At 39.9% G+C, this 284,538-nt stretch overlaps 4 protein-coding genes and 2 long non-coding RNA genes across 16 annotated transcripts; 2 read left to right on the forward strand and 4 right to left on the reverse strand.

Moving 5' to 3' along the window:
* Positions 1 to 1,096: 1,096 nt before the first annotated feature.
* Positions 1,097 to 61,786, reverse strand: LOC134219166 (synaptotagmin-6). Of its 5 annotated transcripts, none has more exons than XM_062697867.1 (9): positions 61,389 to 61,786; positions 61,083 to 61,192; positions 14,361 to 14,544; positions 14,076 to 14,294; positions 13,929 to 14,012; positions 13,497 to 13,869; positions 13,242 to 13,432; positions 2,512 to 2,748; positions 1,097 to 2,441 (listed from the first exon to the last, which is right to left on the reverse strand). In XM_062697867.1, the coding sequence occupies exons 3-9, from the start codon at positions 14,532 to 14,534 to the stop codon at positions 2,157 to 2,159; spliced, it is 1,563 nt and encodes a 520-aa protein (XP_062553851.1). In that variant the 5' UTR covers positions 14,535 to 14,544; positions 61,083 to 61,192; positions 61,389 to 61,786; the 3' UTR covers positions 1,097 to 2,156. The 5 variants fall into 5 exon arrangements, with proteins under 5 accessions (XP_062553851.1, XP_062553853.1, XP_062553855.1 ...); XM_062697869.1 differs by having other exon boundaries at positions 61,326 to 61,786; XM_062697871.1 differs by having other exon boundaries at positions 14,076 to 14,291; positions 61,083 to 61,786.
* A 15,043-nt stretch (positions 61,787 to 76,829) lies between these two features.
* LOC134219167 (uncharacterized) lies at positions 76,830 to 77,541 on the forward strand. The gene is made up of 2 exons (XR_009981501.1): positions 76,830 to 76,955; positions 77,005 to 77,541. It is a non-coding gene; the product is annotated as an uncharacterized LOC134219167 (long non-coding RNA).
* A 1,810-nt stretch (positions 77,542 to 79,351) lies between these two features.
* On the reverse strand, positions 79,352 to 224,982 carry LOC134223780 (uncharacterized). 5 transcript variants are annotated; one of them, XM_062702974.1, is made up of 13 exons: positions 224,736 to 224,978; positions 191,751 to 191,760; positions 189,004 to 189,545; positions 160,929 to 161,072; positions 160,472 to 160,750; positions 138,915 to 139,040; positions 137,025 to 138,116; positions 136,546 to 136,713; positions 136,124 to 136,183; positions 113,442 to 113,636; positions 112,258 to 112,722; positions 91,663 to 92,334; positions 79,352 to 83,397 (listed from the first exon to the last, which is right to left on the reverse strand). In XM_062702974.1, exons 1-13 carry the CDS (start codon positions 224,811 to 224,813, stop codon positions 80,113 to 80,115), a joined length of 7,116 nt encoding a protein of 2,371 aa, XP_062558958.1. In that variant the 5' UTR covers positions 224,814 to 224,978; the 3' UTR covers positions 79,352 to 80,112. The 5 variants fall into 5 exon arrangements, with proteins under 5 accessions (XP_062558958.1, XP_062558954.1, XP_062558955.1 ...); XM_062702970.1 differs by having other exon boundaries at positions 189,004 to 191,760; positions 224,736 to 224,981; XM_062702971.1 differs by lacking the exon at positions 136,124 to 136,183 and having other exon boundaries at positions 189,004 to 191,760; positions 224,736 to 224,982.
* A 30,801-nt stretch (positions 224,983 to 255,783) lies between these two features.
* Positions 255,784 to 258,525, reverse strand: LOC134219176 (uncharacterized). Of its 2 annotated transcripts, XR_009981505.1 has the most exons (5): positions 258,415 to 258,525; positions 257,037 to 257,637; positions 256,453 to 256,747; positions 255,987 to 256,384; positions 255,784 to 255,920 (listed from the first exon to the last, which is right to left on the reverse strand). It is a non-coding gene; the product is annotated as an uncharacterized LOC134219176 (long non-coding RNA). The 2 variants fall into 2 exon arrangements; XR_009981504.1 differs by having other exon boundaries at positions 255,788 to 256,384.
* Positions 258,526 to 263,384: 4,859 nt separating this feature from the next.
* Positions 263,385 to 267,756, forward strand: LOC134223785 (probable ATP-dependent RNA helicase DDX46). Its single transcript, XM_062702981.1, has 5 exons — positions 263,385 to 263,566; positions 263,652 to 263,921; positions 264,528 to 266,348; positions 266,585 to 267,326; positions 267,391 to 267,756. Exons 1-5 carry the CDS (start codon positions 263,544 to 263,546, stop codon positions 267,631 to 267,633), a joined length of 3,099 nt encoding a protein of 1,032 aa, XP_062558965.1. The 5' UTR covers positions 263,385 to 263,543; the 3' UTR covers positions 267,634 to 267,756.
* A 12,291-nt stretch (positions 267,757 to 280,047) lies between these two features.
* Positions 280,048 to 282,592, reverse strand: LOC134219178 (hexamerin-1.1-like). 2 transcript variants are annotated; one of them, XM_062697882.1, is made up of 3 exons: positions 282,155 to 282,592; positions 281,962 to 282,086; positions 280,048 to 281,900 (listed from the first exon to the last, which is right to left on the reverse strand). In XM_062697882.1, the coding sequence occupies exons 1-3, from the start codon at positions 282,240 to 282,242 to the stop codon at positions 280,062 to 280,064; spliced, it is 2,052 nt and encodes a 683-aa protein (XP_062553866.1). In that variant the 5' UTR covers positions 282,243 to 282,592; the 3' UTR covers positions 280,048 to 280,061. The 2 variants fall into 2 exon arrangements, with proteins under 2 accessions (XP_062553866.1, XP_062553865.1); XM_062697881.1 differs by having other exon boundaries at positions 281,962 to 282,089; positions 282,155 to 282,589.
* Between the last annotated feature and the right edge of the window lie 1,946 nt (positions 282,593 to 284,538).

Raw genomic sequence — 284,538 nt, forward strand, 5'->3', positions numbered from 1 at the left:
TCACAGAACATTGCATGATGATTAAGTGAACTTTTATATAGTTTCCGGCTGATTTATTGGGATCTGATTTGTGTATTTTTGGATTTTTTCATCGAATCGCATCAGCCGAAACCTATATAAAAGTTCATTTAATCATCATACAATGTTCTGTGAAATTGTTCTGTAGCATACCAACTGCCGTTTTTGCAATTCTGAGGTCAATCGAGCAATCAGAACAAATTTCCAGATCGAATGAGTGACGGAGGTGTATTTTCCCATACAATTTAGCTGAAATCCCCATATAAACTTCAAATCAAATGCGCCAGCTTATGCAACAAGCGATTGAGATGAAATTTTCAGAGATTGATTTTCTCACCCAAAGACACAATCCTGGGGGGTGCCCCGAGGAATTAGACAACTTTTTGTTTCCTGGGCCAGTCTATTGAGCCTGCATTAGTAAAGTTTGGGCTTTATACTAATTTCATGGAAGTCTTGTATAACAAATAATGAGTTTCGAGGCCGTTATAAAGCCAAAAATATTCCTTGGTAATCAACCCAAGCATTAGCATTAGCATTGTAATTCGTAGATTGGACACTAGTGATACTCATGTTTTACTTTAAAGATCCTTATCTAGAATGCTATCAGAAATCAAGAAGGGGAGTGGTCCTTGATTCCATTATTAAACAAAAATAACAAAAGCATGAGGATTACTACTCCTCACCGTAACTAGGGAGAGGAAGGAAGTGTTGATGTGGTACTTACTTAACGAAAGGCCGCCGACTTAGCGACACCCTCATAAATACCACGGAGTTGGATAATGAGGAAGGTATTCGTTTGGTCAGGATTTGCCTGTAGCTGGCAATGTAACCGTGGTAGATCTTACCCCGTAACACACCACGTAAAGGTGTCTACCCAGCGTTACAGGTCATCCCTTGGTAATCAACCCAAGTTACCCAAATTATTTTTTTAAGAAGGTTAGGAATCATAGCAGATGCATAAGTATCAAATTACCAACATACTCAAAATGAAAAAATCCACTTTCATTCAGAACAATGTTGCTCTTCGTGAACAATGTGAATAAGGCTTACAATATCACACAATAATAAATAATTCTAGTTCGACCTCATGATCAAATATATTTAGCATCAGCATCAATGAAATCATCATAAATACACTTTAAACTTATTTAAACCTTCTATTCTTTTGTGACTATTTATACTATCATACTTTTAAGTCCACGTCAAGCATTGCATAGTAACGAGGTGTGAATTTAGAAAAGAAATATTAGAAAATCCTTTCAGGTATAATAATACATGGCCATAGGTGAACAGTTCTTCAAGTCAGGCATTCCTGACTTTGATTGAATATGTTTGTTTACTATAGTTTAAGTTTATTAGTTGAGAGCCACGTACATAATGCTAGATGGTACGATCCTATGATTTCGGTTGCTGCAGTACACTGTGCTAATAGACATATTACAAATTGTTTGCTAATTTTAGGCAAATACTTTGTTATACAAAATAAATTTTATTTTTATATTCACATCCGTCCATCTGTGCTTTTCATGTTTATGCTTTATGTTCTTGTTCAATTCTTGTAAGATATATAAAATTCCCTCTATTCCATATATATGAATATTTATATTTAAGCTCTAATACTTGTCCATATATTTCTGGTTGGATTTGCTGATTAAAACTGTTCTATACTATGCTATAAACTAAGAAGCATGAGTTTCTGATTCATAAGTTCTTATTTTGCTGCTGCAAAAACTCAGTCTACTAACATTTTCCGTTAGACGGTATTTGTAATCCTTTGTGTATGTGCAAAACCTCGTTAAAATAACAATTCTGCGTTAATTTTAATTCAACGTTTTTAATAAAAGTCATAATAACTACTTACCTAAACTATAAATTCAAAATATGTATGTGCATTTAGACACTCTGGATATATTTATTCAGTTGAATTAGTTATCCCGCTTACATTCACGTTTTGCAAAAAATAAACTATATCGCATAAGCATCATTTTGTGACGGTTGTTTGTTAACATCGTATAAAACGACTGAAACCTTGGCTGGAAGGATTCAATCCTTTCGATAAATGAATTCTCGGGATATCAAATCACTTTAAGCTGAATGATTACAACAAGAAAAAATACCAGTTCAACAGAAACAACTCTTTATCTCAACATGTGCCACATGGCAATTGGTTTGCGATTGTTTTGCATCATATCCTGCCAGTGCTGGCAGCCGGTTCCTCCTTCCTGGAGCCCAATTGCACAACCCGGTTCCAGCAGTTCTCCTTCATTAGATGTCACAAACAGCTCGATTCCTGCGTCCTGCAATTGAGATGCGGGAAGATCAAAGGTAAACGCTTCGTTCCAGATAGGATTGGCTGGGTCCGTTGCACGAATCGCACTCGTTTTACGTTTCTTTGCTCGTTTGTCGTTGATAATTAAATAGAGCTGGAAAAAGCGAAAGGTTAAGGCATTTAGAATATAAAAACACATCACAAACACAGATTTGTTCACTTACCTTCACGAACGGATCATTGAGAACGTGCAGATTCTTTGCTTTCATTACAACGACCGTAAGCCGTTCTGCTTGTGGCAAATAGCTCAACGAAATCAGCAGCTCCGGTGAATGTTCCATTGGTTTCCGAACCGCAATCAAGTCACCCCATATTTCGCAACCAGACAAATCCAGCGTGTTCAGTAAAAATCGTATTTCGCCGATGACCTCATCACGGGAGAAGCGATCGTAATCGAGTAACTGAAAATGCAAATTAAATTTATTTAATCAGAAACGGTAGCCCACAAAAATGCTCTCCAAACCGTTCTATTTGCTGTAATGTGGTTTTTCAAGGATTACTTTTCATTCTTCTTCTTCTTATTGGCATTACATCCCCACACTGAGACAGAGCCGCCTCGCAGCTTAGCAGCTAAGCACTTCCACAGTTATTAACTGCGAGGTTTCTAAGCCAGGTTACCATTTTTGCATTCGTAAATCATGAGGCTAACATGATGATACTTTTATGCCCAGGGAAGTCGAGACAATTTCCAATCCGAAAATTACCTAGACGGGCACCGGGAATCGAACCCAGCCCCCCTCAGCATGGTATTGCTTTGTAGCCGCGCGTCTTACCGCACGGCTAAGGAGGGCCCCTGATTACTTTTCATATACCAATGAATTCAGTAGGTACTTAAAACTAAAATGTAATTGCATTACACAGATTTCTTTTAATATGAAACCAGCTTATTTCTGCTACTAAAGTCTCTTATAAAGTTTTATAATCAAATAATTTAGGTGCCATATTTTGATAATATGTAATATAGAGAATTATTTAAAAAAATTAACTATTCACGATTTTATCTATAGGAAAAGCTGTGGAGTAGTTTTGTTCTAGAGTATATTTTAGTATAGATCCTTCCGACAAATGATCGTTGCGTGGTGAGTTAGTTTTTGGATTGACAACCGCATTTATTCTGCGGACGGTTTGTGTGTTTTGACCGTTCTGAATATTTTTTTAGTGGCCACCCAAAATTTGTACAACTTCTCCTAACAATGACCAAATGCTTTCATTTTTACACAATGCAATGCCATGAAAATAATGATCCATGTTGGTAAAAAAATGTCAAAATTATAATTTTAGAATATTTGGATATTAAGTTGTTGCCTCAATATGGGGACATTCCATACCTCGTTAGTCACCCATACAAAAAATCTGACGAAAAAATTGCGTACATATAATGGAAAAGGGATCAATTCTCCACAAATTCTAAGATTGCGTACGCTGTCAAATTCCATAACAAAAATCGTTCATAAATATACACGCCAAGTCGGAAAAGCTGCGTATTTTGGAGGAAAAATATTTAAAAAATCAGAGAACATCTTTCTACTTTTATTAAAGCAAGTTCTTGGAGAGGGATAATTTCATTCATTTCCATTTATTTAGTCTACATCTAAACAGATAACACTGAATCAACATTTTGACGCCACAATACACGGTTCGAGGCCGCATCTCTCCATCCTCGAATACGCCCCACGTTCGCCAAGTCGTTTTGCTAGCCGGATCGGAAGCGAACACCATCTTTGCAGGGTTGCTATCCGGCATGCAAAATGTCCTGCCCATCGTACCCTTTCGGCTTTAGCTAGCTTCTGTATACTGGGTTCGCCGTAGAGTTGGGCGAACTCATGGTTCATTCTTCGCCGCCACACTCCGTTTTCTTGCATACCGCCAAAGATGGTCCTAAGCACCCGTCTCTCGAATACTCCGAGTGCTTGCAAGTCCTCCTCGAGCATTGTCTATGCTTCATGTCCGTATAGGACTACCGATCTTATCAGCATCTTGTACATGACACATTTGGTGCGCTGGTGAATCTTTTTGACCGCAGATTCTTCTGGAGCCCGTAGTAGGCCCGACTTCCACAGATGATGCGTCTTCGTATTTCACGACATTGTTATCAGCCGTTAGCAAGGATCCGAGGTAGACGAATTCCTCGACCACCTCGAAGGTATCCCCGTCTATCGTAACACTACTTCCCAGGCGGGCGCTGTCGCGCTCGGTTCCGCCCACTGTAACCGTTCGGGGAATGTTCTCGAGGATTGCTAAAACGGTGGCTTAAGCGCCACTCTCTAAGAGAGACCACCAGTCGTGTTTGGTTTGCCCGACTTTAGGAGACCTTTTCGCTTAAGGAAACTTCTCGAACGGTTCGCGGAATAATAATCAATTTCGTAACGCATGCACTGTTTCTGACTCTCTCTTAACGAAACGAAACTTAGAGAACGTAGAAGGAGTGTTCACTCATTCGAGCAATAACGTAATTTAATTTAGTGAGAGTGTTTATTATAGTTCAGGCATTAAACGTACTGGGATCCAACCAAGCATAAAACAATTTGCAATCAAACTTAATGTATTTTAAATTATCAGTAATCAGTAATTTGATGACTCGGTGCTGGCGGGAACGATGAGGCTTTCGTTGTCTCGATGATGGCGACGATTACTTCGAAGATGGCGGTCACCGGCGGGTCCGTACTGCGATTTGGCGCGCAGCGATGGAGATGACCCGTGTGCGATATGGCTGATCTAAAGGTGCGGAGTGAGTGGCGGCTGGAACGGAAGCTCCCGATTTCGATCGGAGAGAGTGTTGTGTTGAGGCACTTGGCCTGGATTTCCCCGGGCGATCGGCTCCGCCAAATAGAGGCACACGTACCCAAGTGACCCGGCTTCGCGTAACTTTCCGGTTCACCGAGCGGGGAGTGGTGTTTCCTCTATCCTTTGGTTAGGATCGAGGTTCGTGGCGTGCAATTGACGACACGCTAAACACTAAAGAACCTACACTCTCTAAAACACTGGTCCGAAAATGTGACGTGAAGACCTTTCCGTCGGCAATTAACGACCGACGTGGAAAATTCGCTACGATGAACTAGCGACCTCACTCACCTCCGTTTGGCTACCTGCTTGAGGCGGGCCTTCGCTGGGCACACGGGTCGGACGGCCCTCGGAGGATCCTCGGACGGTCAACGGACGAAGTTGTGGTGGAATACCACGAACGGAATCTCGATGAGATGATGAATGCCGCCGATTAGCGACAGAAAATCCAGCCGTACGAAAAAAGCGCAGGGCGCTGCGTGTCCAACAGACAGACAGACGACGGAAGATAATCTGGGATATCACTTTGTAGGCGGCATTAAAGATGGTGATCGCTCGAAAGTTCTCACACTCCAACTTGTCGCCTTTCTTGTAGATGGGGCATATAACCCCTTCCTTCCACTCCTCCGGTAGCTGTTCAGTATTCCAGATTCTGACTATCAGTTTGTGCAGGCAAGTGGCTAGTTTTTCCGGGCCCATCTTGATGAGCTCAGCTCCGATACCATCCTTACCAGCTGCTTTATTTGTATTTAGCAGTTGGATGGCATCCTTAACTTCCCTCAAGGTGGGGGCTGGTTGGCTTCCATCGTCCGCTGAACTGACGTAGTCATCTCCTCCGCTGCCTTGACTTTCACTGCCTGTACTCTCAGCGCCATTCAAATGTTCCTCGTAGTGCTGCTTCCACCTTTCGATCACCACACGTTCGTCCGTCAAGATGCTGCTTCCACCTTTCGATCACCACACGTTCGTCCGTCAAGATGCTCCCATCATTATCCCTGCACATTTCGGCTCGCGGCACGAAGCCTTTGCGGGATGCGTTGAGCTTCTGGTAGAACTTGCGTGTTTCTTGAGAACGGCACAGCTGTTCCATCTTCTCGCACTCCGCTTCTTTCAGGTGGCGTTTCTTCTCCTGAAAAAGGCGGGTCTGCTGTCTCCGCTTTCGTCTATAACGTTCCACGTTCTGCCGGGTACCTTGTTGCAGCGCGACCAGCCGCGCTGCGTCCTTCTCCTCCAGAATCTGTCTGCACTCTTCGACGAACCAACCGTTCCGTCGACTTCGTCCCATATACCCGACGTTGTTCTCCGCTGCGTCGTTAATGGCTGTTTTGACTAAATTCCAGCAATCCTCAAGAGGGGCCCTATCGAGCTCACTCTATTCCGGCAACGCTGCCTCGAGATGCTGCGCGTATGCAGTGGCGACATCAGGTTGCTTCAGTTGTTGATGCTAGATAGATGTTAGTGCCACGATATGTCCTGACGTCGATAATGTCGGAGAAGTGCCGTCCATCAATCAGAACGTGGCCGATTTGTGATTCTGTCTGCAGTGGTTATCTCAGGGTGTACCGATACGGGAGGCTGTGTTGAAAGTAGGTGCTGCGAATGGCCATATTCTTGGAGGCGGCGAAATCAATTGATTATTGAAATTATTGATTATTATCAAATGATTATGCTGAAGTCGAAGAACCGGCTTTTGATCCTCCACCTGCACATTCTTTCATTGATCGGCCATCACCCGATCACGCGCCTTTGCATATCGCCCATCACTATGAAAGCTGTTCCCAGCTCGTGTGTGTTGCCGCAGATCTGGTAGATGGTATGATTACCTCTAAACGTTCGCACCATTGATCGCTTCCAACAAACCTCCTGCAGCGTTACGATGTCGAATCCACGGCCCTTGAGCACATCGGCGAGTATGCGTGTGCTCCCGATATAGTTGAGAGATTTGCAGTTCCACGAACCGAGTTTCCAATCGTCAGTCCCTTTTCATCGCAGTGGTCTTCGCCGATGGTTCCGGTCCGTACTCTCTTGTTGATTGTTCGTTGCTTATGGGTTTTTAAAGGCTGGCTTGCAGGGCCTGACACCAAACCCAATAAACTTCCGGAGGACCATTTCTCCTTATTCCCTCATCATGGTGCACAGTTTCACTTAGAGTCCCTCGCTGGCACTCGGACGATGATCAGCCGCCTCTAACATGGAGAACAGACGCTGTTGTGAGCCGATCCTGACATGGAGAACAGACGCTCAGTAAGATTTGCACCTCCGGAGAGGAGCAAACCCCCCTTCCCTGTCAGCATACGACCATAGTTCCCACCGGGGTTGGTTACCCGATCTTCCCTAAGGTTGCTCGTATGCCGGTCAGCAGCACGGGGAGGTAGGGATAGGAGTTGCTGGATAAGAGGCTATGGACCGCCAGATGGGGTCTATTTTATTCCTTCAGGTACGCGAAGTACCAATGGTACGCTTTACCCAGCATTTGCCGTGCCTTTGGTGAGGGATAAATTCCTCCCGAATATTTTCAAATTCGATATTAAACAGCACCTAAAAAAATCGACTGTGTAGCAATAACAACAACAATTTACAGACTGTCACACATCAGTAAAGCCAAATCATATATTTCATTTAGAATCTTAGAGAAAACCGCGTGAGATTATTTGTTTTTGGATGTGATACATTGGAAATGAGAAAAGGGGATCAAGTCTCCCCAGTCTACCCATATAGTCCAGGAAGTCTGCAATTCCGAACCTATGCAAGAACTTCATAAAACAGCCATGTTCAGATAACACACTTGTGATTTCAAAAGTACATCTGACCATTGCCCCTATTGATTCAACTAGTTTGAGTTTATACTTGACCTAAAAAACTTTTAATCCTAGCAATACTTTAAAAATGTTGGTGTTATGGATTCAACATTTTAGAGTTCATTAGTAACAACAGCACTTTTCCAAAAAGAAAAACCAAAATTTCTATAGAAATATGTTCCAATATTTTTTTCAATTATATAAAGTTCTTGTTAAATACACTACTGGACAAATATGTTACAAATATTCATATTTTTAGCTTTCTCATTTTCATTAAAGTTAAACTTTTTCCATGAAATAATAGCATTTTGGACTTTTGTTTCATTTTCTTATTATTTTGACGTAGGACTACGTCTGTGTTTTCTATATTGGGGTACACTTTACGATTGCGAAAATCGGGGACCGTCACGAAAATATGATAGACTTTAAACTTTAATATCTAAGCCGTTTCTCGATGGATTTTCAATTTTTTTGGACCATTCGATCAAGGATGAGTCAACGCTTCTTTGTATTTATTTGAAAATACTGATTTTTAACTATTTATTATCGATAATTGATAAAAAGTTTAGAAATAGGTAAACTAACCAATCACGTACATGCATCACTAGCACAGACATCAAAAATCAATCATTTGCGGGTTTGGATCTAATCCTCAGTTGGAACAAGATTTTACGCATAGTAGACGCATCAAAGCGATCTTAGCGGAGAGAACACAGCATCACGGAGACGCTAATAACATTTTCAAAGAAAATCCATCGCATTGGTGGTGGTGCTCGATGTGTTGCTGCAGATCATTCAACCTCAACGAACCAGAATTTCATATGAAGAAAAGGTTGACCATAAAAATAGCACTGTGGCGATCCCGCACCGCCAGTGCCGATGCTGAAAATTCATTACAAATTGTGGTATCAGTTAGTTGGAAAGGAACATTGGGAAAAGAAAATTGGTTCTTCTCAGGACCAACATTTTATAAAAAGAAAGAGTTAATTGCGAAAATGGACTGTTTCGGTGGCATCGGGTTTGGCGTGGTAGCTTGGTTGCTGTTAGTGATCCCATCCATTAAAATTTTCTACATCATCTCCCTCCGACGCGCTATCAAATTCGCTATTTACGATTGAGTTTTTTTTTGAGATCAACTTTCTTTTGTATAAAATCCATGAGGACGCCACCTTTGTGAAAACTATCTACCTTCAGCAACTACCCATTAGTGAACGTCGCTTGGACAGACAGATTTCAAGAGATAATGTTTGGTAATATGAAGAAACTTCGTCTGGAGTCAAAATTCTGTTATCATTCCTCGCAACAATACGCATCTTAGATAAACAACATCTCATAACCAAATTTAGAATCTTTCGAGTAAGTTTCATTGGATTCTTAGAATTCATAATTCTCCGAAAGGTCCTTTGTCTGTGGAAACCCGATCGAAATGGCTCGCGCGCGCGGAAAAGCGGCTTTCTTATATCTTATGAAGTAATCCCATTAGCCCCGCCCCTTCATTTATCGTTATGAGTGCACATTATATTTACACCATATCAGCTCACAAAGGGGCGGGGCTTATTTCTGCTGTTCTTCCTCGTAACAATACACATCTAAGATAAACAACATCTCATAACCAAATTCAGAATCAAGGAAATTTCATAGGATTTTTAGAATTTGTCATTCTCCGAACGGTCCGTTGTCTGCGAAATCCCGATCGAAATGGCTCGCGCGCGCCTAAAAGCAGCTTTCTTATATCTAATGAAGTAATTCCATTAGCCCCGCCCATTCATTAATCGTTATGAGTGCACATTGTATTTACACCCATATCAGATCACAAAGGGGCGGGGCTAACGGGCTTAATTTATTAAATACAAGAAAGCTGCTGTTCGGCGTGCGCGAGCCGTTTTGATTGAAATTCCACAAAGAGCGGTTCGACATTCGATGCAGCGGAGCGGACACAGCAGCACTGAGTGGGTGGCAATGCTGAAAATTTATTTCAACTTATGGAGGCTTAGCGAAAAATCATCAAGTGGCGGTCGTACAGTTGCAGTAGTTATTGAACAGAAGGCGCATTGGGAAAAGAAAATTGGTTCTTCTCAAGACCAACATTTTATGAAAAGAAAGAGTAATTGCGAAAATGGACTGTTTCGGTGGCATCGGGTTTGGCGTTGTAGCTTGGTTGTTGTTAGTGATCCCATCCATTCAAATTTATTGCATCATCTCCCTCCGACGCGCTATCAAATTCGCTGTTTAAGATTGAGTTTTGAACTTTGAAGAAAGTTTATTTCGGATAGTCGGATCAACCTTCTTTTGTATAAAATGGTGGCTTTTGTATACAATCAATGAAGACGCCACCTCAGTGGAAACTTTACACATCAACCACCCATCGGTGAACGTCGCTCGGACAGACAGATGCCGAAAGCTAATGTATTGCAATATGAAGAAACTCTGAAGAAACTGTTGTCGTTCCTCGCAACAATACGCATATAAGATAAACTACATCTTATAACCAAATTCAGAATCGATAAAATTTCATAGGATTCTTAGAATTTGTCATTCTTCGAACGGTCCGTTTTCTGTGGAATCTCGATCGAAATGGCTCGCGCGCGCCGAAAAGCAGCTTTCTTATATCTAATGAAGTAATTTTATTAGCCCCGCCCTTTCATTAATCGTTGAGTGCACATTATATTTACACCCATATCAGATCACAAAGGGGCGGGGCTAACGAGCTTAATTTATTAAATTCAAGAAAGCTGCTTTCCGGCGCGCGCGAGCCGTTTTGATCGGGATTCCACAGAGAGCGGTTCGACATTCAATGCAGCGGAGCGGACACAGCAGCACTGAGTGGGTGGCAATGCTGAAAATTTATTTCAATTTTTGGAGGCTTAGCGAAAAATCATCAAGTGGCGGTCGGACAGTTGCAACGCAAGGTGTCGACAAGCGATTGGATGCAGTTAGTTATTGGACAGAAGGGGCATTGGGAAAAGAAAATTGGTTCTTATCAGGACCAACATTTTATGGAAAGAAAGAGTTAATTGCGAAAATGGGCTGTTTCGGTGGCATCGGGTTTGGCGTGGTACCTTGGTTGCTGTTAGTGATTCCATCCATTCAAATTTACTGCATCATCTCCCTCCGACGCGCTATCAAATTCGCTATTTACGATTGAGTTTTGTACTTGAAAGAAAGTTTATTTCGGATAGTCGGATCAACCTTCTTTTGTATAAAATCAATGAAGACGCCACCTCTGTGGAAACTATCTACAGCAACCACCCATCGGTGAACGTCGCTCGGACAGACAGATGCCAAGAGATAATGTTTGGTAATATGAAGAAACTTCGTCTTGAGTCAAATTTATGTTGTTACTCTTCACAACAATACGCATCTTAGATAACCAACAGCTCATAACCAAATTCAGAATCTTTCGAGAAAATTTCATGAGATTCTTAAAATTTGTCATTCTCCGAAAGGTCCGTTGTCTGCTGCGTAATCCCGATCAAAATGGCTCGCGCGCGTCAAAAAGCAGCTTTCTTATATCTAATGAAGTAATTCCATTAGCCCCGCCCCTTCATTAATCGTTATGAGTGCACATTATATTTACACCCATATTAGATCACAAAGGGGCGGGGCTAACGGGCTTAATTTATTCAATACAAGAAAGCTGCTGTTCGGCGTGCGCGAGCCGTTTTCATTGAAATTCCACAAAGAGCGGTTCGACATTCGATGCAGCGGAGCGGACACATTCGATGCAGCACGAAGGCGGTCGGCGGTCGGACAATTTCAACGCAAGGTGCTGTCAAGCGTTTGGATGCAGTTAGTTATTGGAAAGACGCATTGGGAAAAGAAAATTGGTTCTTCTCAGGACCAGCATTTTATGGAAAGAAAGAGTTAATTGCGAAAATGGATTGCTTCGGAGGCATCGGGTTTAGCGTGGTAGCTTGGTTGCTGTTAGTTATTCCACCCGTTCAAATTAATTGCATCATCTCCCTCCGCCGCGCTATCAAATTTGCTAGTAACGATTGAGTTTTGCACTTTAAAGAAATCAGATTGTCGGATCAACCTTCTTTTGTATGTATAAAGACCTTTTTGGAGGACACCATCCTCAAAAATGGCCGAAATAAAGGAGAAATAAGCAGAATCAGAAGTGGCGTTCGTGGCAAAGTAAGGATTGTGATGTCCCCGACTGAAAGCCAGTCGAGTGGCTTCAGCGGCCAATGAGTCATGTTAATTCCACGGTTAGAGACTCAAAGTCCATCCAACTGGGAACAACTATTCGACTTCTTGATTCAGTTGGCCTCCGAGCAGTTTGCTCAATGTTAATAAAACGACACAAATTATTATGGCAAATACTATCAATTTCGAATAGCTACGTAGTCCTACGTCACCTTTGCGTACAACCCGATTGGGCTGCACCTTTGAGTTTTTTGTTACCACCCCTTCCCCCTCGTACCTCCCAAGAGCTGTCGGACATAAAATAAGTTTAAAATAAAAAGATCAACTCCTGCACAGTGGTGTTGCAAGTTGCAACAAACAGCAAAAGATTTAATTTTTTTTTTCATTTTGTACTAGGCGAACCGGCCCGATCTCGTTCGTGTTTTTCTTCATATAACTGCACGGCATACAAAAACAAGGCAGGCTCATCACGTATGTAAACATTCAGTTTGAATGTAAACATGTGACGTCACTGCTATCTTCGCACAAGCTGAACCGAGACGATGCTCTACGGTCGCAGCATGCTTACTTTTGTACTCCAACATGTGGCGATAAAATATGCGTCACATTTGAAGTGTCATTTTTCTAACGAGCCTACCTTGTTTTTTGTATACCGTGATATAACTGTAAATTGTTTGTTTGATTGCAACGTGGCACTCTAGATTGATTTGAATTCGAGAAGATGGCTTTCTTAAGAACTCATGAAAATGTTGTATTTTGACAATTTTTCAACTTTCTCCGTCAAATGCACCAACTTTTCGAATATATAAACACTGCTTATCTTAAGGCGGATCGATTAGTGACGAAATCTTGCAAATCGGTCCATCCGTTCTTAAGTTATATTGTCTCATTTTTATATAGTAAACTCATTTTTATATAGAAGAGAAGAGATGAGATAATAATTGGACCAATCAGTAGTAAAATGGTGGATTAATATTCAGTAGATATTGTGCAAGATAGCTAAATAGTATAAATCATTAGTTCAAGTAGTGATTTACCCACGTGGTATTCTTTATCACTGCAAAACTAAGCAATTTATGATCAGGTATTATGCGAATCTGGTATACATTACACCTAGTACTTGAGATTTTAACTAATCTAAAACAGATTGTCTTTGATTGACTCACCTGCAAGATGAAATTGGTTTTGACCAGATTCTTGGGCCTCAAAGGAAAGGAAAAATGTTGATCGAAATAAGGGTGCGTTTCTGCACGATGGACAGCTGTCTGCAGTGTGCGATTTTCCTCATCGGTATCCAAAAACATTCTTACATACGGATCACGAAAGCCGCTCTCCGAAGACGACGACAGATCTTGCGCTGCGAAATAAATAAATGAGTGACCTTTTCGGTATATTTTTGAAATGACATAAAACCGTTATACCTTCGACCAGATGGACCAATAATTCTTCCTTCGTTCCGTCGAATTTCAATCGAAAATGAAATCTTCCAAGTACCGTATGAATGTCGTTTGCAGCCATTATTATCGGCACCCGTCTCCGCGGGGAGCGACTGTTTTCCGATCGAATGGATCCACTAGGGCTGTCCGGAGCCACGAACTCACCAGGACGAGGTAATGTTGCGGCGGATACAGTGCTGTTTCTTTTCTTAGACGAAACAATCTCCCTATAATTAACGCTCATTACTGATGACATGCTTTCTTGAGGAGCTTTTGGTGACCGAAAATTGCTGTCCTGACCCGACGGAAGTTTTCCTTCTAGGCTGTAAGTTCTCATACGTTTCGGTGATCGAGATTTCTGAATGTTAGGAAGAAACTTTTACTCTTCTATTATCGCATGTGTTAGCGCCAAATTACCTGTATAATGAAGTTGTCCGAAATTGTTGACCTAGTTTCAGGGTTTGCATTTGACGCATATTTGGATGTCACTTCCCGACAGCTCTGCAGGATATTATTACATTAAGTTATGGTAGCGGTAGAGAAGAGAATGAGGAAAACACAAACCGATGCTCGAGAGTGTACACTTTCCAAGCTGTTATTTCTGGAAGCTGATGTGGGTGGCTTCTGTCGCCCAGAGTAAGGCTTCTTCTGATCCAAACTAGGCTGCAATGGGCTCGAACTCAAATCCACAGGCCCTGCTTTTCCTTCTCCTTCTAGTGTGTGCGGTGAAATATTGCATGCTGGTTGTACTGGATGGGAGCCACTAATAACGCTGCATTCCTGCTGAGCGGAAAACGGATGGTCCCGGGGAAATTACAATGCAAATCAAATGCGATGAAATTATCATACCTGTAGATTAATTTTCCTGGCCGCTTTCTTTTCTTCCAACCGATCAAGCTCCGCCCATTCCTTTCCTTTGCGCCGCACGACATAATAGCGGTACATCACTATCGTTACGGCAACCAGCAGGGCAAGCCCCGTGCCAGCAGCTGCCCCAAGCACTGCCGAGCTCACGAGGACCATCGTAGGATATCTGGAATTAAATCAAATAATAAATGCTCTCGTCACAGATGAAAAGACACCGGTGTTTCAACGAAATCATTCAGTAACGGTTGGTACTTGTATACATTTGTGAACATCTGTTCGATACTTTTTGGCAGATAATAGGCATATGTTGTTCTTTTTCTTGGGACTCAAAGTCCAAAAATAGCTGCTGATAACTGCCTGTACCATCACTTTGTGCCATTACCTTATGTTTTATACACAAATCTCAAGAAATATATATATCGAGAAATGTTTATTAGGGAGGTCAATTAATGGCTTAGTGCTAAAAAATGTATATACGGTAGATTATACCCTGCCCTGCCCTGTACCCAAAAAATTTGGAATGATTCTTCTTCCTCATATACTTTCAAAATTCATTTCAGGGCAGTCAAAATTTGTACATGTTCAAAATAGGGTCATTACTATGTCTTGCTCATATTTATTTATGGAATGATGCTTTGACAATTATATTGTAAAATATTGAAAATAGCATTTCATAAAAGAGGAATTGGAGAACAGATTTAGTCAGAAGCCTAAATGAGTTTATTTTTGATAGATTAGAAGCCAAAAATAGTGAAAATGTTTAATAACATCTTTTCTTATTCTTCTTCATCTTCTTTTTCTTGTTCGATGGCTCTACATTCAACTGGAATTTTACCTGCTTTTAGTTTTCAACATAGTTTTCTAATAGCATTTCCTCAGTTATTAATTGAAAGCTTTTCCACTCAAATTTTCATTTGGGTCTTGCCCTTAAAACTACAGATGCTTATTATTTATTAAGGGGAGTTTCACAAATTACGTAACGCTGAAGGGGGAGGGAGGGGGTCAAGCCGAGCGTTACGATCCATACAAAAGATTAAACCTTTCATACAAACAGTGTTACGAGAGGGAGGGTGGGGGTCCAAAATCACCAAATTTAGTGTTACCTAATTCGTTTGATGATAATTCGAACTACGAACAAATTATCTCAAAAGCCTATTCATGGTTGCATATACAGAGGCCTACACTACCCAGCAAACCAGCAATCGTATAAGAATGTTCAAATTAAATTATATATATTCACAGATCAGATCGTAATCATATATAGATCCAGCAGAAGTTATGAAAAATAGTAGAAAGGTTACATATAATGCAAATGTACAATCTAATTACAATCTATGTCATAAGTTGTAAATACGTAAATTTAAACTCACAACGGAATCATATATCGCAAATATTTGAAAAATTGCATATATGTGCATCTGAAGTTACAATGTCGTTAAGATTTGATTGTAAAGTCTTCTGTTATAATTATTTCAAATATACATACAATAACTCTGTTGATCCTTGAATGTTCAATAAAATATTCTTTTTCAAGAATATTAAAAAGAACACATTGGTCATTGTCATTAAAAACAATTCGAAGACAAATATCAAAAGTGGTAGTTGTTTTATACAAATACATTCCTCAACATTAAACAATCGGTAATCACCCAGTCAATGTCTGTGAAATAGAACTACATGAAAATGTTCATTCGGTTATTTTTTTACTGTCAAATAGTAGTTTCCGTATTTAAGGGAAAAAATCACGTTCTGCTGGGTGCCGATTCCTGGCGTCGTTTCTAAGTTACCCATATCGGTGTCCTCACTGTAATGGGTTAAGCAACCGCATCACAAGCTCAATAGTTGGTGTTGATGAATGACAATGATGTTGCTTATTGGAAACATTTAGCAATCAGAAAGAGAGTATGTACTATTAGTCGTTTTATTCCATATTTTGTTCTCAACAATCAATTCACAACATCACTGCGATCTATAAAACAATTTAGAAATACAATAAACACGATTTTAGGGAAAACAAACTTTGAGGGCAATTTTGTTATATTGACAACGTTATATTTCTCCTCTTAGAGATGATAATATCATGATGATATTATACACGTCAATATGAAATTATATATGTGTTCAATTAAATCGGATATACTGGTTTATGCAATCAATATCGACAATGTTGTATAAGATGTGATGGAATGTCTTCTCCAGATTGTATCCGCAGATGCAATATTATCATTAGGTATAAATGATTGCTTAACAACTGCGTACACATGGAGGAACCAGGTAGCTTCTGGACTATGAACTAGAAGGTCAAAGGATCGAAACTTGAAGCTGGAGGCTAAATTTATAACATAAATATATACATTAACTAATAATATAATCAACTAACAGCATGTCACATAATGATTATGTTTCGACTTAAGAAATATTTTTGTTGCAAATACAATAACACGTATGTTTTTTATGATAATATAAAGTATGTATTATGATGTATGTTTGAACTGTTTTTTACTATTCTAGGTTTAAAGTTGTAACAGTCCAATTATGTAACTTTATAACTGAACATATGCGATCTCTCATAAAAACCAACATGATTGTATATTGATTAAATTGAAATCGGAATACGTCGTATATCTTGTTATGCCATAACACTGATTTGTACGTATATGGCCTCCACTTTTGTTCACATAGAAGGAATCTATGTATTTTATGCAATCAAATTACATCGTATAAGAGTGCATTAAACAGAACTGAAAGTTAGTTATGTGAACCAATTTGTTGGCTGAAACTGTTAATATCAATATCAATCAAGTCACTGTTGGTATGATATTTCAATATAATATTTCAATATCCACAGAATTATCTTCCAAAAGAAGTTATGGATTATATTATCTTAAATTTTTAAGATAAATAAATGCAATTTGAAAAAGCTCACTAATTTTCCTCACTTTTTTCCATAAACATTAAATATTATGGAACATTCATCTGTTGAGGAAGCGTGACTTGAGTAAATGTTAAATCTGTATTTGTCGCTGACACTTAATAATCCATTTATTGTGTTGCCAGCACTAAATTGTATTCCGACTACCGACGTTTTACTTCCGAACTTACTTTCGACATCATGAACGTCAGAACAAATTTTGAGTTTGCCACCAACACATTGTCGGACGAAGTCGAAGTCGGACGCCGCGGCTTAACATTGGGCGGCTACAAGACGGTAGACTCGCCCAAGAATACGCGCAGCAGCTGGAAGTGGCACTCCCAACGGAAGAGCAGCTAGGTGCAGCGTCTCTAGAAGTTGGCTGGAGAGATATTCAATCCGCCATTGAAAGCACCGCAACCGCTGCACTTGGCACGGTGCCCCCGGATCAGAGAAACGACTGATATGACGGCGAATGTGAGCAGTTAGTAGAAGAGAAGAATGCAGCATGGGCGAGATTGCTGCAACACCGCCCGAGGGCGAACGAGGCACGATATAAACAGGTGCGGAACAGACAAAACTCGATTTTCCGGAGGAAGAAGCGCCAGCAGGAAGATCGAAACCGTGAAGAGATGGAGGAACTGTACCGCGCCAATAACACACGAAAGTTCTATGAGAAGTTAAACCGTTCACGTAAGGGCCACGTGCCACAGCCTGATATGTGTAAGGACATAAACGGGAACCTTCTTACGAACGAGCGTGAGGTGATTCAAAGGTGGCGGCAGCACTACGAAGAACACCTGAATGGCGATGTGGCAGACGAAGATGGCGGTATGGTGATGGACCTGGGAGAACGTGCGCAGGACATAATTCTACCGGCTCCGGATCTCCAGGAAATCCAGGAGGAGATTGGCCGGCTGAAAAACAACAAAGCCCCTGGGGTTGACCAACTACCAGGAGAGCTATTAAAACATGGTGGTGAGGCACTGGCTAGAGCGCTGCACTGGGTCATAACCAAGATTTGGGAGGAGGAAGTTTTGCCGCAGGAGTGGATGTAAGGTGTCGTGTGTCCCATCTACAAAAAGGGCGATAAGCTGGATTGTAGCAACTATCGCGTAATCACATTGCTGAATGCCGCCTACAAGGTACTCTCCCAAATTTTATGCCGTCGACTACCACCAATTGCAAGGGAGTTCGTGGGGCAGTACCAGACGGGTTTTATGGGCGAACGCTCCGGATTAGGGACAAAAGGTCGAAAGACAAAAGGTCGAAAGACAAAAGGTCGAAAGGACAAAAGGTCGAAAGACAAAACGTCGAAAGACAAAAGGTCGAAGGGACAAAAGGTCGAAAAGGACAAAAGGTCGAAAGGGACAAAAGGTCGGAAGGACAAAACGTTGAACGGGACAAAACGTCGAACGGGACAAAAGGTCGAAAGAAAAAATTATCAATAAGATCAAAAAGACGAAAGGGTCAAAAGGTCGAAATAGACAAGAAACTGAAACGGAAAGAATCAATCTCGCAACAGAGTTGGCCTACACCAGTGGTTCTCAACCTGGGGTACAAGTACCCCTGGGGGTACCTTCGCTGGTCCTAGGGGGTACCTCGGATGAAAATGCATAATGGCGGACGTATTACAATTCCAATCGGAGCTTATTGATAAGTTTTGATTATTGTGATTTTTTTATTTCAAAACTTTGTCTTGTACATAATATGCATGGCGATCAGTAAATCAAAGCTAATTGAACCCTGCTTTCCTCAACTAGAACAGTGTATGAAGGGCTGCGGAACAAAAGATCAAACGAACAAATGTCGAATGAGGAAATTTAAAAAATCATCAATGCAATCTACCTGATCTAAACAAAATGTTGAATAATATGTTAGAAACATGCTTTTGAACTAAAACCTAGAATCCAAAGGTTTGGAAGCCTTCGTTTGAGAGGCATGTAGGCCTTTTTTTTGGAAAAGCTCTATTGCTTCGTTGCAAGAGGTTTAAAAGCGTCTTTCTACGCTTCTCGGAAGCCTTCTTCAGAGCAGCACAAATGCCTCCTTTCAAGATGTTCAGAAGTCTTCTTTCGAAAGGTTCGAAAGGCCTGTGTCTCCTGGCAAGAGGCCCGGATGCCTCGTTTTAAGAGAGCCGGGGCCTTTTTTTTCAAAAGCTCGGCAGGATTCTTTCAAGAGGTTCGGAAGCCTTTTTTTCAAAAATCTCGGAAGCCTACCTACAAGAGGCTCGAAAGGATTTTTTCAAAAGATTCCTTTTAAGAGGCTCGAAAGCTATGTTCAAAAGGTTCGGAAGGCTTCTTTCAAGAGGCTCGGAAGCCTCCTTTGAAGAGGTTCGGAAGCCTCTTTTCCAGAGGCTTTCAAGAGGCTCATAAGCCTCCTTTCAAGAGGCTTGGAAGCCTCCTTTCAAGAGGTTTGGAAGCCTCCTTTCAAGAGGCTTGGAAGCCTCCTTTCAAGATGCTTGGATGCCTCCTTTCAAGAGGCTTGGAAGCCTCCTTTCAAGAGGCTTGGAAGTCTCCTTTCAAGAGGCTTGGAAGCTTTCTTTCAAGAGGCTTGGAAGCTTTCTTTCAAGAGGCTTGGAAGCCTCCTTTCAAGAGGCTTGAAAGCCTCCTTTCAAGAGGCTTGGAAGCCTCCTTTCAAGAGGCTTGGAAGCCTCCTTTCAAGAGGCTTGGAAGCCTCCTTTCAAGAGGCTCGGAAGCCTCCTTTCAAGAGGCTCAGAAGCCTCCTTTCAAGAGGCCTCAAGCCTCCTTTCAAGAGGCCCGGAAGCCTCCTTTCAAGAGGCTCAGAAGCCTCCTTTCAAGAGGCTCGGAAGCCTCCTTTCAAGAGGCTCAGAAGCCTCCTTTCAAGAGGCTCAGAAGCCTCCTTTCAAGAGGCTCCGGAAGCCTCCTTTCAAGAGGCTGGAAGCCTCCTTTCAAGAGGCTCAGAAGCCTCCTTTCAAGAGGCCTGGAAGCCTCCTTTCAAGAGCTCAGAAGCCTCCTTTCAAAGGCTGGAAGCCTCCTTTCAAGAGGCTCAAAGCCTTCTTTCAAGAGGCTCAGAAGCCTCCTTTCAAGAACTGGAAGCCTCCTTCAAGAGGCTCAAGCCTCCTTTAAAGAGGCCTCGGAAGCCTCCTTTCAAGTGGCTCGGGAGCCTCCTTTCAAGTGGCACAGAATCCTCCTTTCAAGAGGCTCAGAAGCCTCCTTTCAAGAGGCTCGGAAGCCTCCTTTTAAGAGGCTTGGAAGCCTCCTTTCAAGAGGCTCGGAAGCCTCCTTTCAAGAGGCTCGGAAGCCTCCTTTCAAGAGGCTCGGAAGCCTCCTTTCAAGAGGCTCGGAAGCCTCCTTTCAAGAGGCTCGGAAGCCTCCTTTCAAGAGGCTCGGAAGTCTCCTTTCAAGAGACTCGGAAGCCTCCTTTCAAGAGACTCGGAAGCCTCCTTTCAAGAGGCTCGGAAGCCTCCTTTGTAATTGCTAGGATGGGCAGCATGAGGACTGCCAGAACAAAGGCCTCGGCAAGCTTGGCTAAGCAACGGCCTGCCGTGTGAGGCTGGGTGCTGCAAAGACCTCTTTTTAGGGCTAGCTCGGCCTGGAGAACCTCTTCAGTCTCAAGATCGGCTGGTGTGTACCTCTACTTCACTAATCAGACCTCGGATATGTGGGAGTAATTAACAAAATCTCGTGTTTAACAGTTGTTGGTTTATTACCCTAAATTTACATACTGTGTGGGTGTGTGTCAGAGTCGTGTAGTTATCAATCAATACCTGGCCGGCCGGCATACGACGGATGCGATGGTTTCTCGATGTGCGCGCCACGTGTTGGCAGATGAGTTCAGAAGCAGTTGGGGATGGCGAGATGATCTGGTTGTCGGGTGGGCTGAATCAGCAGACGATTATCTCCAGGAGGTGGTCAATAGGACACGGTCTCACAAGACCGTTTTGGCTTTAATCAAAACTTCCGTCTACGACGGCTTGGCACCCTCGGTAATCTGGATAGCACATACATAAAAACGGGCCCTAACAGGCAAATGGGCTATAAACATTGTCTTCCTGAACTTGTAGGTTATCATACCTGATTCTATCTGTTTCACCTTAAGAATCCCTTAAATTCTGCTTTCTCATAAAAAGAGATGCTAGATGTAGTTATTCCACCACTAGAAGTAATTATTCCACTCTTCAATAACTTTTTCGGTGCTCTAAAAGCTCTATCACGTCTTTTTCGGTTGGAGTTCACATGGAAAAAGAGGTCACCAAACCTCGAAAACTTTCTGTTCACCTCAACTTACTGCTCTATCTCCCTTTATGCATCCACTGAACTATATTTTATGTCTAATGTTTATTGTAGTGTGTCGTGTGCTTAACCTAAGTCCTAGGGGTATAGTTTTATGGCATTTTTATTTAAATTTAAGTGAGATTAGATTTACACGGAATATATATATTTATAGATAAATAGGTAGGATGAACAAATTTAACACTAATTTACAGGCTTATTGTTACTAACGGTAACACTACCATTATACTCCCTCTAGAAAATAGACTTTATCCATGATAAAGTCTATTTTCATTTAAACTTTACCAAACAAATTAAGCCCAGGTTTGGGACAACACCTTTCGTGGTTAACTCGACTAATGAGAAAAGTAGCATTGTGAACGCGAAATTCAACAAAATAGTAAATTTGTTCCTGAAATTCGAACAAGTACCATTTTACGCGCTTTACCCTATTGCTTTTTCTGGGTATGTTTGTATTTGCTGCTATAAATTCAACTAATACTTTTCTCCGTTTTGCTTACTGATAGAGCATCTCTCAAGCAACACAATAGCCATTTGCTTTCCAAATCGCTTTGTGCGGTACGCTGTATTAAGTGTTGTGGCAAAATACTGGGATAATTTAGTGTTCTATTGCGAAGTTAATCTACCAAAATTGCCTCCTTATTGAGTGCGGAGCGGAACCGGTTAAATTTGCTGCTACGCACATTGATTGCCTGCATTTATCTGTTTTAATCACCCTGATCATTTCGACAATTTCAATGAGCACGCTACTCGCTTAGGGGCAATGGCAGAAGAGGGGGGCGATAGTATGGACTATGGACAAGGAAAAATATTTGCACTAACACCTAACACGCAAGCTTGAGCTTCTATCTAATATCTCTCTACTTGGTTTACTTTCAGCGATCGATCTTTATTTCATTACGGACAGTTGGACTGATTACGAACCATTGGACTGAATTGTTTATCTTGGACGAACCTATTATGACTTAGACAAACAACAAAATAAAACAAACCAGACGCGACTGATGTGACCCTATTCTATTTCGGGGATTCCGGGCTTAAGATCAGCAGCGGAGAATACCCCTATGTTCTTCCCCTGATCATCGGCAAGCTCATAAGAGTTAGTTCCTCTACGCGCGACAATTGTACATGAAACGTACGCTGGGCCTAATTTAGCATTATACGTATCTGCAGCAGAGGATTGAGTGAAATTACGACGATAGACGTGCTGGCCAACTTGGTACACCGGTGACGGTTTATTGTACCGAAGATTGTAATTGCGACGACTGTGCTCATGTGCTTTCTCGAGATTCCTCCGAACGATCTCAGCAAGCTTACTATCAACAGATTGCTTCTGTTCGACGCGTTCTTGGTGAGATAAGTCTCTCACATCAACCTCGCGTCGATGTTGATCGCCAGCAGAGACGATCTCGTGACCAAAAACTATTCGGTACGGCGAAAAACCGGTTGATGAGTGTAGAGTGTTGTTTATTACATGCTCTACCTCCGAAATACGTGTGTCCCACAACCTCTGATCGGTTTTAACGTAGGTTCTTATGGAAGCATTGATACTGCGGTTAAGCCTTTCCACCGGATTGGCTTGACTGTGGTGTCTAGCATTAGTCCAATGTTTTACTTGGTACCGTTCAAGAAACTTTTTAAAGTCATGACTGACGAAACTTGACGCATTGTCGGAAATGAGAATTTCGGGAACCGAAAACCGTCGGAACCACTGTTCCTCTAGGACTTTGATCGTTAGGCTGGTCGATATTTTTCGAACGGGTACTAACATAGTCCACTTTGAGTACAGGTCCATCATAACTAAGAGGTGCGCATTACCAGACCGACTTCTCGGCAATGATTGAATATAATCAATGGACAGAATCTGAAATGGTTTAGTTACTAGCCGGGGTTTACCCATTTCAGGGTGCTGCGAAACATTGGTGGGTTTTGCTTCTTTGCACATCCGACATTGTTGGACGTGCTTCTGAACTGACGCGGACATTTTTGGCCAAAAGTACAACTTTCGCACACGGTCTAGTGTTTTCTCGTAGCCGCTATGCAAAGAATTGTCATGCTCTTGCTCTAATACTTGACCACGTAAATCAGAAGGAACGCAGAGCTTCCATTGATGGGTGTAGTCTAATACATCGGTTTTAGTAGGAACAAGCTTATAAAGCTTTCCCTCTTCGATTCTATAATCAATGTTTTCTTCAGGAGACTCTCTCACTTTTTCCATCAGGTCTGAGTACCAAGCATCTTCTGAATTTGCAACATCTAAACACTCGACGGCTCTCGATAGAGCATCGGGAATAATATTATCTTTTCCACGTCGATGCTTTATCTCGAGATCGTAGCTCTGGAGCTCGATACTCCAGCGGCTCAATCGCGAAGATGTTCGCCACTTACCGCGCATGATGTATGTGAGCGCAGATGCGTCTGTAACGACAACAAAATGTGTACCCTCTATGTAGGGACGGAATTTATCAATAGCGCACAGCACCGCTAAACCTTCCTTCTCAGAAGCCGCGTATGCTTGCTGCGCTGGCGTAAGCTTCTGAGAAAAGTAGGCGACGATCTTCTCACCGTCGTCGTGCTGCTGCGTCAATACTGCCGCTATCGCCGTATCGCTCGCGTCACTTTGGATTTGGAATGGTCGTGAGAAATCGGGATTGCAGAGAATAGGAGCAGCTACTAAACATTCCTTAAGGCTCTATAAACCGAAATCAATTCGATAATGACGATGATTTTATTCGAATCCGCACTAATACTAATAAAGTTTTGAACTAAATCAATATTTTGGGGCTATTTACGGACTTACCCTCCATCATAATATATTCATTGCATTTCCATATTAATTCTTCACTTATCAAAACTAGCAATTACTGAGGAATTGCTGGAAAAACGCTGAAAACTGCGTTTTTCCTTGGCCGATATTCGTATGGTCATCGAACGCATACTAACGTTCGAACGTTCAGATAAAACACATACACATTCACTTGATTTTTCACTTGATCTTTTCCCATTGTTTCCTTGATTTGATCACTCCTAAAACATATTCACTAACTGAGCTTCACATTTTTCTTCAACCTTGACTACCAATTAATTCACTTCACGCCCAAAAACTGTCGAAAACTGCTTTCCAAAAATCGAAGTGAGAGACAAATTTGACGACCGTATTGTGAATGCAATAAAATGCGGAAGACTCAAATTCACTAGCGCAATAAGTGAAATGGTGAGTTCAAAATCTACGCGATGCAACTTCATTCAATCCGAACAATACAACGTATACGCGCAGCCAACACGCAAACAAAGGTGTGCATACACAAGAAAATAATCATCTCTTCTCCGTTGCCAGATTTGTTTATTGGAAAAAAACATTGCTGTTTGTCGGATTGAACAAATATACCAGAAATAAATATTTAAACATGTTATGTAAGCTTCTGTTAAATTCCAAGTGGTGAATAACAAATTTCAAACCGATAAATACCCATATATTTGATACACCGTGAACGTGTGTTATGATAAAGAATAATCATTTCGTCAAGTCTGGCAACATTATGCATCAGCTGGCATATTCTTAACACCCCATTTCCACCCACCCCAGTTGTAAACAACATTTATCTGCATTTTTCCGTACCAATTGCCTCACTATTACAAACAAGCGATACAGTCATTATTTTCAAAACATTGTGATGGAGTCTTGAGCCTTAATATTAATGAATGCTTTCTCCGCTTGCTCATTCCATACAATGGTTTTTGGCTTTTTGCGAAGCAAATTCGTGAGAGGCGCAGTGATCTCACTAAAGTTGCTAATAAAGCGGCGGTAGTAATTCGCCATGCCTAAATAGCGTCGAAGTGCGCGAATTGACGTGGGTCGCTCATAATTCACGATCGATTCAATTCGATCGGGGTTCGGTTTTAAGCCATTGGGTGTGAGCAAATACCCGAGATACGGAAGTTCATTGAGACAAAATTTGGATTTGTCCAAGTTGACAGACAGATTAGCGTTTCGGAGACGACGTGCTACTTCTGTTAAACTCTTTAAATGACCATCGAAAGTTTCGCTTACAATGACGATGTCGTCAAGATAAACGAACACTTCTGGTTCAAGTTCCCCATACCCCAGTACTTCGTCCATCAGCCTCGAGAGGGTGGCAGGGCTATTGATGAGACCGAAGGGTAATCGGGTAAACTGATACAAACCTCTGCCTAACACCGAGAAAGCAGTATATCGCCTCGATTTGGGTTCAAGAGATATTTGCAGAAAAGCTTTCGTGAGATCGATTGTCGACAAATAGCTACATTTCCCCAATCGGCTCAATATGCGGTCCTGGTGAGGTAAGGGGTATGCATCGCGTTGGGTGCGGTCATTTAAACGGCGAGCATCTAGACATAGTCTTACCTCTCCGTTTGGTTTTGCAACTGGTACGGTACTCAAAGACCAGTCGCTGTGACTTCTTTCAACGACCTGTTGAGCAATCAACGTGTCCAGTTCGCAGTTAATTTTCGATTGCATTAGCGGAGATGTTGGGTATGGGTTTATGCGTATGGGTGGTGAGTTCATAAACTCTTCTTTGATCTCTATTTTGTGAGTGATCAAGGAGTCGTATCAAGATACTCTCCCTCTACCGCGATTTTAAATTGTCGTTTCGCTAACTCAAGCTGATTGATCTGATGATCTGTGAGCTCGAGCTCTTTCTCAGGCTGGTCAATCTCGTCTACCTCCACTGTCGTCTGTACTGTGGGACGAATATTGAAAGCTCTCCAAAATCGCCTGCTCCGAGAATCAATCGTCGGTGCAGTTTTGGTGCGACAATCATGGGAATAATTCTCACTTGGTTGTCGAAACAGACAGGTAAATCCACACAACCACTAACAGGGATTTTATTACCTGCTGCGTTGATTAGGGTGGTATTAGAAGGGCGTATTTTAATTTTAAGTGTTTGTAATAGTTTTTCGGCTCCTCTGCCTAATACAGAGCGTTCTGCCCCGCTATCGAGGAGGCCAATTATCTCCCTTCCCATTATTTGTATTTTTACGAATGGACGTGCGTCTCCATCGTTATATATGAAAAGCTCTTCCAGCTCTGGTGATTCGTATGAATCAGTATCGGAAAAAGGAATGAAGCCATTATCTCGTAAGCTTTGTGAAACGTCTGTATTGGAGGGATTTTGACGGAAAAATTCAACTTGCCCTCTCAAGCCGAATTCTCCGCGTTTTTTGAACAGACTGGGCAAGTACTAGTGAATACATTACTGAAACCACAAACTCGGCAGAATCGCTGTAGCTTCTCTTTGCATTCATTGTAGTGGTGCCCTGATTTTCGACAATTATAACACACGCCAATTGGAGGCCGTTTATAGTCTTCGGCTAAAAGTTTTAGCGTTCCACTACTCGAACCTTCCATCGCATCTGAGGACTTACTGTTCTGCCTGGCCTCTTTGCCATGGTCTAGTTGACGTGGTTTTTCGGATTCGGGTTTGGTAGTTTTGTTAAACGAATGTTTAGAGTTTTGAAATATTCGGGTAGGCATGTTATTCGACGAAGAATCCTTCTTGGATTTGTCTTTTGTCCATGAAATTTCGTTTACTTGTGGGTTCCTTGCCTTGTGGCTGTCAGACGGTCGGTGGTACAAGTACCAGTTATTTTCGTCTACAGTACGACCAAAACGTTTGAGCTTAGACAAACTACGAATGTTTGCCCCAGTCATCGCATTTTTATATTCATGACGCATATTCCTCCAAACGATATCAAATTTACGACGCTCGGATATTGATTTCGTCATGGAGTGGAATATTTTCTGCATCTCGTGAAAGTAATCCACAAACCTTTCCCCGCGACCTTGGCGACGGTTTGTCGCTTGAATTTCCAATTGGAAATCCAAGTCTGGAGGCAAAAATTCCCTCTTGAGCTCTCGCTTCAATTGAGACCAATTTCTAAACTCTCTGTTTTCATAACCATCGAGAAACCAGTCTCTGGCTCTGCCTGAAAACAGATGGATTGCTGATCTGAAAAGTTCCCTATCCTCTACCTCTTCGGCACGAGCTCTCATTTTAATCTCTTTAAGAAACTCTGAGAGCTTTCTACCCTCGTCTCTACCATCGTATTTCAACCTCCATTCAGAAATGGGAACCCGTCTAGTCGATCTAGACCGTCCCCTCTTCACTTTCCTCTTTCGGTGTCGTCGGTGACCAGCAGAGCTTTCGGAACTCGGCTGTGACGATGATCTACCACTACTACTACTACTGTTCGTTTGATCAGAACTCTCTGAGTCATTACTTTCGTACTTCCTCGAACTCTTCCGCTTGGACTCTCGCGCATGTTTAGATCGGGATCGGGGAGTATAAACTGATCTCCGCGGTCGTATTTTAATCGATTTTCTGAGTGGCGATTCCAAGCTTACGTTTGAGCCTTCCGAAGAAAAAGCTCTCCTTTTCGCTTGTGGAACCTCTGATTGACTTTTTTATCGTCGAACTTGACCTTCTCTAAATGCTTGGGTGTTGCACCTCTTGACCTTGAAGGTTCATGGATGATATTTTTCAGTTGACCCGCTGTTTAGATTTTCGTTCAAATTTGACAACAACTTTTCTAGCCTAATTTTGCTCTGAATTTGCCGTTCCGCTTCTTTAAGTTTTGCTGTTCTCTGTCTATGTCTCGCTGTCTACGCTTCTTTTCCATTTCTGACGACTGTATTACAAAGTCTTTAAAAGCCTTCAACAACTTTGGTAGGTCTTCTACCTGTCCATTCTCATATTTAGTTAATTCACCTAGTATCTCTTCTGTTCGTCTGACTGATGAATCTAGCTCTTTCTCTTTCGTTGCAATCAAAAAGTTCCTACGTTCGTTGCTCTGTGCCTCTTCGGACTCGATCGGAGCAATTGATTGATTCAAATCTTCTATCTCCGTTCTCACCTCTTCTAGCGCTTTTGATAATTCTACCTCCACATCTTCATCTTGAGTTACCGAACTCGTTGACGGAAAATACTGCTTGCAAATATGGTTAACTTCTTTCTCTAGTCTAGCTGTCTCTGCAGCGAACTTGTGAGAATCCGACGCTGAGTGTAATCGTGAGATTCGCACTCTGTAATGCACCAATCTTGTGTACAATTTTTCCCTATTTCTAGCATCCAGTTTAGGATTCTCTAACAGGCCTCCGATTGTGACCAGTTTGGAGAATATCACTCGCAATTCATCGGATGTGGTTGTCCAGGTACCACTACCTACCAACACTGGACTACTCAACGCTTTTTCCTGCCTCAACTGATCCTTCAACTTGCGTCGCTTCACGCTCTCGTGCTCATTCAAATTGTACGAAATCTTCCGAATGAATAATTCATACTCAACCTCATCAATACTCAAGTGTGACACATCCATCTTATGGTACTGTGTAGTAAGCTCCATGTTTAATTATTGTATTACAATCATTTGTCACAATCACAATTATTTGTTATTCTAAGTCACCGCACTTGCGGTATAGTATCGCAGTTACTGTATGATCAATAAAGATTATCAAAATTTGTTATTCTAGGCCACCGCACTTGCGGAAAAATATCGCAATTACCAATTCTATGAAACTTTCAATCAGTAAGCAAAATTTGCTACCAAAGCTTTATCGAAATCGAATCAAGACCCGTTTCCAACTAATCTACTCTCGGAATACTTGTTTAAACTTCTCTCCCTCGTTCACTTCTTTGCTGAAATCTGTCCGAATGCTCTCTTCACCAAACGTACGCGCACTAGTAAGCCGCCTCTGAGAGGTTCGATTATATCAAGAATATAGGGTTAGTTACCGTGTATTGCTGCAAAATTTGTTAAATTTGTCTTCCCTACTCTCCGTATGAAAAAAATAATGCCAATTATTTTTTGAGATCTGATTAGCTTTTCGATTGATTTAGATGGGCGCCATTTGTAATTGCTAGGATGGGCAGCATGAGGACTGCCAGAACAAAGGCCTCGGCAAGCTTGGCTAAGCAACGGCCTGCCGTGTGAGGCTGGGTGCTGCAAAGACCTCTTTTTAGGGCTAGCTCGGCCTGGAGAACCTCTTCAGTCTCAAGATCGGCTGGTGTGTACCTCTACTTCACTAATCAGACCTCGGATATGTGGGAGTAATTAACAAAATCTCGTGTTTAACAGTTGTTGGTTTATTACCCTAAATTTACATACTGTGTGGGTGTGTGTCAGAGTCGTGTAGTTATCAATCAATACCTGGCCGGCCGGCATACGACGGATGCGATGGTTTCTCGATGTGCGCGCCACGTGTTGGCAGATGAGTTCAGAAGCAGTTGGGGATGGCGAGATGATCTGGTTGTCGGGTGGGCTGAATCAGCAGACGATTATCTCCAGGAGGTGGTCAATAGGACACGGTCTCACAAGACCGTTTTGGCTTTAATCAAAACTTCCGTCTACGACGGCTTGGCACCTCGGTAATCTGGATAGCACATACATAAAAACGGGCCCTAACAGGCAAATGGGCTATAAACATTGTCTTCCTGAACTTGTAGGTTATCATACCTGATTCTATCTGTTTCACCTTAAGAATCCCTTAAATTCTGCTTTCTCATAAAAAGAGATGCTAGATGTAGTTATTCCACCACTAGAAGTAATTATTCCACTCTTCAATAACTTTTTCGGTGCTCTAAAAGCTCTATCACGTCTTTTTCGGTTGGAGTTCACATGGAAAAAGAGGTCACCAAACCTCGAAAACTTTCTGTTCACCTCAACTTACTGCTCTATCTCCCTTTATGCATCCACTGAACTATATTTTATGTCTAATGTTTATTGTAGTGTGTCGTGTGCTTAACCTAAGTCCTAGGGGTATAGTTTTATGGCATTTTTATTTAAATTTAAGTGAGATTAGATTTACACGGAATATATATATTTATAGATAAATAGGTAGGATGAACAAATTTAACACTAATTTACAGGCTTATTGTTACTAACGGTAACACCTTTCAAGAGGTTCGGAAGCCTCCTTTAAAGAGGCTCGGAAGCCTCCTTTCAAGAGGCTCGGAAGCCTCCTTTCAAGAGGCTCGGAAGCCTCCTTTCAAGAGGCTCGGAAGCCTCCTTTCAAAAGCTTCCTTTAAATAGGCCCGGACGCCTGCTTTTAAGATGCTCGGAAGCCTCCTTTTAAGAGAGCAGAAAGCCTTTTTTTTTTTCAAAAAACTAGGAGGGAAGTTCGGCTTTTTCCAAGAGGGTTGAGAGCATACTTTCAAGAGGTTCAGAAGGATTCTTTAAAGATGCAAAGGAAGCCTCCTTTTAAGTAGCTCAAAAATCACCATTCAAGATGCTCAAAATCCTCTTATCGATAGTTGCGGAAGCATATGTTCAAGATATTCAGAAGCTGCTTTCAAGAGGCTCAGAAGCCTCCTTTTAAGAGGAACAGAAGCCTTTTTATTTTAAGTTCGAGGCTCGAAAGCCTCCTTTCAAGAGCCTCGGGAGCCCCCCTTCAAGAAGCTCGGAATTTTTCTATCAATAGGCTCAGATGCGTCCTTTCAAGATGCAAAGGAAGCCTTCTTTTAAGTGGCTCAAAAGCCGCCATGCAATAGAATCGAAAGCCTCTTCACAAGAAACTAAGAATCCTCTTGTCAAGAGCTGCAGAAGCCTACTTTCGAGCGATTCAGAAGTTCCGTCCAAGGGGCTCCGAAGCCTCCTTTCAAAGAGCTCGGAATTATTCTTTCAAAAGGCTTGGAAGCGTACTTTCAAGAGGGGGTACCTCAATTAATGCAAAAGTTTGAAGGGGTACCTCTCAAGAAAAAGGTTGAGAACCGCTGGCGTACACAGTTGGCAAAAAATCTGCTCTTTTATTTTTCACAATTTTTAACAATTAGATAAAATTCATTCAGTAAGTACAACTAATAGATGGATGTTTGAGTTTTCTAAATGTCACTTTGGAGTGGTGTATTTCGGTTTTCAGTTGTAGATAGTTTTTTATACTTTTTCAAAATCATATTTGTTGTAGAAAAAAAGTTAAGCATTCAATGATGAAAATGATTACGTTTTGATGATTGTTAGTGCTTCCCGTGTCACCTTAAATGCATTTCACAAATTCCTTTGAAATACACAAAACTTGTTATAAGCTTGTTCTTCATCGATCTTTTGCCCTTTCGACCTTTTTGTCCTTTTTGACCTTTTGTCCCTTTCGGCCTTTTGTCTTTTTCGACCTTTTGTCCCTTTCGACTTTTTGTCCTTTCGACCTTTTGTCCTTTCGACCTTCTGTCCCTTTCGACGTTTTATCCTTTCGACCTTTTGTCTTTCGACCTTTTGTCCTTTCGACATTTTGTCTTTCGACCCTTTGTCATAGATTCGAACGCTCCACCACAGACCAGGTGTTTGCCATTCGCCTGCAGAAATGCCGCGAATACAACGTGCCCACACATCATCTATTCATCGACTTCAAAGCCGCATATGATACAATCGATCGAGACCAGCTATGGCTGCTAATGCACGAACACGGATTTCCGGATAAACTGACACGGTTGATCAAAGCGACGATGGATCAGGTGATGTCCGTAGTTCGAGTTTCAGGGGCATTCTCGAGTCCCTTCGAAACGCGCAGAGGGTTACGGCAAGGTGATGGTCTTTCGTGTCTGCTATTCAACATCGCTTTGGAAGGGGTAATACGAAGAGCAGGGATTAACACGAGTGGTACAATTTTCAATAAGTCCGTCCAGCTATTTGGCTTCGCCGACGACATAGATATTATGGCACGTAACTTTGAGAAGATGGAGGAAGCCTACATCAGACTGAAGAGGGAAGCCAAGCGGATCGGACTAGTCATTAACACGTCGAAGACAAAGTACATGATAGGAAGAGGTTCAAGAGAAGACAATGTGAGCCTGTAACGTTTTACGTTTTTATTGTTGTTAATTAATTATTCGTAAACTGAAAATATTATAAGAATAGAATAATAACTTTAAATAAAAGCTAGTGTTGATAAAATCGAGCTATCTCTGTGCTCAACTCGCGTACATGGAACATGTTATAAAAGCTCTGCTTTTATAGCATGGCGCTAAATTTAAAATAAGCGGTTTAAATTCGCCATGCTTCTCGGCGCCATGCAAATCATTTGGCGCGATTTTCAAATAATGCATTCTCCTGAAGAATAGTTACAGAGTAGTCTTTTAAAATACTTGAATAGGGCTCAAATTTGAAAAGAGGCACAGTTTCTTGGCGTAGCTATTTCATCCGCTCGATCATTTCGCTAGAAGATCGGCTGGAAAGCAGAAGTACGCGATTAGAGATACTTACGTTTTGAGAATATCTTGTGTGATTTGAAGTACAATTTAAAGGTAACATTAGTGAGTGAGTTTATAAAAATGATAAGTGGTGTTAAACGTTTTGTGTTTCTTTCTTTGTTTAGTGGACTGAGGTCCGTTGTATCGCAAATTCTGCTTGAATTTTTTATTAAATCTACTGCTACGAAAAAAGGTAATTATACTCAATTATGTGAGCGATTTAACTTAATACTAAAATAAATTCGTGTTGGACGCAGCGCGCTGCGCTTTTTTCGTACGGCTGGAAATTTCCGTCGTCTTGTGGCGACCGTCCAAGGTCCCGTTGTGGTGCGAGCCACGAATTCCGTTCGAGATCATCGAAACCCGTGTGTACCGTGAAGGCCCGCCTCAAGTAGGTAGTTAAACGGGTGTGTGAAGTCGTTCAAACCATCGTAGCGAAGAATCTCCATCGGTCGTCCATTGCCGAAGGTAAGGTCCCTCTCCGTCATTTTCTGTGGACCGGAGCCATCCGAGAGCGCGTGTCGTCCATTGCACGCAGTGAACCCGATCCGAACCGAAAGATAGAGGTTTCGCCGATCCCCGCTCGGTGGAACGGAAAGGTACGCGAAGCCGGGTCGCTTTGGGTACGTGTGCCTCTATCCGTAAGTGAGGATCGCCCCGGGATATTATCGGCATTTTACGCCGCCATTGCTCGCGGAACAAAACGGAAGCTTCCGTTCCAGCCGCCACTACCTCCGCATCTCTAGTTCGGCCATAACACACACGCGGGTCATCTTTACGTTGCGCGCCAAATCGCAGCGTGGACATTCCGGTGGCAGCCATCGCATCACCGCCATCGTCGAGGTTTTCTCGAGCCAGTAGCTGCCAAATTCGTCGAAGTTCGTCGGGCCCCATCGATCATCAAAAACCTGCGCAGGTACGTGTTAGAGCTTAGTTACATGGCCATGTTTGCTTTTATGTTTCCATTTCCGTTGAAAACGTCCAGCACGAATAAACCATTCTAAAAGTAAAGTGATTTAGCTTAATTACGTTTAACGTCAATTTCTTAAATAAACGACTCACTAATTTCGGGAGCCAAAACGTTTTTCTTGGTTGTATGGAAACTTTTTGCGGTCCCTAAGGTCTTGCGGTGAATGAATGGGAGGAGATTTAGCTTGCGCTTGAGAGATTTTGCCAATTTCGCTTGATAACCGTTCTAGAGTTTTCCCTGAGCCAAATAGTCTCAAAAGGTCGGGCAATTAAAACGTGACCGGTGGTCTCTCGTTGAGAGTGGCGCTAAAGCCGCCGATTAATTAAACTCGGTAAACGTGGACGGTTATAAGCCACCCACCGCGAGTTTGCATCGGTGGTGACGAAATCGAGGTGGTAGAAGAATTTGTGTACTTGGGCTCACTGGTGACTGCCGAAAATGATACCAGCAGAGAAATTCGGAGACGCATAGTAGCTGTAAATCGTACGTACTTTGGACTCCTCAAGACGCTCCGATCGAATAGAGTTCGCCGCCGTACCAAACTGACAATCTACAAAACGCTCATTATAGACCGGTAGTCTTCTACGGACACGAGACCTGGACGATGCTCGTGGAGGACCAACCATCCATCGTTCACAGCGAAAATCTGACGACTGCGGTGGGCCGGGCACGTAGCCAGAATGTCGGACAGTAACCCGGTAAAAATGGTTCTCGACAACGATCCGATGGGAACAAGAAGGCGCGGTGCACAGCGGGCAAGGTGGATCGATCAGGTGGAGGACGTTTTGCGGACATTCCGCAGACTGTGGTTGGCTAAGTGCATCCATGGACCGAGCTAAATGGAAAAGACTTTTATGTATTGCTCAGGCCACTCCGGCCTTAGTCTGGTTATTAAATAAATGGGAGAAGGAATTTACGAAGATTTTTTTTTAATTTGAGCTACTCTACTCAGAAGCCTACTTTTAAGTGGCTCGAAAGTTGCCTTCCAAGAAGCTCTGAGGACTCCTTTCAAAATTTCCTAAAAGCCTCCTTTTAAGATGCTCAAAAGCCTCCTTTCAAAAGGGTTTGGAAGCCTACTTTAAAGAGGCTCGGAAGGCCCCTGTCCAGCAGGCTTGGAAAGCTCCAGTCAAGAGACTCGAAAGGCTCCTTTCAAGAGGCTCTCAAGCCTCCTTTGAAGAGGCTCGGAAGCTTCCTTTCAAAAGGCTCGAAATTCTTCTTTCAAGAGGCTTAGAAGCGTATTTTCAAGATGCTCAGAAGACGCCTTTTAAGTAGCTCGAAAGCCTCAATTCAAGAGGCTCGAAAGTCCCCTTCAAGAGGCTTGGAAGCCTCACTCCAAGAGGCTCGGGAAGCTCCTTTCAAGAGGCTCGTAAGCCTCCTTTAAAGTTTATCGAAAGTTCCTTGTAAAGAGGCGCGGAATTCTTCTTTCAAGAGACTTGGAAGCTTACCATCAAAAGATTCAAAATTCTTTTTTCAAGAGGCATCAAAAACGTCTTTTCAAGATGCTCAGAAGCCTACTTTTAAGTGGCTTGAAAGTTGCCTTCCAAGAAGCTCAGAGAACTCCTTTCAAAATGCTTAGAAGCCTCCTTTTAAGAGGCTCAGAAGCCTCTTTTCAAGAGGCTCGGAAGGCCCCTTTCGTAAGGCTCGAAAGGCTTTTTCCAGCAGGCTTGGAAAGATTATTTCAATAGGCTCGCAAGCCTCCTTTGAAGAGGCTCGGAAGCTTCCCTTCAAAAGGCTCGAAATTCTTCTTTCAAGAGGCTTAGAAGCCTATTTTCAAGATGCTCAGAAGACGCCTTTTAAGTGGCTCGAAAGCCTCAATTCAAGAGGCTCGGAATTCCCCTTCAAGAGGAAGCTTGAAAGCTTCCCTTCAAAAGGCTCGAAATTCTTATTTCAAGAGGCTCAGAAGCATCTTTTTAAGATGCTCAGAAGTCAGAAGTCTCCTTCTAAGCGGCACGAAAGCTGCCTATGAAGTGGTTCGGAAACCTCCTTTCAAGGCGGCGCATCAACTGAAACCATCGTAAAGTATATAATGCATGGTAAATGTTGTCATTTAAAAAAATATATTTTATTTTATTTCGGTTTGACATTTATTTTCGGACTATTTCAACCCTTAGCCGAACAGCAGGAACAGGTATATCTCTATATATAAAATTGAGTTCACATTTCTTTTGAGGCAATGCAACTCGCGAACGGGCTGACAGCTTTGCCAAATTTTCTCACCGTCGAGTCATCTTGGGCGCTTCTGTGTTCATATGTAAAAAAAGATATATATTTCCCATGGAATAGTTCGAACACCACCAAAATGTGTTGTTAACAAATCTAGAATGATCCTGCATAAACCTCTCTAGAATGCGGCGCTGTAAAAAATTAACAAACTGAATGGCAAATGTTCCGAACCCGAGTAACGCATGGTACGTTCTGAGTTTTAAATAATTCTCTCTAAGAAGAATATATTTTGTCCACGGAAAAAAAATCCACAAACAAAAGATTTAAAAAAGCGATAGAAAAAAATATAAATAGGTACCAATAGAAAACTATGAAAAGCACCAACATAATGGGATTCATTATTCCAAGAATCATGGATGATGACCGTCTTCAAGTGATAGAAAAACCAAACCGCACCCAATATTGAAGGACGGAGATTGAAAGCGGATAACATTAGTTTGCAACATCCGGTGATTTTCTTATCGCGAACAAAAAGTTCAACTAACGATGAAAAGTGTCTCGCCCTGTGCCATTCATACGATTTTCCGAATGACGGTAGATCCTTGATTTGTATTTTTCATCGAATGGTCATCCGCACAGCTGGATGAAGTCTGATGTTAACGACATTTTCAAGTAAAGTGTCGGCCCCTAATACGTACCCAAATGGATATTGTACCTTTATCGAAAAATGTAAGCAATCAAAATCAAACCCAAAAGAGAATGAAAGGAAAATGCTTTTGTACAATTGCCACTTGTCTGTTGTGTGAGAAGGGCAAAATCAAGAGTGGGTATTGAAGGGTATTTTTTCCCATTACATATTAATATCCTGCCATATATTGATAACATTCGCAAAACGGACATCTTCGGCTCAATGTTTGTCGTATTGACTTTCTGGAATTCCAAGGTGTTACGAGAAGGCTATATGCTCACTCCAAAAACGATTTTTTGATAGAATGCGCGGAAGCCCCTCCGTGTGTGTACGTATGTGCGTAAAAAACTCACACATCTTTTATGCACTTATCTTTTACCGATTTCCTCTGTCTCATTGTTTCATATTGGGAATTGACCGGATCTAACTATGTGTTCGAAAGTTATGCCAAAATACATTTTTGATGACGAGAATGGTGGACATTACCGCTAAGTGGATTGATAAAAAAAATATTGCTATCATGCATTGCTAAAAAAAGAGGAACAAAGTAATTTGCGCTTCAATTCTTACTTTTCGGTTTTTAATTGATGTAGTTGAGATGGTAATCTTGAATTAAATTGAAATAGCAGTAATGGTAATCCCACTTATTATTGTACCCCGTCTTTTTTTCCATGGCCACTGAAACAAAACACCTGGGGGGTCCAAGTACACAAACCGTCCTGCTAAATTAGTACGGTTGTTATTCCGAAAAATGAGTCGCTTCTTAATGATCATTTGCCTAGAGAGAATCCTTACTAAAAATACTCTAAAACAAAATAATTCTTGGTAAAACAAAGGGGATCAAGTCTCTCCACCTACCCCTATCTACGTAGAAAGTAAAAAATATGGTTGACCATGCATGCTCGTAAAGTTGCAGTTCAATACATTTCATCACAAACTGCACCATCAGTCAGACTGAACTAACGATGCCCTTATACAGTTGCGCTAACACAGGTATGTTGCTTCCGTTTGGCGGCATGAATATAATTGGCTAAACTTTACCTTTGCCTATAAAAGTATATAATAAACATTTGTCGGAGGGCGGTCTCCGGAAGCGCAACAAAAATGTTTTCCTGATTGGACAAAGTTTCATATGCTTTGGAACGATGTTCGTTAGTAGCCAATCTATGCTTATAACTGTGCCAGCGGTCTACAAATAATTAATCAGCAGTTCTAAAGCTTACGAGTAATTAAATTCGATCACATATCTACCGCATGAGATAAAATAATAATTTCTAGGAAACGCTCAAAATATCCCTCGCTCGGAATCACAATTCCTCCGAAAACCATGCCCCAGAATGTACCATGTACACTATTTTTTTCCAATGTTTAAAGACATTCCCTTTCAATAACTATATGACACAATCCACGCACTTCTACACCAAGGGACCAAAATTTCAAACTAAAAATTAGGATCCAATATCTGTAGGACAGGAAAACATACATATTGAATTACAAGAAAAACATTTCTTCCACTGAAAAATGTTTTCGGAACATTGTTTAATAGCCAATCAAAGTAGCAGACTTTTAGTATAAAAAAAGACTCCCTAATCATTTTTTACAAATGTGCTCTATCGCACCTATTTGGGTGAAAATGTATTGATGAATACGTAATTAAATACAGTTTTTAATGATCTTTTTGTGTGCACATTGTATTGCTTCGAAAATTTTAGTTTACATGAAATATTTGTACTTTAAAAACAGTGACATTGTAATGGTGTCGCGTTACGAAAATAGTCGTATAATTGAAACTAGACAAAAGGTACAAACATTGGAAAAGTAATATTTCGGATTCTCTTAGTACTCGTCAAGAGCTTTCTTTTCGTGTATTAAGATCCACATTCGATCACTTGCAAAACCACCGTGTACTCCGGCACCCGGTAACTCACGTTACAGCGGTTTGAGCACGGGGATGACAAGCTACGCCATCTTTGTCACATCTTTTCTAAGTCACCAATACGAGTGTACTGCGAATTCAACATAAACAATTACGAGGGTGAACATGATATAAAACGAACAAAAGCATAGACAGTACCTTGTGAAAGTAGCATTCTGAAGAAATTAGCAAATAAGTTGAACATTCTTAAGTTTAAAGCAAGGAATCGAGTGTAAAATAGTTTTAATTTATAGTTTGTTCCTTTTTTTTCTCTATTAAATCATGATTGTATCATGTTGCATTATTAAGTGGCATGGGCGTTTTGTATCATATTCTCCTGTAAAAACGAAAACATTAAAAATTCGCGCACATACTATTGCAAAATAAATCAGTATTGGGGTGATTTGACACTGGGGGATAAATTTATCACCCAAAAAAGAACGAACAGGCAAACCTGTCAAAATCCATAGTAAAAAAATTGGTTGTCGCTCCTCTGGGTTTGAGCGTGGGCAAAAGATGAGAGCCCACCCTAGCTCTCCCACTTGCCAGTAGATGGAACCGGAAGTGTTGCCAAAATGAGTGGTAGCTTCGGCAATGATCGTTACCCTCGTCGTAATTTCTCGATCTGCTGAGCTCAGCTATTTATAGCCAAGGGAGATTATTCGGTCCGTGACTACAAGCGGGAGTAGTAGTGCGCGCCGTGTTTTTCCCAATATTTCATAAAAGAAAGAGAAAAACTAAAGTCATTAGCTAAAAAGCTTAGTTAATAGTAGTAAATAGGGGTGGCACGAAATTAGTACGTAATAGATTGTGAGTACGGTGATCTTTGTTAGAAAAAAATCCTACGTCAAAAGTGTAGTAAAACTAGGGATCCTATAATGAGAGATATGCAAATACTTTTCCAGGCGATTTAGCAACGCTGTTACTTTTGTTAGCAAACGCTTCCAGCACTTGCCGCAGCGCAAAATGTTGAAGCTTGTATATAACTTTGCATTTGATAACAATTTGGAATATGTTTGTCTGTCCACTAACAATGTTTAAGTAAGCATTATCACTAAAATAAAAGTGCAATACAAATAGGCGAAACACGATACATAAACTAGATTACTTCTACTCGCGAAAGTAAAACAATTTGTTTATTCGATGAAATTTTTCTTAAAATCTATCTCAATACCTTTCAACCTCGTCTCAATCTGCAACAATAACAATGTTCATTTGGCTCACGTTTTGACAGTTCTCAATGCTCGATTGGCTTACAATGGCCGCTTTCGCATATCTCTCATTATAGGATCCCTAAGTAAAACTATTGTTCGGTTTTTTTCTTATTGTTGATAGAGATAGGAGTGTTTAAGCAGAACAAAAACCCAGTGTATTTGAATTATATACACTCAACAAAAAGGTCCTAGTGGGCCTTTTTCTGCTCTTCTATTCCTTGGTGTAAACAGGTGGTGATTTGGCATTCCCCAGGGCGAAAGTTGAACCGATTCCCTAACCAGCTGATAGAGCCACGTGGATAGGTTCCGCTATTGTGAAACGGTCCGGACCACACCTTTGTTCCGAGCCGTCGGCCATTGCTTTCGCCAAGCGTTTACCGTCGTCGAATCCCACGCCAGCTCGCCGAAGTCAGTCCGGAAACAGCCGGCGTACACCACAAGCCAGGTCGCTTCGTCCAAGATCAAGCCGGGGACCGTCGCCAACGCCACAAGCCAGCTCGTACCACCAGGAAGTCAATTCGTCGCCGAGCACGGCCAGCCAGCTCGTTCCGTCAAAATTCGAGCTTAGCCGCCGCCGACGAAGAAGTTCCGCTCGTACCGTCCGAAATCGAGCCTAAACCGTCACCGATTACCGGAATTTCGTCCTCCGTCAAGGCCGAGCGCCTCTGTCAAGCCGGAGCACCCTCGTACCGTCCAAAATCAAGTCGAACCCGTCACCAAACATCGGAATTTCGTCCACCGTCAAGCCCGAGCGCCTCTGCCAAGCCGGAGCCTCCTCGTACCGTCCAAAATCGAGTCGAACCCGTCGCCGAACATCGGAATTTCGTCCCACCTCAAGCCCGCGCGCCTCCACCAAGCTGGATGCTTCTTGCGCCATCCGAAATTGGGCCTGTGCCGTCGTTATCCTGTGCACCAGAAGCCGAGAAGCGTTGCAGCCATCATCCAACCTGCCGGCGGCCGATCCTGTCGATCACGGAGGGATAAGGTGTCGTTATCCCGTGAGTCGGTCATTACGCTCGAATGCCGCACAGAGAATTGGTGCCCCTATCGAAGACATCGCTACTGTCAACGGAGCCCCATCGACGAGGTGCATCGGCCGTCGCCAGCTAGAGCCCCAAAGGCCAAACCGCAAGTACCCCAAGCATGTTGTGACGTAACTGATTAGAAACGCCCATGTCGGGCGGTATGTAAAATTTTATACCGTTGAGTAGCGCTTTTCCTTAAGAGCAAGCATTCCCTTGGTTAGTACACCACAGTTTTCCACTCTTGTCGACCTCTTTCCGGACTCAAAAGGAGTCACCAAGCCTCGCCCGTTGTGGTCTGAGCGAATTCTCTCCCGGGGACAGCTTTTGAGCTCCCTTTTCTACGACGTTGTTTGTCAATATTTCCACTTGTTCCATTGATTGGCAAGTGTCGCGAAACACACAGAGGTGTGTATGCTCCTGCTGAAGGTGAGTTTCTTTGGTGAGTGGTAGGTATTACGGTCAAAAGAGTAATTGACCCTGTAATTGTCTCGTTTCCTAGCTCCGGTAGCTAGCGGGTAACACGTGAAGCGTTACGGAGCCGCAGTTATGTTTTTTTTTGACGTAGAACTACGTCTGTCTTTTCTATATTAGGGTACACTTTACGATTGCAAAAAATTGAAAATCGTCATGATAGACTTTGATCGTTAATATCTCAGCCGTTTCTCGATGGATTTTCAATTTTCTTGGACCATTCGATCAAGGAAGAGTCAACGCTTCATACCCGATGTACACTGAAGTCGTTTGTTACGCGGTTATTTTTACAGTAATCGTTTTTTATGCGATTTTTTATTCACGCGAGTTTCTGGATTTCAGCGGGTCCTTCAGACATACTTTGGGATTTACGCGGTTTTTTACGTTGTTTTAATTTACGCGGCCCATATCTTCCGCGTAAAAACCGACTCTAGTGTGTTACAATATCTATGTATGATAATATTTACTATTAAAAACTTGCTAACAGTTTAGCACTTGATTTCGGTGAATCAGTCAATCTCGTAAGTGCATCGCAAGCTTCTTCTTCTTCCATAGCACTACATTCCAACTAGAACTTGGCCTGCTTTTCAACTTAGTAATTTATCAGCATTTCTTTAGTTATTCATTGAAAGTTTTTTTTATGTCCGCCATTGCAGGGCTTTTATAGCTGGTGCAGTTCGTTTATGCTAACTTAAACGTGCGTTTTCCTTGGAAAGCTTGGGGGCATTTGACGATAGCTTCTTGCTTTCGTCTGTTGATGCAGTGAATGCGTTCTGGTAAACTTTCTTTGGCTCGTTTTTGCTGATTCGTAGGTGTCTGCCGGAGTAAACGCTAAGTCCGACGCAATTCACGTGAAGAAATAATTATTATCAATAACGCCGTTGACAGCCCAGCTCTCGCAATGGGTTTTTCTGTAATGAGCCACCAGGGGCTTAGACTGACTTAGCGATGGGTGGTAAGTCTCTGTAGCAGTTTGCGTCGGTGATGGTTGCAGCTGTACACTATCAGCCAGGCTTGTGCTTTTCAAATTGTGTAATCGGTTATCATTTAAAATAGTATAAACATAATTAATACCAATTTAATGTCAACAATGAAGTTCAATCGAATGTTTGGCATTGTTACCAATGCTTCGAATCGAGATACAATTATCGAACGATTCTTACTCTCTAGCGATTTTTTATCAATTGGTAATTTGGATATGTGAACGCTTGAACGTGTTGTTCAACCTCGATTATTTGAAAATTTAATTTTTATCTTCATTTTCAAATGTTGGTCCAAAAATTATATACATCACATCGAAAGCAGATTCAGGCTGGGCTTGAAAAACGCTTGCTTTGGTCTCATCGCACAGAATAGTCGAAAACCTGTAGATTACATACAGCTACGTAGTTCAACGTCACCTTTGCGTACAATCCGATTGGGCTGAACCTTTGAGTTTTTATTATAAGTTTTATCTTGATTTTTAAACACATTTTTAGCTTTGAGGAACCGAAAGACTCGTGTTTTCTTTTCTCCATTTAATTTGATGATTTTTAATATTTTAGTTAATTTTCCTTTCGTTCGCTCTCACTAGCTCGGCATTTTTTATTCTTTGACGAAGATCGTCACAGCCGAGTACGTCAGCGCTCAAAGAAGATGCCGTGAGCATACGTCAATTTAGTCGATATTTCATCTTAAGAACTTTAACAGAGACTTTCACAGTCAATATCGGTGAAATCAAGACAAAATTTTCAAAACGACTTATCTGCTTTTGTAAACAAAGATTCAAAAGACGATTTGGCGAATCTGAGAGCTCTCCCATGCAAACCAACACCATCAACAGGTAGAGGAAACCTTCACCTACCTATTGGTGGTGTTGGTTTGCGTGGGAGAGCTGTCAGATTCCTCAAATCGTCGTTTGAATATTTGTGTACAAAAGCAGATAAGTCGTTTTGAAAATTTTGTCTTGAAATAATTTAAGAGTGTTGGTCACCGGTAGTCGAAAATATAATGAATAGCGTCAGGCAAAAAAACTTCACCAAACCAATGCACAGTGTGCAAATTCGAGCCAAAAAACGGACGCAATTCAACCACGGTATGTACAAATCTGGAGATTACCTTAAAAAAATCACAAAAATCCAAAGAATCTGATGGTGCCGACCCCTTTGCCGTTAGAATACAGGAAGTGTCCTATTTTGTCCAATTTCCCATACAAATAGAGGATTTTGCTAATTCATATCAATCGAAAAGACAGGGAAAACCTTGACTTGTGTTATGGAAATATCATAATAGGCCTCCCATATATTTTTGAACATGGATAAGTGTCTCATTTTGTCTAATACCCCCTATAAAATGCTTCAGATGATACACATTTAAGATTAGAGATCATCAAATGAGTTACTGTCAGTTATGGAATTCAGGACGATGAAATAGTGTTATCCTCGGACAATTCACTGGAAATCTGTTTAGTGTCTGTTTTTGTCTGATGCCCCCTATAATTTTAAAATATTTTTAAAAGTATAACATCAAATCAATTTTAATTTTAGGAAAATGTACTAAGATCCTTGAAGACTATTGTAGGCATATCAAAAGGCTATTCCTTTTTTGCAGGGTCCCTTCAGTGTCTCATTTTGCCCAATATCCCTTATACGTTGAACCTTTTTTTTCAATTTATCAGAACACACAAATTGAAAGCTCGAGAAAATTTAGTGAAAATCGACGAATTATCTGGACAAAGAAGTGTGACTTTCCCTAGGGGTTTGAATAGTGTCTGATTTTGCCAAATATCCCCTATAGTTGAATGAAATTTTAAAATCAGATAGAGCAAATCAATTAAAAACTATGAAAATTATATTAGCATCCTTGCTTACTTAGTGGACATATTAAAGAGAGTTTTTTTTTAGAGTGCATCGTCCAGTGTCTCATTCTGTCTAATACCCCCTATACATTGAAATTATTTTAATGCACACATCTTCGAGAGAATTTTGTGAATTGTGCTAATTTTAGCAAATCACTTGAATAATCAAATAAGGACTTAGCTAATTAACAGGGAGCTGGGTAATGTCTGATTTTGGTCAATATCCCCTATATTTAAATGAAATTCCAATATATAGTAGAGCAAATCAATAAATAATAGAGCAATTGCTATCTCTCATCAGAACTCTCATCAGAAACACGAAGAAGAATATTTTATTGTCCAGATGATTCGCTGATTTTCACAAAATTCTTTAGTTATTTTGATTTGTGTGTTCGTATGCATTAAAATATTTCCTAGAAGGATATTTGTCGGAATGGGACACTGGACGGTGCACTTAAGAAAAACAACCTTTCTTTAATATGTCCACTATAATACGCAAGGATCTTGATACAGTTTTCTAAGTTATTTATTGATTTGCTCTACTATATATTGGAACTTCATTTAAATATAGGGGATATTGACCAAAATCAGACATTACCCAGCTCCCTGTTAATTAGCTAAGGCCTTATTTTATTATTCAAGTGATTTGCTAAAATTAGCACAATTCACAAAATTCTCTCGAAGATGTGTGCATTAAAAGAATTTCAATGTATAGGGGGTATTAGACAGAAAGAGACACTGGACGATGCACTCTAAAAAAGAAAAAAAAAACTCTCTTTAATATGTCCACTAAGTAAGCAAGGATGCTAATATAATTTTCATAGTTTTTAATTGATTTGCTCTATCTGATTTTAAAATTTCATTCAACTATAGGGGATATTTGGCAAAATCAGACACTATTCAAACCCCTAGGGAAAGTCACACTTCTTTGTCCAGATAATTCGTCGATTTTCACTAAATTTTCTCGAGCTTTCAATTTGTGTGTTCTGATAAATTGAAAAAAAAAGGTTCAACGTATAAGGGATATTGGGCAAAATGGGACACTGAAGAGGCCCTGCAAAAAAGGAATAGCCTTTTGATATGCCTACAATAGTCTTCAAGGATCTTGGTACATTTTCCTAAAATTAAAATTGATTTGATGTTATACTTTTGAAAATATTTTAAAATTATAGGGGGCATCAGACAAAAACAGACACTAAACAGATTTCCAGTGAATTGTCCGAGGATAACACTATTTCATCGTCCTGAATTCCATAACTGACAGTAACTCATTTGATGATCTCCTCTAATCTTAAATGTGTATCATCTGAAGCATTTTATAGGGGGTATTAGACAAAATGAGACACTTATCCGTGTTCAACAATATATGAGAGGCCTATTATGATATTTCCATAACACAAGTCAAGGTTTTCCCTGTCTTTTCGATTGATATGAACATATGCTTAGCAAAATCCTCTATTTGTAGGGAAAATTGGACAAAATAGGACACTTCCCGTATTCTAAAGGCAAAGGGGTCGGCACCATCAGATTCTTTGGATTTTTGTGATTTTTTTAAGGTAATCTCCAGATTTGTACATACCGTGGTTGAATTGCGTTCGTTTTTTGGCTCGAATTTGCACACTGTGCAATGCAAAAAAATATTTCCATTTTATGTTAATCGAGATGAACAAGCATTGGGCTGGTTCGTTAATAAAGACAAATTATATCAGGCATCCTAATGAACTTCGCTTTGACCTGAATGAATATACAATAATAAGACAATTATTTTATACCAGGATATAAACACTATTTTCAAAATTAAGTATTTATTTTCTGAGTAGTGTTGATGATAGCGTAAAGATTGAAAATGTAGTTAAAAGTAGTGCACTCAGGGCACGACGCATACGTTCTTGTGATAAACATTGGTTGAGACATGTGACGTATTCCAATCTTTTCGGAAATAAATAAAAAGTTGAAAACAGTCAACGTTCCAGTAGAAACGTAGAATAAAAAACGACAGAAATTATTGCTCTTCAACATTGCTGAGCTTCTTGGGCCATCATCACCTTTCAAAACGTAGAAAAAAGGCAATATAGAACTTTTCAGTGTAAAAAAACTCACTTCTAGGTGGATCGATCGTTTGACCACGTACTTAAAAACCGATCCGGGCCATACTTGGGTGTGACTAATATAAAAATAGGAAGACCGATTACCATTTAATTTGTTTCTAAAACTGAATATGTGATACGAATGGAATTGGTTCAGTTCTATATTTGTGCCGGTTAGTCCCTCAAACTTTAATAACTGAAACTCCAGATCGTAACCACCAACTCTACATTCAACGATAGATAATGTGATAATATTCTGTGTCGAATATAACATGTCGCATCGAAATCGGCTGAAATTACGTATTCTATCAACGATAAACACGTTTGCGTAACGCGACACCATTTGCAGGAGACTGTTTGTCGATCAGCGTAACGCGGCGGTGTTCATATCAATTCAGTTATTTTCATTATAATTTCCGTTTTTTCCTGCGATTTTAATTCACAGCCTCATTTCTGTTGATGTATACGAGAAATGCTTAGAATAAATCGAGACTCCAAATCGTGTACCAGAGCTGAAAAACGCAATTGCATTTCAAAATGCGAAAAAGTGCAATTCAGCGATGGTGTCGCATTACGAAATGCAGCGCGCTATATTTACCATATTCAAAGCGAAAAATCTCAAAATGAATATTCTATCAGAAAGGAAATTTAGTGAGGATAATTTTACACCTGTTTAATCATATGTCCCCGAGGCTAATTTACGAATGCAGACCTAATTTCTCGCTGAAAGTCGGCTCCTCATGGTTTTGCGTTACGCTGGAATGTGTCATATTACAATTATACCATATTTCAATCAGCAAAAACTGGATGTAACTAAGTTCACGTAGTTGACAACTATTGATGATTGCTTCAGAAGAAAAAGTCATCTATACTCATTTGATATATATCGGGTAAATGCGTTTAACAAAAAAAAAATATCATCATTTATTTAGGGTCTCCACTCTTTTGCCTCATTCCTGAAAAATGTGTACTTTAAAAAGGCGTCGCCTATCCGTTTATCTTATTGCTTCAATATATGGCGGTTGACATAAAAAAAAATATTTTTTACAATTTCATATTGCTCGTACGCAAATTAAACTTGAAAGTGGCAGGTCAATAATAATTATCGAAGCAAGCTTACTTTTGACAGGTATCGCAACGTTTTTGATAAGATGCCTTATTGGTCTTGCTGGGTAGCATATCAGACATTCTTATTACCGGGTTAGTTTCTAATTTTCGAACTGTCACTATTACGTTTAATTCGCGAATTGCGACATACCCATATTATGCAGTTTATGAATTTATTTCTTAGGTACTTTCTGTACAACACCGGATGTTAAACGGCGTTTTGCTCCTTTTGCCCAAAGAGGCCAAGACAAGTGGTTAATCAATATGGAGGTGCATGGTATTTAAAGTAGATTCAGAAACGTTTGGGCTTTGTTCAACATATGGTCGCAGCCATGCTAATGTGCGTCATCCTCGTTTCTTAGATAATGAACGATAATATAGTACATGTTGTACGTTTGAATTATAGAAATAATAAACTATATATGTAGAGGAATGTTGTCATCGATGTTTCCTCCAACATGATGGGTACAACTGTCAGAAAAAAAACATTTCTTTGTTAACATTCAGCTCCCAGCCTATCACAGTCAGCAAAACATGTTCGCTTGTGACGACATCGACAATCTTCCTCTATAGTTTGGAACTTCTATTGCTTGGATAGAATACTGGCTTATTGTAAGTAAAAGTGGTCTAGGACTGGTCATGAAATACATCATCAAGTCATCAAGTCTGAAATAGATAACTAATGGAGCTACAGTAGAGCTAGCACTTTCTATCTCCCGGACTAAATCTGACTATAAAACTATCAAAACAGACAGCTTTCTTCCTTGATATCACTACCAGCAGGTGTGGTTAGATTCTTCACACGTATGTATAGCAATAATAACAATATTCGAGCAGATATAACCTGGTTTACAACACTTTATCGGAAAAATATATTTTTTGCAATTCCTGATCATAATACCTGGTTTACAGTTTACGTTTGAGCGATAAAACAGCCTACTTTTCCATACCAATGAAATGGGTGCTTTAATGAACATTATGCAACTCAAATGGGTTGCATAATATCCATTATAGCACTCATTTGGGTGCTATAATGAAAAACCAGCATAAGATCAATAGTTATATAACCAGATGTAGCTCATTTAATTTGGTGGAGTGTTCAAACAGTGTATTCTCTGTCTCACGTAATTAATGGAATAGTTATATGGACACGACATCAAATTCTCTAAACGCAGGTTTATCTATTGCTTTATGGTCTGTCGAGCATACAATGTGGCACGATAACATGAAATATGTTTGTTTTCTGCAGCAGCATGATATTTTGGCAAGATTGATCATGTGAAGTAAATACAATTGTACCATTTTGGTACAGATTTATCACATTAAAGCCTATTTTTCGTCATTGCAAAAAATAGCGTGTGCAACTCGTTGCAAAACTCGATTTTTTCAGCACTCGTAGTATTTATCTAACTCGAAAAGCCTCGTTTGATAAACGTACAACTCGTGCTGAAAAAATCATCTTTTTGCAACTAGTTGCACAAACTACTATTAAAAACTTGTTTAGTGGAATACCTTATGACTGGTGAACACTTTTATGACGTAAAAATCGATGAGAATTTGATACCCTTTATCATGTTCAGAAAAAGTAATGGGAACCTATATGCATAAACCGCTACTACACTTTGCCCACCGGAAAATTTTTTATATTAGATTGAGAAAATATTTTACCGTCTCCGACTTAACAATCCTACGCTCTTGTGTCTAAGGCTAATTGAAGAAACCATGTTGAATTGTAGAAAACTGAATTTTGTTATGATGGAAACATAATTTATAAGCTAGTTTCGAATGACACGTTACGCATTCTTCAAAATATTGGGTAAGATCCTTTATTTACGTCATTGCCAAAAAACCGACCATTATTTCTACGAAAATAACCTCCTCAAAATCAGTCATGCGGCCACAACTCCACCCTCCTCGTAATTCGCATCTCAAAGTTGCTATTCTATAAGATATACAAATCGGCATAACAACCCTCCTTCGCTTTCGCAAAATAAACCGACATGAAAACAAATTGTTGATCAAAATTCAGCCTTCTACTTATTGATGGTTGGGTTGATTGCACTATCTCAACGTCGAAGCATCCAACCACGTTGACACCCCCTCATCCCACCGCCTCGCACTGAAACATGGTCCCCGATGAGTTCGTCGATAATAAGTTTTCAGATTTCCTCAGCCGTTAGCACATGCCATCAAAGTTCATGGCGGGTGCAGCATACCAAGTATACATACTACAATCATGGATCCACTTTCCAGCTGTTAACGCGCCACTGATTTGCAATATGGCCCAAGTGAAGCACGCAAATTTATGTAAATTGAGAGCTTTTTTCTCTTTATTTTTTGTCAATAATTGCACGTTGAAAACGGGATAAACTACGCCGTGAAGAGAAAACGTCCATCTTTATTAACTGACCAAGCACGGTGCAACTGAATAGACAGCATCAACGATAAAGCGAACACGGATCATGAAACATTTTCCAGGCGTCACTATCGTTTAACTCTTAAATGTGCAATGTTGTTTTAAAACGACAGACCGAAAATACTTTTAATGTTAATGATTTCAATGGTTATTTACATTTAAAATATTTTCGAAGATTTCTAAAAAATCGCCTTGTGCCTTCCAGGGTTAAGCTATATTAGTACTAACAGCTTTAAAAAATCAACGGTTTCCATTCTACTAGGAGTAATGTTTCATAGGCGATTTGAATGTGAATCAGTTGTGATTGTGTATGAAACAATTCAATAATCAGATACGCAGGTAAATACCTACCCCTATTATATTTTCAAATGTGTAGATTTATGCACTTAAAGCTTCTTCTATTCTATCTTCTCTATATAATAAAAATGAAATGGTCTGTGTTCGTATCCGCATAACTCATAAACGGTTGTATGAATTTTCTTCATTCCTTCAGCAGATATGTTCCGACGGATTTATATGACATTTTGTCATGCAAAAATCACGAGTAAGGTGGTGTAAAACGTGAATATGACCCACCATATATATATGAACCACCCTCAATTTGAGACATTATTATTATTGATAAGTTTTATCATGTAAAAGTTATATGATCTTTAAGAGAATGCTTCACACATGCCTCAACGTGAAAATCGCATTAAAATTCAATTCAAACATGAAAACACACTTGAAAATGTTTTTGCCTTTCTCGTATACTAAGTATACGTAAAGGCTATATGATCGCTCCAAAAACAAACTTTTTATAGAAGGCCCGGAGACCCATAGTGTTATATACCAATCGACTCAGTTCAACGAATTGAGGTGATGTCTGTGTGTGTGTGTGTGTGTGTGTGTGTATGTGTGCGTATGTGTGTGTGTGCGCAAAACCACTCAAAAAATGTCACTCATTTTTCGGGCACTTATCCTCAACCGATTTGCTCGCAACAAGTTGCATTCGACGCAGAATCCTGTCCCATTGTTTCCTATTTGAAATTGGCTAGATCGGAGAATGGGATCAGAAGTTATGGCCAAAATACAAATTCATACAAAAAAAACGCGTAAAAAATGTCACTCATTTTTCGGGCACTTATCCTTAACCGATTTGCTCGCAACAAATTGCATTCGACGCAGAATCTTGTCCCATTGTTTCCTATTTGAAATTGGCTAGATCGGACTATGGGATCAGAAGTTATGACCAAAATACAAATTCATACAAAAAAAACGCGTAAAAAATGTCACTCATTTTTCGGGCACTTATCCTTAACCGATTTGCTCGCAACAAGTTGCATTCAACGCAGAATCCTTTCCCATTGTTTCCTATTTGAAATTGGCCAGATCGGACTATGGGATCGAGAGTTATGGCCAAAATACAAATTCATACAAAAAAATCGCGTAAAAAATGTCACTCATTTTTCGGGCACTTATCCTCAACCGATTTGCTGAAAATTGGCCATATCGGACTATGGGATCGAAAATTATACCATTTTTTATGGAAAAATCGCTAAAAAAAACTCACTCATTTTTCAGGCACTTTTCCTCAACCGATTTACTCGCATTAAATTACAATCGACGCGGAGTGTCTCATATTTTCTTATTAAAAATTGGCCAGATCGGACTATGGGCTTAGATGTTCTGGTCAAATTACTATTTATTGCGAAAAAGAGTTCAAAAAAGTCTATCTCACTTTTTTAGCACTTAGACTTCATATATTCCCCAAGCAACACAAGTTTAACAAATCTGGTTGCAGTAACCATATTGTGATTGAATCCGGTCATATATAAGTTAATGTGATTGATGTGCAATATGTGTGCTTCTCAGGTCGCTCGCAACAGATTGCATTCGACGCAGAATCTTGTCCAATTGTTTCCTATAGAAACTTGGCCGGATCGTACAATTGGGTCAAAAGTTATGGCGAAAATACTAATTTTAAAACTACAAAATAAAATGCCATTTTTGCTCTTATGCTCATCCGATTTGTTTGCAACAAATTGCGTTTGGCGAGAATTTTTTTTATGCATATAAACAAATATAAAAAAAACACTCGGCATCGTTTAAAACGGAAGCATTTTTTCTCGCGTGTGACATTTTGTCTTGTGCAAATTTTGAAAATTGTTGGTGTACAAATATTAACTTCCGCGGGTAAGAATGGTCGACTTAACCCAACTTAACCTACACCCCCGAGGGAGACCATACGGCCCTGAAGGCGTCCGTTAGCCGATCGTGTTTTCTTCGGATCAATGAGATAGATCGTAATAGCTGACAATAGTGCTCAAGTGAAAATGGTAGCAGCTCACTGGTCGGTGGGAAACTGGTAACCAGTGCCGCAGGCATCGCTGGAGATCTTTCAGGATTACCACCTCTCGGAAGCGAAGAGCTGCCAAGTCTTTAAATTGTGGGTAAAGTAGTCAGCCTGTGAAAATTATTTTGAGCTTTTTAGTGGAATATTTTCACTTGTCATAAGACGATTTTGTACGGTCCCATTTGGTTCCAACACTTGATTGTGCCTTGACAGATGCGTGTTTCGACCTCAGCGGTGGGGTCGTCTTCGGCGTCTCGAAGTCGAGTCAAGTACGAGACACTGAAGACGGCTTTACTGTTAGGGTCGAGGTACGTATCTGTTGGGGTACAGTTGAGTGGTGGAATTGAGTGGGATTGTGCAGACTCGTCTTATGACAAGTGAAGTTTTTATTGTTAATTCATTACCTTATTATAATTAATATTTTCAGAATATTTATTGATTTTATTATTCTTATCATATTCTTTACATTTGTTTCATTCCTATTTTTTAACACATAATGTCCATCACCTCTAATATAGTAATTTCAATTTTATTAAATTTCTTTCAAGTGTATATGAATTAAACTCTTTGAGCTCAAATAGCAAATTATATGGAATATTTTCATCATATGGCAGTGTATTCAACAGTATTTTCATAATATAAACTGTATATTGTGTACAACAGCTAAAGGGTTATTTTTTACCAACGGAAATATCCAAACTCATTGTCTCCGTATTGGTTATCATATATTACATACATCGTAACGTTTTATTCAATTATTTTACTTTTTATAATCGTTTTACTCCTTCTAAACATGTTTATAATATTCGTAATACTTATTACGAGACTCCCTATGTATAAATATTTTGTTGTTATAGGAATACATTTAATTTGTGATTATTAAATTACATTTATGAAATCGAACCCTACCATACAAAATAACTTTTTTTCGGGTTTCCGTTTTGACTTATGGAGGTTCGACTACTTTGTCGGGCCGGTTGACACCAATAAAAATATTCAATGATTACGATACCAGAGCCACCATTTTTCAGAACCTACTTTTTTTTCTAGTGATCCCATAGTACACGTAAAAAAATTTAATGTTGTTTATTATTAATATTTCTAATACTTTTTTGCCGAAGCAGGCGCTTAATGACATGTATAAGAAAAAACTTATACATCGCATTGGTCACATACATTCGGAAACTTATACTTTTCATTAACTTATGAATGTTATAAGCTTTTTGATATGGGATCAAGCATTAGGTGGCATAATGAAGAGTATAAGTATTTTCGAATGGTTTTTTGCCATAACATATAAGGTTATTTTTTTACGTATAGAATTACCTTTTTTCAGAACCAGCTGAACAAAATGTCAGATGACAGCAAGCTTCGGTTAACAAAGCAAACCCTGCCGTACAAAACATGTAAAGTAAATAATATATGGTATGGGTTCTTTGACACTGTAGCAAAGGGTTTGTAGTATGTAGTAAACGTAGTATGATTCACCTGTGATTTTTAGCTCGTAATTTATTGATATTTTTTTAATGTATTAATCTATTACAGATTAAATGTCTTCTGTTATAGCCTATTCAGAGCACGATTTTACTCACATGATGAAGAGTAGCTTGATATCAAGGATTGCTCATCGTATTTTCATTTCATATGAAATTTATCACTCTAAATGCCTCGTAAATGCTTGTAATATGAATATACCATTATTGAGTTGAAAAGCATTTGTGATCAATAAGAATCACTACATGAAAACTTTCGTTGCATTTCATCAGTGCTTAATAAAACTTAGCAAAACTCCAACCATATTACCTCGATTTAATTGATCATTTCTAACTTTCAAATACTTTTCTGACATAAAAAAGACAGGAAGAAAACAAACAAATAAAAACAAATAATGTAATAATGTTTCATCATATACATATTTATTTTGCTTCATCAAATGATTTGTAACATTCGTATTTTTTTTTTCATGACATATATTTTATTGTGAAATCAAATATATGGCCAACAATCAAACTCATTCGAATGGCTATATGATATTTTGCTCGCAAATCTATTAAGAACATTATATTGTAAATATGCATTATCATTATTTTATACTCATTACATTGGTTATTATCATGCATATATTTCATTTTAGTTATAATACATATGCTATATTATTTTTATGCCATCAGGGATATTTTTTTCAGATCAGGCCCAAGGTCCAGGGATAACGGTATTCATCAGCCGAAACACCACCTTATTTCCTCTACAATATTACTGATTTGACTGTAAATATATGAAATGGGACTGGGAGGGTGCATCAGGGCATCAATGAAGTTACAATTGGACAATGAAGTGGTAGCCAATCGGAGTCAAGGAAGGAAAGTATCAGTCGTTCGCGTCTATTACTTTTATCTCCAACAGTTGTTAACCAGTTGACGCGCCCTTCTTCAAACAAACCATCCCGTGGAAAGCTTAACAAGAATTGCAAATTTCATTATTATTTTTGTTGGATCATTTTGCTGGAAGGAGATTCTTATTTTCCTGTGGGTTTAGTGTAAGTGTCTCTGCTTACAGGTCCACCACCCCCATTTTTGGCCTTTCATACAGCAATATGTTGAATTCAAAATTATATTGAAATTTGACCTTACTGTTAAGTGGAACCGCATGCAGAGCAAGACTCCAGCCAGGATGGTGGCTAACTACATACATACATACATACATAAACAAATATGAAAAATAAGACCAATCCACATATTTCTTCCAAATTTTTTCAAACCTTTTGAACGAACGAGAAAGGCACCATCACCGCTAGGTGGATTAATCTGGGTTTTTAATGGAAAAATCACTAAAAAAAACTCACGCATTTTTCAGGCACATTTCCTCAACCAATTTGCTCGCATTAAATTGCATTCGACGTAGAATGTCTCATTGTTTCTCATTGAAAATTGGCCAGATCGGACTATGGGCTTAGAAGTTATGGTCAAATTACTATTTATTGTGAAGAAGAGTTCAAAAAAGTCTAGCTCACTTTTTTAGCACTTAGACTTCATCTATTCCCCAAGCAACACAAGTTCAACAAATCTGGTTGCAGTAACCATATTGTGACTGAATCCGGTCATATATAGGTTACAGTGATTGATGTGCAATATGTGTGATTCTCAGGTCGCTCGCAACAGATTGCATTCGACGCAGAATCTTGTCCCATTGTGCCCTATAGAAACTTGGTGGAATCGTACAATTGGGTCAGAAGTTATGGCGAAAATACTAATTTTAAAACTACAAAATAAAGTGCCATTTTTTGCTCTTATGCTCATCCGATTTGTTTGCAACAAGTTGCGTTTGGCGAGAAATTTTGTTATGCCTATTAACAAATATGATAAATAAGACCAATCCACATATTGGTGTTAATTTAAATTTTTCAATACCTTTTGAACGAACGAGAAAGGCACCATCACCGCTAGGTGGATTAATCTTGGTTTTTTTTTGTAAATTAGAATTATTATAAGCTTTAAAGTTTATAAATAAGGTTTTAACACAAAACAACAACAGAAAACGTACAGGTCAAAAATGCATCCAATCAAATCAATCAAAAGATGTATTATAATTGAATATTGTGCATACATGTTTGTACTGAATTTATCATAGAACTTTTTTTTACAAAACCATTCTCTATGGGCAATATGGGTATTAGAGTGATTCAAATTTTGACTTTTTCGCTCCTCTATGCTTAAACGATGACATTTGATGTTTAATTAATCCTCCTAAATTTTTAGCTAATTTGGATGTAACTAGACTGAGCACGCGCAGATGTAAAGATAAAATGAAATGTAAATTTCTATAATTTATCACGCTCCAATTATGTGCATGATATTTGATATAAATGTATATGATTCGTTCGAACAGATTATACCTAAGTTTTCCAGATCCTGCATTAATGAAGTTTAAATAGATCTCTTGATTCCTTGTTCCATATTCTGTTCAATTTAGATTGGCTTGAATAAGAAGAGAACGCCCAAAACATCCTAAATCTGGTAATAAATTCTTGAAAATTGTCACTTCAAAACTCCTGTGTTAGCCTCATGATATACAAATGCAAAAATCACAACTAATAAAACCTATTCGTCATTAGTTCGGAATGTTTATTTCAGTTCAAGGAAGAAAATATATAAAACGTGTCAAAAATCATATAGAATATTAAAATGTAACGAACATGGAAAATAAGAATAGGTATATTCATTCATTTCATTTATTTAGTTAACATCTAAACAGATAACACTGAATCAACAATTTGACGCCACAATGCACGGTTCGAGGCCGCATCTCTCCATCCTCGGATACGCCCCACGCTGGCCAAGTCGTTTTGCACCTGGTTTGCCCATCTCGCTCGCTGCGCTCCACGCCGTCTCGTACCTACCGGATCGGAAGCGAACATCATCTTTGCAGGGTTGCTGTCCGGCATTCTTGCAACATGTCCTGCCCATCGTACCCTTCCGGCTTTAGCTACCTTCTGGATACTGGGTTCGCCGTTGAGTTGGGCGAGCTCATGGTTCACACACCGCCACACACCGTCTTCTTGCACACCGCCAAAGATGGTCCTAAGCACCCGTCTCTCGAATACTCCGAGTGCTTGCAAGTCCTCCTCGAGCATTGTCCATGTTTCATGTCCGTAGAGGACAACCGGTCTTATAAGCGTCTTGTACATGACACATTTGGTGCGATGTCTTTTCGACCGCAGTTTCTTCTGGAGGGCGTAGTAGGCCCGACTTCCACAGATGATGCGCCTTCGTATTTCACGACTAACGTTGTTGTCAGCCGTTAGCAAGGATCCGAGGTAGACGAATTCCTCGACCACCTCGAAGGTATCCCCGTCTATCGTAACACTGCTTCCCAGGTGGGCCCTGTCGCGCTCGGTTCCGCCCACAAGCATGTACTTTGTCTTTGACGCATTCACCACCAGTCCAACTTTTGTTGCTTCACGTTTCAGGCGGGTATACAGTTCTGCCACCTTTGCAAATGTTCGGCCGACAATGTCCATGTCATCCGCGAAGCAAATAAATTGACTGGATCTGTTGAAAATCGTACCCCGGCTGTTACACCCAGCTCTCCGCATGACACCTTCTAGCGCAATGATGAACAACAGGCACGAAAGTCCATCACCTTGTCTTAGTCCCCGGCGCGATTCAAACGAACTGGAGTGTTCGCCCGAAATCTTCACACAGTTTTGCACACCATCCACCGTTGCTTTGATCAGTCTGGTAAGCTTCCCAGGGAAGCTGTTCTCGTCCATAATTTCCCATAGCTCTACGCGGTCTATACTGTCGTATGCCGCCTTGAAATCAACGAACAGATGGTGCGTTGGGACCTGGTATTCACGGCATTTTTGAAGGATTTGCCGTACAGTAAAGATCTGGTCCGTTGTCGAGCGGCCGTCAACGAAGCCGGCTTGATTTCACTAATGGTGACAGACGACGGAAGATGATCTGGGATATCACTTTGTAGGCGGCATTAAGGATGGTGATCGCTCGAAAGTTCTCACACTCCAGTTTGTCGCCTTTCTTGTAGATGGGGCATATAACTCCTTCCTTCCACTCCTTCGGTAGCTGTTCGGTTTCCCAGATTCTGACTATCAGTTTGTGCAGGCAAGTGGCCAGCTTTTCCGGGCCCATCTTGATGAGCTCAGCTCCGATACCATCCTTACCAGCTGCTTTATTGGTCTTTAGCTGTTGAATGGCATCCTTAACTTCCCTCAAGGTGGGGGCTGGTTGGCTTCCATCGTCCGCTGAACTGACGTAGTCATCTCCTCCGCTGCCTTGACTTTCACTGCCTGTACTCTCCGCGCCATTCAGATGTTCCTCGTAGTGCTGCTTCCACCTTTCGATCACCACACGTTCGTCCGTCAAGATGCTCCCATCCTTATCCCGGCACATTTTGGCTCGCGCCACGAAGCCTTTGCGGGATGCGTTGAGCTTCTGATAGAACTTGCGTGCATCTTGCGAACGGCACAGCTGTTCCATCTCCTCGCACTCCGCTTCTTCCAGGTGGCGTTTCTTCTCCTGAAAAAGGCGGGTCTGCTGTCTCCGCTTCCGTCTATAACGTTCCACGTTCTGCCGGGTACCTTGCTGCAGCGCGACCGCCCGCGCTGCGTCCTTCTCCTCCAAAATCTGTCTGCACTCTTCGTCGAACCAATCGTTCCGTCGACTTCGACCCATATACCCGACGTTGTTCTCCGCTGCGTCGTTAATGGCTGCTTTGACTGTATTCCAGCAGTCCTCAAGAGGGGCCCCATCGAGCTCACCCTCTTCCGGCAACGCTGCCTCGAGATGCTGCGCGTATGCAGTAGCGACATCAAGTTGCTTCAGTCGCTCTAGGTCGTACCGCGGCGGTCGTCGGTACCGAACATTGTTGATGACGGATAGTTTTGGGTGCAGTTTAACCATCACCAGATAGTGGTCAGAGTCGATGTTAGCGCCACGATATGTCCTGACGTCGATAATGTCGGAGAAGTGCCATCCATCAATCAGAACGTGGTCGATTTGTGATTCTGTCTGCAGTGGCAATCTCCAGGTGTACCGATACGGGAGGCTGTGTTGGAAGTAGGTGCTGCGAATGGCCATATTCTTGGAGGCGGCGAAATCAATTAGTCGTAGGCCGTTTTCGTTCGTCAGCCGGTGAGCGCCGAACTTTCCAATAGTCGGTCTAAACTCCTCCTCTTGGCCAACCTGAGCGTTCAAATCTCCTATGATGGTTTTGACGTCGTGGCTTGGGCAGCTGTCGTACTCACGTTCCAGCTGCGCGTAGAATGCGTCCTTATCATCATCAGTGCTTCCGGAGTGTGGGCTATGGACGTTGATTATGCTGAAGTTGAAGGACCGGCCTTTGATCCTCAACCTGCACATTCTTTCATTGATCGGCCACCACCCGATCACACGCCTTTGCATATCGCCCATCACTATGAAAGCTGTTCCCAGCTCGTGTGTGTTGCCGCAGCTCTGGTAGATGGTATGGTTACCTCTAAACGTTCGCACCATTGATCCCTTCCAACAAACCTCCTGCAGCGCTACGATGCCGAATCCACGGTCCTTGAGCACATCGGCGAGTATGCGTGTGCTCTCGATGAAGTTGAGAGATTTGCAGTTCCACGAACCGAGTTTCCAATCGCTAGTCCCTTTTCATCGCAGTGGTCTTCGCCGATGGTTCCGGTCCGTACTCTCTTGTTGATTGTTCGTTGCTTATGATTTTTCAAAGGCTGGCTTGCAGGGCCTGACACCAAACCCCCTAAATTTCCGGAGGACCATTCCTCCTTATTTCCGGTGGACCATGGTGCACAGTTTCACTTAGAGTCCCTCGTTGGCACTCGGACGATGATCAGCCGCCCCTAACATGGAGAACAGACGCTGTTGTGAGCCGATCCTGACATGGAGAACAGACGCTCAATAAGATTTGCACCTCCGGAGAGGAGCAAACCCCCCCTTCCCTGTCAGCATACGACCATAGTTCCCACCGGGGTTGGTTACCCGATCTTCCCTAAGGTTGCTCGTATCCCGGCCAGCACGGCGGGGAGGTAGGGATAGGAGTTCCTGGGTAAGAGGCTAAGGACCGCGAGATGGGGTCTATTTTATTCCTTCAGGTACGCGAAGTACCAATGGTACGCTTTACCCAGCATTTGCCGTGCCTATATATAAATGGATCTTATAAAATTTAAGTGATCTCAAGTTCGACGGATTGGCACCTTTTTAAAACTAAGCTTCAATCCTATAGAAACTTGGTTTTGCTTAAAATATGCTGTATGGGATATCCTAGGATTACCGTGACCATGATTTATTTTGAATTATGTACAAATGGTTTTAAAGGGTATATTAGATAGATCTCACCAGCTACACAGGGTTTTCCGTTATAATCCTCCTCCCATCCAGTTTTCATGCGAAGGATCTTGACAAAAACCTTGACATGAACCATCGTTATCATGCATTTCTCCTTTAAGCCTCATTTTCCAGAGCAACGCAGACTATTTACACTATTTTCACACCACATGCCGAATTCGTCCATTCTGAGAAACAAGGATTTTTTAACAATTTAACAAAAAAAAAACTAACGGAAATTGTTAAAAAAAAAATTTGACGGGAGCAGCAGCAGAAAATAATTTTGCGACCTATCTCAAACGCGGCACTCTTCGATTAACAACGCTGATTTAGTGCAAATATTAGTTACAAATTCGATCATACCACCATACAATTGTTGCAATATAAAACTAAATTACAATTATTGGTTTTGATCAAGGATGTCGACACAAAAATTGATTAATAAGCGATTTATACAGGAAAGCACAAACCCTTAAATTCGGAAGTTTTTCATACCGCGAAAAAATAATTTAGTTTTATTTATTAGAAATTTCGAGTGTTTTGGTGTGCCAAATATTGTTTGGTTCAGTTCTAACTTTAGAACTTCTAACGAGAGAATCGCGAGTAGCCAAACAGTCAAAATGCATGTGCTCTGTTTAGCAGAAATTTTCATTATTACGTGTTTGAACGTACTATTATTAGGAATGCCAGTTGGTTCTAAAGAGCCACGAACGGGAAACAGTTCTTTAAAATCTGCTTAGCTGAAACTGTAGTTAGCAAATTAGTACGTGTTTGAACGTACCTTCACCAGTTCAACATAGAAATTAACATTGCAGTACACATTAGATATAGCATAGGTACATTAATTTCACCTGTTAATCTATATCTATATCTCTGTTCACCCCACTCAACAAAAATAAATTTCTTTCCGTGGTAATTGCGGAGAATCAGAGTACCAACAATAACCATGCACTAGTCTTTCCTTCCTCTCTGTAGAACTCGGTTGATTCCGCTGTCGATTAACAGTTGAGAGTTGCTGAAACGTGCTCTCCGAGAATCAGCGCGGTAACCCCAACCACTTTACACTTGGGTCGAGGTTCAATTTACACAACTTCTGATCGATCATGGAGTAGCAACCATTGGTATGAACAGTTACTCTATTCTGAGTCAATTCAGGCTTAACGCTGTGCAAAATAAATCAAAAAATTAAAGAACTCCATATGCTAACAATGAACAAATAATAAATAAATGTATACAACATACTACTTGTAACAAACCTGTATATGCTATAAAGTTGCCAGAAACTTTCACTTCATACAAATGCAAAGGTAATCACTCAAAGTCACCCGACACTGTTGAATCCTTTTTCACTTCCTGCGCTAATTGACTTCAATCATAGACAGGACAAAGTTTAATTAAACAATGGCGACCGCAATGGAAACAGCTGTTTGTTGGGGAAAAATAATTCTTCCATTAAACGTTCCCGCTGTCCATACTTATGTAATATCTAAACAGTATACCATAAACCAGCTGATTCCAGTGCCATCAAAACACTAGAACTGAATGATGTATTTAACCAGTACCTCACACCACTTGACACCACAAGTTCACCTAATCCTCTGGTAGTGTACCACTAAAATGCGTTTAATAATATAGCTCAAAGGCAAATGTTTACAATACAGCCCGACGATGCAAACATGGATATTTTGCGCAAACAAGCTAGGAATCACTTCTCACACTGAAGTAGTTTTCCCCTGACCGCTCAAAACCACCGCCAGCTGGACGAACGCCCCGAATTGAATTATTCCACTGCTGCCTCTAGCTCACAGGGAAAAGCTGAGCCTGCATCCCCTGATAAACGGTTGCGGAAAACGCGCGGGCGGAAAGCAAAAGTAGCTTTGCAGAGGCAACCCTGCAGGCACAGTCTACCAGCACAGTGTACCGCGGAGCCTTCGCCTGTCGAAAACACGTGCAACGCATTCGAACGACTTGCTATGCACTGAACTACGCTACCCCAGCTCGGAAGCGGAAAGCTCTAACTCTACTAGGTATGATGTGGCCGTACTTGAGGGAGGGCCTTGGTATCAACGAAATAACGTGGACCAATGCAATGATGGATTTGAATCTTTGTTTATGATTCTTGCTCATTTTTGATTTCAACATGGAATGTAACACCAATTGACTGATTATAACCTGTACTGCACAATAAAGCTGCGTTCGTGCAGCCTTATTATGCTTTAAATTGATTTTTACTGTAATTCATATTTTTGTTGTAAGCCTAAAGTTTATTGAGTTTCCTCAAGGAGACTACTAAACATGAGATATACATTATATCAGTGCGCTCGTGGAAAAGAAACGCCTCGACGATGGTGAAGATATCGGCCCTGAGAAAAATAAAAAGGCAATCTGTTTCACCCCCATCATAGCAACTCTACGCACATCCTCAACTTTCGTGGGCGCTCGGCCCGAGCATCATAAACATGGTACCGAGGTTTAGCCGAAATTTTACGAGCATAGAAAAACATATGACCCGGCAAACCGACGAAGATAAACCCGGCGAAGCTCTACGACCCGCTACCGCTGACTGGTTTCATGGAACAACATCGCCACCGACCGAGCGGCGCGGCGGCGTGAATACACGAAAGGATCAACACACGACCCAAATGGGCCCGGGGTGCGAAGAAGGGGGAAAATAATGAATGAAAATTTTCTCGGATTTACTTTAGTTATTCCAAACCTCTTCGGTCGCTTCCAAATGTGTGGTAGGGAGCGGTTGGGTGAATTTCAACCAATGCCCACCGGGTAGCTTTCGTTCAGCTGTGGGTGAGTGGGAGATAAAGTAGCTTTGTTCCTCACAGTGTGAGGCGAAGCAGTGGAAAATGCAGATGGAGACGCGGGGTTGTTTTTGTGATTGGCTTGAGAGAATGCATGTGCTTTTCGCGCGATTGACGTGCTGATATCTAAAGGTCAAACAATACAAAACATAGATTAGAAAATGAGATACACAAAGTTATTTCATATCATGTTTGCGTGCTAAATGCAAGTTTTGTGTTTATTTTTGTCACAGAATCCTAAATATTTCTGAAATTCTATATTAGGACATATCTATGAGGCTGAAAAGTTTGATATTTTAGAATACCGTCGTCGGGGTGACAATGGGTCAAATGGGGGTGAGAATGGGTCACTGTTAAACTTCTTAGAATGCTTGTAGATTGGATTGAATGTATCTGAGGGCAAGAAGACTAAAATATAAGGGACTTTTTTAAACGATTTTGCTTTACGAGCTCCAGGCTGCCGGTGAGAGCGAGGACCCATTCTCACCCCCAGACCCTTTGCCACCCCCGATGGCGGTACAAAACTTCTACTTGATATAACAAATGTTATGCATTATGGACTTGCTACATAAAAAAGATATTTAGAATTCATTCTCTAACTTAACTTTTATTTCAAGTAAGGTACACCAGGGCAAGTTGAAATGCGGGGTAAGTTGAAACGGAAGCTGTAATTCAGAGCAGAAATGACCGAATGTTTTTTTTAATTAACTACTCCCCTAAACGAACCTTCTGACTGTCGTTCCCTTGAAGATTGCAGCTACCAAAAGCACTCCCTGCCGTTGTTTAGCCAATAAAATAAGTCACAACATATTGCTTGGAAGACTTTTTTCATCAAATTTCCACAGTAGGTAATCATTCAATTAACGATTATGACAAATCAATGGAATACCAGTAGGTACCGTGGAGGTATCATATTCTGTGCATTTAAGAAAATTTTGAAATAAAATCGTTGTTATCGAGGAACCATAATGATTTATGAATACCTTTATGAACACTCAGAATAATAAACCCATCAACTATACGTGAAAAATCACGTAACCACTAAATTTCACTGACACCATTTATTTCACCTGACACCTATAAAACGTAATGGTGTATAGTGAACATTAAATACAATTTCTTGAAATTCGCCAAAATAAACGGTACGATTTACGTGAATTTCATGTCTTTAAAACATTGGCTGGGAACTCACTCAGCTGTCAGAATCGACCATCAAAACATTTGCAAGTCAGTGTTGTGTACAAAATAATTTTCCTAAGGGTTACGCGAAATCAGTTCCTCATAAGGTTAGTACTATTTTCTTATTATATATCCGTTGTGTAATGATGTTTTCATATACTTTTGCAGCAGAATCATCGGTCATGTGCAAATCCGCCATATAAACTGCTCAAGTTCTCAACTGCTTCCCCCGTTTTCGGATCCGTTTCCCGGTCAACAAAAAAAATCAACCAAACGGAAATATTTGACCGAGTTTTTTACTATACATCTCAAATTCATCAAAATGTTTCAAATTATTATAAATATATCAAATAAAACCTTGAAGGTCATGAAGCAGTCACGTAACCTTCATGTGGGATATTGGTGACATTCGATTGAGTGGAACTGAGTTCCTGCACCTTTGAATCACTTAATTGTTACGTGAAAAATGCTGTGGAAAAAATCCACGTATGGTTTCACGTAGCTAAAACGTGACAATTATTTTGGTTGTAGTTATGTAACTACCCGATCAGGAATGCATAACAAAATTATAACTCAATTCTATCAATTGTTGTTATTAAAAACAACGTGTGTTACAATTAGATAATTCGATAAAAATGTGTCTCCGGCCAGTTTTATTACATATCAAAATTATAACAACATTAGTAATGAATATTTTCGCAAAATAATTGCCTACATTTTTTGAAGACATTGGAAAAAAAATCGGAGTTAATCACCTTCAGTATAACTTGAACCCGCTCGATATTAATAAATAGCTGGAACAAAGTTAATTGCCTACATTATGGATGGAAATCCGGCGTGGTAGCGTACCAGATTTCTATCCTTGATGTAGGCAATTACCTTTAAAGTAGATTTTTGTACAGAAAAATTATATCAACGTTTGTTATAATGTTGATATGAAGGTATCAACCTCTGTTTTAATTATGTTACGGCTAGAGATATTTTTGATATAATTTTTGTTATTTTAACCAGCAAAATTTATAACACATTTTGTTACAATATTTTTTTGTAATAAATAACTCCCCTTGTTATAATTTGGTTATGCATTCTTGATCGGGTATAATCCAGGGAAGACCATGAATCATTAAAATTTTGATTAAATTGACTAAGAACATATATTATGATTCGATTTGTGGATTGCCATATGGCTCCTAATATTTTGAAATGTTCCATATTCTGCGCACAATGTTCCTAATTCTGCGCACAATAATAAACACTCAGTTTGAGTTTTTTTTTGTCTCATGAAATGGTTTTGATCATTTTACAAATATTTCAACACTTTTGTACGTTTTTAGTACCATGTATGTTTCCTAAAGTCTATCTGACTACAACGTTTTATCGTTCTTGTACGCTACACTACTAGAAATCCACACATATTTATTGGCAAAAATCCATAGATTTAACTCATGATGTATATCAACGCACACATAACCATTCTCCACGCAAACTACTAATAAAATATATATCCAGATACACTTTATGTGTGGTCTTGAATTAGCAATTATTTAATTTATGTGTGGTTCTATATCGATTATATTAGGGTGGAGCTATTGCGAAAATTTATAGCGGCGACACATATATCTCATATAGATATTTTTGGCAGTGTAAGTATACGAAAAACCGTCTACTCCAAAACGAACTTTATTATAAGACCTGGCAAATTAGACCCAAACCCAGTTGACTCAGCTGTGATGAATTGAGATGATGTCTGTGTGTGCGTGTATGTGTGTATGATGTATGTGCACAAAGGTCTTATTCATTTTTCAAGTCCATTACCCGATTGCTCGCCGTCGCCACAAGTTGCTTTCGACGATCCATTTTTTCCGTTAGATAACTTTCCAGATCGGTTATTGTGTTCATGCCAATGGTCAAGTTTATTGTTTTGTTTTGTTTACTTAAGTTCGCCATTGATGAAAAGGGCATTTTTTATTCCGATCAAATCCGATATTTATATGGAATGGAAATAAATGTAATCCAATGCGAATAATAAGACCAGTCTAACATAAATGCTAATTATGCCCAAAGTGCTATTTTCTCAAATGTTGAAATGCCAGTCCGACCTAGGAAATCTTCGAGTGGGGAATTATATCGATTTTTCAGGGAAAATTATACGTGCTAGTCACGTGATATACACATTAGATAAGATACCTCGAAGTTTAAAAAAATGCTCAGTGGAGATGTGGTGCGCAAGGCCAAGTAGCAGATATCCCTTGTCTCTTTCCGGATAATCTATCTTCTTCGCATTTTTTTCTTTTCTAGTTTTATTCCAGCATTTTGAAATATGTTTCCTTTCCAAAACAGTTGCTACGTTCAATTTGGGAACAGAAAGTAAGTTTTATGCCATATTCTGCGCAACATAAAATTCTTTCTATAAGATAGAGATTACACTCTGAAAGCCGATTTTCATCATATTAAAGCAACAAATGATCTGCTTTTGCACTTCACTTTAAAAAAAAAATGAGTCCAAATTTTTTTTTTGCTCAAATTTGAGAAAAAATTGTTTATGTGCGTTTTAGCGCTGCTGCTAATGGAGGCCATTTTTTGACATTTTCCATTTTAGTGATTTTGTTCATTAGCGATTCTTCATATTCCTGTTATCAACGCTAATTTATTGCTTTATTATCTGCCCATGACAACAATAAATTCCCAACTTTTTGATGACATGTAAGTAAATATAATAATAACAGTAAAGAAAATTTAAAAAAAATGTTTTAGTGTCAAAGTGCGCAGAATAAGGAGCCGCGCAGAATAAGGCACGCTCACGGTATATATTTTTGATTTTTTTTTCGTTTTAAATAGAAATGTGTGGTGCGGTGCAGGTTGGTTGAAAAAACGATTCAAAACGTCACCCTTACAATTAAAAATAATATGTTATTCCAGAATTCAACATTGTCCGTAAATACACGTTTCTAAGAATAAATTGAGATTTCCATCTCTCCCTTTTTATGCCTGAATGCAACACCCCTACAAAAAACAATTTCCCCTAAATAATAGAATGGAAATGGGCCATCTGCATGATCTAGTTTGGAGATTCTTAATCTACTAATTTACTAAGTGAACACCCGTTTGCAAAAATAAGTATACGGAGATAAATCAGATTTAACTAATAATTTTGTTGGATTCACCTGCTGTCAAAATGAAACAACCATCATAATAGTAGTTTCAAACAAATTTTAGTTAAATTTACCTAAAGAAATCCTAAATCTTCAACATTGAACTTTAGTTAGATTCAACCAAAATACATGGCAAAAATAAACTGATTTTTGTTTGTGCATATTTCAACCTAGAATTTGTTGTTGATTTGAACTGATATTTGTTTGTTTCTACCATATTTTTTTCTCCGTGTATTTTATGTAAAGAAGCCTGTAATCAAACAACTTTTTTTCTCCACAACCACCTGCATTTGGTCTACAGTGGGGATCCTATATTGAGAGATGTGCGAATACTTTTCCAGACGATTTAGCAACGCTGTTACCACAGACAAACAGACGTAACCGTTTGAACATTTTTTAGAAAAATCCATCGCCCAACTCCTCTACCACCATCTTGCGAGCATGTTGCACGAAACAATGTTTCGTATGACATTGTCACCAGAAGGCGCTGGAGTGAAATGTCAAACTCGAAGGATTGCGACGCTAGCGCCTCTAGTTGTGAAACGCGCAATCGATCAAATTCAAATGGGTCGTTGAAGTCATGGTCGATGGAAATTTCTCTAGTGTTACGTCTGTTTGTCTGTGCTGTTACTTTCGTAAACAAACGCTGCCAGCACTTGCAGCGGCACAAAATGTTGGAGCTCGACCATGACTTTGCGTGTGATGGCACCTTTCGATTTTGTTATCTAACGTCCAATAATGCATTATCACTGAAATAAAAGTGCAATACAACTGAACATAATACCATTCATAAACTAGACTATTTCTACTTGCCATTGTAAAACAAATTGCTTATTTGACAACACTTTGGGAGCATCGATAAATTACGTAACGCTAAGAGGGGGGGTTGCCCGAAGTGTGACAATCCATACATTTTTTTTGGATGCTTCATACAAAAAGTGTGACATGGGGGGGAGGGGGGTTGAAAATGCTCTATTTTTGCGTTACGTAATTTATGGATCTTCCCTTTTCGTACAATCTTTTTCATTACAATTGCAATACCTCTCAATCCGCAACGATATCAATGTTTATTTGGCCCAGATTCTGACATCTCTCAATGCTCGATTGGCTCAAGATGGCCTTTTGTTAAAAAAATTATTTTGAGCTTTTTAGTGGAATGTCTTCACTTGTCATAAGACGAGTTTGTACAATCCCATTCAATTTCACCACTTAATTGTATCTTGGCAGATACGTATTTCGCCCTCAACAGTAAGGTCGTCTTCAGTGTCTCGTAAGTCGAGTCAAGTACGAAACAAGTCAAGATGGCCGCTTTCGCATATCTCTGAATGTAGGGCAGGGCTGCCATAAATACAGATTTATCTGTATTATACAGATTTTTAAACATCAATACAGACTTGATACAGATTACAGATTTTATACAGATTTTTCAAATGCAATACAGATTTATACAGATTATACCGGAATCTGTCAATATACCGGAATCTAGTAATCTATAAAATTGTTGAACTTCTTGGAGTCAGAAAGCTTAAATTGTGATTCGTCATGCAGTTGAAATAATCTTAGTAATAGAATTCCAAATACATTTTGAATAGGTCACCTCAAGATAAATGTTCGAATAAGTTATTTAACATTCATCATGACAGCAATTGGTCATAATATATCATTATTAAGCGAATTGCATCCAGCATTTGCAGAAGCCGCTCTCGATAGATAACGAACAACGATAAAAGAGAGGCAAAAACCTCTTCGAATCATAACAAGCCATGAAAAAAAACTATCGCACTTGTATACAAGTTGAAAAAAAAACTGATTTTGATAGGCGACCCCCAACAAGGGGGTTTGACAAAACACGCTTTTGTCGCTCATTTTATGTTGGGGACTATATTTATTCTTTTCGCACAGCTGTGTAAAATAAGTGTAAATGCATCATCAGAGCCGGTACCCCCGCAATTGGGGCTTATTCAAAGAAATTTATCATGAATCCCCCGAATCAGTTCATTATCGTAACAGCTACCGAAAAACGTCTCTCACGGTACGCTACCTATCGAGAGTGTATACTAGAGTGGGGCGTCATGGTAATTTTTTCAAATCAATGGTTTTCCATTCTGAACAACTGTGCAGAATCTGGGACCGATTGGTTGCTTCCTCGCTTTCCGCATCGCGTTTGAAGTTTGTATGGAAATTAGTATGGGAGAATGTATATTTTTGCATTTCTACTACTAGAGGTTTCAGTTCATCGTAAACCAAACGGCACATTGCGTTAAAGTATAACCCAAAGGATGCCGAAAAACTTTTCTGAAGAAGGCACGTTGCTGGAACGTCCACGAAAAAAGTTATAACGCTTAGAAGATTGAGTATTCAAACCATATGCAAAAAATCGTTTATTTTGCCACCACTGCCGAACTACGTAGACCAATAATTTAACTGAGTGTTATTTCAAAATAATTAATCTTATAGGGCTTTAGAGCTAATGGGAGCTATCCGGAATCATTTCACAAAAAAAAATCCGACTAGAAGGAAGATGGGTTTTGCCCTTCGATAACCATAGGTTGCCCGGTAGTGCTGGCAGAAACATTAATTTCTTGCATAGGGTTTGAACAATTAATTTTCGAAACGTAATAACATTTTTTTGTTGACTTCCCAGCTACTTACCTTCTTTGGCAAAGTCTTTCGGCATCTTCCAGACTATATGCTAACGTATTGAGTCACGTGATTGATGATAAATTGAAGCCGCTAATAACAAAAATGTGAAAAAGTAAGTTTTCCCATACTAATCTCCATGTAAATTTAAAACGCGATGCGGCATGCGAGGTCGCAACTAATCGAGCTCACATTTTGCACATTTGATTGGGGTCCCAAAACGATTCAGAAAAACCTTGATCTCATTTGATCGGACGAGTTTGCGTTTTTCCATACAACTGCGCCCCACTCCAGTGTATACAGACATGATAAGTGAGAGATTTTCTCATTCTCCTTTGGATTCAAACCCTGATTGCATCATTTCTATCGTATTGGAAAGTTAGTTTGCCAGCATGATATGCTACAATTGGTAATTACCAATTTGGATTACCAACTGTTCGGTAAAAGTTTTAAAATCAACAACAAATTTACATATTAATAAATTTATCGTTTAATCTTGAGTCCTATTATTACTTAAAAATCATTTAATAGATTTTTCACTTGAAACGGTCATTTGATATTTTACGAACTAGTAAGCAGTCCAAAACCCAGCAAAATGTTCTTACTCCGACTGCAGTAATTTAAATTAACTATGTAAGGAATTTCTGAAATTATGATACCTTATATAAATAAATAGGTAAATAGAAAAAGCTGTCATCATATCTTTTATCAAATTCTGTCGAAGATCTACGTAATCGTTATCCAGATCTTTTCTTGATTAAGTTAGTGGCGTTATTACGAAGCTTCCGATTAATGCAATCTGTCGTTACTAAAGCCTAGGTCCATTCTCTAGTTGGAATTAGACAATAATTTGCCGAGGTCCGATAACAATTGAGGAGTGGAATGAATAATTTATTTTCAGAAATTATAAGGTTAAACTTGAATCTTAAATTATATATTGTGTATGCTACGAATTTTTAGACTATTGAGCAAATCGTTGCTGGCTGTTATCTTTTTCTCAATCATAGTGATCTGGCATATAAATCAGACGAAGAAGAAGAAAAGCAATTGTCAAAATACTGAGTTATAACGAACAGGCATTCAGATCTGCCCAACTATTCATTTGCAATCCTATACTGGAAACATGACCAGTAGAATGGGGAATGATCTATTTGGACAGCACCTTTATCCCAATTTTCAAAGATCCATGGATGTCGCATTTCAACGGAAGTACTTGCTTTCAGTATAAATTTATGTCAATTGTTTAAGATGCGACTGAGTAGCAAGGAACAGGGAATATTAAACCAAGTAGATTTGGTCCCTTATAATACCTAAGTATTGTCTAAGTATTTATTTTTCAAGAAAAATATTAGTTAAACCATTCTGAATACTACTAAACAATGTTCGTTCTAATATTTGTGTATGTACAAGTCATTTTTAAACTGTCCTCGATAATCGTAAATACATCGGTTTTTACCAAGGAGATTCTCCGAAGAAATCTGACTCTTAGATTCCGACCACCGCATTCCAACTCTTCCAATTGAATCCTCACTAATCACCGGAAATGCGCTTGCTCCTGCTTCCGTTGAATCTTGTATACATATTATTCTATTCAGTCCAGGATATTAGTATGTTGCGATTTAAACTGTAGTGAAAACCTAGTTCTTGAAGATAAAGTTGATGATTCGATAATAAAGTAAAGTGACAAGTAAAAATAAACAAAACAAATCCTGAAAATCGATTTTTAATCGAAGTATGCCCCTGGTTTTGAAAGGGTGAGGGATTTTTTACTGAGAAAATAATTTTCGCTCAGTAGTCTAAAGAAGTGCAAATTACTCAATACTGAGGAAAATTAACATGATCTGAAACTTAAACAATATTCTAATCATTCTAAGAGGCATCTGAGGTTCCTAAATTGATTCCTTTGCTGTTTTGGAATCTCATTGAAGATCACATTACTTATTATACGATCAGAAAGCAAAAAAATCACATAATATTATAATTGAGTTCTCCAAATTGTGCGTGATTCCGCAGTGTTCCTCCCAAAGTGTTTGTGATAGTTTTGCTGCAACTGGATTGCCACTCTATTTTATTTTACATATCCTACACAGTGACATTAGTGTTGGTGATTTTGGCTTTGGAGAAGTCAATTGTCAGACTAATTTTTGGGCATAATTTATAAAAATACGGTTTTCCTTACAAATACAGACAATACAGATTTTTATCGTCGCCAATACAGATTTACGAAAAAATCATCTGACAGCCCTGATGTAGGATCCCTAGTCTACAGTTGCGAAGCCTGTTCGTGTACGCACGATCGAAAAACCTTCTAGCATGGTCTATGCTATTGCTATTATTATACATTAGATCTTTTGGGATGCAGATGGGAACAAGATGAGGTTCGCCCTCGAAGGATCACAAGGCAAGTTTAATATTCAAAAACGAATTTAATGTTTTTTCTGTCATTGACGACGTACCATCGCTCAATATTCTTCCTCGACATCTGCGTTGCCTTGTGATGCAACTAAGGCTCAGGGTTTCTACTTTTCATTTCGATGAGACCAAAGTAGGCGTTTTTTGGGTTTAAGGAGATACTTTTTCGTTGTTTTCGGCGAGGAACATCATTACACCATTACTCTCCCTACGAACATTATTGGTAGCTGATAGGGCGCCTATTGAGCCAAACATAGTTTTCTGCAACTAAAAAATAGCTTATTCAGCTGTTGTTAAGTTGGATATTCTCTAGAGCTAGCCTTGGTAGCTAAACGAAAACCGTGCCTATTAAATGATTTTTTTTAAATAATTTGAATGCGCTTTCCTCACGTCTAATTTTTGCGAGAATCATTGTCGAACAATTTTAAAAATTGTATAGCCGCGATGGGATTTGAACAAAGACCATCAGCAATAATACCGTAGTGATGCGCTCACTCTAGTCACACCACCACGCTATCTGCATGTAGGCATTAGGTTAAATATATGTTCCCTACTACCGTTTGCAATGGTGATGACACGAAAAGGCTAGAGGATAGGAAAGACAACAAGAGAACCAACTTTTCATCGCAATCCGAGTGTGCGAAAAATGATTAGGTATCACTTATCAGACTGTTTTTTCTTTGCCGAAAAGCGATTTATCGCCGACAATTTTCGTGAGGGATTATCCTTTCCTGTGATTTAGCATTATTACAAACCCTGCTAAACCTGTTTTCACGACCATCAGAGTCACCTTAGGGTATTTATGCCCATCTTCAGCCGTTTTCTTGCTAAAAACCCGGTTCCAATACACCTTAATTCTGTACTGTGTACTCCCGGTTAGCACTTCGCATTTAAACAAGTTTTATTCGCTAAGAAAAAGAAGATCATACTTGATCTGAATCGAAAGTAATTTGGAGAAGTCTACAATATACTTGGAGCTTTCATTAGATGCAAAGGCCGGCAGGTTGAGGCATTGGCAATGTTTTAGAAAAGTTTCTTCAAAGCAGGCTTTTTATAACGTGTTTACAGCAGCAACGTGAAGCTTCTTTGCACAATTGGAAACATGAAGTTTGAATATCTTCTTCGATTTAGCGATCTCTGTCATTCCGTTATCCCGAACAAAAGTTTTTTTCCGCAGGTAGCATGTTCTCTATATTGTCCAAAATATCCTTTGGAAGTGAATTGATTGAGGGTCACACATTTGGCTAACAAACTCGACCGACAATGATTCACACCAACCTGATCAGCTCAGTGTGCATTAGATGTATGAGTGGATCTTCTCTCTGGAAGAAATCTTAAAACAAAAGCATTGAATTACTGATACAGTATCTGTTTAACTGATAATAGTATCTGTTTAACTTTATCAAAGTTCTTCAATTCAAATTCTACGTAACAAGTTTGGTAAGTTAACTGAAAAAATATTCGGTTTAATAGCAGATAATGAGGATTCCAGCAAACATTGGACAAATATGCGTATGATGCCAGGGAAATCGAGACAATTTCCAATCTGAAAATTGCCTAAACCGGCACCCTCAGCATGGTCTTGCTTTGTAGCCGCGCGTCTTACCGCACGGCTAAGGAGGGCCCATAAGAAGGGAAGGATGGTTACACCTACTTAAGAAAGATGCAGAGAACTCTACGAGACGAGATCTCTCATAGGTGCCACGGGGGATTTTGGAATTCTTAGTGTGAAAGGTTATGACAGCTGGAAACGTTTTGGTAGAACGTGAAACACAGGTAGAACTATGATCGAAATCCAAAGTAGGAAAGGGATGAGCCTGGAATTGCACCCAGGACCTCCTCCTGAACCACCGAGCTCGTCTCAGATTCTTTGTCTTAGAAATTTTCTACAAAAAAATATAAAGTTATAATATTTGAGTTTTAACAGAACTTTGAAATTATGACGCTTTTTGACTGAGCTCAACTGAGGCGACAATTAGTGCTCGTAAAAAGCAGGATACTGAGCTTATTATTCCCGAAAAGCTTTCTGATTAGCAGACTTGAACTGCATTATATATGAACTATATATAATAATCTCTGACTTTAGTGACTTTTGGATGTAAATAGTGACTTTTTAGTGACTAGACTCAAAATAGTGTCCTAGTCACTAAAAAGTGACTTGCTAGCAGCCCTGCAACTTGCCCGGATGAACTTTAGATGGATAATATGAGGGAGAAACTTTATAAAGTATACTAAGCTTTTTTTAGCTTGATAAACTATTAAAACCATTGACGTAACTAGTTTAGATACCTACACGGAAGAAAAAAAGTACCCAAAATTGAGTATTTTTAAACTTACTTTTGAGCTATTTTTTCTCTTCTCTTTCATCCACTCTTTCTTTTTTTGTCAAAAACAAAAGAGCCAAACAATCCAACGACGCCAGTTCAATACGGGAAGCCAATTTTGAGTTTTATTACCTGAGGTCGAAATTGAGTGAATTAAACTTACATTTGGGTAAATAAATTTTCCGTTGGGTACTTTTTTAACATGGGAGTAAAGGCAAACTACTTCGACCCCACTTACTCAATTTTGGCTTCCCGTACGGATGTTCGAGGTTGGGTGAATTAGACTCACTATTGGGTAGTTTATTTCTTCCGTGTAGGGAGCTATAGCCCCTCCATCTTTTTTCTTTATTTTGAATTCCTTTTTGAAAATTCTTGAACATCATTTTAACGAACGAATCAATTTGAAATTTAAATCATGTAGATATAGTTTGTTGCGTTTTTATGAGCTATAACTTATAGCCTATAAGGCATAACGGAACCGAACTTCTAACCGCCTAACTATTGCTCGTCGCTTTGATTAAAACCGCTTCGGTAGTTGTCCTCGATGCTGATACTTTAACTTTTACAGTAGACATTTACTAAATTAGGGTGTCTTTTTTAATTGGGTTAAAACCTGATGTCCGCTAGTTGGTTTAGGCCGTGCTCCAATTAGCGCACGATCGTTGTACTTCGTCGTCAGCGTTATATTATGATCTGTTTCAGCAAGTAGGCATGAAGTTGATTATTACTCAGGCTGACCATACGTACCGTATTTAACGGGACAGTCCCGTTTATAGATCTTATTGTGCTGTCCCGTCGTAATCTAAAAAAAACCCAAATTGTCCCGTATTTTCAATGATTTTAAAATATTATTCGAACGAATTCAATATTTTAGGCAGGAATCCAAGAGCAAAGAAGGAACCAATAAAAAATGTGAGATGTTTTAAACTGGGTTATAGTGTTGCCCTAGAAAAAATGCTATCTATGCCGTTATATATTTTCCGTTGACCGACTTTTCTTATGGTGTTCAACAGTTAATGACAACAGGTGTTTATCTGCTTATTCCAATTAAGCTTTGACTGATGATATTAGTGAATTAAACGGAACTGGTAACTTGCTAGGCAAGCTTTCTACAATGGTGATCGATCTTGTGCCAGGTAATGAATACCAAAGAACGAAACGCGGTGCTCAAACCGTTCTCGTTTATGTGGGAAAATCCTGACCTCGTGATAATCAATGGTTCAGCAGAACCACAGTTGAGGATAAACCTGTAAGAACTGAGTCCCTGTGGAAGGTCCCAAACGGACCGAAACGTTGGACAAGATTAAATAACAGTGTTTTGATTTTGTCAAGACTGAAAAGTCATCTCCGAACCATTTAATACATGGGTACACAAATCCGGCGGATATCTCATAGCTGTAAACTTGATCTTTAAATTGATTGGATTTTTTTATATTTCCCGCGACGAAATTGCATGAATCCCGCCTTTTTGGAAGTATATGAGACCAAAATCAGCGGGCAAGATTTCCGAGGTGTGGTGAGAAGCTACTTTTAATAAATAAAGTAGCGTCATTTAAATCAGTTTTTATAAAAAAGAACTGTAGATTAATAAGATTTGACATTTATTCTCATGTGCGTGTCCTATGAAAGGCTGAAACACATAAGGCGGAATACTCATAAGCAGTGTTGGTAAAATCACTCATAAATCTCAATCAACGAGCGCTCCCGTGCAAACGAAATCGTCTGCGATTTTAAAGGAATGCATCACGCTCAAGGAATGTAAAATAACAACATTGCCAATGACAACAACATTGTCCTATGTAAATGTTGAGACAAACTCAACTCGCAATAAGCGTTTGTCCCAAACTGCAACAGAATAGGACAATGATCGCCTGCCGTGCATTTTGAGAAGCAGTCGGTTTACGATGATGTTTTTGGTTAAATAAGTATCAGTTATCATAGTTTAGACATTAACTTAACCATCTGTTGACATGATTTGTGTTTTACTTCTGAAATATACAAGTTATCGCAGTTTGAAAAGTTCTCAACAATTACCTCTCCATGTTTGTTGCAAATAAAACGGAACGCAACAATGTCTTTATCCTCTGCAGATGAGGACAAAGAGTTATCGCTTTTCTCTTTTGTCGCTTGTTTCTTGCATTTTTCAGCGACAATTACATTCCTTGATCACGCTTGAATTTCTCATGCTAAAACGCATCATTTCACTCATTTGCCAAAAAATCATTTTGGTTTAAAAACGCATTTGAAATTAATTTGGGGGCAATTTATTGCTTGTACATAAAAGAGTGTCTAAAATTTTATGCGACAAACGTCAATTCACTGTTTTTAACGAAGGAGAACAAAAGAAAACCTACGATGATTCAAATGGATGATTCAACTCATCCATGAGTTTTTAGGTGCTGAGTTGGGTGCGTTTCAACTCACGCTTGATTTGAATCATCCATGAGTTTTGAAATTTTGAGTTTTTATCAACACTGCTCATAAGGCTGAACTCAAAAGGCTGAAATCCCGAAAGGCTGAAAGTCTCAAAAGGCTGAAAGTATCAGAAGGCTGAAATGTATCGGAAGGCTGAAATTGATGGGGTAAAATGAATCCCAACCATACGATATGTTGTACCAACATATTGAGTGGATAGTGAATAATGAATAAAGAATAGAGAATGATGAATAAAGAAGAAAGAAGAATAAAAAAATCAAGAAGAATAAAGAATACAGCATGATGAATGGAGAAGAATAAAGAATTAAGAAGAATAAAGAATGAAAAAGAATAAAGAATAAAGAAGAATAAAGAATGAAGAAGAATAAAGAATGAAGAAGAATAAAGAATGAAGAAGAATAAAGAATGAAGAAGAAAAAAGAATAAAAAATAAATAATAAAGAATAAAGAAAAAGGATAAAGATTAAAGAATAAGGAATAAGGAATAAAGAATAATATATTATTATATATTATAGAAAAAAATGCACAGAGAATAAGGAAAAAGGAAAGAAGAAGGAAGAAGACGCAAGAAGAGAGAAAGAAGACAGTAGAAGGGGGAAGGAAAAAAGACGAAAGATTGAAGAAAAAACATAGAAAAAAGAAGAAGGAAAAAGTAAGATAAAAATGGAAGAATGAATAATGATGAAGCAAGAAGAAAGAAGAAAAAAGGAAGAAAAAATGGAAGAAGGGAGAGAGAGAAGACGAAAGAAGGATAAAAGATGTAAGATTGAAGAAAAACATAGAAGAAAGAAGAAGGAAAAAGTAAGATAAAGATGGAAGAAAGAATAATGATGAAGCAAGAAGAAACAAGGAAGAAGGAAGGATAAAGATATAAGAATGTAGAAGGCAGAAAGAAGAAGGAACAAGAATGAAGAAAAAAGAAAAGGAAGAAGGAAAAAAATGAAGGAAAATGAAAGAAGAAAAAAAAGGACAAAAGTAGAAAGAAAGATGAAGAAACAAGGGACAAGGAAGAAAGAAGAAAAGAAAGAAAAAGAAAGGACGAAAGAAAGAAAAGGAAAAGGTTGACAGAAAGAAGAAAAATGAAGGAAGAAGGTAGAATAAAGAAAAGAGAAAAAGGAAGAAGAAACTAGGAAAAGAAAGAGGGTAGAGGAAGTACGACAGAAAGGGGGAAAAACAAGGTAATGAAAGAAGGAAAAGGAGGAAGAAAAAATGGAGAAAAAACAAGAAAAATGAAGAAGGAAGAAATAAGAAGAAGAAATAGGAAAAAAGAAGGAGGGATCAAGAAGGAAGAACTAAGAGGACATGTAGAACGAAGAAGCAAGAAAGAAACAGGAAGAAGGAACTAGGAAGGGTTGAAGAAGAAAGAAGGAAAAAAAATTAAAAAATGGAATAAAAAAGAAGCAAGTAGAAAGAAAGAAGGGAGAATGAAGAAAGAAGGAAGAAGAGAGAAGAATAAAGAATAAAAAATAAAAATAAAAAAGTTATCTTGGCAAGAATAAAAAACCAAATACAAGAACCAAGAACAATAAAGTCTTGTTTCTTTCTATATTACCTCAAAATTTCTTGAGCTATGTAGACTAAAAAATAAGAATTCCGTATAAAAATTGAACGACAACAAGAAGTTGCAAGAAGGTTGCGGATCATTTAAGTTTGTGCCCCTATTAACGTCCAATGTGAATTCTTCTACTAAAACTGGTTTCTCAGGATTTTTCAGCCTTTCGAGTTTCAGCCTTCTGTTAGATTTTTACTTTTTCAGCCTTATGAGTTTTTAGCCTTATGTGATTCAGCCTTTCGTGGAAGACCCCCAACCATATTCACGGAAAAAAATTGGTATTTCTTTCAATATTTTTTTTATTTTGCAGACTCATCAGACCCTAGGGTGGCTTAAATTAGTATGGAAAATACTTTTTTTTATTTTTTCGATGGGCAATTTACGATGAAGAACTATGATACTCATTCTGATCTTGAAGAATTTAATACAGAATGTTATGCTGAAAACCGCGAAAAGATTAGTGTTTGTCCGGCGAAGTTATTAGCATTTCTCTGCAGTACGATTCGAGCAAATTTGTTTCTTTTACCTTTTCTAAAGAAATAAATTCACCCATACAACACTCCAGTAAAATGCTAATATCTTTGCGTAATAAACTCTAATTCTCTCGCGGTTTTCAGCAAAATATTCTGTATTTAATTCTACGAGAACTGAATGAGTATCATAGTTCTTCATCGTAAATTGTACCGTCTAACTGCAAATCACTGTTTTTCGATGTTTCTGCATACATTTTTTCATATAGACTTCCAACGAGTTTAGCACCGCCCAAACGTTGACCGATTTGGCTGAAATTTTGTCCAAAGCATCAGGGCATCAAATAGAACAGAATAAGAGGGCGCTCCATCGAAAAAATTGAAAAAGTGTTTTTTGAGCCACCCTAGTGTCCCCTTACATAGGTTACTCATAACTCAATAAGTTTATTTTAGTTTGTTTTCTTAGTTTGTTTTTTTTTTTTGTTTTATTGTTTTTGTTATAACAGTTTGTCGTTTCGGATATGGCTAATTGTAGTGAAACAAACAATTCAGATAAATCTTTTTATTCCATACTTTGAGTCTAAAACTACAACATTGTTGTGAGGCATTTTTCTGCATAAACTAATAAGACGCACGTAGAAATACTAATCTTGTCATGGTAGCAATGTGAGATGCAATGCAATGCAATTTTGAAACAACTTAATTGGGATGAAATATAGTAAGGCTAGCTTGATCATTATGACCAAGACAATCTTGGATTATCTCCGAAATTATAATAACAACTCAAAGAGTCTACATATGTGGAATTAATTATATTCGTAGTCATTATTACGGAAAAAAACATAGATATGGCAAATAGTTACCAAGGATTAACCGAATCTGTACAAAGCATGAATCGTTGATGTTTCATCACTTAGTTGCCGCATTATATCATGTATTTTGTCATTGTATGTTTTTGTAAGCTTTTATAGTAAGCATATCTCTCAAATCATATCATATTGAGTGATATAAAACTAAGGCACTATTCGGTCCAGTTTATACCAACATGATTGCTTTGATTTAACGAGTGAATAAAAAAGATTCACATAAAAAGAAATATTTAACTTATCCATTTCTTACACTTTATTGTTATTTTTTGGTTTGAGCTGATTGTGACAGAGTATAAAATATGAGCAAAACATACATCCAATAGTACTTTCCATAGGACTAGAACTAGAATGGAAACTAAGAATATTTTTGCTCCAATTGTTTGTATACTTAAAGTTAACAACTAGAACAGGATAATTAGGCAAATAATAAAATACCTTATTACCGATTCGTGCGATTGTACTGCTGCTCGATTCGTTCCCGAAGATCGGCATTCATGAGAAGTTGCGATTCCGGCAGCCTGAGATACTGCCCGGAATAGCTTTGTGCCTGGTGCTGCATTACTACCGGTGGATGAAACGTGGTTCGATCTCGAGCCGGTGGGGACGCATTATACTCTGCAAAGTGTGAATTTTGAGATCGAGTCCATACGTTGGTTGTGGCCGATTGGGATCGTCGTGGCGTGAATTGCTGGGAGAAGATTGCCTTTGCGCAAACGCGTCTGCCTCCTTGCCACTTTCGAACGATGAATTTCATTCGTTCAATTGCCACGATGGCGGTCACAACGGCACGGAAAGTCCTTTTTCGGGGGTGATTGCCTTCTGCTTTTGAGTTCGAGATCGCAAGGCCTTGAATAGCCAAGGGAACGTTTTGAGTATTTAACAGCTGTAAAGCTTTCGCTTCGTTTTCCTCGTATGTCGTAAGCACGATCTGAAGGTACCTTTTCTGGTGAACTAAGGCTTTACGATGGCTTTCGGAGCGTAAATATTTTCCAAACAGATGGTTTGCCCGTTCTTCCAAATCGTCACGATTATAATGAGAGCTGTTTACATTATATCGCTCGAGCTCTTGTATTCTTTGTTGCAACGATCTGCGTTCTTCGCACATAAGCCGTAGGGTTTCAGCTTGTTGATGATTTTCACGTGCATTAGATTCGAGCATACGATTTAAATCCTTCAACTTAGTGAGGAATTCTTCGGGCACTGACCCACGAGCGCCTTCCGTTAACGAATTTTCCCGGCTTAGCGCTTCCACTAGTTTAACTTCATTCAGTTTTCGACGTTCTACCTCTGCTTTGAGACTACGGATGGTATCGTGCAGTTGAGCTCGTTCATGCTCAACATTCTCCAACCGAAGTCGCAACTCTTGGAATTCAAGAGAGTTTTGTCCTGTGGATCTATCCTTGCGCAAAGAACGCATTGATTCCGCTTCTTGCAAAGCGTTGATTCGTTTTTCCAAACTTTCAATCTCTTTGTGGGACAAAAGCAGCCTTTCCTGCTCGTGGTCCAACTCAACTTCTAATCGTTCCTTCTCCTTTGTAACCCTCATTAGTTCTCGCTTCACCTGTTCGCCATACTCACTCCTGTCGGCTATTTCCTTTTCGAACCTGTTGCGTTCCCTTTCCAGAACTCGTTGCAAATCTGTCGCACGCTCACGTTCCCTCGCATTCTGTGCATTCAAAAACTTAATTTCGCTCTCAAAGCGTGCAACCACCTCTGATTCGAATTCATTGCTTCGATTGAGTCTCCTAGAGGGTGATTCAAGTGGTGACTTGTTCTTCATCAATAAATAATTGTCGAACGACTTCGTTCGTTGCACTCCTTCCATTAAGGCGGACAATCGCTCATTTTTACTTTTCTCTTCCGATAGCAACTTCTGTAACGTACCCTCATTGTCTATGGCCGCCTCCAGGCGGAGTCGCATTGCTTCTATTATCTCAGCGTCCTGCATTTGAATCGCATTGCTATTGTGCTTTTCAACTTCAAGCATCTCTTTCAACTTATTACCCTTTTCGGCTTCTATGCGTAAGTTTTGTCTAAGCTCTTCAAGCAGAACAACATCCGTTGAGTGTTCTTTCGTTTTGATAACATCGTCCGCTTCATCGTCGGAATTCACATCATCGCTTTCAATGGCCTTCATTATGCTGGAATCCAACTGAGCAGAATAGTTGAGTTCTTTCTCCAGTTGCTCGGCAATCTCTTCAACCGAAAAAGGCTTCGGACTCGATGAATTGTCACTTCTTTGTAATAGTGCTTTCAGTCGTTCGACTTCAGCTTGTAACTTGCTATTACGTTCTTGTTCATCCCGGAGCTGTTGATTCACTGTTTCACTAGATTCCTGCATTTTACTCTGAATGTTGGAAAGTGCTTGGTGTAGGCTATTTCCGTCATCTCCAATCTGCTGAATGATCATTTCTTTTTCCTTGAGCAGAGATTTGACATCATCAGCCTCACGTTGACAACTAGTTAGATCTATTTTAACCCTTTCTAGCGATAGCATTTTCTCCGTCAGAAGAACCTTGGTTTCTCGCAATTCTTCCTCGATTTTTTCACAATTCTGTTTGAGAAACTGCACAAACGAAGGATTGGAAGATGAGTTGGCCGAACTTTTCGCTATTTCGTTTTTCAACCGATTGATATCCTCATTCAAAAATTTATTATCTTCGTTGAGTATTTTAATCTCTTGCATCCGATCCTTATAGCTACCTTGAAGGGCTCCCAATTCAATTTCTTTTGCATCCAAAGCCTTCAATTGTTCGAGATACTTTTCTTCATTCTTACTGTAGTTTAGGATGTCCTTCTCTAATTTCGACATCAAATCGTCCTTATGTCCGATTGTTTTGTTGAGCGATTCCACCTGCTGCTTAAGTGTATTAATCAATAGAGAATTTTTCTGTTGTTCTGATCTTAATGTTTCTGAATCTTTAGAGTATTGTGTCAGTTCGTCTTGGAGATTGTGACAAAGATTTTTCAAATCACTCATTTCTTGATCCTTACGAGTCATGTTTTCAACCAACTCTTTAAGTTCATCTTCCTTTTGCTGCAGTTTGCACGCGTCTGACTCGAGCTGATTCAGTTCACTTCTCACTTTTTCCAATTCCTCTCGGAGGTCTTTCCTCTCCTTCATCAAATCTTCATATAATTTGTTTCTAGCGGCCAATTCTACCTGTAGATCTTCCAATTTGTCAACTTTATCTTGAACTTCCCTTTGCATACGTTCTATTACTTCATTCTTTTCATTAGTTATCCTATCTAATTGCATTTTTAACGATTCTAGTTCATGTTCTAGCTTACCCTTGTCTTCCTCACTCACGTCCTCGGAAATGTCGGACAATCGTTTACCACTGCCAACTCCGACAGCCTGAGGTGCTAGCTTCTCATCATCCTCCCGAATTTCTTCGATGAACGCTGGCTCACGGAAGCGATCCCTACTTTCCGAAGAACGAGGCTCATCTAACAAGGAGAAGTTGATATGCCTCGGAATAAACTCCGGTGTACCATCGCTGCTAAGACCGGTAGAAGGAGTCGGTCGGGGGAATACGGCGGAAAAGTCCTGCAAAAATGCACCTTCGAATCCCGTCGAGAAGAAGGTTGGCTTCGGCAGCTGCGTGATGGGCTGCAAAGGTGACGCATTGCTGGTACTGGATGGAGGTTGCGTAGAACTCCGGGGGGCAGTAGATGCGGTTTGATAAGATTCTTTCGAATGGAAAAAGTTGGCAGGAGTTTCCTGAAAAAGAAAGCAAGCGTTAGTAAGTTTGGGAACTTCCAGCGTAAGGTTTGAGGTAGTTTGATCTATTAGACAGAAAGAAGATTGCTTTTATCTGTTTCGGCTAACTGTCGTTCAAATCGGTCAGTATGATATTCTAAGTGAGATTTAAATGTTATACCAGGGGCCTAATTGCGCATCTCGACGCGACAGCACTTTCGTACGACAGTTGCACGATTTGCTCGTTTCGAGTCGAGAAGCACAATGTTAATGTTGATCACTTCCAATCTAAACGAAACCAAATCTATCATTAAGAAGAAATATTGGTGACATGCCAAACTACAGTCGCATTACTGTAAAAGCGCATCTAATCTTTATTTAGGTGCTAAGCAAAAATGATCAATGTTTATCCAAACTGTGATTGAAGATGTTAATGTCAGATAAATGATATCAGCCCATATCAGATATTTTTTCTTTCCAGAATGATTTAAAGGGGAAGTGATATTGTTCCCCTCACTGATTGGCCAGTATCAGGGTGTTAAGCCGAAATGATCTTAGCTAAAAACACTATAAACAAAAATGCAAAATCTAATCCCTGAAAAAACATATCAACCGGCAACTCTGAATGCGCAACACTGCTGAAGCTGAATGAACTTTTTAAATTGGCCTAAAAGATTTTTGTGATCTAAAAAAAATGAATTTGTAATTGCGTTCACGAATGAAAATCAGGTTGCAAATTCACTTTAAACAAGTAAAAATAATTTTCAACCGTTTGTTGGTTGAAAGAACAACATTGAAAGAATAAAATGATAATAATAAGAGAAAGGTGAAAATAATTATTTAAATTATTTAAAAATTATGTATTTTGTACCTTTGTCAGTCAGTGGGGCAAGTGAAAAAATCGAACGGATTTTTTTAAATTCTCATTATTTGTATTATTCCACAGGCAACAAACACCGTTTATTGCCACTAGAAAAAGGTAACTGCGATGACGGACCGTTGTGGTACGTTAGTTTCTTCAGCAATTAGCTTAAATGTGACGTCCATAAACGGAAACCCGAAAGGTATAAAAGTGGGAATATTTGCAGGATCGCCTATCTGCTTTGAAGGGTAAGACTCCTTGTCTGGCATAGGGGAAGGAGGGGCAATATGCCCTAGCTAAGCATAGACTGCTTTTATGCCTTAGCTATAACGATTTTCATGGGAGTTTCTACCTCACGCAACAGCTAAACAATATAGCTAGCTGATGCCATATTAAAATTAGAAAAAAATCTCAATCATATTGATAATATTCACATTTCAAAAAAGTGGCGATATTTCGTTGCCGGAGAACTCATAAGGCGAACGCAGTTTTTCCTACATTCCTATCTATTATTTTGACACTTTTTTCGCCTAACCAACATAATTTCACGTCTAGATTAAGACTATCTCAAACATGGTAAATATAAGTGAATTCCCGAAAGTCGTTTTTCCCCAGGGGGGCGTTTTAGGGCATCTTCCCCTATACTAAATGTCTGGCATATACGAAATCCCATGCCAAGATTGTCCTGCAGTGCTTATTGGCCAAACACGCCGAAAACTGAAGGTCTGTTTTAAAGAACATTAAAACGATGTTGACAATGATGACGAGCTCGGTGGTCTAATGGCTACTGCTTCTGCCTTATAAGCAGGAGGTCGTGGGTTCAATCCCAGGCTCGTCCCTTTCCTACTATGTATTTCTATTTTAGTTCTTTCTGTGTTTCACGTTCTACCAAAACGATTCCTGATTAGTCTGTGATTAGTCCCAAATCAATATCTGTGGTAACGGATGAAAGTGATTCTACCTCTCATTCTCATACAATAGCCTTGGCTTGTACCACCTACGAAATTGTGCGAATTGCTCAATGCTAATGCTAAATTAAAACGATGTTGACAATGATAGATTCCATGACTCGAGTGTGGCAGCACACACTAGTGACCTGAACCACAACATAGATTGGGAGCAAGCAACGGTTATAAAAAGCGTTCGAAAGTATTCCCAATTAAATGCCTGGGAGTCTTTTTACATTGCTACCGCTGAGCAGCCGCTAATGAATAAAGATGAAGCTCCAATGTCATCACTTTTCTACTTGACGAAACAAAACATAATGTGAATGTCACCTCTTTTGACGTGTACTGTGTCAAGTACAAAAGTGTAATCGTCCCCCCTTTGTAACCAGTTGGACCACGTCCTGTAGATGGGCAGCATCGAGCCCGAAATCGGTCGACAAAAATGTAAATTTTAAAAATCCTTTTTCTTTTGTAAGAACCATAAGTGTTGTGTCTAGTCTCGCGAAAGGTACGATTTGATAAAAAATAACCCCCACTTCACAAGCTGTTAAAGCACCCGTAGAGTCCACGTCCGGTTAAAATTCATTCCAGATCCAACGAGATTGATTCCGTGTGCTATCCTTGGAAGTAGACGTCGTGAGGACGTTGTCTAGCGAGGCCAAAATATATATTGGTCTCATGCCCGGCTTCTTAAACGCGGCAAATGCTGGGAAAGCGTACCATTGGTACTTCGCGTACATGAAGGAATAAAATAGACCCCATTTTGCGGTTCTTAGCTCGAGGCGCTGGCCGGGATACGAGCAACTTTAGGGAAGATCGGAACTATGGTCGTATGCTGACAGGGAAGGGGGATTTGCTCCTCTCCGGAGATGCAAATCTGATCGAGCGTCTGTTCTCCATGTTAGGAGCGGCTCACAACAGCGTGTCCATGTTAGGGACGGAAGATCATCGTCCGAGTGCCAGCGAGGGACTCTAAACTAAACTGTGCACATCATGCTGCATCATGTCAGCATCGAGAAGGCAGCCCCTTCAACGCGATGTAGGTAGCGTAACCCTGGTAAGGGAGCCTACTGAAGATTCTACAGTTAGCAAGAAAGGCAAAAGTAGAGCAAACGGATTGATTCAACGGCAACAGATCCAGCAACAAATAAAGGACATCAATTGGAAAGTCGAATCTCGGAACGTGAGAACATTGAATGAACCCGCCGTGTTGGGCTCCTGGCTCGTGAGCTGCAGAGGGTCGGCGTGAGTGTGGTAGCAATCCAAGAAATATGATGGCCTAGAACTGCAGAACGTGGGTTCCGGGCGGTGGATCCCATCTGGATGCTGCGGATAGAGCCGCTTTTCTGCTCTCAAGCGAGTAAAGAGATATTTTGAAATCAATCACATAAGCAAAATTATTTTGCCATTTCTTGGGTGTCAAACATTTCCCGCTCTTCGAATTTCTCTTTCGATGCTTCATGAGGGCGTACAAATGCGCGAGAATCTACATGACTTTACGATGGTTTACATACATTCCTGCTCCAACCAGCTGCTGAATCTTGTGAAATTTCGTAACGAGTGCTTTTTAATTGCATTCCTACTAATTTTCAACTCGAAATATAATGTGAAAATATTTGTTACAAAGAATACAAAACTCAATCTAAGTTTATTCTTATTTTTTTCCCAAATAATAACAATACTTCTCAATATAGGATCTGAAACGAACATAACCACAATCTTCAATATTTGGCTCCGGCACAATAGAAAAGTTTGGCTTCACAACCAAATCGATTCTATTCGCACCACCCAAGATCCCATAGCGAACACTTCATTCAAGTACCACATCTACTATAGCGGCGGTGATAGAGCAGAACGAGGAGTTGGCTTCGTGGTGATCGGGAAACAGATGAAACGTGTTATCCGATGTTATGTAAGCCGATAAGCGACCCCATTTGCGTGTTGAGAATGAAGAGCAAATTATTCAACTATAGCCTGATCAGCATCTATGCCCCAACGAACGATAAGCCTGATGACGTGAAGGATGAGTTCCATGAGAGCCTTGGAAAAGGGCTACGGAGAGTGTCCAAAACACGATGTAAAGATTGTCATCGTGGATGGAAATGCGCATATCGGATAAGAAAGTTTCTTTCGCCCTGTCATTAGTACGGAAAGCCTTCATTCCGCTACCAACGATAATGGTCTGCGACTTGTAACCTTTGCTGCTGCTAGACCCGAGCAGGAGCGACGACCTCGATAACAGAAATTGATATGATTTAGCCTTGCATAAGAGGTAAAATACCAAAAAATTATATGCAGAATACGTATTTCAATACCAAACGAATAATATTTGGTTATGCATTTGGTATTTAAATTCAATTTAATAACTGAGTTTGTTATGGCTTAAGTATTGTGCATATTAGTTTTTGGTATTATTCCTTTGGTATTTTACCTCTTTATGCAGGGCTAGTTCATAACAGAGTACGGTATCAATAACAGAATTAAGTATTATTGAGACAATTTCTCCTGCTCGGGGAGGGATGGACGGTCGACTGGTCGACATCGACTCGGATCACTATTGTGTAGTTGCAAGAATTCAGAAACAACAACAACGATGCGTTTCAATATCCAACGCTTGTCAGTTGAAGGAGTTGCTGAACAGTACCACCAGAAGCTGGACGAGCGGATAGTAGATGCCACCGGATCTGGTGACGCCAACAGATTGTGGGAAAATATCCACGAAGCTGTGACTACAACAGCGCACGAAGTGTTAGGCACTGCACAGCGACGACATCGAAATGATTGGCTTGATGAAGAGTGCCAGCGAGTAACGGACGAGAAAAATGTTGCTAGTAGTCGAATGCTAGTGGCTCATACCCCTTCCAACAGAGAGCGGTACAGTGTAGCAAGGGCAGAAGAGAAACGAATCCACCGCAGAAAAAAGGCAACACGAAGAGAGTGTGATAGCTAAAGCGCAGGAGAACATGGATAGAAACGATATGCTGTGGAACCACCAACGCTGGACGAGGTTAAGAAGGCTCTAAACTAGCTGAAAACAGTAAAGCTGCTGCGAAGGACGAGATCCCGGTTGAGCTTCTCAAACACGGAAGTGAGCAGCAGCATCAATCAACCCACCAATTACAGAGGGATAACCTGAACTCGGCGTACAAAATCCTGTTGCGTATCCTGTTTAACAATCTTAGACCGCTTGATGAGTCCTTCGTCGGCGAATACCAGGCAGGATATCGTCAGGGCCGATCAACGACGGATCAGATGTTGAGCCTATAGATGATCCTTGATAAATTCCGGGAGTACAACTTGCAGACTCACCATCTGTTCATTTATTTCAAAGCAGCGTACGATTCAGTGAAGAGTAATGAGCTATGGCAGATGATGTCCGAACATGGTTTTCCGGCAAAACGTGCCTCGCTGGATGGCTCGAAATCAAGTATTCGGATTGCAGACGAAGTGTCAACTTCGTTTGTGATCTTAGACGGATTGAAGCAGGGTGATGCACTTTCGAATTTATTGATCAACATTGCACTCGAAGGCGCTATTAGTAGATCTGGCATGCAGAGGAACGGTACTATCATTACACGTTCACATATTCTCCTAGGCTTTGCGGACGACATCGACCTTATTGGAGTCGATCGCAGAGCACTAGTGGAGGCTTTATCCCACTGAAGAGGGAGACGACGAGGATAGACTTAACCATTAACTCTGCCAAGTCAAAGAACATGGTGGCAGGTAGATATAGGGGAAGACCTAGTAGTGTTGGTACAGTGGTAGATGGGGATGTGTTTGAAGTTGTTGAAGATTTTGTTTACCTTGGAACGCTTGTGACATGTGACAATGACGTTTCCCGTAAAGTGAAAAGACGTATTGCTGCTGCGAATAGGGCCTTTTACGGATTATGTAACCAGCTTAGGTCCCGCAACATGCAGACGGAAACGAAATTTGCTCTATACAAAACTCTGATTCTACCAGTGGCCCTTTATGGACATGAAGCATGGACATTAAAAGAGGTGGACCGGAGAGCTTTCGGGGTTTTCGAGCGAAAAGTGCTGCGTACAATACTTGGAGGGAAACTAGAAAATGGTGTGTGGCACAGACGCATGAATCATGAGCTGTATCAAGTATACAAAGAAGAAAATATTGTGAATCGTATAAAATACGGCAGACTTCAGTGGGCTGGTCACTTAGTGCGAATGTCGAAAGAAAGAATAGCGAAAACAATATTCAACAGAGAACCAGATAGGGGCCAGCGACTTCGTGGAAGGCCACGAACACGCTGGCTGCACGCGGTGGAATCGGACCTGGGGACCCTGAACGTTCGGGGAAACTGGAGGAACATCGCCCAAGACCGACGATTATGGAGCTCTACAATACGCCAGGCATAGGTGTATCGACGCTGTAGCCAACCAGGTATCCAGGTAGGTATAAGAAACATCGCACCATTTGAAAAAAATGACTATTTTCACCGGTGTTCCGTTGGTTTCGAATCTTCCGGAGGACCAGCACAAGATTCATTGGACTTAAAAAATGTCCTTAATAAGAGTATATATCCCATTTATCATTTTTCCGAAATCCCGTTGTCCCGTCTCAATCGGATAGTGATAGCCTTCATGTAGGTCCGTATCTTAGTCATTCGGAGTTTAGGGAAGCTACTCGGCTTACTGCGGAGACATCGACCGCAGACGAGTAGTGGCCATTGTAGTAAATATTGGATCCATCGTGGAGCACCTCAAGATCCGATTCTTCGTAAGAATCAGAGAGAGAGAGTGGCTCCTTTAGCGTTCGTACGACTCCCGCATCATACGGAGTTAAAGGCATTCATTTCCCCAAGGTACATGACACCACAGGCCCTGCGACTTCTTCTGATGTGCTGCGGATCTGCGATTGAAGGTTTTCAATGGATTGGTATGGAAAGTAGGCATTGATGGTGGAGATTAACGATCGGGCCTCCTACAATTGGCTGCTCGCGGAACTTGTTGAGATCCTCGATTGAAACGGAGAATCCTTATAGCAACTGAATGTCACACCCGTGTTGTTTAGGAAATCGTTGCATGATGAGCTAAAACCATTCTATGAAACTGTAGGATACTTAAATCTTTGAACGAGATTGGCGCCGAATAAATCGTATTAGTTATCCATTCTGGGATTTGTTTTATAGAATTATCCCTCAACATGTTAACTAACAGTGAATATTTTTCCTTAAAAACTTCAAATGGTAACTGATTCAAGATCCAAGCTCTGCCTTAAACTGCCCCAATCGCATAACTGTCCCATTCGACTTTTCATCACTTATGAGTTAACCCAATAAATAGTGTTCATTTCTGATTTATCTCCGTAAATCATAAAAAAAAACTGCGATTATGTGGAGAAAAAATATTAAGTCATGTGGATCCCATATTGAAAGAATTCACATGATCTGATTGCACAAAACTGTGTTTAATCAATCAAACTAAATCGATTCACGGTAAACTATCGAATGATGAGCAATTCAGCAAAATTTCAACAAGATCCGATGATGTTTCAATTTATAAGATTTTTTTGAAGTTTTATATAGAATATATGCGATATGGAACTCCATTGGCTATTTTCTGCCCATGATCGCATATTTGTAACATTTGCATTTTGGTTGATTTTATAAATCGTTTGTCAATCCTCCCCACAAACTCAATCATTTCCAGTTTACCTATTTTACTGTTGTGGGATTAGATGCAATAAATTGAGCTTTCTGAACGATTCACAGGCTTTTAACAAAATGAACAAAAATGCGAATGTTACAAATATGCGATTATGGGCAGTTTTCTCAGTATGTAAAAAACCGTACGGGACTGATACGTGAGTGGGGGCGTAGACAGGAAAACTAAAAAAAAGTTTAAAATGTTTTGTTTCTATTTTTTTATTTACATTTTTTTGTTCCAATGGTGAGCACGCATAACGGCAAATAAAACGAGCAAAATTGAGTTCTAATGGTGTATGAACTATGAAAACGATAAATATAGAAGCATGGTATTTATAACGGATAAGAATACTCTAAATTAGGAGCAAATGACTTTTTCTTCATTTAAATAAACAGAAGAATGTTACTTTTTTGTAATTTGTTGTCATTCAATGATTTGTTTGTACTGAAAATTCTGAGATAAAGGCAAATAGAAAGCCGATGGAAAGGCCCAAAATATATTAAATCTAAAATGACATGTGTCTTCAATTCATCGCAAACACCAAAATCACAGCTACAGTTTCAATTCAGATCAAAAGCTTATAAGTAATACTAATGAAATCGATAAGCCAAACAAATCTCAAAATAATAAACAAACATTGAAACACCTTTATCGCCAAGACGCATAAGTCGCTCCAGACCATCTATATCGCGCACGACGGAATGAGAAGATCTGAATTAGTAGCAAGTTGAGAAGTTAGGAACACAGTATAGACGGAAAACCAGACAACACTGGATAACGAAAACAAATCCACACGCAGTCGACTTACCATGGGGATGCTGTGCGACGCCGCCGGTAGGAAACCCTCGTTCTGCTCGGGCAAGCGTCGCATTACCATATCCGATTCGTCGCAATCGGTAATCGATACGATGTCGCTCAGCGTGCGGGCGTTGTCGTCTTCCTTTCCGTGGCCGGGTTGGGGCGTCGGAGGCTGGTGCTGTGGTGATTGTTGTTGTTGTTGTAGTTGACCGAGTTTCTCCCTCAATTGATCAATTTCTTCATTCTTGTCGGCCAGCATGGTTTCCATCAGGTCGGGCAGTGCCAGTTTATTGATCATATCGTTTTGAATTTTGTTCTTCAGCTGTTGGATTTCGTCACATTTGGTCTGTAGCTCCGCCTCTAGTTTCAGCTCGTACTGGCTGCGGTCGTTATCGGCCTGATTCATGGCCAGTTCTTTCTCCTGTCGTTCGATAACCTGCTGGCTGTTTTCCAAGAAATTTTTCAAACTAGTAATTTGCTTATCGCGTGTCTGGAGAGTTTCCTTTAGGTTGACCAGCTCATTCTGCAGATCGTGAACTTTGACCGTTAGGTGAGACGTTCCCTGGCGATGGAGCTCTTCCGCGCGTAGCCGTTGCTCATCCAGCTTCGATTGAAGCGTGGTAATCTTGAGTGATTGCTCTGACATTCTCTCCTGCAGCACATCACGTTCGTGTTGCAGTTCCTGTATAAATGAAACAGAAAGAGGAAAGACATATGTTAAATGTTGTAATAAATCATGAGAATGTATGGCCAATGAAATAGGAGTAAACAGTATTGTTGTGTATATACGAAAACCCTTCACGATTATTTTAAGAATAAATTTAGGTCTGGAATGATTCGGGTATTATCGAGATGTCGACTTTTCTCACCCAAGCTAACAATTCAAATGGTAGTTTTCGACATAGCTCACTCCATTCGAACCGTGATGATGATGATTTAATTACATTTATTACTTGATCTTAACACTCCCGGAAAAGTTAAAGTTAAAGATTTTTTTATTTGCGGTATTAGGCCGAAAAAATATTAAATTCTTCTCCACCCTCAATTTTTGTAATCAAACTTTAATTGAATTTCATGGAAAAATAAAAAAAAATCGACTTTCTCAGAAAATTCTTCAAGAAAAGTAATTAATTATTTAATTATTTAATTAATTAATTATTGAATTTTTTGTAAACTTTGTTTCGCGTTTTTATCTTTTAATTCATTTTTTTATGTACCACCAAACACCAAAAGGACAAAAGAAGAAATTAATATTAGCCCCGGCCCAATATAAAAAAAATAAAAGCAACCGCAAAAAATGACCGCTTTTTTAACGGCTTTTTTGCCTTTTTCTATGAAGAGAGGCATAACAGAAAGCAACGAATTCATTAATTGTTGCAGATATCTAATAATTGATGACAACAGTGACCAGAAATAAGTCACATATAGTATATTCGAGGCTAACAAAAGAAAAATTATCATTTTATAGCAGCTAATAAATTAAGACAAAACAAAAACAAATCAATCTTCCTTTGGACAATCCGAGATAATGTCCCATTAATTTGGTTTGAACCTGCCGGGATGTATCAAACAGCATGCTATTTTTAACAAGATTATCCTTATCACTTGACTGGACAACGTCTGAATAATTATTCGCTCCCTTCCTTTACTGCACAACAAGCCAGTCAGCTGCCTGTTGCCTGTGCCATTGCAACTAGCCACCTGTAGAGAAGGACATAAAAACAAAAAGCTGCTAGCTAAAAGCCCCCCCAAGGAGTTTCAATTTGTGCGACATTATCACTTACCCCAAAAGGCTCCGGGAGCTTCTTGTAGCCATTTGTGGCAGTAAACATTTATTAGTAGATTAGCACACTTTTATTGTTCAATGTTTGATAGTTGAATTGAGTTGAAACGTGCTCATCTGGAAATGCCTAACAAAGCGGATGACTGACTGAGTGTGAGAAGAGCTCTGCTGGATAATATTGAGTTGACACGTGGGACGCCAGTAGTTATCTATCGGCAATAGAAATCAGATCTGATGTACAGATTTGACGTCAACATTATTTTTATTGTTGAATGAATACCTATGAATAGATTTGTACTCAAGGATGTTATTTAATCATTTAGATATTGACTCATTTATCATAACCGACCATGTTTAGGTGGCGAAAACCAAAATTAGCAATCATTTTGAAAAGTGAAAATGAAAGATTAGTTGCGAACGCTACGGTAGCAATCAATATTGAATCACAAAATAGAATAAATTTACTTTGTAAATACGTATTAAATTTACATTTTCGATCTTTTTACTTCGTTTTGTAATACTAAGCAAATAACCGGAAAAAAAGTACAAAAGTTTCAGTACATAAAAAAATCTGTATTAAACGAAATATAGGACAAAAAAAATATTTAGCTCTTTTTAAGTGGAATGTTTTCACTGTCATAAGAAGATTTTAGTACAATTCAATTTAATATCACCACCTTGTATTACTTTTACATATATGTACATATTTCGACCTCAATTTTAAGGCCGTCTTCAGTGTCTCGTACTTGACTAGACAAGTCGACGATGCGAGTCGAGTCAAGTACGAGACACTGAAGGTCGAAATACGTATATGTAAAAGTAATACGAGGTGGTGGAATTAAATAGAATTGTACTAAACTCGTCTTATGACAGTGAAATATAGGCATCAGTTTGTTTCGGTAGTCGGTACAAAAGTATCGTACTTATATTGCGCATGCATGACATATGCCAAAATGTCCATATCTGTCAACTGCCAAAAGTTACGTCGGGTGCCGATGCGGACACCCGACCAGTGCCGGCAATATACAATTGAAAATGTATTGAACATTTATGAATCGTTGTTCCGATCTATGTCATTTCCAAAGGAATTTCTGGACAAATTTCAGAAGTAGGAAATTCTTGCAAAGATTCTCGAAGCAATTCCTAAAGAAATTAAGGAATTTATTCGGGAAATCCGTAAAGAATTGCTTTGTCCTTTGAGAAATCCTTTGAGAATGCTTCCGAAAATTCTTCAGGAGTGTATGGTTTTACTAAGAAAAAAATCAAAGGAATTCCTGGATGAACTGTCGAAGGTTTTTCTGAATAAGTTTTAGAAAGAATTTCAAATGCGATGGCTATCAGAATCACATATTGCAATGCTTGCAAAATTTCTTGAAATAATGGACTTATTATATTTCTTTTGCTTATTTCAATTATGTATAGTCGATTTGCACGCAACATGTTGAATTCAACGGAGATTATTCTGGTTCTGGTTTGTTATTTGAGAGATATTGACCCATAAGGTTATTCATCCCTAGGAGAATACAATAGCTAGGTTATAAACCATAAAGGCAGATTGTCGCTGCGATTTCTTTTGTTCTCGTTCGTTGTTTTTAGCGCGTTTATTTAACTGTACATTGAGGATACTGGTCGTAAGATTTTCATACGACAAAGCATATGAGAATGTTTCATAGGAATTGAATTATGAAAATCTTAAGATCATATTTCGGTCAAATCTATCTTTTTATTGGATATCCAACAAAACGATTCCTTGAAGCGTCGGTGGGCGTGTGGTGTGATCAGGCTTGTAAAATGTCATCTGCATGTCATTTGACTTATTTGTTCTTAACTTTTTTCAGAAGCCAAATTTACTTCATAATTTTAGATGTTCTTGAGTAGGTATATATTTTTGTCCAAGGATACATTACTCTAAATATAACATCTGAGGCTGGATAGTGAAAACTTTCCAAAATGTCACGTGTCATTTGACATAATGTCATTTGAATGACATTTTGCCTCCCACGCCTCAGATTACATATTTACAGCAATGTCTTGTTAGACAAAAATGTAGGCACATTTAAGCGCTATAAGTTCCCCATACCTCAGAAGCTGATAGCTAACTCCTGAAAAAAGTTCTGGGAAAAATATGCAAATGAATGCAAATGACATTTTACAACACTGGGTGTGATCACACGCATCATAATCACGACGTTCATGGTTCGAAACCAGGATACACTTTTTATAAACGAACTTGAAAATTTTCATTAGATTATCGTATGAAATGCATTTTATTAGTGAATCGTATGAAAATCAGATGCTGGATCATTAGGCCGAATGGTCATTAGGCCGAACGGTCGTTAGGCCGAATGGCCAATAGACCGAATGAGAACTGGGGAGTGAGAAGTGAGTAGTGCAAAGTGAGGAAGAACTTGAACTGAAGAAGAAAAAAGGAAAAAGGAGGAAGAATGAAGAAGGAAGAAATAAGAAGGAAGAAGAAAGAAAGAAAAATAAATAAGGTAGACGGGAGAAATAAGGAAGGAAACGGAAGAAAGAAGAAAGAAGGAAGAGGGAAGAAGAAAGGAGGAAGAGGGAAGAAAGAAGAGGAAGAAGAAAGGAAGAGGGAAGAAGAAAGAAGGAAGAAGGAAAAAAGGAAAAAGGAAGGTGGAAGAAGAGAAGAAGAAAGAAGGGAGAAGAAAGAAGGATGAAAAAGAAATAAGAAGAAGGAAAGAAGGAAGACGGGAGAAAGAAGTAGAAAGAAGAAAGCAGAAGGAAGAAGAAAAAAGATAGCAATACCTCCGGAAATTCTTTCACCAATTGCTCAAAAAATTCCTTGGGAAGTTCCTCCAGGAATTCCTTTGGAGGTTCCTCCAGGAATTCCTCTGGAAGTTCCTCCAGGAATTCATCCGAAAATTCCTCCAGCAGTTCCTTCAGCAACTCCTCCTGAAGTTCCTTCAGCAATTCCGCCAGAAGATTCCTTCAAGAATACCTCCGGAAGTTCCTTCAGCAATTTCCTCTGAATGTTCCTTCAGAAGAACTGCCAGAAGAAGGAACTTCCGAAGGAATTTCTGAAGGATTTTCCGGAGGAATTCATGGAGCATCTTTTGGAGGAATCCCTGGAGGAACTTCCGGAGGAATTCCTGGAGAAACTTCCGGAAGAATTCCTGGAGGAACTTTCAGAGGAATTCCTGGAGGAACTTTCGGAGGAATTCCTGAAGGAACTCCCGGAGGAATTCCTGGAGGAATTTCTGGAGGAACTTCCGGAGGAATTCTTGGAGGAACTTCCTGAGAAATTCCTGGAGGAACTTCCGGAGGAATTTCTGGAGGAACTTCCGGAGGAATTTCTGGAGGAACTTCCGGAGGAACTTCCGGAGGAATTCCTGGAGAAACTTTCGGAGGAATTCCTGAAGGAACTTCCAGAGGAATTGCTGAAGGTAGTTCCGAAGGAGTTGCTGAAGGAACTTCTGGAGGAATTGCTGAAGGAACTTGCAGAGGAATTGCTGAAGGAACTTCCAAATGAATTGCTGAAAGATCTTCCGGAGGAATTGCTGAAGGAACTTGCAGAGGAATTGCTAAATGAGCTTCCAGAAGAATTGCTGAAAGATCTTCTGGAGAAATTTCTGAAGTAATTTCAGGAGGAATTTCTGAAGGAACTTCTGGAGAAATTTCTGAAAGAACTTCCGAAAGAATTTCTGAAAGAACTTCCGAAAGAATTTCTGAAAGAACTTCCGGAGGAATTCTTAAAGGAACTTCTGGTGGAACTCCTGAAGGAACTTCCGAACGAAATGATGCAGTAAATTGCAATCGGCGTACAGGTCTATCCCGGGTCTATCAACTGGATCAAAAGGATCAACATTGATAGTAGAAATCTAAAATTAGTTTCTAATTAACTTTCGCCAAAAAATGCCGATGATTGATATGCCTCATGATATATTTCGAAGTATTCTGATATATGTCCCCAGTTAGAGCCCCGGAACCGGTTCCAGTGTGGCCATCATGCTTCCAAATTCGTTCATAAGCATCGCAAATTAGATTTCTTCACGATACGGGTATAAAAAGACGATATTGGTACGAATAACAAACATAAAAGTCAAAAATGTCCTAAATGGCCACCCGACAGACCCCACTGGGATTCCGTATAAATCCGGAACCGGTCAACCGACATGTCCAATCGATCGATCCTCTGAAACTATGATAATTTCTGGTTCATGTCTAAAACAAATCGGTCATAAATTGAATGAACTAGAGCAGCGGTTCTCAACCTGGGGTACATGTACCCTTGGGGGTACCTTCACTGGTCTCTGGGGGTACTTGAGATAAAGATGCGTAATGGCGGATGTTGAATTATAATTGCAAAAAAACTAATTTTATGATTGACCTCGAAATTTAAAACAACTAGTACTACTTTATTCAGTCTATTTTGTTCGTTTGACTACTAGAGAGCGAAATATTTTTTTTCCTATTGAGGAAATTTGTCGCCCTGAATAACGACCACAATCATATGGTATGGGCACAGACAAACAGACATAACACTCGTGAAATTATCATCGTTCACTGATTTACTGGTTAATTTAAAAAATCATTAGTTGCCCAATTGATCACTCGTGGCGCGCGCATCGGATTTGCTCGAGATTGACGTTTGCTCACTAACGCCATCTGGTGCGTGATTTGCCCGTTGTGATTGTTGTTTGTGAAAACAACAGATGTCGTTAGTGTGTGAACGACGATAAATTTGGTGAGTGAATTTTCAATGTGTTATGTCTGTTTGTCTGTGGTATGGGTTTTGCAGAGATTCTAGAATTGCTATTCGAAAGCCTACGCCCATTGGGAAGAAGTTCATCAATTGATATATGTATTGAAAATTTATTTTCAAACGTAATAAGCATGTTCACTACATCAAAATTGCTACTTCGTAATTGGCAAAAGCTAGTTCTGTTCAGTGGACTTTGAGACACATTCTTCAAGGTTGTAGAATGTGTCTCAAACTTCACTGAACAGAAGTATGTAGTTTTTACCAATTATGTACGAAGTAGCAAGTATGATTAAGTAAACATAAACATGTTCTTGTGACAAACCAGGCGTCAATTTTAAAATACTATTAGAGAGGATTGCATCGCGCGTTTTCTTCAAAATTGAAACATCGTCACATTTGGCCACATGGATGACGGTTTTCAAAAACCTCAGGAGAACCTCAGAGGCTGCACAATAATTACGAATTCTACTAGCCACATCGGTTTGTGAGGGCAAAACAATAAGCAATCGATGTACAGGAATAAGTCTAAAAGGTTCATAATCCGATTTTGAAGAAGCTGGAATATTCGAACGCGGAAATTCCTCTAGTCCGAATATGGGTTTCAAAGTTTGTGGTCCAATGTTCGTTAATCGATGATTTAGGTAAAAGATAGAAAACTAGAAGAATTTCTACGTTCGATGGTTTCGGTTTTATCAAATTCGGATTATTTTAAGCATTGAGCTTCGTAAATGTTTTGCCTACATTAACATATTTGACTTCTCTAGGCAAAGTTACTAGCTGAAACCGAGTTTATTCTTGAAACCAGTCAACTTTAGCATGATCTGCTAAATATATATTCTCTGTATAATTTTGCTAAGGTATGGGCTGCAGGGCTTCGCATGAACGTCACAGCATTAAAATCTCTGTTTCTTAATTTAAATTCCAAGATACTCAATTCTCAAAAGTTTTATCAAAAACTTCTAACACATTCCTGAGAACAGGAAATCAAATTTCTCATAAGCTGACTCCTTGTCAGCCTTTAATAACCTGGAATTTCGATCAGAATTACAATGTTTTACTCAGAATCCCATATTTTAAAAATATTTTTAAAACTAGTTGACCCAGCAGACGTTGTCCTGCATAGTAGGCGTAAGTGCGCGTTGTGAACTGCCCAAGTAAATTCACATACGAATCTGATTGTTAGATTTTCACGATTTATTAAACCTTATGAGGTAATATCATATAAACCCGTCGGAAACGATAACGGACATATCTGCTGAAGGAATGAAGATAATCCATCCAGCCGTTTTCGAATTATACGAACACAGACCATTTCATTTTAATTATATAGAGAAAATAGAAGATATTTAATTAGCTCAAAATAAAATGGTCATAATTTCAATATCCCTCCAGATTTTTTTTTCGTCTTCGTTAGCATTACATTATTAATTGTGATGCTTCAAAGCCACGTTATTATTTTTTTTGGAATGTTGGCGTAATGAAACTCTTATGTCCAGGTAAATCGGAAAAAATATAGACCGGAATCGAACCCATCCTCCTTCCCTAAGGTATTGCATCAGAAGACTAAAAGTTTCGGGAATTATTTTATTTCAAATATCTTCATTTTTTACCCTTTCGATGTCTAAAAATTGCCAAAAATTTCATTTCGTAACGCATTCGAGTTATAATTAAATCTGAACAATTTGAATTTAACTCAATTTCATATGACTGGTAACACTAATATAGCAAAGTTTAAAATAGTGAAGTCGAAGTACGTAAATTCTTCGGAAGCCCAAAATAATTTTTTGAAGGTTCAATCGATTTGATAGAAGCCAAGCGAGAAGCGAATGCAAAATTATTACTTTCACATGCCTTCATATAAATTTTAAAAAATCCAGGGGGTACCTCAAGTTATGCAAACGTCTGAAGGGGTACCACTGAAGGAAAAGGTTGAGAACCGCTGAACTAGAGCAAAAACATCACCAACATGTTGATGCGCAAAAGAAATGGGGGGGGGGGGCGGTGTGCAAAGGTTAATGAGTATTAGTATCATGTAGTTTGTAGAAATCCGAAATATATTGAATTTAAATAAATTATAATTGATTTAAACATTAGGGTATCCATATTGCTCATTAATCCTCTTTCTAAGAGATGAAAACTCGGCATTGTTCAGTTCAGCATGTTGTTTATAATATTATTAATTAAATCATAATAGTAGTTTGTGCAACTAGTTGCAAAAAGATGATTTTTTCAGCACGAGTTGTACGTTTATCCAACGAGGCTTGCCGAGTTGGATAAATACTACGAGTGCTGAAAAAATCGAGTTTTGCAACGAGTTGCACACGCTATTTTTGCAATGACGAAAATGGGCTTTAATATGATAAATCTTTACCAAAATTGTACAATCGAATTTACTCCACATGATCATTCATGCCAATAAATTATGTTGCGGCAGAGAACAATCTTATCGTGGCAAATTGCATTGCTTGAAAAGCTATGAAGCGATTGCTTTTGGAAAATTGTGATGTTATGTCCAACAAACCATTTAATTTATTACGAGACGCTTAGAGTACACCCAGGTTTTTTTTTACGCGGTTGGAATTCATTAATTTCTCGGTTAACCAGAATTTTCACAGCTTTTAAAATACCCCCTGAATTTTCTTTGATTTTTTGTGAATTTTTTCGTGGGGTTAACTCATTGTTTTATTGACGCTGAGGGTCTTAAACGACTAAAACCAAACCGTGTAAAAAAAACCTGGGTGTACACTATTTAAACACTCACCCAAACTAATTCAACTAAATGTAGTCATGTAACTACTGTCCCAATGTTGGTTTTTCATTTTAGCACCCAAATGAGTGCTATAATGAATATTATGCAACTCATTTAAGTTGCATAATGGTCATTAAAGCACCCATTCTGTTGGTATGGAAAAGTAGGCCGTTTTATCACTCAAATGACAACTGTAAACCAGGTTTTATGGGTCTACTACGAAAGGCCGAATCACAAAAGGCCGAATCACGAATGGCCGAATTACAAAAGGCCGAAAGCAAAAAAGGCCGAATGCACAAAAGGCCGAAACCACAAAAGGCCGAAATCACATAAGGCCGAATCACAAAAGGCCGAAACCACAAAAGGCCGAATAAAATCGGCAGACCAACAAAGTGGACCGGAGCGCGCGCGCTCGCTCCGGTCCACTTTGTTGGTCTGCCGATTTTATTCAGACTTTTTTTTATTCAAATACTTAATATAATATGCGGATTATTTTGTGATTTCTCAGTGAAGTCTTGTGAAGTCAGTTTCTTTTAAATTGGGAGAAAATGATATGCATTGAGGAACACCGCGTTACTGCAAGTTATACAGCTTTCGGTCAAAAGCATAATAATTGAAAAAAGTCTATTTTGTTTAGCTTCTGATGTCGCAATTAGATCATGATTAGTGCGCATCATTAGCACAATGCTCAACCATGCATCATGAAGCGCACAACTCCTACATTGATGCAAATCGGCAATTCGATTCTGTGAGCCATGAATCCGGTGGAATTTAACTCGGGCTCTTGCATTAGATTTGGGAATTTAACTTTTCCCAATACTACTGATAATGATTACTACGTCAGCAAAGGAAGAAAAAAGAGAGCTCTTGGATTACTCCGTTACTTTAAAGTGATAATATTTATCCGTATGTTCATGCTTTCATTACTGCAATAAAGATTGATCTATTATGCAATATATAAGGAATCAAATTGACTCTGTAAACACCGTCATACAACTTCTTTCAATTGAAAGATTGAGCTTCGACGTTGAACTGACGTTAAATACCTCAACTGAATAAGATTGATTAAGATCGCTGCTAGTAGTTGCAAAACACGTGGACAATAGGGCAGCATAATATAAGTAAACGTAAATTTGTCAATATTCCAAGTTCTCTTAATTGAAAGATTGAAACTTTTTGTAATGATTCGGCCTTTTGTGTTATTCGGCTTTTTGAGATTCGGCCTTTTGTATCATTCGGCCTTTCGTGGTTCGGCCTTCTGGGTTTTCGGCCTTTTGTGGTATGCTAGAACATTTTCGGCCTTTTGTGATTCGGCCTTCTGTGGTTCGGCCTTTTGTGATTCGGCCTTTTGTACTGATCCCGGTTTTATGATCAGGAATTGCAAAAAATAATATTACACCACGTGTCTATCTCATTCTGACGGGAAAACAATTCTCTCAAATCACCCAGCACATGCGCTCCTAAATTCCTAGAAACTTTTGTGAACAAACCATATACCCAAAATCAATAGTATTCCAGTTTTTGTATTTAGATCGTGAAAACGACGAAATAAAGCAGTGTCTAATTCATTGGAAGTATACACAAGAATGGAAACCCGAACTATCTGTTTACAGTTAAAAAAAAGACGCGTTCCATCAATAATGGAACAGATAGATACCCTGTAATGAAACAATATAGTATATCGCTGCTCTGAATATTTTGATGCGCTTTATTTTGCTCGATTATGAATTCAAAATCTTTACCGGCAAACATTCCCTCTTATGTTTCTCTTCAGCAATATTGAGAATTAAAATTTATTATTTTTCTGATCCAACGTAACTAGTTCTATTTTAATCGCGCACTGCATTAACAGGAGCAAGAACTCGTCGGCCGTGTATAAAAGTACTAAACTCATCAACATAACATGTTCAGCTATGCCTGGATGTCTGTTATGAATACGAAACAGCGTACACCAAGGTCGTTTTCTACGCGGTCTATGTCGTCGAATATGGCCTTCGGTTATTCGGAAATGGTTTTTGGTTCCAAAAATACCTACTATGAATTATCCAACAAAAAAGCACTAAAAATCCGTTAATGGTAATATTTGATCGCGTAAAAAGCAACCTGGGTGTATTATACACTACTGAACTAGAACACGCGCTTTCAGTCAGTTATCCGCTTTCACTGAGATGTTATGAATATCGAACTATTTATAAATTTATTACACATAATCTGTTCACACAATTAAACCAGCGTTCACAAGCATTCTGCGGACATAGCTGATATGTTGTGCAATACATGCATTTACTACTCTGGTTGGTGCCACTTAATCACAAACGAGCGGTCATCAAAAATGGTTTAGTCACTTCCTGAAAGATTCGCGGCGCTTACTGTTAAACCTACAACAAACGATCACGAGCAATAAACTGTTACGTCTGGGCGACTAGCCAGGCCAAAGTCAATGACTGGGATGAATTGAAATATTCATGAACAGGGGCGATCATTTGTGCATATTGCGCATGCGTGACACCATCATAAATTTACAGCATCCACGGAGAACTTCTCCGGAGAGCATTTCTTAAACATGGGTTCATATGAGAAGAATCTGGACATCATAATAAATTTCACTTCTCACCTTATATTCATTACGCGGGAATAACGATCAAATTCTGCTATCATGATCATACCTACTGCGAAGAATAATTAAATAAACTGAGTTTTATTTGCATTCACAAACACTATTATTCCCGAACAGTGCTACTCAGTACATAATTGGTTTACGTTATGTAATTACCTTTTGTTCGGTTTTATTAAACATTAAACGGTCAAATTCTAAATTCAAAACATCTGTGGATTAAGGTAAGCTAAATACTATACGGAAAAGAACGACTGTCATGATTAACTTTCCTTAGAAATTGAGCTTAATCTAAAAGAGAACAAATAGACTCAGTGTTTTTGGACGTAATTAGGGCCTTATGCAGTATGCGACTTTATCTTCCGACAATCTCCACTCTACTTTGAAATAATTTCATGAGACAACATTCCACAATGGGCTAAGAGAAACCGGATGAATGCTGTCATCAGAGAAAAAGTAGAATCCCTAAAATTTACCACGGCAAGGTATAGCCAACGGAATTCAAAATAATTTTATTTTTTTGAAAATGGTTTATTGCTCGAGATTAGAAATTCAATAAACATCAAAAATAGTACCTTTTCTGGGATCAATTAGAGAAAAATATTTATCATCATGAACAATCAAATAAATATATGTAAAATGTAGATAATCAAAAGTCTAATTATTAATTATTATTATCTAAATTATTCTCAAATACATATCATTTTGAATTTTTTTAAATTATTTAAAAAATTGCATCCCATATCGCGCTGTTGAAATTTTTTCGTGATTCTACTTTTTTTTTGAAATTTCTCCTAGCGTATTATATAAATGCCCCAGTACTTCTAAGACATATATACCCTGCCTGTAATCGCAATCGTAACTGTCCCTTATGATTTTTCATCATTTTTTAGTTTTGATGAGTAATGGCCATATTTTGGTTTATATTTTTATGCCTTCAAATAAAACTGTGTAATTGTTCTGAAAATGTCAAAAAAAGTACCAAGTCGATTTGTCCCATCTTAATGTAACCGCATTTGAGTCCCATTGTAAAAGTAACCGTATAATATGTCCCATAAACATGAATTTTGACTGACTCTGATTCTAGAAGATTCTTTTTTCTTGTATGCGGAGGCACCTGGGCAGAAAGGAAAAAGGAAAATTTGTGGATATACTTATTTAGAATTAAGAATTGTCGTGTGAAGCAGTGGAAGCAGTTATGGTCAGTCCAAGTGATTTCACTTGTATTTTGATGAATGTTTAGAGGTGTTTGAGTATGTTCTACCTTTAACAATTTAGCAACATTATCTCTTAACAACAACAATTGAATGGAAATTCAGAACTGAAGATTACTGACAAGTAATAAACACATACACTGCCGTGAATCGCATATTTGTCCCACAAGAATAGGAAACCCAGCAAAGATAGGACAGATATGCGATTAAAACAGAAACATTTCAATTCAACTTTTCAACGTGGATTTATAAAAACAGCTCATGTTGCGATAGAATTCAACGTGGTGAGACAGGTCATACGATTTCTTTTTCTTCAATACATGTTTTTTCTATGGAATTTTGATATATCTTATATCTAAAAAACAACCCGTGTAAAAAAAGACCTGGGCGTACTTACTTCTACTAAAGCACGCATCTGCCCGGAAAAAGGTGGGAGAGTAAATGACAACTTCTTTTGAAACACGTGCTTGCCCGGAATAATGCGAAAGAGTGAATGCTTCCTTCTTTAAAAGCACGCATCTGCCAGGAATAAAGTGGAAGAGTAAATGACACCTTTTAAAACACGCGCTTGCCCAGAATAAAAAAGTCCGCACATAGGATACGTTTACGTTCTGCTTTTAAGACACGCATTTACCCGAACTAATGCGAAAGAGTAAATTACACTTTTAACGCATCCGCTTGTCCGGAATAATGCAAAAGAGTGAATGCTTCCTTCTTTAAAAAGCACGCTCCAGACCGGAACAAGGTGGGAGAGTGATTACCTCTTTCTTTTAATGTACTTTCTTTTAGTGTACGGAATAAGGTGGGAGAATAAATGACACCTTCTTTGAAAGAACGCGCTTGTCCAGAATAGTGCGAAAGAGTGAATGCCTCCTCCTTTTAAAGCACGTATTTACCCGGAATAAGGTGGAAGAGCAAATGACTCCTTCTTTTAAAGCACGCATTTGCCCGGGATGAGGTGAAAAAGTAAATGTTCCCTTCTTTTTAACTACGCGGTAGTCCGTAATAAGACGGGTGAGTAAATGACCTACTCAGGGATTGAATCCAAAAGAAAATGAAAAAGTATCTCATTTATCATACGATGCAAGCATGAGACTTTTTTTCGCAAGCTGTCATGATAAAGACCTGATTCGGGAGGCTGTAATACCTCATGATAAATTTCTTTTAAAATGCTCCAAACGCGGGGAGCACTGGTTCTGATGATGTATTTCAACTTGTTCTTCACAACTGTGCGGTCCCCAACACAAAATGAGCGAGAATAAATCGAGAATCATCACTTCTCTGTGGGGTTGCTTATCCGATTCTGTTTTTTTTATTTTGTACTTGTATACAAGTTTGATAAATTGGTTATCATGGCTTGTAACGATATAAAGAAAAAAAGAGGTAATTCCTGCTTAAAATGAACGTTTTGCCTGGTTTAAAGCAAACAGAGTAGATGATGCCTTCTTTAAATGGACGCATTTGCCCGATATAAGGCGAATAGAGTTGATAACGCCTTCTTTAAATGAATGCCCGGTATAAAACGAACATAGGAGATGATGCCTTCTTTAAATGAACGCTTTTGCAAGGTATAACGAAACTATCCCTGTTCCTAATGCTACGGGAGGAACAAGCATATTCAACGAACAGAATAGACCCTCTAATTCTAGGGTCTAGTTGTCATATCCTTCTTGTCACAGTAAGCGTGCTGCAAAATCACAGTGCAGGTAACGCAGCTAAACTTGAACCACTGTGATGCAGCCCAGCAACTGCTGTGTCAGACAGTTGCTGAATGGGGGACGGATATCGCCATTATAGCAGATCCTTACCGGGTACCCGCCAGGAACGGCAATTGGTTCACCGATGGGTCTAAAATGGCGGCGAAATACCCAGTCCAAGAGTTGGTGTCTTCGACACACGAGGGCTCGTCATTGCCAAAATCAACGGGGTCTTCTTCTGCAGCTGCTATGCGCCTCCTCGATGGTCGATCGAGCAGTTCGGTCGAATGCTAGATTATTTGACGGCTAACTTGATGAGGCGTAGGCCGGTGGTGATAGCGGGGGACTTCAACGCTTGGGCCTTGCAGCACTTTGGAACTTGGATTCCGTCAGGAGTGACCTTAAGGAAGCGCTCCGCCGCGAGCACAATACTCTCGGCCTGAGCGGCGAGCAGCTGGTAACAGTACTCTCGCGTGCATGCGATGCCGCCATGCCTAGGAAAGTCCACGCTAGGAATGGGAGGCCACCGGCTTACTGGTGGACTCAAGCAATTGCGAACCTGCGCTGCGCCTGCCTACGGGCAAGGAGGCGAATGCAGCGAGCACGCACAGAAGAAGCGCGTGTTGAACGACGGGTGGCGTTCGTGGCTGCTAGAGCCGCTCTGAAGACTGAGATTAGATCAGCAAAAAAGCCTGCTTCGAGGGCCTGTGTCAAAGTGCCAAGGCGAATCCATGGGGTGACGCCTATAGGGTCGTAATGGCCAAGACACGTGGGGCGATGGCCCCTACAGAACGGTCTCCAGAGATGCTGGAGAGGATCATCGCGGGGCTCTTCTCACGTCACGACTCAAGTCCCTGGCTTCCCTTGGTGGAGCTGCCAGGGGCCTGGGTGGCCGACGAGGGAAGAGTAACTGTGGCGGAACTTGCGGGGATTGCACAGTCCCTTAGTGTAGGTAAGGCGCCAGGACCGGATGGTATTCCGAACCTGGCCATCAAAGCGGCCATTGCTGAGGCTTCCGAGATGTTCAGATCTGTCATGCAGAGATGCCTGAACGAGGGAGTCTTCCCTGAAGCATGGAAAAGGCAGAGCTTGGTCCTATTGCCAAAGGCGGGAAAACCACTGGGGGATCCGTCGGCATATAGACCAATATGCCTGCCGTAGACGCTATCTTGTCGGTTACCAAATCCGCGGAGATAGCTATCCAGCGTAAAAGGAGGGGAGTTCGCTATTGTGCAGTAGTGACTCTCGACGTGAGGAATGCTTTCAATAGTGCCAGTTGAGCAGCTATTGCAGATGCGCTTCTGCGTCTTGGAATTCCCGAGTACATGTACTCGGACGCTACTTCCAGAATCGAGTACTGGTATACGACACGGAGGCGGGTCGGAAGTGCGTTGACATAACCTCAAGGGTTCCACAAGGTTCCATACTGGGTCCGGTGTTATGGAACGTCATGTACGACGGTGTCTTGAGGTTGAAGTTCCTGGTGGGCATGGTAATGGTCGGCTTCGCTGACGATATTACGCTGGAGGTCTACGGCGAATCGATCGAAGAGGTGGAGTTGACTGCAGCCCACTCGATCGCAATTGTGGAGAAGTGGATGAGTTCCAGGAAGTTAGAACTGGCTCACCACAAGGCTGAGGTGGTTGTTATTAACAACCGAAAGTCGGAGCAACAAGCGCTGATAAGGGCAGGTAACTGCGCGGTCACCTCTGAACGCTCCATCAAACTCTTGGGGGTAATGATCGACGATAAGCTCACCTTTGGTAGCCACGTCAATTACGCCTGCAAGCGTGCCTCCACAGCTATAGTGGCATTGTCCCGGATGATGTCCAATAGCTCTGCGGTTTATGCCAGCAAGCGCAAGCTTCTGGCTAGCGTCGCTCTGTCCATATTGAGGTATAAGGGGCCAGCTTGGGGCACGGCCCTGCGTATTAACTGCTACAGAACGAAGTTGGAAAGTACGTATAGGCTCATGTGCCTAAGAGTCGTGAGCGCGTACCGTACCGTGTCGCACGATTCACTTTGCGTCATAACCGGTATGATGCCTATTGACATCGTTATCGGTGAAGACATAGAATGCTTCGAAATGGGCGGCACGAGAGGCATCCGTAGGACTGTCAGGTTGGCCTCAATGGTCAAATGGCAGCGTGCGTGGGACCGTTCCACTAAGGGTAGATGGACATATACTGCCGTGAATCGCATATTTGTCCCATATGAATAGGAAACCCAGCAAATATGGGACAGATATGCGATTCACGGCAGTATAGGTTGATACCGGAAATAGGTACGTGGGTCAAGAGGCGCCATGGGGAAATTCCACCTGATCCAGGTCCTTACAGGCCATGGTTGCTTTATACAGTACCTATACCGGTTCGGACACTCGGCCTCGCCCAAGTGTCCGGTGTGCGCAGGTTTAGAGGAAACGGCGGAACACGTGTTGTTTATGTGCCCGCGTTTTCGCACAATGCGTGACCACATGCTTGCCACATGTGGTTTAGACACTACCCCGGACAACCTAGTCCGCAGGATGTGTAAAGATGAAGTTGGCTGGAACGCCGTTTTATCGGCTATCGTCCAAATCGTCTCGGAGCTACACAGAAGGTGGCGCGTGGACTCGAGCAATGGCTAGTTCAGGCGCAAATAAGAGGTGGTCCAAGGGTTTGGAGTCGGCTTCATGGGTCATACCGGTGCCCTGTGGTCGAACTCGATCCTTTTATCGAACAAGTGGCCACGCGAGGAACAACATGGTATCGTCGCTTTCGCGGCGTCGGTCAACCGGGCGGGTTCCGAGCCCGAGGACGGAAAGGGGTCCTCGTCAAGGCTGGGGCAGGCGTATGCACCGCGTCGGCAAGTCCCTCTGTGTGTTGGCGAATAGACCCTATCGCAGAGAGGCCAATTTGGGGTGCACGCGGCATCATCATTCTTGATACCAGTCGTGCAGAGGGAAGCAGGCGCGAAGTCGACCCTTCCCATCTTCCGAGGACATAGGGCGTGGTAAGGCCACCTGGAAAGCCGGCAACGCGCTGGCACGATACCATGGTGTTCTTCTAAAAAAGCGAGTTACGATGTTCGGTGCTGCAAGGACACGCAGCTGACCTCGAGGGTGCGTTGTGCACTGGCCCCCCTTTGAAGCATTACTTTTTGGTTGTACCGAAGGGACTATGGGCTTGGCGGCAATGGAAACGGTTTAGCGGGTCGGGGATGTAGTCCTGCCTCCCTCGGTGATCCCGTAAAACAAGTATTAATCATTCCCATGAATTCTAAATAAACTTCTAATGACTTATTCATTCGGGGTGATGGCATTCGAGGTAGTGACTCATTCGGAGTAATGGCGTTCGGGGAAGTGGCCTTCGGGGTAATGGCATTATGGATAATGGAATTATGGGTAGTGTCGTAGAGTCGTCCACAATTGCTCTAAAAGGATCGCTTGATAATTCTTGCAGAGAAGGTCGCCGAAATGGGTAGTCACTTTGTCAGCTCACGAAGCAGTCATTAAAGAGCATGTTAACAGCATTCAACGATATCTGGCTCCCAATGATTCCTCGGAGGAGTTGGAGATCTCAGCCGGGGAATTGACGGTCTATATCAAATCAACGAAAAACATGAAGGCGCCATGCTTCCATAATATTCTGAATCTCAAACTCAAACACATGAGTGCCTTCGGCTGAGCTCCTGTGTATCGTCCTGGAAGTCAGCGAAAGTCATTCCCAACCGGAAAACTCCCCTAAAAGTTATCGTCCTATCAGCCTTCTCTCAAGGTTATCCAAGCTGTTTGTTAAAGCAATTTACCGCCGGATACTTGAGTCTACAGATCACAAAAACACGTTGCTTGTGGAACAGTTTGGTTTCCGACACAATCGATCTACCGTGCACCCGAGTTACTAACGTGTTCAGTCGGAACAAGTATGTCTCAAAAACCTCTAAGATAGCCTTATTCGATGTCGAGAAGGCGTTCGACAATGGTTCACATGCTGGTCTGTTATCCAAAACTTGATGAAAAATATCTACAACTATCTGTCGGTCAGGATATTCCGCGTCTCAATCAGCGCTCCGAGTTCTGATGCGCACGTCATGATAACAGGCGTCCCATGCGCACGTCATGATAATAGGCGAGCCCATGCTGTTCAATATGTTTACCTCCGAAATGCCAAAACCTCCAGAAGGCGGCATTCTGTCTCTGTTCGCAGATGATATTTCTCTCATCTACAAAGGTAGAGTGATCAGAGCGCTAGTGGCAAAACACAAACGAGGCCTTGATGCCATCGCCATGATAGAGTACTTCACCAGCTGTAAGATCTGTACTAGCGCGGTGAATACACAGATGATTATGACCAGAACAAGAACATCAAATGCATACTGCTGTATACACTAGGGTAATAAATAGCCTTGTAGGCGCAATAACTGGGTCCCTCCTTAGCCGTGCGGTAAGACGCGCAAAGCAAGACCATGCTGAGGGTGGCTGGGTTCGATTCCCGGTGCCGGTCTAGGTAATTTTCGGATTGGAAATTGTCTCGACTTCCCTGGGCATAAAAGTATCATCATGTTAGCCTCATGATATACGAATGCAAAAATGGTAACTTGGCTTAGGAACCTCGCAGTTAATAACTGTGGAAGTGCTTAATGAACACTAAGCTGCGAGGCGGCTCTGTCCCAGTGTGGGGATGTAATGCCAATAAGAAGAAGAAGAAGAAGAAGGCGCAATAACTGGATTGAAACCATTAGTAGTAGCAGGTGACTTCAATGCGCGGAATTGGGATCCCGGTTCACTAACGCCTGAGATAGAGTCGCTAGCAAGACTGAACGTAGTCCTGTTGAACGAGCGCAGCTATCCACGTTCAGAGGTCCAAGAGGTGAGTCATGTATCGATGTGAGCTTCTGCAGCGCGGAATCAACGGCCCTGAATGGAGGGTTCATGAGGAGTATACTCATTGGCGTAACTACAGGGGGCTAGGGTGGCTTTAGCTATTGTCATTGGTCAGACCAACTTCTACCTTGCACAGGTGTTTGCTGAACATGACTGTTTCAAGAAATTTTTGCGTAGGTTCGGGTTCGCAGAATTTGCGGAGTGCCCGGAATGCGTAGGAGAGATGAAATCGATGGTTTTGAGATATTGAGCGAGGGTTTTTGTTTTAGTGGATCAGGCAAGCTTCTATTATAACACCAATACCTGCACTACCTGAGTTAACCTTTTTGTTAAAAATAAAATGGAAAAGAAAATTGAGATGGGCAGCTACGAGCCCAAAGCCGTTCGACGAAGAGGTAAATTAAAAATTATTTTATAATAATATAAATCATTACGTTCAAAAGAAAATTATAGAACAATTTTTCCCAAATTTTAATAATTATGTCACATTTAATTCCACCGCATGGTTACCTTATAACACCTTATAACAGTATAACTGATTATAACAAATAAATGTAACAGTATAGGTTGTCGTAAACTCTATCTACTTTAAAGATAAAATCGACTGGGTCATAACTCTGACATTGATTTCACTTAAGGTTTCGTGTGTCGAAAGCCCTCTAAATTCTTGATTTGAAATCAAGCCCTGACATTGACTGAGTTTCTGAGAGCAAAAGCCGCCTCGCCGAGCATTTATTTTTCCAAGTGGTGGCATATATGTCATCACGCTAAAAATAAATCAACAAACATCGTGGCCATATTCAAAACACTGCTCTTCATTCAGCATAGAAATGGTTCTCAAGCGACTTTTAACGAATGTTGAATGTTTACATCAACGTCACGTGCAGTGAGAAATGAGGAAAGGTATATTGCAAAACATCAGCAGAACTACGCATTATGACGATATGGCACTTACCGCATAGCTGTTGCGCACGCTGCTGATCTGCATCTCTAGGTCATTGATACGCTTAATGGCCACGTCCTCGATACGCGTGTGCCGGTGAAGCTTGTCGAATATCCGCTGCACCTCGTCCACCGGCAATGGAGGAACCGAACTATTTTCGGTGGACTTTTTCCTATGCAACGGACTGTCTTGATTCACCGAAATGTCTTCCGACGGGCTGCTGCACACTAATGATGCAGCTGAATTGGAATGCAGGGTTTCTAGATTTTTGGTTTTTCGCTCGAGCGTTTCCTCGACGTCACGGAGTTGCACAGTCAAAGCTTCCAACACCAGACCGTGCTCTAGGCTCGGTTTAGATTGCCGAAGTTCTTCCTCTAGTTTGGCGATTCTGTCATCGTATCCTCGAACGGCTATATCGGTTTCCTGGTGCAATGATTCATTCTGGCGATTCTGAGCGTCGATGTAGAGCTCAAGCTCCTGGAAAAATAAAATTCCATATTTGTAATAATCGACAAAAACAGAAAATTAATAAGTGAACCTCAAAGCTCGCAATAATTCCCATAAATTTATATGAAAACAATGATTATTTAAAAAAAAAAAATTATATGGGCACAGAGTTTTACAGCTTTGCCTTCAATCTACAATAGCAGTAACATTTTAATTACGTTAAATAACTAATTCTTTTAGATGACCATAGCAGTAAGGACCACTTAGGAAAATCGCTCCAAAGAATGAAGCGTGTCGATTTGCCGATTTGTTTCACCGTCTTTGTGAATTTTAGGGGATTTTAAAGTTAGGCATATTTGGAGCATTCCCTAGAAGATGCATGCTAAAATTTGCCAATAGGGTCAAATTAAAATGACTCATATCGCCACGCCAAGCGTATATTGCTGCCCTAATTTTTCCTATTTACATGAATTGTATTTATATGCTACGGTTTGAATGAAAAATAATTTGATTTGTTTCTTATTTTTGTGATTTTTTCAGCAGTGAGCACGGGGGATTATATTAGCAAAAAGAAGCGACAAGATTGGTGCTGTATAACATTGTTTTGCAATGAGATGAATAGATGTTCAATGAGAGTCTTCAAGTACACACGCTTATTTTGGGGATCCGTTCTCGGGTAGAGATGACTCGCTTCGGGCGTTTTAGAGTTCATGAGGTAATATCCCGCTGTAAATTACAACATGTCTTACCTTTATCTTTGTCACCAAAACTTGTTGGTCGATGCCTCTGCTCTCATTTTGCGTTTCCAGCTCAGTGATGATCTCTCGAAGCGTAAAGCCTTTGTCGATGGAATCTTTGAGATCATTTTCTAGCTTTCGTATCTTGTCATCTCGTGCGGCAAGTTCAGTCGATAGCTCCTTGGAGTGTTGTTCCGCTGTTTCCAGCTATTAAAATATATTACACACATATATATAAACAATCGATTGTTCATTGATTTCTTGGACTACAGATTTCACATGTTTATTTGAACATTTTAGCACTCTTCAAATCATCATGCACGAATTTAACAGCATTTGGGTGCGAATCAGTCTCACTCGATATGGTCTGGGCGGTATAATTTTAACCGACAAAAGTATATATCACTAACATGATGGATTTCACTTCATACTATACTACCATGCTTCAACAGAAGATGCATCGGGTTTAGGTAAATGCTACAAAAAAGAAAAAAAATGAGATCTAGAACGGTTGTGGAGTCCAAAGATGTAGTGAAGTTCAGATTATAATTAGCAGAAGTACCACTAAAATCTTCGAGACCTTTGAGAGTAGAGTAAAATAATAGAGGCGTGCGCCAAGAAAATTGTGCAAACATGCACAGATTTATGAAAATAAGGATGACTTCGGTGGAAAATGATTAGATAGTAGATGAATATAGTTATTGTGTGCAATATTTTTAAATGGCTACCCGTGAATATTTGACCCAATCATATGCTATTCATTTAGCCTTTATGTTGATATAAAAAATGGGACAATTATACCTGAAGCCTCAGGGGCAATTTATGCCCAAAAAGCGAATTAGTATGCTAGTGGTTACTTAGGGATGATAGTGAAATATGCGGATGTACTTTTTCCCGTTCAGTGACAGTGGTTAAAAGTTATATTGGCGATCTAAAGTAATGTTAGTTCACAAAACATCAAGATTGAAATGAATATTTACGCTCTCTTGCCCCTAAATTCAACAAAACTTATCTGTGTTGATATTCTATATTATCCCCAATAACTTAATTATTATGCATACATCACTAATCATTGTCAGATTTAGAATACGGTTTCGAAACCTTACCATAATCCAATGTTATACGTTAACCAGCTCTAGGAGATAAAGTAAAGTTATACAGAGAACTCAATGCCATCATACATTTCTAAGGTTAATATCAAGATCTGCGTGGATCCTACAACTCGAACTATGAGCGGACGCTTCAACACTAACACTGGAGATCAGTGCTGGATATTTCGGAAGACCAATGAGGTGCCATCAAGAACACCTTCACCGCCACCAGCGAGAATAATCTGGACGAACTACGTTCTTGGAAAAAACAATCGATCATTACTGGCGGAGTTTAACTGGAACACTATGGGACACGTGACCGACCAAATTGAATATTTTCCTTGAAATTTGAATATATCTGCCAAAAATTGTTCCAATAGAAATCTGATTTTCCACCAATTTTGATAAATCTTGGAGATGCTCTCGAAAGAATTTCTAGAGAAATTTCCGAAACAATTCATCGAGGATTTTTTAAAGGCAGCTCTCTTTCCGTTACGCTGGGATATGGATACTCTGAAGTAGTGCGTAACGGTGTAAATCCGGTCATACCGTCAGGCTCGGTTAAACACTGAAACTGACAATATGACGTCCCTAACCCCGAATCCCAAGGTGTCGGGCGACCCGTGCCGTGGGGATGAATGGCCTGGGGGTGAAACAATTAGCCAAGCAGTTAACGGAGCCTGTAATGCTGGGTAGACACCTTTTTTCGTGGTATATTACGGAGAAAGATCCACCACACTGTGCTCTAGTTCTTACTATTCTTGTTATTACTTATGAGTGATGGTCAGAAGAATATGGAACGACTATAATCTGCTTTTAGATGACCCACCTTTTGCCACTTTTGGATGGAGTTAATGGAGTAAATTATAAAAACGTAACTCAATCTTAGGCTGGTTTTTAAGCCGACAACATGAATCTCCAAGCTCCAGAGCGCTGATTAATTAGGAAAGAAGCGGATACGAATTTGGTGGATCTGCTGAACCCTCTGACTGATTAGAGCTCTGTGTAAAGGTGAGATTCAGAAATGCCAAACGCAATGAAATCAGATCTCTGTACAAAAACGAATCCGGAACTCATAAGAAGAAGCAAAAATATGTTTGAACTACAGTACCGATGCATGGTCAAAATCAGTATTATCCCACTTATTGTTGAGCTGAAACTGATTGAGGGCGCGCCTTTGAGAGTTGGTATAAGCCGTTTCTGGAAGGGTATAAATAGCGGTACCTTAATCTAAAGAGGCCTTACATTAAGCTTGAGAAAATATCTGAATAAGAAACGACTACTTCATTTCTTCTCAATAGAAATGGAGCAGAAAGACATGCACTAAACAAATGACACAGGTATACTACAAAAGTTCAATGAAATGGACGCAATGGATCATCCCGAACAAAAAATAAATAAAAAGACCGCTCTTGCTTTAAACACTAAAATCGTGAGTGATACTCGTGATGATAATACGGAAATTATTTATACAAGAGACCTGATTATCCATAACTTCGAATTTAATGTGCCACTGATCTATGTGCATTAAAATCCATTACGAGCTCCTATTTAAATTCATTTGATAATACCTTTAAAAAATTCCTCAAGAATTTATGGTTCTACGAAAGGAATTTGTGCTGGATTTTCCACGGGAATCACTAAAGAAATGTTCAAAGGAATTCTTTGCAAATCTTTCTAAATTATTCCTTATTAGGAATTTCAACAGGAATTTTATGAAGAATTTCCGAAAGAGAAACTCTTGAAAGAATTCATAGAAGAAATTTCCAAAAAAAAATCTGAATAGATTTCCTGAAGAATTTCTATGGTAAACAATTCTGGAAATTTGTTGAAAGAAATTCCCAAAAAATATCCGAAGGAATTTCCAAAGAAATATCCGGAGAATTTTCATGGAAATTTCGGTGGATTTATTAAAGAAATCTCCGAAGAAATAGCCTGAGGAATTAGTAAAGAAATTGCTGAAAGAGTTCATAAATAAATCCAAAGTATTTCCTAAAGAAATTTCCAAAGAAATTCTTAAATAAATTTACATAGAAAATTCTAAAAGAATTTGCGAAATTATTGCAAAAGAATCTCTGAAGGATTTTACGGAGACATTTCCGATGGAGCTACTACTTCCGAGAAAATCCCTAAAGGAGTTTCTAACGCAATTTCTTAAGAAATTTTCAAAGGATTTTTTGGAGGGTTATTCAAAGGAAATTCAAAAGAATTTCTAAATAAATTCCTTAAGGAATGCCCGAACCTATTCCCGAAGGAGCATCTCAAGGATTTTTTAAAGGAGTCCTAAAAGTAATTAACTATCGGAACATTTCCTTAAGGTGTTTTCTGAAATTCTGGAAGAACTTCAAGAGGAATTCCTTAGGGAAATTTCAAAGGAATTCTAAAAATTCCAACTTTGAAATAATTCCTGGATTCATTTCCGAATTATTCTCCAGATTTTTCCTAGAGCAGTTTCTGAAGGATTTCTTGGAGGAATGCTCGAAGGAATTCTCGGAAAATTCCTCCAGAAATTCCTTTAAAAATTTGTTAATTCCTAGCATTTTGTACCAGAATATTCGAAATATTTTTTTTTTGCGGAAATAGTATTACTGGCGAAATGTTTGAAGGAATGAAGTTTCTGTTATAACTACAGGAGGAGTTTTCGAAGAAAATCGTGGAGGAAACTCTAAAGGATTTTTTTGTATTAATTTCCGGAGGATTTTCCAAACCAATCCCTGGAGGAACTTTAAAAGAAATTCTTGAAGGAATTTCTGGATGAAGTTTCAAAGAAATTCCTGAAGGGTTTTCGAAAGAATTTCTTAAGTTATTCACGAAAAAAAATATCAGAAGATTTTCCGAAAAAAAATTCTCCATGAATTTCTGAAATAAGATTTGGATAAAGAAATCCAAGAAATTTCCTCGGAAATTTCTGAAAGTATTTCCGATAGAGCTCCTGAAAAAAAATCTCAAATATTTCCAGGAAGTGGGAGTTTCTGTAGAAATATTTCAAAGAATTCTACAAGAATATAGGCTTTTCCAATAATTAACTGATCAATTTCAAGTTGATAACACACCTGTTGACATTTGGACTGAACCGCATCAATATAGTCACAAAACAGATTGGCATCATATACCAGTGCATGATGACGTAGGTTGACAGTTCACAGAGCTTGTTTACATGGACTTAGTCTCTGGAGCAGCTTCCGAAAAAAAAAACTGTTTTGCGATTAATTAAGAATATTGATGTGTGCTGTGGTGGTTGATTCATTGTAGGAATCAAAGCATATCACTAGAATATTCGGATCAAATTGATTTTGAACGAAAATTACGAATTTTTGTTTCCAGCTGATCGATTTTAATTCTAACACCTTGTAAACAAGCTCTGTGAACTGTCAAATAGTTGAGGTTAAGTCAAGATCTTGCATTGGTCTATAGAACAAACTGCAAGTTTCAAAGTAGGCTCTTTGTGTATCATCAATCGACGAACGGCACTCCCGTATTTCCAAGGCTAAAGAAAGGGACAGCAAAGCATGCAATGCTGCTCTGTCTTATGGGCGTTGCTCAGTAAAGCTTGACTTCCACGGCTAGGTTCGCTAGCGTTTCAAAATCATGGAAGAACCACATTTCACGACAAAGATGCCTATATGTTATGTGATATAGTTCTTACTGCTGATGCCAAATTATCAATAAACCGATTACACCAAAATTGGTGGAGCCCCACCATTACCAGAAATCTGGCTCCGCCATTGTAAATTATTGATGAAAGCTGTAATAATAATGAGGAGTGCCGAGAAGCCATTACCGTGATAGAGCAATCAAAAACCAAAGTCCTAACCCGTCCAGCCAAATCGTTTGTTACTATGCCTGCCTCTGACCATGGAGTACCTAAATGACGTCAAATTGGCTAATGATGTAGAATTTTGGCCCTGCGGCTGTCTGGTATGCCGTGTAAGCCGAACGACATATTTTACAAGAATTATATTGGCCCCTCTGCACTTGGCCCTTCGTCCTCCTAAGGCTGATGCCATACTGGGAGAGAAGAGGGACGATTAGGCCCATGCCTATGAGTAAGTGCGTGACTTTTCAATCGTTTTTTATTGGTACATGGCTAGAACACCAAGTGCTATAGGTAGGTATAAGAGACCGTTCAAAAATGAAGTAAAGGTGGGAAACAATAAAAAACCTCCGAATAATGCAGATTTGTTTTTAGCCATCTATTTTGTATCTTTCCTTTATATACGCATAAGCGTTCCATGCCAGCTTTCTCCATCTTGAGTAATATGCCGCTGAATTTTTCAAACCCGTTTTACATGAAGAAATACAAAAAAAATCTAATAAATTGATAAAACCTGCAATCAGTTTTTATCAGTTTTTCTTAAATAGGGGGTAAAATTTTAAGATTATTAATGGAAGAAAATCGAAAATGACATGTTTTGAAAAGGATCGAGTCAAGTTACGAGACACTGTAGATGACCTTACAGTTAAAGTCAAAATACGTATCTGTAAAGATTTGGTTCAAAATTATAAGATTGCTAATGTCGCTCCGAATCGCGTGACAAACATCTAGTATGCCGCGGCCTGGCACTTAAAGTGCCAAACTAATGTAGTTGATAAACACAGAGGCGTCGCGTCCGCATGTGCAACCTGTGCACTGTACATGTAGCGATTTTGTCCCTAGCATTTAAACTCTCGATAGATGTCTTGTCAATTTTAATCAAAAATATATTTGGATTATGTGCATTTATCATATAATTCCCCCCATTTGATTTACATGTTCCATTTCCACATTTCCACATTTTTTTATAGGCGTCATGTGAAATGCTGCGATGGGGGCGCGCTATATTTTACTCTACGATACCGAAACGCCGCACCGCCACATGTTGTCCAACACGTGCCCTTTCAGCCGAGAACGTTTTGCCATGCATCATACACGCATTATTTTGTATGTTAGGTCACCTGCTCTAACCGCAATCGGCGATGCAAAGGTAGTAAAAGCGTTCTTCGTTGGCAGTGCACGGTTTGGTGCCGATGTAGAAAAGCACATCGGTTTGGTGCCAACTGAGTAACCGTTTTGACTCAAGTCCCGAAAATGACTCATATTCCGAACACTTGCATTTAAATGGTTATATCAACCTTATTCGCGTGGTTCTTTCTATAGGATATTCATTTCGTTTGTAGCCTTGGTCCTCCGTACGAAAAACCGATGAAAAGTTTAGTTTCACTTTCACTTCAAGTTTAGTTAAGTTTAAGTTAAATCTGTATAGGGAAAACATGTTTAATGCTAACAGCGCAATTAGCATTCTAGTACTTATGCTTCTACTCTATAAAGATTACAAAACCTGATGGAATTAAATGGAAAAGTATTGAACTCGTACCATCTATGGTGGGGTGCAGATGGCGGACGGTACGTGGAGGAGGTGAATGAACCACGAGTTGCATGAGCTGCTGGGAGAACCATCCATCGTTCACACCGCGAAAATCGGACGACTGCGATGGGCCGGGCACGTAGCCAGAATGTCGGACAGTAACCCGGTGAAAATGGATCTCGACAACGATCCGACGGGCACAAGAAGGCGAGGTGCGCAGCGGGCAAGGTGGATCGATCAGGTGGAAGATGACTTGCGGACCCTCCGTAGACTGCGTGGTTGGCGACGTGTAGCCATGGACCGAGCCGAATGGAGAAGACTCTTATATATCGCACAGGCCACTTCGGCCTTAGTCTGAATAAATAAATAATAATGGAGAGGTAAAATATTTTTCAGCATTGTTTCTTATGAGACACACTTTTTTCTATAAAACGTGTAATCTCGTCGAATAATCTAAAATTTAAACATTTTCAGTAACATAGTAAAAATATCATAAGTATTTAGGCGATGTTGTACTAACTGCGTTGAAATAAATAAATTTGATCAAAAATTAGACATTCTAACTTGAACTTGCAAAAGGGGCAAGATGGGTCAGCACAAACTCAAGGACTTAGTTCGTATGCAAAACATATTTTCCAATTCTGATTTAATCATTTTAAGGTTACTTTTGATTTGAGCATAATGATGTAAATTTGTCAATTAAAAATGTATAATTTTTGTCTTCAAGAAAGCAATACACGGACGGTTTGTTTTAATAAGAAATTGTAGACATTTTTAAATGAAGAGCCATTTCTTCACCCAAAGCTTAAAAATCCTTTTTTATTCAATAAAATCCTTGGCAATCAAGCTATCTGTATGTGTGATTTAAAAATGGGAATGAAAACAATATTATTTGCAGAATTTAAAGGTGACCCATCTTGCCCCGCTGTTTGACCCATCTTAACCCGGTATTTTTTGATTGACAGAAAAATAGATAGAAAAATTTTCTACTAATGACTTAAAATGAAATAAAAAGATTTTTAGAATTTTTGTTATTTCGTACTCCTGGCTTACAGATTATGAGTTATTTTTATAGATCTACGTTTAAAAGTTGAAGTAAAATGTTTCTGTTTTGAGGCATTCTGCAAAAGTGCATAAAAATCTGGAATGTGACTGTTATGCGAATAAATAACCAGATGGGACAACCAGTGTTGTAAAATGTCATTTGCATTCTTTTTCATAATTTTCCCAGAACTTCTTTCAGTAGTTAGCTATCAGCTATCTAGTATGGCGAACTTATAGCGCTTAAATGTTGCTACAACTTTGTCTAACAAGAAATTGCTGTAAATACTAGCGGACCCGGCAAACTTCGTCTTGCCCAAAATTGATTGATTGAATGGTTACCAGCATTCACCATTCTACTTTTTACACAATTTTTGATCAAACATTTCCAATTGATAACATATGAAGACGAATTTGGAATTATACGTTACACTTCTCAATACATTTATTTAGTTTCGATTAAAACTACATTTATTTTATTACTTAAATTCAGTTTAATTTAATGCCGCTTGATACGCTAAATTTTTTGTTTTATTGTCCAACAAACAACGTTGAAGGTCTGCCTACGCGTGAACATGCCACATACAGTTGCCCATGAGAGAAACATGGGGATTCAAGGTTTAATCCACATACTTTCAATGTTTGGCCTTTGCGAAATGCGATGGTCATTTCGGACGCTAAGCGAATTGGAAATCGAATACGTTTGAATTCAAACGGTAAATCAGTTGGAATTATCGTGATTTTCGGGATTAGCACTTTTTCACCTTTAAATTTTCCTTTGAGCAACGTTGCTTGAATGACATTATTCTTGAGTTGATTCACGACCAACCTTGTTCCGTTGCACATTTATGGTTGATTCAGATTTCGTAGCACCATTATGATAGATCCAACTTTAAGCTTCAAATTGTGCGGTGGTAATCCAGGCAAATCCAAAGAGTTTAAGAACTCCGTTGGATAGTTGATTGCGTCGTACAAATTAGTCACAACATCAACCGATTTGAAAGAATGTACGTTTCCAACAATTGCATTTTGAATTATCAAATTCAAAGAATCCACTTCATTATTTTTTGCTGCTAGAATTGCACGTGCACTCAACCAATCGTGGTTTGAAATATTCTGGTCGATGTTAGGAAACACTTTTGAAAAAAGCTCCTCTTTCGTTGATGCGAACTGACAAAAGTTTGGTGGAAAAGATTTCAATCCGTCAGCGTCAACCGGTATCGATCCATTCCCAATCGCCAACAATTGCTTCGAAAATAGTTCGGCAGAAGGATCATCTTGTAACGTTACTCGCATATTCGTTGTCAACCGCAATTTTGTCACATAACGCCACAAATACGAAAGCTTCAGGCAAGCATTGATTTCATCGGCTGCCGTTGACCGGGGAATGACAGGGAGTGTTTGACGAAAATCACCCGCCAGCAGAATCATTGCGCCTCCAAAAGGTCTTGAATTATCACGCAGATCTTTCATTGTGCGATCAAGTGCCTCCAGTGCTCGTTTGTGTGCCATAGTGCATTCGTCCCAGATAATAATTTTACATCTTTGTAACACCTTGGCCATCACAGAAGTTTTTGAAATGTTACACGTAGGTTCTTCAGTCACTTGAATATTTAACGGTAGCTTAAACGATGCCTTCAATTCAAGCCGCGTGTGTATAGTGGAAAGAAATTCACTTCGACAATTCCGGAGTGATTAGCGATTTGGGTATACACATGCGTTTGTAACCAACATCGTTGAAGTCGAATGGTAACGCTTTTCTCCAAAACTAATTGGCGCGTCTAATATAAAAAAAGCTTAATTTATCGGATACATATCGGATACATATCACAAAAGCATGTACTCCCCTCTCGATAACAATTAAATTTTAAAGTGAATAAAAAATGTTGTTTTTTTCCACAGTCTTCTCACAACATAAGGTTGAGCCATGTCCGTGTGAGAGAAATTCTATTAGAAATGGTTTAATATATAGATAATAAGATGATTAAAATTAAAAAAAAACTCGTGCAATATGCATAATAAATCGATTCATCGATAATGTTTAATTTCAGTTTTAAAAGTTTACCAGTTATATCATAACATTCTTCCTTGCAAAAAGATGAACAAAACGAATATAGAACCGTTCGAATCGGTCTACCCATTCCCGATTGATGCGCGGTCGTACAAACACCAACTTTGTTTTATATATATATATAGAAGAAGAAGATGTAATCTGAGGCGTGGCAAAATGCCATTCAAATGACATTAAGTCAAATGACACGTCACATTTTGGAGAGATTTCACTCTGTAGCCTCAGATGTTATATTTAGAGTAATGCACCTTTGGACAAAAATATAGCACTACTCAAGCGTTATGCGTGCATCTAAAATTTTGATATAAATTTGGCTTCCGAAGAAAGTTATGAACAAGTTAGTCAAATGACATGCAGATGACATTTTACAAGCCTGGGGACAACACACAGCCCATGATTTCATAGTTGACGTAACAACCATTGCACTTTCGCATGTATTGCGAATAATTTAGGGGGGGACACATCACAAATTTATAACATTTCCACCCGTAAACATTTAAAATAGAGTTGGAATAAGCAGCGTATCGATGTTGCAGCGGTTGAATATTCCTTATAAACGCGTAATAAGATAAATTCGCTGAAATTTCAAATGGTTGATACATCAACTATAATATCATGGGCAGACAACTGGGTTTCAATTTTCATTTTTTTTAACAAAGCCTATTATTTTGTCAGTTTTTTCTTAATGATGAACTCATTTTAAGCAATATTTCTGCAAGAAAATCAAAATCTTTTAAAATCGACATAGGACTCTTGTGCAGTAGACGTTCGATAACTGCAAGTCATTTAATTGCAATGCTTTTTAACTGCAATTCGATAGTTGCAACAGTTTTGCAGTTATCGGTCCGCTAAATTTCAAACTGATGTCAAACTCAATGACAGCTGCATTGCGCTGCACATTTGGATGCACTTTTATTGCATCTGACGTCGATTGACAACCGTTTGACGTCTAGAATGCGTTGCAGTTATCGAACGGCATTCGTTATCTGAAAAGTAAACATTTTGCAGTTATCGAACGGCTACTGTATATGTACCTACTTGAATCTTTTTTTGAAATATCTAAAATTCTGCAAGTATTAAATACGTTAGGTGCAAACGGTTCATTGACTGCCTCGCAAATGAAGTGATTTTTCAATTGTCCTCTATTTTCAAATGTTCCCAAGATTTTAGTTCCGTTCTAAGAGAACACGCAGATACACCACAAAAAGGTTCGGGACCTATGAATTGTCGAGATGAACCAAGTCTTGCCAGCATGTCGGCTTGTTAGTTTTAAAGGCAACTAACAAGCCGACATGGCACGGCAAATGCTGGGTAAAGCGTACCATTGGTACTTCGCGTACCTGAAGGAATAAAATAGACCCCATCTCGCGGTCCTTAGCCTCTTACCCAGCAACTCCTATCCCTACCTCCCCGCGGTGCTGGCCGGGATACGAGCAACCTTAGGGAAGATCGGGTAACCAACCCCGGTGGGAACTATGGTCGTATGCTGACAGGGAAGGGGGGTTTGCTCCTCTCCGAAGGTGCAAATCTTATTGAGCGTCTGTTCTCCATGTCAGGATCGGCTCACAACAGCGTCTGTTCTCCATGTTAGGGGCGGCTGATCATCGTCCGAGTGCCAGCGAGGGACTCTGAAACTGTGCACCATGGTCCACCGGAAATAAGGAGGAATGCTCCTCCGGATATTTAAGGGGTTTGGTGTCAGGCCCTGCAAGCCAACCTAGAACGGACCGGAACCATCAGCGAAGACCACTGCGACGAAAAGGGACTAGCGATATTGGGAACTCGGTTCGTGGAACTGCAAATCTCTCATACTCATACATACTCGCCGATGTGCTCAAGGACCGTGGATTTGGCATCGTAGCGCTGCAGGAGGTTTGTTGGAAGGGATCAATGGTGCGAACGTTTAGAGGTAATCATACCATCTACCAGAGCTGCGGCAACACACACGAGCTGGGAACAGCTTTCATAGTGATGGGCGATATGCAAAGGCGCGTGATCGGGTGGTGGCCGATCAATGAAAGAATGTGCAAGTTGAGGATCAAAGGCCGGTTCTTCAACTTCAGCATAATCAACGTCCATAGCCCACACTCCGGAAGCACTGATGATGATAAGGACGCATTCTACGCGCAGCTGGAACGTGAGTACGACAGCTGCCCAAGCCACGACGTCAAAATCATCATAGGAGATTTGAACGCTCAGATTGGCCAAGAGGAGGAGTCAAGACCGACTATTGGAAATTTCAGCGCTCACCGGCTGACGAACGAAAACGGCCTACGACTAATTGATTTCGCCGCCTCCAAGAATATGGCCATTCGCAGCACCTACTTCCAACACAGCCTTCCGTATCGGTACACCTGGAGATCACCACTGCAGACAGAATCACAAATCGACCACGTTCTGATAGATGGACGGTACTTCTCCGACATTATCGACGTCAGGACATATCGTGGCGCTAACATCGACTCTGACCACTATCTGGTGATGGTTAAACTGCGCCCAAAACTATCCGTCATCAACAATGTTCGGTACCGACGACCGCCGCGGTACGACCTAGAGCGACTGAAGCAACCTGATGTCGCCACTGCATACGCGCAGCATCTCGAGGCAGCGTTGCCGGAAGAGGGTGAGCTCGATGGGGCCCTCTTGAGGACTGCTGGAATACAGTCAAAGCAGCCATTAACGACGCAGCGGAGAACAACGTCGGGTATATGGGTCGAAGTCGACGGAACGATTGGTTCGACGAAGAGTGCAGACAGATTCTGGAGAAGAAGGACGCAGCGTGGGCGGTCGCGCTGCAGCAAGGTACCCGGCAGAACGTGGAACGTTATAGACGGAAGCGGAGACAGAAGACCCTTTTTCAGGAGAAGAAACGCCGCCTGGAAGAAGCGGAGTGCGAGCAGATGGAACAGCTGTGCCGTTCTCAAGATACACGCAAGTTCTATCAGAAGCTCAACACATCCTTAAAGGCTTCGTGCCGCGAGCCGAAATGTGCCGGGATAAGGATGGGAGCATCTTGACGGACGAACGTGTGGTGATCGAAAGGTGGAAGCAGCACTACGAGGAACATTTGAATGGCGCTGAGAGTACAGGCAGTGAAAGTCAAGGCAGCGGAGGAGATGACTACGTCAGTTCAGCGAACGATGGAAGCCAACCGGCCTCACCTTGAGGGAAGTTAAGGATGCCATTCAACAGCTAAAGACCAATAAAGCAGCTGGTAAGGATGGTATCGGAGCTGAGCTCATCAAGATGGGCCCGGAAAAGCTGGCCACTTGCCTGCACAAACTAATAGTCAGAATCTGGGAAACCGAACAGCTACCGGAGGAGTGGAAGGAAGGGGTTATATGCCCCATCTACAAGAAAGGCGACAAACTGGAGTGTGAGAACTTTCGAGCGATCACCATCCTTAATGCCGCCTACAAAGTGATATCCCAGATCATCTTCCGTCGTCTGTCACCATTAGTGAACGAGTTCGTGGGAAGTTATCAAGCCGGCTTCGTTGACGCCCGCTCGACAACGGACCAGATCTTTACTGTATGGCAAATCCTTCAAAAATGCCGTGAATACCAGGTCCCAACGCACCATCTGTTCGTTGATTTCAAGGCGGCATACGACAGTATAGACCGCGTAGAGCTATGGAAAATTATGGACGAGAACAGCTTCCCTGGGAAGCTTACCAGACTGATCAAAGCAACAGTGGATGGTGTGCAAAACTGTGTGAAGATTTCGGGCGAACACTCCTGTTCGTTCGTATCGCGCCGGGGACTAAGACAAGGTGATGGACTTTCGTGCCTGTTGTTCAACATTGCGCTAGAAGGTGTCATGCGGAGAGCCGGGTGTAACAGCCGGGTACGATTTTCAACAGATCCAGTCAATTTATTTGCTTCGCGGATGACATGGACATTGTCGGCCGAACATTTGCAAAGGTGGCAGAACTGTACACCCGCCTGAAACGTGAAGCAACAAAAGTTGGACTGGTGGTGAATGCGTCAAAGACAAAGTACATGCTTGTGGGCGGAACCGAGCGCGACAGGGCCCGCCTGGGAAGCAGTGTTACGATAGACGGGGATACCTTCGAGGTGGTCGAGGAATTCGTCTACCTCGGATCCTTGCTAACGGCTGACAACAACGTTAGTCGTGAAATACGAAGGCGCATCATCTGTGGAAGTCGGGCCTACTACGGGCTCCAGAAGAAACTGAGGTCAAAAAAGATTCGCCACCGCACCAAATGTGTCATGTACAAGACGCTTATAAGACCGGTTGTCCTCTACGGACATGAAACATGGACAATGCTCGAGGAGGACTTGCAAGCACTCGGAGTATTCGAGAGACGGGTGCTTAGGACCATCTTTGGCGGTGTGCAAGAAGACGGTGTGTGGCGGCGAAGAATGAACCATGAGCTCGCCCAACTCTACGGCGAACCCAGTATCCAGAAGGTAGCTAAAGCCGGAAGGGTACTATGGGCAGGACATGTTGTAAGAATGCCGGACAGCAACCCTGCAAAGATGGTGTTCGCTTCCGATCCGGCAGGTACGAGACGGCGTGGAGCGCAGCGAGCGAGATGGGCAGACCAGGTGCAGAACGACTTGGCGTGCGTGGGGCGTATCCGAGGATGGAGAGATGCGGCCTCGAACCGTGTATTGTGGCGTCAAATTGTTGATTCAGTGTTATCTGTTTAGATGTTAACTAAATAAATGAATGAATAATAGGGTGTCCCAAAATTGGACCAAGTCTGGGATTTTGGGGGCTCAACCTTCAAATGAAAGCTTAGGGTATAACAAAAGAAAAATTGTTCTACGACAACTCTGGGAAATGACGTTTAGGGGTGGCCCCGACGCGTTTTATGAAAAAAAGTGCATTTTTTATAGGTAACATCGAAAATACCGGTATATCGGAAAGAAATTCGATGAAACCCATCCATTTTATATTTTTTACATTTAACTTAGGGTCTATACTTTATGGTAAAACTTTGATACCGCATGTTTTAGCTCTATATATTTTTCACTGATGCTTTAAATGCCCAAAAATGATGAATTTTTCTTAATATTTTTTTATTAATGCATCCAAAACGGGTATCCATCATAATGCTTTTGAAACTAAATATACATAGACAACTAAACATAAATATACACTCTTACCCAGCAACTCCTATCCCTACCTCCCCGCGGTGCTGGCCGGGATACGAGCAACCTTAGGGAAGATCGGGTAACCAACCCCGGTGGGAACTATGGTCGTATGCTGACAGGGAAGGGGGGTTTGCTCCTCTCCGAAGGTGCAAATCTTATTGAGCGTCTGTTCTCCATGTCAGGATCGGCTCACAACAGCGTCTGTTCTCCATGTTAGGGGCGGCTGATCATCGTCCGAGTGCCAGCGAGGGACTCTAAGTGAAACTGTGCACCATGGTCCACCGGAAATAAGGAGGAATGGTCCTCCGGAAATTTAAGGGTTTGGTGGCAGGCTTTGCAAGCCAGCCTTTAAAAATCTTAAGCAACGAACAATCAACAAGAGAGTACGGACCGGAACCATCGGCGAAGACCACTGCGACGAAAAGGGACTAGCGATTGGAAACTCGGTTCGTGGAACTGCAAATCTCTCAACTTCATCGGGAGCACACGCATACTCGCCGATGTGCTCAAGGACCGTGGATTCGGCATCGTAGCGCTGCAGGAGGTTTGTTGGAAGGGATCAATGGTGCGAACGTTTAGAGGTAATCATACCATCTACCAGAGCTGCGGCAACACACACGAGCTGGGAACAGCTTTCATAGTGATGGGCGATATGCAAAGGCGCGTGATCGGGTGGTGGCCGATCAATGAAAGAATGTGCAAGTTGAGGATCAAAGGCCGGTTCTTCAACTTCAGCATAATCAACGTCCATAGCCCACACTCCGGAAGCACTGATGATGATAAGGACGCATTCTACGCGCAGCTGGAACGTGAGTACGACAGCTGCCCAAGCCACGACGTCAAAATCATCATAGGAGATTTGAACGCTCAGATTGGCCAAGAGGAGGAGTCAAGACCGACTATTGGAAATTTCAGCGCTCACCGGCTGACGAACGAAAACGGCCTACGACTAATTGATTTCGCCGCCTCCAAGAATATGGCCATTCGCAGCACCTACTTCCAACACAGCCTTCCGTATCGGTACACCTGGAGATCACCACTGCAGACAGAATCACAAATCGACCACGTTCTGATAGATGGACGGTACTTCTCCGACATTATCGACGTCAGGACATATCGTGGCGCTAACATCGACTCTGACCACTATCTGGTGATGGTTAAACTGCGCCCAAAACTATCCGTCATCAACAATGTTCGGTACCGACGACCGCCGCGGTACGACCTAGAGCGACTGAAGCAACCTGATGTCGCCACTGCATACGCGCAGCATCTCGAGGCAGCGTTGCCGGAAGAGGGTGAGCTCGATGGGGCCCCTCTTGAGGACTGCTGGAATACAGTCAAAGCAGCCATTAACGACGCAGCGGAGAACAACGTCGGGTATATGGGTCGAAGTCGACGGAACGATTGGTTCGACGAAGAGTGCAGACAGATTCTGGAGAAGAAGGACGCAGCGTGGGCGGTCGCGCTGCAGCAAGGTACCCGGCAGAACGTGGAACGTTATAGACGGAAGCGGAGACAGCCTTTTTCAGGAGAAGAAACGCCGCCTGGAAGAAGCGGAGTGCGGGGAGATGGAACAGCTGTGCCGTTCTCAAGATACACGCAAGTTCTATCAGAAGCTCAACACATCCCGCAAAGGCTTCGTGCCGCGAGCCGAGATGTGCCGGGATAAGGATGGGAGCATCTTGACGGACGAACGTGTGGTGATCGAAAGGTGGAAGCAGCACTACGAGGAACATTTGAATGGCGCTGAGAGTACAGGCAGTGAAAGTCAAGGCAGCGGAGGAGATGACTACGTCAGTTCAGCGAACGATGGAAGCCAACCAGCCCCCACCTTGAGGGAAGTTAAGGATGCCATTCAACAGCTAAAGACCAATAAAGCAGCTGGTAAGGATGGTATCGGAGCTGAGCTCATCAAGATGGGCCCGGAAAAGCTGGCCACTTGCCTGCACAAACTAATAGTCAGAATCTGGGAAACCGAACAGCTACCGGAGGAGTGGAAGGAAGAAGTTATATGCCCCATCTACAAGAAAGGCGACAAACTGGAGTGTGAGAACTTTCGAGCGATCACCATCCTTAATGCCGCCTACAAAGTGATATCCCAGATCATCTTCCGTCGTCTGTCACCATTAGTGAACGAGTTCGTGGGAAGTTATCAAGCCGGCTTCGTTGACGCCCGCTCGACAACGGACCAGATCTTTACTGTATGGCAAATCCTTCAAAAATGCCGTGAATACCAGGTCCCAACGCACCATCTGTTCGTTGATTTCAAGGCGGCATACGACAGTATAGACCGCGTAGAGCTATGGAAAATTATGGACGAGAACAGCTTCCCTGGGAAGCTTACCAGACTGATCAAAGCAACAGTGGATGGTGTGCAAAACTGTGTGAAGATTTCGGGCGAACACTCCTGTTCGTTCGTATCGCGCCGGGGACTAAGACAAGGTGATGGACTTTCGTGCCTGTTGTTCAACATTGCGCTAGAAGGTGTCATGCGGAGAGCCGGGTGTAACAGCCGGGGTACGATTTTCAACAGATCCAGTCAATTTATTTGCTTCGCGGATGACATGGACATTGTCGGCCGAACATTTGCAAAGGTGGCAGAACTGTACACCCGCCTGAAACGTGAAGCAACAAAAGTTGGACTGGTGGTGAATGCGTCAAAGACAAAGTACATGCTTGTGGGCGGAACCGAGCGCGACAGGGCCCGCCTGGGAAGCAGTGTTACGATAGACGGGGATACCTTCGAGGTGGTCGAGGAATTCGTCTACCTCGGATCCTTGCTAACGGCTGACAACAACGTTAGTCGTGAAATACGAAGGCGCATCATCTGTGGAAGTCGGGCCTACTACGGGCTCCAGAAGAAACTGACGCTTATAAGACCGGTTGTCCTCAACGGACATGAAACATGGACAATGCTCGAGGAGGACTTGCAAGCACTCGGAGTATTCGAGAGACGGGTGCTTAGGACCATCTTTGGCGGTGTGCAAGAAGACGGTGTGTGGCGGCGAAGAATGAACCATGAGCTCGCCCAACTCTACGGCGAACCCAGTATCCAGAAGGTAGCTAAAGCCGGAAGGGTACTATGGGCAGGACATGTTGTAAGAATGCCGGACAGCAACCCTGCAAAGATGGTGTTCGCTTCCGATCCGGCAGGTACGAGACGGCGTGGAGCGCAGCGAGCGAGATGGGCAGACCAGGTGCAGAACGACTTGGCGTGCGTGGGGCGTATCCGAGGATGGAGAGATGCGGCCTCGAACCGTGTATTGTGGCGTCAAATTGTTGATTCAGTGTTATCTGTTTAGATGTTAACTAAATAAATGAATGAATAATAGGGTGTCCCAAAATTGGACCAAGTCTGGGATTTTGGGGGCTCAACCTTCAAATGAAAGCTTAGGGTATAACAAAAGAAAAATTGTTCTACGACAACTCTGGGAAATGACGTTTAGGGGTGGCCCCGACGCGTTTTATGAAAAAAGTGCATTTTTATAGGTAACATCGAAAATACCGGTATATCGGAAAGAAATTCGATGAAACCCATCCATTTTATATTTTTTACATTTAACTTAGGGTCTATACTTTATGGTAAAACTTTGATACCGCATGTTTTAGCTCTATATATTTTCACTGATGCTTTAAATGCCCAAAATGATGAATTTTTCTTAATATTTTTTATTAATGCATCCAAAACGGTATCCATCATAATGCTTTTGAAACTAAATATACATAGAAAGGTGGGAATTTTATAACGAATATTTTGCTAAAAATAGCAACCTCTATCTCTATCCGTTTAAAAGTTATTCACGATTTACTGCAGCTTGGAAAAAGACTTTTTGAAATTTCGGATCATAATACCTGGATCATGTTTAAGTAAAGAAACGCCTACTTTTCCATACCAACCAAATGAGTGCTTTAATAACCAATATAGCATTCATATGAGTTGCATAAAATTGATTTTAATACTTATTTGAGTGTTATAATGGAAACCCAACGATAGACCAGCAGTAACATGACTGACTACAAATTGTTCAGTTAGTCTGCGTGAGTACTCAAATAGATTGATGAATATGGTTTCAAAACTACCCATAGGTAGGTTCAGCTATCGTTTCATGGTTTGGTAAGCTGTGCAATGTTCCACGATAACATGGAAATTAATTGTTTTCTGACCAACTTGATTTTTTAACCAGCACGATCATGTGAAGTTAATCCGGCTGGATCATTTTTTTATCGATGCAATCAATTTATCATTGTATTCAGTATTGGTAGGCAAAATAGTTCGTAATTAGTGTAGATTGTTCTTATTTCCAGAGATTCCGTAGATGGTAGATGCCAAATATTTCAATATGCATTATAAAATAATAATGATAATAGTAATTTGTGTAACTAGTTGCAAAAAGATGATTTAATCAGCATGGTTGTACGTTTATCCAACGAGGCTTGCCGAATGAGAAAAATACTACGAGTGCTGATAAAATCGAGTTTTGCAATTAGTTGCACACACTATTTTTTGCAATGGCGTAAAATGAGCTTCAATATGGCGTAAAATATGACAAATCGATATCAAAATGATCTAGTTGGATTTGCTTCACATGATCGTTCTTGCAAAAAATCAAGATGGTCACAAAACAACTAATTTCCATGTTATCGAGAAACATTGCACAGCTCGACAAACCATGACACGAAAACTGAACCTACCTATGGGTAGTTTTGAAACCATATTCAACAATCTATTTGAGCACTCACCCAGACTAACTGAACAATTTGTAGTCAGTCATGTTACTGCTGGTCCATCGTTGGGTTTCCATTATAACACTCAAATAAGTATTAAAATCAATTTTATGCAACTCATATGAATGCTATATTGGTTATTAAAGCACTCATTTGGTTGGTATGGAAAAGTAGGCGTTTCTTTACTTAAACATAATCCAGGTATTATGATCCGAAATTTCAATAAGTCTTTTTCCAAGCTGCAGTAAATCGTGAATAACTTTTAAACGGATAGAGATAGGAGGTTGCTATTTTTAGCAAAATATTCGTTATAAAATTCCCCATCTTTCTATGTATATTTAGTTTCGAAAGCATTATGATGGATATCCGTTTTGGATGCATTAATAAAAAAATATTAAGAAAAATTCATCATTTTTGGGCATTTAAAGCATCAGTGAAAGATATATAGACCTAAAACATGCGGTATCAAAGTTTTACCATAAAGTATAGACCCTAAGTTAAATGTAAAAAATATAAAATGGATGGGTTTCATCGAATTTCTTTCCGATATACCGGTATTTTTGATGTTACCTATAAAAAATGCACTTTTTTCATAAAACGCGTCGGGGCCACCCCTAAACGTCATTTCCCAGAGTTGTCGTAGAACAATTTTTCTTTTGTTTTACCCTAAGCTTTCATTTGAAGGTTGAGCCCCCAAAATCCCAGACTTGGTCCAATTTTGGGACACCCTAATGAATAACAAGCCGACATGCTGGCAAGACTTGGTTCATCATCCACAACAACCAGGAATCCAATCCAGTTTCAGTTTGTTTCGACAACCTAATGCAGTAAGTACAACATCACCTACATTGCTTATGATACTTATGATACTAAATTACTGAAAATATTTGAATTTCTTTTTGCTTTTTACGAGACTACACGTTTTATGGAAAGTGTGTTTCGCATAAGAAACATGGCTGAAAAATATTTTTTCTCGTCATACTCTACGCCATTCTCAATTCAAGCGACAATAAAGTAGAAGTTACAGTAAAGTAGAATAATTCTTACAAAGACATAATCTCTGCGTTTAAATGTATCTATTATACGCTGCTGGAAAACGGCACTGATTCATCTTCTCCAACCTTATCCTATGTATCCGCTAGGGGTGGTATTGCCAACTCTGCTACGACAGTGTACAACAATCATGGGCTAGGACAACATTAAGTCTAAAATTTAAAAAACGCCTAACCGCAGAATACACTCCTAAGTGTTTACAAAGCCATTAAAAAAAGTTTTCGTGTGAGATGATTTGAAACAACGGAAATTACTTTTGACCGTGGAAATCTTTACCATAGAGAAAATAGCTAAGAAATTAATAATAAATATAACAATCTTTTGACACAAAATTATTTGTACATGATCTCTTGAAATGCAGCGAATTTATCAACCGTTTTTGATAATTCTACCGTGATGTGCCCTAATTTCGCGCGCGCCCTAACTTCGCGCATTATAAAATCATTTATTTTTTTCAATTTTTAGGTACCAGTCAAAATTGAAAAATCTGGAGGATTACAAAATATCATTGTTGTTGAATGTTTTTCACGAAAAAATTTGAAAAACAGACTTGGTTTAGTACACCAAATAAAATTATTTCAATTTGATCCTCCCATCGACCGCCATATTTGCTTGTGCTTAGCACAGCGACGAAGAACATGACCCAAGTAAACAAATGATTTTACTGTACAAAACTGGCTACTTTTTGGAAATATTTGTATCCATTATGCTCTGTTGGATATGTTTATTCGTCATTACTATTAAAAAGTGTAAAATTTTATGTATTTTGTGTTTATTTAGACTTTCGCTTTGTGAGCGAAATTAGGTATATGAGAGTAATTATGGTGCCTAATTTCGTTTATTGTTGTTGCGTAGTTTCATTTGCAACATTCTAATAAAACAAAAGCAATATAATACACAGGACAGTTTTACACAGAATAGAACCCGAAAAGTTCATTCCCATACGCTTTTTATCTAATTTTCAGGCGGATAACCACCGACATCGACTAATGTTGACTTCTTAACATCTTAATCTTATAGATCAGTGCCTGCAATAGCTACCAAATCCGATGTATAAAATGATGCTAAAATGTGCGATGTGTAAAATGATGCTAAACTTAGGATGAAACTACAGCAGCTTTTTCGATAATGTATATAATATTGAAGATGTCTTGAATAAAACACATATTTGAAGATGTGCTATGTAAGAGATAGCGGAATTTAAGACTTTCTTTCATGACGTCTAGAAAATTTAAACATTTTTCATACAATGCCTTTTTTCTTAAAATATGGTTTATATTTCAGAAGCAAACGATATTTTAGGAATTATAACTTGTGTCAACTAAAATGCATGAAGTAAAATCTAAGCAAAGCTCCAGGGTCGAAATATAGGCACATACCATTTCGACTAAAGAATGGGTCACTGACGGCTGTCTGATACCGTTATCTGCATATTTTGAACAATGGATGCATGCTTCTATTGGTTAATTGATTATATTTCATCAAACCAATAACGATATTCAATTCCAAACATGAGCGAAGTTAGGAACACTTTTGCGCGAAATTAGGAACTATCCTATTTTCTTGCGCGAAATAAGGAGCATACAACGGTCTCGGATTCATACTCCAATTTTTTTTAAATAGCAGCAAAATTTGCAAGTAACATTTTTTTGAGAACCTAGAATCCTTCTACTACGTGATGCAGTAGCAAATGTTTCCAAATGGCCACTACATGTTTTTTAATGAACGTTATAACTTTGTCAGATCTTAAGTGCGCGAAATTAGGGTACTTCACGGTAGCACATTTTTGATATAACTTATGATCCATGCTCGTCTAAAGCTGACAAAAGATAAGGAAGCCATTAACTGAACTTAAAAAACGGAATCTTACTATAGTTACTATTACTAAAAAAAACTACATCACTCATTTTCCAAAGGTATGCGCTGCATTAAAATTTAAGTAGATGCATATATAACGAACAAAAATGACACTAGCCCATCTTACCCATGTGAGTTATTTTTCCTTATTAATATTTTACCTTATTGATACCAGGACACCTATTTTCCATCATCCGAGTTACAACTTTAAATCGTAGTGAGACGATCCGCCCTTGCTCATTATTAACTATTAAATTTGAAGTGCTTTTCTCTCATTTTCAATCAACAGTGATATTACAGTTATCTTACAATTAAATGTTACCATAACCAAACTACCAAAACCACAACAGTATGCTACAAATAATAGATAAATAAAAACTACACTTACTTTTTCAATAATCTCCCGATTATCGATACCACAACTACAACTGTCACACAAAAATCCATCCTAATTATACAAAATGTGTGATTTCAGGTAAAAACGGAAGAAAAAATTATTTGTATTCACAGTTTTCGTATGATTGTGACGATATACGGTGAAGTTGTGCGAATTGATAGTGCGTGTGATTTGTAACGGAAAGCCAAAGCCAAGGTAGAAGATAACGTTTGCGATCAAGTATGTTCCGATTGCAGATTCAATGAAAAAGAAAGGAGTAAATTGTTAATAAGCGTGTAGCTATAGAGTGACTATGTACTATGTACTAGTGTGATATGGTGTTGTCAGTAACTTAGTTAATTGATCTGCACTCAATCTAAGCGTTGCTTGAAAACAATGGAACATGAGATTGCAGCATTTCACGACAAACTTACCTCTTTGATGACGCGATCGAAACTGGTCTTATCCTTGTCCTTTTCGCGAAGCTGCACTTTGAGCTTTTCAATCTCTTTAACAAATTCATCGCGCTCCTGCTCCCGTTCGGCAGCTTGATCTTCCAAAAACTGCCTCGTTGCTTTCAGTTGTTTATCGGCAGCGTCGATCTATTTCACGTGATTGACGAATGCATGGTTTCATTTCGCGTGAAAATAAGCGTTATAATATTGAAAGCGGTCCAGTGAAACAAAATGTATGCGTGTGATGGATGAGAAAGGGAAATAGGAATTAGCATTAGGCTTGTGTGAACGCAGTAATAGTTCAAACATATTTTAAGGATTTTTTGTGGTAATACAATAAAACATTTTAACAAAACACCCGTAATGGAAATTTTAAACAAAATACAAAAAATAATAACAAAATGACAAAACAAATATATCGTGAACAAGCATAAACAAAATGCGAAGAACGCACTTACCTGAGACTGAAGATCGAGCTTGTCACGTTTTCCATTTTCCATATATCGTTCACCTTCACGGCAGAAATCTTCCACCAATTGTAGTAAATTTGCACTATTATCCATCTCGTTATCCGAAGATGTATTACCAAGAATCTGTTTTGCTCTTTCTTGCAGTTCCACAAACGAGTTTCCCTGCTTTTGTGCACATGGGAGCAACGCGTTTGTGCCATACCCTTCACTTATCTCAAACTTCTGGCTGTTGAGCTCTAGCAGATGTTGTTTGGTTTCGTTCAACTCAACAACCAAACTATTCTGTTTACTCAATGCATCAGCAAGTTTCATCTCTAACTGACGCTTTTCATTCCTCAACTCATGCAACTGAATATTTAGCTCGCCACTGCACTGTAATGCCGCTAAGTCAGTAGGTAGGCTACTGCTGTTGATTTGCACTTTGTCCATTGTTACGCCCTCTCTAACCATATTCTCATCAAACGATCTTGCACCAACGCTATCCTTTTTGATAGTTTTACGCTTCAAACCGTCTTCTTCCTCACAACTATCACTTTTTTCAGAAACTTTATCTAAATCTTCATCCTTAATGCATGATTTCTTCACTATCTTCTCCGATAATGTCAATATATATTCTGCTTCTGATTTCAACTTTTCCAAACACTCATCAAGGTTTAACGATCTGTTCGCACCCTCGTTGCTAGCACCATCTTTGGATATGTACTCCAATAAAGTAGGATCTTCGATTATTGAAATCAACCCTGAAACATCCGGCGTAAACTTGAGAAACTTTTTAGTTGAAAACGCCGAAATGTTAGATAGATTCAAGTCCAAAGTGGAACATTCCAGTGGCTCGTCGTTACTATTTGGAACAATTCCATACTTATGAAGCTCGTCAATAACTGTATTGTTCAGGTCATCTTCACAGCTCGAAACATATTTCACATACTCGCATAAAACGTATCTCAACGTTGACGACAACTCCCGGAAACTGTCGCGCTCACTGATGATTTTATCCAAATCGCGGGCAGAATCAAACGTTGACTGCCGTTTCAGTTTCCATTGTAGTTGCTTTTCAAAATCTGCTTTCACACGGGCCATCTACAATACGAATACAGGCAAAAATTAAAATGATGCATTTTGAAGTGTTTTTGACAATTAGGATCATTATGGGAAAAACAAGGACTACATAACGAAAAATATATCTACCTAAATAGTCCTTTAAACAAATTCTGGTTTAAGGATGATTCGTTCACCTGTCATAAGACGAGTTTGAACAATCCCATTGAATTCCACCACTTAATTGTATCCTGACAGATACGTATTTCGACCTCAACAGTAAGGCCGTCTTCAGTGTCTTGTACTTGACTCGACTTACAAGTCGAGACTTGCAAGTCGAGTCAAGTACAAGACACTGAAGACGGCCTTACTGTTGAGGTCGAAATACGTATCTGTCAGGATACAATTAAGTGGTGGAATTCAATGGGATTGTTCAAACTCGTCTTATGACAGGTGAAAACATTCCACTAAAAAGCTCAAAATAATTTTCTTATCAAAGATGATTCGTTGTTATAGACATAAACTCATATTCATCCTATCAAATACGAAACATTTTTTTTATTTTCAACCTTGAGTACGTTTGTGTTTATTCAATCGAATCCAAAACAATGAGATTACAAACTGATTGCATAAAATAATACAAAACGAAATGCTCTACCTAGGTTTCATATATTCAAAATAAAAAAAATATTGATAGTATGTTCATTAATCTGCTAATCAAATTTATCAAATTCATCTACGTCTTCTTTGAATTCACGGCTAACATTAATCCCAATGTAAATGTAAATTTATTATGGATTAAGTTTTATTAGAAGTTGGAATATGTTGCGATATACTGACCTCTTCCTCATGTTTGATTTGGAGCTGAGCTATCTCCAGCTGACTTCTGGCCGTTAGTTTCTCCCTCAGCAATATAAGTTCGGGTGGCCAGTGATAATCCTCCGTGGTTGTATCGGATAGAAGTGCCTATTTGTTCAGGGGAGAATAAAACGAATCGTTAGAAACAGCGATAAACAAAAAGTTATTTTTACATCTTGGTAGCAAATTCGAAATCAAAATAAAACACCGAAATGATGTATAGCTTATGGGTGCTGCGTAAATGAAAAACGTGGACGCACACAACAAGAATTCATTCATAACCAAGAGATGTTATGCGCAGACCATTTGATGCATTAAGCTAAATGTAAACACTAACACTGAGTATTGTGTTCACCGTTGGACAAACGTGATGAAAAAGGGTGGACAGTATGTTCCATGGATCACATAATAAACTACATATTCACGAATATAAGAAAGTAGTCTTCACGGTTTCCAGTAGATTATACAAATGTCCACTGTATCACCAAACTCAAACGGAAAAGACTGCACAGATCGATGACTTCAAAAATAATGAAAGCATGCTCTATGGTGCATACTAGACTGGCCCAGGAAACAAAAAGTTGTCTAATTCCACGGGGCACCCCCCAGGATTGTGTCTTTGGGTGAGAAAATCAATCTCTGAAAATTTCAGCTCAATCGCTTGTAGCATAAGCTGGCGCATTTGATTTGAAGTTTGTATGGGGATTTCAGCCAAAATGTATAGAAAAATACACCTCCGTCACTCATTCGATCTGGAAATTGGTTCTGATTGCTCGATTGACCTCAGAATTGCAAAAACGGCAGTTGGTATGCTACAGAACAATTTCACAGAACATTGTATGATGATTAAATAAACTTTTATATAGGTTTCGGCTGATGCGATTCGATCAAAAAACCCAAAAATACACAAATCAGCTCCTAATAAATCAGCCGAAAATTATATAAAAGTTCATTTGATCATCTTGCAATGTTCTGTGAAATTGTTCTGTAGCAAACCAACTGCCGTTTTTGCAATTCTGAGGTCAATCGAGCAATCAGAACCAATTTCCAGATCGAATGAGTGACGGAGGTGTATTTTCCTATACATTTTGGCTGTAATCCCCATACAAACTTCAAATCAAATGCGCCAGCTTATGCAACAAGCGATTGAGCTGAAATTTTCAGAGATAGATTTTCTCACCCAAAGACACAATTCTAGGGGGTGCCCCGTGGAACTCAACAAAAAAATTTTCTCCCCATAGTAATCTGGGCCAGTCTAGTGCATACGCATAGGTTGCAAGAAAAGTGAAAACATCGCTCCGAGTCTATTTTTGAGCGCATATGTTAAACGCTATTATTAGCCGCTGCAAATGTATGCTAGCTGCATCGCATAGCTGTGCCAACAACATGAGATCGCAAGGAAGAGATGCGTATCGAATTAATCTTTGTTTATCCGCTGCATCTGTAATGCCTAGTACATGTACCATCCTGTGAGCTAGTGAGAGCATGCATGTCATTATGGTTTGTTAAATACTGAGCCACATAATAATGAGCCAGTCTGAATCACATGTGCACCGAAAATATCAACTGTTGTACGTCGAATTCTCTGAAACCTTTGTGCTACATAAAGATGAGTAAACCCAAGCAACTAATAATGCGATGAAGAATTGAATATGCTGTGTATAATGCTTACATCCGCTTCCATGACAGACATGACATATGAATGATTTTAGAAGTCAATACACCTAACGGCACCATATATTTAGCTGCCCGATATCTACGGTTTTCTGGTAAAAAAAAATCAGAAATTCCCCTAGCGCTGATGGTGTCTTTATTGCACATTAATAAAAAACAATTGAAACGTACATAAGAATGGTGAAAAAGCTGTTTCTAATTACATTAGACAAGTTCTTCCCACGTTTCATTCCCATATTCCTTCTTCTTCTTCCTAACTTCTTATTTTCGTCTTCACCATTTTTTATCACTACCTATATTTATTTGTCATTTTCCCTTTTTCTCACTATAACTTCTTTATACTCATTTCTTCCCCTTATTTCATCTTTTTTCTCACTACTTCCTTTTCCACAATTTTCCTTTTTCTTTCCTTTTTTTCTTATGTTTGTCTTCATTTCACAACCAATTGTTCTTTTTCGTCAATTCCTTCTTTGCTCACCACTTCTTCCACCATCTCACATTCCTTATTTCCTCGTTTCTTTTTTCTTATTTTTACTTTCTTTCCAGATCTTCTTTCGTTCTCGCATTGAAACACATTTCCTATCCAAAGAAACAGAACATACATCACTAAAATTAATGGCTTCCTCTCGCCCTAGAAAACACATTCGTGGTCCAAGATCAGCGACATCACTTTTGCCTGCGGTGATGTGTTGCGTTAGCTGTTAACCACAGGGAAAAAGTTATAAATATACCAAACATGAAAAGGGTCTCTTTCCCTTTTCATGTTTGGTATATTTATAAATAAGGAACTTCTTACTATTCGACATCTATGTGTTTTATTGCAATGTATTACAATGCTGCAATTACAGTTTAAAGTACGATAGAATTATTACAATTACAATAGAAAATACAGTATAAACACGATGTACTGTACATTGTACACGATAGACAAGCGGCAAGCGCTGTAAATATCAGGCAGTGAGAACTAATGCGTTTTCGATCAGTTCAATGAACGGAATCTCAAGTGGTTGATGTATTCCCATTGAGAAACTCATTTCCCTATAATTTGTTGGCAACTTTTTAGCTTTGATAAGTATCCAAGTTCTATTTTAATTACCACAAGTAAATTTAACTGAATCATCAGCTGGAACACTTATTTTGGTCATAAGTCGTTCCTATCCGTAATGTACTTTCGACAAAGTAGAATATCGAGAATTCAAGAATCAAAAAGGGGGTGTTAAACTTAGTCGAGTCCAGTACGAGATACTGAAGACGGTATTACTGTTGAGGCCGACTACGTATCTGTAAAGTTTAAATCAAGTGGTGGAATTAAATGGGATAGTACTAGCTCGTCCTAATATGCATTTTTCTTACTGAAAATCCGTTCGGAAGTCCAAAAGAATTCGGTTTGAAAGCTTAAAAGAATTCGATGCGGAGGAGAGACACAGAAGAAAATATTCCGTTCGGAAACCTAAAGAACGGAACGGACTTCTTTTGAGTTCACAAACGGCAAAGCTCTTCCAAACTCTTTTCGGATTCCGAAACGTATCCTTTTGCGCATTCGAACAAAATCCTTTGTGTATTCCAAACGGAATATTTTTGGTCTGCCGAAAAAAAAATCTCAGAAGGATTTCGTTTGGAATTCCAAAAGGATATAGATTTGCTACCCCTTGTACAGAAGCAGAAAAAAAACATTCAGAAGCCCAGATGGCTGCACTCTGAAGTCCAAAGTAAAGACGACGCGACATCCCAAGTAACATTTTGAGTTTTATCATAGTCTATTAGGTCTATTAGCGGATTTGGAGAACAAATTTTCAAGACTAGCAATAAAACTAATATCTACATATCAACCTCTTGATGACCGCTATAAGATTATGTTATGACCAAGTGGACCACTCTTGAGAACGTCTTCAAAGCAAGTTCAAGAATGTTCATAAAACTTCCATAAAACCGCTGTTAAAAAAAAAGGAATTTCTTTTCCGTGGAGCTTTTTGTTATTGTTTTGTAGAAAAAGGAAAACAGTAGAAATGGATAAATAAAAAACAACATTCATGGACATTGATCATGGTTGAAAAATAGTATTCGATTATCAAAAATTTGATGCCCCAGAATTCGTTCGCGTGCTTACATTTTTTATGCGCGTTCGAATTTCTGGTGAAACCAGGTAGGAAAATCAGTTTAATGAAGCGCGCCGTCGTAATATTGTAGCTTACGGCTTATTAATTAGTGTAAATATTAAATCGATATGACGTATATTTTTCTAGTGACATTCCGATTGGCAACAAAACATTTCTTATGCTTCAATATTTGAAAATCATCGAGAAAGACAGCCGTTATTAATAATGGCAATGGATTTCGCAAAATATTTTCGCCAATATAAAATCAATTCTATGCTAACAGCATGACAGTGGGCAGTTTGACGGTCAAAGTAAAATTTGCAAAACTTTCAAAAATAAAATGTTTTTGCTGAATGTCGCGGCACTCGGTTCCTTACGATTAGTTCTTCTTCGTGCGATGGTTCTACATTCCAACGGATGCTTAGCCAGTTTATCAACCTAATGTTCAGTTACTATTTCCACGAAGATCTAAGTAGACAGTGCTTGTGGATGGCAGCAAATAAATTTTGCTGTCACAAAACTTCTGTTATAAATTTTTCTTTGCTGCTGGTACTACGAAAAAAGTGAGAATCTAGCTCAAAACGTAAAGCCTCATTCTGAAGTTAAATTGAAACTATCAAAACATCAAGCCATCGAAAAATAGGTCATCTCTATCACAGGATATACTTTACTTGGAGCAGATCAACCAAGGTGGTGGACCGTGGATATTCCAAAGTCACGATTCTACAACGAAAACTCGGTGAGCCCTTTCCGATTGTACCTTTGTTCCTTTGTATCTTTTTGACTGCGATACCATTCTAGCATGGATTAGCCGATCCAAAATATAATTTAAATTTTCATTTTCTACCCTGTTGACATTCTTACGTCAAAGTTTCAAATATGAATTATACGAGTCTTGAGGCAAAACGGCGTTCAGCACTATCAGTTTTCATCAGCAACTTGATTAGGCATATGATTAGATTCGTTGAGCATACACATTTCTTTATACTAGATATACATTTGCTTCAACTGTGCTATGGCATATATGTTGTACCCTGCCTAGGATTTGCAAGCTCTGTTTGCAACCGGATTATCAATTGGTCGGAGTCCAGCCAAACCGCACCGAGCGGCTTTTTGACTGATTTCTGATATTTTTTTATAAATGAAATATCATTTCATGCCAATTTTATAGCTACATTTATTGTGGGATATCACCAGTTACATATAAGATTGAGAGATATTCGATACAATTTGTGATCAATTTAATCTGCTAAACGAAAGCTTGGGCAGACAAATTTGAAATTTTTGGTTGGCGCTTGGTGCGATTTGTCAGAACCCCGGCCAATTTTTTTGGTTCTTGTACCAGCAATTCGTACAATCGTATGTGGAGTCTTATCGCATACTTGGTTGCATAATACGGACTTTTTAAAAATGTAAAAAAATATGCACATTTGAAAGGGTGTTGTACAATACGTTTGAGAAATTTTGCAGTAATTTTTATTTCTGGTGTATGCACAAAGTTATAAGAACATGGTTTTTTTTAAAGTACATATTTAAAGTGGTTTTTTTCTGAGTAAAATTAAATTCCATCACTTTTTGCTATTGGAATGAAATCACATCAAATACGTGAAAATCCGGAGTGTACATTAGTGTATATATTATTGATAGTAGAAGATCAGTTTGTAATTAGTAATGGCCGTGTTGAATTAATTTGAATCTTGCTTATGGGTTTTATTATTATTCAAAACATTCATTATATATTACATTTAATATATTCTTTGTATTATTTTTTCCTATAATGCCGTTCTACGCATAATTGTCCCATGTACATAGGAAATCCCAGCAAACATGAGACAGGTGTGCGTATGACGGCAGTATACTCCTTATAACTTTTCGAAGGGACCTAGGTGACATTTCATGAGTTGGTTCGGATAGTGCAATAAAAAGCTTTCGTATTGGTCTGTTGATAGCAATATTCAAATTGATTCTTGAGGAGGGTTTTACTTGGGTCCTTTCGAGGAGTTAAGCGAGAATTCTTTCTTATTAAAGATGTTTTCTTACTCGATCTGAACCCTTGCTACTTTGATACGTTTCATCGTTCAAAATTGAACCTCTCTAATTTGATATCCTATCCAAGATAACGATCGCGTGATCTGCCGAAATATTGTGTTCTGTATTGCGCGGCCGGTAATAAAGCTAATCAGTACAGTGAGTGTTTCAGATTCTTCAGTAAGCAGAGCGATCGGCCGGTCGTCGAAATTTAGTTTTGCTTTGGGCGGAAAGCAAAACGCTCGGCCGGTCACCGAAATTTTGTTCTGCTTTGTGCGGGTGAGTAAGTTAAACAGAAAGTGAAAATTTAGTTCGCATCCGAGTAGTGCAGTCGATCATTTAAATATTTAGCGGTCGTTCGATTGTTTTTGCTTTAAATCATACTACACGCTATACACGGCAGACCGTTTACCAAAACGAACCCTGCTACAATTCCCACCCCATATATCCAAAATCCCAGTGATTTCTCGTGGAAGTGCAGATGACTCGTCGGCTTCCTTCAAAGCGAGTATCACGTCAACATTTTCCTACCTATTCCCTAATTGACCTGCATTCGGACACGGCCGGCGCTGGTATTGCTTAAATTGGGGTCACCAGTTCTTACACATTGAAGATGATGTTAGTCCCAAACTTCATCTATTGGTTCTCTGTGTAATTACAGCTGACCTGGCAATAACGGAGTAGCAACCGTGGGCGGTCAATCATGCTCATGCTCATGCTCAATGTTCAGTTACTATTTCCACAACTATAGATAACTAATATTATTGAAAAGTTTTCCTAATTCCAGTAAAATACAAAGGCCTGTCAAATTTAACATTTACCGTGCCGTGAGAAGATAGGGAATTGAACCAAATCCGAACTGTGAACCCCCGTTAATTTAAACGGTACTTCATTCAAATTAGCAAGGTTAATTTACTCTCTGCTATTTTATTTTGATTATGCGTTTCGTTTACCGATGTTTAATTTTTATTTTCGCTATCCCACTTGCTGAATGACGTTTGAACCATTTTTAATTTGAACGATGTTCGAGCCAACGAAGTTCAAATTAAAAAGTGTTCGCATTGAAAGCTACCCGGTCTATGATAAATTGAATAGAACTTATGCTTCCAGCAGCAGCAGAAGAACATCTTAAATCGTGTTCATCTCACCATTTGTTGCGTTATCGTATTTATACCATTTCCATTTACCGGTAGTGAGATAACACGCTCCTTTAGTTTATTTTATTATTTTTATCTGTTCCATTCTCAGGAGTGGAATTTGACCAATGGATTATATTGCTAGTAAACAACAATATTTCAAATAAGCAAACGATCAGCTGGGAATATTGTGTTTAATGTTTTCTTTGTTTAAGATATTTGAGGAACATGTAACAAAAACATTTGTTTTTAGCCATTCGAATGACCATAGTTTATGAAATTTATCATAAACAACGCTCTTGAACAATGCCATTATAAACCTTTTGAAAACTACTAAGTTTTATTTAGGTTATGCGGAAGACAATTTCATGACCAATATATCCGTCTTTATGAGTGTTTTAAAAATTGGTTTTATTGAAGTCCTCAGGATAATCATTAGACCACTAATAAGCTCATGAGATATTTGACGTTTGTTGATTTATTGAGCGTTTTATTACGGTTTTGAAGATAGCTATAAGTCTTCGAATAAAGTTAATCTCGCAGCATTGAACAAAGCAGCGATAAAACCGTTAAAAAACTTGAATAAAACTATGCAGCCTTGAAATTGTTACTTGGGATGAGTTTTTGAAAAATTAAAAATCTCTAACACTGTTTATACTCAAAAGCTAACAATAATCACTTACTTAACCCGATGCGTGAATGATGAAAGAGACCGAGCTCGCGAAGCTTTATTATTATGCTATACTACTAACCAAGAATTCCTACATCTGTCTGAATGTTTGGCGTGATCCGCCAGTAGTGGTTCCTAACGCAGAAGTATTTTTTTTCCGAAAGTCTGAAAGGACTCCATACGAAAGTAAAGTCAAAAACGGAATTTCGTGCGGAAAACCAACAAGATTCCGTTTTGAATCCCAAAAGAATTCTGTTTTGGAAGTCCAAGAGAATTCCGTTCAGAAGCATAAAGAGATTCACTTCGGAAGTCCAAATAATTCCTTTCGGAAACCCAGAGAACGGAACGGACTTCTTTTCAGTTTACATACGGAGATCTTTTGGTATTCAGAAGGAGCTTATCTGGGTTTCCTCTTGTGCTTCTTAACAATATCATTGTAAGGCTTTGATAGGAAATCCCATAGGGATTCTGTTCCGATTTCCTTGTCTATGAGCAGAAAAAGATTGCGTTCAGAAGCCCAGAAGGCTTCAATCGAAAGTCCAAAAATATTCCTTTCGAAAGCCCAAAAGTATTCCTTTCGAAATTCTAAAATAATGTTATTAAGAACCATAACAAGATTCCGTTCAGAAGTGCAAAAGGATTTCATTCGGAATCTCAAAGGGTTCCGATAGTCCAAAATATTTAATCGTAATCGTGATCGTAAACGTTCGGAAGCCCAAATAATTCCGTTCGAAAGGCCAAAATAATTCCGTACGGAAGCCCAAAATTATTCTGTTTAGAAGTCTGAAATGTTTTTGTCCAATGGACAATAAAATCGTCAGGAATCCCTATAATTATCTCTATAATAAAGCTTTAAAAAAGTTCACGAAATTCTGTGCGGACGGAAATTCGTACAAACGGATAGGTTTTGTACTTCCAAACGGAATCAGTTTGGGCTTCCGAATGGATTAATTTTGGGTTTCTGAACGGAAACTGTTTGGGCTTCTGAAAGAAATCAAAGAAAGATTCCGTTTGGAATCCTAAAGGATTCTGAACGGAACCCAAACAAAAAGAATTCCTATCAGAAGCCTAAAAGGCTCCGTACAGAATTCTTAAATGATTTCGTTAAGAAAGCTTATAAAATTTCGTACGAAATCCCATTAGGATATGGTTAAAAAACCCCACAATAGTTCAGTTTGACAGCCAAAAAGTATTTTGTTTGGAAGCCCATATTTTTCGAAAACAACAAATGTCTGTGAAAGCCTGTAACTTCAAAAAAAAAGTTTGTATAATGTAGGTATGTAATCTGTATGATCTCTGCATGCAAGACCAAATGTTTGTATAAATAAAGAAATATCTGCGTGTCTGGCATCCCTGAGGTCGACTATCGGAAAGTTGTTCCGCAAATATCAAATCACTTGATGCACGGGAAAAACTGTTGGTTATATTTTTTCGGTGTGAATGTTGATTATTAAAATGAAAGAGAATATGTAACTTCAACCAGTGTTATATCGGAGCATCTTATTAATAAAGGAAGAAATATCCTTGGACGTCTAGATTTCTTGAGCAGGATTCACCTCAAATTCCCTTGAAATATCTTGGTCTTCATATTTTACATGATTTTCCCACATAGACTTTATAATTCAAGACAAAATTTTCAAAACGACTTATCTGCTTTTGTAAACAAAGATTCAAACGACGATTTGACGAATCTGATAGCTCTCCCACGTAAACCAACACCATCAACAGGTAGCGGCATCCTTCCCCTACCTATTGAAGGTGTTGGTTTGCGTGGGTGAGCTATCAGATTCGTCAAATCGTCGTTTGAATCTTTGTTTACAAAAGCAGATAAGTCGTTTTGAAAATTTTGTCTTGAATTATATCTCATTGAAGTGCTGATAGTAAGTAGGTAGGGGAAGTGGGGTGAAGCGGACAGGGTCCCGTTTGAACTAAATCGTTACAAATTTGGCCGTCTAACAAGTGGATCTTGTTACTTGTTTCAAACTATGAGTACAAAATGTTCTACGGCATTCAAATAATGAAAACTATTCTATTTATTAATGATTTGATGTAAACTATGACTGAAATGCCATGGTGATGTAATTTCTGATGTACAGTATTTAAGCTCTTTTAAAAAAGAAATCGGCATAACTAATCCGCATTATCCTCGAGGATCTATATCTTAGTCTATTCAAAAATTGTGTACGGGTTGAATTGATGATATATCTCAAAATTCGATTTTTTGAAATTTTTTTAAGAAATTGTATCATGGTGGGGTAAAACGGACACGTTCTGGTGTGGGTAATATGGACAATATGAAGTACATAATTTTTTCCACCGAAATTTTATTTTGAAAAGTTTGTATTGTTTAAAACCGAAATAACCAAGCATTCATGAGAATATTCGAATTTTATTGATTTTTATTGATGTTACATGCTTTATAAGTAGAATCATTATAAGTTACCAATAAATCATTTTTACAGATGCTTAGTCTATGCACACAATTCATCAACTAAATTCATTGTTTTAAGCTTAATTTGGCACGGCAAATGCTGGGTAAAGCGTACCATTGGTACTTCGCGTACCTGAAGGAATAAAATAGACCCCATCTCGCGGTCCTTAGCCTCTTACCCAGCAACTCCTATCCCTACCTCCCCGCGGTGCTGGCCGGGATACGAGCAACCTTAGGGAAGATCGGGTAACCAACCCCGGTGGGAACTATGGTCGTATGCTGACAGGGAAGGGGGGGTTTGCTCCTCTCCGGAGGAGCAAATCTTATTGAGCGTCTGTTCTCCATGTCAGGATCGGCTCACAACAGCGTCTGTTCTCCATGTTAGGGGCGGCTGATCATCGTCCGAGTGCCAGCGAGGGACTCTAAGTGAAACTGTGCACCATGGTCCACCGGAAATAAGGAGGAATGGTCCTCCGGAAATTTAGGAGGTTTGGTGTCAGGCCCTGCAAGCCAGCCTTTAAAAAACATAAGCAACGAACAATCAACAAGAGAGTACGGACCGGAACCATCGGCGAAGACCACTGCGACGAAAAGGGACTAGCGATTGGAAACTCGGTTCGTGGAACTGCAAATCTCTCAACTTCATCGGGAGCACACGCATACTCGCCGATGTGCTCAAGGACCGTGGATTCGGCATTGTAGCGCTGCAGGAGGTTTGTTGGAAGGGATCAATGGTGCGAACGTTTAGAGGTAATCATACCATCTACCAGAGCTGCGGCAACACACATGAGCTGGGAACAGCTTTCACAGTGATGGGCGATATGCAAAGGCGCGTGATCGGGTGGTGGCCGATCAATGAAAGAATGTGCAGGTTGAGGATCAAAGGCCGGTTCTTCAACTTCAGCATAATCAACGTCCATAGCCCACACTCCGGAAGCACTGATGATGATAAGGACGCATTCTACGCGCAGCTGGAACGTGAGTACGACAGCTGCCCAAGCCACGACGTCAAAATCATCATAGGAGATTTGAACGCTCAGGTTGGCCAAGAGGAGGAGTTTAGACCGACTATTGGAAAGTTCAGCGCTCACCGGCTGACGAACGAAAACGGCCTACGACTAATTGATTTCGCCGCCTCCAAGAATATGGCCATTCGTAGCACCTACTTCCAACACAGCCTCCCGTATCGGTACACCTGGAGATCACCACTGCAGACAGAATCACAAATCGACCACGTTCTGATTGATGGACGGCACTTCTCCGACATTATCGACGTCAGGACATATCGTGGCGCTAACATCGACTCTGACCACTATCTGGTGATGGTTAAACTGCGCCCAAAACTATCCGTCATCAACAATGTTCGGTACCGACGACCGCCGCGGTACGACCTAGAGCGACTGAAGCAACCTGAGGTCGCCACTGCATACGCGCAGCATCTCGAGGCAGCGTTGCCGGAAGAGGGTGAGCTCGATGGGGCCCCTCTTGAGGACTGCTGGAGTACAGTTAAAGCAGCCATTAACGACGCAGCGGAGAATAACGTCGGGTATATGGGTCGCAGTCGACGGAACGATTGGTTCGACGAAGAGTGCAGACAGATTCTGGAGGAGAAGGACGCAGCGCGGGCGGTCGCGCTGCAGCAAGGTACCCGGCAGAACGTGGAACGTTATAGACGGAAGCGGAGACAGCAGACCCGCCTTTTTCAGGAGAAGAAACGCCGCCTGGAAGAAGCGGAGTGCGAGGAGATGGAACAGCTGTGCCGTTCTCAAGAAACACGCAAGTTCTATCAGAAGCTCAACGCATCCCGCAAAGGCTTCGTGCCGCGAGCCGAAATGTGCCGGGATAAGGATGGGAGCATCTTGACGGACGAACGTGTGGTGATCGAAAGGTGGAAGCAGCACTACGAGGAACATCTGAATGGCGCTGAGAGTACAGGCAGTGAAAGTCAAGGCAGCGGAGGAGATGACTACGTCAGTTCAGCGGACGATGGAAGCCAACCAGCCCCCACCTTGAGGGAAGTTAAGGATGCCATTCAACAGCTAAAGACCAATAAAGCAGCTGGTAAGGATGGTATCGGAGCTGAGCTCATCAAGATGGGCCCGGAAAAGCGGGCCACTTGCCTGCACAAACTGATAGTCAGAATCTGGGAAACCGAACAGCTACCGGAGGAGTGGAAGGAAGGGGTTATATGCCCCATCTACAAGAAAGGCGACAAACTGGAGTGTGAGAACTTTCGAGCGATCACCATCCTTAATGCCGCCTACAAAGTGATATCCCAGATCATCTTCCGTCGTCTGTCACCATTAGTGAACGAGTTCGTGGGAAGTTATCAACCCGGCTTCGTTGACGGCCGCTCGACAACGGACCAGATCTTTACTGTACGGCAAATCCTTCAAAAATGCCGTGAATACCAGGTCCCAACGCACCATCTGTTCGTTGATTTCAAGGCGGCATACGACAGTATAGACCGCGTAGAGCTATGGAAAATTATGGACGAGAACAGCTTCCTGGGAAGCTTACCAGACTGATCAAAGCAACGGTGGATGGTGTGCAAAACTGTGTGAAGATTTCGGGCGAACACTCCAGTTCGTTCGAATCGCGCCGGGGACTAAGACAAGGTGATGGACTTTCGTGCCTGTTGTTCAACATTGCGCTAGAAGGTATCATGCGGAGAGCCGGGTGTAACAGCCGGGTACGATTTTCAACAGATCCAGTCAATTTATTTGCTTCGCGGATGACATGGACATTGTCGGCCGAACATTTGCAAAGGTGGCAGAACTGTACACCCGCCTGAAACGTGAAGCAACAAAAGTTGGACTGGTGGTGAATGCGTCAAAGACAAAGTACATGCTTGTGGGCGGAACCGAGCGCGACAGGGCCCGCCTGGGAAGCAGTGTTACGATAGACAGGGGATACCTTCGAGGTGGTCGAGGAATTCGTCTACCTCGGATCCTTGTTAACGGCTGACAACAACGTTAGTCGTGAAATACGAAGGCGCATCATCTGTGGAAGTCGGGCCTACTACGGGCTCCAGAAGAAACTGCGGTCGAAAAAGATTCGCCACCGCACCAAATGTGTCATGTACAAGACGTTAATAAGACCGGTTGTCCTCTACGGACATGAAACATGGACAATGCTCGAGGAGGACTTGCAAGCACTCGGAGTATTCGAGAGACGGGTGCTTAGGACCATCTTTGGCGGTGTGCAAGAAGACGGTGTGTGGCGGCGAAGAATGAACCATGAGCTCGCCCAACTCGCTTCCGATCCGGCAGGTACGAGACGGCGTGGAGCGCAGCGAGCGAGATGGGCAGACCAGGTGCAGAACGACTTGGCGAGAGTGGGGCGTATCCGAGGATGGAGAGATGCGGCCTCGAACCGTACATTGTGGCGTCAAATTGTTGATTCAGTGTTATCTGTTTAGATGTTAACTAAATAAATGAAATGAATGAAGCTTAATTTCTTGACATGTCCGTTTTACAAACACACTATGTCCATTTTACCCGCACGCTTTTAAACCAAGATCCTGATTTTTACTGTCATAAAAATCACAAAATCTGATTGTTTTTCACTAAGTTGACAAAGTCATCGTAGTGCTTTAGTTTACGTGAATCTCCTAAGTGGTTTAGGCCCCAATATTACAAAGTTTTCCTTGTGAAAATGATGCGGTTCCTTAGGGTTCTTCCATATTACCCCCAGCCCCCTATAATTTTATTTTTGCGGCGTCTCTACCGATGGTAAGGGATATACGCCACATTACTAGAATTTTTATTCAAAATGTAAACTGCTTGCAAACATAGCCTACAAGCTTTATAGAGGATTCACATAATGAAATAAATACAGCAACCGTTCGCTAACTGGGCTAAAACAATAGAGGTAATAAACTATAGAGGACTATTGTTGCTGCGATTCCCTTTGTTATCGTCCCCAATCATGTTGGGTACCTATCTGTCAAAACGTACTGATTTTTCCTTCGTTGACATTTAGTGCCCTATCCTCGCCAGCAAAAGATGTTTCGCCAGTGACGACAGCGCCAATCTTCCTCTATAGTTTATTACCTCTATTGCTAAAACAGCAGCCCAGTTAACGAACGCCGCTTTTTAACTGGGCTGACGAGGGGATTCGCGATGCATTGTTGTGATAGTTTTTTACATGAAGCTTAAAGAATATACCATTCAGAATTCCCTCGTCGCCGAGTCTTTGTTGTTGGTTTTTGACAGATAACTGCTTTTAACTGGGCTATGGCCCAGTTAAAACAGTTCAGTTGAAAAGCGCCCAGTTAACAAACTGTTACTGTATATGGATTCGTAAATTTTTTCGCAAAACCGTAATAAAAATCTTTAATTTAAAAGGCTTTATTAATATTTTGTGGGCTTCGTGGCCGTGCGGTTAGCGACGTCAATTGTCTAGACGCATGTGCTAGGGAGTGTTGGTTCGATTCCCGCCCCGGTAAGGAGGAAACTTTTCGTGATCGAAAAATTCTCCACTGGTCCACTGGGTGTTATGTGTCCTGTCCGTTGTCTCATGCTAGGTGTTAAGTGTTCAGTCTGTACGACCTCTGGTCGAAGACGGTGTTCCTGCCTTTTTTTATTACGTCCTCCGCGGCATAAATTAAAGTGTGTAACCATCATATTACTTTTTTGGCTGATAAGAATGAGCAGTTTTTGTTTTCGCTACAAAAGACACACTCTCACATACATTTGCGCCAATAAATCAAGTCTGTTCTACCAGATCTCCAAAGTGCGGCAACTATACCGACGCGGCATCTCACCCGGATTTACCCTATGTTCAGTCATAGTCATAGACATAGAGACACATAGTGTTACATACCAATCGACTCAGTTCGACGAATTGATGTGATGTCTGTGTATGTGTGTGCACATAAAAAGTGTCACTATAATTTTTCAGGCACTTACCCGTAACCGATTTACTCGCAACAAGTTGCAATCGACGGAGAGTCCTGTCCCTATGTTTTGTATTGAAAATCGGCACCATCACACTATGGGCTCAACAATTATGGACCATATTTTTATACACAAAACTCGTGCAAAAAACTCGCTTATTCTTCGGACATTTAACCTCAACAGAGTTGCTCTTTTTTATGATTACTTCTTTTAAAGGCCTCATTTGCCATAAAACAAGGGAGGATATGGATCTTTTTTTTCAATTCTTGCATTTGCGTCGTTTTTTGCAAGGGAAATATGATTACTTTTTTTCAAAGCACGCATTTGACCTCTCTTTGAATCTTCATTTCAAAGCATGAAGCAGTCCTGTAACAGGTGTCCGTATGCCGAAAGAGCGTCAAGCGAAGATAATATTCAGTAGAGCACCCAGAAGAGTCCGTAGACTTTGTGGAAGGCCGCATACACAATGGCTTTTCGCAATCGAAGAAGACCTGAGGGCGACTGGCACCGATTGGCCCCGGATCGAGTCCAGTGGAGAATGGAGAAGGATACTTCATTCGGCGTAGGTTGATCGAGGAGGAGCTGTAGTCCATAAAGTGTCAGGTAAGTAAGCAGTCCTGTCAGAAGAAATGACATTTGTTCGGTATAATGCAACAAGCATTTGAACAGGGTCCAGCATATTTGAAGGGCTACATTGCAGCAAACAGATGATCGCAGATGATCGGGGAACGCACCATACAAGGCCCACAGATGCTCTTGTGGTATGTTACCACAGGCTGCCGGCATATGTCGCTTCAGGACTTGCACACCTTCATGTGCTTAGAGCAGACTTTGTCTTCCAACATACTCCAGACAGTGGAGTCCTTTAAAATCAGATCCGGCGAACTCGCCTGTCACTCCAAATTTTAAGTAAAATGTTTCGTAATCGATAGTTGGGTTTTCTTAGTTTCATGAGCTGGTGCCGAGTCCTGTTCGAACACTCAACCCCTGAACAGAATAACAACAAGCCCACGGTTCGACTACGTTCTGTTTTTTACGTTTTGAACTAATTCCCGATATGTATTTGGGTTGATCTTTACTCCTTAAGGAACAAAAACCAGTGGAGTCCAGTTATCATGGGTGATTCCGGCCCTAACCATCATTCAAGTTGGTTTCTGTCGCCTAGTGGCCGTTCGTGATCTTTCTGGCAACCAAACTGAAAACCAAGCTTTACATGGTCAATCACGATGCTGGCCAAGTCCTTTCGGTCTATCAGGGATACGGAGGAAGCAATGATACAGTTAGTCGCCCACTGCATGAGAAGCATAGGGGAATTCAAAGTAGGAGAATGCAACGGACCTGGGATTGAACCCACGACCTCCTGCTTATGAAGCAGAAGCGGTAGCCGATTTACTAAAAAAAATCAGTTGTATCATTCCAAATAGGTGACATTTAAGGTGATTATACAATCAAGCCATGTGGTGAATTTCAAATTCACCACAAGGTTTTCTACTGATATTGTCAAAAGTTCAAATCCAGCGTAATAATTTTCGTACCATGCTGAAATTAAAGTCGATTGTTTAGCAGAAGTAAGCAAACGATCTACGGATGTGTCATCCCCATGGGCGTTGTGGTTCTCTCAATTCGTGCTCTAGAAAAATCACTAGAAAAAGCACGTGGTTTCCAAGATGGCCGATTTGTGGCTTTGTTGTATAACCACCTTAAGTGGAAAACTTAAAATTGGTTCATGTATCGTTTTCGCTGTAAACGGTTCATATGATGAGTAAGCTAAAAAAATACACGCATCTCTATTGCATTTATTTTATACTCATTATTGTATGCTTCAACCTGAACCGCTCTTTCTCTGAACGACATGAGAATTGAACCCACCGCCTGTGGATTAACAAACTTGATGAACTTTCGCACTCAATGGTTAGCGGAATCGCCAACAGGAACGCGACCACGATTTTTTCTAAATTATCAAACGTGACTTACCCATCAACAGCACACATCATCTCATGTCCGAAGCAATGCAGGATGGTGTAATATAATTCAAAGTTCACCAACGAATATTTTCATCTGAGGCAAACAGACACGTATGTGCGTCAAGCCCTTCTTCGCAGAATATCCTAAACACACTGTTTCTATTAATAAATCAATTTAAAGCAGAAACTAATATAATGAGCTTTATTAAACACATTTTACATATCCACTCATTTATAACGTATCTCCTGAGCAAAGGTTTCCCATCAAATGCACCAACATTTCAATTTATGAGCAGTAATTTGTTTCGTAACAACTCATTTGTTATCGCAGTGGATCACACAACATGTTTTCATAACGGTTTAGAATTTGAGAGTAGTCAACTTCAACAACATTTTCACACAATATCGTTGAGATTTCATTCACTTATCAAATTAACCGCAATGCGGCGTAACAAAAGCACTCAGAATAGAAACGTCCGGCTCTCTTACAATTCAAACGCAAACTGACAACACGATTCAATCGAATCTAAAAATACGAACTAATAAGCTTACGCGGGTTCTCAAAATGACCGCGCGTGCGCACAATGATAAGTGCAACATGAGTTCTAGTACCGCATCTGTACTAAATAATTCTAGCAGCTTAATCGTGCGTAAGTTTGGCACTAAGTTCAGTAGGCTGTCCGAGTAACACTAAGAGCTTGCGACAGAATAAGATGATTAAATACCTATACTTCGTTTCTCGGAAATTTCGGATTACTGATCGTGATTACTACGGTAGATAAGGATATGTGATCAATTATTTTCAATATTAAAAATTGAAATAGATGTACATTGCTGCACGCTATGTTTAAAGGCAACTATTATGCAAAGTGAATGCACCTCGGATGTTAAGCAGTTAGATCATAGTTTCTGACCTCTAGTTTACGAATCTGTGTTGATTGAAATATTTCATCGGTGAAAATTTGACTTTTTTACCATTTGAGGTGATATTTTTAACCTAAAAATAATATTCAGATTTTTTTAATTTTTTTGGCGCAAGTTATATAAAAACCAAGCACCACATTTTTTTCCTGATGCTTCAAGGACAATTTTCATATAAAAACATTTTTCATATGATGAAAGTAGCAGAAGTTATACTAGAAATACTGTTGAAACCGAATATATATTTCATTTTTCGATAGCAAATTCTTGTGTGACTGCATATCTCAAACGTGTCTATTAAAAAACCAGCAACCCTGCACCGTCCACTTATTACCATGGAAACAGAATTTAACGCTGGACAGGTCAAGAAAGATGCTCGATTATATGTATTTCAATTGTGTTCATAATCATCTTCTGGAAGGAGGAGACCATGACACAATTCTAGACAAAACCCCTCCTCCAGTGCTACAATTGCTGGTGGGATAGGTCAACCGAATTTTCGACCCTGTAGCAAAAAAAAAACATCAAGACAAATCAGAAGTCTGGATATCAGAGGTCAACGCAACCCGTCACGCTCAACTTGGTTTCACTGGTCGTCGTTTCCGAAGTCTTTTAGCTAAACGGGATGTTTTGAAAGGAAAATAATACAATGGTTACTATAAGGTATTGGAGTCTACCGCAGGTTGTTGATCTCTTTTATAGTGTAACATTGTTGGACTTCTATTCAGATGCCATACGAGCTTTTTGTGACACTTGGATAGCCACCGGGCTACCAATCACCCAAAATTTTCTTATTTTGAAATTCCATATTCTTGAATTTTGTGAAGCATCACAGGGAGGCCTTTCAAAGTATACGGAGCAAACGACGGAAGCCATCTTGTAATTTTTTGTTGATTTGAAATGCTAAAAAGTGATATTATGTTTATAAATTTAATAATACTTCTTCTTATTGGCATTACATCAATTACTGTGACATATTCCGTCTCGCAGTTTAGTGTTCATTTAGTGCAAGATTTCTAGCCCAAGTTTCCATTTTCGCATTCGTATATCATGAGACTACTATGATACTTTATGCTCAGGAAAGTCTAGATGATTTCCTAGATCAGGTCGGGAATCGAAACCAGCCACATTTCAGCATAGTCTTGCTTTGTAGGAGTGCATCTTGCCGCACGGCTAGAGAAGGCTCCAGATCTATTCATAATAAAGCTTAAAAACATTTAAGACTGGCAGTAATTTTAGTGTAACTTCTACTATTTTCATCATATGAAAAATGTTTTTATATGAAAATGTTTCTTAAAGCATCAGGAAAAAAATGTGGTGCTTGGATTTTATATTACTTGCTTCAAAAAATTTAAAAAAATCGGAAAAAAATGTATGTTCAAAATATTACCTTAAATAGTAAAAAAGTCAAATTTTCACCGATAAAATATTTCAATCGACACAGATCCTTAAACTAGACGTCAAAAGCTATGATCTAACGGCTTAACATCCGAGGTGCATTCACTTTGCATAATAGTTGCCTTTAAACATAGCGTGTGCTGGTAATGGTGATCTCTGTAAGGACATTTTATATTCTTCTATTCCCGTTCAATTTTCTTTATACCTATATTGCTCGAAGTCTGATATTCACAGCGTTAGATTACTTGTACTACTTAATATATAAAATAACAACGTATCTTGCGCTCAGCTATATCGAATAGTATTTGAACAATGAAATATTGAACTAAGTTGTAGAAAAAATCAGTGCTACAAGTTCACCATATAATCCATTCCAAACTTCAGATTCTGTAATGAGTCGTTGGAAAATATTTCATACACAATCACAAGAAACATATTTCAGATCGACTATGAAACATTTCCATAAACAGATACGCAGCTATCTACACCGTTAAGTGTTTTCCATTGACAACTTTTTGTGTTTGCCCAGAGATTTCAGCTTGTACATCTGTATTAGAGTGGGGCGTCATGGTCATTTTTTTCAAATCAATGGTTTTTCGAAGCCATTCTGGGTCCTGAACAACTGTGCAGAATTTGGGACCGATTGGTTGCTTCCTCGCTTTCCGCATCGCGTTTGAAGTTTGTATGGAAATGGGAGTGTGGGAGAACGTATGTTTTTGCATTTCTACTACTAGAGGTTTCAGTTCATCGTAAACCAAGTGGCACATTGCGTTAAAGTATAACCCAAAGGATGCCGAAAATCTTTGCTGAAGAAGGCACATTGCTGGAACGTCCACGAAAAAAGTTATAACGCTTCGAAGATTGAATGTTCAAACCATATGCAAAAAGTCGTTTATTCTGCCAGCACTGCCGAACTACGTAGACTAATAATTTAACTGAGTGTTATTTCAAAATAATTGATCTTATAGGGCTTTAGAGCTAATAGGAGCTATCCGGAATTATTTCACAAAGAAAAAAAAATCCGACTAGAAGGAAGATGGGTTTTGCCCTTCGATAACCATAGGTCGTCCGGTAGTGCTGGCAGAAACATTGATTTCTTGCATATGGTTTGAACAATCAGTTTTCGAAAAATAATAACATTTTTTGTAGACCTTCCAGCTATGTACCTTCTTCGGCAAAGTCTTTCGGCATCTTCCAGACTATATGCTCACGTATTGAGACACGTGATTGATGATAAATTGAAGCCGCTAATAGCAAAAATGTAAAAAAGTACGTTTTCCCATACTAATCTCCATGTAAATTTAAAACGCGATGCGGCATGCGAGGTCGCCCTAATACAAAATCACCCTAATACAAAATTAAAATATTCGCTCAAATATTAACCATAAATTAATTTATATTTATTTGAGAGATTCTCAGCCCTAAATAAAAACAAGAATCTCTTAGTCGTCTGAGTACACGCGACCGCTTACGTAAGGTAATCAAACTCATCAAATGCTTTAGCCAAGCAAGCCTTTGGCACAGCAGAGTGCGATTGAATTTGTATTCTATACCGTCCCGCCCAGCCCGTTTCTGGGGGGCATGGAGTGCGATCCTCTCGTTTAATAAACAATGTGCACTCGCTTGACTGTGATATACAACAGTAAAGCACATGTGGAGATTGGGCAAATCAAGCATCCTAAAGATATTCAATTTGCAAAAAAGAGAGCTAACCGCGGTGGAGGTTGGTACTCGGATTCTGATGGCTTTTCCGCAAACGTGACCTTTAAGTGGTCTTGTTGTGTAGGGGTTATCACGCCTATCTAGAGAGTAGGAGGTTGAGGGTTCGAGTCCCTCCAAGACACGTGGATTCTTTTTCGCAAATTTCATATCAATTTGTCCATTTCGAAACATATGCTGTGCATATGCACAGCCAAGATATTTAACAAAAAAAAAAAGAATCTCTTGTAAATAAAACGAAATTTGATTGTGGTTTTTTCATGCCACAGCTACAAATTATCGTACTAAAACATGGTACAAGCGCCGCGCCGTCTTACATACCACGTTAAATACAACAATTTCGATGAACATGTCGTGTTAGAAACATGGTATTATTCATTATTGCAAAAATGTGACCTTGGCTCAGAAGCCTGCTAATTATTAATTGTGACAGTTTTTGATGAACAATAAACTGCAAGGTGGCATTGTCCCAGTTTGATATGAAGCCAACAAAGTGAAGTGAACTTCGAATATGTCGCATGCAGGTTTCTTCAATGATTAGCTGTTATGAATGCTAGTTCACGCCATTAAAAAGCAAATCAAATTACATAAATCGGCTTACCTGAATCTGCACTTCCAGCTCCCGCAGAACATCTTGTCGAGCCAACGCCACCTGTTCCTGCAGTCGGCGTTCGTAGTCCGCTATTATCTCGTGCAGATCATCGATCGGTTCGGTACCAATCTCCACTGTAGTGATATTAGTGGTTGGGATGGTGCTTTTGTTTATTAGTAAAACATCAGTTGGTGGCTGCAGAGAGTCCGGATTTTCTACCGATGTTACAGCCATGGGTGCATTTGTGTGAGATGCAACTTTGATCGTGATTGAGTCTTCGTTGTTAGGCTAATGATGTTATATGTTTATGTATGTAGGTTAGATCGATAATCGATGCCAAACAATGTAAAAGAAAGATATAGGAGAGAAGGAAAAATGTCACAATATAAGTTTGTTTTAGTATAAACACACATGCACACGTTAAGGATAAAATAGACATGCTGAATAATTATAAAAATATCCATACCATGCATTTCGTATTGGCTTCTGTCTCTTCGAATTGATGGAACGTTTTACGTAACTCGTTCAAGTCCCGCTCATGCTGCCGTTTCATTTCTTTTACTTTATTTTGATAGTACTCTCGCAAACTGTCAATATTTAAGTGGGTATCCTGAAAAAAGAAGAAAAACAACTATCTTAGAATATTTTGATGGATATTTAGCATTAATAGTATTGGTAAAACCCTACAATTAATTAAATATGTAGAAACATAATAATATAATTTCTAAGTTAAAAATTCAACTAAGGAGTAAGTAAGTGCACTCTGCAAGTTAAAAAAAATTGGGTGGCAAAAACAAATCTTTGGATAGTCTACTTTATGGCAAATTTTACCTAATGTCCATTAAACACTCCGTCCAAAAGTTACAGGCCAAAAAGTGAAGCAAAGTCGCCGCGCTCCAAGCACCCGGAAATCGACGGAACGTAAAATTCAATTGCATTCCTTGATCACGTGGTGACCACGGAGGGGTGAAACCTAACCCTAAGAAAATCGAGGACATTAAAACTGGCCTCTACCTAAGAATCCAAACGTAAGTCAATCAAAATCGACGACGCTTTTAACCACGGAGGGGTGAAACCTAACCCTAAGAAAATCGAGGACATTAAAACTGGCATTGACTCGGATATGTTGCTAGGAGTCGAATGCTAGTGGCTGGTACCCGTTCCAACAGAGAGCGGTACAGTGTAGCAAGGGCAGAAGAGGGACGAATCCACCGCAGAAAAAACTGTGTGTGATAACTGAAGCGCGGGAGAACATGGATAGAAACGATATGCTGAGGTTTTACGCAACTGTCAATGGCGCGCGGCATAAGACTGCGCCAGTGCCCGTCATGTGCAATGACCGAGAGTGGAATTTGCTGACTGACAAGACTATGGTGGCAGCCAGAAGTACTTCGAAGATTTGTTAAACGGTGGAAATGAAGGTATAGTAATGAGCAAGATGGACATTGTCGGCGACGGTCAAGCTGTGGAACCACTAACACTGAACGAGGTAAAAAGGCTCTTAACGAGCTGAAAACAGTAAAGCTGCTGGGAAGGACGAGATCCTGGTCGAGCTTCTCAAACACTGAAGGGAGCAGCTGCATCAATCAATCCACCACATTATCCAAAAAATATGGAAGAATGAATAACTGCCTGCCGGCTGGTTGAATGGCCTCATATCTATAAAAAAGGGCGCATACCAGATTGTGTCAATTACATATGGATCACCCTTCTGAACTCGGCGTACAAAATCCTGTCGTGTATCCTGTCTGTTAGACTGAGACCACTTGAGGAGGCCTTCGCCAGGCAGGCCAGGCAGGTTTTCGTGAGGGCCGATCAACGACGTATCAAATTTTAGCCTGCGGATGATCTTTGATAAAATAAATTGATTGCAAACTCACCATCTGTTCATTGATTTCAAACCAGCGTACGATTCTGAACATGGTTTTCCGGCGAAACTCATTAGACGTTATACGTGTATAAAATACGGCGGACTTCAGTGGGCTGGTCACTTGGTGCGAATGTCGGAAGAAAGAATAGCAAAAAAATATTCAACAGAGAACCAGATAGAGGCCGGCGACTTCGTGGAAGGCCATGAACACGCTGGCTGCACGCGGTTGAATCGAATCCGACCTGGAGACCCTAAACGTCCGGGGAACTGGAGGAACACCGCCCAAGACCGACGATTATGGAGCTCTACAATACGCCAGGCATAGGTGTATTGACGCGTAGGGGCAGCAGGGACTATGGCCAAGGGCTTCACGACCCCTTCCCACGGCCTCTGCGGATTAGGGGCCTGCCTAGGACGTGGTGCGGTTTGGCAGTGGGCTCTGTTAAACCTCTACAAAAAGCTACATGTGTCCCCAAGCAGGCCTTATCAAAGCGACCGTGCTAAAACGCATCATTTCACTCATTTGCCAAAAAATCATTTTGGTTTAAAAACGCATTTGAAATCAATTTTGGGGCAATTTATTGCTTATACATAAAAGCGTGTCTAATATTTTATGCGACAAACAATTATTCAATGTTTTTAACGAAGGAGAACAAAAGAAAACCTACGATGATTCAAATGGATGATTCAACTCATCCATGAGTTTTTAGGTGCTGAGTTGGGTGCGTTTCAACGCACGCTTGATTTGAATCATCCATGAGTTTTGAGATTTTGAGTTTTTACCAACACTGGTCCCTACACACTTAAATTTTTCCACCGATCTCGGCTGTGCAAATCTCGGTTTAAGTTCGTTTGCTGGAATATCGGCTGAATGAACGTATGTTTACGGTGGCTTCTTTGAGTGCCGCAGTAAACAAACTAATTTTTCAGCTGAGATGTCAGCAGTACGTCACGAACCGAGCGCTCGGCTGTGCGGATCTCGGCAAAAGAATCAAAATATGCCGAGCTGAACTGAGTGTGTATTTCAGTGGGATAGTGCGTGTGCTGCTTCAGCAGAAAGCGAGTGATCTGCTTGTGTTGAGACAGGAGTGTCATAATAAAGGTCGCTCAACCGCTACAAAATAATAGAATTCATTGATTATACTCTTCATGCGATGAGATGAACTACGTGGAAGCTCTATACACTGAATTTAGCAAGGCGTTTGATCGCATTGACATTCCATTGTTACTCTTCAAATTGCAAAAAATTGGAATTGAGCCAGGACTCCTCATATGGCTTGAATCTTACCTCACAGACCGGCAACAAATTTAATAGAAAGAAATCCAATCCAATTCAAGTCACTTCAGGAGTTCCACAAGGCTCCCATCTTGGCCCTCTTTTATTTATATTGTATGTAAATGACATTTCCCTCATTCTCAAAAATATAAAGCTTTTAATTGATGTCGATGACATAAAGTTATTTATGGAAATAAAAAATGAAGGCGATATTATCGTATTCCAGAATGAAATACAGATGTTTTATACATGGTGCAGAAAAAGCCTATTGCAACAAAATGTAAAGAAATGCAACATAATATCATTCAGCAGAAAAAGAACAACACCAAATACACAAATTGCACTTGGAAACAAAACTGTAGAAAGAAGTGAAAGAGTTAAGGATTTAGGAGCGATTTTAGATTCAAAACTAACTCTTGTTGATGACTATAACACAATCATTCACAAAGCTAATAATATGCTAGGCTTTATCAAGCGCAAAAAAAAACCCTACACAATCAAAACACTATATATTTCATATGTACGATCCATACTGGAATATTGAAGCATTGTATGGTCGCCTTACTTAACCACACATAAAGAAAGAATAGAATCAGTACAAAAATAATTCTCGCTTAACTTTTCAAAAGGACCTAAGTAACATTTTTTTCATGAATTATTTTGAGTACCGCAATCAAAAGCTTTCATGTTTTTCTGTTGATTGCGCTATTCAAATTAATTCATGAAAAAATGTTACTTAGGTCCTTTCGAAAAGTTAAGCGAGAATTTCTACTAGACGCTCTTCGTAAATTAGGTTGGTTGTCATTTCCTCTTCCATCTTAAGCGCATTTTACACCTCCCGTGAACGTGAACGTGAACAAACTGTTTTTCGATAATAACTTCTTGATACATACTCAAATCGTGAGGGAATCATGTTCAAATGAAAGGCAGATGCTGCATTTAGTAGTGAGATGCAAAAAAACATGAAAAACATAAAAAATATCAGATTTATGAGCATTCCACGGTCATGCCTGTGAAATCATCGTGAAATCGTATCTGCGGTGAACTCATCGCAAGTGTATACGCGACGGTGAACATGAACGTCGCGCTCTGGTGACTTCAAAATACAAGGAGAATAGATTGATTTGGATTGGGAGTTCACACCGACCGAGAGTGTTTACTGTTCTCGTTGAATCGGTTTCGGTGGATTCCTGCTTTGTGTGTCGCTGTTGCTCATTTTACTACTCGTATCGGTTTGGTCGGAAGGAAATTAACTCAGTAGTATCTCATAAATGAATTGTGTTTCTTTTTTATTATTTGGTAATATTATTTTTTCTTTTTAAATATTTATTTTAATACTTCAATTATTCGTATATTCAATCGAAAAATTTATATTTTCATAGATAGATTACTTCATTCATAAAAAATTAATTCATTCTTTTTCTTTCCACTGAATCTTGGCCTGCTTCTTTACTCAATATTCCATTAACATTTCCACAGTTATTATTTGTTGTTTCTATTCTGTACCCGTCCATTGCATGGATATGTGTCTTATGTTGCAAGTACAAGTGGCCAGTGAGTCGAGATTGCCGAAAACCTGAAAAAAATCTTTTAGACCGCAACGAAAATCGAGAATACTTCGCCTTTGCTGACAAGGTAACTAGAAACCATTGTATTTATTCATAATTTTTTTTTTTAATTTTATGATTTATATTCGATGTAATAGTTAATTTATATACAAAAGAAATACGACTGGAAGATTTGGTTTTTTATTGGTGTTTTATTTTTATTAAATTATATTAATTTATACGGGTCTCCAGTTAGCCTTGAGAGCAAAGGCGTAGGATTCCTAACACAAATGGCGAGTTTGATTCTCGGTCCGGCCTAGAATGTTTGCGGTTGGAAACAATATCGGCTCCCTTCCAGTGTATAGTGTATCCATTTTACTTGCCACACAAGATACATACTTATGCGATTGACAGCTTTCAAATTACTCTAGAAGGTAAGCCAAGTTTCAGTGGAATGTAGAGCCAATGCACAATGGGAAAATCCGATTTCGAAGGAGGAATTTTTTTTTTAATTTTCTTTACGAGCGATTTACAGAAGAAATCAAGGGCTTATTCGAAAGAGAATTTTCCAAGAAGATTCAGTGAGTGCTTTTTCATTGGACGTGGAACACTTCTGTATGTAGATATTGAGCATGTTTTGCCCCAATGTTCACGATATATCACGAGTTTTCATATTTTTTCTATATTTTATCTTTAGGAAATTTCTCTAAAATTGTGTACATCTCTTCACTGTGGATCCATAGAGGTGCACTAAATATGGTAATAGTTAGAAATTTAAGGGATTTAGGGGTCAAATAGGCATCAAAGTGCATTTTATGTGAATTTTTCATGTATTCTGTAAAAATAAATAATATTTACAGATAATTGTTGATATTATTGTCCAAAAATGTTGTACAGACATTAATAAATGTTTGTGAAACAATAACTAATGAAGTAAATCATTTTGCAAATGTTTTGTTTTGTGATTTATTGGATAAAATACGATTTTTAAATACTTCTTGATAGAGCCGATGCCGAACATTTCCAAACCATACCCGATCGCACAACTAGACAAGAGTTATCATATTATTTGAGAGTCGATGTGACAATCGATAGGATGAGATCGGAAATATTCTTTTCTCATGCCTTTTCGCCCAAATTCCTCTATGCAATTATATAGCTCAATAATTGTGAGTTAATAGATGATGGAGTAATGTTAATTTAATGATAATTTGTCAATTATACTATGAAAATAACAAATACTCGTATATTGCATTGGAAAAATTGATTCGAGGGGTTTTTGAGGTCAACAAGCTCAGAAGCTTATTTTATATTAAAAATAAATTCACAAAAATGCGCTTAGATGATTATTTTAGCCCAAAAACACTTTAATTTTCAACTTTTGCCAACAAAATATGAATAGTGCTAGTGCTAGTGTATAGATCCACAATGAAGAGGAAAACACAATTTTAGTACAATATTTTACAGATAAAAGGACGAAAAATATAAAAAAAAGATTTATGGGACACAGGCGTAATACGAGCTCAATAACTACATACAGTAGTATCCCGCGTCTATAAAAAATCACTCACTGAATTTCTTTGAAAATTTTCTTTTGAATAAGCTCTCATTCTCCTCTGTCGTCCGTGAAAAAAGTTATCCTATTTTGTAAAAATATATATATTTAATGAGCTTTTAGACTTGTATGACCCCAAAGTCCCCTATAATTCAATACATTCAATGAAATATATGATTATTTGTTATTTTCATTATATCATTGGCAAATATCATTTAAATTAATAGTATTTTAAGTTTCGCTGGTAACAAATCGCGTCGATCACTTTTTATGCACCTTTAAAATCGTCGCCAATATCTTTAATTTAAATCTGTGTTAATGCAAAGTCAAATCATTAAAACATGCAAAAAAAGTACTCAACTTCTGGAAATAATCTGATTATTGAAATCAAACAATTTTGTTCGTAGTTGATCTGACAGATCTTATGGCCATGTTTGCTGGCGACAATTTGCTTTGCGACGATTTCAAATTGACGCGGCCGGAAAATTCAAATAAATTGCATTTTGACGCTTATTAAATACCAAAATCCCTGAAATTTTCAGCTTTTTCCAGCAAAATATATGTAATGCCCTTCTGTCGATCCACAGTGCAGAGATAAACACAATTTTAGACAATGTCCTAAAGATAAAATGACAAAAATATGTAAACTCGTGATGCATGGGACATTGGGGCAAAACGAGCCTCATAACTACATACAGAAGTGTTCCACGTCCTTAATTCTTAAATTCTTTGGAAAATCCTTTTTTGAATAAGCCCACTAATCTCTTCCGTAAGTTTTCCGTAAAGAAAGTTATTATTTTTTTCTCTTTTTAAAGCGGATTACCTAATGTGCAATGAAAGAATTTTTTTTTTGTGTATTTTTTACAACACCATCATTATTGTTCATTAATTATAATTTATTCATTTGCTTATTTATTGAGTCACTGATTTACTAGGTTTCAAAATAAATTTATTGATTTATTATTTTTTGTTGTTGATATATTAGATTTTTGAGTGATTAGTTTATTAATTTATTTTTAATTTATTAATTTACTGTTCATAAGAGCATAACTTTTCCATATAGATAGCAAATCATGTAAATATTTGACAGTTATGCTTGCAGCAGCAGTTTAGTAATTTATTAATTATTAATTGATTAATTTATCAATTTTTTTATTCATCATTTTATTAATTTATTATTTCATTGATTTATAAATTTGTTTATTTATCAATTTGGTAATTTAATAATTTATTAACATACCTTTATAAACTTATTATGAAATATTTTTTATTATTTAAATATTTTAATTTTGATTATTTTATTATATATATTTATTTATTTTATTCAATAATTTATAAATTCATTCATTTCTGAATTTATTAATCTAAAAAATTATCCATTTATTAGTTTTTCAAATCAATAATTTTGTAATTTAATCGATTGTTCATTTTTTAATTTATCAACCCATTAATTTGAAGTCATTTATTTATTTATTAATACTTTTGTTTATTCAAAGTCTTAGCTATATTAGTTATAAATGCTTGGCATACTTTTTCTGCTTTGCTACTACTGAATCATTTGATATGCTTCCGATATGCTTGTACATCGTATCTGTTGTTCACGGTGAACAGATTTTTAGAATGCTTTTGCCATTCGAACGTGAACTAGCTCCGTGGAATTTTTTTACCTGATTTACCAGAGAAAGCTTCTCTCCTCTCTGATATATACACCATATACGCCATATATCCACCACAGCAATACAGGGAGAATGAAGAATCCAACAAGATGTGTAGATTGCCTCTCTGACGTTTTCATCCTGCCTGTCTGTCCGAGCTTGTTTTTTTTGTATGCACATGTTCGTATGCTCTTTGCGTTATGACCGTCCACGAGGTACAAATATTAATAATAAATATTATTCTGAATGTTTGTGATTAGGTATAGGGTATCTGTTCCATTAATAATAACATGCTCCTATATCAATAACATTCGCGAAACAGGCAATTTAGGCTCAATTTGTGTCGTGTTTTGTTGTAATCCTGCTGCTGAAAAAATCACAAAAATGGAGAAATAAAACAATTTGCGCACCGATTCTTTGTTTTCGAATGGTATTGATTTGGATACATGGTATGAATTCAAGGAGCAGTTCCCCTATATGAATTTATTCAATAAAGGTGTAACAGGTTAACTGTTCGGCGGGTGATATCTTTTAAAACGTTACACACTCGTCGAACGTTCAAACTAGACTGTTTATTAATTCAAATTCTTAACTTAACTTGAGCTTCCATTTGGAGGTACCTGAAGTCATTATATAAATCACACCGTCGGCACTATCGTGCGACGGGTAGCATGGGAACAGCTTGCCCTGGGAACAACCATAAAGCGATGACTCTGTAAAACGACACTTCCAAAACGAAGTGCATAAGCATTGCAAAAGGCATCGACTTGATGAGTCGCTGGATTATGGAGTCTAGAATTATATACGGCATGCCGCAAGAAATGCGATTTTAAGGAATTGAACTAGGGTCGGTGACATACGTGATACGCATGCTACACCACCACCCTTTACTGAAAAATGATTGAAGATCATTTTTAATTTTGACTTCAAATACCTCTCTCAAATTACAATGATTATAATCCTGTTCCTTCAGTAATTTTTTCTTTCTTACATTTTAAGCTCATCCCTCCTTTCGAAAAGAATGATTTCACATGGTACAATGGCAATGGCAATATGTTTGTTATGATATTTTGTTGGTGGTTGTTTTCCATAATTCTATCTGATAATGGGTGAATTGCATTCTCAATTTCGTGTGATTCAAAATAAAGGATAAGTTTCATTAGTATTTAAGAATATGCTATCATTTTAATTTTTAAAATATCAATTCGAAAGGTGTGCAATAATAATCTCCACTTTTCAGTGTACATTCCACTAAAAAACTCTATATATATTTTTAAATAATTAAATTGCAGTTGAAGTAGTGTTATACAAATAATAATAATGCTTTTGTCCAATATGCTTTGGATTATTTACTGAAGATCGGTAGACATTCATTCAAATACCTTTAGTTTTTCTCTAACGAACCGATAATTTTGTGAAATCTACGTTTTAATATACAAAACCGAGTTTAGGTAAAAGAAATGCTTGTTCATTTGTAACTGCTTCGTACACATGAAGTTGATCAGGCTTCTGTGTTTGAACGTTGCAATGACAAACATTTTCTTGTTTTTAAGAAATGGAACTGGTAATTTAATCAATTTAAGCGAAAGGTCTCAATATGAATTTTGCTAAAGCAGTTTTTATTTCTTCTGTATAATTCGTTACGTCTTACGAAATATATAGTAAAAAAATTAATGTTGCATAGAAAAAAAAATCATATAATTAAGGACAGATCCAAAATCAATAAAGTATTAAATATATATATTTGAACATTCTTGATTTTTTCAACGTTGTCGCTATTCATGACAAAATTATTATAGCTGATAAACAATTTTTCCTATATTCTATGACGTCCTTCTGCTCTTCATTGAGGCAGGCATCCGGGGAATAATAAAAAACTAGCGTGCGCAGACTTATCTGGTCGCTTTTCAAGTTAATTTAGGCAACAAGCACTAGAGCTTGGCCATTTCTTCTTCCGGGCATCCGGTATCCTTTTAATCCGGGCATCTGGGGCAATATTTAAAATTCAATATTAAATAAATACGTGGGTGCAGGCCTGCAAACCCTTTTTTCTATCACTTTTAGCACCCAGGCATTCCTTGCTATGGATTTTAAGCCTTTTCGCATAGCTAAAGAGAATATTATGATTTTGTTTCCTAATTCTAACAACCTTCTGGGGATTTTAAGCCTTTTCGCCCAGGGGTTGAGTAAATAAATAATGAAATGTATTGGTTTTTTAACGAAATTCTGGGGATTTTAAGCCTTTTCGCCCAGTAATTACGTAATAAATAATAAAATGAAATAAATATGTTTGAGCTTACTTTGTAATTTGTTGATATTATTATTTATGTGTTTTTTGTAGTTGACATTATAAAGTTTTTAGCCATTTTATTTGTATTTTGTTTAGTTTTATTTTAGAAATATCTAATCATATCGTATTTTATATTTCTACATTTTATATTCAAATTTTCATTATTCGAGGGTTGTTATTAATGATTTTTAAAAGTTTAAGTTATTTATTTGTTATTGTTGGCAAATTATAACAGTTTTGTTTTTGAATTGAGTTTTTCAATTGTTAATTTTGCTTTTGTTTATGTGTTCATTATAATATAATTATTGTGTTGAATTTAAATCTTACTTTTTTTTAGTAATATCAGAAATATTTGAATAAATTAGTATGTTGCAAATCTTGATTTTGGAATTTTATATTTTCTTTATATATTATTATTTATAAGATATTTTTGTTTTAGGTATATTTTATTAAAAATTAATAACACGGGGAAAAAATCTTAACGTTTTACATCGTAGTAGCAAAGCTAAACGTTCAAAATGAAAGTAGTGTGAGTTCACCTCTATTTGTGAAAATGTAAAATATAGCCCAAGAAGGAAAACATGTTTTTTTATTATTGGAAAGAAGAAACAAAAAATAAGGGTATAACTCAGGAAAATCGACACATACTTTATGGCAAAAATCCATGTATTTTGAAATATGCATATCATGCATCGGCACATACTTTATTGCATACAAATTCACACATGGTTACTATGACCCACATGGATAGTATGTGTGAACACTCATGCAATGCATGCGGGGGCATGGAATATATGTGTCGAAAATATGGAATCCATTTCGCTACCCCCATTGCAAAATCCATGTTTGAACTCATGAATATAATGCGGAGATTTTTGTAAGTGTAGGGATAAATTTATAATGAATACCAAATATTGTGTTTGATTGATAATTTTTTTTGTTATTGATTGGTAATGATCAATGTTTACGAAATTTGCATTGTTTTTAATTTTGAAGGCAAATTTGAGCCAGATAAATAAAGCCATTCACTTTTATACGGTGAATAGTAGGATAGAGGAGAAAGAAACTTGTACGATTAGGTTAAAATCAATTAAGTAATACAGAAAGAATGCAAATGAATGTTTTTTTCTTCCTTGGATGATCAAAGTGAAAACTTTTTGCTCGAAGCAAAAAGTAAAATGTTATAGTTGAGTGTACTCTTCATGAAAGTATTTATAAATGGGTACCTAATTTGGCTATGCAAAAAAAACTTAACAAAAATGAGATTGCATGAATGGGAATATTGTGCTTACATTTTAGAAAAGCACAAAATTACAAAAACTTTTTTTTTGTCATTTTATTTTAAGTTTAACCTGAAACTAAGATGCATAGTTCATTTAAATGATTATTTTCAAATGTATAAACAAATTTAGATAGGCTTAAAAACATGTTTTTTGAATGGTTACATGAAGTAATGGTAAGGTGAAAAAATAAAATTAGCAGATTGATGAGTTACCACATTTTGGAAAAACATATATATAGGATGAGAAAATATGTTTTTTTTTTATAAGTCAGTTTTGGACATTAGTTTTAAGTATGCATTAGAAATGGCTTGAGTTAGTTTGCAAATAATTTAAATTTCCTTTCAAGGACAAATTTCCGTCGTATGATACACGTTGTATGTTTGATATTATTCGAAATTTTGGTAATAGAGTTTGCCATGACATTATTTATAAATAATCTAGTCACAAATAAAAAAGATACAACTGAATTATTAACAAAATATATGAATTAAAATTAAAAAGAATAAAATTAAATTGTATTTTTGCAATTGTCAAATTTCTGACAGCAGAAAGGTGTAAATGCACAACGGAGTCTTTAACTTAGAAGTGTAGTTTAGGATTAGTACGCTTAATTGCAACAAAGTAGATAAATTTATGACAACTTCGTACAAAAAAAAGATGTTTGTTTAGAATTGTAAGTAAGTTTTTAGTTACACTGGGATTCTTTTCTAACAAGTTTGATAGCTTTTTTTTTCTAAATAAAATCTATTCTTTTTTTTTTTTGTTGATTTGAATAATTTTGTAATTTCAATTCTTCAATAATATGTTCAGCAATAATATTATAATTAGCAATATATAATAATAATAATGATTTTTTTTTTATATAAACCTTCGCTGAGCTCTTCAAATTTATTAGTCTTTTACTGTTTGATTTAATTATTATGTGCATTTGTGGCAATGATCATATTAATTTAAATAAATAAATAGTAAAACTCTAAACTAAACTGCTAAACGTCACCCATACTCGAGTGATTCTACTGTACTTTTGTGTTGCGCAATTCAGTTGCAACATGAATTTTCTTTATCGTAAACATGTATTTAACGATTTTCTTCGACTGCTTTACGATTTCTTAGATTAAAAACACTTATTTTTATATGCTAAATATTGGATTCACCGTGTTTCTATGCCTTTGTAATTTCATTAAAACGCATAAAAAGATTCACTTCTTCGTAAAATGTAAAAAAAAAATTCAAATTCGTTTTTCGTTGAAGTTTATAAGTGGTTTTTAGTATTATTATTAATTACTTTCTCATTGTGTGCTTTTTTGAGTTTTAAACGAACAAATATACGCGCGAACAAAACAATACCGCAGTTAAACCTACGAAAACCTAATATAAGACGTAAAGTTGTAATTTTGAATCATCAATAAAAATCTACATTTACTCCGAGACTTACAAGAAAAGGAAGAAACTAAACTAGAGCTCATCTATAGAGAAAAATGTCGCACGACAGTTAGAAGATAGCACTATTCAACAGATTATAATTTCCTTTGATTTTATGCGTACATACAAACAACATGTTGTTCATTTTACTCACTTTCTTTTGAAATTAGATAAATTCCGCTATTACCTGGTTGCTGCTGCATACTTGCTAAATGTTTTCAGCGAATTCATCCGTGTCGAGTCTTTCGGCGGTTCAAAAGACATTGGGGTACATGCCTTATCCAGGTTATGGTGTTAGATGATTTTGCTGTGTGACAGCACAGCGACGGCGGCATCCGGAGCTAATGTCGATGTCTTTCTTCCTCGATATTGGCACTTTATTCTAAAATCAGCGTAGCTCGACCGGACGGACACCACATTAACCGTGCCGTCGTGAACACGTATGTACTTTTCGCTTCACCTGCGCCAACTGCATGTATTATGTTGCGCGAGTTGTGCTGTACTCGATAATTAAATCCACCTGCAGCTCCACTTTTGGTCTCGTGTTTCCAAACGTTGACTCACGAGGCATTTTGATTGATAAATCCCGATCTCCTACTGAGGCGATGATCGTAGGTTTTTGTAATTGTTGCTTCTGATTCAATCTTATAGATCACACGTATCGACTTACTTGTACACAAACTTTGGTTCAATTGCTCTGTTCACTCACGTTCAAATTTCCATTAGCTTTGAAAATAAGTTTTGTCCAACATATAACGTCATTTTTCCAACATATTATGTAGCGAATGCACTTGTGTATTCTATGTGTCCTGCGTCAGCAAATCTCGACCGAGAACTAAATTACACACATGGTGTGATAACCGCAATTGGGGACATACCGGGCATCATTTAAATCCATTTTAGCCACTCAACTTTGTACATTTTCTTCAGCCGGCAGGGTGACGGTTCCTGCCGGCTCACCAGTCTTTATCACTTTATTAATTGCCGGATTCGGCCACTTGTTCACTGGTCGCCATGTAACAGGTTAACTGTTCGGCGGGTGATATCTTTTAAAACGTTACACACTCGTCGAACGTTCAAACTAGACTGTTTATTAATTCAAATTCTTAACTTAACTTGAGCTTCCATTTGGAGGTACCTGAAGTCATTATATAGAATCACACCGTCGGCACTATCGTGCGACGGGTAGCATGGGAACAGCTTGCCCTGGGAACAACCATAAAGCGATGACTCTGTAAAACGACACTTCCAAAACGAAGTGCATAAGCATTGCAAAAGGCATCGACTTGATGAGTCGCTGGATTATGGAGTCTAGAATTATATACGGCATGCCGCAAGAAATGCGATTTTAAGGAATTGAACTAGGGTCGGTGACATACGTGATACGCATGCTACAAAGGTGTTTATTTGAAAATCAGAAAACATGAATTCCATGAAAACTCAGGAAAGTTATATCTTGTTTTGTCAAACAGTCTATGTGACATATTTACATAATTTGGATAATGACTATCAACAAAATCTCAGCACAGCAAAAAATACTAAATGAATATTAAGACTTTCAATAGTAAGCACAACAATTATATACGATACGATATGTGAGCAATTGAATTTTATACACCAAAACTTGAGCAAAAATTGGAATTTTTTATTGGCGAACTCTTGTCAAATATTCAAACATTAATTAAAACTGTTCGAACAAATGGATACTACACTGGATTCTGTTTTTAAACGATTTACATTTTCTCAATTTTCCATTTCCATATTAATTATCATGTGATTTTTCTTTGATTTATTCTGGATTTTTTGAAACATGTTGCGAAGAGTTTGGTGGCAAATTGAAGTCACACGATCAAAAATACGAGCGAAAAAAATCGTCTGAAAACAGAATCCTGTGTAAATTTACAAAAAAGAGATAAAGAAAAGTATTAAACAAATGTAAGCCAAAAGAGAAAGCCAAAATTGTATCTAGCAAAAGTAAAAAAATTCCTCATCAAATTAAACTTGTTACTACATGTCAAAATCAATCGTTCAAATGGGGTAGAAGTCACTAGATAGAAAATTTGAAGAAATTTCTTCTCTTTTCGTACATTCGTATTTTCTTAACTATAATTGCATAATTGAACATTATTGTATTAATGTATGAAACAGAATGAATCATGTGAATTACATGCTTCGTGGGTAGGTTTGCCAGAACTACTCAAACTCGCTAGAGTTAAATAAAATCATCATCGACAAAACGCATTCGCATCCTCACGAGTTCATGAGTGATTACTTTCCATCTAATTCTTGTTTTATTTTCGTATCTCTCTGTTCAGTAGATTTGCTTCTTGCAACATTACAAATTGCTTCACATTTCAATTGCATTATCAATTTATTTAACTAATATTATTTCATTCAACGAATATTTGATAAATTAATGTTTATACATTTCGAAGAAAATCATTAAAAATGTAGGCCAACATTCTTGTACATAGAAAAATCTAGCAATTCTGTATGACCCAATTTGTGTATGTAATGATCCTGTACAAAATTATATAGATAATTTAACAAAATGTGTTGTTCTCTCCTTTGATGCATACCAGTCGAAAGAAAATATTTGGATTCAGGTCAATTGACCACCGGAACTTGTTAATTCAACTTTGAACGCAAAATGTATACATTTGGTAGCACAGTTGAAAATTTGCCATTCAGAAATCATTAAGTATATGTAACTATTGACTTTTCATAAAAAAATTCCCGAATATTTAAACGAAAATTACGATTAAAATTAAATAACTTGATCAACATTGTTCCTTAGATTACCCACTCAAATAATTCGTATACATATATGCGACAATATGTTTCATTTTTATTTTCTTCGTTTACTACTGCACACTTACTTGCTGCCTGCATTCGTGGGCAATAATTCAACACTTCCAACTAGACTCGATTGTCCACGACGATGTTCACTGTGAAATTATCGCTCTTTCTCACCTCTTGTTCATGTTCACGTTCACGGGAGGTGTACAGAGGGCTTTATGAATCACGTTGCATGCTTATAAACATACAAACATGGAAACAGCGTCGAGAGTTTGCAACGGTTTCATTTGTTAACGATATAGTATCTCAACGTGTTGACTCAACTGAAATTTTGTTGAAATTAAATAGGACAAAAATAGGAAAAAAAACATAGGACATTATTTTTTACTAACCACCGCCGAACAAAATTATGCCAAATTTGGACCTCTTAACCGAATGATGGCTGTTTATAATCAACACTGCGAAGCTATTGACTTAACAATGTCTCGGCATAACATTAAACAATATTTTCAAAAAACAAACATAAGAAATTCAACAATTTAAATTCATAATTACAAACAACTTTAGCAAAAAATTTTTTTTAAATGTTTTTTATTATATTTCATAATCTACTATAGCATTACGAAAGAAAAAAACATGTATACGTATTTGTACTAGTCTACGTCGGTTGACGAAATAAATAAATAAATAAATAAATGCGTCACCACTATTATGTCTGTATGAAAGAGTACATTAAGTACAGCCTATACATGGTCCAATTCAACCAGAGGAAAAATTCTAACTGCCAGAGGCAATTGAAATGTATTAATAATAACTAAAAATATAACATAGCAAATAAGGATGATAGTGTTAAGAAAACACGGAACACCTAGTCTAAGAGATGAATGCATGTATAAGATAATTAGCAAATAAAAAAAAAAGAAAAAAAAAAAAAAAAAAAACCAGAGGAAATATTCTAACTGCCAGAGGCAATTGAAATGTACTAACAATAACTAACAATGTAACATAGCAAATAAGGATGATAGTGTTAAGAAAACACGGAACACCTAGTCTAAGAGATGAATGCATGAATGCATGTATTAGATAATTAGCAAATAAAATTAGTAAAAAAAAAGTACAGCCTATCATTCAGAAGTATGGCTGGAAAGGGGTTCCAGGGGGAAATTAGGGTTGGAGCCCAAGGATGGTTTAGTGGGTGAGAGTCCCACACTCCGGTACACTGCCATGTGGTAGCTTGGAAACTACTACACGTGTGCTGGATCAGTGCTTAATGTATTACTCCTTGTAAATTTTGAATTCTTTGAATTCCTTTACGAACTACTCTGGCAATTCCTTCAGAAATTCATTTAGGAACTCCTTCGAAAATTTCTTAAGAAAACCTTTGGAAATAAAAATTGTACAATACTTTGGAGATTTTTACAGAAAATCTTTTAAAATTTCTTCGAAAATTCGTTTTTCTAAAATTTCCTTAGAAATATCTCTGGATTTTAATAGGGTAACCGTACCCTTAGTGGAGGTAGCACCAATAGTGGAGGTAGTGGGGTTGGATTTATCATATTTATACACTTTACGATGGTTTCAGTTGATTCGCCGTGCTTAAAATATCCTGTTAAATGCAACTTATCCTTAGATTTTGCTTGAAAAACTATTGAAAACAATGATTTTCCTTAACAAAATTGACTCCTTTGCACCTATAGTGGTGCAACTGTACCAATAGTGGCGAGTCTTACAAGAAACCAATGGAGAGCACCACTATGTTGATGTTAAATGACATCTATCTCATTTTTGTTAGCAAATTTATTAGTTTATCTATTGACTAAGATAATAAATCTGTAAATTTCCCATAATTATCAATTTTTTAAAAATATTTTCTTTTTTGGATCTACTAATACCTCCACTATTGGTACCGTTACCCTAAGGTAATTTCTTTAAAGAAACATTAGAAAACTTTTTTCAGTAAAACATTTCCTTCAGTAAATCATTAGGAAATACGTTTGTAAATTTCTTAACGTGCTCCTTTAGAAATTCCTAAAGCAGATTCCTCGGAAATGCTGTTATAAATTCCTTTGCAAACTTCTTCAAGATGAAATTCCTTTAGAAGTTCGTTGAAAAACACAGTTGATGTAAAAGTATGAGATTGCTAATGTCGCTCCTGTTCGCTTTACCAACATCTGTTTGCTTGGACCCAGCAACCAAAGTACCAGTACTATAAGAATAAGTATCAAACCGATATTCTGCCGCTAACCGCAAGTCGAGCACATCTGTATATGGAGGCCCATATACAGATGTGCTCGACTTGCGGTTAGCGGCAGTATTGGTGATGAAACCAAACATGCACTACAACATGATGGACAACAAATGGCCAAGTTAAGCTTGTGGTTAAGTTTCAAAAGTCTTTTAGGAATTCCCTTGCATTTTTTCTGAATTGCTAGGGTAAATTGTTCCAGATATTTCTTTATAAATTCCTCCAGTAACTTTTTCGAAAGTTCTTTCGAAAATTCCTAGCAACTCTTCCAGAAATTCTTTTGGATCTTTGGAAATTCTTCTAGGAATTCCTAAGGAAATTTCTTTAGAATTTCCATTGAAATGTCTTTCGAAATTCCTTCGGGAATCTATTCAGAAATTTATTCGGAAATTTATTTTGGAATCTCTTTGAAAATCATCCAGATATTGATTGAATACCCGAGAACTTTTTTTAAAATTTGTATTGGAATTCTTTTAGAAAATCCATTTAGAATTCCTACGGAAGTTTTTCTTTAATACAAATCCTTTACATACAAATTCCATCAGATTTTTTTTGAAGATCCCATCAGATTCCCCTTCGGAAGTACCTCAAAGAGCAAGTAATAGTTTACAATATCTTGAGTAGCATCAATGTCTCATGTCATCAAACTGTTCAGCTCGAGACGGAAACCACAAAGATAGTTTCTCATACAATTTCAACAGTGTACGTTGAAGCTCGATGATGAGGAATACTTCTTCTTCTTCTTATTGACATTACATCCCCCACTGGGAAATTGCCGCCTTGCAGCTTAGTGTTCATTCAGCACTTCCACAGTTATTAACTGCGAGGTTTCTAAGCCAAGCAAGTTACCATTTTTGCATTCGTAAATCATCGTATATTAGGGTTTTTACGACTACGCGAGTTTTCGCTATTTTCGCGGATTTCGTAGATTTCGCGCTGATTTACGTATCGATTTGAAAACCTCGCGCGGATTCGGCGCAGATTTAGTGGTGTGTGAAGATTTTATAAATAAAATGGTAAATCTAATGCTAATTTATTACACTCTTGAGCATTATGAGGGGAAGGAGGCCACTTATAGTTATTTTTATTCGATTCTGAAACATGACTTATGCTAAATATGTCTATATTTAATCAACGCCCATTTTATTATCTCGTCTCTTTCGTCATAATTTAGAGAGATATATTATCAGTTTCTGATAGATTAAACATTTGACGACAAACCATCACATCATGTTTTTAAAGTTTTCTTGTCAAGAATTAGTTGTTTTCTTACAAAAGGTATACACCCATATTCTTGTTTACGTACGAACACGCTTTCAAATAAAAGTTAATGCGCATTCTCGTTTACGCCAAAAAAATCAAATGGGGAAATGATTCTAACGAATCACATTCGATAGAAGGGTAAACTTCTATAGATAGTTCCGAAAAAAAAAACCCGCAGGGACGCATTTTTTGCGATATTTTCGGATAACTCCGAAGGTATTTTCAAAGGAATTTACGCTGTCTTCGAGGCGTCGTTTTTCACAAATATTAAAAAAAAAACAAATTTTCAGATCTGAACTTCATGATGCGATGACCGCAGGAATTTCTGAAAAAAAAACCTGCTGGAATTCGTCCCCTAATTAACGAGAAAAAATCCGGAAGGTTTTCCATGCGATTTCCGCTGGGATTCACGAGGACTTTATGGGGCATGTATTCCTGGAAGAATTTTAGCAAGAATGCTAGGAGAAAGTTTTGCAAAATTCACAAAGCCATGAAAAATTAGCCTGAAGCGATGACTGCAAGAATTTCTGTAAAAATTCTGTAAAAGATTTTCCGCAAATTATTACGAGAGAATTCAATTAAATTAACGAAAAAAAACCCTGAGTTTTAGCATGAAATTCCAGGGGGACTACTTTAGTGAACATTCCACGGGTTTTCTCGGAAGAGTTTCCGCAGACAATTTTGGAGTAAATTCTGTAGTAGTACCTATAGCAGTTGATTTTTTGAAGAAACTTCGGTGGATTTTTTTTTTAATTCCTTGAGATTTTTTTAAAAAGATCACGAAAATCTTGGAAACAGTTTGCACCCAAATGATGAATAGCTGCAGGAAATGTTTAAGGAATTTTCAGAGATATTCGGGGTTCTCCGCTAGATTTCCAGTCAAATCTACACAGGAATTCCGGCCGAGAAATTGTGGCAGATTTTCCGTCAACATTTTTGGAAAAATTTTCGCAAAAAAAATTCACGATTTTCCCGCATGAACTCTTGGAGAAAGTTTTCACAAGAATCAAAGGAGGATTTTCGATAATCGAATTGTTCTATTACCTAACAATATACAAGTTTGCCTTGTAATTAATAATTGCTGCATGATTTACATGATTTATTGTTCCAGGTAAAATTACGGTTCCGGCAGTGAATTATTTTATTTTCTAATTTATCTATTGTGAGTACATTTGGCCTGAGTCCTTGTATACCAATGCATCTTGTACCGAATTTTGTATAGTTTGCATGAAAAAAAACACCTCCAAGAAAAAAACACACACAGAACAAAACATGCCTAAGCTTTTCTAAGAAAATGTTCTTATAGAAATAGTTTGCTTTTCATTTTGGTATATACATGTGTGAAGTTATAGTTTAGAATCATTTTTTTTGTTGGGGCGTAGAACCACTGCGTCCATTGAGTTGAACTTTTGTGGTAACCCACTAACTTTCCAGGATTTGCAGTCCAAATTTCTCCTGGTTGCATAAAGAAACTATATAGAAGTTTAGATCTACACTTGTACAATGCATCACAACTGCAAAGCAGATGTCCCGAGGTATCACGTTCCATGTTACAGAAACGACAAATATCATTCTGAACCTGTCCTGAACCAATGTCCGATTATTAGGCCAGTAAAGGTGCAAAGAGCTCTTTTATTGAGCTCCAAGAGCTTGTTGATTACGGAAACATTGGGAATTATAAATCTCTTTGATTGAGCACATTTTTGGCGACCAACCAGTTGGTCATCAACCTTTGTGCATCCCAGGATTTCAATTTCATTTTAATAATGGCACAGTATGTTATACCGCAGAAAGGTTCTGGGCCAATAAACTGTGTGTGTTTGAACCTTGTTTCGCCAGATCGTCTGCCTTTTCATACCTTCAATGCTACAATGTCCGGGCGTTCCGGAACCCAGTACAGATTTACGGAGTACACTTGGCACACCTTTCGCAATAAAATAATGCATTCCCAGACAAGTTTTGACGTACATTTAAAGCTACTCAATGCTTTGAGTGCCGCTTGGCTATCCGTGAAAATGCAAATATTCGCGTATCTATATTTCCTATCAAGACAGATATTAGTACATTTCATTATAGCAAAAATCTTCGCTTAGAACACCGTAGGATAGTTTCCCATTGCGACTGGGCCCAAGGATTCGCGGACTCGGGCAAGGTCGAATCGACCGAGGGCGCGCCAGCGAAGACGGTGGTGCCAAAGTCTACTCAGACTGAGGCTCAAGTATTTGCGGGCACGTCGGGGGTGACTGCTCCAACGGAGCAGACACAAAAACGGGGAAGACAGTCTCCAGGGGATGAGCTCCCTGGAGGCCGCTCCAAAACGCGGAGGGTTACTACCCCGAACAAGGGTAGTGGGCTGGGAATCTGAACCCCGGCCAGGTACCTCCAAAACCGGCGAAAGAAGGACCTGGAAAGGTCCGTCCACCCAGGAAAGATGGTGGTAAGGGGTTACGGCAGGCTGAGAGCTCTCAGCCGCACCAGACCAGGGAAATAGAGGGGGATGACGCCTCCTGGACCCTGGTCAAAAACAAAAGGAAACCGAAGACGTCAAGGGCGTAAAAGAAGGCCCAGGCGAATGAGGGTAGCAAGAAGTCTAGGGTAGGCGCGAATCGCTCCAGGGGCGATGCCCTAGTCATCAAGACGGACGAGGCTAAGTACTCGGACGTCTTGATGGCGATGAGGAGTGACGTCAAGCTCGGTGAACTCGGCGCCGACGTACGTCGAATAAGACGTACCCGGATGGGTGAGATGATCATCGAGCTGAAGCGGGGCGTCTCGCAAAAGGACGCCGCCTACAAGAAGTTGGCGGAGGAAGTCCTTGGCGAGACGGTCAAGGTGAGGGCACTCACGACGGAGGTGAATCTAAGGGTTAAAGACCTGGACGAGATCACCGAAGTCGAAGAGCTCGTCACGGCACTGCGGCGACAGTGTGAAGTGGAGACGCCCACCGTAGCCGTTCGGCTACGGAAAGGTCCGGCAGGGACGCAGACGCAAGTAGCATTGGTTCGGCTATCTGCAGCGGACGCCTCCAAGGTAGTCAAGTTAGGGAGCGTCAAGGTGGGATGGTCGGTATGCCCTGTGGGCATATACGAGCAACCCGAAGTTTGCTTCAAGTGCCTGGAACCGGGGCACAAGCAATGGGACTGCAAAGGCCCTGACAGAAGCAATCTCTGCCGACGCTGCGGATTGAAGGGACATAAGGCACAATGCTGCACGAACCCTCCCAATTGTTTGATTTGTTCCAGCAAAGCTGTGAACAGCAAGCACCCCATGGGGGGTTCGATGTGCCCGGCGTTTAAGCGTGCTGCAAAATCACAGTGCAGGTAACGCAGCTGGCTTGCTCGGCATCGCCCGAGTGTTTGGTGTGCGCAGGTTTAGAGGAAACGGCGGAACACGTGTTGTTCGTGTGTTCACGTTTTCACGCAATGCGTGACCACATGCTTGCCACATGTGGTCTGGACACTACCCCGGACAACCTAGTTCGAAGGATGTGTAAAGATGAAGTTGGCTGGAACGCCGTTTTATTGGCTATCGCTCAAATCGTCTCGAAGCTACACAGAAGGTGGCGCGTGGATTCAAGGATGGCTAGTTCAGGCGCAAATAAGAGGTGGTCCAAGGGATCGGAGTCGGCTTCATGGGTCATACCGGTGGTCATGCTCTGTGGTCGAACTCGATCCTTTTATCGACCAAGTGGCCGCGCGAAGAACAACATGGTATCGTCGCTTTCGCGGCGTCGGTCAACCGGGCGGGTTCCGAGCCCGAGGACGGAAAGGGCTCCTCGTCAAGGCTGGGGCAGGCGCAGGCACCCTCTGTGTGTTGGCGAATAGGCCCTGTCGCAGATAGGTCAATTTGGGGTGCACGCGGCATCCTCATTTTTGATATCAGTCGTGCAGAGGGAAGCAGGCGCTAACCTCGAGGGTGCGTTGTGCACTGGCCCCCTTTGAAGCATTACTTTCTGGTTGTACCGAAGGGACTGTGGGCTTGGCGGCAATGGAAACGGTTTAGCGGGTCGGGGATGTAGTCCTGCCTCCCTCGTTTGCTGTTGGAAGTGGTCCCTAACCCCGCACTTCCTGAACAACCCAGGATGTCTGTTGAGCAGATTCCCCCTCCATTGCTCAGGAAGAAAAAATCGCTATCCCAGGAGCGAATGTTCCTGCTCCCGTTTTTGCTCCGATTTTTAAGCCGCCAGTGTAGAATTTTATGGAACCGTCTCGAACAGTGGGACCTCCGACTTCATAATCCAAACGTGATGGCTCACATATGTTATAAGGAATGTCATAGTTCTCCACAGGTTTCATCCAGTCTCCATTCATATCCATCACTGACCCAAATTTTGTGAATTACTCAAATGGCCCACCAAATCGCCTGGCTTGAATAACTTCAATCGTTAAAGTTTTTCCATATTCTTTTCCGCTTCTAACTGCACAAATTCTTACAATGGTAGCAGATTTAGAATTGCATTTAACGATTTTGAAGGGGTGCTACGCATCGCTCCCGTTATAGCAATGGACACTAACCTTTGCAGCTTTGTCAGCTTCTTCTGTGCAGTAGCCTCTTTTGTCTTTAACTCCCTTCCAAGAGCACCCTATGTCAGTTTTGGACGAATAATGGAAGTATAGATTTACTTTATCATTTTTGGTTTTAAGCCCAATTTTCTTCCAAATATTTTAGAGCCTATCCAGAAGGCACTGGTTGCCTTTCTCTCAATATGAGCATTCCAGTTTAGTTTAGAACCCAGAATGACTCCCAGGTATTTGACCTGTTTACTAAGCTGAAATTCTAGTCCTCTAAGCTTTAGAGCTTTTGAATCAAGTTTCCTTTCCCTAGTGAATGGTACAATTACAATTTTTGACGGATTAATGCTAAGGTTTTACTGAATACACCATAATTGAGTGAATTTTAAAGCCCGTTGCATTCTTTCAGAAATGATATTGTCGAATTTTCCCCTCACTATGATGACAATATCATCAGCAAATCCTACAAGGAGGTGAAGAAATTGGCGCTAAGCCTTTTAAAACGTCGTCTACGACTAAGGACCATATTAGTGGTGAGAGGACTTCTCCTTGAGGGCAACCTTTTGTTGCCCATACTGTGATAGACGAACTTCCCAGCTCCGAAGAGATTTCTCTTTTTGCAAGCATGGTGTGAATTCATTTAGTAATAATCGTGCACTGATAAAAATATACACGTTCGATTCATGTTTTTCGGAATATGGATGATTTCAATCGGCTTACACCATCAACTCTAGTGGATTTCACATCGCTGAGATGTTCTTCTCACACGCAGTTCAAATGTCAATGTTTATGTCGTATTCCACTTGTTACACCACGAATTGATGTGCATAACAACGGATACTCATAATAAATACAAATTTGACCCATGTGTTTCAAAATATACAAATTTCAATCAGCTTACACCATGGAATCTATTGCATTGCATATCACTGAGATGTTCTTCACAAACTCAGTTCAAATGACAATGTTTATAGCAAATTCCATACTTGATACACCGCGATCTCATATATTAATCTAACAAATGTCATGATTTGATTAAATCAAACTTGAGTAGGCATTGGAACACATCTAATTGTGTCACTCTTTGGAAGAGAAAGCACATGTTTCGTCCAAACTAACTTTTTTCAGCTAATATTTTGTAGTAATTTATTTTTTTTCCAAAAATTCTGGTTAAAAACAAAAAAACTAATTGAATTAATTCGAGACACTGCAAGTAGACAACATGTAGATAACGAAATACACAGGTGATTAAATTTGATAGCGCTAAATTATGTTATGAAAATAAGTAAAGCCATTTAATTAAAAAGCTCCAAATTACTTTCTTATGAAGAATAATCTATTTGATTGTTTATGAAAAAGTTCTTACATTTAGCATTTGTCTATCTTAGTCCATAGAGAGAAAAATCGGATTAGAAAATGTGTTCCTATTGACAGAGGTAAGCTGATTCTACTTTCTCCATGAAAAATATTTTAAAAACCGTGCTCATGAAAAATATTCTCCTTTTCGTATAAACAGCCGGAGTTTGGCAAAGTCGAGTATACCAATATCGCAGCAAGAGCATTTCTTAAGAACCTATGTGGCAGCAGTTCCCTAAGTTCTCGGAACATCGAACAATTCAATTATCAGAAGCTAACCAATACAATAAACATAATAAATACCAGGTAGGTTCAGGAAACATGACTTTACAAAATGCCATACTCTATTATGTCAATAACATGAATATTTTCCTTCCCTTTAACATTCGTGTAACAGAATGCCTCATCAAAACGTTTAATTCCTTCGAAGAGACATGCATACCGACAAGCTGGAATCAACATGTCATGGCCAGCAGATACTTCTTGGCATTGTGGATGACAATTAAAGACTTCTTTTGGAATCGGTCGTAGGACAGAAGTGAAGGTTGTTTGATCCACTGACGATGGAGACAGCAAGGATCGATTCGAGTGTCCGTTGTAAATATTCCAATGACCATGACACCTGCGAAGGGTTAGGGACAAAAGGTCGAAAGACAAAAGGTCGAAAGGACAAAAGGTCGAAAGACAAAAGGTAGAAAGACAAAAGGTCGAAGGGACAAATGGTCGAAAAGGACAAAAGGTCGAAAGGGACAAAAGGTCGAAAGGACAAAACGTCGAACGGGACAAAAGGTCGAAACGGACAGAACGTCGAACGGGACAAAAGGTCGAAAGAAACTAAAGATCAAAGCTCAAAGATCAAAAGGTCGGAATGGATAAGGAACTGAAATGGAGAGAGTCAATCTAGCACCAGAGTTGCCCAACACAGTGAACAAAAACTCTGCTCTTTTATTTTTCACATTTTTTAACAAATAAATAAAATTCATTCAGTGAGTACAACTAATAGATGGATGTTGAGTTTTCTAAATGTCACTTCGATCTGTCATAATAGTGCACGCCGTACATCAAATACACCGGCGTATATTACACGCCGATGTATTTTCAATGCGTGCGCCTGCATGACGGCGGAGTGCACTATTTTGACAGATCGAAGCGACATTCAGAAAACCTAGATTTTCATCTATTATTTGCACTCATTGAATGAATTTCATTTAATTGCTAAACATAGTTTAAAATAAAAGAGCAACTTTTTATGGCAACTGTATAGGACAACTCTGTCTCGCGCAATACAAGTTTTATTCATTTCCTAAATCAACAATCTTTTTATCTCTAACAGAACCATCTAGATATTCATAATATTGTTTCATAGTAATTACTCCTTCTTTGAAAATTGCTCATTCTTCAACTTTGAATGATATGATGAGCGTGTTATTTCTACTTGAAGTCAAATGCATTTCATAATTTTTTTCGGAATACACCCAACTTGTTATCAACTTGTACTTGATCGACCTTTTGTCCCTTTCGACTTTTTGTCCTTTTCGACCTTTTGTCCTTTTCGACCTTTTGTCCTTTTCGACCTTTTGTGCCTTTCGACCTTTTGTCCTTTCGACCTTTTGTCCTTTCGACCTTTTGTCCCTTTCGACGTTTTGTCTTTTCGACCTTTTGTCCTTTCGACCTTTTGTCTTTTCGACCTTTTGTCTTTCGACCTTTTGTCCTTTCGACCTTTTGTCTTTCGACCTTTTGTCATAGATTCACCTGCGAAGGCATTTTATACATTTGTACAAAATTTGTTTTTATTTCATTTCATCCGTCCGGAATTCGATTAACGTTAGAGAATTGAAAACCAATGAAAGATTGTTTTTGTATACACCTCCACCATTGATTCGTTGGACGTTTCAGCAAAACAATGCTTATTAAATTTGGTTTCGATCCGATGACGGAAATCGGACTCCGGGCGGAAATTGCATTCTTGTAGCTTGTATCATTGTAAATATATGAAATATATGTAATATATGAAAGAAAACACGAAATTCATTAATTAACAAATAAAATTCAATACGATTATACATCAAAGTCATTAAGAAAACAAGCGAACATGTCAAGCCATTCAATCCAAATCTATTTATTTCACACGTTAATACCGTGTGGATGTTTCATGAACGGATGATGAGTTTCGATTGAGCGAAGTCGTAAGTTATACACATGACATTGATTTGCTTTGACAATTTGCGCAAATGTATGTGTGAAACACACGGTCCTCTTGTGTATTTGTTTTATAGTGTGTCGAAGTTTCTTTTTAACATGGAACGATCCATTGACGTTATCCAAGGCTCCTTCAATATCTAAGAAAGAACAAAGCGCTATTTCTTTTGCCGATAATAGAGCTTTCTCCACTTTAGATACCACGACTGATGAAAGACTAATGGGCCTGAATGATTTAGGATGCGTCTTATTTCATCTCATATAAAAACTATATTAGTTGAAGCAGTTGAAGGAAAACGTTCAGAGAATTGTGATAACAAAAATTGATATCTCACGCTTATTGACCTTATTTAGTTCTGGGTCGCGTGGATTTGGCACGGATTGAATTTCTTACCGCGCGATTAAATTTTAGTCGGCGAGTATTTGGCGCGGAAAATATTTCAGTATCTCCTTAACAACCCTGGATTTCACGTGCACAATGAATGATAAGGTTTTTTGGATCTCAGATTCTCTTCTTCTCATAATTCTTCCTGGTACTGAGTTTTTTTTCATTTGTTTTTCTAATTAATTGCACTTCTCCACACATTGATTATACAGTTTTGTCCACAAGGATTGGAGATGCCTTTGAAAGATTCATCTCCTCAATGAATCACATACAGTGGTTGGTTTCTTACACACCGCTGCCGTATCCATGCGCTATCGTATATGTAAAAATAGCCAGCTTGTGTTAACCACCTGAAGTTTGTATGGCGAAAGACACCTAACGCGGAATTTCTCAACAGTAGGAACTTTTCACGAAAAACTATTTGGTACCAGTCATGTAGGAAGGTGTCCGCTACTACGCCTACCAAATATTTTTTCGATTAAGGTGCTTATTTTTGAGATATTAAACATTAGATGCTTTTCGCCATACTGATTTCCAAAAGTTAACTCTTAGTGTGCCGCTGTAATCACGCTCAAAGCGGGCGATTCATTTTACACTACTGGGCTTCTCACCCAGGGAAGGGAAGGTCCCATTCCCGCCGCTAGAGAGCAGCATTATTGTAACGGTTCTCCTATAGGGCGTGCGAAAGAATAAATAAAACAAAAACACGATCCGCCGAATGATATATGCAGCCAAACACGGTACGAAGATTGCAGCATTATTTAATTTAATTAGGATTTTTCATGCGAAAAAAAACATCCACTTCACTAATTGTACTAAACTGAGTTTTGTTATACAAAATATTCTCTTAAAATTCAAAAATTAAAGATTGATTGTGCTACTCACATCTTCAGCTTCCATGACAATTTCCATCACTTCATCCGCACTGCTCTCTGTGGTATCGATCGTAGTTGGAGTAATTTTCCTATGCGTTGGACTGAGATAGATATCTTCTTTCACCTTACGTTTTGGACTGGTGTGCTTGGAATGGTAGCCACCGTTTTCTTCCGGAAATTCTTCTTGATCCGATATGTCGGACGCCGTATCGTTCGACATTTGTCTACTGTGCTGGGAGAACACTTTTTCAGAATATTGCTTCTCGAATTCGGCCACTTTTTCCTGAAAATATGTCCGCAAATCGTCCATCTCCTGGGTATGGCGAGCCTCGAGCTCACCTTTCAATTCTTCGATTTCCACGGAGCCACTTTTCACATTAGACAACAGTAATCGTAGTCGGTTCACTTCCGTTTCATGTTCATTTTTCTCCGCCACAAGTCGTTCTTGTATAACTTTGACTTCATCTTCACTAGTCGATTTCATTTTATCCAATTCTTGATGTATATAATCATCGAATTTTTCTTGCACCATATTGAAAAGTCTCAGTTCTTCTGGAGATAGATATTTCCTAAACTGTTCTAATTGTTTGCTGAAGGTAGTTGGAATGTGCAGAGGGTTTTGTTCCGAATAATCAATATCCAAATTTAAATCCAGTTGCCGTTCTCGCGAATTTCGGTTAGAACGCTCCTCATACATATCCGGAAAATCGGACAAGGCATCATCCGTTTCACTGACTAAATCTATTGAAATTTCAGATATTCTCTGTCCTGTGCTTTCCTGATCACGCATCCAATGCGGCTTTTGTTTAATTGTATCCGCATTCTCCGCCAGTTGTTTAGTGAGACGATTGACTTCCGCAATCAATTTAATACTTTCTGATCGTTCCTGATCGCGTGATTGATTGCTTTCTTGTAACTTTTCTGCGAGCGTCACAATCCACTGATTTTGATCAGCCACTTTCTGCAGCAATTCTTTTCTGGAGACTGTTTCATCGTTCAGCGGTCTGTACTCAGTGGAATTCGTGGCTAGGCTACTGGAGTCACTAGATCGCAATGGATCTCTGAGCGACTCTAGACGTGCTTCTTTCAAAGAATCTCTGGTCGAATAGGCCTCTAACATTATATCCTTGGTAGCAATGATTTCATGCAACTGTTTTATTTCGTTATTCATTGCCTGAAACATGGTCAAACTCACAACACTGTCTAAATCACTTTTGTTCAAACTCAAGGAATCCGGGATGTTTTCCTTGTTGTCCTCGTAAATGGTACTTTCTATATTGAGCGGCTTTTGTAGAATTTTATCTTCTAGTATTTTGCGCATTTCTTTGCCCTTTTCTAGAACCGCTATCGGTTTTGATTGCTCATCATCGGTGATTGGTCGATTTTCCGAATGGTTTGAATTTGTCAACGTTTGTTCTGACTCCTCAGAGATATCTTCTAATGCTTCCTTAACTTCGGTAACCTTTTCCATTTGTTTCACCATTACAGGTTTATCAACTTCTATTTTATCTTCCGGGACATCTAAATCATGCTGCGTTTTGACTTCTTCGAAAGATTTGCTTGAGTTCAATATTTTGTCTTTCAAATCACCAGACACGTTACTGTCCGTCGAATCTTCACTTTGTTCCTTGAACTGATACATCTCTGACACATCCATCTCGTTCACTGCCGATGCCTCTACCGAAGGGTTTGACGTTATCATTTCTTCTATGGAGTTATCTTCTTCTACACTTGAATCATGCACTCCTGATTGCTCTTCACACAATTTCACTACCCCGAGACTTGCAAATTTAGGCTTATCTTCACTTTGTTTGCTTTTTTCGTTAGCTTCCATACTTTTGCTTCTTATTTGTATTGGCGGTAGGGTTTGAGATGATGATTCCTTATCACTTTTTATAGATTTATGAATCATCTCACTTTGTGAACTGCGATCATTATTATCACTCATCATACGATCACTCTCCGTATCCCGAGCTAACTCAGAGATATCATTTGTGGTACTGTAACTGTTATCTCCACTGTTATCTAAAACATTTGGTTGTTTCTGAAGCTTCTTCAACGATTTCAAACTCACTTTACTATCATTTATTAATACAACATCTTCATTCAACGGAGATAACTCCTTTTTGGATTCACACACTTTTAGGCTTTCTGAGCCTTGATTTGCATTAGAAGCTTTAGGTATCAAATCACTTTCTAGAGCATATGCATTTTCTGAAACAACTTTCACACATTGGATCTCTTCTGCAACTAACGACCTATCGCGATTTTGTTGCAAAACACTAATTTTGATTTCTTCATCTTTCTGATCGTCACTTTCACTTAATGGTTGAAAATGTTGAGCTATTTCATCGCCAGACAGTTGCAACTCATCGATGTCGAATTTTCCAACAAACGACCCACCAGGTACTGGTTCGTCATCAATATCAAACAACTGTTTCTTCCTATCAGTAGCTGCTCGACTGTTATCTACGGACTGTCGCCGTGGTGTATTTTCTACCGAGCCAATATTCAGCATAAGGTTTTCCGATATGCTACCGCTAGCATCGTTATCCAATGTGCTTTCATCGTCAGGTATATCTATTTCCTCCATAATCTCTAAACTATCCTCATTGTTGCTACCACTGGCACTAGCACCGGTACTGGAACTGCTCACACTGAGACTACCGATAATTTCTTCCTCTAGCTTGAAGCGAACTGACGATTCAGTGCGACCCAAGAGTGAGGTAGACGATTTGTTCGAAAGCTGGGACGGACTTGATGGCACCTGGAAATGCACAAAAAAAACGGTGTCGTTAGTATTTATAGATTGACGTAAAATGTCTATGGTTGCGAAAAATGAAGGTTGAAAAGGCCATGGTGTAGAAGGGTTGTTTCCTACAGTGGTAAAATGTTTCGGTTCATAAAACATCTAGTGTGAGGGCAAGATACTACCAATCATTTGCATACATATCCTTGAAGTTTTGGTTTGCAGCAAAAATGATTAATCCATCTAGCAGTGGCTGTGCCTTTCTTGTGCGATATAAAAAGTAAACTGCACACAATAAAAGTTTAAAAAAGCACTGCTGGATATACCTACATAGGCCACATTTGGGTACATCATTTGAGGAACCTTCGTCGAGCGCAACTTATTGCGAGCAAATCAGATAAGTATGAGCGCAGAAAAGTTACGTTTTAAAATTCTATCTAGTATTCAGGCCAAAGCTTCTGATTACATAGTCTGATAAGGCAAAATAGGAAACAATGGGACAAAATCCCCCGTCGAATGCAACTTGTTGCGAGCAAAGTGGGTAAGAGTTCTATATTTCTTTTTTTATCATGTGATGAATGTGATTTGGAGTAATCGAAATAGCACTTCAAGTAGACAGATTCCATTATTTCTCTAAAATCATATCATATCATATTTTGCAACATTAAAAATACAGATTATTCAACCAAGCAGTGATAAGTGATAATGCCTTTCTCGATACAATCGTTACAATTTGCCCAGGTGTGATACATACCTAAGATAATTGCCCTACGGTGATTACGAACGCGTTATAGGCGCATTTAAATGGAAAATCCATTATTTTCTTTATAATTTATTTTGAAATAAACGATCGATCTTTATCAAATTCAATAATGATCAACTAAGCTTTGTCGAATGCAACTTGTTGCGAGAAATTCGGTTATAACTGGTTTTGGTCAACGCCGTCGGTCAACGCCGTCAATGGACCATTTTATACTCATATTTCGCTTCCTGATCGAAAACTATGAAAAAAGAGCCGTTGAATGACTGGTTTTGGTGCTGAAAATAAAATGTCCTCTTCCACAGGTTCCCCGGGGCCAATCCGTAGGTCCAGGAAGTGGTCAGAGCCGTCAATGAACCATTTTATATTCATACTTCGCTTCCTGATCGAAAACCATGAAAAAAGAGCCGTCGAGTGACTGGTTTTGGTGCTGATACTAAAATGCCCTCTTCCACTGGTTCCCCGGGGGCATCCAAGCGACTCCAGGATCCGTTTATTCAATTGGTTTTTCATTCTTGACACATTAGAAGCCTTCTGGAATGAAATTATAGTGGCCGATCTATCGAAAAGTAAGATTCAAATGAAGCTGTGGCCTTTCCCCTTTGATAAGTATCGATCAGAACCGATTATAAAAAAAATGGCCATATCTCACTTGATTATGGTCCGATTCCAAATCCCAATATATGGTTCCAATCGGCAAGAGCCCTACTTCATTTATGGTTACTAATATTATTTAATTTTTAGCCACAACTTATTCAGGGTGTCGACTCAAATTTGAAAATAAAATTCCCTGACTTTCCAGACCATTCCTCGAAAAATTCCAGGTATGAAAAATGTTTTTTTTTTAATTCCTAGAAGCGCATGAAAATCTCTGCATGTGTAAACCCTTGAAGTCTATTATGAGTTCCTGAGCTACTGGAAGCCTAATCACCACTAGAAACAGAACATTGAGGATTTGGAAAAATCGTAGGCAATTCTGGTCGTTCATAAAGATTCAAGTTAATGCGCAGAACTCCTGAATTTTTTTCATAATTCACATCTTTCCAAATTTGGCTCCAATTAATGTTTTCTAGTGCCTTCATCCACCATTGGGAATTCTCACGGACTCCCTAGTGTCGCAATAGACTTCCAATACTACTGACGGACTGCTTCACATTATCTTTCTGGAAATTATTGTGAAATCTTGTATCTTTTAACACGACTTTTGAACTTTTTCCAAACCATAGTGGAAGCTTTTAGAAGTCCTTCTGATGCCATGCCGTTAAAAAATCTTACGGATTAGGTGAACATCGAGAAACTTCCTTGGCTCTCAAGTATACTTACGAAGTAAGTACCTATTCTTATTCACTCTCTGTGGAGTTTATGGACTTCTAAAAATAGTTAACGACTGCTTGCAATCTTCCAGATAATCATGAATGCAATCCCTACAAGCTCACATAAATCTTTGCAGCACTTATAGTAAGCCTAGTGAAATATTCTAATCACTGCAATACTTTAAATAACTTGGTTTGAACACAGTCAGGTCGTTAAATTATTGTCGATTGTGGCCTTCGGTTTAAATAAAGCAATGGTCCCATGGAAAAATATCCAAAAAATATGTGTTTTTTTTTAAGGGGCATAACTAATCTCAAATGCTAAGGGGAGTTACACCTACTCTATTTATTTTAACGATTTTTAGTTGTTTTTCAAAAATGGTCTTGGAGTTCCAGCATTGTTTTATTTATAGAGTGTTGCAACAATCAATGAAACTTAATAAGGAACATCTAATAGAGTTTTTTGAAGAACTCGTGGAAATATGTTAGAAGATTCCTTTGCACGAAGACATTCTGTTCAAATTTGAGTAAATACCATACCAAGTTATTGGAGCGGAGCTTTCGAAAAAATCTACTGAACATCCATCGAGGAGCTCTAGGATAAAAACTATCCAGACAGCTTTTTTAAATCCTTTGGGATTTTTTTATGTTTCAGTGAGAATTCTTAAGTAATTTCTGGACAAAATTCTCAAAGATCAACCAGAATACTTCTTGATAAAATTGTTTTATAAAAATCAAAAGCAGCGAATGTAAAACTGAAACATTACCATTGACAACAACATCATCCTCCTCTTGCGTCCGAGCATAATTATGGAGTATCGAGTAACGTTTAATGTGGTTTAATTGAGACCATCGCCACCTACGTACATGAGGTAGTCCATATGATGCTTTTATCCACTATCATTTTCTCTACATGACCATTAATTTGACTACCTAAGGACGTGGGGATCGACCAATGACTTTATAAGCCCATCATCAAATGGAAGTTCACGTAATGTTTCTAAAATATTACCCTCAGAATCATGTTTGGAGATGAGGCCGATGCTGCAGAGACCGTCACAGGTCAACAAAGATACTATTAGGGGTTTTCGTTTAACAAGCTTCCAAATATCTAATTGTTCTGAACTATGGCCTATTTCAGTCATTTGATTCAGTTTCGACTGCTTTCACTAGATCATTGTTTGGGCGTTTCATTTTTATCAAAAGGAAATGTACTATATATGTACGAATTTCGCGCCAACTTTTCTATGGGGCTGGCAGCACCATCTCAGAATCGAATGAACCTTGGAGGGCATTAAGATATGGTATTTCTAAGCCACTAACTAACGAAAACGGATTTCCGGATAAACTGATACGGTTGATCAAGGCGACGATGGATCGGGTGATGTGCGTAGTTCGAGTTTCAGGGGCATTCTCGAGTCCCTTCGAAACGCGTAAAGGGTTACGGCAAGGTGATGGTCTTTCGTGTCTGCTATTCAACATCGCTTTGGAGGGAGTAATACGAAGGGCAGGGATTGACACGAGTAGTGGTACGATTTTCACGAGGTCCGTCCAGTTATTTGGTTTCGCCGACGACATTGATATCATGGCACGTAACTTTGAGATGATGGAGGAAGCCTACATCAGACTGAAAAGCGAAGCTGAACGGATTGGATCAGTCATCAACACGTCGAAGACGAAGTACATGAAAGGAAGAGGCTCAAGAGAGGTCAATGTAAGCCACTCACCACGAGTTTCTATAGGTGGTGACGAAATCGAGGTGGTTGAAGAGTTCGTGTACTTGGGCTCACTGGTGACCGCCGATAACGATACCAGCAGAGAAATTCGGAGACGCATAGTGGCTGGAAATCGTACATACTTTGGACTCCTCAAGACGCTCCGATCGAATAGAGTTTGCCGCCGTACCATACTGACTATCTGCAAAACGCTTATAAGACCGGTAGTTCTCTACGGACACGAGACCTGGACGATGCTCGTGGAGGACCAACGCGCACTGGGAGTTTTCGAAAGGAAAGTGTTGCGTACTATCTATGGTGGGGTGCAGATGGCGGACGGTACGTGGAGGAGGCGAATGAACCACGAGTTGCATCAGCTGTTGGGAGAACCATCCATCGTTCATACCGCGAAAATCGGAAGACTGCGGTGGACCGGGCACGTAGCCAGAATGTCGGACAGTAACCCGGTGAAAATAGTTCTCGACAACGATCCGACGGGTCCAAGAAGGCGAGGTGCACAGCGGGCAAGGTGGATCGATCAGGTGGAAGATGACTTCCGGACCCTCCGTAGACTGCGTGGTTAGCGACGTGTAGCCATAGACCGAGCCGAATGAATCGACTGCTTTGAGCGTGCTTACAGCGGCACACTAGGAGTTAACTTTCTGAAATCAGTATAGCGAAAGGCATCTAAGGTTCGATTTCTCAAAATTAAGCACTTTTATCGAAAAAATATTTGGTAGGCGTAGTAGCGGACACCATCCCTCATAACCGGTACCAAATAGTTTTTCATGAAAAGTTCCTAATTTTGAGAAACTCTTGCTGGCTCTTGCTGGCTATTTTGTGCATATACTATAGCGCCTGGATGTGGCTGCGGCGAGTAGAAAATCAGCCACTGCCAATAATTCATTGAGAAGACTCTTATATACCGCACAGGCCACTTCGGCCTTAGTCTGAATAAATAAATAAATAAATGCTCTGGAGCTTAGAGATTCATGCCGTCGGCTTTGAAATAAACTGACTATTGATTAAATGGTGTTTTAATGACTTACTTCATTCAACTGCTATTTTTGACAACAAATAAGAAATTCAGGAGATTATAATCATCGCTCCAGATGAAAATATTTGTAGACAAATTCAGCACTTCGCGAAAAAAAGGGTTCGCTGAAAAAAGGCTAAGCTCTCGGCTATCTATGAAAAAATGAAAGGAAAAAAAATCCGTTACCGAATTCATGACTTAAAATTCATGACATCATAAAACTAGGAACATAACTATTACTAGTTTATTCTACAGGAAACCAGATGAGTTGGATAAGACAACCGGGAAACGATTGTGAGAAGCACTTAGAAGACGACCGGGAATCAGATGGTTGAATCATGTTTCCCATGATTTCTTGATCTTCATGTACTTCCCAACAAGTAATTAGTTTCAGGTTTCCCTTATTACAAGTTGTCATACAAAAGCAATGCACACACTTGTACATTTTATTGCATCAAATTGCATAAAAAGTTCAGTCTCAAGACGAATCATTGCACAGAAATACCATGCGTCTCCATATGCTGTTATGCTTATATGCTGCTGAACAGATTTCAGCATCGCTACCTACCGTTTCCCCTGGGAGGCCCATTTTCGCCTGAAAACACTTATGGGGACATACAGATATCGTAATAACTTAGATTATCGTATCAACTTAGTATTTTAACTTCAATCAATGAATATGCAATCATGCAAACATAAAAATGACTTCGACGCTATTAAAGCGTTCTCCAAACGGGCTTGGTAGTCATATGGCTACCACTTCTGCCTTACACGCATGAGGTCGTGGGTTCAATCCCAGGCCCGTTCCATTCCTTCTACTTTGTATCTTTCCACATGTTTCTCATGTTCTAACAATCACTAGAAATGAAAATGGGCTTTCATACCATTTCTATCCTATACCGTGCAAACCCATATTTCGGACGCATTGAAAAAAAGATATTTTAGTTACTAGATAAAGATTGTCGCTGTCGTCGCTGTCCGGAACATCTTTTGCTGGCGAGGATAGGGGAGCTAAATGTCAAAGAAGGAAAATCCATACGATTTGACAGGTATGTACCACACATGTTTCGGACAGCAGAACAAAGGGAACAGTAGCGACAATCTTTATCTAGTAACTAAAATATCTTTTCATTGAAACTTCGGACACCAGACTTTGTAAGGAAAGTTTTTTGAAATATTTCGCTTGAAATCTGTCAATAAGCTCGTTGAAAGAACTGCATATTTAAATGTAGTTTAAACATACTTCTACCATAGTTAGCCATGTTATTTTAAATTGATTGTTTATTCGACTGTCATACGCAACAAATTATCCAGAAAAAACAATGTTTGCATTCCAAGTTTTATTTAAAACAGCTGTCCGAAGTTCGAGTTCGAAGTGTCCGAAATATGAATCGGTGCGTGCAAGTGTCCGAAGTTAGATTACAGAGGAAGACAATTTATTTCAATGATAGTGAAATTTCTAGGCTCAAAGGAATAAATATTAAACAATCAACCATATTTTGTGTCCCTTCCAACATGTAATTAATTCTGTTTGAAAAGAAATGATTAGCAGTTCGTGTGTTTCATCCGTGTTAATGTCGCGAAGCCCTTAAGCGTCCGAAATATGAATTTGCACGGTACCTACAAACATGACTTGTTCTAGCAGGTAACTGTTGGAATTCGAACGAAAAACTCGATAGCTTGCAGCTATCACAGGGGCCAACTGGCCGGGGTATAAGGCAAACGATCTGATCCACTTGATGATTTATAACGAACTAACTTTCTACATAGTACCGTGGGGGACCGAAACCCGTACATCACCGAAATCCGTCCACTTAGTAAAAGATATCAATAAAATAAAGGGAGTTTGAGGGAATTAATGTATGAATCATTTATCTTATCCTGATCTTATACTTGACAGTAAGCTTTCTGGCCATTGAAATGGGAAGTAGGCTCTGAAATTAAAATAACATAATTAAAAAACAAATCGCCACCCCGCAAACGCGAGGTTTCAGCAGCCATTGTGTTCGCGTGTTGGACGCAATTGTACCGAAAGTGAGTGTATAAATTGCAAATTGCAATTAATAGAGTATGATCAGCAACATAAATAACAAAGGGATCACTTCTCAAGGTGCTTATTGCGCTATTTACAGTGTTAGTTTGATCAATTAATCTGTTTCAAGTTTTGTTAGTAAATAGGGTAAAGGATGTATTTTGGACCACCCTTACGGGGGCTCTTATTTTGGACCACCAAGAGGAATTTGCACTCAGTGGTCCAAAATATGAGCCGTCGAACTGGTGGTCCAAAATACCTCCCTTACCCTAGCTGTACGGATTATGATCCTATGATTCAAAATCCGTCCACGGTGGACGGATTTCGATTCAGAAGATGTTGATTCTGTTCGTAATTTTATCAATTTTATCATTACTTTCAGTGCAATACAGTGGAGCACTGAAAAATAGAGGCCCTTGTGCAGTTAGATCAATGACGAACGTTCTATTTGCATTCGATTTGTATTTGCTAGACACTTTTCATATACTGAAGTGCTTAAATGTACGGGTTTCGATGCACCACGGTACGGTGTCCTATTTATAGTCAGCTCTTCCCTATAGAATGTTCAAGATTGTATTCAAGCATTATTGTCTGTCCTATTGTATGTAAGCTCTATTATAGTACTATAGATATTGTGTTTAGTGTGTGCCTGGCTAAATGCTATAAAAGTGTCAATAACAATACATGGATAAACAAATGACTACTTTGTGTTTACGATCTAGAATGATCGACGGGTAAGTTATTTACATCTTTTTATCGTGTTTTACAAGCAACTAAATAATTTTTTTTATCGTTTCAGGTATGTTATGTAATGCTCCAAAGCTGGAGTAAGGTATGCGAAAAAGGGGTAAGTATTCAATGACATTTAAAGTGGCGAATAAGTGATGTGTTGTGGCCTCAGCATGTGATGTGTGATGAAAACACTTTGGTGGCTTGCTGATGGCCTTAACAGAACCTAATCCCAAAATTCCAATAAAAATTCTGCATGAACTTGTGGCGAGTGCAGAGGTGTTCTCGGCTTGCAGTGGGCAACCCGAGCAAAGGCAGATAACTGAAATGATATCAAACTGATAACACGATTAGTTATCCTTCTTATCATTTTGATATTTAGTTATCAATCATGTGATTAATTGATAACTGAGTAATAACAAATTTTATTGTCAATACAAATTTTCTTCTAAATTTCGCGTCGTTCAGAAATGGGGCTAAGCATTCTACCCTTGCCAACATACTACTTCTGTTAAATGTAGCCGGCATAGGGGAAGATACCCAGAAATCACCCTCCCCCCAGTTTTCGCCCACCTATTTTAAAACTTTAATTTCTCGTAAACTAGTTGTTGAAAACAGTTACAGTTAAAGTTTTTACATACAAGCAACAATCAATTATCATAGCAAATATCATATAAACCTGCCGGAAACGATAAAAACATATCTGCAGAAGGAATTAAGTCATAGAACATTGACTGAACTGATAGATTTGACTTTATATAAATAAAAACTACTTGAGGTTGATTTGACTAGCGAGAGGATTCACTCATGGCCGGATTGAGGAAGAGGGGGGGGGCTTTGAGTCATGACCCCGAGCCCTCACATAACCGTATGTACCAAAATCAACCTTTTTCGTACATTTAGGAGCTCCCGAAAACTGTCGACCCCGACCCTGGATTCGCCAAATGGCAAAATTTTTCACGGATTAATTCTTGCTGGATCAGCAGTGTTGCTGTTTATATATGCATATGAAAACATGAAACGTTTCACTGCGAATTACAAGGTTGTGGTTTAGTTAGAATAAAACAAGAACCGAAATCGATCTACAGCATGGCGCTGCTAGTAACCTAATGATTGACAATTAGAGAGAGAAACTAACCTAAGCCTATTATTTGGCCTATTATTTATAAACCTATTGTACTGGAAAAAAATCAATAAAAGTACGATAAACCATATTTATTCTAATTGATTGCTGGTTCGCTATTTTGAATTAAATTCGGTTATCATTTTTGTTATGTTGACTGGTAATTCAACCAAAATGATAACAATTCTAGTTATCAATATAACTAGTTTGTTATTAAGGTGACTCGGGGAAGCACTACACACCGTGTTATTTTTCCTATCTTTTGTCTCTTTCTGGCATTATCACCTCGTAACTTTGAAGCGGCGTATTTCGGTTTAGAGTTGTTTGATGTAACTGTAAATGTATCAGCATGTAGATTGCGAGTAAGCACGCGCCAGTGATACTTTTTCAAATCATATTTGTTGTAGATAAAAAATTAAGCATTCAATGATGAAAATGTTGACGATTTGATGATTGTTCGTGCTTCCCGTGTCACCTTAATAAGTTATTCTGCTCTCAACTCTGTACAGCTGACTGTTATTTACATAAAATGGTCATATGGCATCATGTTGTAGAAAAAAAATTAAGCATTCAATGATGAAAATGTTGAAGATTTGATGATTGTTCGTGCTTCCCGTGTCACCTTAATAAGTTATTCTGCTCTCAACTCTGTACAGCTGACTGTTATTTACATAAAATGGTCATATGGCATCATGATTTGATTATAAATAGTTTTCAGTAAATGCAAGATTGTAGAAAGCGTATTAATGCTGTTCTCTTCTGCTCCTCAAGAATTGGGTATTGGGTGAGTGCCTAGAGACGACGCCGTGCAATCACTCGATTCGAGTTCGAATCCCAGTGAATGGCAAAATTTTTTTTCAATGCGTAACGAAGTCGGCAAAGAAGATTCAACTATTTTGGTCGATAAAACAGTGATGGCTGATAACTAAATAATAACTAAATTAGTTATTTGAGTAAATAACATGTATAACAAAATGTGTTATCAATTTGGTATCAGTGATAACTTAATTTGTTTTCATGTAGTTATTTCACGAATAAAATTCTGGTATCATTTTTGTTATGTTGGCTGTTAAGTCAGCCAAAATGATAACAAGTTCAGTTATCAATATGTCCGATAACCGGATAACAGAATTTGTTATCAATTAGTTATTTATTTGTGCTCGGGGAGTGATTGCATCATAAATCCCTTCCCATCCTCGATAGACCGTGAGGACCTCGCCAGCGCCGTTATCGACCATTTAAAATATAAAGCTCTCAGACTGTGCTCATGTTTCCATCCATAGGTTCCTTGTGCAATAGCGATTGTTCTGGTCAATCAAGGAGTAGTAACTTCGAAATGTATGGCCATGCTTATTAAAGCGACGAACCTTCTCCAATTTTGTGACCAAATATTCTCGGAATATTCCCAATCAATCAACTAACGCTGGTAACCAATCGATTCTTGAGGTCGAAAACTACAAATGCAACACATAAGCGTCGCAAATACAAATTTACTGTCGTCACGTTTACTCTGGCGGGCATCTAAACACCCGCTCCCTGTTGGTAAAAACTTCAAAATCTAAAAACTCATGAACAATGCAAATCAATCGTTAGATGAAACGCACCCAACTCCGCACCTAAACACTCATGACGGAATGAAATCATCCATTTAAATCATCATAGGGTTTCGTTTGTTCTCTTTCGTTAAAAATAGTGATTCGACGTTCGTTGCGCAAAACGATGGATACTCTTGAGTAAATAATAAATACTCTAAATGCTAAGGAAGCATTTAGTTGTTATAAAAATGTGAAAGAAACAGAAAAATAACTATTCATGTTTTTCCGTTAGCGTTATGGAACATATTTGAGTAATGACAATAATGATTTTGATGGCGAGTTGCTGCATATTATGAAAAGTTTAAAAAACATTTTTGAGAGACATGAAAATCCAGAAAACCAGTCCTAGTAGTAATTCTGGTAAATTTCTGAGGATCTTAACGATTATCTGAATATTCAAATGGAAATAGTTATTCATCGTTTTATTGAATTGTATTTGCAATTCGGAGATACCAATGCATGAAATCTGAAAATTGTACCTAGAAGAACATTTCCAGAGCTAAATCATCTAAACTACAGTCGACTCTCTACATCTCGATGTTCTGTATCTCGATATCTCTCCCTATGTCGATGGTTTTCTCGGTCCCTTCAATCAACATACATTTGGGCTTTCTATATCTCGATAACCTCCCTATCTCGATATCTCTCTATCTCGATGGGTTCTGATCATATTTTGTTCAGGATTTACTCTCCTTATGTCGATATGTTCAAATTTTTAGGCTACTAGACCATCTTTGGACAACAACAAACACATCAACAACAGGAAACGACATTTGTTTTGTTGTCGTTTTTCATAGCAACGAGCTTTTTTGAATCTAGTACCCATTTCAATTTTCCTTCCATTGCTCGATCTCTCCCTATCTCGATGGTCCCTTCAATATCGAGATGTGGAGAGGCGACTGTAAAACTGAAATAATGCACCTGAAGCTAGTCTTCTCAGTAAATTTAAGATAACAATTTCTTTTCTTTAGTGTATGTTTCCCGTTTCTACTACATATGATTTAGTGATTCCTTGTGAAGTTTATCCAATCGATTTATCGAAACAAAAGACGACGTAAAGAAACCCATTCGCGCAAAACCCCTGCGTAAATAACGTCTAATACAAAAGAAATGCGTTCGAAAAAAATACCAGTTCTGCGATTTGTAACATGAGACATAATCTCGCAGTAAATAGCAGAACTATTAGCAACAAAATTGCCAATGTCACGAAACATGGATGTTTGTTTTGTCTTCCAACAGGCACAAGAACGGATTATCTATGAGCAAACAATGTGCATATTCTTGCCCTAGCCGTGAGGAACTTGTTAAATCGATACGCTAAAGAAGGTTGATTTAACACTCATCCATATAATTCATATCTGTGCAAAAACAAAAATAGTGAGGATTTAGGACGATGACATAGTTTCTTCCTTACATTGATATTGATTTCCTATTCAACTTAAAAATCTTCACACCATAATTTAACTCAGAAATCAGAAAAAAAAGTCACATTACGGACATAACATGATCATATTACAAAATAACATTGATCACAATATTTCAAGATAAGTTGCATAATATCACTATCGCAATTTGCAGCTTAAACACAGAGTATGAAGCAAACACGTTGCCATCTGATATCAAACTACGACACAATTTTGTGTCTAAAGAATCGAGCAAAATTGCCCAACGAAATGCACCACTGACTGCAACACAGAAGCAGCACATGTTGACTCACATTTCACGCACGCAGCTTCTATAGTGTGGGGCTGGGGGTTTCACGCGAGTGCACGATGTTCACTATTCGAAAAATGCCGAAACACTGAATCTTGTTCCCGATCCGATGGTCGTGCAAAGCTAAACGAAACAACATGTAAGTGAAGCAGGCCGTCAACATAACACCCGAGGGTTGCGTGACGATTTCCGAGATTGTTTGTGTTCGATCGCATCGGAAGCCGGGCACCTGTAGCAAAGTTGGTAGCTGTTGCAACGGTTTGCCTAAGAATGTGGATATATTTGAAATCGTAAGGTTCTGAAAATTAATCAGCCTTTGCAAGACCTAGCTAGATCGATAGATGCAGACATATTCTATGCTAATGAATAAACGATCCAATGATATATGATTAACAAGAGAATTTCTGCAAAATACTCCTAACACTAAGCTGCGAGGTGGCAATGTCCCAGTGAGGAATCTAATGCCAATGAGAAAAAGAAGAAAACAATGCACTTAATGCACCGTTAAAAAATCAAGAGAATTTTCTTGAAGTTGTCATAGTTTTGTTATTCGTTTTATTTTTATACAATCATGAAAGGGTTGATTGTTGGTTCATTCTACTTATGTATAATTTTAATCTATTTTATATTTTGAAAATTCCCACTTCAATATAAAACGTACATCCTATTTTGATCTGTCTCTAATTTATCACATCTTAGACTTACAACTGGCGCTTCGGACGACATATTTAACAGTATTTATAAACTTACACACTCATCAGTCATCCCGCCGCGCACTATATTTGCTTTGCTATAACAAAAATAGAGGGCCAGCCCTCTTTTCGGCTCGATCGCATCCATCGCAAAGTAAAACACAACACCAAAATGCAGACCCCTCTCGGGAAAAGGCCTATCTAAAAAAACACTTCATATGAAGTATGATGGCATCATAGTGCGTAAGAGACTATAAATTAGAACTCAAACACCACTCGTACACATCAATTACATTAACGAAAATACGATGCTGGATACAGATTCTGTGTATTTGCGAGGAAAACTAAACCCAGCAAAAACAAAACGAAGCAGCAATCCAGCAATATCGAACAGTGGAAAACCGACGCTCATCGGGCCAAATACGCATTCCAAATGGCTTAATGTTAAGTTTCAATTAAGCAAGCGAATTGATTAATTGGCAAGTGATTAGAGTTCAACTTTCTTTCCATTCTAGTGAGTTAAAAATGAAGGTGTTTAGATGTTCTTTAAAAAAAACCTCAAAAACCAACTCCAGCTGTTAAAAAGGGAAGTAATTTTAGTCTAGGTCTCACTAGTCCTATTGAGGGATCAGGTCACGCGGAGATATGAAGACATTCGGAATAAAGAGAATGTGTTTGATCCTTCATTTGGAATTAATTAGGATGAAGTGATTTCTACCACTGAGAAATTTGAAAATATGAAAGCTCCGGGTGACGATGGCATTTGCTGCATACTTTTTAAAAAACTTTTGAGAGTTCTTTATTCTTTTTGGTCAATTTATTTAACAAATGTTTCCAATTGGCATACTTCCCAGATAACGCCAAAGTTTTAACATATTGAAGCCGCACAAAAATCCAGCTGAGGCTTCAAGTTATCGCTCAATCAGTTTGCTTTCTTCAATAAGAAAATATTATGAATGATGGTTCATAATTCATATTAATCATTATGTCAATTCAATTTTTGCTGGTAAGCAATTTGGTTTTCGCCATGGGCATTCAACCCAGTTATGAATAATGAATTAAGCATTTGAAAAAGCATTTGACAGTGTTCGGCATGAAGGTTTGATTGTTAAATTGGTTAATTTTAATTTTGCTTACAATACATTATTAACGAACTTTTTGGAATCCAATGTTGTTCCACTCAGGGTGGCCACTGGGATTATGTCCAAGGGCAGCAGGAACTATTTTTGTTTCTTCCTAAGCAATGGAGGGGGAATCTGCTCAACAAGTGCGGGGTTAGGGATCACCTCCAACAGCAAACGAGGGCGGCAGGACTACTTCCCCGACCCGCTAAACCGTTTCCATTGCCGTCAAGCCCATAGTCCCTTCGGTACAACAAGAAAGTAGTGCTTCAAAGGGGGGCCAGTGCACAACGCACCCTTGACGTTAGCTGCGTGTCCTTGCAGCACCGAACATCGTAACTCGCTTTTTTAGAAGAACACCATGGTATCGTGCCAGCGCGTTGCCGGCTTTCGAGGTGGCCTTACCACGCCCTATGAAGGTGGGAAGGGTCGATTTCGCGCCTGCTTCCCTCTGCACGACTGGTATCAAGAATGATGATGCCGCGTGCACCCCAAATTGACCTCTCTGCGATAGGGTCTATTCGCCAGCACACAGAGGGACTTGCCGACGCGGTGCCTACGCCTGCCCCAGCCTTGACGAGGACCCCTTTCCGTCCTCGGGCTTGGAACCCGCCCGGTTGACCGACGCCGCGAAAGCGACGATACCATGTTGTTCTTCGCGCGGCCACTTGTTCGATAAAAGGATCGAGTTCGACCACAGAGCATGACCACCGGTATGACCCATGAAGCCAACTTCGATCCCTTGGACCACCTCTTATTTGCGTTTGAACTAGCCATCCTTGAGTCCACGCGCCACCTTCTGTGTAGCTCCGAGACGATTTGGGCGATAGCCGATAAAACGGCGTTCCAGCCAACTTCATCTTTACACATCCTCCGAACTAGGTTGTCCGGGGTAGTGTCCAGATCACATGTGGCAAGCATGTCGTCACGCATTGCGCGAAAACGTGAGCACACGAACAACACGTGTTCCGCCGTTTCCTTTAAAACTTCGCACACCAAACACTCGGCGAGACCGAGCAAGCCAGCTGCGTTACCTGCACTGTGATTTTGCAGCACGCTTAAACGCTTGGCACATCGAACCCCCCATGGGGTGCTTGATGTTCACAGCTTTGCTGGAACAAATCAAACAGTTGGGAGGGTTCGTGCAGCATTGTGCCTTATGTCCCTCCAATTCGCAGCGTCGGCAGAGATTGCTTCTGTCAGGGCCTTTGCAGTCCCATTGCTTGTGCCCCCGTTCCAGGCACTTGAAGCAAACTTCGGGTTGCTCGTATATGCCCACAGGGCATACCGACCATCCCACCTTGACGCTCCCTAACTTGACTACCTTGGAGGCGTCCGCTGCAGATAGCCGAACCAATGCTACCTGCGTCCCTGCCGGACCTTTCCGTAACCGGACGGCTGCGGTGGGCGTCTCCACTTCACACTGTCGCCGCAGTGCCGTGACGAGCTCTTCGACTTCGGTTATCTCGTCCAGGTCTTTAACCCTTAGATTCACCTCCGTCGTGAGTGCCCTCACCTTGACCGTCTCGCCTAGGACTTCCTCCTACAACTTCTTGTAGGCGGCGCCCTTTTGTGAGACGCCCCGCTTCAGCTCGAGGATCATCTCGCTCATCCGGGTACGTCTTATACGACGTACGTCGGCGCCGAGTTCACCGAGCTTGACGTCACTCCTCATCGCCTTCAAGACGTCCGAGTACTTAGCCTCGTCCGCCGTGATGACTAGGGCATCGCTCCTGGAGCGATTGGCGCCTACCCTAGACTTCTTACTACCCTCATTCGCCTGGGCCTTCTTTTCGGCCCTATCAGGAACTATGTCCAAGGGCTTGACGACCCCTCCTTAGCTGTCTGTGAGTCACAAACACTAGTGTCCGTAAGCAGACACTATCAAAGCGACTGTGAGCCGCCACGAGGACAGTGGAGGCCAGACAATGGAGGTAATTACGGACGTTTCGGACGTAATTATGTCCTTTCTGGATAACCGAGTCAACTATAGTAAGGACTTGAAACAGGCCGTACTGACCCTCTGCGCTCTAGTCGTGGAGGCGAAGTCGGAATGGAAGACCTTGCTGGAGGCCAGTAAGAAGGCGGAGCACAAGATCCGCCTTCTTACTGAAGAGAAGGAGTTGGCGGTGAGCCAGGCGGTGAAGACCTCGAAGGAGGCCGAATCGAGGATTCGCCTCCTTACAGAGGAGAAGCAGCTGGCGGAGAGCCAGACTGCAGAGCTTCAAAGGCGAATGGCAATCAGCGAAGCAACTCCTAAGCTAAGTAAGGTCACGCAGGAGGCGGACCTGAAAGTAGCAAAAAAAATCCTCGATTCGGACAGTCGAGAGAGTCCGAGCGGATAAGACCGAGAGAAAAACGGTACCTCCACCAAGGATGATACCAGAGGACGGAGGTCGCGAAACCCAAAAAAGGCGAAACGGAGTCATCAGCAGGTCGCAAGGAGTGCGACAAAAGGAGCGGAGCAGGTCACTGCTAAGAAGGGTAGAGCCCAGAAAAAGGGTGCGCCTTCCAATGGCAGTGACAAGCGAAAAGACAGACGTCAAGACTGACGATAGAAGCTACGCTGATGTCTTAAAAACTATGAGAGGCAACGAGAAGCTCTCTAGTCTAGGAAGGGATGTCAACTGCATTCGAAGAACGCGGAAAGGCGAGATGATTCTCGTCTTAAAGCGGGATGCTGCTCGGAAGTGTTTCGAGTATAAAAAGTTTACAGAGGAGGTCCTGGGTGATGGGGTTCAAGTCAGAGCCCTGTTCCCAGTTTTGAACATCCAGTGCAAGGGCATGGATAAGATAATCGAGGCTGGAGACCTGATAGACGCACTGAGAGATCAGTGCAATGTCCAGAACCAGGAATCCGTGATTCGGTTACACAAATGCTACGCGAGAATGCAGGTTGCCTCATTCCAAGTACCTATGACCGAGGCCAAGAAGGTGGTGGATAAAGTGGAACTGAAGGTGGGCTGGTCGGTGTGCTCGTTGAGCACAAGCCAACCCAGTCAGGCCTGTTACAGGTGCCTTGGCCACGGTCATAAATCCTATGACTGCAAGGGACCTGACCGTAGTAAGCTGTGCCGAAAACCACTGCATCAAGATGTCTGATCTGTCCTCCGGGAGCAGACAACAGGCATCTCACCGGTGCTCAGGCCTGTCCGGCCTCTAGAAGGGTCCAGACATGCAAGTAACACAGCTAAACTTGAACCACTGCAAGGCGGCTCAACTGCTGCTACAACAATCGGTTATTGAGTGTAAAACTGATGTTGCCTTGCTGTCCGACCCATACCGCATCCCTGCTGGAAACGGCAGTTGGATTGCGTACAAGTCCGGTATTGTGGGAATTTGGACTTGTGGGCGATACCCCATCCAGAAGATAATATCTTCTCCGGACGATTAGGGTTTTGTCATAGCAAAGGTAAACGGAGTTTACTTTTATAGCCGCTACTGTCCTCCTAGATGGAGTATAGAGCAGTACACTAGGGTAGTCCTGCTGAACGAAGGCCAAGTGCCAACGTTTAGAGGACAGGATGGACGGAAGAACCAGGATAGATGGTCCACGAGGGTCATACTTCTAGCGAAGCGCTGCGCGGGGAAAGTCGACGATAAGCTCAATTTTACGAGCCACGTTGATTATGCATGTCAGCGGGCTTCATTGGCGATAAAATCTTTATCACGAATGATGTCCAACAGATCGGCGGTGCATAGTCAAGTACGTAGGCTGATAGCGAGCGTAGCAATGTCTATCATCCGCTATGGCGTACCGGCATGGGCCGTAGCACTAAAGGCCGAGTACAATGTAAAGAAACTGATCAGAGTACACCGGCTGATGTGCCTACGTGTCGCGAGCGCATATCGCACCTTATCATATGAGGCGGTGTGCGTTATAGCTGGGATGATGCCGATAGACATACTCCTAGAGGAAGATGTGGAGTGCTACAACGAAAGGGACTCGGTGCAAGTGCGACGTGTCAAGAGAGCAGCCTCGCTGCTCAAATGGCAAAGAGCATGGGACACCGCAGTCAAAGATCGTTGGACCCACAGACTGATTCCGGATGTGTCCAACTGGGTCAATAGAAAACATGGTCAGGTCAACTTCCACCTAACACAGGTGTTGTCTGAACATGGTTGCTTTAAAAAATTCCTACACAGGTTTGGCTTCGCAGATTCTGCGGAGTGTCCTGAATGTGTAGGTGAGGTAGCGTCGGCAGAGCATGTGATGAAGGGCACCTGTGATGCAGTGAACACTTTGCTCACCCCGACAACCAACATGTCGCGGGTGGGCTGCTGGGACCTCAGTGTGTAGATATAGAGGTCATTGCGGTTCATGCGCGGTGGTTGTTGTCGAGGTGCTCGTCCCCAACGTGAGATTATGATACAGACCGCTAGGTTACTATCATAGTTTGCGATCGACGCGTGGTGAGGTTACCACCCTTGAAGTCGATGTTGAATGTATTAACGTCAAGTGCGTTTTGGTTTTAGTTGGTCGGGTAAGAATTACATGACTTACCCATCCCCACACTACCTGAGTTACCTCCTCAGGTGTCTGGTTGCAGATTTCCGTTTACCCTTGCTCAAGAAAAAAAAAAGAGTGGCCACTGAAATTCGATTTTCAAATTCCCGTTTTTTTCCCTGCTTATCCCGATAAATTTTACCGAATTTTTCCAGTTTTTATTTTCCTTGAAAAAATCAATAAGAGTTGTTGAACTTTAACTAGGTGTTTTATTTTCTGGAATGATTGAACTAATTGAACGTGTTTCAGGTAGGACGCAGAACTTTCGCGAAATCCGAGTTTGTGCACGGAGAAAAAGCAGTGTAGTTTGAATCAACAAAAATGTTTGTTATTTTAAACTATAAAACATGGTTGAATCAAACTGAAATTTTGTTCAAAATAACCATGATAGATTGGTTGTTTCTAACTCGTAAAAATGACATTTCTGTTGTAAGTTTCAAACTAAAATGTTGGTTGTTCGGAACTGAAATATTAGGCTGATTCAAGCAAAAGTAAGGTTATATCAACCTGTTATTTTGTTTGGAGATAAAACAACCTAAAATCCATTTTAATGTAAACTAATATACTAGTTTTTTTTGGAAAAAAAAATGTTGATATACATAGTTAAGTTTGCCATTTTCAAGGATGTTATCGATCATTTAGTAATTTGCGTTCGATCATTAAGTAGTTTGTTAATAACTCATTCCAAAAACTGAATTTCAAAACGTGTTGTATGGTGGACTTATAGTGTGAAGGTTTTTCTTCAGCTCTGCCTAATGACTCGTTGTTTGAATTCCACTAGTAACGGAGTTATAGCTATAGTTACAATAGCTCAGACTAAATGATAACATAATTCCAATCATTTAGTTCAAGTTACTACAACTAGCGTTATAACTCCGATATTAATTGAATTCTAATAACGAACCATTAGGCAGAGTTGTAGAAAAACCTTCTCACTAGAAGTCCACCATACAACACTTTTTGAAATTCTGCTTCTGGAATGAGTTATTGAAAAGCTACTAAATGATCGAACGCAAATTACTAAATGATCGGTAACATCCTTGGCCATTTTAAGGTGTTTTTATGAGATATTGCGAAAAAAGATTCGGCTACCGGTGGGACTTGAACCCACCTGTTCCATTAACCCTTATGCGGCCGACGGGGTACCCGTGTTCCTTTTTCAACTTCAAGTTGTGATATTTCAACACGTGGATGGCCGACAGGGTACCCGTGTTCCCATAAATTGATATTTTCATAACTTTAACAATTTTCAACCGATTTCGATAATTTTGACAGTTTTGGAAACAGAAACTCATATACTTTTTGCCAATTGTCAAGGTTTACAGCTTTTGTCCATGGTTATACAAGAAATCTTTGAAGTAAAGCTTAAGAGTCTACACACGTAACCGAAGGACTATCAACCAGTTTCAAATATATTACATGCTCATTGCGCTTCTTAGAATAGTCGGTGTTCACAGTATATATTCTGGGTCTCAGAAAACCTCTGGAGTAAGGCCTCAGTCATCCAAAAAAAATCCCTGGAATAAGATCTTATGGTCTGCTAACGTAACCAAAGGTCTATCGTGCAAATTCAAAAACGGTACATGCTCATTATGGTGCTTAACGTATAATGCTTTCACAGTATATGTTCCGAGTCATCCAATGACCTTTTCTTAAAACATGTTTGCATTCCAAGTAGATCTTGTTGCTGTCATTGATACCAGATAGTCTACGAACTCCATACAGTCAAGGTCTTCGTATCAATCTCCATAACGGAGGCACTTAACGAAGAATAAACAAGTTGCGTGACCCCTTCTTGGTATATGTTTGTATTCCAAGTAGTTCTTGTTGTTGTCGTAGGCTCCAGGTAGTCTACGAACTCCATAGAGTCAAGATCTGTGGATCAACCTCAGTAACGGAAGCAGTTATTGAAGAATAAACAAGTTATGTGACCCCTTCTTAGTATTTGTTTGTATTCCAAGTAATTCTTGTTGTTGTCATTGGTTCCAAGTAGTCTACAAACTCCATAAATTCAAGGTTTGTGAATCAACCTCCGTAATGGAGGCAGTTATTGAAGAATAAACAAGTTGTGTGACCCCTTATTGATATATATCTGTTTTTCATGTAGTTCTTGTTGTTGTCGTGAGTTCCAGGTAGTCTACGAACTCCATACAGTCAAGGTCTTCGGATCAATTTCCGTAATGGAGGCAGTTATCGGAGAATAAACAAGCTGCGTGACCCCTTCTTGGTATATGTTTGTATTCCAAGTAGTTCCTGTTGTTGTCGTGAGTTCCAGGTAGTCTACGAACTCCACACAGTCAAGGTCTTCGAATCAATCTCCGTAATGGAGTCAGTTATCGAAGAATAAACAAGTAGCGTGACCCCTTCTTGGCATATGTTTGTATTCTAAGTAGTTCTTGTTGTTGTCGTGGGCTCTAGGTAGTCTACAAACTCCATAGATTCAAGGTCGGTGGATCAACCTCTGTAATGGTGGCAGTTTTTGAAGAATAAGCAAGTTTTGTTACCCCTTCTTGGCATATGTTTGTTTTTCATGTAGTTCTTGTTGTTGTCGTGAGTTCCAGGTAGTCTACGAACTCCATACAGTCAAGGTCTTCGAAACAATCTCCGTAATGGAGGCAGTTATCGAAGAATAAACAAGCTGCGTGACCCCTTCTTGGTATATGTTTGCATTTCATGTAGTTCTTGTTGTTGTCGTGAGTTCCAGGTAGTCTACGAACTCCATACAGTCAAGATCTTCGGATCTTTCTCCGTAATGGAGGCAGTTATCGAAGAATAAACAAATTGCGTGACCCCTTCTTGGTATATGTGTGTTATTGTTGTTGTCGTGGACTCCAGATAGTCTACGAACTCCATAGAGTCAAGGTCTGGGGATCGACCTTGGTGACGGAGGCAGTTATTGAAGAATAAACAAGTTGTGTGACGCCTTCATGGTATTTGTTTGTATTCTAAGTAGTTCTTGTTGTTGTCATTGGTTCCAGGTAGTCTACGAACTCCATACAGTCAAGGTCTGTGGATCAATCTTCGTAATGGAGGCAGTTATCGAAGAATAAACAGGTTTTGTGACCCCTTCTTGGTATATGTTTGTATTCCTAGTAGTTCTTGTTGTCGTGGGTTCCAGGTAGTCTACAAGCTCCATAGATTCAAGGTCTGTGGATCAATCTTCGTAATGGAGGCAGTTATCGAAGAATAAACAAGTTTTGTGACCCCTTCTTGGTATATGTTTGTATTCCTAGTAGTTCTTGTTGTCGTGGGCTCCAGGTAGTCTATGAACTCCATAGATTCATGGTCTGTGGATCAACCTCCGTAATTGAGGCAGTTTTTGAATAATAAACTAGTTGTGTGACCCCTTCTTGGTATATGTTTGTATTCCATGTAGTTCTTGTTGTTGTCCGTGAGTTCCAGGTAGTCTACGAACTCCATACAGTCAAGATGTTCGGATCAATCTCCGTAATGGAGGCAGTTATCGAAGAATAAACAAGTAGCGTGACCCTATCTTGGTATATGTTTGTATTCCAAGTAGTTCTTGTTGTTGTCGTGGGCTCCAGGATGGAAGGTAGCAGTTTTCCTCCAATACCTTTTCCGAACTTAATCTATCATATCTATCTTCTTCTTCTTATTGGCATTACATCCCCACGCTGGGAAAGAGCCGCCTCGCAGCTTAGTGTTCATTAAGCACTTCCACAGTTATTGACTGCGAGGTTACTAAGCCAGGTTACCATTTTTGCATTCGTATATCATGAGGCTAGCACGATGATACTTTTATGCCCAGGGAAGTCGAGACAATATTCAATCCGAAAATTGCCTACACCGGCACCGGGAATCGAACCCAGCCATCCTCAGCATGGTCTTGCTTTGTAGCCGCGCGTCTTACCGCAAGACTAAGAAGGGCTCCTATCTAATCTATCACATGTTGTGCATATGCATAATCGAGTTTCAGACATAGTAATTAATTTTCACTCTGGGTGGTTCAATACCCGGAACATATGCAATTAACTTTGAATGTACTGAACTTGAAAGGCGATCTCCCTTCGCTTATGTGGTCGGGTTGGGATCTGACGACCAACTGGCACAATCTTACATAACCCTACTTCATCGAGCGCCGTTGGTGATGAAGCAAGTGTTTAGGAGCCAGATAATACTAAATACTCATCCTACTTGGTTGGCATTGTATAAAAACATATATGAGAGAGTTAGTTCTGAAAATGTATTGCGAGAGTTCGGCTACATGCCCGGTGCTAAAACGTGATAAAATCGGGTTAGGAAAAATCAGGGATAGACAAAATCTGGGAGTGACAAAATCGGGTCAACCTCATCTGAGTGAATGTACGCATTCCTAGTAGTTTTTGTTTTTGCCATGGTCCATATAGGAATGATCTGCAGATCAACCCACGAACGGAAAGCTATTGGTATATGTTTGCATTTCAAGTAGTTCAAGTTGTTATCATTAGCTCTGGGCAGTTATTGAAGAATAAACAAGATGTTTATTTGTTGTTGGTTCCAGGTAGTATACAAACTTCATTCATATCATTAATACGAAGTTGTCTATTCTTTGGAAATGCAAAATGTGAATAAATTGGAACGATACAACTTCACGCCGAGAACGTGAGGGAAAAAACGGGCCAATATCGCAAAGATCATGTACCATATTAAAATTTGATTAAGGACACTCCTCACGGAGTCCAAGTTTCAAAATGCTCGCGTTTTCGGGGGCACACTAAACGATACGGAGGCGGCGCACAACTGTCGTTTTTTATGATTTAGCTTTGCTGCGTCGCAGCATGCGTGAAATAATAAAAATGACAGTGGTGAGTTGCTTCCGTATCGAGTGGTGTGCCCCCGAAAACGCGAGCACTTTGAAACTTGGATTCCATAAGGAGTAACCCTAAAGACCCTCTAGATATTCGTGTAAGCCTAGAAGTCTTACTCAATAAATTTCTAGGATGACCATTAGCATATGCCATGAACGCATTTTATTCATGGACCCTAAAGGCATGTACCAAATTTAAAACAGGCTGATATATCTCTGGTGTAGATCCTAATGCCTTACTTCAGGGTTTTCTTGGATGACCATGAACATTTGAAATGGGTGCAATCTATTCTACGTACCATAAAGGGCATGTATAACTATTCAAACAGGCCGAAAGAACTCTGAGAACTTGAGGATTGTTCAAGTGTTCTCTTGGATACCCATGAACATATGCAATGAAAGCGGTAAATTCTATGTACCACAAGGGGCATATGCCACTTTTGAAACAATCCGAAAGGTATCTGGTTACGTGTGAAGATCCTAAGGCCTATTCTAGCTTTTTTTTGGAAGACCATAAACATATGCAATGGATGTATTCTATTCTATGTACCACAAAGGGCATGTACCAGTTTTGAAACAAGCCAAAAGATCTCTGGGTACCCATGCAGATTTAAAGGCCTATTCCAGGGTTTTCTTGGATAACCATGAACCTATGCAATGGACGCAATCTATTCTATGTACCACAAAGGGCATGTAACACTTTTGAAACAATCTGAAAGATCTTTGGTTACGCGTGTAGATCTTAAGGCCTTTTCCAGGGTTTTCTTGGATGACCATGAACATATGCAATAAAGGCGTTCTATTCTATGTACCACAAAGGGCATGTACCAATTGTGAAACAATCTGATAGATCTCTGATTACGCGTGTAGACCTGAAGGCCTTTTCCAGGGTTTTCTTGGATGACCATGAAAATATGCAATGAAGGCACCAGAGGACTTATCCGAGAGATTTCTTCGATAGTGCAGAACATATGTAGTGATCACATTTGTTTTCAAGATGCACAAAGAGCATGTACCACTTTTGAGACAAGTCACGGTTACGAGTGTAGACCTTAAGGCCTTACTCCAGAGATTTCTTGGATGACTCGGAACATATACTGTGAACGCATTCTACGCTAACTACCACAAAGAGCATATACCGTATTTGAATTAGCATAATAGGCCTTTGGTTACGCGAGTAGATCTTTAGGCTTTACTTCAGAGATTTTTCGGATGATTAAGACCTCATTCCAGGGATTTTCGAATTACCCGAAGTATATACTGTGAACACCTTCAATTCTAAGAAGCGCAAAGAGCTTGTAGCATATTTGAAACTGGTTGAATTGTCTTTGGTTACGCGTGTAGACTCTTAAGCCTTACTTCAAAGATTTCTTGAATAACCATGGGCCTAAGCTGTAAACCTTGAAAATGGGCAAAAAGTATATGAGTTTCTGTTTCCAAAACTGTCAAAATTATCCGAATCGGTTGAAAATTGTTGAAGTTATGAGAATATCAATTTATGGGAACACGGGTACCCTGTCGGCCATCCACGTGTGTTTTTTTTGTTGGCCGCATAAGGGTTAAGTAGTATTACCAATTATACAACAGCTGCCCTTGCGAGAAGTTGTTCCATAACCAGCTAACAACGATGGTATATCAGTCATTTCCCCGTATCCATCAAATCTGCTTTGGCAACATTTCACACCCTTTTCTCTCGACCCAACTATGTGTATCAGAATTGAACAACAGTCAATTGCGTTTGAATTACAAACATGTGCTTCTAAACTTAGAGAACTTAGCAATAAAGAAATTTAAACAGTGTATAACCATATCTTCAGTCATCCCGGCCCTACGTTTGAGTTGGGAGACGGGATCTTCCGAGGCCTCGTTACAGGCAAGTATCGTGATCTTCCAAGCACTTGGTCTCCTGATTCATTCACCGCTTTCAGTCTGCCGCATACATCTACTCACCGGGTTTCGAAACAAGCTTATGCTAGTCGCACTGAGGAAATTTCCTTCGCCAATGCCTCCAGCTTGTCACCAGGACGCATAAGTGCCACAAGCACAGAGAAAGCCCCTAATCCACTCAACACAGTCACGCCCTTCCTGCCTACGATCATCAGCCGTCCTGGTCCTGTGTTTGGGATTGGAGACGGGGGCTTCCGCAATCCTCTCTCCGGCAAGTATCAACCATCAATGAACGCTTTTCTGTCTGAAAGTTCTCCGGTTTTTAGTGAAACCACTCTCCCGTCGGAACTGCCGTTTAACTACACGTCTAGGATGCCAATAATCAACCGTTCACCGGGATGCACGCCTGCTAGCTCAATGGAAGCCCTCAATCCGCTCATTGCAGTCGAGCCACTCCTGCCAGCGCTCCGCAGTCATCCCGGTCCTGTAATTGAGTCTGGCGCGGAGGGCTTCCAAAACCGTTATTGCAGGCAGCAAGTACAATATCGTCCCGAACAATTCTCTTCCTGTAACGACTGTTACTTCCAGTATCCTGCCAGTAGACGCTGATTCCAACCCCGAGCAGCCTGCCATATCATTCAACGTTTCTAACAATTGCCTGCCGATCAGTGGATCCATTTCGCCTGGTGAATTACCCGCTCATGCCTTGCGCATCTACTACCAGAATGTGCGCGGGCTCCGTACTTTCTTTCTGGCTTTCTAGTGAATGTGACTAGGGTAACTGTCCTATTTTGGACCCCTAGAGGAAATGCATCCCAAAATATGCTTATATCTATTGAAATATAGGTTCGATATGGGCGGAAATGACACCATTTCAAAGTTGAAAGTCTTATTTATGAAATAGAAATTCGAAATGGGCTTCAGTTATTGATAAATCACTGAAATTTGCAATTTTTCTGAAATGAAAATATTCTTCGTTTTGGACAGTGCAACATATTTTGGACCCCCAAATGTACACATTTTGGACACCCCCAATTTAGTCTCTTCAAAGTCGAATTTCTAATTTACCCTGGTCAATTGAGCCGAAGCCAAGTCTTATCTTTCGATTGGCATGCATCAATGAGAAGATTCCCGCGTTTTAAATTCACAATTTCGACCAAACTTATTGTGTACGTTCAGAGATTTTCAGTGATGTATACTTTTAAGCGTAACGCTTTGTAACGCTCGCCTTCTTGAACAATCTAATTTCCTCGAAATTTCATATAAATATCGCTTTTTTTGCACGGGAAACCAGTGAAACAAATGCTGAACAATAGTAATTTCCTGAAGCCAATGGGGGAATTAGCAGCGGCATTGTTCTTAGTTCAGAAATCAGAAAACTGTCGCCAGGAGGGTCCAAAATGTGTAGGGGTCCAAATCAAGTTGGTTACCCTACGACGTAATTGTTCTGACTGAAACTTGGCTAGATGAACAAATCCTCAGCTTAAAGCTATTCGGTCCTAAGTTTGCTGTTTACCGTACAGATCGTAATTGCGTTGCGTTGCGTTGCGTTGTAACGGAGTATTTCGTAGATTGCATACTGATAGTTGTCATGTATATTCTTTACCTTTCTTACCCCAATTGCTTATGGATTTCCATTTGGGATTCAATGGAAATCCAATTGGGGGTCCAAAATGATAAAACATGAAAGCTATCATTGCCGGCCACGCCCATCTTCTCCGTTACTAGGAAAGGGAAGGAAATGATGATATGACATCTACTTAACGAGAGGCCAGCGACTCACCGACGCCCTCATAGATGTCAAGGAATTGGATGGTGGGTAGGGTATGTGGTTTAGGAGTATCATTATAAGCAAATGATAGAAAATTTGTGGAAATACGTTGGGAGTGACTTTGCTAAGAAATTTATGTCACTCCATTATCCTTACCGATGATTTTCCTCGGATGGGGCGAAGGTATTAGCCTTGCCCTGGCTAATAGCCTAGGTTTAAGCGCCTTTGCTCGCTCTCTGAAACGAAAAAAGAGCAAAAAGAAATTAAATTCCCCTCCCCTCCTGATATGATAATGATTTTGATCAACAAATGAATTCTAAGTGGATGAATAAATGATCAAACGGCTGCAAACAAGCCTCTATTGTCGTAGCAGAAGCAAACCCGCCTCAATACGACAGGCAGAAGCACATGTTTGTGATTCAAAGCTCCCATACGAATGATCCAGAAATATCTACATAACTCGAGAACTAATCAGAGGATAAATAAATTTTAGGCGAAACGAAGTTCGTCGGGTCTGGTAGTACTACATATAAGTACGCCAAGTTGATGCAATTTACTAAATAATGTAATAATAGCTAAAGGCACTCACCTTGTTCCAAAAGTTCTTACCCTCTTCCCGATATACTTATGGAGCTGGATCATTCTACATCCCATGAATATTTCTCTGACACGGCAGTTGTCATTAGCGAAACAGGAGGCACGCCACCAATCCGTTGGAAGTCATTAACAGCCACCCGCCGCGGAACTGAATGAATAGTTGTAGGGCTGTACGTCCGGCATCTCGTGGATCCAACATGCTTTGGAAATTCATTTCCAAACTTCGGTCATCCGGGTTTGTTTGATTTCTGCACTAATAATTTCGTCCATTACGGTAATCGATAGTTGAAAAAAAATTTTTTTTGTTTTGACGCGTGGAAAATTTTGAGTCTCTTTTCTATACAAAATTTAAACTCGCTTTTTTTTTTTCTGTTTACCGTACAGATCGTAATTCAGCTAACAGTACTAAGTCTCGCGGAAGAGGAGTCTTGGTAGCTTTCTCATCACGCTGGAATAGCTACGTTGACTCTACATTGACAAGCATAGCATTGGAGCAGTTATGGATTAGAATTTCTACGGCAGATCGATTATCTCTACATTATATCTACCTCCAGACCGGCGTAGCGACATAAATTGCATTCGGGGTCACTTGAACTCTTTTAGCTCTATTAGTTCTAACCTGGACTTCAATGACATCACATTGCAACTAGGAGACTATAATCAATCAACCGAACTTGGAATGGGTTGCATCGGAAGACGGGTTTATGCATGTGAACCCTCAATCTGTTTTGTCTACCAGTAGCTCCGCATTGGTCGATGGTTTTTCGTTTAATGGCTTGACTCAGCTCAATGGAGTGCCTAACAGAAATGGTCGGAAGAAATGGAAGAAATCGCCAGTTCAGAGCTGGAAAAGTGTAATTTGTTCGTTCGACATTTCCTAACTACCTTCAATGCCACCAGGGCCACCGCCGATTAAAAAGCTGAGGCAAATCAGTTCACGACTGATGTTTTAGATTTACATGCGTTAATAACACTAGTCAACAGTGTTTTACTCCCTTCAACCATTCTCAGTGTACTTGAAAGATTTTTCTTCGCTGAATTCAGTCATGTATTCAGTTTTTTTGTAACACGTCCAGTTTTTGAGAAAAACGGGTTTAAATTCACAGAACTACGTATTCTTATGGGAATTTGGTTTCTCTGTTCTGTAAAGCTGGTTTTCGATTTATAACTTTGAAAAAGAGGTTTGAATTATATTGACGAAATCGTACAAGATCTAAATAAGTTGTTGAATCTTATTCATTTGTTCATTTGTTGTGAAAACGGAATTTATTTCACAAAACTACGTATTTCCAATTAAATTTGGTTTCTCTCCCTGCAAAGCTGAATTTTGGCTCCTCATTTTATGAATTAAGTTTGAATTTTATAGAATGGGCCTTGGAGAATGCATGTGGGTTGTTGGATTCCATTGGGCACGTTCATTTGTTGTGAAAAACGGAATTTAATTCACAAAAGTACGTCTTTTCATAGAAATTTGGTTTCTCTCCTCTGCAAAGTTGAATTTCGACTCCTCACTTTTAGAATAAAGTTTGAATTTGGTGAAATGGGTCTTGTAGAATGCATGTGGGTTGTTGGATTTCATTTGGCACGTTCAATTGTTGTGAAAAACGGAATTTCATTCACAAAAGTACGTATTTCCAATGAAATTTGGATTCTGTGCTTTGCAAAGCTGAATTTCGGCTCCTCATTTTAAGAATAAAGTTTGAGTTTTGTAGAATGGGCCTTTTAGAATGCATGTGGGTTGCTGGATTTCATTTGGCACGTACATTTGTTGTGCAAAACGGAATTTAATTAACAAAAGTACGTATTTTCATAGAAATTGGGTTCTCTCCTCTGCAAAGCTAAATTTCGGCTCCTCACTTTTAGAATAAAGTTTGAATTTTGTAGAAATACGTATTTTTGTGAAATAAATTCCGTTTTTCACAACAAATGAACGTGTCAAATAAGATTCAACAACTTATTTAGATCTTGTACGATTTCGTCAATATAATTCAAACCTCTTTCTCAAAGTTATAAACCGAAAACCAGCTTTACAGAACAGAGAAACCAAATTCCCATAAGAATACGTAGTTCTGTGAATTTAAACCCGTTTTTCTCAAAAACTGGACGTGTTACAAAAAAACTGAATACATGACTGAATTCAGCGAAGAAAAATCTTTCAAGTACACTGAGAATGGTTGAAGGGAGTAAAACACTGTTGACTAGTGTAATCGGCAACTCGGATTCATTTTCAACCTATGTGAAGACTTCCTTAAGTGAATAGGATTTAGGATTTAGGAGTCACACTGGATCAAGACATGACATTCAAGCCGCACTATAACGACATCATCGCAAAAGCTAATCGGCAACTCGGATTCATTTTCAAACTATGTGAAGACTTCCGGGACCCTCATTGCCTAAAATCTCTGTACTGCTCTTTAGATCGTTCTATCATTGAATTTTGTGCTGTAGTCTGGAGCCCTTAATATCATAGCGTCTGGATCTCAAGGCTAGAAACCGTGCAGCGTAGATTCGTGCGTGCACTTCGGCACCTACCATGGAGGGATCCCGCTCGTCTTTTCCGCATATGAGGATCGATGTAGACTACTTGGTATTGACACTCTTCAAATGAGTAGGAATAAATCGCCGCCACGAAGGCGGCCAAATCTTTATGCTCCGGAACGAACAATCCGTCAACGAGATTTCCTGCACCTTTCTCCACGTAATCGAATATATGGCATGAATGAACCTTTCCGTGCTGCTTTGAACAGCATTTATAGGCTATTTGATTTTAACTTACCATTAACCACCTTTTTAAGAAGATTGTAATCGTTTAACGTATACTTGTTTAAAATTTATTATATTCATTAAGACAACTAAATGTCAGATGAATCTATACATGGTTAAAAAAAAGTACCTAATTTTAGATACTTTTTTTTCTCTTGCATCTCCCTCCCTCTTCCCTTTGTTGTCATAAAATGAAGAGCAAAACCACTCAACAAGGGCATTAAAGTGAGGGAACCCAACGTTGAGTAATCTCATGTTTACAAAAGTTGAGTGCAATTTTGAACCAAACATGAGAACCGTAATCGATCGCATCGGTGAAGAGGAAAAGGTTGACCGGGACCCAATAAGACACCCAGAAAACACGAAAAACTTTAGAAAATGTATAATCAACAATGGCCCGTGAGAGCGTGAATGTCGATAAACGTTTTTAGTGGTAACAATGTTCTAGAAAGATGAAGCAGGACTATCAACAAACACATCGCCACTATCACCTCGAAGGCTTTTGCGTTACTTACTTGATACTTGATACTTGATGGGCTACAGCTCTTCGATAAACCTACGCCGAATGGAGTTTCCTTCTCCACTGGACTCGATCCTGGGCCAATCGCTTCCAGTCGCCCTGAACATTAAGCGCCTTCAGGTCCACTTCAACCGCCAAAAACCATCGTGTACGCGGCCTCTTCCAGGTTCTCTACTAAATATTATCTTCGCTTGACGTTCTTCCGGCATACGAGCAACGTGTCCAGCCCATCGTAGTCTACCGTGTTGTATACGCTTAATAATATCTAGCCCTTTATACACCTGGTACAACTCGTGATTCATGCGACGCCGCCAGATACCGTTCTCCTGTTTACCGCCGAGTATTGTCCGCGCTATATTGAACAGTAGATTTGAGAGTGCATCACCCTGCTTTAATCCATCTGTGGTAACAAATGACGTCGATATTTCATCCGCAACCCTTACACTTAATTTCGATCCGTCCAACGTTATACGAATCAGCCGTATCAGTTTCGCAGGAAAACCATGTTCAAGCATAATTTGCCATAATTCATTCCGTTTCACTGAATCGTACGCCGCCTTGAAATCAATAAACAGATTATGTGTCTGTAAGTTGTACTCCCGGAATTTATCAAGGATTTAACAAGGGTAAACATTTGATCCGTCGTTGATCGGCCCTCACGAAAACCTGCCTGGTATTCGCCGACGAAGGACTCTTCAAGCGGTCTCAATCTGTTGAACAGAATACGGGACATAGTTTTGTACGCCGAATTGAGACACTCCAGTCTGTGCCCTTTCTTAAAGAGAGAGCGTCTTCCCATATTTTTGACATAATATGGTGCAGAACTTCCTAATGCTGCTCACTGCCATGTTTAAGAAGTTCAGCCGGGAGCTGATCCTGCCCCGCAGCCCTTTAATGTTTGAGTCTCATAAAACCTCCGCATATTATTCTTCCTACGGTGGGTTCGTTTTTCGGCTGCTCTTGTACCGATCTCTATTCCATCGGGTACCCGACACCAACATCCGATCGACTCCCATAGTTTGTTGATGTTGTCGCTAACGCTGATTGCACTTATCCGTTCGTCGAGCTTCTGGCGGTACTTAGCCGATACTCCTTCGCTAACAATCGCTGGATATTGTAACGCATCGTTCTTTGTGATCTTTCGTTCGATACAGTGGACAATCGTGATCAAATAGGTAGTGATCAGTGCGTTACTAGGGTTGACAAAAAGGATTGCTAAATCGTTTACCGGCATTCACGGTCTCAAATCAGTACATTGTGCCATAGTCCAAAGCGTGCTACAATTAGGCTCCCTCCATATGAACACCGGTGCAAGTTGATTGGACTCAGTACCCTGGCATCGAGACGAGTATTTCTACAGAGGGTCTTCTGTTTTGACCTGGTGAGGAATATTATTGACTGCAAAAACTTATTGAGACAGGTTAATTTTCACGCTCCATACCATTCTCTACGACGCCGCGCACTGCTCTACATCCCCTCACGTTGCACGTTATATGGCCATCACAATCCACCGCTTAGTTGCTGCAGACATTTTAATGACGTGAACGAAAGTTTCGATTTCAATATTAGTACGACTATGCCGGGTGTATGCGCAAGGCATTGTTCTAATCGAAGATTCTATGCGCAATTCGTATTGGCTCGCACGAACAACAACAGGGGGTAGTGAGCAATGCTGCTATAAGAAAATTGCAATGAAGTTTTTGTCCTCTTTGGTATTCGAAGAGAAGATTGCTGTTTGATTCCATAGCCTAGTCAAATATATTTGAAAAAAAGTTTCATACTTTTTCAAAAATCAACAATTTAGATGCATGAAAGGGGTTTCAATTGAATGTAGCTGAGGAAAGCAATTACAGCATCGAATTGTCTATCAAACCGTGACCATCAGACACTCGGTTACGTAGGCAACATAACAGAAATCGACATTCGAAATATTATTCGCCTGAAAACAATTAGCAAAGTAGAGAAAACGTTTCAAATTAGTAATGCATTCGTTCTGAGCAAGCTATAGAAAAGCTCCATCGAAAACCTCCCATCAGCATATTTTCCTATGACCAAACGAAAGCAACAGCAAACAGCAAACTATGACGGTCTTAAAATAGACTACGAGTTCTACTTTCTACATCCGACGAAACGCTCTTTTTACCCCCATTCAACATGCATCAACATCTTTTAAAGTATTGCATTGCGATTTCTTAATCAACCGCCATATTCCATTTTATTTGAATTGAATTATTGTGAAAATAATACCTACTTTGAACAAATTTTGAAATAGATAATATTATATTATATTTTGAATGAAATGCATCAAATACCTGGACAGGCGAAAGGGAGCTGCTATTTTTGCTAGCGGAGCTCCCCTTAGGTTTCAACTTCAATCTCCCGATATTCATCGTTCCACTGTTTGTTTTCACTAGCACATTAATTACAACATTTTCTTCTTAACTTAAACATTTGCGTAACTAAAATGCTAAGCATGCAAAATATCGAACTTTTCGTATAGTAAAATAAGCAGCACAACAAAAAAACCTGATCGGATTCCGTCCGCGATTTGTTCCGTTTGCTTTTGTTTTGATTTTTTGTATTATAGATTTTGACGTTGGGGATCGTTCAAAAATTACGTCCATCGTTTTTCGGCATTTTCAACCCCCCTCCTGTCACAAACTGTCACAAATAATTGACCCCCCCCCCTCCCCCTGTACGTACATCTCGCTTAACTTTTCAAAAGGACCTAAGTAACATTTTTTCCATGATTTAATTTGAATAGCGAAATCAACAGAAAAACATGAAAGCTTTTGATTGCAGTACTCAAATTAATTCATGAAAAAAATGTTACTTAGGACCTTTTGAAAAGTTAGGCGAGACATGTCTCATTTATATTTTAGCGATTACTGTGGTTTATCTTTTTCGTACACTATTTTCACAATAACATAGTGAGTTATGTCCCTTACTAACAGTTTGAATGTTTCTAAAATGCTTTCAGTATTTTTTTCTTGTGGACGGACGTCACATAAGACGAACCCCCCTCCCTCCCCCTGTCACAAACTGTCACAAAACTCTGACCCCCCTCCCCCCCTCAAACCTTGGACGTAATTTTTGAACGGCCCCTTGTCATTGTGAAGAGTCCCGCACATAGGATACGTTTGCGTTGCGTTTGACACATTTCCCATAGGAAAACTGTCAAACGCAACGCAAACGTATGCTATGTGCGGGGCTCTTGACATCGAGGGGTTTGCGGATGGTTTTCTTCGCAAAACCGCAAAACAAAATATGGTCTGTTCAAATATTACGTAACGCAATAGGGGGTGGGGGGTTGTTTGATTTTTGTTACGCTTTGTTACGCAAAATATAGGGGGTGGGGGTTTTTCGAAATATTAGGGGGATTCACTTAACGTCGTAGGTTGCTGTGTATCTATTTATGGAAATGTTTCATAGGCGATTTGAAATATGTCCCTTGTGGTTGAGTGTGAAACATTTCTATAATCAGATACGCAGCAACCTACGCCGTTAAGTGTATACCCCTATTGTTATACTAAAGACACACTGGTGGTACAAGGACCGTGGTATACCACGGTTATATACCCTAGTACATATTGTACCATGGTTTTCCACGTTGTACCAGCATGGTACAAGGCGACACACCTGTGGTACAACTTGTACCATGGTACGAATACCATCAGTGTGTCATTAGTAGTACGCGTAACAAATCTCGCTTAACTTTTCAAAAGGACCTAAGTAACATTTTTTTCATGAATTAATTTGAATAGCGCAATCAACAGAAAAACATGAAAGCTTTCGATTGGAGTACTCAAATTAATTCATGACAAAAATGTTACTTAGGTCCTTTTGGAAAGTTAAGGCTCCGTCAGACGTTGCAAGCAAATCACTCGGGCGAGCGAATGATTTCTGAGAGCACTCGCAATTGCAGTCACACGTAGACAGATTTACTCTCATGCAAATATAAACAAAAACGAAAAACTTGTTTTTCGGCCACAAAATCTAATTTCATTCCTATTTTTGCAGTGCAACTCTGCCACCTGAAAACGTTATCACTTTTGCGAGCGAAAAATTTGCTAGTGCTGCACAAAAAACACAGCACTAAAAGTTGACTTAAAGTGGAAAATGGCAATTATAAGATCGAATTAATGGCTCATTACTTTGACATGTTGAAATAAAGCATCAGTAATGCAAAAAGATATTTTAGTTACTAGATAAAGATTGTCGCTTCGGTTCCCTTTGTTCTGCTGTCCGAAACATGTGTGGTACATACCTGTCAAATCGTATGGATTTTCCTTCTTTGACATTTAGCTCCCCTATCCTCGCCAGCAAAAGATGTTCCGGACAGCGACGACAGCGACAATCTTTATCTAGTAACTAAAATATCTTTTGTAATGCATCGCGGCATTTGTAATGCTGATTTAGAGTATCGTTGTCTGACAGTTGATGAATAAATGCAACTTCGCATCGTTAAAACTGATCTAATGCAATTAGCATTTAGCATGCCGATTTGTGATTGATATATGTGCAATATTGTAATGCTTGGTGTTACTTGGGTTGTTACGCGTTACGCATAGGGGTGGGGGTGGTTCTGAAAATTGTTACGGATTGTTACGAGGGGGTGGGGGGTTCTTAAAAACAACAGTTTTCGCGTTACGTAATATTTGAACAGGCCCATAAAGCCAAAACCTGGCCAACCATTCGTCAAACTCCTTCAAAGTTATTTATCTAAAATTAAATGATTTTATCGGCATTTCTTTACACTAAATTATTCACAAAAATGATACAAATCTTAATGTATCGTTATCACAGTTCATGTAAAGTATGATATCAACGCAATGATATACTTTGACAAAGTATTTCGAATATGAGCATCGCGCTACATCTTTACCACCAAATAAATCGCAATAACGATATAAATATTCATGAAATGTTATCAGTTTTCTGATGAAGTACGATCTCAACGTTATGATACATTTTGACAACGAATTTTACTGTTTATCATCGCTGCACCTTCATCACTTTCTAGTTCATCGATTCACATCGTTGGATACCAAAACATCGATGGACATTTTGCGGTTTGTTTATATCCCAGAAATTAAGATTTAGAAATTTTCTGAAAAATGATTTGAATGACTGTTGAATGGAACGATTCGGGTTTCAATTATAAAAGCCATAATATAGATCCAATTTACGAACAAATTAACCGCAGGACGTTTTATATGTTTGCATTTAAGTAAACCGGATGAATATGAAAATGGTGTAAAGTGGGAAATAATTCTTCTATATGCAAGTGATTTTCGAATGAAAATTTAAGGCTTACAATGTTAATGCAATTAAGCTACTTACAGTCATCACATCATTGTGGGCTAGTGGTTAAGTTCTCTGGGCAAATTTATAACATCATCACTTCAGGTTCGATTCCCGAATAAGCAAATAAATAGAAAAAATTTAAAAGTGAACCTCTGAAGAACCAATTTTTTGTTTTTGTTGATAGTTTTGACAGGTCGATAAAGTAGAAGTGTGAAAAAATATATCTTTTTAGCGGTATCAATTGATATCGATATTTTGAAAACGATCGATAACAATTTTCCGTGTTTTGACTTTTGACTAATTTAAAATTCTTTATGAAATGGCATCGATCGCTATCGACGGTTGATATGAAAACCTTTAAAGATCTATATGAAGAATTTTGAAGAAAATTGAAGAAATGGTTGGTCGGGAATGGCCAAAACGTTTGAAAAGTCTCGCATAACTTTTCAAAAGGACGGAACATTATTTTCATGAATTCATTTGAATACAAGCCATTTTATACAAAGCTCAATAAATGACAGGATACCTATATACTGCCGCTAACCGCAAGTCAGACTTATCTGGATATGGCGTCCATATACAGATAAGCCTGACTTGCGGTTAGCGGCAGTATAGTTATAACACTAATATTTACATTTTACAAGGAACATTTCGGGACCGATTTGCGATTTAGGCGTTACTTATTTTGTAAACAAACATTGGAAGACGAATTCCTGCTAAAGTAAGCATTTCCTGAGCATACCACGGTATATGTATTCAACAGAATAGACTTTCCTCTGCCAGGTAAGGGAATTAGTTTTGGAGAAAAATACTTGCATTCTACGGGATCCGTAAAACCATCTTTGTTTACAAAATAAGTAACACCCAAATCGCAAATCGGTCCCGATTGGCTAAAAGGAATGAAATGATGATGGTTTGCATGCAAATTTACCAAAACAAAGGCCGAGCCGTCCACTCAAAATTTCGATCAGCTGATCGAATCTCTCTCATAAAATGGTTTATTGCAATCAACAGTAAGTGTTAAATAAACCATATCCAGCTTTTTACGCTAGCCATAAACTATGTGATCACCCCTCAATCATGACATATACTGTGTACAGATTTTATAACAGCATCATAGTAGCCGTAGAATCTTATTTGTTTGGCAACCTGTCATACACTTTCACCTATTTTCACATGTAGAGGTATACATTAGTTAGATTAATACCAGAATAAAACCATATTCTATATTTTAGACATTTCTAGTCCAACAAAAGAAATTAATTGCAGAATGAGATGCATTGAAGAAAACGCATAACCGAATTATACTTTCCTCTCAGCATTAAGACTACACGAATCATTGCTTTGAGCACGCAAACTGTAACTTATGATGGAGGGGGTTATGAAGGATTTTTACCATGAGACAACAATTGTTCACTCAAAAACTATTAAGTAATTTGCTCTTTTTAAAGTGCTTATTTTGCGACTTCAATCCCTCCAATTCCCACGCCACGAGGCATCATTTGCTCGTACATCTTAAAAGTTGAGCAAGTCGCTTGAGTTAAATGCAAGTTGATCTCCTATGTCTAATTCATTTGAATATAAACAAAGATGAACATGTTAAATTTTTGGTATTTCAATGGAAATCAAATGCGTCAGAACAAAACAATAGAGACCAGTGGATTAAAATGTACTGTCTTGAACTGTAAATCTGTTGATGGTCACGTGTTGCATGTGTGATGGTCATGTAACACAAATTATTGTAGCATGACAGAAAAAAAAGTCATGAGCTACCGTGACATTTTTCTATGCGACATAATATGTGTCACAAATGAAACTAATGGAATATAATTTTGAAGGTGATGAATGCATCACCAATGGAGCTAAATATTTGAAAATACTACAGTTAATATAGCTGAGCTCGCTTTTTGTGCTTTCTTTTCGCGGATTTTGGGATTTATAAGTTTAATTTCCTATTTTCCGGCCACCCGAAATGAACAATAATTACAATATTATGAAAACACGATTTGCATATACACAGCAAGTGAAAGATTTAAGAAAGATGAACGGTTTACGCAAAATTGATACAAAATGTTTTTTTTTTCTTTCACGCGAGTAAAAACCACTAGAAATCGATTTCGTTGAACCGTTTCTCAAGTTTATTTTAAAATTCACGTTCACGGATTATCGATATTGATTTATTAGCTTTTTTCGGCGTGCGTCTTTTTCAAAATCAATTAGGACCATTTGAAACAAATTCCAAGCAATATAACCATAACATGTGTTCTTGTGTTTATGCTGATATTTTTTCAAGAAGTATGCTGTTTGTGCTGACGACGTTCGTTCTCACATTAAAAATTCTAAGCTAACATCTAGCGTTGACTACGACTTTAGTATATGTGCAATGAACTGAACTGCAATCAGGTTACGAATTATGCTTCTATCAATCATTCCGTTACCACGATCTATAGTGCCGTGATCCGGGGGAACATTGATATTTTTTTAATTGTTTTGTACATATTTCCTCCGTAAGTGGATTTTCTCATATTTTTAAAACGAGTACTGCTACATGTACATATAACGTATTAGGCAATTGTTCTTGATTATTTGATAATTTTAAACTGGTTTTAAATTTTTTTTATGGAGTTTTTTGACTCTTCAATTTGGGGTAACTTTGTGAGGCGGGCTTGGTAGTCATATGGCTACTGCTTCTGCCTCATACGCAGGAGGTCGTGGGTTCATTCCCAGGTCCGTTCCATTCTCCTACTTTATATCTTTCTCTTTATTTCTCATGTTCTAGCAATCGCTAGAACTGGAAATAGACTTCCATACCGTTTCCATTACTATTCCTATACCTTCAACTTGAGTATTCTAACAGTAATCTGCTAGAATTGGAAATGAACTATAGAGCTCGTTTCCTACATCCAATTAGAAATTCCATCAGTTACCTTCTCCTATCTATCACATTGGCAGCTCGTTAACCAAGACGGACCTCTGCCTCTCCAACCTTACCCAGAAAATCCAACAAATTCCGCATGAACTCGTGGCAAGTGCAGAGGTATATTCGGCTTGCAGTGGGCGAGTGAGTGCATCATCATTTCCTCCCCATTCCCTACATTGACTTGCATTCTGACGTAGCAGGCGCCAGTATGACCTAACAAATGAGATCACCAGTGCTTGTACATTGAAGATGTGTGCTAGTCCCAAGCAAACATCTGTTGGTTCCCTGTGCAAGAACAGCTGATCTGGTCATAATGGAGTAGCAACTACGAGCAGTCAATCAAGCTCAAGCTCAAGCTCTTCAATTTGGGGTAACTTTGATCATCAAACGTTTCAATCATTTATCTATGTATAAAGCAAGCGTCGGTAAACGCCTTAAGGTAGGCAATTATAGTTGAAATACATCGATTGTTTGGACAAAGGCATCATCACCGCTAGTGGCATTAGGGTAACTGGGGTAATATGCACCCCCGGTGCAAAACGACTTTTTGGCATATTCCGCTATGTTCCAGGAATATTTTCATTAATGTTTACTACTGGATCGCTAGTTCGAGATCCGAACTACATGCGCTGTTATAAATACTCTGGAAAAACTGCTGAAAATGTATTAGAAAAGGCAAATGAGTCGTTTTGCCCCGAGGGTGCATATTACCCCAGTTTCCCCAATCTGGGTTTTCAACAATAAAAATCAAAATTTTGAAATAAAAAATGTGGTTCAACCTAGAAAATAAAATTACTTATCACACAATTATACGTACGAGCCTATTTTTTTGTTATTATATTGATTTTTAGTGCTTTTTTTAATATGGGGGAAAAGACGGCTTTGGCAGGTTTTTTTTCAAATTTAGCCACAATATTGCCAAATTTGAGCATAATCAGTCATAACCTCCCCCCCCCCCTGCCACTAATAGAACAAAACCTGCCAAAGCCGTCATTCCCCCTATCTAGAAATATCATTTTTTACTTAGATTAGATAATCAAAAACATGTTAAAAATAAATCTGGCTCGAATAGTTGAAATATTAAATTATTTAAATGATTTTCAAGTCTGTAAACACGTTCTTTTTTCAGAGCAGAAATAGCTTAGAAATATATAAAAAGTGTCTCATCGTTTGACGTTTTTTTGTTTTGAGAAAGCTTACTCGGGATATAAAATGAAGATACACTCAGTACGAAAGCGAATTCTCCGGGCTTTGAACCCCCTCCCCTATGAAAAATTGTTTCATTATAAATTATTTTTGTTCTTACCCCACCCGCCATAACCATTTACATAATAAGTGTGCAGCCAATGCAGTCAAACGAAACAAATTGATAAGAAAATTATTTTGAGCTTTTTAGTGGAATGTTTTCACCTGTCATAAGACGAGTTTGAACAATCCCATTGAATTCCACCACTTAATTGTATCCTGACAGATACGTATTTCGACCTCAACAGTAAGGCCGTCTTCAGTGTCTTGTACTTGACTCGACTTGAAGAAAATGATCGCAGCTTACACTATTTATACTATGCGTAGGTATAATAATTTATCTAGGTACTTATCTTACTACGGTGCTTATTTCTACTCGCTTGATGCGCTTAATGCTTAGGTATAAACTTGAAGAGCCAGGAGCTACCATTTCCTTGATCTTTATTCAACAACCGCGTTTGTACCTGTCGGTAGATTTCCAAGCTCTCAGCAACATCAAGTTTCCACGGAGAAGAGACATTTCTTAAAATTTTAATGTTTGATGTCGTAATTGAATGATTTTCCTGATATACATGTTCAGCTACCTTAGACCTAAACTCATAATTTAATCCCTTATCAGTTTCCTCTTAGCCTTACTTACTTCTGCAATATGTTCTTTGAACCTTACATCTAACGATCTTTTGTTTGACCTACATATACTTTATCACACTGTGAACAATTAATTTGATAAACCCCGGCCTTATTTAACATTTCTACTCTATCCTTTGTGGAGCCCAACAGTGTCTTCAGTTGATTGCTTCTGCTGGAGAATACTAAATCGATGCCGAATTTCCTCAGTCGATGGCGTAGCTGGTGGGTGATGTGTCGATCATAGGGGACCGATACCCTCTTCAGCGGTTCATCGATCGGTGTTAGTGTTGTCAGTTCGTTTTTCCGTAGGTTCCTCTGCTTCTTGTTGATGATTGCTTGTATTGTTCTTTCCTTGTATCCATTGATCCTCGCTGTTTCCAAGATGTGTTGTAGCTCCTTCGTTTTTCCTTCTTCGCTCAGGGGAATCGTCTGCATCCTGTGGATCATGTGATGAAAAGCTGCCATTTTGTGCTGATACGAATGATTTGATGTGTATGGGATGACTCTCATGGTGTTGGTGGGCTTCCTGTAGATTTCGAAGTCTAATGTTGCATTTGTTCCCTTGATAACCAGTAGATCCAAGAAAGGTAATTTACCTTCCTTTTCCTCCTCGTGGGTGAATTTGATGTCTTTATGCACGTTGTTTATCGCTTCCAAAATCCTGGGTAGATCTTTCCGGTTGATGATGCTGAAAATGTCGTCCACGTATCTCCACCACTTCTCGGGTAGTACTCCTTGTTCCTCTAGGTTGTCCTCCAAATTCGCCATGAATAATTCGCACAAAAACGGTGATAGCGGATTTCCCATAGGTGCACCCTTCGTTTGTTTGTAGAAGCTTCCACGGAATGTAAAGTAGTTCTCATTCATGCATAATCTTGCAAGCTTGAGATACATCTTTACCTTTCCTCGCCATGTTGTATCCGTCCGTTGTCCTAGTAGCCAATCCTCCAAAAGGTTCAGAGCATCCTTCACTGGAACGCTTGGGAACAATGCCGCTACGTCGAATGATACCATGATGTCCTCTTCTCCGATGTTTCCTGATTCCAATATCCTCTTGGTGAACTCCTGGGTGTTTACAACTGATCTGCTGGGGAACGGCTTCGGCATACTCTGGAACTCCTTGACTAACCACTTGGCCAAGTTTTGTGTAGGGGATCCCACTGATGAAACTATTTCTCGCATCTCTGTACCTGGCTTATGTATCTTTGGTAGTCCTTTGATCCTTGGTAAAACAGGGTTCGTCATTTTAACGCGGGCTTCTCCGATGATCGTCTTGCATTCCTTTATCGTTTTATCCGTAAGTCGGATTAGTCCGGGTAGTGGGTCCACTCTCAAATGCCTGTATGGTCCTCCGTTGATTTTTGTCGTCATCTGTTCATCGTAGTCCTCTTTGTCCATTATCACCACTGCGTTTCCTTTGTCCGCCTTCATGTAGTAAACTGGTTTCTCCTTTAACTCCTTTAAAATCCTCCTCTCGTCTTTGTTCGATGTCCCATGATGTCCTGCTTTGATGGCGTCTGCTACGATGTTTCTCACGCTATTCTGGTCCCGTTGATCAACATTTCGTGAAATCGCTGTCTCAGTATCCACGATTATCTGCTCTAGATCCGCTTTCTGGGTTGTCGCATACCCTAACCCCTTGTTGAGGTGTGCTAATTGTTCCTCCGTAAACTGCTGTGTCGAACGGTTAACAACGAATCCTCGATCATTTGTACTGTGGGGTTAGTCGTTCTACCTTCCGTCGCTGATTTACCTCGTAGAATGGTCAATTTCTTCTTGTGCAGTCTCCTCTTCCTGTCCGCTTCACACTCTTCGGCCCGCTGTACCTTCTTTAGGAATATGTCGAAAGAATCTTGGTTCTCCTTTGCCAGCTTGAGGTGCAGGTTGTAGCACTCTAAGTTCAACCTCTCTAGCTTGGCATAGTGTCCCTTGATTGACAACTTCAACAAATCCGATTCCGCCCTCTTACTGATAGATTTTGGGATGTGAGCTCCTATCTTAATCCTATGGCTGACAGGAGTCAGCCTCTCCTTTGGCACTTCTTAAGGAAGGCCACGTCCTTAAGAATACCTGCGATCCTCCTCTTCAAATCTATAAAAGTACTACGCTCGTTCCGCTTGGATGCCATTTTGATAAGAAAATTATTTTGAGCTTTTTAGTGGAATGTTTTCACCTGTCATAAGACGAGTTTGAACAATCCCATTGAATTCCACCACTTAATTGTATCCTGACAGATACGTATTTCGACCTCAACAGTAAGGCCGTCTTCAGTGTCTTGTACTTGACTCGACTTGAAGAAAATGATCGCAGCTTACACTATTTATACTATGCGTAGGTATAATAATTTATCTAGGTACTTATCTTACTACGGTGCTTATTTCTACTCGCTTGATGCGCTTAATGCTTAGGTATAAACTTGAAGAGCCAGGAGCTACCATTTCCTTGATCTTTATTCAACAACCGCGTTTGTACCTGTCGGTAGATTTCCAAGCTCTCAGCAACATCAAGTTTCCACGGAGAAGAGACATTTCTTAAAATTTTAATGTTTGATGTCGTAATTGAATGATTTTCCTGATATACATGTTCAGCTACCTTAGACCTAAACTCATAATTTAATCCCTTATCAGTTTCCCTCTTAGCCTTACTTACTTCTGCAATATGTTCTTTGAACCTTACATCTAACGATCTTTTGTTTGACCTACATATACTTTATCACACTGTGAACAATTAATTTGATAAACCCCGGCCTTATTTAACATTTCTACTCTATCCTTTGTGGAGCCCAACAGTGTCTTCAGTTGATTGCTTCTGCTGGAGAATACTAAATCGATGCCGAATTTCCTCAGTCGATGGCGTAGCTGGTGGGTGATGTGTCGATCATAGGGGACCGATACCCTCTTCAGCGGTTCATCGATCGGTGTTAGTGTTGTCAGTTCGTTTTTCCGTAGGTTCCTCTGCTTCTTGTTGATGATTGCTTGTATTGCTCAAAATAATTTTCTTATCAAAATGGCATCCAAGCGGAACGAGCGTAGTACTTTTATAGATTTGAAGAGGAGGATCGCAGGTATTCTTAAGGACGTGGCCTTCCTTAAGAAGTGCCAAAAGGAGAGGCTGACTCCTGTCAGCCATAGGATTAAGATGGGAGCTCACATCCCAAAATCTATCAGTAAGAGGGCGGAATCGGATTTGTTGAAGTTGTCAATCAAGGGACACTATGCCAAGCTAGAGAGGTTGAACTTAGAGTGCTACAACCTGCACCTCAAGCTGGCAAAGGAGAACCAAGATTCTTTCGACATATTCCTAAAGAAGGTACAGCGGGCCGAAGAGTGTGAAGCGGACAGGAAGAGGAGACTGCACAAGAAGAAATTGACCATTCTACGAGGTAAATCAGCGACGGAAGGTAGAACGACTAACCCCACAGTACAAATGATCGAGGGATTCGTTGTTAACCGTTCGACACAGCAGTTTACGGAGGAACAATTAGCACACCTCAACAAGGGGTTAGGGTATGCGACAACCCAGAAAGCGGATCTAGAGCAGATAATCGTGGATACTGAGACAGCGATTTCACGAAATGTTGATCAACGGGACCAGAATAGCGTGAGAAACATCGTAGCAGACGCCATCAAAGCAGGACATCATGGGACATCGAACAAAGACGAGAGGAGGATTTTAAAGGAGTTAAAGGAGAAACCAGTTTACTACATGAAGGCGGACAAAGGAAACGCAGTGGTGATAATGGACAAAGAGGACTACGATGAACAGATGACGACAAAAATCAACGGAGGACCATACAGGCATTTGAGAGTGGACCCACTACCCGGACTAATCCGACTTACGGATAAAACGATAAAGGAATGCAAGACGATCATCGGAGAAGCCCGCGTTAAAATGACGAACCCTGTTTTACCAAGGATCAAAGGACTACCAAAGATACATAAGCCAGGTACAGAGATGCGAGAAATAGTTTCATCAGTGGGATCCCCTACACAAAACTTGGCCAAGTGGTTAGTCAAGGAGTTCCAGAGTATGCCGAAGCCGTTCCCCAGCAGATCAGTTGTAAACACCCAGGAGTTCACCAAGAGGATATTGGAATCAGGAAACATCGGAGAAGAGGACATCATGGTATCATTCGACGTAGCGGCATTGTTCCCAAGCGTTCCAGTGAAGGATGCTCTGAACCTTTTGGAGGATTGGCTACTAGGACAACGGACGGATACAACATGGCGAGGAAAGGTAAAGATGTATCTCAAGCTTGCAAGATTATGCATGAATGAGAACTACTTTACATTCCGTGGAAGCTTCTACAAACAAACGAAGGGTGCACCTATGGGAAATCCGCTATCACCGTTTTTGTGCGAATTATTCATGGCGAATTTGGAGGACAACCTAGAGGAACAAGGAGTACTACCAGAGAAGTGGTGGAGATACGTGGACGACATTTTCAGCATCATCAACCGGAAAGATCTACCCAGGATTTTGGAAGCGATAAACAACGTGCATAAAGACATCAAATTCACCCACGAGGAGGAAAAGGAAGGTAAATTACCTTTCTTGGATCTACTGGTTATCAAGGGAACAAATGCAACATTAGACTTCGAAATCTACAGGAAGCCCACCAACACCATGAGAGTCATCCCATACACATCAAATCATTCGTATCAGCACAAAATGGCAGCTTTTCATCACATGATCCACAGGATGCAGACGATTCCCCTGAGCGAAGAAGGAAAAACGAAGGAGCTACAACACATCTTGGAAACAGCGAGGATCAATGGATACAAGGAAAGAACAATACAAGCAATCATCAACAAGAAGCAGAGGAACCTACGGAAAACGAACTGACAACACTAACACCGATCGATGAACCGCTGAAGAGGGTATCGGTCCCCTATGATCGACACATCACCCACCAGCTACGCCATCGACTGAGGAAATTCGGCATCGATTTAGTATTCTCCAGCAGAAGCAATCAACTGAAGACACTGTTGGGCTCCACAAAGGATAGAGTAGAAATGTTAAATAAGGCCGGGGTTTATCAAATTAATTGTTCACAGTGTGATAAAGTATATGTAGGTCAAACAAAAAGATCGTAAGATAAGTACCTAGATAAATTATTATACCTACGCATAGTATAAATAGTGTAAGCTGCGATCATTTTCTTCAAGTCGAGTCAAGTACAAGACACTGAAGACGGCCTTACTGTTGAGGTCGAAATACGTATCTGTCAGGATACAATTAAGTGGTGGAATTCAATGGGATTGTTCAAACTCGTCTTATGACAGGCGAAACAAATTGTTTATTAATTTACTTTTTCTGTAAGCATCATAGCTTTTATGACTGCTCAGAACATTCATTTTGCACTACCATCATAATAGATAGCGATACATTCACAGGCGGCACGAATATTGTCACATGATACGAACGACTCGCGGGTAATACATTCATTGCCATGAATGGCATGTGTCTACAACACTATAATTGTCACAAGAGAATGTTGTGCAACATTCTGTCCGGTACAAGCAATGTGACATGATAATAGCAGCAAAAATGTACTGTACGAATCACTGATAGAGACGTGAAATGTGCTGGTGCTATTCATAATCCGTGCTAGTGGAACACTTACGAACAAAAAGTTTGAATCGATCCTCATGTCATTTGGACTCATATCAATTCCGAAACCCAGCAAATTGCCACTCTGTCGTTCAACGTTCTCACAGTTTATGTATGAGTCAGGTCTCCATGTTCAGCAGTTGATGACAAATCTTAAGACAAGTGGTATTCACAGAGAGGTATCGCTCAGAGGAATCACACTCAGTGGCCATCTATGAAACCCGCGTCGCCAGTGACATCAAATTGTTGAACGCACCAACAGTGGAAACAACGAAACAGCGGACCGAGAAAAATAAAGTGGGTTTTCCGGAGCGAAGAAAATACAAACCGGTCGCTTCAACTTCACTCGAACGAATACAATTTATTCAAATACATAAACATAAATATAAACAATAATATTTGACAACACAACCACGGTGTGTTCATTTGGTCTGAACATAAAAGTTGTCTTGATAACGAGGGGTGACGGTTGCACACTGAATTTATTTCCAACACCCCTCCTCAAGTCGACAACCCGAGTATCACAGTAACAAATATCACAGATCCTATCAATGCTAGTTCAACTTTTGACAACTAGATCTCCAAGTTAATCAAGTTTCAGAACACTTTAATTATGACATGTTCCCTTTCTAGCATTTTCTTATCATCTATTCTCTTGTTAAAACATTCTCTTCTTTTTCATTCGAGTCACTTTCTTCCTGAATTTCTTTTGCATCTGCACTAGACACAACCAAACAAAGCAAAACATTGTCTCTCCCCTGGCCCCTCCTAGCCGCAAGCATCGTCGATACATACTGTTTTTCCATAGAGTATGTCCTCTTTCATGGATTCTTCTTCTGCACTATCTATTCTTCTCTAATCTTCGATTCATTCAACACATTTTCCATTTTCACTTTCCATATACTTCTGCAACTTGCCAGATGTCGCCTTTTTTATGTACGACGCTTAAACATGTTCAGTTCATATTGTTTATTGTTGTAATTTGCTACAGCCACAACTACCCCATTCTCCAATATTTCCGCTCTTCTGCCTACAAAACTGACTCGTAAACCAGCTCTCGCCACACGGTTCACTGAGAACAGATTGCAGCTAAGTCCGGGTAAGTATAGCACATTCTTCGCTTCGCACTTCTTCTTTTTATTTCCAATAACGGCATACACCTCCACATCACCACAGTATTCTGCCAGTAATTTTTCGCCGTTCGCTACTAACACTTCCACAGGCCGCTCCAGGCGCCGCATCGTTTTAAAATAACTATTGTCGTTCACCATGTGGTCCGTGGCACCAGAGTCTAGGAACCACTGCGCTTTCACCAGTTCTTTTTCTTTAGACGCCATAAAAACAACCTCCGCGCGATCCGAGGTACGGTTTTCTTCAAATACTACGTCTGCTTTATAATTTCGTCTTCTCACATTGCTGTACTCTCTCGGATCCGATTCTGACAATTTCACATGACAATCGGCTCGTTTGTGTCCGACTTTACCGCACCGAAAACACGTCAACCTCCTCCAACTCTGTCTACTCATCATGGCAACACCCTCATCGTCGCCGCCAGGAGACAGTAGGTTTCTTTTCTTCATGTTCACATCGAGCAAACGCTTCTTCACGAAAGCCATTGTTACACCGGACGGAAGCGTCTCGATCGCGGTAACTACCGAATCAAACGACGATGGCAACGTCAATAACAGATGACAAATCGCGTCACATTCTTCCACAGCCGCACCACTTTCCTTCAACTCTCGAATTAGCCGATCAAATTTCAGCAAGTGTTCCGACAAACCGTTATCACTAGCATCCTCCACATATTTCAATGTGAGGAGCTGCTTCCGGATAAACAACTGTCCGGCAACACCACGACGCTCGAACACCGCTTTCAGCGTGTCCCAAATTTGCTTCGGAGTCGCACAGTCTTTCACTAATTCCAGTTGATTATCAGCTATCGCCTGAATAATCACTGCTTTGCACTTTTTCTCTGCGGCTCTTCGCGCCACCAGTTTCTTTTTCTTCTCCGACTTCACACTCGCAGAATCGTCCGCCATCACTTTTAATTCATCGATCTCACTCATCTCCTGGTGGAGGCAATCCAGTAGATCTAAAGTATCGAGGACGGTTTCCATCCGGAACTTCCAGTTGTGGAAGCCGGATCCGTCGAACGCGGCGATTTTTATTTTCTCGTCCATGCCTGGGCCAATAACCCTTTTTTTTTTTTTTTTTTATCTTTATTAAAGAGATTTTCAGCCCACCAATAACCTGTTGAACGCACCAACAGTGGAAACAACGAAACAGCGGACCGAGAAAAATAAAGTGGGTTTTCCGGAGCGAAGAAAATACAAACCGGTCGCTTCAACTTCACTCGAACGAATACAATTTATTCAAATACATAAACATAAATATAAACAATAATATTTGACAACACAACCACGGTGTGTTCATTTGGTCTGAACATAAAAGTTGTCTTGATAACGAGGGGTGACGGTTGCACACTGAATTTATTTCCAACACAAATAACGAACAGTTTTAGAAATGCTTTGAGTGGGACAGAATGCAGTACATCCATTGACGAATACATAGACCGAAATGTCCGGTACAAAGCCATCAGAAAATCGGGCACCATGTCTTCTTCTTCATTTTGAAGAAAATACCCCTCGTGGGTGACGAATTACATTATAAATATTTTACGAGCGCTGACTTACCCCTCTTGACGTTTTGACAGTTTGTCTGTTTGTTTTTCTCCCTCACCTTGCGACGTCGTTTCGGTTTTGCATCGTACATAAATCTCGGGTACTTATTCAAAAGGACGTATGTGATTTTACAAGCAAAAATTCAAATGTCGATTTGTCCATTCTGATGGCACTCCAACGCAAACCAATACACCACCAACATGTAGCCGAAGGCTTCTCCTATATGAGAAGCCTTCGGCTACCTGTTGGTGGTGTTGGTTTGCGTGGGAGTGCCATCAGATTGGACAAATCGACGTTTGCATCTTTGTTTACAAAGTCACATACGTCCTTTTGAATAAGTACCCGAGATTTTGTGGCTATCAGATCGATTACTCCAACGCGTGCTTCAAGTTAGAACAATTTTTTTTTGTGAAAATGATTTCTAATTCATCATCGAAAATTGATAAAAGTATTAAGGTCGCAACCGAAAAGGTAAGATTGTCTTACAGAAATGCCAGAGTGAACAATCTATTCATCTCCACAAACATCTCAAACTAAAAAAATATCTTACAGCCAAAGTGCAAAGTGCGATAAAGCCGAAACAACGTCGTCAAAGAGCAAAGAACGTCCATACAAACTGCGACACGTTCGGAGCTTCTCCCGCGATTACCAGCAGATGAGTCACATTCCGCTGTAACTGCTATTTATGCCGGTTACAGTGCAAAGATGACGACCGTTTCGCCAAACACATGACGAAACACGGGCGCATATTTGGTTTCATTCGTCAGGTTGATGACTACATTCTGGAGGAACCGAGTTTTGCCGTGCGTTTGGACTACCGTCCCGATTACGCCAGAACGTTGGTGTACGTGCGGAACGTGTCACCCCATTCGGTGTTGCGACTCAGCAGGGTCTACATCCACCTGGCAGACGGTCACATGAAGATGCTGATTGAAAGCGAGTTGCGCCTTCCTTGGGGTACGGTTTCAAAGTTTTGCTTTCGGAACTGGATAGAAGCTGCGGACTGATATTGGTTGGACTGGCGGACTCAAAGACAGAAATATTGATCAAACAGTTGTATAAGCACGACTTTTCAACGAAATCTAAATTTGATGGCGCGAAGCAACTGCTGGATCAGTTGGCTAAATTCAAGGAAGAGGGCTTGAATAAGGGGAACTATATTGAATATTTAAATGTACTGAACCAGATAGAGGACTTTGATATTCAAATGGAATATACTAAGTACAAAATCGACTAGTGCCCGGTATTTCAGAGAAGTACTATCGTTTGTCGGTATGTAAAAACAAGCGTATTATTTTTATAATCCAATTTTATTTTATTTTTATATGCTTTTATATTCAAGATCAATTTCAAACGGCACCCACCCTTTTGAATGATGACTGCACGGTAAGGATGATCATTCCCAGCGAGTTCGAACCCTGTAGCTTTCTAGGAACTATCCATGAGATCAATCCAGATTACATGTTGATACATGTTGAACACCATTCTTGAACCGTCTTCAACCTACACGATTGTGTTTGAATGCAGTCGGCTCTTATTTCAGCTGGAATACTATGTCCTATCTTTGGTGAAGGAAATTTACTTTGAAAAACCATTGTTCCCTAAGCCACCGATGGAAAAGAAGATCATATACGAGGTGAGTTGTGTTACAAAATGTTCGAACTCAAATGATGCAATACAGTGCGTTTTACAGTTTTCAATGGTTCAACAAATATGTCAAAACAAATCACGCGTGCGAAATATCGTGAATCGGACTTCGTTCCCTGCTCCGTACATATTATTTGGACCACCCGGTACTGGAAAAACTTCAACTATCGTAGAGGCAGTTTTACAAATTTGGAAACTACAACCCAAAGCCAACGTTCTCGTATCGGCAGCTTCAAATTTCGCCTGTGATGAATTCACCACGCGCCTGCTGGAATTCATTCCCACCACCGATGTGTTCCGTTTCGTATCCTTCGTATCGATTTTGCTGATAACGGAACAACACCATCGTTCTCAAAGAGCAGTGGAGGTTTTGAGGAAGGTGGTGAGTATCGTTGCGGCCCCGACTACGAATATCCGGAAGGCGGTGCATCATACGAGAAAAACTCATCGTACGGCTATGGTGGAAGACCGTTCCGCGGCCGTGGAGAATTCCGCGGACGTGGTGGTTTCCGTGGCGGTTTTCATCGTGATGGCCCACCGCACCACGGGGACAATGATGAATAGCGTCGATCAGGAGTCGATGGCAAATATGATTCACGCCGTCGTTCGTGAACCAGGAATCGATAGATCTCGCTCCCGTTCACCGAGGCGTCGCAGTCCGGCTGATTCTGATTCGTCTTCTTGTAGGAATGACATGTTATCGAATGCAAGAACGTTACCAGAAGTGACACGGAAATCTACCACAGTCTGGCAAGGGGCACTGATTTTGAACACTATTCCCCGCCAAGTTGCACCTAACGGACGGAGATAACGAAATAGTGGACAGCCTGATGAAGGACGAGGAAGGTAAACATCACCTTCGTATTACTCAGCGACTAGGCCTCGATCAACCCAAGTTGGAAAATGTGCAGAAGCGCATATCGACGTCATCGTCGCACGCAATCTTCCTCGGCCTGCCGGGATCGACGTCATCGGTAGCATCGTCGGATGATGCCAGCGTTCAGACGCGTCCACTGCGTAATCTCGTGTCCTACCTGAAGCAGAAAGAAGCGGCCGGCGTTATATCCTTACTCAATAAAGAAACGGAAGCAACCGGTGTGCTCTACTCATTCCCGCCATGCGATTTTTCGACAGAATTGTTGAAACGAACATGTCACAACCTCACCGAGGAGGGACTGAAGGAAGACCATCTGGTAATCGTGGTGGTCCGAGGAGGAACAATCCTCTGAAGTGCCTTCTTTCTGGTATTGCAGCAACTAGTCCATATTGGCACAGCATACAACATGGCTGGTCTAAAAATTTGTTTGTAAATCAAAAGTTTGTTCTTAAGACAAAGTTTTGACTTTCTGTTTATAAGTAAGATTTTTAAAAGTTAATTTTTGATCTAGCAGAATATTTAGAATTCTGATAGTTTACCTGCAGTGAGCGATCTGATAAATAATTTTGGATCAGTTTAATAGTTGGTTGGTTGTTTGCTCATTGGTTGTTGGTTGCTTCATTGTTTGTTGGTTGATTGAATGATTATTTAGTTGATTGGTTGCTTGATTGGTTGGTTGGTTGATTGTTGGTTGGTAGAATGATTAATTGGTTGGTTGCTCCTTGATTTGTTAGTTGATAGAACTGTTGAATGGTTGGTTACTTCACAGTTGGTTGGTTGCTTTATTTGGTTGATTGGTTGTTTGACTTGTTGATTGATTGGTTGGTCGGATGGTTAGTTGATTAGTTGTTTTGTTGGTTGCTTGAATGGATGATTGTTTGGTTGCTTGATTGGTTGATTGGTAGCTTGCTGGAATGGTTGATTAGTTAATTATTCAGTTGATTGATTGGTTGGTTGATTAGTTGATTGCTTGATTAGTTGGTTGGTTGATTGTTGGTCGGTTGCTTGATGGCTTGATTAGTTGTTTTGTTGATTGCTTGATTGGTAGATTAGTTGGTTGGTTGCTTGATTTGTTAGTTGGTAGAATGATTGATTGATTGGTTGGTTACTGCTTGATTTGTTAGTTGGTAGAACTGTTGAATGGTTGATAGTTGGTTGGTTGCTTGACTGGTTGATTGATTGTTGGTCGGCTGGTTAGTTGATTACTTGTTTTGTTATTTGGTTGATTGGTTGGTTATTTGATTGATAGGTTGCTTGACTGGTTGGTTGATTGGTTACTTGATTAGTTGGTCGGCTGGTTAGTTGATTAGTTGTTTTGTTGGTTGCTTGGGTGGCTAATTGGTTGGTTGCTTGATTGATTGATTAGTTGGTTGGTTGCTTGATTGGTAGCATGCTTGAATGGATGGTCGTTTGATTGATTAGTAATTTGGTTTATGGGTTGCTGCTCGATTTGTTAGTTTGTAGAATGGTTGGTTGCTTGATTGGTTGATTCGCTGGTTGGTTGCTTGATTGCTTGGTTGATTGGTAGCTTGCATTAATTGTTGGTTGCTTGATTGTTGGTTGCTTGATTGTTGGTTGGTTGCTTAACTGGTTGATTGGTTGGTTGCTTGATTGGTTAGTCGGCTGGTTAGTTGATTAATTGTTTTGTTGGTTGCTTGGTTGATTAGTTAATAAGTTGATTGGAAGCTTGCTTGAATGGTTGGTTGTGTGATTAGTTAGTTGATTGATTCGTTGGTTATTTATTGGTTGGTTTCTTTTTTGTTTATTGATTACTTGATTGGTTTTTAATTTGGTTGATTGGTTGCTTGACTGATTGATTGATTGGTTGGTCGGCTCGTTAGTTTATATGTTGTTTTGTTGGTTGCTTGAATGGTTGATTAGTTGGTTGGTTGAATGATTGCTTGGTTGATTGGTAGCTTGCTTGAATGGTGGGTTGCTTGATTGATTGGTTGATTTGTAGTTTGCTTGAATGGTTGGTTATTTGATTGATTGCTGCTTGATTTGTTAGATGGTAGAATAATTGATTGGTTGGTTGATTGCTTGCTTGATTGGTTGGTCAGCTGGTTAGTTGCCATGTTGTTTTGTTGGTTGCTTGGTTGGTTGATTAGTCGATTCGTTGCTTGATTGATTGGTAGCTTACTTGAATGGCTGATTGCTGGATGTTGGTTGGTTATTTGGTTGATGGGTTGCTTTACCGTTTGATTGAATGGTTGGTCGGCTGGTTGGTTGATTAGTTGTTTTGTTGGTTTCTTGATTGGTTGATTAGTTGATTGATTGATTGATTAGTTGATAGGCTGAAGGCTGCTTGATTTGTTAGTAGCTAGAATTGTTGATTAGTTAGTTCCTTGATAGTTGGTTGTTTGGTTGCTTCATTGTTTGTTGGTTGATTGATTGGTTATTTAGTTGAATGGTTGCATGATTGGTTGGTTGATTGATTGTTGGTTGGTAGAATGATTAATTGGTTGGTTGCTGCTTGATTTGTTAGTTGGTAGAACTGTAGAATGGTTGGTTGGTTGCTTGATTGGTTGTTTGACTGGTTGATTGATTGGTTGGTCGGCTGGTTAGTTGATTAGTTGTTTTGTTGGTTGCTTAAATGGCTGATTAGTTGGTTGCTTGATTGGTTGATTGGTGGCTTGCTTGATTGGTGGGTTGCTGGAATCGTTGACTAGTTAATTATTCAGTTGATTGGTTGCTTTATTGGTTGATTGATTAGTTGATTGGTTAATTAGTTGGTTGGTTGATTGTTGGTCGGTTGCTTGATGGGTTGACTAGTTGTTTTGTTGATTGCTTGATTGGTAGATTAGTTGATTGGTTGCCTGATTATTGGTTGGTTGCTTGATTTGTTAGTTGGTAGAATGATTGATTGATTGTGTGGTTGCTGCTTGATTTGTTAGTTGGTAGAACTGTTGAATGGTTTATAGTTGGTTGGTTGCTTAATTGGTTGCTTTATTGTTGGTTGGTTGCTTGACTGGTTGATTGATTGTTGGTCGGCTGGTTAGTTGTTTATTTGTTTTGTTGGTTTCTTGGTTGATTGGTTAATAAGTTGATTGCTAGGTTGCTTGATTGGTTAGTTATTTGGTTGATGGGTTGGTTGGTTGGTTATTATTATTGGTTGCTGCTTGATTTGTTAGTTGGTAGAATGGTTGACTGGATGATTGCTTCACTGTTGGGTGATTGATTGATTGGTTGGTAATTTGGTTGATTGGTTGCTTGACTGGTTGATTGTATGGTTGCTTGATTGGCTGGTCGGCTGGTTATTGATATGTTGTTTTGTTCGTTGCTTCAATGGTTGCTTGGTTGGTTGATTAGTTGATTCGTTGCTTGATTGATTGGTAGCTTGCTTGAATGGCTGATTGCTGGATTAGACAATCAAGCAACCAATCAACTAAATAAACAACCAAGCAACCAACAAACAATGAAGCAATCAACCAACCAATTAAGCAACCAGCCAACTATCAAGGAACCTACCAATCAACAGTTCTACACACCAAAATCATAAAAAGTTTTTCAGCAAAATGCTTTACTGAAGAATTATCAGCATGTAGGGGAAATGATGGCTTTGGCAGGTTTTGTTCTATTATTGGCAGGGGGTTTTTATGACTGACTAGGCTCAAATTTGGCCTGAACATTCTTTGCATATCAAAGAATATTGTGGCCAAATTTCATAAAATTTGGTCCACAAAAACCCCCCTGCCAATAATAGAACAAAACCTGCCAAAGCCGTCATTTCTCCTACTTACTGGTTTCATCATGGATTAAAATGACAAATATTACAACAAACAATAATTGTGAAAAGAAATCACCAAGCTAAAATGGCTAATTTTTCCTAAAGTTTGACAGCAGTGCCCGTCGAAAAAAACGCTGAACGATCAGTAATCTAGAAAAGTATGCTGATTTTCAGTTAAGACAAATCGGTATATTGATTTTCATCAAGTTTCAAAATTGCTGATAATTCTTCAGTAAAGCATTTTGCTGAAAAACTTTTTATGATTTTGGTGTGTATCCAACCAATCAATCAATCAATCAACTAATCAACCAATCAAGAAACCAAAAAAAAACAACTAATCAACCAATTGATTGTTGGTTGGTTGCCAATACAACCAACCAATCAGGTTATTTGATTGATTGGTTGCTTGCCTGGTTGATTGATTGGTTGGTCGAGTTTAGGACTCTCCATTTAATTCCACCAATTATTTTGACATCTTTGCAGATACGTATTTCGACCACAACTGTGTGGTCGTATTCAGTGTCTCGTACTTGACTCGACTGTTTTGTTGCTTGCTTGATTAGTTCGTAGGTTGGATAATTGATTGGTTGATTGATAAATTGCTTGATTGGTTGGTTGATTGATTGGTTGGTTGATTGATTGGTTGGTTGATTGATTGGTTGGTTGATTGATTGGTTGGTTATTTGATTGATCGGTTGATTGGTTGCTGCTTGATTTGTTAGTTGGTAGTATGGTTGATTGGTTGGTTGGTTGCTTGATTGTTGATTGGTTCTCAATCTTACCAACTAATCAGATTATTTGGTTGATTCATTGACTGGTTGATTGATTAGTTGCTTGATTGGTTGGTCGGCTGGTTAGTTCATATGTTGTTTTGTTGGTTGCTTCAATGGTTGCTTGGTTGATGATTAGTTGGTTGGTTGCTTAATTGGTTGGTTGATTTGTAGCTTGCCTGAATGGCTGATTGCTGGATTAGTTGGTTGCTTAATTGGTTGGTTTTTTGGTTGAATGTTTGCTTTACTGGTTGATTGAATGGTTGGTCGGCTGGTTAGTTGATTAGTTGATTTGTTGGTTGCTTGAATTGTTGGTTGATTAGCTTGTTGGTTGATTGGTTGATTAGTTAGTTGGTTGATTGGTAGCTTGCTTAATTGGCTGGTTGCTGGATTAGTTGATTGATTGGTGGTTGGTTACTTATTTGGTTGATTGGTTGCTTTACTTGATTGATTGGTTGTGGTTATTTAGTTGATTGGTTGGGCGTTTCGTTAATTGGTAAGTTGTTTATTTAATTGGTTAATTAGTTGGTTGGTTGCTTGATTGGTCGGTTGATTGGTAGCTTACTTGATTGGTTGGTTGCTGCTTGATTTGTCAGTTGGAAGTATGGTTGATTGATTGGTTGCTTGATTGTTGGTTGGTTACTTCATTGTTGGTTGGTTGGTTGACTGGTTGATTGGTTGGTTGCTTGTTGGTTAGTAAGCTGGTTAGTTAATTAGTTGTTTTGTTGATTGCTTGGTTGATTGGTTAATAAGTTGATTGCTAGGTTGCTTGATTGGTTAGATATTTGGTTGATGGGTTGGTTGGTTGCTGCTTGATTTGTTAGTTGGTAGAATGGTTGATTGGTTGGTTGCTTCATTGTTGGTTGATTGATTGATTTATTGGTAATTTGGTTAATTGGTTGCTTGACTGGTTGATTGTTTGGTTGCTTGATTGGCTGAACGGCTGGTTAGTTGATATGTTGTTTTATTGGTTGCTTGGTTGGTTGATTAGTTGATTCGTTGCTTGATTGATTGGTAGCTTGCTTGAATGGCTGATTGCTGGATTAGCCAATCAAGCAACTAATCAACTAAATAACCAACCAAGCAACCAACAAACAATGAAGCAACCAATTAAGCAACCAGCCAACTATCAAGGAACCAACTAATCAACAGTTCTACCAACTAACAAATCAAGCAACAACCAACCAATAAACCATTCTACCAACTAACAAATCAAGCAGCAACCAACCAACCCATCAACCAAATAACTAACCAATCAATCAACTAACCAATCAAGCAATCAACAAAACAACTAATCAACTAACCAGCCTACTAACCAACAAGCAACCAACCAATCAAGCAACCAACCAACAATTCAAGCAACCAACCAATAACCAATCAAACAACCAATCAACTAAACAACCAACCAATCCAGCAATCAACTTATTAACCAATCAACCAAGCAGTCAACAAAACAACTAATCAACTAACTATTCAATCAACATGTCAAGCAACCAACCAATCAGCCATACTACCAACTAACAAATCAAGCAGCAATCAACCAAGCAATCAAGCAACCAACCAACTAATCAAGCAACCAACCAATCAATCAAGCAAGCAACCAACCAATCAAGCAACTAATTAACCAATCAACTAAACAACTTATCAATTAACGAGACGACCAACCAATAAAGCAACCAATCAACTAAATAACCACAACCAATCAATCAAGTAAAGCAACCAATCAACCAAATAAGTAACCAACCATCAATCAATCAACTAATCCAGCAACCAACCAATCAAGCAAGCTACCAATCAACCAACTAACTAATTAACCAATCAACCAACAAGCCAATCAATCAAATAAGCAACCAACAAAACAACTAATCAACTAACAAGCCGACCAACCAATCAATCAATCAGTCAAGCAACCAAACAACCAAATAACCTACCAATCAATCAATTAAGCCACTAATCAACCAATTAAGCAAATAACCATTCAACCAACTAACAAATCAAGCAAGCAACCAACCAACCAGTCAACCAATCAAGAAACCAAATAACCAACCAATCAATCATCTAACAAAGCAAGCAACCAACAAGCTAATCAAACAAATAAGCAACCAACCAATCAACTATTCAAGCAACCAACAAAACAACTAATCAACTAACCAGCCGACCAACTATTCAATCAACCAGTAAAGCAAATAATCAACCAATTAAGCAACCAACCAACTAATCCAGCAATCAGCCATTCAGGCAAGCTACCAATCAACAAAGCAATCAAGCAACCAACCAACTAATCATTAACCAAGCAACCATTGAAGCAACCAACAAAACAACATATGAACTAACCAGCCGACCAACCATTCAAACAACCAGTCAAGCCAGTCATGCAACCAATCAATCAAATAACCTGATTGGTTGGTTGGATTGGCAACCAACCAATCAACCATTCTTCCAACTAACAAATCAAGCTGCAACCAACTAACCAACAAATCAAGTAACCAACCATTTAAGCAAGGTACCAATCAACTTGTTAACTAATCAACCAAGCAACCAACAAAACAAATAATCAACTAACCAGCCGACTAACCAATCAATCAGCCTGTCAAGCAACCAACCAATCAACCATACCATACTACCAACTAACAAATCAAGCAGCAGCCAACCAAATAATCAACCAACCAATCAAGTAACCAACCAGTCAAACAAGCTATCAATCTACCAAGCAATCAAGCAACCAACCAACTAATCAACCAATCAAGCAACCAAACAACTAATTAACCAAGCAATCAACAAAACAACTTATCAACTTACCAGCCGACCAACTAATCAACCAATCAACTTAATAACCACAACTAATCAATCAACCAGTGAAAAAAACAGTCAACCACTCAAGCAATCAATCATTCAACCATTCAAGCAAGCTACAATACCAATCAATCAATCCAGCAACTTAGCTGAGTCGATTGATGTGTAACAATATGGATCTTCGTGCCTCTCAACAAAAGTTCGTTTTGAAGTGATCTTAAAATAGGTATGTATTCGTAATCATTACGGTAATTTATTACATATTACGGTAGTGTGGGCAGCAATGCGAGTCACCAAGTCATGCAAATGAATCTCCGTAAATATAATCAATGAAAAATGAAAAATTGAGCGCATCTGGCGAATATTGTTTTCATTAGCTGTTTCACTAATTTTCTGCTCTCGACGAGTTTCCGAATTTGGCGAGACAATATTCCCATTTTGCTTCTTTGGAGGATCTGAGCGCCGGCGTTCTCATAATCTTCTGCATCGGTAGTCGTAGTAAAGCAAATGTTGTATTCCTGAACCCCTTTATTGGTTCCAACACAAGGCCGTCGGAGTATGCCACCATATTTTTAGGTTTGCGACGATCAACAGCTGCTTCCGGTTTCTATTTATTATCGAATGACTAGGTAAAACCGTAACTGCTTCCAGACATTGAACTGAAATTCCGTTCTTAGCAAACCATGAAACTTTGGTAACCAATACCTTCTTCTTCTTATTGGCATTACACCCCACACTGGGACAGAGCCGCCTCGCAGCTTAGTGTTCATTAAGCACTTCTACAGTTATTAGTGAGCTAGCTACCAATCAACCAAGCAATCAATGAACCAACCAACTAATCAACCAATCAATTCACCATTCAAGCAATCAATAAAACTACTAATCAACTAAACAAGGAACCAAATAAGCAACTAACTAATCGAGCAACCAACCATTCAAGCCCACTTTCAATCACTCAAGCAACCAATTAACCAATCAAGCAACTAATCAATCAACCAACCCATCAATTAAGCAACCATCCAATCAATCAAGCAATAAACCAATCAACCAACCAATCAAGCAATCAATCATTTAAGCAAGCTACCAAAGAACTAACCAAACAATAAACCAATTAGACAACCAACCTACCAAGCAACTACCAATCAAGCAACCAACCATTCAGCCAACTAACAAATCAAGCAGGGGCCATCCTTAGCCGTGCGGTAGGAGGCGCGGCTACAAAGCAAGACCATGCTGAGGGTGGCTGGGTTCAATTACCGGTGCCAGTCTAGGAAATTTTCGGATTGGGAATTGTCTCGATTTCCCTGGGCATAAAAGTATTATCATCTTAGCCTCATTATATACGAATGTAAAAATGGTAACCTGGCTTAGAAACCTCACAGTTAATAACTGTGGATGTGCTTAATGAACACTAAGCTGCGAGGCAGCTCTGCCCCAGTGTGGGAATGTAATGCCAATAAGAAGAAGAAGAACAAATCAAGCAACCAATCAATCGAGCAACCAAATCACCAATCAACTTTATAAGTAAAGAATCAAGTTACCAACTAAACAATCGAGCAACCAATCATTCAAGCCCACTTCCAATCAATCAAGCCCCAACTAAGCAAGCAACAAATCAATCAAGTAACAAACCAATCAATTTGTTAAGAAAATTATTTTGAGCTTTTTAGTGGAATGTCTTTACTTGTCATAAGACGAATTTGTACAATCCCATTGAAATCCACCACTTAATTGTATCTTGACAGATACGTATTTCGACCTCAACAGTAAGGCCGTCTTCAGTGTCTCGTACTTGACTCGACTCGACGACGAGTCGAGACGAGACACTGAAGACGGTTTTACTGTTGAGGTTGAAATACGTATCTGTCAAGATACAATTAAGTGGTGGAATTCAATGGGATTGTACAAACTCGTCTTATGACAAGGGAAACCAATCAAGCAATTAATCATTTAAGCAAGATACCAGTGAACTAACCAACCAATAAACCAATCAAGCAACCAACCATTCAAGCAAGTTACCAATCAAGCAACCAATCAATAAAGTAACCAATTATCCAATCAAGCAACTAATTAACCAGCAAATCAACCAAACAACAAACGAATCAAGTAACCAACTAACCAATCAAACAAACAATCATTCTAACCCACTTCCAATTAATCATGCAACCATTAACCAATCTACCAATCAACCAACCAACCATTCAAGCAAGCTACCAATCAACTTCCAACCAATCAAGCAATTAAACATTTAACCAACTAACAAGTCAACTAATCAATCAATCAACCAACCAACTAATCAACCAATCAAGCAACCAAAAAACAAATAATCAACTAACCAGCAGACCAAAAAATCAAGCAACCAATAAATCAACCATTTAAGCAAGCTACCAATTAACTATCCAACCATTCAAACAACCTACCAATCCACCAGCCTGTCAACCAAACAATGAAACACCAAACTAATCAATCAACCTACTAATCAATCAAGTAACCCAATCATTTTTTCAAGCAACTAACATGAAAACCATTCAAGCAAACAACAAAACAATCATTCAACCATTCAAGCAAGCTACCAATCAATTAAAAAATAAATCAAGCAACCAATTAACCTATCAAGCAACTAACCAACCAATTAGGCAACCAACCAATCAAACAACTAACCAATCAAGCAAACAATCATTCAAGACCACTTCCAATCAATCAAGCAACCATTAACCAATCAAGCAACTAACGAATCAAACAAGCTATCAATCAACCAACTAACTTATCAAGCAAATAATCATTTCATCAACTAACAAATCAATCAATCAACCAACCAACTAACCAATCACCCATTCAAGCTACCAACAAAACAACTAATCAACTAACAAGCCGACCAACCAAATAACCCACCAATTAAGCAACCAATTATTCAAGCAGCCAACCAATTAACCAACTAACAAATCAAGCAACCAATCAAGGAACTCACCATTGTACCATTCAAGCAAGCTACGATCAATCAAGCAACCAACCAACTAATAAAGCAATCAAGCAAATTAGCAATCAATTAGGCAACAAACCAATCAATTAATTTATCGAGCTGTGTCGATTGATGTATTATGTGGATTTCCGGATATCCTATTAAAAATTCGTTTTTAAGTGATCCTAAGATATGTAGAGTAGAGTGGGGCAAGAGTACGCACTTAGTTTTCAATCGATCATGTGGCCCTTATGAAGCAAGCTTCTGCATATCAAATCAGTGTCGATGATTCATATACTCTTCCTTTATGTTACCCAGTGGAAAAAATATTGAAATTATCGAGATTCGTTTTAGTAGAACCCTTATTGCAAGACAAGTGAAAAACGCACTCTTACCCCACCGGTGGGGTAAAAGTGCGCATCGGGTGGGGTAAGAGTACGCATTTATCCAATCATGTGCTTTAAGTATATATTGACACAAATAAGTTAATAACATTTAATTGATGTTTATTGAGCATATATTAGGGAATATTTAAAGATTACGTAACTCTTAAAGGGGGAGGGGGTCCTAAAAATGTGCACTTTCATACGAAAAACCATTGTTTTTTATATATACAAAAAACTACAGAGGTAAAAATATATATCAGGTTTCGCGTGGCGTATTCAAAGGCATTTTCCTTAAAGAAAGTCTATCAATCACGTAACGTAAAATTTTGCTATTTCATCACCTCTCCCCCCCTATCTTACACTATTTGTATGAATCCTCTAAAAATTATATTGATCGTCACACATCTCACAACCCCTCCCAGCTAAACGTTGCGTAATTTATGAATTTTTCTTTTGATTAAATGAAATCATCATTTAGATGAAATTGTGTTTTCGTACTATGTTTAGGTGTACAACAAGTCCTAATACAATTTCATTATTTCGCTTCAGTGCTTTGTTCGCTAAGTCCTTTCTAACACCGAATTACTTCAACTTATCCTAAAAACTTGTGATAATTTCGAATTCTGTCCCTTTTTTCTTAGTTGTGGATCTTTACGCTTTGGAAGAAGTCTTATTTCGGCCGGAGATACGGGTTTGACATCATAACTTGAAGATTCATATGCGTACTCTTGCCCCACCGGTTCCTGCGTACTTTTACCCCACAGTCCCAAAAATTATTCAAGTAATGGTTTTGACTTCTTGGAAAACCAACCGGATTGGTGTTCTGTACCATAAAGTACTCTATACAATAGGTTATCGAAATGGTATAATGTTCACCTGATTGAACGTATATATGGTAATGAAATACTAGTTGCGGATATCCAATTAGTTTTAGCAAAATGACCAAAAAGTTATCTAACTCCATATCTCCCTTGTTGTTTATTCAAATCGTTTACAATTACACATGATAATAGTTGGCCAGAATACCTGTCAAACTGATGCAGTGCTGCTAGTTTATCTTTTTTTATTACTTCAAAAAATCAAAAACGTACTCTTACCCCACGCGCACTCTTGCCCCACTCTACTCTATTCGTAATAATTAAGGGCTCTCCTTAGCCGTGCGGTAAGATTCGCAGCTACAAAGCAAGACCATGCTGAGGGTGGCTGGGTTCGGAAGCTATTCTCGTCCAAATATTTTATATTGTACGGGAAAATTTGCAAAATATGACCTGAGCCTCCAAGCGGTCACTTCGCCGACAAAAGGGATTACGATCATCGTCGCCTTCTATCAGATTTGTGTGTTTTTTTACTGAATTTGATTTGTAAAACATCTTCGTTAACAATTGTATACTTTTTCCGCCTCTTGGTTGATTATTTCAAAGAAAATCCGAATACAGTAAAATGGTCCAGGTAAATCTGAGTATCACTGCCCGAAAAAACATTAAGAAGTTCATTAACTTGCCTTATGAAATTTGGCCAAAAGAATATTGATTGAAAATCATAAGGTTGCCTTATGCAACTGGATGAACCTGAATGAATTATGCCCATAATGTAAACATATGTTTGTCTTCGTGTTGCTTTAAAATTTCCATTGATTTAGCTTATGAAATTTCATAAGCCTGCTTTATGAAATACTTGTTAAAAAGGTATGTAAATAGTTTTGTTCTATTCAAATCAAAATTAAAATTTGAACTAAGAAATGGAAAAATTATGGAAACGTTTTGTAATTATTTAAGTCTTTATTCGGACCACATAATTTATTTTCAGGGATCTAAAAAGCTTTCTCCTTCCTACGTAGCTTACTATCTGTTCCAGTACGCGATAGTATAACGCACAATTCAAAAAGTTGCCGAGGATATCCGGAGAATTTTCAGCGGTCACAAATTCAAATATCTTGTCGTACCTACCAAGTTTAATGATCTGTTAAATATTATTTTAATGAGTAGTGATATAATTGAGGAATACCCACATCGAAGCAACGCTTTCCTACAGTTGACTATAATGGAGTAGTGGGCTAATAATCTTGTAACCCTACGCGCGGGAATGTGAATACCCGAACAGGAACATGAAATCGGGTACCGTCATTACGGTTATTAGGTAAATCGTCATACTTCGTTACGGTCGCTCGTGTAACATATAAAATGACATCCAGTCACCAATAAATATTCCAAACTGATGTTGGCAAGAGTGACTTCGTGGTAATCTAGAACAAATTCATTGCCCGATTCCCTTGACATCGAAAGCAACTGTGACGAGCTGTCGTATTGAATAATTGCTTACAGCTCGATGCTGTCTTTGAATTCTCGCTGTCGTTCACAAGAGCTGTCTTGGACACTATGGTCTACAGTAGTTCCGGAAGTAACTTGACTGCAATATATAAGTAAAACAAGTTAACTTTTGCCTTACGCATTTCAATATACGATTGCTGATAGTACCTTTGTGAATTACGTAAGTTTAGTGATGTCAACTACATTGTGTGCGCTCGTCCGTGCACATCGGGATCGGAGTAGTCGTTTTGTGATGATGTCGCAAATTTTTCACGTAAACGGTTTGGATCTGCACCGCTTCGAATGACTGCGTCATTATCCACCAGGACTTACACTGGCAATTCAGCGCCGCCATCCCCTCCTGGATGTACTGGTATCAGTGGATCTCCAGTGTGAATACTCCAGCTGGCACTTAGACCGTGTATGGGTTTCTCGAACATTTTAGTAATGGCACGTACCGAAGCTGAAACACGTCAAAAGAACTTGAATTAAATTTGAGCAAATAAATATTGATTTACATTGAAAACTTTTGATCGTTAGAGACAGCAAATAGTTGTCTGTTACAAATGGTCGGGCCATTTGACAATACCCTCTTTACTGTCCCCAACGTTTACTGCTCGGTGATGTATCAAAAATCAAACAATTTAGTTGAAACTCGGCCGAGCATAAAACGTTTGGGACGGGAATAGGAGGTACTACAAAAATGCTTCTTTACCCTACATTATTCCTTTCTACGTTTCTAACATACTTACGAACGATCGCATTCCTTGCAGGCGTACGTCTCCTCCTTCAGCACTGGTTTATATTATATTATGTGCTGTTTCGAGTTGAAGCCTTCAACAATTATTCCTTTGAGAAGCGGTTACCGCACACATCTCACCGGAACGGAGAGCAAAACCCAGCAGTTTGTGGACCTAGTTAAACATGTCATCTATTAAGTCACACAAATCGCAGTTTAGCAGGACAGGCCCAGTCAGTCTAGTCGATTTGACTGATTTTACTGTGCTTATGTGATGGGTCAGTTTGGGTTTCTAAAAATTCCAGATGGTTTAGTATTTTATGCACTTGTGGCGTACAATGTTCTTCAGTTCTGTCGTTGCATGCCAGTTGAGATGGCCAAGCAGGAACGATTCCGTATTAACAGAGGCCCCCTGACACGGATGACAGCATGTATGATGCTGCTCTTCCTATGTATGATGCTGTATGATGAATGTTCTACACTCTCGTAGGAGCAGTTTGTAGTACAAATACAAACGGCGGAGATGCTGATATCCAGGGGAGTGCAACAGGAGCGTTCTCAATTCCGCATCAAGCTCCACTATCAGCTGTTTCGGATTCTCCCAAGTAATTCGACTGCAATAGATAAGAAAAAAACATTTTTAGTACCTAATCAACATACTGAACACTACGGTTTTAGTTATAAACATACTGATTACAAAGCTATAGTTTCTTAACATTAGAAGCAAACGAACCATAAAGAACATCCCTTATAGTAGGTCATAGCTCGTCATAGCTTATATGCCATAACTGCCCTTCTGTGCACAATAGTCCTATGTTTTATGTTTAAAAAATGCAAACTCGAAGTGTATGAATATTATTATTATATTATTATGTATATGTATACGTATTGGCATCAAGTTACTCTTTATCATATGATATCACTTCTTACAAACGAGGCATGACAATATCTATCTGCATAACGTTTGACCAAGTTTGACTCATCTAATATTCTGTGTTATCTATGCTTATTAGATTCCAAAACAACCTGATTTTTTCAGACCCATTCGATTAAAAAAAAACCGGACCAATTGACTCGAGTTTGCACTTTTTGATCATGAGGTTATTATACATAAAAGTGTTTTAAAATCATATGTATAGTCGTTAGGGGTGACAATGGGTCAAATGGGGGTAAGAATGGGTTACTGTTTCAACTACTAAGAATGCTTGTAGAACAGATTGAATATATCTGAGGGAGAGAAAACTAAAATATAAGAGACCTTTTTGAACGATTTTGTTATCCGACCTCCAGGCTGTCGGTAAGAGCGATGACCCATTCTCACCCCCAGGCCCATTGTCACCCCCATGAGGGTATTAAATATATAATTAAATTATTACAAATAACGGTCTCACCTTACAATCAGAGATTTTGCGTACCGGAGTTTCCGTCGTGATTTTTCCGTTAGATGATTTTAACGTTCGTTTTCGAGAACGACAAGTTCTGTCTGTTCTTGTGGACAAACTGCACAGTGGAGGGCGTATTAGTTTTGTTTACGGGACACTTTCAGAGGACGCAAAAGCTGAATGAATCAGGTATCCGCGTTCATGGCGGAGAACGGTGCTTTTGGCTTTTACCTCGGCTTTTACTGTAGATTCTATTTCTTTATGTTGTGCGCTTGATTGAATTAGGCCTGGAACGAACATTGTATGATTAATACTTAGATTAGAATCGAAATTATTTCATAGAAGTTGTAAACACGTACTGGGCAAACATTTTGCAAAAAGATAATGGCGCTGCGAGCAATTTTTGTTTGACAACTTTCAGAATGAACGTTCGAATGAACAAGGTCGATTCATAACAATGCCTTATGATTATTTTGCATAAGAAATAGTTATGAATTTCATAAGGCAGTCTGATGTTTTCTATTGGAACCTTATGAAATCAAAATAAAATGAATTCATAGTGTCTCATAAGGTAAAACTTATGAAAATCAACAGCGTGATCGGGGGAGTGATTTCTTACCCATCAAAAACAACAAAGAGAATGACACAATTCCGCAAAAGTAAAGGTGCTCAACAAATCGGAGATCCACTTTTGCGTACAATCCACCTACACCATACACACAGGCGCTTCCGCTGTCGTTGCTGGTGGGGGCAGGGTTCTCCGCCGATTGGCGTTCGTGATACTCCTGGAAGCAGGGCGCAATGCACAAGTTCGTGTGGCACTCGTGACAGTGGTACTTGGTTTTCCGTCGCAGTATCCTCCTTGTGTTCCAGTAGAAATTGCAACCCAGCGCGGGACCCTCCCGTACCACCGGACAGTGGCTAGACCGTTGGCTGTCCAGGCCGTGTATTTCCTTCGATCGGCTGCTCATCTGTATGAGAAGATAGATCAATTCACTGTAAATACTGGCATTTAAGTACAAAACAAAGGTAAATTTTGATTCAGGAAATGTTAACACTTACCAAAGGAGATGAAGCAGACCGCGACAATTCGTCGCCTTTTATGCGAATTGAACTCGGCGTTGATGAACTCAGGTCGGCAAGTAGCGCTGCGGCGGTGGAGCTGGTGGTGCTGGTCGTGATGATCGTTGTGATAGGTGCTTGTACTGGCAACCGCACTTCCCGATAAATGGTGCTGGTGCTGCTGTTGGAGCGATTCCATATAGGAAACGAGAACAACCGTTGGACTCGATGTGCGATCGGTTTTCAGGTGGATTTGTCGGATTTGTAGAATTGGGGGTACGGGTGTCGACGGTTCATCGTCCGAATCGGTTTTCAGAGAGGAGGACTGCTGACCAGGGTCAACGGAGTTGAGCTTTGAGTGGTGGGTATGACGAAATAGCCTGAAACGCCTTGGCAACAATGGGTTGGAGTGTTGTTCTTGCAAGATATGGTTGCTGAGATACGGTGAGATGATGTCCACCGTGTGAACGATCTGCGGGAACTGATCGCGCTTCCGGTGGAGACGATACGGCCGGCGATGTTGGAATGATCGGTTCGGAAATTTGCCTTTCAAAATGATGGTGCGCCGGAATCGTCAATAAGTTTTGCGGGTACATGTTCGTTACGTCCAGCGTGTCCAAGTCGGACCCGTACTGCTGACCGGACGAGGATGAGTTACTTCATTTCTTTATCCGCTGCTGGCGGATCAGTAGACGACCTCGTTTAAAGAACAACCGAAAAAGTTGTTGATGTGCGGCACGCGAGGGAAAAACAGAAAAACATAACAAAAACATAAACAAAAATGAAAATGACAACTGTTGTCAAACTGACGTGGTTCGAATTGAGGGGCTTCTCAATGGTCGAGTGATTGTAATAATTGTAATCCGTCACTCCCCAGGGGTATATAGTGGTGCCCGGAAAAATGGCCACCCCTCCGTCTATGTATTCGTCAATGGTAGATCTGTTGGTAGATCGATTCACCGTGCTCTCATCACAATCGACAGGAAAAGGCTGATGGTAAGGAAAATTATCAGTCTAGTAAGGTGAAGCTGAAACAACTTTTTGCTGGATAAGCCGCAGGTGGAAACCACATTACGATATTTCGAGCGCACCTCAATTGCCCGCCAGAGCACCTCAAAAACCTATAATTTTCTTATCCTTGCATATATAATCAATGGTCTCGTTCCCTCTAGGCGTGTTGAATAACACGCTCAACCGACAGCAGCTCTTGAATTGCCTGAAAAATAGAAAATTTTCAGAAAAGCTAAACTAGTGAAATCGTTTTTAAAAATGTTAGATAAACATGTTGACGTTTCCATCGTTTCCATGTGCAATCAACATTGTTCAACATAACAAAGCATACTTTGATCAAATTATAAAAATTATAGTGGACACCTTAAACGTCAGATAGGGGTGATTCAAAATTTATGGCTTGGCCTGCGTAAAAAGCTGGATAGTTATTATAATAAAAAGCATTTTAAAATTGACGTCCTTGCCGGGTGAAATAAAAAAGCATCACCCACAGCCCCCATTTTGTTTTCGCGCTGCCGCCAGGGCCATTAAGCCCCAAACGCAATATAATGGAACGGCGACGGAAACGGCAAATTTGACAGAAAATATATGAGCTAACTGTCAAATTTTCCGTTTCCGTCGCCGTTTCGTTGTATTGCGTTTGGGGCTTTAATATTTCTCGGGTACTTATTCAAAAGGACATATGTGATTTTGTTAACAAAGATTTAAACGTCGATTTGTCCAATCTGATGGCACTCCCACGCAAACCAACACCACCAACAGGTAGCCGAAGGCTTCTCCTACCTGTCTGTGGTGATGGTTTGCGTGGGAGTACTATCAGATTGGACAAATCGACGTTTGAATCTTTGGTTACAAAATCACATACGTCCTTTTGAATAAGTACCCGAGATTTATATAAGTGCCTTCACTGAAAGGAGCGGCATGGTAATATCAACCGAATCGAGGGTTAAATTAAAAACATTTTACCACTTGATTTGTGCAGACTACAGTTTGCACTTGAATCAACTATGTCTGCAGTTGATTTTACTATGCCGTATTTTTTGACATTTAACGCCGAATTTAACTACATTTGTTGTTAAAAATACTATGTGCAGCTGTAAACATTGTAGTAAATATTACCATGCCCATTTTAGAACGATAAAGCAGTATAGGAAATTCACAATTTTGTGTAACCCAGAGTAATTATTTTATTGTTCATTTTCATATTATTTCCGAATATATTACATACTATTTAATAATACTAGTGGTTAAGGATGTTACGATGAAACAAATACGAACAATTACATCTTCGCCTACGGTGAATTTGGCCTTCTAGTCGGGGAGGTATTCCGAGGGGAAAAGATATAGGAGATAATCCTAGCCGAGTAGGAATTAGATGAGGAAGATATTCCGAGCCAGCAGCCCTTATCCTTCCATTAATTGCACGTCGTAATTTTGGATGAGAACCCATTCTGTTGGTTTGGTTGAAGGCGCATGCTGCCGAATGTTTAAATTCTGAAACATTAGAAAATATATATATATATTTAAAATCTTGCATGGTATGCCTTAGACAATCAACTTACCAGGATTAGTTTCCATTATTTGTTATGAGTTATTTACAAATAAGATCTCACTTTATACCAAAAAGATATTTCAAACCTCTATCCGAGGCACACATTTCACAAGCTAAAAATGAACGCCGTCTGAAATGAAGTGGTTAGTTTTACTATTGACAGTGCAGTTGTCTTGACAATCGCTGTAGTTATTTTTACTATTTTTGAAATAGTTGATTTAAAAACGCTCATGCAGTTATTTTTACTACAAGACTATCCAGCATTTTACGAACGCTAATGGCCGCCACAATCCAACTCAGTTTTTGGTAGGGTGGAAACAGTTTGAAGTTTGGCTTGTGTCGTATGACACAAAAACGATAAGTTTTCATCATCATAATGATGAATTCATGATGATGATGATCGCTGCGGTGTCATACGACACAAGCCAAACGTCAAATCGAATGCATCCTACCAAAAAGTGAGTTAAATTGTGGCAACCATTACCGCACGTAAAATGCTGGATTTTCAGTGTTCAAATCAGGGATATAGCGCAGCTGTCAACCTCATACAGATGCACCGTAGTAAACATGAATTTGACACTTTTGGAAATTCTGACAGTTTTGGGCATTCTGACATTTTCGGTTTGTGCACGCTTAATTCAGTTGACCTTTTTCCATGAGTTTCAACTGGGTTAACTCCTGTAAATGACTCGTTTTTTTGGCGTGCACGCAATTCTACACTACACGATTCAGAGGAATAAATCATTTTTAAGTTATAAATCTGTGTAAGTCAACGAATAAAAGAGTAAACATATCTAGGTATGTATTTCATGTTTGATACGGTGATTTTGACTTTTGCTATACCCCTGGTTCAAATGCTTCAAATCCTATACGGTGTAGTTAGGTGTAAAAAGTAGCGGTGCAAAAGTTGAAACCCTTGTTTTCGGAGTGTGTTGAGTGTGTGGGTGCTAGGAATGGGCGTTTTTCGGAAAAATATCGATACTGCCGAATCGATGTTTTTATTGTCAAAAAATCGATGCTGAAAAATATCGGCGTTGAAACATCGATATTCCGATATATCGATACGCCCGAAAAATTAAAAGCACGAGCAAAAAAAAAAAAAACAGGGATAGTTTAGTTTTTTCATTTCAGGTCATCGAATCGCACATCAAAGTTTCGCTGTTTCGCAGTTTTTAACAGATTGTGCCTAATGTGCTATATTTTTTAATTCAAAAAATCGAAATCCGATATCCGCTAGAAAAAATCGATACAGTCAAATATCGAACTTAAAAAATCGATACGAAATATCGATTAATCGGAGCGAAAATATCGATTCCCGATATATCGTATCGGTATCGCCCATTCCTAGTGCTGATGCTGACAGTTGTCAAAAAGTGTCTAAACTGTTCAAACTGTTCGATTTTTGGAAAAGCTGAAAATCTCCTGTTTTTTTCGTGATTTGCAGTGATCTACAGGTGAAATTTCTTATAAATTCGTTTATATTTACTTGCTAATAGTGTTCGCCTTTACGTCCATGACGAGGCCAGGCGAAAATGGGTAAGTAAAATGAAGAAAATCATTACTCCGATATGAGGTTATGTTTTTCTGTTTACAAAGTATGTAATGAAAATCTATTTTGCAGCAAGGACAGACGGCGCTCTCGGAGCAGGTCTCACTCGCCGCTGGACAGGAAGAAAAGGCGCTCCCGGAGTCGCGAGCGAGATCGTGAACGTACCAAAACATCATTCCGGTTTAAGGATTTTGGAAGGCGCGACCGAGAAAGAGATCGTGAACGGGAGCAACGGGATCGCGAAAGGGAGAAAGAACTGGAGAAAGAGCGCTTCAAGGAAGCTGAAAGGAAACGAGAACGTGAGAAGGAACGGGAAAAATTAAGGGAGCAAGCTACAAAATAGTAAGTTGTTTATAATAATTATAGTATTTATTAATTTTACGAGCATTGAGAGCTCCGCACAATGGATACGTTTGCATACGTTTTGACAAGTTTCCCATGAAAAAACTGTAAAAACGTACCTGTGAGGCTCTAGTTTACATTTTATCCGGTCTAAAAAAAAGTTGTAGTTGGTTCCAATATTTTATATGGATCCACGATTGTCAACCAGACCAAAATTCTAGGCACAATCAACATATGCGATTACAAGCATTATAGAGTCTTCGTTGCTAGTCCTTTCAGACCACAATGATAGGCTTTACTGCAAAAGGGCTACCTTATTGGAAGTCGTTTGATCATAGTTTTAAACAGCATGTTTCTAAATTTAAATATTGATTGAAAAGATTGCAGTAATGTCTGCACTTACAAGTTTTATCTATTCAAATTATAACTACAAAATATAAAATTTCCGTTCATTTAATTCCATTCTTCTGTTATAAGAATATATTTCTGTATTCACTAATATGTTATGTACTACATATAGTAACTATAGTTTGTGATTCCCATTAAACATGGTTGCTTCCTCACCTAAGAATTATTTCCAATAACTATAAACTATTACTTTTTCAGCGCTCAAAGTGTTAGTAGCAGTAGTGCAAACAATAGCGGTGGCTTCCGTCAGTCCAAGTTTGATCAAAAACCGCCCGGATATGTTGAAAAGGAAATCAAGAAGCCCGTTAAAGAAGAGCCCAAGGAAAAGGAAGAAACATTTGATCTCTCTGTCCCTATGGATAAAGAGGAGGAACAGCGTAGGCTAGAGCAGGAAATGGTTAAACGAAGAGAGCGAATCGAACGCTGGCGAGCTGAGAGAAAAAGAAAGGAAATTGAAATTAAGAAGCCAACTGTTCTAACGGGAGTAAACATTCCGAAGAAATGGAGTTTAGAGGATGACGAAGAAGATGATGAAGACGATATTAAAGACAAGGCTAATAAAGATAATGATGAGGAGGACGATGTTGATCCATTGGATGCATTCATGAAAGAAGTAAATGAAGAGGTGAGAAAAGTGAATAAGTTGCCTAATTCCGCTCCAAAGTCGGATGGAAAAGCAGCCTCTAGTTCAGGTGTAACTATCATCACTGGTGTAGCCAAAAAGAACACTGAAGCCGCCAAGAAAGGTGAACTAATTGAGCAGAACCAGGATGGATTAGAGTATTCTTCGGAGGAGGAACAAGAAGATATAAAAGATACGGCTGCAAACCTGGCCAACAAACAAAAGAAAGAGCTCGCCAAAATTGATCATACCGGTATAAACTACATGCCGTTCAGGAAAGCATTCTACGTAGAAGTTCCTGAAATTGCCAAGATGACGCAAGCAGAAGTCGGCGTTTATAAAACCGAACTTGAAGGAATTGCCGTCAAAGGTAAAGGATGTCCAAAACCAATTAAAACATGGGCCCATTGCGGTGTATCGAAAAAAGAGTTCGATGTACTGCGCAAACTAGGTTTCGAAAAGCCGACTCCGATTCAATGCCAGGCCATTCCGGCGATTATGTCTGGGCGCGATTTGATTGGCATCGCTAAAACCGGTAGTGGTAAAACGCTGGCGTTTATTCTTCCCATGTTTCGTCACATTTTGGACCAACCGTCACTCGAAGACGGTGATGGTCCCATTTCAATTATAATGACACCAACGCGGGAGTTATGTATGCAAATTGGAAAGGATATTAAAAAATTTGCTAAATCTTTGAACTTGCGGGCAGTTTGCGTTTACGGTGGAACCGGTATTTCTGAACAGATCGCTGAACTCAAACGCGGTGCTGAAATCATCGTCTGCACTCCTGGACGTATGATCGACATGCTGGCTGCGAATTCTGGGCGTGTTACAAATCTGCGTCGTGTGACATATGTTGTATTGGATGAAGCGGATCGCATGTTCGATTTGGGATTCGAGCCTCAGGTTATGCGAATAATCGATAACGTTCGCCCGGATCGGCAAACGGTAATGTTCAGTGCCACCTTTCCACGACAAATGGAAGCACTCGCTAGAAGGATATTGAAAAAACCTATCGAAATTCAAATTGGTGGACGTTCGGTAGTCTGCAAGGATGTAGAACAACATGTCGTCGTTTTAGAAGAAGATGCAAAGTTTTTCAAACTGTTAGAGTTACTTGGACTTTATCAAGAACTCGGTAGCATTATAGTATTCGTTGATAAGCAAGAAAATGCCGATATTTTGCTGAAGGATTTAATGAAAGCTTCATATCCTTGCTTGAGCTTACACGGTGGAATCGATCAGTTCGATCGAGATTCAACTATCATAGACTTTAAGCAGGGTCGAGTTAAGTTGCTGATCGCTACATCTGTTGCAGCGAGAGGACTGGATGTAAAACAGCTGATTCTGGTTGTGAACTACGACTGTCCCAATCACTATGAAGACTATGTGCACAGGTAAATTGGATACTTCAAGATCTTTCTATGAGGACAATCTTGCTATAAGCAAAATATCTTCGTCGGTTTCCTATATTTGAATACCAGTGACACGACATGTTTGAAGTCATGTGTTCTGTTGGCAAACAAACAAACGGGCTGCTTGTTACATTAATTCCAAAGATAAGAAATCGAGAAAGAAAATCAAATATTTCAAACGTTTGACGCAATAATTCATTATTCCTGTTTTTTTTTAGATGTGGTAGAACAGGTCGAGCCGGCAATAAAGGATTTGCATGGACTTTCCTAACTCATGAACAGGGCCGTTACTCTGGGGATATTATTAGGGCCCTTGAGCTGTCTGGTGGCACAGTGCCCGATGATTTGAGGAGCTTATGGGATACATACAAAACGGCACAGGAAGCCGAAGGCAAGAAAGTTCACACCGGGGGCGGTTTTAGTGGAAAGGGATTCAAATTCGACGAACAGGAAGCTGCTGCAGTTAACGAACGTAAAAAACTGCAAAAAGCTGCTCTTGGGCTCCAAGACTCCGATGACGAGGATGACCTGGAACAGGATATTGATCAGCATATTGAGAGCATGTTTGCAACGAAGCGAATCGTCAAGGAGGTTGAAGCTCCAGTAATAACGCAAACCGTTGCCACTCCAGTGCCGACAACGACGAATTCGGATAAGTTGGAGCTTGCTAAGCGCTTGGCGTCACGCATCAATTTACAAAAAAATCTTGGACTCGAAGCTAAAGGTGCTACCCAGCAAGCGGCCGAAGCTATTCTTAAGGGTGGAACTACACAACAACTTATCACAGCGAAGACAGTTGCTGAGCAATTGGCGGCGAAGCTCAACACCAAACTCAACTACCAACCCAAGGATGAGGACGAGTCACCGGTGGAAACCAATGAGGCTGTTTTCCGGAAATATGAAGAGGAGCTGGAAATCAACGATTTCCCACAACAAGCGAGATGGAAAGTTACATCGAAGGTAAAATAGTGTTTGAAACATAAATTAGAATATGTCGATCATAACTAATTTTATCTTATTTCAGGAGGCGCTTGCGCAAATTTCCGAGTACTCGGAAGCCGGCCTTACGGTGCGTGGTACTTATGTGCCGCCTGGAAAGAATCCTCCCGAAGGAGAACGTAAGCTGTACTTGGCAATCGAGAGCTGTTCTGAGTTGGCAGTAACAAAGGCAAAACGAGAAATAACTCGATTAATCAAGGAGGAACTGTTGAAATTACAGGCGTCTTCGCATCATATAATTAACAAGTCTAGATACAAAGTTTTGTAAACCTAGATACTGATTCCGGTGTAGATCGTGTTTGAACTAAATTTCTAATTTTCCAATATGAATATAAGATATTTTACTACACATAATAAAAAAAATGCTGAAAAGGGCTTTAGTCAATGCAAAGCAACGGCACAGTCTTTGAGTATCAAAACCCATTTTGCCATAGTTTTAGTTTTTACTCGATTCCTTCATTTAAGGCCAAACTTCATTGACGCCGAATATATTTTTTGAAGCAGATTCTACGGTTTTTTTTTCTGATTTTACATGGCGGGTTTGTAACTTTGTATGGATACAATTTTCAAGAACTACTAAACGTGCCCCCTGGATAAGAGAAACGGCAGCAAATGTTAGCAGTTAGGGCGAGATTGCTGCAACACCGCACAAGGGCAAACGAGGTAAGATACAAACTAGCGCGGAACAAACAAAACTCCATTTTCCGGAAGAAAAATGCCAGCATGAAGAGACGGAGAAAATGTACCGCGCTAATAACGCACGGAAATTCTATGAGAAGTTAAACCGTCCACATCAGGGCCACGTACCACAGCCTGACATGTGTGAGGACAATAACGGGATCTTTTTACCAACGAATGTCAGTGTGAGATGATCCAACGATGGCAGCAGCAGAACCTGCATTGCGATGTGGCAGATAACGATATAGCTTTGATGCCGAATCGGAAAGCACACATGACATACGTTTTCCAAACTCCGGGTCTCCACGAATTACAGGAGGAAATTGACCGACCGGTTGCTCAACTACCAGGAGAACTATTCAAACACGATGGAAATGCACTCGCTAGAGCGAAGCCAACATTTGGAGAGATAAGGCTCTGTCGCATTAGTGGATGGTAGGTGTTATGTTATGTGTTCCATCAACCAAATGGACGACAAGCTGGATTGTAGCAACTACCACGCAATCACATTGCTAAACGCCGCCTACAAGGAACTCTCCTAAACGTTATGCCGTCGACTAACACTAATTGGAAGACAGTCGTGGGGTAGTGCCAGACGGGTTTCATGGGCGAATGCCCCACCACGGACCAGGTGTTTGCTTACGCCAGATAGTGCAGAAAAGCCGCATATGATAATCGAGACCAGCTATGGCAACTAATGCTCGAACACGGGTTTCAGGACAAACTGATACGGTAGATCAAAGCGACGATGGATGCGTAGCTCGAGTCTCTGGGGCATTCTCGAGACCCTTTGAATCGCGCAGTGGGTTTCGGCAAGGTAATAGTTTTTCCTGCCTGCTATTAAACTTCGCTTTGGAGAGGATAAAGATACACAAGTGGTACGATTTTAAAGAAGTCCGTTAAGGCTCAAATTACCGTCATCCAGTCATTGACGAGGAAGACAGCCACGTGCTCGTACCACCCCCCAGTAATAAAACCACCCACTGAGGAGAAAAAGCAGTCTCCAGCTAGATTGGGGAAGTATTTTTGTTTCAAAACTACATCATCCAATAGCGAAGACATAATTATATCCGGTGTATGCTTCATTTGGTTGTATTTCGCTTTAGTTTTCAAAAAAACTGCCTTTTGCAACATTTTTCCCAAGAGGGGAAATCGACGATTTACTCTCACGCTCTTTTATATTGGGCTTGAGCTGCAAAATGGTGGGTTGACATCAAGGAAGGAGCGCCACACAGAGCTCTAGTCCCCACAAGTTCCTATCTCACGCTTCCACGGGTCGTCCGATGACAAAAGACCGCCAGCTAAGGGTTGTGTACTTAGTTGGTAGTGCAGCCTGGGCTCTGTTGTCCTTCTGACATCAGATAGAGTGAGAAAGTACGCCTCGAGCGTCTGTTCACCAGGAGGTGCGGCTCAAACAGCGTCTGCCTGGTACCCAGCGGCTGATCAACGAAATACTGTATCGCGTCAGCTATACCTAAGGTGGCAGCCTCACCAGCGCAATTTAGGTAACGCGACCCCGGTAAGATAGCTTACTGAAGCCTCTCAAATACCACGAAACATGGAGATAGAAGAAAAAGATAACGTTATTTTTGGCAAGCAACGTCCTTGATTGGAAACTCGGTACCTGGAATGTCAGGACCCTAAATGAACCTGGACGAGTGAGCCTTCTGGCTCGTGAACTGCAGAAGGTTGGAGTGAACGTGGCCGCTATTCAAGAAGTCCGATGGCCTAGATCCGGAGAACGTGAATTCCGAGCCGTGGACCCCACGACCAACACTGCATTCAAGTATAGCATCTATCACAGCGGCGGCGGAAAAGCAGAGCAGAGGACTTTTTCCGCACCTTAATTGGTAGAGAAAGCATTCACTCCGCTACCAATGACAACGGCCTACGGCTAGTGAATTTCGCTGCTGCCAGAGGGATGGCCATCAGTAGCACCTACTTTGCACGAAAGAATATCCGAAAGCACATCTGGAGACACCCAAATAGTGAAACTACTAAAAATAGCAACCAGATAGACCATGTTCTGGTGGATGGGCGCCATTTCTCGGATGTTATCGATGTGCGGACATTCAGAGGTCCGAACATTGACTCTGATCACTACCTCGTTGTCAGTGAAATTCGATCACGGTTGTCAACTGTGCATCGAACGAAAGATCACAGCGAACAATGCGTTACAATATCCAGCAATTGTCGGCGGAAGGAGTATCGGCTGAGTACCGCCAGAAGCTCGACGAACGGATAAGTGCAATCAACGTTAGCGACAACATCAACGATCTATGGGAGTCGATCCATGGAGCGGTGAGCACAACAGCACGAGAAGTGGTAGACACTGTACAGAAGCTATCCAGGTCAGAGAGTGACAGTCGAGAAGAAAGTTGCCAGCAGCCGGATGTTGGTGTCGGGTATCCGATCGAATAGAGATCGGTACAAGGAAGCAAGAGCAGCCGAAAAACAAACCCACCGCATGAAGAAGAACGAATATGAAGAACAAGTGATTAGCGAGGCACAAGGAAAAAAATGGAACAGAACGATATGTGAAGGTTCTATGAGTCTGTCAATGGCATGCGGAAAAAGTCAGCGCCATCTCCCGTCATGTGCAACGACCAACAAGGTAATTTGCTGACAGATAAAACCGAAGTGGCTGTCAGGTGGAAGCAACACTTCGATACTTTGTTTAATAGTGGAAGTGACGGTGCATCGGTGAGCAGAATAAATATTAGCGACGATGGACAAGCTGTTGAGTCGCCTACACTAGATGAGGTTAAAAGCTAGGCTAGGCAGCTAGGCGCAGCGTCTCTTGAAGATGGCTGGAGAGATATTCTATCCACCATTATTGGAAGCACCGCAACCGCTGCACTAGTCACGGTGCCCCCGGATCAGAGAAACGGTTGGTATGACGGCGAATGTGAGCAGTTAGTGGAAGAGAAGAATGCAGCATGGGCGAGATTGCTGCAACACCGCACGAGGGCGAACGAGGCACGATATAAACAGGCGCGGAACAGACAAAACTCGATTTTCCGGAGGAAAAAGCGCCAGCAGGAAGATCGAGACCGTGAAAAAACGGAGCAACTGTACCGCGCTAATAACACACGAAAGTTCTATGAGAAGTTAAACCGTTCACGTAAGGGCCACGTGCCACAGCCTGATATGTGTAAGGACATAAACGGGAACCTTCTTACGAACGAGCGTGAGGTGATCCAAAGGTGGCGGCAGCACTACGAAGAGCACCTGAATGGCGATGTGGCAGACGAAGATGGCGGTATGGTGATGGACCTGGGAGAACGCGCTCAGGACATAATTCTACCGGCTCCGGATCTCCAGGAAATCCAGGAGGAGATTGGCCGGCTGAAGAACAACAAAGCCCCTGGGGTTGACCAACTACCAGGAGAGCTATTTAAACACGGTGGTGAGGCACTGGCTAGAGCGCTGCACTGAGTCATTACCAAGATTTGGGAGGAGGAAGTTTTGCCGCAGGAGTGGATGGAAGGTGTCGTGTGTCCCATCTACAAACCCAGATTAATCCACCTAGCGGTGATGGTGCCTTTCTCGCGCAAAAAGGTAATAAATGTAGCCTTTACGCTTACACCTCGATGATGTACAAGAAAGGCAAAATAGTTACACCGTCTAATGTTATGATAGAAAATTTACACTAGTAGACGACAGATGGCGCTGCCAAAAGTTTCTCGAATTTCCTATGTTCGAATTTTGACTTTCGGACAATTTCATAGTACTATGAAACTGAACGAAGAGCATACTTACGCCTAAATGCGTGCAACACGAGCATCTTTATAGTGCGATGAAACTCTTAATGGGAAGCCACGGATATAAAATTCATAGATGCAAGGCATTTTTCATAACACATTATTGTTCTATGTGACTATGTCTCATCACTATTTTAATATTATCTATTTTTTGCAATTTGCAATTATTATGAAATTCAATAGTAATCAACAGCGTTTTAGTCTCTGTCGGATGCAACTTGTTGCAAGAAAATCGGTTAAGAGTTTCTATGTGAAAATTTGGCTAATGTTTTTTATGGCATTTTGTGCACACACACACGCACACACATACACACACACACACTATCAAACTGGTGGTAGAGGAAGACGAGGAGTGCTACGCCCTCAGGGGCACCGATAACGCTCGAAGGAATATAAAGGCAGCAACGGTAGCCAAATGGCAGAGAGAGTGGGACAACTCGCCTAAGGGAAGGTGGACCCATCGCTTAGTCCCAAGTGTGTCGGCATGGATTAGCAGACCTCATGGGGAGCTAAACTTTGGCTTGACCCAGTTCTTAACAGGCCATGGATGCTTCAAGTGGTACCTACACAGGTTTGGTCACGCGGCTTCTCCCACCTGTCCGCAATGCCCAGACGTGACAGAAACGGCTGAACACATCCTGTTCACATGTCCTCGGTTCGAAACGGAGAGGAGTGCGATGTTGGGGGCATGCGGAACGGACACCAACACCGATAACATCGTCATAAAAATGTGCCAGAACCCAGAACAGTGGAGAGCGGTTGCAAGAGCGACGTCCAGGATAGCCGACATCCTGCAACGAAGTTGGCGCATGGAGCAGCAGCAGGCAGCCGTTACGGATAGCGGACCATGAGTCGTGGAAGTCGTGAATATATATGTCGATAATGGATGGGAACGACAGCGTCGCAACTGTATTCAGCTTGCGGCGACCGCGTAGCCGCAGAACGTGGCGAAACGGCCGGTTTCGGGGGAGCTCCCGCTTTCGGGGAACTTCTCGTCGGAGTAGGTTAGATCCGCCGTCGGGGACTATCCGAGTCGTTCGCGATCGCGACCGAGGCGGGAGCTAAATGGCTCAATGAATAAGGTGAGAGCTGAATGGCTCAAGGCAAATGAAACTCGGTTATCGGAGTAGGCTAGGTCCACCGCCGGGGATCAGCTGAGTAGACCGTGGCGTGCGAATGTACCGGCTTCGGGTCGTCGGGGCACCATTGAACTGGAAGTTATCTCCACCCGGAATCTTTGGATTGACCTCGGCACTCGCCCGGTCACCCGTTGAGACGGGTCGTCGGTTACGGGGAGCTTCCGACGTCGGGGAACTCCTGTCGGAGTAGGATTGATCCACCGCCGGGGACTATCCGAGTAGTCCGCGACCAAGATGAGAGCTGAATGGCTCATCGGTTAAGCAAGAAGCTGAAAGGCGCAGTTCATGGGAAATCGGTTAATCGGAGTAGGCTAGGTCCATCGCCGGGGACCAGTTGAGTAGATCGTGCCGCGTGAATGCACCTGCTTCGGGTCGTCGGGGCACCACTGAACCGGAAGCTATCTCCACCCGGAATCTTTGGCCTGACCTCGGCACTCGTCCGGTCACCCGTTGAAGTGAGAATGTGCGTAGGACTTGAGCGGATCTATGAACATGCATACCAGGTGAATGTGTAGTGTTGGTAATGTAACAGCCATCCACGAATGCGGGTCGTCGGTATCGGGGAGCTTCCGCCGCCGGGGACTCCCCGTCGGAGTAGGGTAGATCCGCCGCCGGGGACTATCTGAGTAGCTTGCGAGCACGTTGAGAGCTAAATGGCTCTAAAAATAAAAAGGAAAGTAGATGCGTTGCTGAATGGCACAAGGAAAAAAAAAGTAAAGGGCTTAAGGGCCCACGCTTTGTGTGCTTGCACCAATAAGGGAGCCAAAGGGCTCAGACGTATGACAAAACATCGAAGAGAGGCACTGTGAAAGGTGTTGTTTTGGGAGGAGTACTTTTAGTACTGCTTTCCCCCACAGAAGTAATACTGAAAGGTAGTCCCGGGGGGAATTGTGCATTAGAAGAGAGGGTAACTCAAGTAACCTTCTGTTGCTTGGGTGGGTTTAGTGGGTCCGGCGGTCTGGCCTTCTGCCAACCGCGCCAACCCCACTCCCTGAGTGATAATTTCAGGTGTCTGTATGCAGATTTGCCTTCATCCCTCTATAAAAAAAAAAACACACACACACACACATACACACATACATACACACGGACAGACAGACATTTGTTCAACTCATCAAGCTGAGTCGAATGGTATATAACACTATGGGTCTCCGGGACTTCTATCAAAAGTTCGAATTTGGAGTGAAATGATAGCCTTTCGGTACAACTTTGTTGTACGAGAAAGGCAAAAAGGGCGATAAGCTGGATTGTAGCAACTACCGCGCAATCACATTGCTGAACGCCGCCTACAAGGTACTCTCCCAAATTTTATGCCGTCGACTAGCACCAACTGCAAGGGAGTTCGTGGGGCAGTACCAGGCGGGTTTTATGGGCGAACGCTCCACCACGGACCAGGTGTTCGCCATTCGCCAAGTACTGCAGAAATGCCGCGAATACAACGTGCCCACACATCATCTATTCATCGACTTCAAAGCCGCATATGATACAATCGATCGGGACCAGCTATGGCAGCTAATGCACGAACACGGTTTTCCGGATAAACTGACACGATTGATCAAAGCGACGATGGATCGGGTGATGTGCGTAGTTCGAGTCCCTTCGAAACCCGCAGAGGGTTACGGCAAGGTGATGGTCTTTCGTGTTTGCTATTCAACATCGCTTTGGAAGGGGTAATACGAAGAGCAGGGATTAACACGAGTGGTACAATTTTCAATAAGTCCGTCCAGCTATTTGGTTTCGCCGACGACATAGATATTATGGCACGTAACTTTGAGAAGATGGAGGAAGCCTACATCAGACTGAAGAGGGAAGCTAAGCGGATCGGACTAGTCATCAACACGTCGAAGACGAAGTACATGATAGGCAGAGGTTCAAGAGAAGACAATGTGAGCCACCCACCGCGAGTTTGCATCGGTGGTGACGAAATCGAGGTGGTAGAAGAATTTGTGTACTTGGGCTCACTGGTGACTGCCGAAAATGACACCAGCAGAGAAATTCGGAGACGCATAGTGGCTGGAAATCGTACGTACTTTGGACTCCGCAAGACGCTCCGATCGAATAGAGTTCGCCGCCGTACCAAACTGACAATCTACAAAACGCTAATTAGACCGGTAGTCCTCTACGGACACGAGACCTGGACGATGCTCGTGGAGGACCAACGCGCACTTGGAGTTTTCGAAAGGAAAGTGCTGCGTACCATCTATGGTGGGGTGCAGATGGCGGACGGTACGTGGAGGAGGCGAATGAACCACGAATTGCATCAGCTGTTGGGAGAACCATCCATCGTTCACACCGCGAAAATCGGACGACTGCGATGGGCCGGGCACGTAGCCAGAATGTCGGACAGTAACCCGGTGAAAATGGTTCTCGACAACGATCCGACGGGCACAAGAAGGCGAGGTGCGCAGCGGGCAAGGTGGATCGATCAGGTGGAAGATGACTTGCGGACCCTCCGTAGACTGCGTGGTTGGCGACGTGTAGCCATGGACCGAGCCGAATGGAGAAGACTCTTATATACCGCACAGGCCACTTCGGCCTTAGTCTGAATAAATAATAAATAATAGATGAGGTTAAAAAAGCTGTTAAAGAGCTGAAAAACAATAAGGCTGCGGAGAAGGACCAACTCCCGGCTGAACATCTCAAACATGGCAGTTATCAGCTTTATGAAGTTCTGCACCATATTATGTCCAAAATATGGGAAGACGAGGAAATGCCTGCTAGCTGGTTGGACGGCTTCATTTGCCCTCGCTTTAAGAAAGGGCACAGACTGGAGTGGGCCAATTAGCGAGGAATAACCCTCATTAATTCGGCGTACAAAATTATGTCCCGTATTCTGTTCAACAGATTGAGACCGCTTGAAGAGTCCTTCGTCGGCGAATACCAAGCAAGTTTTCGTAAGGACCGATCAATGACGGATCAAATGTTCACCCTGAGACAAATCCTTGATAAATTCCGGGAGCACAACTTGCAGACACATCATCTGTTTATTGATTTCAAGGCGGCGTACGATTCAGTGAAACGGAATGAATTATGGCAAATTATGCTTGAACATGTTTTTCCGGCGAAACTGATACGGCTGATTCGTATAACGTTGGACGGATCGAAATCAAATGTAAGGGTTGCGGATAAAATATCGACGTCATTTGTTACCTTAGATGGATTAAATCAGTGTAATGCACTCTCGAATCTACTGTTCAATATAGTGCTCGATGAAGCGATTAGGAGAGCTGATGTGCAAAGAAGCGGTACCATTATCACAAGATCGCATATGCTCCTGGGATTTGCGGACGATATCGATATTATCGCCGTGCCGTGAAAGAGGCTTTTGTGCCTTTTAAGAGGGAGAAAGCGAGGATTGGACTCACGATCAATCAGCAAAACGAAGTATATGGTCGCTGGCAATCAACGTGGGTTCATTAGTGGTGGTGGTAACGTGCGGTAAGACGCGCGGCTACAAAGCAAGACCATGCTGAGGGTGGTTGGGTTCGATTCCCGATGCCGGTCTAGGCAATTTTCGGATTGGAAATTGTCTCGACTACCCTGGGCATAAAAGTATCATCGTGTTAGCCTCATGATATACGAATGCAAAAATGGTAAACTTGGCTTAGAAACCTCGCAGTTAATAACTGTGGAAGTGCTTAATGAACACTAAGCTGCGAGCCGGCTCTGTCCCAGTGTGGGGATGTAATGCCAATAAGTAGAAGAAGAAGAAGAAGGTAACGAAATGGTGCTGGATGGTGAAAAATTTGAAGTGGTAGAAGAATTTGTGTATCTTGGATCATTAGTGACGTGCGATAATGATGTTACCCGCGAGGTAAAAAGGCGTATTGCAGTAGCCAATAGGGCTTATTAAGGACTTCGTAACCAGCTTAAGTCCCGTAGTCTGCAAACGAAAACAAAACTCGCGCTGTATACTACTCTGATTCTTCCGGTGGCTTTATACGGCCATGAAACATGGACGTTAAAGGAGGCTGATCGGAGAGCTTTCGGAGTGTTTGAGTGTAAGGTGCTGCGGACAATACTTGGCGGTAAACAGGTGAACGGTATCTGGCGGCGTCGCATGAATCACGAGTTGTACCAGGTGCATAAAGGGCTGGATATTATTAAGCTTATTCAACACGGCAGACTACGGTGGGCTGGTCACGTTGTTCGTATGCCGGAAGAACTTCAAGCGAAGATAATATTTAGTAGAGAACCCGGAATAGGCCGCAGGCTTCGTGGAAGGCCGCGTACACGATGACTTTTTGCAGTTGAAAAGGACCTGAGGGCGCTCAATGTTCAGGGCGATTGGTCCAGGATCGAGTCCAGTGGAGAAGGATACTCCATTCGGCGTAGGTTCATCGAAGAGCTGTAGCCCATCAAGTAAGTATCAAGTAAGTACTGTACATTCAAAGTTAATTGCCTATATGCCGGGTATTAAGCCACCCGGAGTGGAAATTAATTACTATGTCTGAAAACTTGATTATGCATATGTACAACATGTGATAGATTTAGTTCGGAAAAGGTATTGGAGGGTAACCGCCCTTCGGTGGGGTTTGATCCCACGACCCCAGTTCGCATGACAGGTGCTTTCCCTACTAAGCTACGAAGGACCTCCGTCGTCCACCGCAGCTTAGCGGGTACTGATGAAACCAAATTCCCAGCACCAGGTACCAGCCGATCTCTCGCAAATCAAACCCCACCGAAGGGGCGGTTACCCTCCAATACCTTTTCCGAACTAAATCTATCACATGTTGTACATATGCATAATCAAGTTTTCAGACATAGTAATTAATTTCCACTCCGGGTGGCTTAATACCCGGCATATAGGCAATTAACTTTGAATGTACTGATCTCGAGTGGCGATCTCTCTTCGCTTGTGTGGTCGTGTTGGGATCTGACGACCAAACTGGCACAACCTCACACAACCCTACTTCATTGAGCGCCGTTGCTGATGAAGCAAGTGTAGGAGCCGGACAATATTAAATACTCATCCTACTTGATTGACATTGTGTACAAAAATACATTTGAGAGAGTTAGTTCTGAAAATGTATTGCGAGAGATCGGCTGGTACCTGGTGCTGGGAATTTGGTTTCATCAGTACCCGCTAAGCTGCGGTGGACGACGGAGGTCCTTCGTAGCTTAGTAGGGAAAGCACCTGTCATGCGAACTGGGGTCGTGGGATCAAACCCCACCGAAGGGGCGGTTACCCTCCAATACCTTTTCCGAACTAAATCTATCACATGTTGTACATATGCATAATCAAGTTTTCAGAAGTAAGTACTATTTTATATGCGCAAAACACGCTAAAAACACTCATATTTTTTCGCACGAGAAAGGCCAACACCGCTAGGTGGAAAATGACCTTATAACCACAGACAAACAGACATAACACATTGAACATTTACTCACCAAATTCATAGTCGTACGAACATTAACGACATCTGTTGTTTTCACTAAGTTGGGCAAATCACGAACCAGATGGCGGTAGTGAGCAAACGTCAAACGCGAACAAATCCGATGTGCGCGCCACGAGTGATTGGCCAACTAATGATTTTTCAATCTGACCAGTAAATCAGTGAACGATGAAAATTTCACGAGTGTTATGTCTGTTTGTCTGTGCTATAACTTTGACTATAGTCTGTTGATGTAGACCTTAAATAAATAAATTAATTAATCTGAAATCGGTGCCATTAAAGACAAATTAGTATCAAATAACATTAAATATAAGCCTCCCGGATTGCAAAACTAAATTCATGCGCGTTTTCAAGGGCACACCTCTCAATACGGAAGAAACGGACATCTGTCATTTTTATTATTTCACGCATGCTGCGACAGAGCAAAGCTAAAATAAAAGCATAATAGTTATGCGTTCAGCTTCCGTATTGACTGGTGTCCCTTGAAAACGCTAGTAAACTTTAATTTGGATTCCAGGAGACTTGTCGCTATCATGTCCTACACTTATCATTTAGCAAAATGATCTGTTAGACAAAGATATATCACTTGTCATAAGACGAGTTAGTACTACCTGTGGTATTACTAAACATATATCGTCACCCGATTGTAACTTTACAGTATTTGCTATACTGTTGAGGTCGAAATACGTTTATGTAATGCTACAATTAAATGTGCTATGGCAGCTAATGGGGGCCCTCCTTAGTCGTACGGTAAGACGCGCGGCTACAAATCAATATCATGCTGAGGGTGACTGGGTTCGATTCCCGGTGCCGGTCTAGGCAATTTTCGGATTGGAAATTGTCTCGACTTACCTGGGCATAAAAGTATCATCGTGCTAGCCTCATGATATACGAATGCAAAAATGGTAACCTGGCTTAGAAACCTCGCAATTAAGAACATTAAGCTGCGAGGCGGCTCTATCCCAGTGTGAGGATGTAATGCCAATAAGAAGAAGAAGAAAAAGGTGGCAGCTAATGCACGAAAACGGATTTCCGGATAAACCGATAAGGTTGATCAAGGCGGCGATGGATCGGGTGATGTGCGTAGTTCGAGTTTCAAGGGCATTCTCGAGTCCCTTCGAAACGCGCAGAGGGTTACGGCAAGGTGATGGTCTTTCGTGTTCCTATTCAACATCGCTCTGGAGGGAGTAATAAGAAAGGCAGGGATTGACATGAGTGGTACGATTTTCACGAAGTCCGTACGGTACGTGGAGGAGGCGAATGAACCACGATCAGCTGTTGAGAGAACCATCCATCGTTCACACCGCGAAAATCGGAAGACTGCGGTGGGCCGGGCACGTAGCCAAAATGTCGGACAGTAATAAAAATGGTTCTCGACAACGATCCGACGTGAACAAGAAAGCGAAGTGCACAGCGAGCAAGGTGAATCAACCAGGTGGGGACCCTCCGCAGACTGCGTATTTGGCGACTTGCAGCCATGGATCGAGCTGAATGGAGAAGACTTTCATGTGCAGCACAGGCCACTCCGGCCATAGTCTAGTAATAATATAAAATAGCAATGATTGTATTTTACTTAAAACGACCAATTGATTAGCATTGCGACGGAAATGGAAGAATTTCTTTTGATTATAATTCTAGGTTTGAATTGATAAGGCTGTCATCGTTTAAAAAGGAAAGTCTTACACATAAAAGCATTGATCTTTTTTTATATTATTATGTCTAATTATTCTCATGACTGTCGAAATGATAGATCGTAACATTTTTGAAAAATATGTTTTTGCTGTTGAATTGGCTTATGATCAACTCTCGATCAAAGGGGAACCCGAAAGGTAAGCCATCGCCATATTTGGACCCAGAGCCCACACCACAACCTGCTGTATAAGTGGAGTATTGTGGTACCTTTGGTGGAACGTACGGACTTATTATGAAGAAGAACATGATGTCGTATCCATTTGTAAGGCCCCTAGGCAACAGCAGGCGGTCTGGCCATCCACAGTGTGCCTCAGACATATTTAGAATAAATGGCTTATCCTCCTTGATGCCTTGAATGACTTGCTTGTATAGTTCAGTGTATGTTGTTCGATCTCTAACATTATAGTAGAATTCCTTAGTAGAGCGCTTTATAATGTTTTGACCCACTTCCAGCTCTATAAGAAATTGATCCATTTCCACGTAATATTTCTTTAACGTCTGAAGCTGCTTGTAGTTTTGAAATTTTGGGCCCATGTACATACGAAGCATACCTTTACCGGAAATTTCTGACGATACAGTCATTGTGTAACTGAATGGTTTATGATTTAAACGTTTTTGTCTTGCAAATATAGAATAATCCCATGTGCTTTTTTGTTTTGCGTTGAATGGTAACCCATTACTGATGTCAGCTTCGAAGTTTTCAAAATACGTAATCAATTTGTCTATTGTGACGCTTGTAATTTGCACTCCTTTGTAATTTATTTCATCAGCAGAATATGGTGGAAGATAGCTCTTGAACTGCCAATAAAATTCAAGCAACCTTTCAAGGTATTGATAATAGATTGGATCACGCATTGAAGTCTCATAGTGCATCAGAGGTCCTGGCCACAAATCTTCGGGTGAACCGAAGTAGTCACCTTGTGCTAGGATCATACGGGCGTATACGTCGACCGGCTTGAAGTAATCCAAATCTAAACTATCATCGTTTCCATTAACCATATTTCCTATAATGTCGATCGCCTCAAACTGGCGTAAATTGATTTTGGTCCCATTGGAAAGATTATAGAATCCAGCATCGATGAGACGTCGAATTCGAAGTTCATGATCTCTCATCAACTGCAGCTTCAATGAATCATATTCTCTCATATTGAAATTATTCTCTCTCGAGCGGAACGGTATACCGTTCCAATAACGTACCATAGGATAATATCCTGTCTTTAATGGAAACTCCCAGGACAGTTTACCAATATCTCCGAGTGCATTGGATTGTCTTTCTAAGTAGTAACGTGCAAGTAGTTGTTGAAGCATGTAAAGAAACAGCTCACCACGACGATCTTTGTTCAACCCAAACTCATCACCTCCTAAGAAATACGGGTACTCAAGCATATAATAATAGTAATACGCATTCAAACCGATATCTTCGGTGAAGTATGCCAGTTTGCCCTCTCCATAATAGTTGGAAGCGAATTTTGAAGTGTAGTTATTGGTTGCGGCGTCACGATCGTTGCTCTTGTGAAATCCATATTCCTCATCGGACATTCGACGCATCATAGCGTCATGCATCAAATCACCGTTAAAGAAATGGTATGGCTCCAGTTCGTAGATTGCAGGCAACTCTATGCCTTGTAGATCCTGTCGATGTAGTACCGAAAGTGTTAGGGCAAAAATGAACATGCCTTCGTTTATATTAGCGCGAGCCCAGACGACATTCTTGTAGTAGGAATCCCAATCGATTGAATTGTAGAAAAAATCGAACAGCATACGAGTTTGTTTGAGATACCAGTAGTTATATATTGTAAAAATTTCCCCTTTCGCCAGGAAGCCTTCTTTGAATGAATCGAAAAATACTGAAACCGAACTGAAATTCTGAAATTGAAATTAAGATGATTTTTGTTTTTAAACTTGTGTTGATTTTTCATTGATTTACCTTATATTTCGATGCATCTTCAATCCAATTCTTTGTATAGGGCTGGTACTGCTCGAACTCTAGAGGTTGATATATGTTTCTTAAAATTTCAAAAAAGAATTTTTGTTTTTCAAGAAACTTTCCATCTGCTGATAAATATATTCAAAAAGCACTTGTTAAGATTTTTTCAAGACACAAATTAATACACTCATACCGTTTGCTGCCCAAACACGAGGAGGTTGAAAGAAATTTGTAAGACAAATAACTACTGCAATAAGTATGAACAAAAATCGTTTATTCATTTTGTCAACTACAGGGACCAAATGATTCAAGACTCTGTTCAATGAAGAATAACTAAATATTACCTTTATACCATTCGACGATTTCAATTCATGCTTGATCTACCTTTCCGATGATAAGTAAATATAAACAACGATCATGCATTTGCACATCGCTGTTATGTGCACCTGGGTGCCCTCCTTAGTCTAGCGGTAAGATGCGCGGCTATAAAGCAAGACCATGCTGAGAATGGTTGGGTTCGATTCTCGGTGCCGGTCTAGGCAATTTCCGGTTTGGAAATTGTCTCGACTTTCCTGGGCATAAAAATATCAGCCTCATGATATATGAACGCAAAAATGGTAACTTGGCTTAGAAACCTCGCGGTTAATAACTGTGGAAATGCTGAATGAACACTAAGCAGCGAGTCGGCAATGTCCCAGTGGGGGATGTAATGCCAATAAGAAGAAGAAGAAGAAGTTATGTGCACCTATCGTAAGTTCATAAGGTGATCCATATAATTAGGAAATACAATGATATTATGAAATCAATATCAAAGCTTATTCGCTTTCTATTTATATTCACACCGAAACATGTAAAAAATAGGTATTGAACATGAAATGTTATCTACCACCATTAATACTGAGCGGTATTTCGCATATTCTTCATTAGCAGTTGAAGTCGAGTAACAGAAAATCATCAGCAGAAATGACAATTCAATGCTATAGTCTTTCGTTAGATAATTAAAAAGTCTAGCTTAAGCAGTCCTCTATTAAAAAAAAACAATTAATTATAAAATAACGGGTGGTCACTAAAAACGGGAATATCAATACCTACTACAATACTTTTTTATGAAAACATTAAGGCTTTCAGAGAAATATTTCCTTATGTAAATGAATCCTTAGAATATTCAGAAAATTGTCGCCCACACAGTTTTACTCCAACATGTTCAGTTGTTTCAAACATGCCATCAAAACAAGAAGGATGCGCGCCATTTTTTTCAAGCGTACAAAGATCGTGGGAAAAGTACACAGTGGACAATTTTGAACGTGAAAATGTTTCGAAAACTGTTGAAGGATTTTAAGTAGATCGAGCTCCATTGTATTCATTGTATTCCATGGAGATTGGAAGGCCAAAGCCACGAAGCAACTCATCAAAAGGATCAGAAGCATCATCCGGAGATAGCCGCCGTCCAAAGGTCATGTGGTATCTGCAAGATTAAACTACGCCGCACGGCATACCACGAACCATATGCTATTATTCATTAATCTAAGTTTAAATACTAAGGCCAGCTCTTTATATAACGTATACCAGATTGAACTGTATTTCTTTGTAGTTTTCTTACCGAGCCATTCTTTTCATTCCCGCTATTTAGTGGCCACCCGTTATTTAGAATTAAGCAGTAAATCTCGTAGAAAAAGCAGCATGTAATTTGCCTTTTTTTGATGATTTGTATTATAACAAAAATTTTAAATAATTTCGACAACCGGGTAGGACAGCTTTACCTACTTATCTACAATTGGAAGGGATTTTATGACTGGATGAAGATGTAACACTCGGAAGTTAGCTTTCTCAATATGAAGAATTTGGACAAAAGCCTTTCACTTACCTGAATTTTCGGCCGATGGATTGTGGCCTTTTTCAAGGGTCGTATATGTAGTCTTTCGCTCATCAGCAGAAACGTTGGACAAGCATGTAGTGTTAGTAAGTAAGTCATTAAAAAAAGTTTAACAGAATATAGGATTGTTCAATCGTACTTGATAATGCTTAAAAGAAAAGTAAGGCATTTACCATATATCTATGCATATGTCAAATTCTTGAACATGCTATGTAACCAAGTTCTAAAAGCTCAGTGCAGGGCTGGTAGCGATGCATGCCGTTCAAAATAGTGACTTTAGTGACCAACGATGACGAAAAAGTGACCAAATAGTGACTTTCAATTGCAGAAAAAGTGACCGAAACTTTTGTTATAAAGTTTTGAACCTGGTATAGAACTACAAGTGGCATCAGCATTGTTACGATATAATACGTAGATTGCAAACTAGTGTTTTATTTTTGAAATCCTTATATAGAATGCTGTCAGGAATCAAGACAAGGCAAAAACAACAAAAGCATGAAGATTACTGCTGCTGGCAACGTCGATAGTACGTACCCTCGATAGTACGTACCCTCGATTGTACGTACATTTTACCTCGATAGTACGTACACAAAAAAATTTTTTTTTTTTCGTTCAATTTTCTGTACGATTTTAGTAAAAAAATTAATATGCATTGATCATGGCACATGCGGGGGTCCTTCATATGTTACGTAATAATTTTACAG

The sequence above is a fragment of the Armigeres subalbatus genome, chromosome 3 (genome assembly GCF_024139115.2).
Source record: "Armigeres subalbatus isolate Guangzhou_Male chromosome 3, GZ_Asu_2, whole genome shotgun sequence".
NCBI lineage: Eukaryota > Metazoa > Arthropoda > Insecta > Diptera > Culicidae > Armigeres > Armigeres subalbatus.

What these genes read in the sequence shown, in the direction of transcription:
- LOC134219166 (XM_062697867.1), bottom strand. Translation starts at nt 14,534, where the DNA reads ATGGTCCTCGTGAGCTCGGCAGTGCTTGGGGCAGCTGCTGGCACGGGG. An exon ending in GTGTACACTCTCGAGCATCG is followed by an intron (nt 14,013 to 14,075) that starts GTTTGTGTTTTC and finishes AATATCCTGCAG; the next exon opens with AGCTGTCGGGAAGTGACATC. An exon ending in AAACCAATTTCATCTTGCAG is followed by an intron (nt 2,749 to 13,241) that starts GTGAGTCAATCA and finishes TTGCATTTTCAG; the next exon opens with TTACTCGATTACGATCGCTT.
- LOC134223780 (XM_062702970.1), bottom strand. Translation starts at nt 224,813, where the DNA reads ATGAATATCGGGAGATTGAAGTTGAAACCTAAGGGGAGCTCCGCTAGC. An exon ending in AGCTGGAAGTGCAGATTCAG is followed by an intron (nt 139,041 to 160,471) that starts GTAAGCCGATTT and finishes CTGAACAAATAG; the next exon opens with GCACTTCTATCCGATACAAC. An exon ending in AGCTCGATCTTCAGTCTCAG is followed by an intron (nt 136,714 to 137,024) that starts GTAAGTGCGTTC and finishes CACGTGAAATAG; the next exon opens with ATCGACGCTGCCGATAAACA.
- LOC134223785 (XM_062702981.1), top strand. Translation starts at nt 263,544, where the DNA reads ATGACGAGGCCAGGCGAAAATGG. An exon ending in ACGAGGCCAGGCGAAAATGG is followed by an intron (nt 263,567 to 263,651) that starts GTAAGTAAAATG and finishes TCTATTTTGCAG; the next exon opens with CAAGGACAGACGGCGCTCTC. An exon ending in GATGGAAAGTTACATCGAAG is followed by an intron (nt 267,327 to 267,390) that starts GTAAAATAGTGT and finishes ATCTTATTTCAG; the next exon opens with GAGGCGCTTGCGCAAATTTC.
- LOC134219178 (XM_062697881.1), bottom strand. Translation starts at nt 282,242, where the DNA reads ATGAATAAACGATTTTTGTTCATACTTATTGCAGTAGTTATTTGTCTT. An exon ending in TCGTGTTTGGGCAGCAAACG is followed by an intron (nt 282,090 to 282,154) that starts GTATGAGTGTAT and finishes TATATTTATCAG; the next exon opens with CAGATGGAAAGTTTCTTGAA. An exon ending in AAGATGCATCGAAATATAAG is followed by an intron (nt 281,901 to 281,961) that starts GTAAATCAATGA and finishes TTTCAATTTCAG; the next exon opens with AATTTCAGTTCGGTTTCAGT.